This window comes from Malaya genurostris, chromosome 3 (genome assembly GCF_030247185.1).
Source record: "Malaya genurostris strain Urasoe2022 chromosome 3, Malgen_1.1, whole genome shotgun sequence".
NCBI classification, from domain to species: Eukaryota; Metazoa; Arthropoda; class Insecta; order Diptera; family Culicidae; genus Malaya; species Malaya genurostris.
In genome coordinates, this window is record NC_080572.1 from 277,701,556 (window position 1) to 277,969,614 (window position 268,059).

Genomic DNA, 268,059 nt, shown 5'->3' on the forward strand with positions numbered 1-268,059 from the left:
TGTTAAGTGACCCATGTTGCATCAATTTGATTACCTATTGCGGACGGGGTTTTCAAAGATATTACAACATTTGGTGGATATTTTTACAAAGTGGGCCAAAATAAAATCAATCCTAAAGGTGCAAAAAACTTCTGTTACCCTATTTATTATTATAAAGGTCGATTTTTTTAACGGCTACTTTGAATAGGAACTACATGCGAACCATTCCAAACAAAGTATTAATTTCAACACCGGATGAAAGAGAAAACATTTCTCTTTCGTTCGTTGTTATGAATAGGGTAACAGATGTATTTTGGCCCACTTTGTAAAAATATCCACCAAATGTTGTAATAGCTTTGAAAAACCCTTCCGCAATAGGTGATTTAATGTGATTGGCTTCAAATTGATGCAACATGGGCTACTTAACATCGATAAAATCCATAAAGTTTGTAAGGAGGGCCAAAATACCTCACCCTCTAATTTTTAGTGAACTTCGAGTTCTTCAGAATTCCTTTCCAAAGTTAATGTTAGCAGGTGGCTTAATTGTACCAGTGTTGAAAAGCCCCTCGTGAATTGTACTGCATGACAGCTCTCCGCAAAACATGCTACCAACCAAATAGGAGCACTGCAAACAAAATCTCTCCAAATATATCGCACCGAATACCACTACCACTACAATATCGAAATCTTTTTTACCTCACACAGTAGCAATTCGAAGTTTAGTCTGTTTCGAGCTTTTGTGATGGGTTGTCGTTTTTATCGGGACGTTCATCTGAAGTCTGGTGGAAATTGTAGTTAAGATGGGTCGCGATTCGTACTAGTGCAAGTGTGCGTTATTTAATCGTATATACGATTCCTGAGCGATCATGAAACGAATTATGATCTTAACATCATCCGGTTTCGTAGATAGAAAGTGCAGTGCCCTATAAAAGTTAATCCTTCATTTGCAGTATATGTCAAGAAGAGAAGGGTTACTGCACAAATAACAGTTATCTTGTCGCGCTCTCTCACACCCTGCAGACGACACACTGTCACAGCAAGAAGGAGAAGCACCACACCACTGAGAAACGGTTGATCGGAGTGAGACAGCAGAAAGGGAAACTTCTGTCAACTGCTGATGTCCGGTCGTATTTGGCGTTTGTTTGTATGCATGCGCTAGTCGGTTGTCCAGACAGCAGTGATCTCTGGTTGTGTAGAGAATTGAAGCAGTGGCAGCATTTGCAGCAAGCAGAAATGATTCTGCTGATGATGAACGTCAGTCTGGATGAAGTCATGAAGTGAAGTGTGACAGGTGGAACGAGATGCGGTGGGTTTGGTGTGTTATGACGGTGTTCGTGTATTGCTCTCTGTGTATATTGGCCCAGTGAGTGAGAAGCAAAAGTTGTGTCGCGTATTCTATTCGTTTTCTTACCGTGAAATATTTATTATTTGCATTATGAAATTTGTCGTGAAATTGTTCTGGGATTGGCGATGAAAAGTTCCCAAGTGGTTGATCGAAGAGCTGAAAACAACGGTGAAGAATCCCCTGCGACGGGATAGTTTAGTTAGTCTTTTTTTTTGTGTCCCTAAATAAGACGAGGAAGGAAAGTGTCTGTACAGTGTTTTATTTTCGTGGTTGGTTTATTCAGTGCGGCCAGGAGCCCTCGAACATCGGGAGGGTGGTGTATGTGTATTGTGGTTGAAAGTTTTGATAAATGTCAAGATGGCGGCTACAAACCGAGCTCGTCCGCAGCCGAGAACTAACATCTCGTTCTTCTCGAAGATCCAGGGCAAGATATCGGATGCCTGCGCCCAGCAAAAGTTCCTAACGGACAAAAAGACCCTGGAGAAAACCTGGAAGCTGATGGACAAAGTCGTCAAGCTTTGCCAGCAGTCGAAAATGAATCTGAAAAATTCTCCCCCCTTCATACTGGACATCCTGCCGGATACGTACCAGCGGTTGCATCTGATCTACTCCAAGTACGAGGATCAGATGCACCTTCTGCACGGCAACGAGCACTTCAACATCTTCATCAACAACCTGATGCGGAAGTGCAAGCAAGCCATCAAACTCTTCAAGGAGGGCAAAGAGAAGATGTTCGACGAGAATTCCCACTACCGGAGAAATCTCACCAAGCTGAGCCTGGTGTTCTCGCACATGCTGAGCGAGCTGAAGGCTATCTTCCCGAATGGACTGTTCGCGGGGGACCAGTTCCGCATCACCAAAGCGGATGCGGCCGACTTCTGGAAAACCCGTTTCGGAAATAGGCAAGTGTTTCTTGCTTTTTTTATGATCTTTCGCATCGGTTGCTAGAGAGAGAGAGAGAGAAAGAGACATATAGAAAAGAGGGTTCTCTGTCAACACAAGAAACGTCATCATTCCACTTCAGGACACACTAGAGTTCATCGACAGTGCGGACAGTGTTATCCTCCTGGAAATCACTTTTTACATTACTTTTTTGTTCTCTAAACTAGGTCGAGAGGAAATTGTTATGGAAAATAATCGTTTCCTTGAGTTGTATGCTTCATCGCTATTGTTGTAGGTGTAGGAAGGTGGGCCTGGTTGGGCGGGGGAGGGAGGGTCTAGAAATGGAGGTTGCAAGTTTGATAATTGTTTTCATTTGAATCGCCGGAAAACAACGAGTTGCAGTAAGCTCCGGTGAATCGCGGAAACCAGTTGTGTTGATTCCAAGTGAAAGTAAAGTTGCCACGAGGAAAGTATCTCATGATGTTAAAAGATGATGGTCTATGCAACCATCAGTTGCGATGTCGTTCGACTAGGGTTAGTGTGGGGTATCTAATGACAATATTACTACATTATTCGTTAGTTTTTTACTGAAGAAATTCCTTGTATCGGAATCGTTTGTACATCATAATAAATATTTGAATTAAAAGTTTTTCAATCACATGAGAAAAACTATTACTTCTATAAGCAAATAATGGTTTCATAGAAACTATTATAAATGTAATGAGATTCATTTGTTATGAGGTAAAGAAATCATTTGACAAAACAATCGGTTTTCGGAATTGACTCTCTACGGAATATATTTTTCCTTGTAAAGTTGGCCATGATTGTTCCAGCAATCGATAGTTTTGTACAATCGGTTTATTGTCACAGAAAGAAAAGAACGTCTTTTATTTTCCTCATATTATTATTTCTTCGTGCGAGTTCGACCTAGTGTTTAAGCGTCTTTTCACAGAACAGTCGATAGACAGTTATGCTTGTTAGAGAGCCCTACAATAGGAAAGATAACAATAGAGTTTATCAACCGTACAATGTGCGACTTTCCGTTCATAGGGTTTGCGTTATGAAGGCTCCAGAGTAGCTCATTGGGGGAGCAGTTCCATGAATTGTTGGAAGAGAATTTTTTCCCAAGTGTCATATGCTGCTTATTTAATTTATTCATCTTTAAAAATCTGTTTATCTTGAGGCATTTGTTGAAACCTCCAAACAAAGTCGATTACGATTCGACATCGTAACGGAAGAAATTAAACTTATCAAATCTGCTCTAGGACGCATTAACACATTATCTTTATCCAACGAATCAGCCCTCTTCGGTATGTCCCGTAAATTGTGTCAAAATCACGAACTTTCGTGAGGGGTAGCAAGAAGGCCACGAATCACATCTGGAGAAAACGAAGATCAAACTTATTCTACATCGGCTGTGCACTTAACATTGTTCAGTAACGAAGCACTTCAGTTAAGAAGCCCTTCATTTCTAGCAATTGAAGTATCACCCTGTTTGTTGGCATGGAACACGTAAGGAGTGTATCGATAAGTAGTTAGCAACATTCAAACAGTTATTACTCTGAAATGGCTTAATTTTTTGCAGCGTGTTTTGCGGTGACATGTTTGTTTACATCTCAATAACAGCTGCGCAATCGATTGGTTCCGGTACGGTTTATCGTTTCAATGATGAGTCGAATTGATCCGGAAACGCGAAAGAAAATTCTGCACACTTGGTGCTCAGAAAGTGGTGTCACGTACAACGAAATTGCAGAACGGGTGAAAGTGCACCACACCAGTGTCAAAAATATTATCGAGAAGTTCGGTAAGACCTTTCCATGAAGGATTTGCCCCTATCCGGTAGGAAAACGGGTCCCAGCCAACCCGTCCGGGACTTAAAAGTGGTTGAGTACATCAGGAAAAACCCATCGGCGTCGACGCGGGATTTGGCCAAGCAGTTCAACACCAGCATCGGGATGATTCAAAGGATCAAAGTTCGGAACTCCCTGAAAACGTACAAGAAACAGAAGGTGCCGAAAAAGTCCCTGGTACAGCAAGTTCAAGCCAAAACAAGAGGGCGAAAACTGTATAACCGGATTCTACAGAATAAAGACGGATGCATCCTGATCGACGACAAAACCTACGTCAAGGAAGACTCTCGAGCGCTGCCCGAACCGCAATATTATACGAAATCGGTGTACCAGGATCTGGACGACGCCGACACCACGGTGGCGGTGGAAAACTTTGGGCAGAATGTGTTGGTCTGGCAAGCAATTTGTACCGGTGATTTGCGGTCGTCGATTTTCTTCACGAAGGGCACAATTAACGCCAAGGTGTACGAGGAAGAATGTTTGAAGAAGAGAATGCTGCCACTGTACTGAAAGCATAAGACTCCTCCTCTCTTCTGGCCGGATTTGGCTTCAACTCACTACACCAACTCCGTTCTACAGTGGTTGTCAAAGAATAATGTACAATTAGTGGAAAAGGACATCAACCCACCGAACTGCTCGGATCTTCGGCCAATTGAAAGGTATTGGGCAATTGTCAAGCGGCACTTTCGGAAGGTAGGTACAGTGTCCCAAAAAATGCAGGAGTTCAAAAAAAACTGGACAGCTGCCACCAGGAAAGTCACAAAAGTAACTGTGCGGAATTTAATGAATAATGTCAAGTCCAAAGTGCTAGCGTTTTACATAAACTAGGATTTTTTTCAATATAATCAGTGAAATGCATAAAAATGTATTATTTCTACAATACATCGAAATCTGATGTCAAAATATGTTTTTTTTTCGCTTTTTTTATTCAATAATCAATGTTGCTAACTACTTTTCGATACACTCCTTAGAACGAAACTTATGTAATCAAATGGAGTGACAATTTTGCCCTTTACAGTTCTTTGCATAACTAAGATAGAGACTTTTGCAGAATTTGAAAAATTGTAAATGGCAAAATTGTAGGATTTTGAAGCAGTTATTCTCGTTGGGGAGAGAAACTCGATTTGTTTTCTTTTGTGATATTAGCCCTTTTTTGAAAAACAACTGGAGTTCGTGCTGGAGATTGACGAGTTTAATTCGAACTCCGATGGATGCCGCTGACTTCCGTCATTTTTGTTTCAATTTCCAAGCTATAGATACAGCGTTCACAACCGATTATTATAATCTTCAAATGTAGAAAACATTAATTCGCTGGGTAGATCAATCATACAATAGGCCTATGATATGAAAAGAATGCAAGTTATCTACGACTTTCTACATAAATGTTTCTAGCAAATACGAAATCAATACAAGTGCCTCTAAGCGTAGTAGCTTGTGAGGGAGTAGATTTTATATCCAACTTTATATACTTGCTCATGAAATCAATGGATTTAATATCTTGTTTTGAGGCATCCTCATTGAAATCTCCCGCAACTATCATCGGCGTATTTTTACGAGAATAAAAACAATGGGGTGCACTTGATTCCTTAATCTGCATGAAAACATGAAATATATTTAGAAAAACGCCACATTTGTTTAGGGTTTGCAGCGGCGTTAAAAATTGTTTTCCTTTCGCCATATTTAAATCTGTATTTTTCCGGACAAACAAAATACAGATTAATAATAATCTTACTAATAGTATGAAGATGTGTTCTACATCGATACTTTCATTTTCACATTGCGTGAGAGCGTTGCCCGTCGTATTAAGGTAAAAATCATCTGTTTAGTTATTATTTTTACGTTTCGTCTTTGACTCATCAATGCAGAGTAGTTCAAATTGAACTGCTTAGTGCTAAACTCGGCAGTTCAATTTGAACCGCTAAGGAGACGTAGGAGTTTCTGCTACTTACAGAACACTTTTTGTTTTTCAACGAAGTGCAATGTCTTTTCTGACGTGCCAAACGAAAACGTGTTTTCGACTATTTCTGGCCGATGCAGGTTTGGTCATTTAGGAAACAGCCAAATTTTGTGCTCTGCACTGATGAGTCAAAGACGAAACGTAAAAATAATAAAAACGGTTATATGCCCTAGCACAAAATTTGGCTAACCCCTAAATGATCAGTCTAGTGCAAATCTAGCATAATTAGATTAGCTTTGTGCACTTTTCGTTGTCTGAAATTCGCACCAAACGAGCACAAATTAGACAAGTATTTGGCTGCATCGCATTCGAGAAAAAGGTTTAATATCGTAGAGAAGTGTTTAATATCGTAGAGAGTTCTACAATTTGGTCCTTCTGAAAGACGGAAATGAATCCCGTACAGCATTTTGATAGTTTTTCTTTCACTCAAATATTGAGATGTAAGAAATATTGAAATTTACGCCTTGTGTTACGGTTATATTCATGTAATGATTTTTTTTCTAGGACGAATGACGTTGCCGGGCGCCCTTATTTCTGGAATACAAACGTAATCATCCGTAACCAAATAGTCCTTTCCCGAAACTCCAACGCCACTAACGGTGCTTTCAGGACCCCAAAAGTAACGTGAAGAACTTATTTAGACAACTGTCTTGAACCGCCGCCCTACATTCTGGAATACAAACGCAATCTTTTGAAACCTAATAGTACTTTTCAACACTACAAAATCACAAACAATCCAACGATATCAAATCAATTAATATCTGTACACATCTCGAATATAGTCCTACGTCAATCTCGCGGTTAGGGGACGGGTATAGCGTGATGGGATAGTCGATGCCTATCACGCAGCCCACCTGGGTTCGATTCCCAACCCCGCACATAGGGCCAGAAAGACTTTCTGGTCCGAAGAGGCTAATGACCTTAAGATGTTAAAACCTCTATAATTGAAACAAAAAAAAAATCTCGTCTCTGGTATTACCTACTCCAAGTTTTTCAACTTCTATTTGGATATGAGCATGAACTTACCGAGGCACCTCTCGCCGATGATAACACAAATAGGTGAATAATTTGTCGCTTATTTTTTGCTAATTAGTTACGGTTATTTTGAATTTGTTGCACAATTATTTTTTATTTTTTTAAGTACTTCGCTAAGTTCATATGAAGTTAGCGAAGCCCTTCTCCCTAACATTCTTCAAAACAAATCGAAGCCAAGTGAATAATTTGTTGCTAATTAGTTACGGTAATTCTGAGTTTGTTGCTCATTTTTTTTTATTTTTGAGTAGGGTAAGGACTCCCTATTTCATCTCATTTGCAAGGACGTTGTCTTGAAAACTTGATTTAGCCACTAAAATCACTATAATTTTTTCATATTTCTGCCTAATTCACCTTGCTCCACATGGAGAATTGATTCACATTCCTTGTAAATTTAAATAATGTTCAAAAAATCAGCTAAAAACACTTCTGATATGTTTACTACTCTGCTCCTAATTTCATCTCAATGGATTTTTATTCATCCTATCGTTAGTCTTTTATTCAACCTACACGCTTAAAAATAGTTAGTCAAAAATGCGTAAGATCTCACTCATCTACAGGAAAAGTGGAACAACTCTAATTCTGAGTAACTCCTTAGTTACTCTAATACGAGTTCTTCCGCTGGAAACGATGTTTGGGTAAAATCTACTCATTCACTGAGTAATGCTTTATTTGCCAAAAATAGAGTAATTAGTTAAATTCTGAGTGACATTTTATTCCACATATACCAAATTTGGGTGAAATTGTTCCTTATTTAATTGTATTGTATTAAAATATTAAGTAATTGACACGCAATACATAAAATAACTATACTGTGTTTATTTATTAGTCCGTTTACAATTGATTTCTAACTTGATATCATATCAAGTGGCGGTCGCTTAAAGTAGTGTGTCAATCGTAGCTTAACATACATGTCAGTACTGCTCAGGCAGCAATCAGACACTTGTTCCTCATAAATGACACACTTGAGCATATTCGTTTCCATTCTGAAGCACAGTACGGATCACTTCTGGACACAATAACTGCATCGATGGCACAACCAAGAGGACAGTCTAAACATTGTAGTTTTAGCAGACACGACACCATTTGTGTTAAGCGACTCACTCTTGAAATACGCGATCTCACTAACAAAATTAGAACCTGTTGCTGCAAATAGTTATTACAACTTTTAGACTGATCTTGCGAATAGTAACATAAAAACGAGTTCTTGCGTTAAACTCAAATTTAGAGTAAGAGATACTCATTATTATTGATGGTAACTACTCAATTTTTGACGTTTCCATGTATCATTTAAAAATGAGTAACTAGTACTCAAACTCTGAGTAACTTTTTCTAAGCGTGTATTAATTAGTAATGGCGACAGCAATCAAAACAAAACATTGCACTATTACACTCTCAGGCTCAAAATGCCCGAATTTTTTCTTAAAAATGGCCTAATGCCAACTATAAGACAACATACGATATTTTTAGAACCAGTTTTGAATCATTTCGACGTATAAAAATTTCTGGGTCGTTTTCGTTACCTTTCGTTTTAAATTTAAAATTTTACTGTGCAGTTAATTTGGTCAACTTAACAACAAAAACAAAACAGGAATTGTTTTTATCTAGGCATTAGCCCTTCTAAAAACAAAATGCAGAGTCAGAGATGCCATTTATACAGATTTATCTGTATTGTATAGATTTTTGAGATCAGAGTATAGATTTTATACAGATTTCCTAAATGTAATACAGATTTGTACATGTTCATAAAAAGTGAGAAGTAAAAAATTAGACTTTTCTCTCTGAATAGATACTCGGTATTTGATTGCAGTAATTTTCGCATATATGAAGAACAGATATAGACTTTTTATGCAAAGCAATACATATTTTCTATGAAAATATCTGGCATCTCTGTGCACAGCCGATGAAACACACACACTTAACAGCGTTATGTTGACATATAGCGGAAAGAAACCAGTGCTACTAGATTTGCCACAATGGTTATTTCATTAGTATTGAACACGCTCTTTCGGGTAATATTCGAAGCCGAAATAGTATTATTGAAATATAAATATCAATAATATAAATAAAAGTAATGTCACGGATACTAGAAAATATATTTGTTGATGATAATTTGAAGAAGAAAAACAATTTCGTTTTGTAACATTATGAGAAAACCTGGCAACTTTGCGAAACTAAATGAGATGAAAACAAAGCGCAATCAAGTGAACGAAATGAAAAACTTTCATCTCATAGTTTTGAAGATTTTTATTGCTTGTCGGGTAAATTTTAAAGTTTTTAATCGTTAACTAAACAAGTGGCAAGTGAACATTACTAATTATGAAGTCATCCAGCATTCAATGGTAGTGTAATTGTGCGAAATAGTGATCACGTTTCAGTCGGTGTTGAACCAAGAGGACAGTCTAAACATTGTAGTTTTAGCAGACACGACACCATTTGTGTTAAGCGACTCACTCTTGAAATACGCGATCTCACTAACAAAATTAGAACCTGTTGCTGCAAATAGTTATTACAACTTTTAGACTGATCTTGCGAATAGTAACATAAAAACGAGTTCTTGCGTTAAACTCAAATTTAGAGTAAGAGATACTCATTATTATTGATGGTAACTACTCAATTTTTGACGTTTCCATGTATCATTTAAAAATGAGTAACTAGTACTCAAACTCTGAGTAACTTTTTCTAAGCGTGTATTAATTAGTAATGGCGACAGCAATCAAAACAAAACATTGCACTATTACACTCTCAGGCTCAAAATGCCCGAATTTTTTCTTAAAAATGGCCTAATGCCAACTATAAGACAACATACGATATTTTTAGAACCAGTTTTGAATCATTTCGACGTATAAAAATTTCTGGGTCGTTTTCGTTACCTTTCGTTTTAAATTTAAAATTTTACTGTGCAGTTAATTTGGTCAACTTAACAACAAAAACAAAACAGGAATTGTTTTTATCTAGGCATTAGCCCTTCTAAAAACAAAATGCAGAGTCAGAGATGCCATTTATACAGATTTATCTGTATTGTATAGATTTTTGAGATCAGAGTATAGATTTTATACAGATTTCCTAAATGTAATACAGATTTGTACATGTTCATAAAAAGTGAGAAGTAAAAAATTAGACTTTTCTCTCTGAATAGATACTCGGTATTTGATTGCAGTAATTTTCGCATATATGAAGAACAGATATAGACTTTTTATGCAAAGCAATACATATTTTCTATGAAAATATCTGGCATCTCTGTGCACAGCCGATGAAACACACACACTTAACAGCGTTATGTTGACATATAGCGGAAAGAAACCAGTGCTACTAGATTTGCCACAATGGTTATTTCATTAGTATTGAACACGCTCTTTCGGGTAATATTCGAAGCCGAAATAGTATTATTGAAATATAAATATCAATAATATAAATAAAAGTAATGTCACGGATACTAGAAAATATATTTGTTGATGATAATTTGAAGAAGAAAAACAATTTCGTTTTGTAACATTATGAGAAAACCTGGCAACTTTGCGAAACTAAATGAGATGAAAACAAAGCGCAATCAAGTGAACGAAATGAAAAACTTTCATCTCATAGTTTTGAAGATTTTTATTGCTTGTCGGGTAAATTTTAAAGTTTTTAATCGTTAACTAAACAAGTGGCAAGTGAACATTACTAATTATGAAGTCATCCAGCATTCAATGGTAGTGTAATTGTGCGAAATAGTGATCACGTTTCAGTCGGTGTTGAACAGTCGTTCGCACCGCACGCGTATAGCTCTTGGCTCCTGGAATTTTTTTTCTGGCTACCTAGAGTTTCATTGATTCAAGGCTTCAGTCTTTTTCAAGGCTACCTGAATCACTAACTAAGTGACTAAGTGATACAAAGAGTGATATTAGAGTGACTAAGTGATACAAAGAGTGATATTAGAGTGACTAAGAAATTAATCAGCCTTTTTTAAGGCTAGCTAGGAGTCTAATCGAAGACTAATTTAGCCTAGTTAATTTAATTTAAAATTTCATTAATTTCAAAAATGCCTGCGTCCAACCGGAAAGGCAACAAGCCTAAGGCTAAAAATAATTCAATACGGAATAAATCACAATCCGTTATTCAACATTTTTCTAATAACATTCACGATCTTATAGAATCTGAATGTAAAAATAAAAGACAACGGACGGATTTCCCTTCCGTTGATCCTATGCCGTCTAACAATATTTACGAGATTCTTCCTGAATCCGATTGTAGCGACATAGAAGAAAATTCTTCAAAAATTCCCAAAATGGACGCTTGTCGTTCTGGGAAGAAACATCAATCTATGCCACCAGTGACGGTGATGATTTCCGACTTCAAAGCATTCCGTACTGAGCTTTCTACTTTTCTCCCGGAAGTAAAAGTCTCATTTCAAATCGGACGAAGAGGAGAATGTCGAGTCTTGGTGGATGGATTGGAAGATTACGAACGTCTTATTCGATATTTGTCCGAAAAACTTCATAAATTTTATTCATATGATATAAAATCAGACAGACCCTTCAAGGCTGTCTTGAAAGGATTATCAAATGATCAAAGTATTGATGAAATTAAAAATGAACTAAAAGAATTGCTTGGTTTTGCCCCTTCCCAAGTAATACTTATGAAAAAAAGAGCGAATGGTACTTCTAAACCACGCTCTGGAATTTCCCATGAACTTTACCTAATACACTTCAATCGAAGTGATGTAAACAATTTGAAAACTTTAGAAAAAGTACGTTTCATTTCCCACATTAAAATTCATTGGGAACATTATAAACGGCATAATCGTATTGCTAACTTAACGCAATGTCGTCGTTGCCAAGGCTTCGGTCATGGAACCAAAAATTGTCATATGGATATACGATGTTTGAATTGTGGTAAATCGCATTCGAAAGACGTTTGTCCAATGAATGAAACCACTGATAAATTTTCATGTTCAAATTGCAATGGAAATCATAAATCCAATTATTTGAAATGTCCTGTCAGGGAAAAAATTTTAAACGCTCGTTCGCTTAGACAACAAGTCAAATCAACGACCTTAAATTTACAGAATATACCTGAAAATTCTTCTAAGGCACCTGCCAATTCGTCTTCTAACGAAAACAATTTATTGACAGGTAGATCGACCTCGTCATCATCTTCTTCTAATGTCAGTTATGCTGGTATATTAGGTAGAAATCTATCTCCTATTTCTTCTAATGTAAATAATCAAAACACAGGACCGCCTTGCAGTTCTTCTTCTAACGAAAACAATTTATTAATAGGTAGACCGGCCAAATCATCTTCTTCTAATGGCAGTCTACCTACAAATATTCCTTCAATGCCATTCGCTTCTTTAAATGAAGTCGATTTAGGCGATATAACTGAAAATAAAATGATCTACCTACAAGATCAACTTTTTCAAATGATCATCCAAATGAATTCGACTTCATCACTTTTTGAAGCATTTCAAATCGGATGGAAATTTGCAAATAATATTATAATGAATTTAAAATTTAACAGTGATGTTAAATAATTATTTGAATATTTTAAATTGGAATGCTCGATCTTTGAAATCGAGTGAAGATGAATTTTATAATTTTCTCAAAGTTCACAAAATTCATATTGCCATTGTGACAGAAACTTTTCTTAAACCAAATGTAAAATTGAAAAGTAATCCACATTATGTGGTTCATCGATTTGACAGGTTTACTGGAATTGGTGGTGGAGTTGCCATTTTTGTCCAACGGCAAATTAAACATCGAATTTTACCTTCTTTCAATACTAAAGTTATTGAAAGCTTGGGAATCGAAGTTGAAACCATTCATGGAATTTATTTCATCGCTGGAGCATATTTGCCATTCCAATACACCGGCGAACAATTAAATTTCTTTAAAGGCGATTTGCAAAAACTTACAAGATATCGATCGAAATTTTTCGTAATAGGGGACTTAAATGCTAAGCATGTCCAGTGGAATTGTAGGCAAAATAACAGTAATGGTAAAATACTTCATAATCAACTCTCAGCTGGTTACTTTACAGTTCTTCATCCCAGTAATCCTACTTGTTTCTCTTCCGTGAAAAACCCGTCTACAATTGATCTGGTTCTAACAGATCAAAGTCACATTTGTAGTGAACCGATTACTCATGCTGATTTTGACTCAGATCATCTTCCTGTAACATTCAGACTTTCCAACGAAGCTATAATTAATCCAATTAGTTCTATTTTCAACTATCATAGAGCTAATTGGTTGGATTACAGATCTCACATTGAAAATCATGTGGATCATGAAACTATTTTAGAAAATTCTGCGGACATCGACACAGCAATTGATAATTTGAATCATTATATTATCGAAGCTAGAAATCTTTCAGTTCCCAAAGCTCAAACTAAATTAAATTCTCCTATCATCGATGACAATCTTCAACTGCTCATTCGGTTGAAGAATGTTCGTCGACGACAATATCAACGTTCTCGTGATCCTGCTATGAAAAACATAGTTAAGGATTTACAAAAAGAAATTAAACATAGATTTACTCTTTTGCGAAATGAAAATTTCGCTAAAGAAGTTGAACAAATTAAACCATATTCTAAACCTTTCTGGAAACTTTCTAAGGTTCTTAAGAAACCTCAGAAACCAATTCCTGCTCTCAAGGAAGGAAATCAAATACTTCTTACAAATGGTGAAAAAGCTCAAAAACTTGCTCAGCAGTTCGAGAGTGTCCACAATTTTAATTTAAACGTTGTGAGTCCTATTGAAAATGAAGTCTCACTGAAGTATGATCATATTTCAACCCAAGTGTTATTACCAAATGACATTCTTGAGACCAATTTTGATGAAATTAAATCAATTATTAGGAAACTCAAAAACATGAAGGCTCCTGGTAATGATGGAATTTTTAATATTCTTATTAAAAATCTTCCCGATGTTGCCTTGAGACTCCTGGTTAAAATTTTCAACAAGTGTTTTTCATTAGCTTACTTCCCAAAAAGATGGAAAAACGCTAAAGTAATTCCTATCCTAAAACCTGATAAAAACCCAGCAGAAACATCAAGTTATCGCCCAATTAGTTTACTTTCTTCTATCAGTAAACTTTTTGAAAAAATTATCTTGTTAAGAATGATGACTCATATAAATGAGAATTCAATTTTTTTACCAGAGCAGTTTGGATTTCGTCATGAACATTCAACTACTCATCAACTTGTCAGAGTAACGAACATGATAAAATCAAATAAATCTTCTGGGTTATCCACTGGAGTTGCTTTTCTAGACATAGAAAAAGCATTCGACAGTGTTTGGCACAAAGGTTTAATAGCAAAAATGTCTGATTTCCAGTTTCCTATTTATTTGATCAAAATGATTCAAAATTATTTAACTGATCGTACTCTTCAGGTTAGCTATCAGAATTGTAAATCTGAATTGCTACCCGTACGAGCCGGTGTTCCGCAGGGTTCGAGTGTAGCTCCAATCTTGTATAATATTTTCACTTCTGATCTTCCAAATCTACCCGTTGGTTGTCAGAAATCGCTATTCTGTGACGACACAAGTCTGTTAGCCACAGGTAGAAATCTAAGAGTGATCTGCAGTCGCCTACAAAGAAGTTTAAATATTTTCAGTGATTATCTGTCAAAATGGAAAATTAAACCAAATGCAGCAAAAACGCAATTAATTATCTTTCCTCACAAGCCAAGAGCTTCTTTTCTAAAACCAAACAATAATCACATTCTCAAATTGAATGGCTTGGAATTGACATGGTCTGATCAAGCTAAATACTTAGGTTTAACGTATGACAAAAAACTCACTTTCAAGGATCACATTGAAGGAATCCAGGCAAAGTGTAATAAATATATTAAATGTTTATATCCTCTTATAAACAGAAATTCTAAGCTCTGTCTAAAAAACAAATTGTTAATTTATAAACAAATTTTCAGACCAGCCATGCTTTATGCGGTACCAATTTGGTCAAGCTGTTGTTCCACCAGGAAGAAAACTCTTCAAAGGATTCAGAATAAAATTCTGAAAATGATTCTGAAGCGTCCTCCCTGGTTTAGTACAAATGAGTTACACAGACTCACAAATATAGAACCATTAGATGTAATGTCACATAATATTATAAGCAAATTCCGACAAAAATCGATGCAATCTTCAATTGAATCGATTCGCTCTCTGTATTAGTTAGTAAGTTAGTATATAAGTTCCTTTTCCCCATTACACAATACAAGTAGGTTTAGAATTTTCCCTACACAAAAATCTCAGAATTGCGTAAGCAAATGATGTCTTCATGGTAATAACCAAATCATATATATATAACAGGGCTGAAAAGTCACCACTTGTGGCTGAACACCCAATTTAAATCTTAATAATTTAATTTTAACTCATATTCCAATAAATAGTTATTAAAAAAAAAAAAAAGTGATCACGTTTTGAGACGAATCGATTAGTAGATATTTGGAAACATGATGAACTGTAAATCTTGAGACGAAAATGTGTCCTAAATTGAAAATTGAGTTTGTTTTAAATAAAAAAAACGATCACCGAAGAATTTGAAACCATTTCTTCCAATGAGAAAGTGTGACAATAGCTTGAATAATCATTTTAAAACATTCTACAGTTTAGTTCAGGTACGTTGTAAGATAAAGTTCATGTTCACATGAACTTAGCGAAGTACTAAAAAATTGAGCAACAAATTCAAAATTACCGTAACTAATTAGCAACGAATTATTCGCCTATTTGCATTATCATCGGCGAGAGGGGCCTCGCTAAGTTCAAGCTCATCGAAAACTTTTAGTTTAGATTGACCTTAAGAGTGAGATGAAAATAGGGTTCATTTTTTCGCGTCGTTATAACAGCAGCATTGAGCAATTTCCGAATTATTTTTTCTGTGGTACTGCTTCTTAGAGCCGAAGCAATAATATTGTATCCGATTTTATCACAATTCGTTGATTGAAAGTCGAGTAGTCGGCAAAAAAAAATATAGTGACTCTACTCTACCGTCTGATTTTTCCCCCGAATTTCCTACAGAGCACTGGAACAATTCTGCTAAATCTATTACCAAGGAAAAAACGAACCTAATGAAGGTCAAAAGCAAACCTATACAACTGTTTTCGAACGCTTCCATCTGCTACCCATTTTTAAAGTTTCCCAACTTCAACTTCAAGAAACTGCAGTCGTTCGTTCGTTCGTTCCTTTCTCCTTGCTGCGGTGAATGCATCTGTTGCCATAATTCTGCAGTTAGCGGCCGTAGCATTGGATTGGATGGTTGGCCCCGTTTTCCCCGTTCCCCGTTCCCCGTTTCCAGTTCATTAAACTAGCTTTCCCGCTTCCTGTCCCAAAACTGCCGATAATTTAATTTCCTTTTTTGATATCTGGCTCCCTTTTCCAAGCGTCGAGTCGCGTCGAGTGGTGGTCGATTTTCACCTGCCGAATGCCGGTCGGATGCTTTTCTTCAAACCAACCGTGCTGCAACCGTTGCATCGTTATCGTCGAAAGAGAAGAGAAGAGCGAAAAAAATCCCCCAAACATGGAAAAACATTGAAAAGTTGGGTGCGTCTCAGTTCGTGCCCGTCGGGGTAACATACTTTATGTAACCACACATCCGGACTAGCGAAAGCATCGATCCGAGAGAGAGGGAGAGAGAAAGACGTCTGCTGTGTGTGATAACAATTGTGAGGTTGCTGAACGAAAAAGTAACACACACGATGCAGTTGCTGACAGTGACCCACACGGTAGATTGACTGAACGATAACCGAAAAGAAAAAAAAAAAATGGGGGAACTCGAGTCGTTTGTCGTATTTTGTAAAGCAACCACAACCGCACTTGATTGAATCGATTTTCGATTCACAGGACTGAAAAAAGGGTTGTTTCTTGAATTTAACCGTAAAGAGCAAGGGTTTGTTTTTCGTTGAAGGTTCGGGAATGCTTGGAAGATGTCTTTCCTATATTATTAGTGGTCGTGGTGATGATGAACTAGTCGACCGCCAACTGAGCCAGCATTTCAAATTGTTCATCATCGAAGATGATTCATTTCAGAACCAAAAATGTTTCTAGTTTGATGATGAATTATTTTTTTTTATTCAATAGTAACATACTTAAAGGCACACTGCTTGAGCTCTAAGATGCCAAGGGCATTTTCTTATTTCAATTAATAACTAACTTAAAACTAGGGTATTATCATTAGGGTAGTGGCGAATTCCGGTCGCAATGGTCGATTCTGGCAGATTCAGTTTGCAGCTGGCGACCGGCAATATAAATATGACACTAGTGTCTTCCAGATGACGATTATACGTTTCAATGGGTCCGCGGGAAACACCCCCAGGTCACAGAGACCCGGCCTGTGGCCCGCATGTTGGTCATCGACTGGAGCAGTTTTCCCGTGGGCGATGATGTTGCCTAAGAGAATGAAAAAAAGTATAGAGAAGTAATTTTGTGGAAAACGGGGTGAAAAAGGGGGTATGAGAACGAATGACTAAAAACGATAAAGATCGAATTAGTTGACATCGAGATGGTGGAGAAACGGAGATAGAGGGAACGAAGAATTTAGTGGCAGCAAAAAGATCCTGTTATTTTCTACAGAGATGGTGGGATGATGAATTATGATTTCTTGCAAATTTAAACTTACAAATTGGCATCAAAATAATATACGACCAAATTTTGAAGCTTGGTTGAACGCAGGCTTGACACATTTCAGGAAATCACACTTGACGGTTCATCATCAAAAAAAAAATGCTGTGAATCGGTTCTTTTCAGGTCCTTATTTTCTCAGCATTTTTTTATTTTCAAAACTTCTTCAACAATTACTTTAGACAGTTCAAAGCCTTGGTATTACATTCCAGTAGTGGAATTTGACCTTCTGTTTCAACAGACTTCGCAGACGTACAGAACCATAGCATGGCTAGTGCTACGATCCTACTGACACTAAGAATCCTTCCAGGTTGGGGCCTCGAACATACGACAACTGGTGTCTGAGACCAGTGTTCTATGCACTGACCGAATGCCAATTTGTTTTAAATATTTCGAAGGCACTTCATTCAAAGTTTTGGCCTAAAACGTTTTAGGGCTAGAACTTTACTTACTTAAAGACTGTCCCAGAAAGTATGGACGCACTTTGATTTCGCTGTAAATAATTCACAAGTTTATTCGATATACTGATAATATTAGACTACAACAACAGAATATTATTCTCAACATTTGCTACTTAGCCATTGTAGACTAGCTGGCGCACCTTCTTGCGAACGTTCCTCATTAAATTCCGTACAGATTTTATGGCGACAAGTTTTGACACTTTTTTCCAATCTTTTCCAAACTGTTGAATGGTTTCGGCTGCCGAGACATGTTTCCTAAAATGTGCCTTCGTTGAGGCCCAAAATTCCTCAATTGGTCGAAGTTGTGGGCAATTTGGTGCATTCATGTCTTTTGGGACGAAAGTGACATTTTTGGTAGTTTACCATTCTACCGTCGATTTCGAGTAGTGGCAAGAAGCAAGATCTGGCCAGAAGACAACAGGATCCTTGTGGCTTCGAATCATGGGTAGAAGTCGTTTTTGTAAACATTCCTTAATGTACATTTCGCTGTTCATTGAAGCAGTGGTGATGAAGGGTTTCGAAATCTTACTGCAGCTACAAATTGCTTGCCAGACCATAGCTTTCTTACCAAATTTTTCGAGTTCAATCGATGTCGCGGACTGGTTTAACACTAGACCTCCTCGCACCGTATAATATTGTGGTCCCGGCAAGGGTTTGTAATTGAGTTTCACGTAGGTTTCGTCGTCCATGATTATGCAGTTCAAATTTCCAGCAAGAATCGTATTGTACAGCTTTCGAACCCTCGGCCTGATCGATGCTTCTTGTTTCGGACTACGGTTTGGTTGTTTCTGCTTCTTGTAGGTTCGAAGATTCAAACGTTCTTTAGCATGAAGAACATTTGACTTCGAAGTGTCCACTTTTTTGGCCACATCCCGAACTGAAACCTCCTTCTTTTGCTCGAACGTCTTCAGTATACGTTTATCCGACTGAGGGTTAGCAGGGCCTTTTTTTCGACCCGTTTTCGGTTTAACCTCAAAGGTGTTATCCTCACCGAACTTCCTGATTGCATTTCGCACGGCTTTTTTACTTACTCCTTCCATTTTTGCTATCTTTCTCAGTGACAGTCCGCGTTCTGTGCACCATTTGTACACAATTTTTCGACGTTGTACTGCTGAAAGTCCAAGTATTTCGAAACAAACTGATGAAAACTGCACAAGCGGTTAGAGAATAGTGTAAACAACAGAACGCAGCCATAAAAATTGACAGATTCTGAACCGTTGCGAAATGGCAGCGGTTTTTGGTTGCGTCCAAACTTTCTGGGACAGTCTTTAGAACTATAAATGGAGTAAAATATTAAAAATGAAAACTGAAGGAGGACACTATTAATTTATGTGCATTCTGTAATTAATATTTCAGCTATCCAGTTTGTCTTTCATCTATTATCTTGAACCAATTCGAATGTTTACATGAACCTCATTTTAAGACCGCTCTCACACTATTGAAAGGAATATTTTGTTACTTCAACTTGATCAACTGACGGTGGTTGAACTGAGCTTTGATTTGAAGAGAATCGATTGAAGAACTAAATGCTACCCGTTCGGTACGTCAGCGAAAGTCGTGCACACTTACACATAGGGTCAGAACGTTTTTCTGTCCCAAGAAACGAATGGCCTCAAAGTTAAACCCTCTAGAGCCGAAACAAACGAAAATACTGGTACATTAATTCACTTTCATGCTTCGGTAAACGTTTTCCAGGTATATATTTTCGTTATTAATGTTCCTACTTTGAAACCTAGAAGCTTTTATAAAAGCTCTACATTCGCTTCTGTTGTGACGAGTCTCACTGAAACTCATTGAACTCAATTTCTCTTCCTAAAATTTTCAAAATAAGCTGATAAGAAAAATGTTACAAACATTTATTCAATCTCATAATGCATTCGCCCCCGCACTAACATGAAAAGATGTTACGTAGAAAAAGGATATTTCTGCACTCCAAGGATCAGCTGACAAGCCTATCGAAGGTTTTGAGATTCAGCTTGAATGTTGTTACTAAAGTGTGTCACACTAGAAAAGCTTCGACCGCGGATCCACCCATCAAGCGCTAGAAGGGGACTATCGCGTACGTGTGTGTAAGTGTAGCATACCTACCTATTTATGCAAGCATGCATAATGTAACACACAGCTGCGGGTTGAGAAAATTGCCAGCTGCAGAATAAAAAATTTCATGTCTGATGATGATGATGATTCATTATAATATCACCTTTTATGCTTCATATATGGACAGGCTCGGATATGCGCCGCCGAGACGTCAATGGAATAAAAAATTAATTATTTCTTATCGGTAGCTCGGCAGGCATGCATGTGATGCGATCGCCTTGGCGGTCTCTTGTATTCATACTTGACACAAAGCCACAGCTTTCAACGACGGGGACGACCTGAATATGGTCACCTTGTCAAAGTGTGACGCCTTTTCCTGCGCACGGAGCTCCTAGCCAAAGACGGCGGTGCAAATCGAATTTATTGTCGCTGCATTCTTAGGCGTGAATGCGTCTTACAAATGGCGAATTTTTGGGGTATTTACTAAATATAAATTTGTGGATCAACATTTTTTATCTCACCTTTTGCGAACCGTGATCGAATAGAAGATATAATTAAGCTGAAATAGCATATAAATGTGTAGTACAATAATAATCATAGATGATTATCAGAGAGGCTAAATATTACAAGTCACAAGTGTATTTTGCAGGACTCCATATGAAATTAGTATTGAATTGGAATTTAACAGTATCAAACCAAGTATTATTCTGCCATGGGAATGACAAAAAGTGAGATGAGAAAAGCAATAGTCTGTCACGCAGCCTACCTGAGCTCTTAGGCTAATTTAACACTGATTGATGACGATTTTACCGCACGAGTAAAATCTTCAGAAACGAAACACCCAAAACATTATCTGCAATACATTTTAGACTATGAATGTCATTCATCATACAAACAAATTACTAGGTGTGTCGTTTCACGATGAAAAAGATAACGTTCTGATTGCAATTAAAATTATCACACGTCTTCAATATGACAAACCATTATTTTTTACCAATGGAGAAACCCATCCGACTAAAGAGTGCCATGGGTTTTCAGTGTATATTTTTTTAAGAGTGCTGATCGATTTTATACAAATTCTTCTTATTATTAAATAGTTTATTTAACCTTGGATTTAATCTAAACAAATTCTTCCTTAACAAAATTATTGTACAATGAACAGTTTCCGAGCTACAATGATTAGAATAAAAATGGACGCAATTCAACAAAAACAACTGAGTTCCAGTCTAAACACGACGATATCGGCTACTTCTAGAGCAAAGGTTACTATGAGTAAATTTATTGCTTTTGATCTGTAAAATCATTTAGTGAATAATGAGCCCATTTTTTTGTTTGTATCAAAAACTTGAATTCTTGAAAATAACTAAAATTGTTTCAGTTGTATTTATTTATATTTTCAAAAAACACGAATTTATGTCAACGACCATACCATGTTGAAAACACCGGTTCTCGTTTGATCACCGAAGTTAAGCAACATCGGGCGCGATCAGTACTTGGATGGGTGACCGCTTGGGAACGTCGCGTGTCGTTGGCTTTAAAAAAAAAAAACGGAAATCGAGTGGTGCTGGATGTCAGGTAGCAGTAGCATCACATCCAACAATCAGCATCCAACAAGAACATCTAGAGCAACGAGGATCTACACGGCAGTGCAACGGAGATAGACAACAATTTCAAGGTAGAAGTTTTTTCTTTTCCTTTTGATTGAGTACTGTGTAGTGTTGGTTTCATTTTTTATTTTAAAGTTTGATTAAAAATTTTAATGTGATGGATGAATCCATGGACGTAAATCCTAGCATGAATCCTATACCCCCACGAACGAAAAAATATCAGGAGAGCTCTTCTGGGCCTTGGATAGTCTTTTTTAGACGTATATCAAAGCCATTAAACATTTTACAAATTAATAAAGGTTTGACATCACGATACTCTTCAATCAAAGAGATCATAAAAGTAAATAATGATAAAATTCGTGTTGTAGTAAATAATTTGAAACAAGCGAATGATATTGTCTCTTCGGAACATTTCAAGAGTATAAAGTTTACATACCCTCCAAAGATGTCGAAATTGACGGTGTTGTTACCGAAGCGAGTCTTTCGGTAGATGATTTACTCAAGCATGGTGTTGGTCGTTTCAAGAACTCTATGCTTGAGGGTGTGAAAATACTGGAGTGCAAACAACTGTACTCAGTAGTTCATGAAGAGGGAAAGAAAGTTTATCGCCCATCAGACTCGTTTCGAGTGACATTTGCCGGGTCTGCGTTGCCGTCCCATGTCTATGTCGATAAAATTCGCCTCCCTGTTCGGCTTTTTGTTCCAAATGTAATGAATTGTACGAACTGCAAAAAATTCGGCCACACAGCTACTTACTGTAGTAATAAACCAAAATGTATTAAGTGTGAAGGGCCTCATAAAGATAATGATTGCAACAAGGAAATTGAAAAATGTATTTATTGTGGAGAAAGTCCTCATGAGGATATTTCAGTATGCACTGCATTTAAAGTACACAAAGACAAAATTAAGCTTTCTTTAAAAGCACGGTCTAAGCGCACATATGCAGAAATGCTTAAAACGGTCATTGATGTCCCCCCTTTGGAAACCGAAAACGGGTTTTCAAATCTAGAGGAACCAGAGGACTCTGACTCTGACGAAAATAGTGAAGGTAATTCGTTTATCACTACCCAAGGGTCAGTTAAGAGAAAGAAGTCTTCTTCCAAATTACCAAAAAAGGCACCTAAAATTTCATCTTCAAAAAAAGATCCCCGTGTTAAACAAAAAAAGTCAAAACCAAAGACTGTGCCTCCTGGTTTGTCAAATTCACAAACCAATCCAGGATCTAGCACAGAAAAAGGTAATAATCCTGTGGGCTCTATTTCACAGCCACCAACAGGATTACTGAAGTTTTCGGAAATTGTTGAATGGATTTTCTCAGCATTCAATATATCTGAACCCTTAAAGACCCTCATAATGGCATTCCTTCCAATAGCTAGAAATTTTTTGAAGCAGTTATCAGCTCAATGGCCAATTGTCTCAGGTTTTGTATCTTTTGATGGATAATTTATCACCCGCCGCAAATGATACAATCACTGTCCTGCAGTGGAATTGTCGAAGTATCATGCCAAAACTTAATTCATTTAAAATTTTATTGCATAGCCAAAAATGTGATGTATTTGCTTTATGCGAAACATGGCTTACTTCAAACATAGCTTTAAATTTTAATGATTTTAACATTATACGTCTCGATAGAGACTCTCCGTATGGTGGAGTGCTTTTGGGAATTAAGAAATGCTATTCCTTTTATAGATTAAACATCCCTTCAACTTCTAGTATAGAAGTTGTTGCTTGCCAAATAAACATTAAAGGCAAAGATATTTGCATAGCTTCGGTTTATATTCCTCCAAAAGCACAAGTTGGACAGCGACAGCTTAATGAAATGGTTGAAGCCCTTCCTGCTCCACGATTGATTCTGGGGGATTTAAATTCGCACGGAATGATGTGGGGTTCCGTTTACAATGATAGCAGATCATCTTTAATACAAAACATTTGTGACAATTTTAGCATGACGGTATTAAATATGGGTAGCATGACACGGATCCCAAGACCTCCTGCACGCCCAAGTGCATTAGATCTATCTCTTTGCTCAACATCAATTCGACTAGATTGCACCTGGAAAATATTGCCTGATTTACACGGTAGCGATCATTTACCAATCATCATCTCAATTAGCAATAGCAATTGCATTGCTACTTCAGCTAGTATTCCATATGATTTGACAAAAAATATCGACTGGATTAAATACCAAAGTAGTATCTCTAGTATTTTGAATTCAATGGAAGAGCTCCCTCCACTTGAAGAATATGACTTCCTCATTTGTTCGATTCTGGAGGCAGCAGAACAATCCCAAACTAAACGCTTTCCTGGGCCAACGACTAACAGAAGGCCTCCCAACCCCTGGTGGGACAAAGAGTGCTCAGAGGCTAAACTCGCAAAACAAAATGCTTGCAAGACGTTTCTAAAACGGGGAGGAGGAACTCCTCAGAATTTTGAAAAACTTATGGCTTTAGAAACCAAGTACAAGAGCATACTTCGAGCCAAAAAATGTAGCTATTGGAGACATTTTGTCGAAGGTTTGTCAAGAGAAACCTCAATGAGCACTCTTTGGAACACGGCCAGACGAATGAGGAATCGTAACGTGGGCAATGAGAGTGATGAATACTCGAACCGATGGATATTTGACTTTGCTAGGAAAGTTTGCCCAGATTCTGTTCCTACGCAGAGTATTATAAGGGAATCTCCTCCAAATAATGGGTTTATTAATAACCCATTTTCAATGATGGAATTTTCAATAGCACTCTTGTCTTGTAACAATAACGCTCCTGGGTTGGACAGAAGTAAATTCAACTTGGTGAAGAATCTGCCCGACCTCGCAAAAAGACGTTTGTTGGAATTGTTCAACAAGTTTCTTGAGCAAAATATTGTTCCACCTGACTGGAGACAAGTGAAAGTTATCGCCATTCAAAAGCCGGGGAAACCAGCTTCCAATCACAACTCATATAGACCCATTGCGATGTTGTCCTGCATCAGAAAATTGTTCGAAAAAATTATTCTACGACGTCTCGACACTTGGGTCGAGACGAACGGTTTGTTGTCAGATACTCAGTTTGGCTTCCGTAGAAATAAAGGGACGAATGATTGCCTTGCATTACTTTCGTCTGACATCCAAATTGCCTTCGCTCAAAAGCAACAAATGGCATCTGTATTTTTAGACATTAAAGGAGCATTTGATTCAGTTTCCATTGATGTTCTTTCAGACAAGCTCCACCAACATGGACTCCCAGCGGTTATAAATAATTATTTGCACAACCTTTTGTCAGAGAAACGCATGCATTTTTCATATGGCGATTTGACAACATTCAGAATTAGCTACATGGGTCTACCGCAAGGCTCATGCCTCAGTCCGCTCCTTTATAATTTTTACGTGAATGACATTGACAGCTGTCTTGTAACCCCATGTACACTAAGACAATTGGCAGATGATGGCGTGGTTTCAGTTACTGGACCCAAAGCTATTGATCTGCATAAACCATTGCAAGATACCTTAGATAACTTGTCCGTTTGGGCTGTTCATCTTGGTATCGAATTCTCTGCGGAGAAAACAGAGTTAGTCGTCTTTTCAAGAAAGCATGATCCCGCGCAGCTTCAGCTCCATATGATGGGAAGAATGATCCAACAGGTTTTAACTTTTAAATACCTCGGGGTGTGGTTCGATTCCAAATGCAAGTGGGGAGGACACATTAGGTATCTGATAACGAAATGCCAACAAAGAGTAAATTTTCTTCGAACAATAACAGGATCTTGGTGGGGTGCTCATCCGCAAGATCTAATAAAATTGTATCAAACAACGATACTTTCAGTGATGGAATATGGATGCGTTTGTTTTCGTTCCGCTGCAAACTCTCATATTATCAAACTTGAGCGAATTCAGTACCGTTGTTTGCGAATTGCCTTAGGCTGCATGCATTCAACACATACAATGAGTCTTGAAGTTCTGGCGGGAGTTCTTCCATTAAAAGATCGATTTTGGGAGCTTTCATCACGCCTGCTAATAAGATGTGAGGTGCTGAATTCCATGGTAATTAATAATTTCGAACGACAAACAAAATTCATGACAGTATATTTTAACCATATGTCACAGGAAATCAACCCTTCAAGATATATTCCTATCCATGTCAGCCTCCTAAATGTCCCTGACTCAACTTTATTTTTCGACACATCCATGCAGCGCGAAGTGCGTGGAATCCCGTATCATCTACGCTCGACGGAAATCCCAAAAATATTTTCAAGTAAGTTCAGGCATATTGACTCTGAGAAAATGTTTTACACGGACGGATCGCGAATTGAAGAAGCGACAGGGTTTGGTATGTTCAACAATAATGTTTCGGCCTCATTTAGGCTTCAAGAACCTGCATCTGTTTATATAGCAGAGCTAGCAGCAGTTCATTATAGTTTGAGTGTAATCGTCACATTATCTCCAAACCATTATTTCCTCTTCACAGATAGTCTGAGTGCAATTGAAGCCATTCGCTCAAACATGACTGGCAAGACTGAACCGTTTTTCCTGGGCAAAATAAAACAGTGCCTGAACGACATATTGAACAATAATTATCTAATCACTATAGTCTGGGTCCCGGCTCATTGCTCCATTCCTGGCAATGAAAGAGCCGATATTTTAGCCAAACGTGGTGCTATTGAGGGTGAAATTTATGAGCGACCGATTGCTTTCAACGAATTCTATAGCTCGTCTCGCCAAAGAACACTTGCCAGCTGGCAAGCTTCTTGGGATAGAGATGATCTGGGTCGGTGGATGCACTCAATTATTCCGAAAATATCGACAAAGTCATGGTTCAGGGGACTGGATGTGAGTAGGGATTTCATTCGTGTGATGTCCAGACTCATGTCCAATCACTACACGTTAGATGCACATCTCCTTCGAATTGGGCTCTCCGAGACTAATCATTGTGCTTGCGGAGAAGGTTATCGGGATATTGATCATGTCGTTTGGACATGCGTGGAGTATCGTGATGTCAGATCTCAACTAATAAATTCTTTGCGTACCCAAGGTAGACTATCCAATATCCCAGTTCGAGACATTCTTGCTTGTCGTGACCTTTCATACATGAAACTTATTTATCATTTCATAAAGAAAATTGGAGTTTCAATTTAATAAAGGCCCCTTTTAAGACTTAGCTCTGATCCCAGCTGCGTCCATGAGTTCAACCAATAGCTAAATTAGAATAAAAATTATGTAATGATACAAACAAACTCGAAACAGTTTATGAAATTATCAACAAAATGTCAAAAAAATCAGCTTATTTTATAATTTATAGAAGGTAATCGTTTGGTTCAAATAATATTTCCGAGTAGATTTCATAATTAATGACGAGTTACTTAAGATGATATTTAAGCTATAAGAGAATATGTTTTAATAAATTCAAAACGTTGTGACTATGTTAGAATTAAATTAGGATAAGAATATTATGTAAAAGTGATGCTACGGCGAAGAAAAACTTATGTAAACTGCCTTAAGAAATAAACGTATTTATGGGAAAAAAAAAACACGAATTTTATTAACGTTAATGTGTTGGTTTCAATAACATGCCTAAAATAAAATTTCTTTAAAAAGTTGAAGAGTCGTTTTTTTAATATGATTTTTTCGGGTAATTTTTTAGTTTTTAAAAAAGTGGTTGGTTTTTTTTTCGATAAACTTTTTTTTAGAGTGCTGAATCGATTTCTTAATTCAACTTTGACAAACATTTTCTATCAATAATCTTCCGAGTTACAACGATTTCATGAAATTTTCATTCAAAAATACATACAGCCTTTTCAAAAGCGAGTCCTGAGACAAATTGGTATCTCCCTTCGTGCAAAACTAACAGTTTGTCATACTGAAGATGTGTGAAAAGTAACCCAAATTAAAACAAATCGGTCCTAATTTTGCTACGCTTTCTGCTGTTAATTTCTGGAATCGTTTTTCATTCCCATAGTGAGAACTATGGGTTTGCAAGAGAATAATTACAGTTTATAGAACTTCGATTCGAACTAATTATATATCAATTTTGCAACATGACAACACTCGTCCACATGTTGCACAGCCAGTATAAATATACTTAGATTTGCTCAAATTGGAAATTCTACCCCACTCGCCTCTATAGCCCAGACATTTCTCTTTCCGATTGCAATTTTTCCGGTCGATGCAGCTTGGTTAGACTGACCAGCACTTTTCCAATTGCGATGAAGTCAAATGCAGCCAAACCGGTCGAATTGCCAGAAAGATGGGAAAATGTAGTGACCAGCGATGAACAAAACTTTGAAACCATTTTTTACCTTTTTTATATATATAAAAAATAGGTATAGAATTCGCTCAAACTTTCGAAAAATTTTCCGAGGCCCGGAGGGCCGAATGACATATACCAATCGATTCAGCTCGACGAACTGAGCAAATGTCTGTGTGTGTGTGTGTATGTGTGTGTGTCTGTATGTGTGTTGTCAACTAAGAGGTCGAGATCTCAGAGATGGCTGGACCGATTTTGATCAAACTAGTCGCAAATTAAAGGTCTCCCCGTCACCCAGAACGCTATTGAATGGTTTTGAGATCGGATGTTTACTTTTTGAGTTATACGAAGTTTTATGTCAAAATTTTCAGTTTTTTGACAGTATCTGTCACATTTGACCTTGAAAACAGAATATGTTTCCAGACTTAGATTTCGCTCGGTAATACCTATCCAACAAGCCATAGATTGTTAAAATCCGTCCATTTTTAACGGAGATATTGCTATTTTTGTGTAAGCCTTATTCCAGTAGAAGGAATTTTGAGCGCTGTATGAAAAAGCAATGCTTGGGAGCAACGTGAAACACGATTTTTTATACTGTTACATATAATTGTTTCTAAGTACCAAAAAGACTGTGTACAGCATCCTTTTTTATGACAATTTGCCTCGGACCAATTTTAGCACGGTTCATTTTTGGCAACATAATCTTTCGAATATGGCATATGTAAACCAGATGATACCAGCATTATCGAGTTGGAAGTAATTCCATAATTATATTGATTTAAACTATTTACAGCAATAAATGCTGGAAGAACATGACTTCCATATACCATACGACTCAGTTCGTCGAGATCAGCAAATGCGTGTGCGACAAATAATTTCACTCAATTTTCTCGGAGATGGTTAAACCGTTTTCTACAAACTCAGATTCATATGAAAAGTCGTATACTTCCAAAGAAGGTTCTGAATTACGTTTGGATCCGACTTCTGATTGCGGAACCACAGGATGATATGTGAAACGTAATTTAAAAAAATGCAATTCATTTTTCTCGTAGATGGCTGAACCGATCTAAGATTCAAATGAAATCTAAGAATTATCTATGATTCAAATGAGAGGTCTTAAAATCCTATAAAACCTCTTAATTTTTAGTCAGATCCGACTTCTGGTTTAGAAAATGCAGGGTGATTAGTATAAAAATGTCAATTTCACATAAGTTAATCAGGTTTATCGGGTTTGTAGATTTGGATAGTCGATTACCAAATAAATTTATTTCAGTTTGAGCGGTATTCGTTTTTGGATTCGGAATGTACCCCCAAATTTTAATTCGCACCACAATTTCTCAAAGATGTGTACACACTGCTCAGGTGAATTTAACTGATTTCGGCTACACCGATTTAAGAATTCCGGTTCCAGTATCGAATCGATTCTCAAAGCTCATTCATTTTCTTAAAAAAGACCAAATCGAACTTCAAAAACAAATTTTACAGGACTTAAGGTCCCATACAAAATTGGTGAATTTTATCCGATTCTGGAATTACAGATGATGAGTTTATAAATTTCATGTAAATTGTTTGGCGTAATAATTTATGGCCATTCGAATCATTTTGGGCTATGCTAATTCCTGAATACCGGCTCTGGAAGTACCATAAATAATGACGAAAAACTCTGAAGTGGAACTTACTTCGACATCTCATGGAATGTTCAATCGACTGTCACACGCTAAAATTGAAATTCGATATGTTTTACAGTTTCGGCATTACAGGGTAATGAGTAAATAAAATCTCAATTTGCCGTTTAAAACGACGATAATTAAAATAATGTCATGAGAACTAAAACACCTGAGAATATCCATGCAAAAACACATGCGTATTGATAAAAAAAAAGGTATCATCTCACTGCTAGGTGGATTAATCACGTTTTTTTCAATAAAGCTACAAATTTCGAAAAAAACGACACGAACTCATTTATACACCTGGAATCAGAATCAGAACTAATTGACAAGTTCCCCTAATTATCGATTCGAAAGCCATGAATGAGAATCCACTCTCAATTTGCTTAGTGTTATGATGCCAAATCTAGCCAAAGCAACGTTTACGATTACTGATATTTTCTAAATTGCTATAGGTACTTCTCTGAACATTCGTCGTCCTATATTTGATATAATGAAACTTCGACGTTTTCTACCACAGCTGTAAATGGCTTGCCAAACAGTTTTTTTTTTTTTAAATTTCGAATCATTCTACATAAATATTCGGCAATTGCATTTCTGTGCATGGTAGTGAAAAATCTTGAATCTGAAGTCGAAGAGGTGTTACTTTAGAAGTCGGCGAAATGGTTCAAAAACGATAATGATTTTTCTGAATGAGAAATCAAGTCATTTAGGAGTTAGCCAAATTTTGTGCTGGGGCACATAACCGTTTTTATTATTTTTACGTTTCGTCTTTGACTCATCAGTGCAGAGCAGTTCAAATTGAACTGCTTAGTGCTAAACTCGGCAGTTCAATTTGAACCGCTAAGCAGACGTAAAGTTTCTGCTACTTACAAAGTCAAAGCAAAGTCTTGGCATTACATTCCTTTCGTGGGATTTGGCCTTTCTGTTTCAACAGACTTCGCAGCCGATTCGTAGCGTACAGAATCATTGCATGGCTAGTACTATGGATCTTACTGACACTAAGAATCCTTCCAGGTCGGGGCTCGAACATACGACAGCTGGCTTGTATGACCAGCCTCCTATGCATTGAACCGACAACCCGGGACTGCTACTTACAGAACACTTTTTGTTTTGCAACGAAGTACAATGTCTTTTCTGACGTGCCGAACGAAAACGTGTTTTCAACTATTTTTGGCCGATGCAGGTTTGGTAATTGAATGTGTTAGTGATGGTGCAAACTTTGTTTGCATTTATTTTGAATTTTTAAATCTGATGCTTTTGGTATGAAAGAGTTAATTCAATTAATTCTTTATGATGATCTGTAGCACTGAAAAGTGCCTTGAATTGTCACGACAAACAGGATCTGCATTCAGATCCGAAATTGTTCTTTGCGTGTACACTGATGACTTCAGCTAGTAGGCTTCTGGTGTGGTTTCGCTGTGTGGCCGGTCCGATGTTACTCTTTTGTGTGTCTTGCTTCTTTAACCGTTGCTCACAAAGTGATAGAAAAAGTGAAAAATCAGCTTTTATATCGCTGGAGCAGCACATTTTTTGTTCTCTTCTTCAGATCGCGTTCTGAATGACTGGTGCTGAAATGGATCAAATAAGACAGGTTTTCCAATAGTGTACAGGGTCCGGCACTCGAAGTGTAACCAATTAAAAAGGCCATAAATTCAGTTTGGAAAATTACTTTTACATAATTCAAAGTACAAAATGTGTAAAAATAATACAAAATTCAGAATCAATTCACTTTTGCTCGATATGACCACCTTTTGCCTTGACTTGATGACTTGAGAGAGCGAAGGAGTTGCTTCGTTTGGCCGAATGTGACTTGCAGGTATTTTGGCCCACTCGCGGACAATAACTTTTTTCAGCGCCTAGAGACTGGTGTATCTTTTAGTTCGGACTTTGCTCTCCAAAATGGCCCAAAGAGAATAATCCATTGGATTCGCATCTGGTGAATTCGAGAGCCATTGTGTGGACGTGATGGAGTTCGGAACGTTGTTTTTCAGCCATTCTTGGTTCACTCGAGCTTTGTGAGACGGTGCCGAGTCCTGCTGAAACGTCCATGGTCTGCCACCGAAATGTTTGTCTGCCCACGGCTTCAAAGCAACCTCCAGAATACTTTCCCGATAATATGTCGCATTTACCTTGACGCCAGGCTCGAAGGTCTGAAGTTGGTTACACTTCGAGTGCCGGACCCTGTATTTCAATGTTGTTGCAAAATACGTTCAAGTTGACAAATTTCGAATCTATTGGTAGTTAGATTCTATAAATCCTTCCACAGATCACTGAGAATGAGCTATGAGCTTTCAAAATACGAGAAAGGCAAACAAGCGTCATGTGTTTTTCTCTTCGATCTTCGTTGATACCACACATTTCAGAAAAGTTTATTTTGAATTATTTGAGATTGTGTCACACAACTGAAAATTTTATCATAAAATTGTGATCATATTTTCGATGGCATGTAGCAAAAATTATGTTGATACGTTAGATACAACAAGAGATATTCACGATCTGAAACTTATCACTCTTTCCGAGGGTAAATTTTGAAAAGGCGCCCCATAGCAAAGTAAGTCGTGTTCACGACAAAAAATAATCAGTTTGTTGAGCCGTTCAGAGATGTGAACTTCGCACCATATGAGTGCAAATTGAACCAACATGCAGCTGCATGTTTGAATGCGTTTTGGTGACTTCGGGTTACGCAACTCGTTAAATCTGCATCAAGTTAGAGTAAATAGTCGTATTCACGTCAATCCGTCAATTTTCTGATATTACCCACCCGCGTTCTTTTTTTCCTGCCGGATTCCACACAGATGGTCCTGTTCGGCGAAAGGTAATAGGTATTATCAACCTGTTAGCGGACCCCAGTCTCTCCAAGCATTTCCACAACACAACGAAAAATACTTATAACGATGCAACAGTCACAACGAAGACGCCGTTGGTGAACCAACAGCTCCCCAAGTTTCGCTGGATACTAAAGAGGCTGACTCTCTCCCAAGAAAAAGATCTCTCTACCAGGGAAACGTTGCTGTAATTTTTGTGTAGTCTTAAAATCTGTAAAAACAAAACCTGTGCTCAGTGTTAAGTATCTTGAATCATATCAAATAAATAAAAAAAATCAAAAAAGTCCCTTGTTTATTCAAAATTATGAATCCGAATTCTACTTTTGATCAATTAACAAACGGAGAAGAACTGCTAAGGGTAATACATAATCGAGATTCCTTTGGCTTTGAAAGCTAATTAAGTTGAACCTTTTTGAAAGCAGTTGACATCAACCTACGTCTTACCTTCGTTTTGTCGGGCCTTCCATTCTAAAGTTGGATACACTCGAATGCTGCCGCCACACGATGGGTCTACTATACCTTGATGTCAAACAGTCACGAGATGATTCTGGCTTTCCATTATCCCGACTCTAAATCCAGACGGTAAGGCAGGCGTTGCTGATGGTTCATCATCCAAATGATGGCATTGCATGCTCCGGCCTAGTCGTAAAAGACACCGGGAGCCACTCAACCCAGACGATTTTATGTCACAACTTCAATCCCATCCGAACAAGTCCGGCGAGGGTCCACAGGAGGGAGGTAGGATTCAAGACAATTTTTCTTGAAAAATTATGCCTTAGAAAAAAACATTTTTTTAGCTTCCTCCGAATCGTAATCCTACACAAATTTTGTCCCATACGTGACGGAGACTGTTTACGGCAAAGGGATGATCATCACGGTGACATCATCATTAGTTAGGGACATTTCAAACACGCAACGGCCTTGTACACGCATTTTCCATCAGAACATTGACATTGCTTTTGCCGCGGTGTCCCAATTGCGTGCAATGTGCTCATTGCAGCCCGTCTACCCACCTGTGGCACCTGTTTGGAAACCACCACCCAGGGAGTCTGCGGTGTTCGCCATTCACACCACCTTCCGATTTCCGTGCCGGGCCTGTCAGTCTCTTCTTAGAACCCACTCGAACGTGAGACAGACCAATAAAAGCATCACACCCCTTACGTTTGTCGTGTCGTGCGTTTGTCAGTTCTGCTGATGTGCGGTGTACCGACGACGACGACGGCTTTAGTGATGGGGACTACCACCCACCTCACTCCCACGCACTAAGCCAGACCAATTTTCCTAGCAAATGCAATCTTTGATCTCAGCGTGAAACTGTGACGACGACGACGACTGAATCATTCATGACATTGTGCTTGGAATTCCAGGAGTTTGTAAGATAATTTTCTTCGGAAATCAAGGCATCTTCGGATCGGGTTTGCCGGTGTACTGTACTTGATTTCAATAGGTACAACTAGGAAGGCATTTACCGATTTACCCTTAACCAGTAAAGTGATGGAATTCACTTTTCTTATAAGTTAAATATTTAGAAAATTTCAATTTCAATTTTTCGTCTCGGATGTGTAATCCAAAACACAAATTTAGTACGGGGTGCTCCATCTTTTATGTCGGTATGTATCAGGTGCACGACTTTGCTTCCGCCGTTTTGCGATAGGTGGCTGTACCGGCTTAAGCTGGTCAAAATACATAGATGATAATGCCTTTAAAGTGAGTGTGTACAGTGCCTAACGAATTGTCATCGCCGTTTCAGTGACCGTTGTTCTTGTTTTCGTATTATTCACGCTCGAAAATGTCTGTTTATGTGCCCAATTCTTGCCATTTACGGGAAGTTTTACTTTTCTGTTACAATTCGCAAAAAAAATGCAGCTGAAGCGCATCGAATGCTCTCAGAAACTTACGGTGATGCTGCTCTGAGTAAAAGAACGTGTCGGGAGTGGTTTCAACGTTTTAAAAATGGTGATTTCGATGTCGAAGACAAACATGGTGGTGGAAGAGAAAAAACCTTCAAAGATGTACAACTAGAAGCATTGCTTGATGAAGATTCGTGCCAAACCCAAGAAGAGCTTGCCGAATCGTTGGGAGTGAATCAGCAAGCCATTTCAAACGTCTGGGCATGATTTAGAAAGAAGGAAACTTGGTGCCGTACGAGTTGAAACCGAGGGACATCGAGCGCCGTCTATTTGTATGTGAGCAACTGCTTCAAAGACAAAATCGTAAGGGGTTTTTACATCGAATCGTAACCGGTGATGAAAAATGGGTTCGATACGATAATCCTAAATGCAGAAAATCATGAGGAAAGCCCGGGCATGCTACTTCGTCGAAGGTAAAACCGAATATTCACGGGTCCAAGGTTATGATTTGTATTTGGTGGGATCAGCTCGGTGTGATTCACTACGAGCTCTTAAAACCGGGTGAAACCATCACAGAAGATCGCTACCGAACGCAACTGATGCGCCTTAGTCGCGCGCTAAAAGAAAAGCGGCCACAATATCAAGAGCGGTATGACAAAGTCATCCTCCAACACGACAATGCTCGGCCTCACATCGCAAAAGTGGTCAAAAAGTACCTGGAAAAGCTGAAATGGGAAGTTTTGCCCACCCGCCGCATTCCCCAGATGTCGCCCCTTCTGACTTCCACCTATTCCGTTCGATGGCACACGGCCTGGCAGATCAACATTTTCAATACTTCGAAGAGTTGAAAAAATGGATTGCTTCATGGATAGCGTCAAAAGAGGACTCCTTTTTTTGAGCCGGGATCCGAAAATTGCCGGAAAGATGGGAGAAAGTTGTCGCTAGCGATGGACAATACTTTAAATAATTCATCTGTAAGCACTTTTTCGCAATAAAGCTTTTAATTTTGGAAAAAAACGTCGGAAGAAAAGTTGTACACCTGATACACATTGAATAACTGAGAAAAAACAACCAATTTTTAAAGGGTATGCATTTTCATTCAGTTTTGGTTCCTTAAAAAAAATTTCCAACTAGTTTTTGAAAACAATATGAATTAAGTGATCACCTTTATTAGCAATTACAAAATGACTTCACTTTTCTGCGCTTGCCATTACCTTTTCGAGCATCTCGGGTGTTGATTTCAGCACGAATGTTTGGCTTGAGCTCGTCAACAGTTTGAGGCTGATTGGTATAAACCTTACTTTTCAGATAACTCCACAGAACGAATTCCAGGAGGATTGTCAGATGGTGCCTTTTTGCCGCGATATTGTTTTCCGATATGCACAGTTTTTCACACAGATTTCCGAAGTTACGCGGTTATTTTTTGCGCGCTTTATCCCCCGCGTGAAAAGAGACCTCATTGTACAGGGTTTCATAAAATTCTACATTCATCTACGAAAAGAGAGTAGCAGTTTTGTTCGAAGTCTACGGAGACTTTTTTTCTATTTATAAAGAATTATCTGGCAAATTAAGCCGGAAAAAGTTTTTGGATTTGCCTTTCACACAGTCTTCATGAAAAACATGCACCGCGTTGAACTTGTGTACAATACTATGTGCGCAAGCTCATTTCGAACATGTACACGGGTTTGAACCCAGGTTCACTACAAACCTGAACATCGTGCACAGGAGCTGTACACAAGTGAACATGAACATCAAGTTTGCGTACGAGGTACTTGATCTATTGGTGATTGAAGTTTTAGATTTGCATTGCTGTTCACCTATGTTCATTATATGTTTAACTTTGTTTTCTGAACATAACTGGTGATTTTTTAAGAGCTTGAGAACTTTTTTAAACAATAAAACGCATAAAATTTGCAAAATCTCATCGGTTCTTTATTTTAAACGTTAGATTGGTACATGACATTTACTTTTTGAAGATAATTTCATTTAAATGTTGACCGCGGCTGCGTCTTAGGTGGTCCATTCGGAAAGTCCAATTTTGGGCAACTTTTTCGAGCATTTCGGCCGGAATAGCCCGAATTTCTTCGGAAATGTTGTCTTCCAAAGCTGGAATAGTTACTGGCTTATTTCTGTAGACTTTAGACTTGACGTAGCCCCACAAAAAATAGTCTAAAGGCGTCAAATCGCATGATCTTGGTGGCCAACTTACCGGTCCATTTCTTGAGATGAATTGTTCTCCGAAGTTTTCCCTCAAAATGGCCATAGAATCGCGAGCTGTGTGGCATGTAGCGCCATCTTGTTGAAACCACATGTCAACCAAGTTCAGTTCTTCCATTTTTGGCAACAAAAAGTTTGTTAGCATCGAACGATAGCGATCGCCATTCACTGTAACGTTGCGTCCAACAGCATCTTTGAAAAAATACGGTCCAATGATTCCACCAGCGTACAAACCACACCAAACAGTGCATTTTTCGGGATGCATGGGCAGTTCTTGAACGGCTTCTGGTTGCTCTTCACTCCAAATGCGGCAATTTTGCTTATTTACGTAGCCATTCAACCAGAAATGAGCCTCATCGCTGAACAAAATTTGTCGATAAAAAAGCGGATTTTCTGCCAACTTTTCTAGGGCCCATTCACTGAAAATTCGACGTTGTGGCAGATCGTTCGGCTTCATGATGAAATGTCAGAGCATACTGAGCAAATAATAATGCATGAAAATCATAACCTCAAAAAATCTGAGCAAATACTAATGCATGAAAATCCTAACCTCAAAAAAATCACCTTTTAGTTCCTGAAGAACCAGGAAAGTGCTCGTGTGCTCCAAACCGGAAATCACTCCAATTTCTCAGAAACGGCTAAACCGTTCTTCGCAAACTCAGATTCAATTGAAAAGTATTATTTTTTCTTAACTTCCGGAAATACAGGGTAGTGTGTAGAAATTGCTACCTGTCATATAGAGCGATAATGGCAAAAACGTAAAAAATATGCTAGTTGCTGACCAAACAAACCGAATTCAATTATACCGGAAGTACCGGAAATAGTAGTCGAAAACTCAAAAACTGACCTCTCTTAATTTTCTCAGAAACAGTTAAGTCGATCTTCACAAACTTAGACTCAAATAAAAGGGTTAACGTTAATGAAAGTAAACTGTTTGACCTTTGTTGCAGAGCGTTTAAAACTTTAAATCGTCATTTATGGCAAAAAAGCAAAAACCGAAGATTTCTTCCTAACTTGGGTTCAAACTGTTTAAAATTGGAAAGGCTATGCTATGCTAACAGATCGGCTGAAAAGTTCGTATCGTTTCTATGAGAGGGCGCCACTAGAAATTAATCCATACCATTTTCAGTTAGTACCAACCTTCAAAAGATACGTGTATAAATTTGACAGCTGTCTGATTGTTAGTTTGTGAGGTATTGCATTTTGAGTGAAGCTACTTTTGTTATTATGAAAAAAATGGAAAAAAAGGAATTTCGTGTGTTGATGAAACACTACTTTTTGATGAAAAAAAGTGCCGTCGATACCAAAAAATGGCTTGATGAGTGTTATCCAGACTCTGCACCGGGCGAAGCAACAATTCGTAAGTGGTTTGCAAAATTTCGTACTGGTCATATGAGCACCGAAGACGATGAACGCAGTGGACGTCGAAAAGAGGCTGTTACCGATGAAAACGTGAAAAAAATCCACAAAATGATTTTCAATGACCGTAAAGTGAAGTTGATCGAGATAGCTGACACCCTAAAGATATCAAAGGAACGTGTTGGACATATTATTCATGAATATTTGGATATGAGAAAGCTTTGTGCAAAATGGGTGCCGCGTGAGCTCACAATCGATCAAAAACAACAACGAATTGATTATTCTGAGAAGTGTTTGGAGCTGTTATATCGAAATAAAATCGATTTTTTTCGTCGATATATAACAATGGACGAAACATAGCTCCATCACTTCACTCCGGAGTCCAATCGACAGTCAGCTGAGTGGAGTGCACGCGATGAACCGAACCCTAAGCGTGGAAAGACTCAACAATCGGCCGGTAAGGTTATGGCGTCTGTATTTTGGGATTCGCATGGTATAATTTTCATCGACTACCTTGAAAAGGGAAAAACCATCAACAGTGACTATTATATAGCGTTATTAGAGCGTTTGAAGGACGAAATTTAAAAAAAACGGCCTCATTTGAAGAAGAAAAAAGTTTTGTTTCATCAAGACAATGCACCGTGTCACAAGTCGATAAAAACCATGCTGAAATTGAGCGAATTGGGCTTCGAATTGCTCCCTCATCCACCGTATTCTCCAGATTTGGCCCCCAGTGACTTTTTCCTGTTCTCAGACCTCAAGAGAATGCTCGCTGGTAAAAAATTTAGAAGCAATGAAGAGGTAATCGCTGAAACTTTGCCTATTTTGAGGCAAAGGACAAATGGTACTACAATAATGGTATCAAAAAGTTGGAAGATCGCTATAATCGCTGTATCGCCTCTGATGGCAATTATGTTGAATAATAAAAACGAATTTTGGCAAAAAAAAATGTGTGTTTCTATTAAACGATACGAACTTTTCAGCCGAACTGTTATGTATGCCCAAACAAACTTTTTTGTTCTTTTTTAATATTCAAAGAATCCCTTAGCAATACTAATGAAAAGATTAGTTATATGAGAAAATCATTATAGCACCATTTGGTGGATTGAAACAGGTTTTTAGGTCCTGTATGTTGTTACCAAACAAATTTTGTTGTCTCAAGGAAAGATATTTTGAAGAATCCCACGTTAACAAATGTGACAATATAATCAATATGAAAAAAGGCTTCATTGCCCCGTTACGTGAAACAGGCTTTCTTCAATAGACGTACCTTACTTCTTAATGTTTCACTTGAATATTTTCCGACATTTTAGTTGAAATAGTTTTCCAAAGAACGAAGCTTAAACCCACTACTCAACTGTTCACATCAAAGTTCACAATGACGTACAAACGTGATGTTTGTACTCAGGGTTGCGCACGAGTTTAAAACACGATGTTCAAACTTGTACACTGCGCTTGAGTACGATTCAGCTTGTACAAACTTAAACATGGGAGACGGTGTTCAAGTGAGTGCCAGAACTTTTCAGCGCATCGTGCACATGCTGCACCTTGAAGACTAACTTTCTCAACTGGATAGGTTATGCAATAACTGTGAAAATTGACTGATTAAAACACTGATTTTTGTTTGTAATGCTAAGAATCTGTCATCAGCTTAGTTTTATCGAACGAAAGGCATACGAGCAAACACATTTTATTTCTCATCGTTCATCCGGTGAAGAAATCTTGATCGACTGAGAATTCCTGGCACCGTTCCAAGACAGCAACAGCGGGGGACATCAGGGGTGGTGGTCAAGGGATAAACAGTTTCGGAAAATCGTTTTTTTTTACATTTTCTTGAAGTTTTTAAGTGTAAGACCTGGTATCGATGGTTCAGTGTAAGTTACCAAAAATATTTTGCTGCTCACTTTTTAAGAAAACCCATTTTCCGAAGTTTGTGAACACGAGCCTGCAAAATCGAAGTCTTTTCACACTTGTCAACATAATTTCTTGGTATAAAATGATCCCCCCTAAGTTTTTCCATTTTCATATTATGGTATTTTTTCATCTCAAAAATGGCGGAAAATTCAGTGTAAGATCGCGTTTTTTTTGCCTAAAAATGCCACGAACTGATAAAAAAAATCAAAATCATAACTTGAGAACGATGGTGGGGGGGAGAAATAACTCGTACCTTGAGAAAATAACATTTTTGAACGTTAAAATTTAAAAAGAACATTTTAAGAACGTGATTCTCAAATGAGGTTTTGGGGAATGCTCTGTTACCGCGTTATTTTTCACTATTTATATACGGAAATTTAATTAAATATTCTTTAAACGATGCTTTATACTGTAAAAAAAGTTTGAATAAATTGCTAAGGCTGTTTCTTCGTGGAAAATTACAAAAAAAAGTGTTTTGATTCAAATTATTCCTTACTCCCCCCTTAAGGGGGTCTGGGGCGAAATGGGAAATTTTTAACAATAATTTTTTTTCGGGTGTTAAATCGTTACACCTATACATATATTTATATCCATTTTGTAGGCTTATCTCTTCTCTATAACATTTTGTGATTACATCTCGAAACAATCATGTTATGGCCTTTCTTGCGAAGTGTATTTTTTACCGTTTTGCTTCATCATTTTGGGACAAAATGGAAAATCAAGTCTGCAGCTCTCAAAATACATCCAAATAGATAAATAACACCCTAATATTCGTATTTAGCTTAAAAATTTGCTGTTTTGTTAAATCCGTTTGAAAATGTTGTCTACAGGTGAAACAATCGGCTGCGAAAAAATGTGCGACTCAATTTTCGAAATACACTTAGAGTCATGTATCCCTTAATTTTTAAGGGAACTATTCACAGCTTTCGTCAACTGTTTTTGGTACTAAAAACCACCTACTATGGAAATTTCACGGCGGAAACTGTTATTGTAAGAGATAATGCAGATTATGGATTTTGAGCGATTTTCCCCAGTCTCCCGTACTCCTTCCGAAAAAACGCATGAGGAAATGGATTCATCCGATATTCAAAAATAAATTTCAGATGTGCGATTTTGAGACAAAAAAGGGACGTGAACACTGAAATCCTTGATACGATATCAAGACAATGTAGAATAGCAACTGGATTATACTTCTCGAGACAAAATTGAGGGGTTGGGTACCGCCTTATGTAGTACGATATCAGATGTAATAATTCGTTGTGAGTGGTAACTAAAGATTGAGAAATGGATATTCGAATAATAACGATATTCTCTTGGAAGAAAATTTTCGTTAAACTTGTTTCGTATTTTAGATACAATAGAAAAATTCGGTACTCTGCACGTCGAGCAAATCTGTCAAAAACTTGACCAGAAAAACCGCTTCGACGTTGTAACTGAGATAGCAATTTGTTTTCAACTGCCATAAGCATAAACCACTGAAGGTGTGCACAGAAGTTCTCACAGAGCCAAACGTTACTGGAGAGAACAACAAATCTCAGAGCTGAGCTTAGTGATTCCTTCTCTTGTTGAATCTGTGCAGTAACTCTTGTGCATGGAACAGACACTAACACAGCGACAAGAGATACTTGAAGTTTTAAATTAGATGTATACGAGATCTGTGTAAATACACGCAATTTCGGCACACAAGGCAAAGTGCTCGAGTGCAGAACGCCACGACAATGTGATATTAAAAAATCCTTTGGCTGTCATTGACCACCAAGCGTATGCAGCTTAGGGTGAATTTGTGCATACTGATGTCCTTTTTTACGCGGGGGATACGTACCGCGTAACTTCGGAAATCCGCGTGAAAAAAAAACGCAAAATGGAAGAAATTTTTTTTTGATGCCAAAAGTCTTAGAAATGTAAAGTCGTTCAAGGGTTATCCTAAGTTTGTGCTTTGGGCACATAACCGTTTTTACTTTTCTTTACGTTTCGTCTTAGACTCGTCAGTGCAGAGCAGTTCAAATTGAACTGCTTAGTGCAAACTTAAACAGTTCAATTTGAACCGCTAAGCAGACGTAAAGTTAATGCTATTTGCAAAACTAAGACGAAACGTAAAGAAAAGTAAGAACGGTTATGTGCCCAAAGCACAAACTTAGGATAACCCCTAAATAACCATACCTGAATCGGCCAGTGTTAGTCGAAAAAGACGTTTTCGTTCGGCACGTCAGAAAAGACATGACACTTCGGTGCCAATTGAAAAAGTGTTTTGCAAATAGCATTAACTTTACGTCTGCTTAGCGGTTCAAATTAAACTGTTTAAGTTTGCACTAAGCAGTTCAATTTGAACTGCTCTGCACGGACGAGTCTAAGACGAAACGTAAAGAAAAGAGGAAAAAATGTAAAGTCGCCAAGAACTATTTTTTTATTCTTTTTATCATTTTTCAACGAAACTCAGTTCTAGAGGAAAAAAAGATGAATGAAACAGCGTGAAATTAGAAATTTGTGAATCCGCAAAATCTAATCATACACTGCACGAAAAAATCATGTAAATTTACATCTCGATAGATGCACTTGAAAGGAGCGACGCAGTTGATCTAAATATACATCCCAACAGATGTAAAAATATTGCATATCTATGTCCATTCCATAGCTGATTTAGCTAAATTGGACAAAAAGCCATTTGAATTTTAATTGATGTGATATCAAGTCTTCACTACCAAAAATATGGCATACTTTGTTTGGGTCATGTGTAATTTTCAATTTTTTTTGGGTGTAGAAAATTTTTCTTATTTTAGTATACAAAAAAAATCATCATAACAGAAGCTTAACTGACAACTCATTTACTTAAAAAATATCAATCTTTACTTTCGACTCCACTCATTAATTTTTGCGCAGTGTTATCAATCATTTGTCTGAAAGATTTTTCTAACTGTTTAGACAAATCTTGCTCATTATTTGATACCTTCCCAAAATTCCCCTTCACAACGGTATAATATATTTCTGTTGGAAAATGTTTTGGCGCCTGTGTTGTTTTCTACGCACCAATCCTGATCCACTTAACAAAAATGGCAAGACGCCAAATTGGATCAAAACAACACAGAGCTCGTATGCTTTTGGATGAACGGTAGTAGCCGATTTTGTGAACACTCGTTGACTGAAAATGAGTTGGTTAATCGTATTTGAGGTTATGATAATTTTGCTCTTCAAACCACAACTGCAAATAGCCTGCCAAACCATGTACTTTTCAGAAAAAATTCGAGAACTGTTTGATATTGAAATAATCGCCCTCTTGACACGTTTTAATGCGATTTTAAAAATTCAAAATCAGGAAATTAAATTCTCAAAACGCAACTTACTGACGAACGAGTGACTCCGAGTTCTGTGCCATAAAGTAACATAGACAGATTTTCGTTTGGGCAAACTCCCTCTTCTTGCCTATCCGTAATTCCATTAGAAACACAAAAAAAGCGTAAAATTTTAACACATGATAACCGACCGATATCAGTTTAGGGTAGGGCATTTTTTTGTTTGAAATTGATCCTTGATTCACATATCAATCAGACCGATTTCTAACCGGCCAAATCTCAATACTCTATCCAGCAAACCATATTCATGAATTATTTGCTCAAATAAATTTTCCATTTTGATCCAAACTGAGCTAGCAGCTAAAACATTCCACTCACTTTTCGAAGTCAGTATCGAACACTGTTCCATTCACCCAATCACATTCAATCAAATCGCGAACCGTCGTCTCTGGATGAGTTGGGTCGAGCGTAGCAGCTTTGTGCAAAATGAAGAGAAAAAAACAAGAACCATAAAAATTCATTCACGGTTAAAAATAGCAAAACTGGTACACCGGCGAATCAACGACGCCCACCCAATCGGATCAATTTCCATCAATCGGATGTTGTTGCTGTTGTTGTTGTTGTTGTTTGGCCATTATGATTGTAAATCACGGGGATCACGGAGAGCCAGAACGAAATGACTTTCCACTCACACCCGTACTCAATGAGCCTCAACAGGGAGCACTTGAAAAGCGCGCCGTTGTGAATGATGATGACTGACTGACTGCCGGTCGTGCGTCGTGTCATTGCGGATCCGCATCCGTGCTCTGGGAACCGAACCTTGGCCTCGATCGCGCGACGAAGCTAATAAGCGACGGAGATAACGCGTGTGGTGTAATTCAGTCAGGAAATATGATTAATCTTGGGTTGCTCTTTGATACCGTCTTCCGAAAAATTAGGGTCTAATGAGCCTGGTGATGCTGATGATGATGATAATGATGATGGCTAATATCTAACGATGACTGGTGAAGTTGTGTGGCGGTGAGCGGGTTCCGAAGCGGATAAAATTACGATGTCCGGTCGCGCCGGCCAAAAAGAATTCTCGAATTACCGGTGAAGGTTTTTTCTGCGTGTAATCAACTGTAATGGTGCAGTCAAGGTGAACCGGGTTAAGACACCGAAAGGAACGGGGCACGGAGATAAGTTAATTTGAATTTGACCTTTGAAGCTTTGCCCGGCCCGTAGGAGAAATCTGGGGTTTGGTGATGCTGAATCAGCCGTGATATATTTTTTAATATATTTATTAAATGAGGCACGACAAATTTCCAGCTGGTTCTTGATTCGATCCAGCCCAAAAAAAATAATGTTTTTATCTGGAAAATTAACTTCTCTTATTTCACGTTGTAAGTTGTGGCGAGCTCAATTCATAAGCGTTTCCCATCGCTTATTTTCATATGGTGAGCCGTGAATGGAGCTTTCATTGGAAGGTTTTAGCTAGAATAATGTGCATAATTTTGTTGATTTAGCACACATATCTTCTTATAAAATATACTATTCTATTCAATTCCATAAATCTTCAGATGTAATTGATGCGACCGCTCTTGGACTGCTGAAAAATAGACGCAGAGCGTCTTGTAAACGACAATTATTTGAATCAAAACTTGCCATTGTAATCTCCTTCGGAATAACTGAACGCAACATTGATACAAATGTACATATATAAGATGATAAATGTTGAATTTTTTGCAGGTATCTTTTTAGTAAAAATGTTTGTGTCATTGTCAAACTTGTTCAGTTTGGTCTATAGTTTAATCATGAATCGACTAACGAACGAACAACGCTTGCCAATTATTGAATTTTTTTTTCTATGAAAATACATGCTCGATTAAGAGATTAAGAGATTCACTTTGTTATCGAAAAATTGTATTCACCGACAAAGATCATTTCCGGTTGAATGGATACGTCAACAAGCAAATCCCAAAGAAGTCACTGTTTGGTGTGGATTATGGGCCGGTGGCATCATCGGGCCGTACTTCTTCGAAGGCGACGATGGACGGAACGTTACTGTGAATGGCGAGCGCTACCGTGTGATGATTGACGACTTTTTGTGCCCTAAATGGAAAAATTTTCAACAAGACGGTGTCACTTCCCACACGGCACGCGAAACAATGACAATTGACAGTTGAGAGCCGGCTTCGGTGAACAGTTTATCTCACTTTTTGGGCCGAGATCGTGTGATTTAACGCCATTGGAGTATTTCTTATGGGGCCATTTTAAGGTTCATGTCTACAAACATTAAATTATATTGATCGTTCTATCGATTCCAATAGATTTTTTCAACTTTCTCAAATACCGCTCAAAAATCACCCTTTATAATATTGTTGATGCTTTTCATGTAACACATAAAAACAGATATTCTTGTTCGATATCTGAAGCGACTGTCATTTTTTTTTGTAAAACGCTAGGAACTTACTACCAAAATCAATATATTTTTATGAATCATATGTGTTGTGAAGAATTTCATGATTCGTTATTCGTTAAAAAATTTCAATTTAATTGAAAAAATAACAAGCATTTGAATCTAGTCGAAAATATCGTGACATTTCTGTTTCCAAGAGCTAGAATATTCTAATTCGTTTGATCTGATCGCAAACATCAACCGGAATCCTGTCTACGGAGCTCAAATTAAACGTTTCATCTTTAGACCTGGTAAATCGGAGGTAATGGATAAAGGTTGATGTTGGTTTACTTTGTGTCACTGGAAGGCTCAAAAAAGGTCTGGAAAACTTTTTGTTCTAACTAGATGAGACTAATTTCTTCTAAACGGTATTCAGTCTATGCATTAACTCGATTCAGATGGTGCAACCAACATAATCCCGCAGTCAACTTCCATGATAATGTCAACTAAAAATTGCATGAGTAGTTTTGAAATTCTGAAAACTTGTGTGCAGAAAGAAAATTGTGTGTGACAATGGATGAAACATGGATCTATCACTTCACTCCCGCATTAAAACGTTCATTATCTGAGTGGACTGCAGCCACGATCGAAGCGTCCAAAAGCACAACAGTTAGCTGGGAAGGTTAAGATTTCAGTATTTTGAGATGCACAAGTTATAATCTGTTTTAATCAACCTAGTGGTGTACTGGTGCTTTTCTCATATCTTACACATTCTCATATATAAGTGTGTGGTATTCTACAGAATAATTTTCTTTAATTCTTGAAAAACTGATTGCCACAAACTAGTATAACTTACAGAATGAATCAGTACTCAGATCGGTGAGGCCATAGCAGAGAAAACGAAGTGAGTCCCACTATTGCACTATTGCGAAACCGGAATCCGGGAACCGGTATAATCGAAGTCGTTTCGAGGAAAGGGACTGGGATTAATTTTTAAGTCTATGGATACCAGGAAAGCCGAAATTATTTGTCAGGCCGTTTACTGACAATGTCTACCGATTAGAATAGTTTTGAAGCGAGTTTAGAAATTATTTTACGTTTTTTACTTCGCCTCTTTTAATGACGGTATACCTATTTTAACAATCTTCACCCTGTAATTCCGGAATCGAATGTCGATCCGGACGAAATTCAGGAATTCAATATGGGACTACAAGAACTTGCATTTTAATCTGAGTTTGTGCGAATCGGTAAATCCATCGCTGAGAAAAGAGAGTGAGGATCATTTGGGAATAAATAAAAACCACTATTTCCGATGCTTCCGGATCCGTAAAACGGAAACCAGGATACCCGAAATCGATTTGTTTGGTTGTTTACTGATAATAGCTACCGATTGGAGTAGTTTCAAGGCCATATTAGAAATTAGACGGTATCAAATTTTCAACACACTTTACGCTATAATTCCTGAACCGAAAGTCAGATCCGGATGAAACTTGAGAGTTTTATTTGAGACTATGAGATCTTTCATTTGACTTAAGATTGTTAAAATCGTCCACGCCTTCTCTGATAAAAGTGAGGAATTAATTTGAAATTGAAATGTTTCACTAGTCACTGTAATTCCGGAACCGGAAGTCTGTATGGGACAATAAAACCTTTCATTTGAACCTAAGTTTGTGAGAATCGGTTCAACCGTCCCTGAGAAAAGTTAGAGCTTTTTTTGCACATATTACTCTGTAATTCCGAAACCGGAAGTCGGATTCGAATAAAATTCAAAAACTTTGTATGGGGTTAAAATTCATTTTCATTTGAATCTAAGTTCATGAACATTTCTCCGAGAAAAGTGCGTGCAAAAAATGTTACATACATACATACACACATATATACACATACAGACGTTTTGCGAACTCGACGAGCTGAGTCGAATGGTATATGACACTCGACCCTCCGGGCCATGGTTCAAAAGTCGGTTTTCACAGTAATTGCATAACCTTTCTATATTAGAAAGGCAAAAAAACAATCAATAGCGAATACTACATAGCATTGTTTAATCGTTTAAATACAAATAAGAAAAACTGACCTCATATGTCTAAGAAAACCACTGCTTCACCAAGATGGTGACAATGGTTAAATTGAACGAATTAAACTTCGAACTCCTTTCTCATCCACTGTACAGTCCAGCTTTGACCCCCAGTGACCACTGGCTATTTGCTGATCTAAAAAAGATTACTCGGCGATAAGAAATTCAACGCAAATGAAGAAGCAATTGCTGAATGTAAAGCCTATTTTGACCGGCGAACGACCATAGAAAAAGGTTAAAGCCGAGTCTAAATAAACGATATTAAAAAAACCTATTTTGAGCGTTGCACAGTAGGGAAAAAGGGATCAAAAACGCGACGATTTTCTGGGGACATGATACAGCTGACCACAAAGCACTTTTTTGGTGGAAAATGGTCAGTAAAATCGATTCCACATATTTAGAGGGACCGCACGCAACGCTATTATTCTCATTTTACCCCAAGTTCCCTTTTTATACTGTATCGTATTCAAGCTTACTTATATAACATAAAACCAAAGTACTTGCAGAATAGCGAATAGAGTGTTTCTGATGTAAAAAAGTCTAACAAATCGATTGCATATAATTTTAATGACAGCAGCAAATTCGTTGTACCGTTTTACCCCCCTTTTTTCTAGTTATAATATTCAGTTGATATGAGATCTACAATCCAAAAACGGATCCAAAACGATCTATCAATATTGGTTTATATGACGTACAAAACATTTGTGATCCAATTAAACACATGCCCATTGTGTGTTGACAGTACTAGCTTGTTTAACTCGTTTTACCCCAATTTATTTCAAAAGTCGTATCTCTGGTTAAACTTTCTTTCGCATACCGAAAGCAGGCTAATTACGGTTGATGAAGATCGATTGATATGACGTAGAAAGACCTAAAAATAAGATTACAAATAGATTCAATGAACGCACGAATTATGTTATACCTTTTTACCCCAATTTATCCTTTAACTGAGTCTTTAGATTTTGCTTCACATTTGGAAAATGGTTCGAAGGTGACTAAGAATAAAACAAAATTGCTATGCTGTTTCTTTGATCGGCAGGAGAAATAAAGTAGTTATGGTTCTTATTTTCTTTAAATATTACAAAATACGGTAACACAAGTAAAAATTGAGGTAAAGCAGGATAAACGGGTTAGTACTGTCAGTCCCATTATTTGTATTTGGATCATTGAAGTGTTTTACGTATTATGGACCAATATTAATAGTTCGTATTGGATCTTCTCCCAGATTGTAGATCAATATTTATTAAAAGGCTCTAAATAAAAATGGGGTAAAATGGCATAACATGATTCGTGTGGTCTTTGAATCTATTTGTAATCTTATTTTTAGATATTTCTACGTAATATCAATCGATTTCAATCAACCACTATCAGCTTCCTATCGAAATACGAAATAAAGTTCACCATGAGATACAACTTATGACATAAATTGGGATAAATAGAGTTAAACGGGCTAGTACTGTCATTCTATTATGTGTACTAGGATCGCTGAAGTTTTCCACTTAATATAGACCAATATTGATAGATCATATTGGATCTGCGTCGAGATTGTAAATCTGAATTCAACATAAAATTATATTTGATGTAAAATTGGGGTAAAACGATGTAACACGAAGCATGGGATCATGGAAAATATCTGTTAACTATTTTTTGAGGTTATATGCGAAACATAGAACTGCCTTGTTTAACCATAATTGGTCCAAACACCGTTCAGTAGAACTTTTTTCTCTGTAAATTCATAGAAGAAAATGATTTGAGGTGAAACAGAATACAGTTATTGGCGGTTATTTTTATTAAAACCAATTCATTTATCGAACTTATGAACATGTCAAGAGTAGCTTCCGATTTGTCGAATTCATTTTTTCAGATTTTCACAGTTAGTCTTCGAAGTAAAGTCAGAAAAAAGAAGAAATTGGAGCAAAATGGGCATGATAGTCAATTTGGGGAGCTTCTAACTATCTTCAATCGATTTTACGGTAATTTTTGCGTAAGAAATACCAACTTTAAAAATATTTACTTAGGTTTTTATGAAATTATTAAGTAAAGTCCCTTTTTTGATCGATTTTTCTCCACTGTGCGTTGGAATGATTGTATTGCTCTTGAAGGAGATTACACTGAAGAATAAAATCGATTTTTGGCAAAAAAAAGTGTTTTTCTTAGTTAGTCACACGACTTTTTTAGTGATGTGACGGAAAACATAAATACTGTCGATTTTTTCATATAAAAATTACCTTAATATCAGTCCCATTAACGCAACAGCGAAAAACTAGAAGTGTATTGCCATCTTTCATTCAATGGTACTAAGAATTAGCGTTTTTGTAACACAAAAAATTATAATTGAAATTCAATTTGAGCAGTCTTTTGCTTAATTTTGGGCAATCTGCTTCAGTGCAGTAAAACTTCATTCAATTCAATTGAAACTGAATGTGGAACACATTGACGATCATCTTACTGCAGTAAACTTCACACTCTGACACAGACAATGTTCGCTGACGTGCCGAACGGGCAGCATTCAGTTCTTCACTCGTTTCTCTTCCAAACGAAGCTCAGTTTTATCACCGTCAGTTAATCTCTTGAAATATATCTCTTTCATTAATGTGAGAGCGGCCCTCAAATGAGGTTCATGTAAACATTCGAATTGGTTCAAGATAATAGATGAAAGACAAATCAGTATCATAAATTAAGAGTTTCCTTCTTCAGTTTTCATTTTTTAATACTTTACTCCATTTATAATTATATTCATTCGAACTTGCTCACTACCAAGAGCGAAGACAATGAAGCAGCAAGACTACTTGGCACTTGAAACTGAGTAAGCAAAACTTCAAATAACTAAGTACGATTATTCAACTGACGATGAATTCTGGGAGCTTCACTTGAAAATGGCAGCAAAAGTCAAATGAATTAGTAGGAATATGCTGCTATATTATTCGATTGAAAATGAATTTTCACCGCACTGATCTGCATATTATATATACGTCTACTGTATATTTTTACTGAACGTTTCTGTCCTAATTCCAAAGACAAAATTACCAATCAAACGATGATAATGATGATGATGATGATAGACTTTCTGGGAACATATTATTTCCCGGTTGAGTGTCGTGTCTTTTTTGAATTCAATTCGCCGGGTAGCAAATTATATTTTCCGTCTCGTCTCGTTTTTTTTTTCGTCGATTGGAACCGTTCTCACATCGCTTGCACGTGATATCTTTTTTGATGAGTTGCGATTATCACCTAATCAATCACGATCGGCCGCCCACACTGGTACTGTTTACAGCTCCCATTCCTCCCCCTCTGAACCAACCTAAAACCCATCGTCTTACAAAGTAGGAATTTATGTTCTTTCCCGAGCTAAAAGCAATCAATCGGAACCGCGTCACGTACTGCATGGATGGGGACTGCCTTGAGTGTACGAGATTACGAGATGGTTACCGTTTAGATGGGTTTGTTTCTCTGTGTTTCTCCCTCACACCCCCGGTTTTTTTCTTTTTTTTTTTTGCTTCCCTATTCCCGGCGCCGCTGTCTTTGATGGTCGGCAAATATTTGCCCATCAAATTATCATTAAAATGTGTGAAAGAAGATATTTCTGATCCTATTGGCCTGTGATTAGTGGTTCGACGAGTTGCTGGACTCACTTTCACCGTCCGACTTTGATCGAATCCGAACGCAGAGGGAAGGGAAGGTGAGGGCGTGTGGATTTAGGTTTGTCCCCCTTGCAGAGAACTTAAACCGGCATTTTCAGTTAGGGTGAGGGAGATAATTACCGTCCTGACAGCAAATTCAACTTGATTAGTTGTTAATTGTTCGAAAATTAGTACAATATTAATCATTCAAATTGTACCATAATCGAATGAGAGCATCATTCTTTGTTACGGACTAATTTCGTTGGGAAACCAACCTGGCGGAATCAACACATCCACTTATCGATTCCAATCGGAAAGCCAAAAATAGTCAAAGCCGGCTCTCCGAACAGGAACCATCAGTTTATCGACGAAAGGCGCTTCCTTAACTTAATTGAGTAAAGGTAGAGCAAAAATAAAATGAAACAAACAGAAAGCAAGATAGAAAAGCTAGAAAGCGAGCTGCTAGTAGTCGTTTGGCTTTCGTTTTGTGTATTTTCCCTCTGGAGCAGTGCGGCATCGTGCGACGTTGATTGTGATTGATGGCCGAAACAAAAATCATCCGGCACCAATGGAAGGCCTAATCCAGCGAAGAGAAGTGCCCATGAGTTGTGATGTTTTAACAAAATTTTAAATTATATGATAACATGAGATTCTAAATGTGGCGTACCAATGGAATTCTTTATTCGGGTTTGAAACTCTTTGATGTTAATGAAGATACATAAATTAACCGGAAATGAACCAGACTAACTGAAAGCCTTTTTATGTAGCATATAATAATATGGATAATAATTACACAGTCATCGATAACGAGCGTTTGGGAAAACAGGAAAATTCTTTAGTTTTGCCGTTCTCATAAAGAAACACTTTACAATCACTGTGATAACCGACTTTTGTATCGTGGCCCGGAGTCATATGAGATCCACAAATGAATGTGTGAGTGTGACAAATAATGCCATTTCTCAGAGATGGCTGTACCGATTTTCACACACTTATTGTTCCAAACAAAATTTCTTAATTTCGTCCGGATTCGACTTGCGGTCCCGAACTCACGTGGCAATAAGTGTTAAATAATTAAAATAATATCAATCTTTTTTCTCGAAAATTGATGTACCGATTTCCACCATCTTATAGATTCAACTGATACCATAAAAAGCAGATTTTTATTAAAACCTCTCGGTTTGTTTTTATTTGGCTCAATTTGGATCATCAGTTTCCTATTTTATATCTAGCGTTACTTTCAAGATGGTCCTAAGCAAAAATTCGTTGAAAACATTCAAAAAGGTATATTTCAAAAGGGGTAATTTGGTGTTTTTGGCAAAGTTTTAGGTGCCTATTAAAGGGGGAGTGGGGGGATAGGATTTAACGGTTAAAAAAACACTATTCTTCCGTATTTTTTGAGAGCTATCGTTCAACAAAATAAATTCAAATGTTTTGCATAATACGAAGCATCATTCGAACAACATTCCGTAATTTTTCTGTGGAAAATATTGAACAATAAGCCGGTGAAAGAGTATTTTTGTGAACACTTCTTAGAAATCATGATTTACGGTATCCACCGTATCTCAGCGTAGTGTAATAAGAAGTCGATAAATCAATGCAGCATAGTTATAGGGAATATTTTTCTAGACCCAAACGTTTTTATTTGATTTTTTATTTCTTTTAAATTTTTTAATTTTTGGAAATAGTTTAAAGTCAAACCAACGATTTTGCACAAAAAATCCGTACTTTTCAGCTGTCCCAATGCAAAAAAACAGTCTGTGGTCTGGTATTTCACATGTAAAAAAGTGTGCAAAGTTTGAACAGAATTGGCGAAGTAGTTTTCGAATGACGATGGCGACGGACATTCAAAACCTGCTGTCGGAAAAAAAAACTCGTGTAAGGTTTATTGTCTACAAAATCGAAGGGAACAATTTTTTTCACTGGGAAGCGCGAAGGGTCTAACACTTTCGAAACATCATATTTTTTCTCTGTATTTTGTCATGATAAAACATTTCAAGAATCATTATTTTTACGTTTCGTCTTTGACTCATCAGTGCAGAGCAGTTCAAATTGAACTGCTTAGTGCTAAACTCGGCAGTTCAATTTGAACCGCTAAGCAGACGTAAAGTTTCTGCTACTTACAGAACACTTTTTGTTTTGCAACGAAGTGCAATGTCTTTTCTGACGTGCCGAACGAAAACGTGTTTTCGACTTTTCTGGCCGATGCAGGTATGGTCATTTAGGGGTTAGCCAAATTTTGTGCTAGGGCACATAACCGTTTTCATTATTTTTACGTTTCGTCTTTGACTCATCAGTGCAGAGCAGTTCAAATTGAACTGCTTAGTGCTAAACTCGGCAGTTCAATTTGAACCGCTAAGCAGACGTAAAGTTTCTGCTACTTACAGAACACTTTTTGTTTTGCAACGAAGTGCAATGTCTTTTCTGACGTGCCGAACGAAAACGTGTTTTCGACTTTTCTGGCCGATGCAGGTATGGTCATTTAGGGGTTAGCCAAATTTTGTGCTAGGGCACATAACCGTTTTCATTATTTTTACGTTTCGTCTTTGACTCATCAGTGCAGAGCAGTTCAAATTGAACTGCTTAGTGCTAAACTCGGCAGTTCAATTTGAACCGCTAAGCAGACGTAAAGTTTCTGCTACTTACAGAACACTTTTTGTTTTGCAACGAAGTGCAATGTCTTTTCTGACGTGCCGAACGAAAACGTGTTTTCGACTTTTCTGGCCGATGCAGGTATGGTCATTTAGGGGTTAGCCAAATTTTGTGCTAGGGCACATAACCGTTTTCATTATTTTTACGTTTCGTCTTTGACTCATCAGTGCAGAGCAGTTCAAATTGAACTGCTTAGTGCTAAACTCGGCAGTTCAATTTGAACCGCTAAGCAGACGTAAAGTTTCTGCTACTTACAGAACACTTTTTGTTTTGCAACGAAGTGCAATGTCTTTTCTGACGTCAAAGACGAAACGTAAAAATAATGAAAACGGTTATGTGCCCTAGCACAAAATTTGGCTAACCCCTAAATGACCATACCTGCATCGGCCAGAAAAGTCGAAAACACGTTTTCGTTCGGCACGTCAGAAAAGACATTGCACTTCGTTGCAAAACAAAAAGTGTTCTGTAAGTAGCAGAAACTTTACGTCTGCTTAGCGGTTCAAATTGAACTGCCGAGTTTAGCACTAAGCAGTTCAATTTGAACTGCTCTGCACTGATGAGTCAAAGACGAAACGTAAAAATAATGAAAACGGTTATGTGCCCTAGCACAAAATTTGGCTAACCCCTAAATGACCATACCTGCATCGGCCAGAAAAGTCGAAAACACGTTTTCGTTCGGCACGTCAGAAAAGACATTGCACTTCGTTGCAAAACAAAAAGTGTTCTGTAAGTAGCAGAAACTTTACGTCTGCTTAGCGGTTCAAATTGAACTGCCGAGTTTAGCACTAAGCAGTTCAATTTGAACTGCTCTGCACTGATGAGTCAAAGACGAAACGTAAAAATAATGAAAACGGTTATGTGCCCTAGCACAAAATTTGGCTAACCCCTAAATGACCATACCTGCATCGGCCAGAAAAGTCGAAAACACGTTTTCGTTCGGCACGTCAGAAAAGACATTGCACTTCGTTGCAAAACAAAAAGTGTTCTGTAAGTAGCAGAAACTTTACGTCTGCTTAGCGGTTCAAATTGAACTGCCGAGTTTAGCACTAAGCAGTTCAATTTGAACTGCTCTGCACTGATGAGTCAAAGACGAAACGTAAAAATAATGAAAACGGTTATGTGCCCTAGCACAAAATTTGGCTAACCCCTAAATGACCATACCTGCATCGGCCAGAAAAGTCGAAAACACGTTTTCGTTCGGCACGTCAGAAAAGACATTGCACTTCGTTGCAAAACAAAAAGTGTTCTGTAAGTAGCAGAAACTTTACGTCTGCTTAGCGGTTCAAATTGAACTGCCGAGTTTAGCACTAAGCAGTTCAATTTGAACTGCTCTGCACTGATGAGTCAAAGACGAAACGTAAAAATAATGAAAACGGTTATGTGCCCTAGCACAAAATTTGGCTAACCCCTAAATGATTTCAAGAATGTCAAATTTTCAAATCAATCGAAGCAGAACTCTTGGACCTGCGCGCCGAGCTCTTGTTTCTCCTCCTCGTCTGAGATAAGCAAAGTTGAAGGCCCATAACTACCAAAGTTTTGTTCCGATAGCCTGGACAACTTCACAGAATATTCTTGAAACGTTTTACTATAAGAAAAAAACAAAGAAAACTCTTTCAGAAGTGTTAGATCTTACCCGCAATATGTTTTCATATTGTTCTGAAAATAAAATCTTAAAATCAATTTTCTCAAATTTTTCATTTTTATTATGGTATGCTGTAATCTCATTCTATTTTTTTCCAATATGATATGCTGTAATTAACTACTGATGAAGTTTGTTGGACTTTAGTTCAAAATGGATGAATAATGGACCAAAAAGTCTTTTGTAATAAAAATATTTATTTTATATTTCCTGAGAAATTTTCTTTCGAAAAATTCAAATACTGGTGAAATTTTCTACAATGCATGTTATTGTACACAACCTCATACCATATAACATTATTATATTACAGAATTACTACAAGCAGGGCCGCCGAGTGGGGAGGGGGGAAAAGAGGAATTCCCCCGGGTCCGGACTTTTTCAGGGGGCCCGGAAATTTGAAAATTCAAAATTGCTTTTTCATTCTACAATACAAATCAAAATTCGAAACAAATTTGGCTAGTGAATAGTTTTGTTAAAATAATGAATTTAGAAATTTCTTGATTCGATGATATTCCCATGCTCACAATGTTTTTTTCAATTCTCATGTTTAGGGGCCCGTAATATTGCAGTTCCCCCGGGCCAGAATTTTTTCTCTCGGCGGCCCTGACTACAAGCGTAGAAGTTAAAAATGATCTACTCTTTCAGAATAAATACTTCTAAACGAACAAGACTCAAAAAACATTGAAGAACAAAAGTTATAGATTTCCAGTGATCGTTAATTCAAATTCGCTGTCAAGTGAGAATTTTGCATTCTATCACAAAATCGTGTCGGAAGACTAAGGAGTGTATCAATAAGTAGTTAGCAACATTCAAACAGTTATTACTCTGAAATTAATTTTTTGCAGTGTGTTTTGCGATGACATGTTTGTTTACTTGTCAATAACAGCTGCGCAATCGATTGGTTTCGGTACGGTTTATCGTTTCACTGATGAGTCAAATTGATCCGGAAACGCGAAAGAAAACTCTGCACACTTGGTGCTCAGAAAGTGGTGTCACGTACAACGAAATTGCAAAACGGGTGAAAGTGAACCACACCAGTGTCAAAAATATTATCGAGAAGTTCGGTAAGACCCTTTCCATGAAGGATTTTCCCCGTTCCGGTAGGAAAACGGGTCCCAGCCAAGCAATTCAACACCAGCATCGGGATGATTCAACAGATCAAAGTTCGGAACTCCCTGAAAACGTACAAGAAACAGAAGGTGCCGAAAAAGTCCCTGGTACAGCAAGTTTGGGCCAAAACAAGAGCGCGAAAACTGTATCACCGGATTCTACAGAATAAAGACGGATGCATCCTGATCGACGACGAAACCTACGCCAAGGAAGACTCTCGAGCGCTGCCCGGACCGCAATATTATATGAAATCGGTGTACCTGGACGACGCTGACACCACGGTGGCGATGAAAAAGTTTGGGCAGTAGGTGTTGGTCTGGCAAGCAATTTGTACCTGTGGTTTGCGGTCGTCCATTTTCTTCACGAAGGGCACAATTAACGCCAAGGTGTACGAGGAAGAATGTTTGAAGAAGAGAATGCTGCCACTGTGCGAAAAGCATAAGGCTCCTCCTCTCTTCTGGCCGGATTTGGCTTCAGCCCACTACGTCAACTCCGTTCTACAGTGGTTGTCAAAAAATAATGTACAATTCGTGGAAAAGGACATCAACCCACCGAACTGCCCGGATCTTCGGCCAATTGAAAGGTGTTGGGCAATTGTCAAGCGGCACTTTCGGAAGGAAGGTACAGTGTCCCAAAACATGCAGGAGTTAAAAAAAACTGGACAGCTGCCACCAGAAAAGTCACAAAAGTAGCTGTGCAGAATTTAATGAAAAATGTCAAGTCCAAAGTGCGAGCGTTTCACAAAAACTAGGATTTTCTTCAATATAATCAGTGAAATGCATAAAAATGTAATTTTTCTACAATATATCGAATACTGATGTCAAAATATGTTTTTTCCCTTTTTTATTCAATAATCGATTCACAAGACTACTGCATTTTGGCCTATTATCCATCTTGAGCCATAGTGCAACAAACTTCATCAGTTATCAGTAACAGCATATCAAAAAATAATAAAAACCAATAATACTTTTTTTGAGCAAATTGGTTTCAAGACTTAATTTCAAAACAAAATAAAAACATTTTTTTCACACGTTCGAAGACAAAATTCCTACGAAGTTGTTGTTTTAACATTCAGGATAGAATTGTATTATGAACATTTCTTTCATCTAACTCTGGAGTTGTTTAATTAGTTGATTTTTACTCGAAAATGGAACTATAAGATCAGTTTAAATTAATGCAATTGAAAACATTTCATCAAAAACCAAATGAAACTACAATTTATGTTGAATAATTATTATACTATTTATTGTTTTTTTTTGTATGAAACATCAAGAAAATATCAAATTTTGCAATGTCGGCTTAGAAATAACAAGTCATGATATGATGGTAAAATTTTGGTATTTGTTACCCGGGTAAGCAAGAACTACTCTATTTTGGCGGAATCTGGCCTCGGGCCATTGTGCAAAACCGGTTATTTGTCACGACCTCAGATCCTCCAAGCCCCGACTTGGAAGGATTCATAGTGCCAGTAGGATCGTAGTACTAGCCATGCAATGATTCTGTACGCTAAGAATCGGCAGCGAAGTCTGTTGAAACAGAAAAGCCAATTTCTAAAAAAGGAATGTAATGCCAAGACTTTGCTTTGCCAGATCCTCCAAGGCAAAGAAGAACCCATTTAACGTATAGAACTCATAACTGTATAACTGTATAAATCCGTAGGACGTATATGAAGTACCAACTTTCAAAAGACATTTATTGTTGCTTCTTGATGAACAAAACTGTACAAGCTCAGCAATACATCGCAAAACTTCAAAAAAGTTCACAAACTATTTATGTATAATCGTGAATTACAATTGCGTGAGATAGCTGAGGTCGTAAGTTTATCAGAAGGCAAGTGTATTTTCAATTATGCATGACCATGAGAAAACTCTTTTCGAAGTGAGTACCGCGTTCACTCACAGTCGATCAAAAGGAAGATGATTCAGAACAAGTGTTTGGAAGTAATAAATTAGATTTTTTTTTGTGTCGATATGCGACAATGGATGAAACATGGATCCATCGTTTCACTCCGGAATCAAAACTGCAGCTGGTGAACCACGTTCGAAGCGTCCAAAGGCACCACAATCAACTGGGAAGGTTATCACTTCAGTTTTTTGGAATACTTACCTCACCCAACAGCATACGTCTCCACATTACTCGGTCCATGGCTGCTCGTCGCCAGCCACTCAAGGCATGGATGCTTCTGAGATCACCCTCCACTTGATCGATCCACCTTGCTCGCTGCACTCCTCTTCTTTTTGTACCAGTCGGATTAGATTCAAGAACCATTTTCACTGGGCTGCCGTCCGACATCCTTATGACATGCCCAGCCCATCGTTGACGTCCGATTTTAGCTGTCCGTACGATGGGTGGCTATCTTAGCAGCTGTTGCAATTCGTGATTCATACGCCGTCTCCACGTTCTGTCTTCCTTCTGCACTCCGCCAAAGATGGTCCTCAGTACCTTTCTTTCGAAAACACTGAGGGCGCGTTGGTCCTCTGCCAGCATAGTCCTGGTCTCGTGGCCATAGAGAACAACCGGTCTAATGAGCGTTTGTAGATGTATTTTGTTTTTGACGCATGTATTGCCAGTACGATACGCTTCAGCTTCAGCTTTCAGTCCGATGTAGGTTTCCGTCATCTTCTCAAGATTACGTGTCACAATATCAATATCGTCAGCGAAGCCAAAAAGTTGTACTGACTTTCGGAAGATCGTGCCACTCGTGTCGTAGCTGTCGCTCTTCGAATCACACCTTCCAAGGCAATATTGAACAGGATACAAGAGAGTCCACCTTGCCGTAGCCCTCTCCGAGATTCGAAGGGACTCGAGAGCGTTCCAGATACTCGGACGTAGCACATCACTCTATCCATCGTTGCTTTGACCAATCGCGTCAGTTTATCCGGAAAGCCGTATTCGTGCATTATCTGCCATAGCTGTTCTCGATCGATTGTGTCGTATGCCGCTTTGAAATCAATGAATAGGTGATGCGTGGGTACGTTGTATTCACGACACCTCTGGAGTACTTGTGTTATCGCGAATATGTGATCCGTAGTGGCGCGGGCTCCAGTAAATCCCGCTTGGTACGCCCCCCCCCCCGAATTCCTTAGCTATTGGTGATAGACAACGGCAAAGGATTTGGGAGAGTACCTTGTAGGCGGCGCTCAGCAATGTGATTGCGCGGTAATTGCAACAATCCAGCTTATCGCCCTTTTTTGTAGACGGGACATACCACTCCATCCATGCACATGGTATAATCTTCATTGATTATTTTAAGAAAGGAAAAACAATCAATAGTGAATACTATATAACGTTGTTAGATGCTTTGAATTCAAAAATTAAGGAAAAAAGACCTCATATGTCGAAGAAAAAATCCTCTGTTTGCAACAAGACGATGCACAGATTCACAAGTCCATGGTAACGATGATTAAATTAAACTTCTTCATCCACCGTGTAGTCCAGATCTGTCTCCCAGTGACTGCTGGCTATTTACTGATCTCAAAAAAATGTTCGCCTGTAAGAAATTCATCTCAAATGAAGAAGGCTAATTTCAGAAAAAGCAAATCCTTATTACAATCACGACTTCGATAAGTCAGAGAAGCGTAGGAATGATTGTATTGCTCTTGAAGGAGATCACATTGATGAGTAACATCTATTTTTAGCCAAAAAAAGTGTTTTTCTTAGTTAGTCACACGGCTTATTGAGAGATTCATTGTTAACTGACGCACCTAATAAAACAGTTGGATGTATTTTCACTATAACACATGGGCTGAAAAGTCCCGGGGCTAACAAAGAGAACACAATTTTTTTTTGGTTGAAAATTAAATTTTTCCATCAACGTTATCTCCATCAAAAGCAACGCTTTCATTTCAGCGCTGCACTAACATTTCAATGCCACTTTTGTAGAAAGATTTTGTCTCGAAATAGGCCTTAGTTTCAGTGATAACCTCTTCATTCGAGCGAATATTTTTATCGGTGAGATTTTTTTTAGGTCTGCGAACAGCCAGTAGTCGCTGGGAGCCAAATCTGGGAAATACGGTGGATGTGGGAGCAATTTTAAGTTCAATTCATGTAGTTTTGCCATTGTTTTGATTGACTTCTGACACGGTGCGCTGTTTTGATGAAACAAAAATTTTTTTCTTCGCCAGATGCGATCGTTTCTTTGCAATTTCAAACGCGCCTTCAAACGCTCCAATAATGCTAGATAATATTCACTGTTAATGGTATTTCCTTTCTCTAGATAGTCGATAAATATTACACCACGCACATCCCAAAATACCGAGGCCATAACCTTTCCAGTCGATTGTTGTACTTTTGGGCGCTTTGGACAAGATTCATCAGTTGCTGTCCACTCAGATGACGTTCGTTTCGATTCCGGAGTGAAGTTATGAATCCATGTTTCATCTATTGTCACATACGGATGCAAAATCCGGTTTGTTACGTTTAAACATGGTCAAACACTGCTCAGAATCATCAACACATTCACGTTTTCGGTCAACAGTGAACAAATGCGGCACCCACTTTGAACCGAGCTTTCTCATAGTCAAATGCTCATGCAATATAAAGCCAACACATATTTTTGATATCTTTACGATGTTAGCTAACTCACGCAACTTCACTTTTCGATCATTCAAAACGATTTTGTGGATTTTTTTTTGTGTTTCCTGGTGTTACAGCCTCATTTGGACGTCCACTGCGTTCAGCATCAACGGTGTCTCTACGACCACGTTTGAAGTCAGCAAACCAACGTTTTATTGTTGTTTCTGATGGAGCGGAGTCTCCATAACACTTTTCAAGCCATTGCTTCGTTTGAACAGTATTTTTTTCCCAAGGTAAAATTCAATTGTTTTCGATCCATTATTCTGAAAATAACAATATTAGCGTCACTCTTAACACAAACTCACAAACTAATGAAAAGAAAATCATGAAATTTTGCCAGCTGTCTTTTAAAAGTTAGTATTAACTGAAAAGATGTTATGTGGTAATTATCACTTCGTATTTTCCATAATCTTTTGAAGTATAAACATACATACATACATAACAAAACATAAAGATAGAGAAACTTTACTGCATTCTAAAATAGTTAACTTCAAATTCAACAATTCGAAGAATTCTTTGATGGTTAAGATTTCAATGTTCTTTCATCAGCCTGTCGCATCACCTCAAGCCAAATGAAATATAGACTTCAAAGGACTTTTGCAACAACCCTCGGCATTTCACAAACGATCCATGCTAAGCAATCAGACGAAAATTATGCCTAACACTCAATTGTGAGAAACGTAGGTAGCAAATTGCAAAACACGAACTCGTAGAAAAAGTTTCCATTTCATTTGAAACGAATTTGTGGCCGGTCCCTAAAAAAAAGAAATCATTTGCCAAGTGCTACCCGTCGTCGTCGTCGTCGTCGGACACTTGAAAGCCCTTCAAACAACGGAACGGAGCCCGTAATTGAATGTGAAAAATCCATTTACCTACCCAAACGAAATTAAATATCGTTGGCATTTGCGAATATTTGCTGACACGACACGACGACTGCCTAAGAAGCCTAATATTAGAGCTATTCACGACGGAAATACTGAACTGTCCGCCGCCGCCTCCGGGGAAGACACATCGCGTTACACGCTTAATTGCCACTGAATTCCGCCATACACCGACTAGTACTGACTGCGCCTCCGGGGCCAACCAGAGGATGGGGGGGGGGGGGGGATCCGGTCGATGTCTAAACAGATTGTACAGATCCCGGTCCAACTACCCGTAAAATAGTCAGATTGTACAAAACAAAAAAAAGCCCGAGCAACAACGCCTGCCACCCCATCACCCTCCCCCCCTCACGGTCACGGAATGAATGAAAGTTTAATGAGCAAAGTTTCGACGGGTTAGCAACCGAGGGTTGGAAAAGATTCACATTTCGGAGTGACATTCCAAATAAATTGAGTCACACTTTGACGCCGCGAGGCAGACAGTGTTGATGGACCCCGGTGCCGAGAGCGCGGATCGGTGACGAAAGCTCCGAGCCGCGATCCGATCCGACGACGAAGGTCGAACTGCGCGTCCGGGTTTTGTAGGGGAAAGTTTTTAATTAGGATTGATTTGGGATTTATTGAATTTCAAATTTTATAATGATTTCCACTGTCTAGTCACCTCTAGACTCGATTATTTCCACCGAATAATAATCGTTTTTTTTTTTGTTTTATCTTTTCAGGTAATAATTATTTGACGTAAGGTTTGGAATTAGACAAGTAAGTGACATGAGATAATTTGATCGATCTCCGCCCACGGTTTAGAATGCGTCATGACACACTCGCACACTGCTACTGGCGCGAAGTAGCTAGGCCGTGTTCGACGTCAAACAAATAGTTTGAACTTGTACCCGTGCGTGCGTGCGAATGCCGATGGGAGAGGTTTTTATTTACTAGTTGACATTCAGTTTCCGGCTGAACAAACGGACGTAGATTCTGATGCTGTGTACGTGTGTTCGTGTGTGTACTTACGACCACGTTTAGAGGAAGTAGGGAAACCACTTATTTTTCTACTATGCCGCAATTTACTACCATGCGCGCTGACTGACATTGCCGTTGTTTTGCTCTCTTAGTGTGCCTCAGTCATTGAATGTTTCGTAGTAATAGCAAACAGTGCCGCACAAAAGTTTCGTTAAAAGGGACTATGACTACTGAAGTTCGAAAACATACCGAAGGCTTGATCATCAAAAAGTCGGTGGGTTAGAAGTAAATACGAAAAAAAAGAACGTTCCCACATTTCCGCTACACTCTGTTGCCTGGCTCCCCATTGACCGAACTATTCTGAGGGCATTCATTCACTCATTCACAAAGTGCGCAGTGTGATTTAGGCAAGCAGAGTCATTCATACCTATAAATATCAGAATGTGTGAGAGACTTTATACAAACTTGTTGACGACGACTGACTTGGCCCGGTGGGGGCCCCGGTGGTTAGTAAACTCATCGCACTTTTGCCACGGTTGATTTGTGATTTTTTTTTCGTTTTTCGACATTTTATTTTCAACGCCAGCTGTGAAAACAAGGCTGCGGTCGCCCATTCAGTCGAACTCGACCGCGGCACCCGAAGATTGGGAATGAACGGTGGTGGTGGTGGTGGTGGTGGTGATGGGATCACACTGACGATGACGATGGCCTTTCAATTTATTTATATACCGTTGACGGTTTTGATGTAAACACAGCCACAGCTAGCTGTGCTGCTCACTTCGATCAGTTTGCATTGAAAGAAGCATTAGCAATTCCGGCAGAAGTAACCTTCACATCATTTTTTGTTTAATTATGTTGGAGCCATAAATGTATACAACACTCCCGGTTTCGATCATGATCCTTTGTGCGCACACTTTCGGATAGCAGATGGTAGGGGAATCTAGATCCTTAGTTTTAAATTAAATTTCCCTTAATGCTAATCACTGCAATATTCAGTTGATACGACAATTGTGTTCTTACTATAGCAGTGTATTATTCTTCGGTTTTCTGCAATTTGAGTGTGTGTGTGTTGCATTTCAACTAAATATTCATAATAGTTTTGTTTTTTTTTATATTTAGTCTAAAAACTAAAAAAAATCGGATTCGTGACAAATACGCATGGTTTTATCTATGTGTAAACTTCCATGGAATGTTAGCCTAGTTTATTACGTGGCAATAAAAAAATGCGACCGTCAAATAGCCAGACTAACGAGTTTAAATAGTTATAAATCTGCTATGAAAAAATCGTTCCCATCTGTGTTGTAAATTTTATGACGATTAGACATTTCGGCCGACATAAAGACTGTCCCAGAAAGTATGGATGCAACCAAAAACCGCTGCCTTTTCGCAATGGTTCAGAATCTGTCAATTTTTATGGCTGCGTCCTGTTGTTTACACTCTTCTCTAATCGCTTGTGCAGTTGTTTATTCGTTTTCATTAGTTTGTTTCGAAATGTGTGGACTTTCAGCAGAACAACGTCGAAAAATTGTGTACAAATGGTGCACAGAACGCGGACTGTCACTGAGAAAGATAACAAAAATGGAAGGAGTAAGTGAAAAAGCCGTGCGAAATGCAATCAGGAAGTTCGGTGAGGATAACACTCAAAAAAAGGTCCTGCTAACCCTCAGTTGGATAAACGTATACTGAAGGCGTTCGAGCAAAAGAACGAGGTTTCAGTTCGGGATGTGGCCAAAAACGTGGGCATTTCGAAGTCAAATGTTCTTCGTGCTAAAGAACGTTTGAATCTTTGAAGCTATAAGAAGCAGAAACAACCAAAACGTAGTCCGAAACAAGAAGCATCGATTAGGCCGAGGGTTCGAAAGCTGTACAATACGATTCTTGCAGTAAATTTGAACTGCATAATCACGGACGACGAAACTTACGTGAAATTCGATTACAAATCTTTGTCGGGACCACAATATTATACGGTGCGAAAAGGGCAAGTGTTAAACCAGTCCGAAACATCGATTGAAGTCGAAAAATTTGGTAAGAAAGCTATGGTCTGACAAGCAATTTGTAGCTGCGGTAAGATTTCGAAACCCTTCATCACCACTGCTTCGATGAACAGCGAAATATATATCAAGGAATGTTTACAAAAACGACTCCTACCCATGATTCAAAGACACAAGGATCCTGTTGTCTTCTGGCCAGATCTTGCTTCTTGCCACTACTCGAAATCAACGGTAGAATGGAATACTACCAAAAATGTCACTTTCGTCCCAAAAGGCATCAATCCACCAAATTGCCCACAACTTCGACCAATTGAGGAATTTTGGGCATTCACGAAGGCACATCTTAGGAAACATGTCTCGGCAGCCGAAACCATTCAACAGTTCGAAAAAGATTGGAAAAAAGTGTCAAAACTTGTCGCCAAGAAGTCTGTACGGAATTTTATGAGGAACGTTCGCAAGAAGGTGCGCCAGCCAGTCTACAATGGCTAAGTAGCAAATGTTGAGAATAATATTCTGTTGTAGTCTAATATTATCAGTATATCGAATAAAATTTGAATATCTAACAGTTGTGAATTATTTACAGCGAAATCAAAGTGCGTCCATACTTTCTGAGACAGTCTTTATAACAAGTTCACTATTGTAACCTGTGCTCCTGTTACTGCTGTATAAGTGATTCAAGTTAAATCGGTAGTGATCGGTACTTTTCAAGCAGCATAATGAAACATGCTTTTTGGTCGGATTTTTGCCTTTCTCATATAGAAAGGCTATACAATCACTGTGAAAAACGACTTTTGAACCGAGGTATGCGACAAATAATGTCACTCGATTTTCTCAGAGATGACGTGTCTAATTTTCACAAAATTAAATTCCAACGAAAGGTCTTATGGTCCCCTAGCTCGTTATTGAATTTTATCTTTATCCGACTTCCGGTTTCGGAATTACAAGGCAATATGTGCAAATCTATGAGAAAATGCGCATTTAGTTTGCTCGGAAATTTCTCAACCGATTTTCACAAACTAAGCTGCAAATGAAAGCTCCTGAAATTCTTTAAAAAGTCTCCGAAAGTTGTTCCAGATTCGACTTCCGGTTCAGGTATTACAGTGCGATGAGCGGAAAATTTTCAATTTCTTGAGTATTTTTTCACAAGCAATGGCGAAACGAGGTGCAAATTTTTATAAAAGTTACTGGTAAATTCATCTCGTTGGCAGACCTTGTTAGTTAGTGGGTATATAAATCTACTTTGGGACAACTAGTTCCCAGTTTCCGCTTCCAAACGCACCGGCATTAGTGATAAAAAAAAACTCCAAAAACGGAGCTCACTTCGATTTCTCAGAAACGGTTAAACCGAATTTCATAAATCATTATTCAAATAAAAGCTCTCATTGTCTTGAAAAGTACTGTGCAGTTTCATCCAGATCCGACTTCCGGCTCAGAAATTGTAGGGCGATGAGTGTCAAAACATTCAAACTGTCATACAAAATGATGTAAAACCGGTACGCATCGGTTCGTGCTGGTACGGAACAAGAACACACCACCACCTAGCACACAGCGTGCTTTGTTCAATTTTGTATAGCGTTCAGGGTTGCCACATTTAAATCTATATTGACTCGACATAACTGTTTACAAATGGAAAGGGTTATGGTAGTTTATACCCACAGAAAGGTTTCGCTTGTATTCAAGTTTGAAAAAAAAATCGTGACAGAATCTTCTAGTGATGTTTTTGAAAATATAAGTATTATGAGAAAGGCATCATTACCAGTGGCGTCTCGTCCTCATGTGCACCTCGTGCACTGCACAACCGGTCAAATTGAAGAAATGAACTGCGTCCCCAACCCCATCCAAATTCAATTATTATTTTTGGATTCTTCATTTATTCGATTAAAACAGATTGAATCGTACCGAAATTACATCAGACTTATATACATCAGACATAAAATTTCAAATATCTGTTGTCACTGTGTTAGTGTCTTTTCCGTGCACATGAGTTACTGCACAGATTCAAGAAGAGAAAGAATTACTCAGCTCAGCTCTGAGATTTTTCGTTTAAAAAAAATCCCACCCGAAAGTATATCGTTATCTCATTGTATTGAAAAACGCAAGCGAATCTTTATTCCTCAATCTTTAGTTTTCACTTACAATGAACTGTTACATCTGCTATCATACCACATAAGCAGTGCCCAACTAGTCAATTTTGTCACGGGACACGGGAGATGGATTTGTTATTATTATCAATATAACCACGGCTCTTAAATTCGGTTGTATTTTGAAAACGTTATAAGTTTTCGTTCTCCCGTACACGCTATACGAAATCGAACAAAGCACACTGTGTGCTTCGTTCGCAAAGGCGGTGATGTTTTCTTCTTTCGTACCAGCACGTACCGGTGTTTTGCATCGTCATTTTGTATGACGGTTTGAAAATTTTGACACACATCGCCATATAATTTCGAAAAGAGCTTTAATTTAAATCTAGATTTGTGAAAATAGGTTTAACCGTTGCTGAGAAATCGAAGTTCCGTTTTCGGAATTTTTCTTCACATTTATCGGGGCTTTTAGAGGCGGAAACCGGGAACTAGAAGTCCCAAAGTTGGTTTATATTCGCCAACTAATAAGATCTGCCAACTACATGAATTTATCAGTAAGTTTTATCAAAATTTGCACCACTTGTGAAGAAATATTCTCGAAATTGAAAATTTTTCAGCTATCACTCTGTAATACCGGAAAGAAGAAATCCGGATCGACTTTTCAGGGACTTTTTAAAAAATTTATAGACCTTTCATTTGCATCTTAGTTTGTAAAAATCGGTGAAGAAATTTCCGAGAAAATTGAGTGCGCGTTTGCTCATAGATTTGAATATATTGCCTTGTAATTCCGGAACCGGAAGTCGGATTAAGATCAAATTCAATGGCAACCCATGGGACTAAAAAACCTTTCGTTTAAATCTAAGTTTATGAAAATCGTTTCTGCCATCTCTGAGAAAAGTGAGTGACATTTTTTTCCATTTTTTGTGCATATCACCCTGTAATTCCGGAATCGGAAGAGGTTGTTTGTTAATAAAGTTTGCAATAATATTATCATGTGTTTATTGCTCTGGGTAGCCGGCTACCTAGAATACATAGCAATTTTATAGCCTTTAGTAATAATATGTGCTTCCTACTAAAATACGAAATTTCTTACGAAAATTTTAAAACTCCGGACAGTCAGTTGTCGGGAGGTTCGTTATCAATTCATACCTTTTAGTCATTGTGTTCTTTTTTTTTAATAAACAGCCGTAATACTGGCAAGATATCACTCGATCATCATCACTCGAACAATAACGCATTACGCGATACAAAGTAATGTCGATACCTACTCCCTAACCTAAGTATAAACTATATTTACATACATCCCAGCTCAGCACGGTCGCAAGAAATATCTGCACGGTTATGAACTTCACGCGCGCGTCTTAAACTTTGCGTTCAACTCAAAGAAAAATAGATCCATTTATCAAACTTTCCCCGAATAATTGACGGAGTTTAATTTAGCCCAATTTTAGTATGGAGTATCTCTAGGGAATGATCTCGCTAGTTTCCTGTTACTCATACGTTTACATTCTGCTGTAAACAATGCGAGATGACACACCATTACTGAAAACATAAAATAAAATAAACACTCGCGGATGGGTTTGCTGCAAAGCAATTTAATATTTTCAGCTTGAATCAATCACACGATTGACTTGTAAATTTTCGCACATTCCATATAAATCTGATAACATACATCTGATAAAAACCGACAATGATATGCAGATGGCGCTTCGACCGGTTGACGTCGTTTAATTTTGGGCGGTAAATTCGCTGCTTCCGCATAACTTCGGAAATCCGCGTAAAATATAACCGCAAAATGATTTTCCTTTGATGCCAAATGTCCTAGAAATGGATGAAACGTCGAGATAAGGTGAAAATTAAAAAAAAATATTTTGAAAAAATCGTGTCAGAGAGTTGACTTTAAAAAACGGGATAACACCAGATTTCGACGTTCCATGCATTTCCACCACAAAACAAGAAAACCAGATAACTTTGAAAATTCGCGTAAAAAAGACCTCAGTATAGACTTTTTTAAGAGTAACACTTGGGTACCGCATCGAACACCAACAGTGACGCCAATTCTCCTCTCGGAATATGCACACTAATTGAAAAGTAGACGAACTATGTAACCATTTATTTTCTTTCGGCAATTCAGCAATCGTTAGGTGGCGTTAACAAATCAACATAAAATGCTAATGCACCGATGAGTCGAAGACGAAACGCAAAAATAAAAAGTATAATTTTTATCCAATAAAACCTGAAATTTAGAGACACGATACATTAATACATCCACGATTCCAGTTGAGAATGGTGTGTTCACACTAAGCAAACTAGCAAAATCGAATAATGATCAAAACTATTTCAATTGATTCGAAATGCTATACACCTTGCAAAACTGATTTTTTCTACGTTCTACGATGCCGAGAAAAGGAAGCAGACAACAGTTCAAACCAAACTTTTTACAATTCCCTGTGTATGTCAGAAAAGCATCAGCAGGAGAAACTTTCAGCTATAGAATAACCAGAGCTAGGGAATGACGTATTACAATTGGATCGCTTTTCAATTTCTGATCTCAATTCGGTACTGTATATTGCTTAAAATTTATGTTTCAATTACGATAACAGAAACCGGCTAATCCCCACTGGAACTACATCAACCTAATGCCAATCGTAAATCAATATGGTATTGTTCCAAGCGTGCAGAAAACTTCATGATGTGCAAAAAGTTTAATCAAAATGTGTTCAACTTTCTTGTGTACAATTCGACAATCACATAAATCGAAAGACGAAACAAGAAACCAAACAACAGAAGTTGTTCGTATTCCTAAGAGAGTTTATTTCAAACCCAGAGCTCGGTAGCTCTTCGTCACGAGGGGAAATGTGCCAACAAACACCGCCCATTTCAATCTAACTGCAACTCGAATCAAGTCCTTTTGAGTTTTGTTTTTTCCACCTCACACTTTAACTCACAGCTGAATGTTTTGAACTTTGCAATCGCTGATCCTAATTCAATTGGAGCTGTGTGTGATCCTAGGACGTTCGGCAGATGATGAACATCCTTTGTTTTCCTTGCGCTGACCATACAATATTGAACACACGCTCCGATGTTGAACTTCGGCGTGGTGCCTTAGGAGAATTGTTCATTGAGTTACCGGATGAAAAACGCGGACTCATTCCTCGAATTTTCGATAATATTGTAATTGATTTAGTTTCATCTTTTTTTTTGTTGGTATAATTCGTTGGCATGAAACCTGATGGGATTATATTTTCAATTGAAATTGTTTCTACATGTGGTTCAAAAGAAACGTTTCGATCACTGTTTCGAAACAAAACTTTCACCGGAATAAATCATTCAATGCGTCGTATTTCCTCGCGGTACCCTGCTACAGCTTTTGCCTGTTTCGAAGCAAGCTTATGGGGGATGAAGTGTATAAAATCTGAACCGGACGCGATTACGCGAATACACGATGCGATGACGAAAGGGACTGAACTCGTGTGTGGACCACGCTAGGGGGTGCTAGGGTGCACTACTACTGTTCAATGTGGATAATTGAATGACGTCGGTGATGGATTCCGTTTCTGAATTCGAGAGCATTCAACGGAAACTGTGCTGGGCCTGGTGGAAGAAAAGGTCAAACAAGTGTTAAGGACGCAGTCGGTGTTGAACAGTCGCTCGCACCGCACGCGAATAGCTCTTGGCTCCTGGAAAATTTTTCTGGATTGATTCAAGGCTTCAATCTTTTTCAAGGCTACCTGAATCACTAACAGTCTATTTGAAGACTAACAATTAGTCAGCCTTTCGTCTCATTTAAATTAGTCAGCCTTTCTCAGGGCTATACAAAGAGTGATATTCTAATAAAATCAGTCTTTTTCAAGACTAAGAAATTAATCAGCCTTTTTTAAGGCTAGCCATCCAAAGAATTATTTTTCGAAATAATAAAGAATTTATTAAGACTACGACAAAATCAGTCTTTATTGAGAATTAATCAAACTAGGAGTCTATTCAAAGACTAGTAAATTTATATTCTTAAACAAATTCCTGCATCCAACCGGAAAGGTAACTAGCTTAAGGTTAAAAATAATACAATACGGAAGAAATTTCAATACGTTATTCTAATTTTTTCTAATAACATTGACGATCTTACAGAATCTGAATGTAAAAATAAAAGACAACGGACGGATTTCCCTTCCGTTGATTCTATGCCGTCTAACAATATTTACGGTATTCTTCCTGCATCTGATTGTAGCGATATGGAAGAAATTTCTTCAAAAATTCTCAAAATGGACGCTTGTCGTTCTGGGAACAAACATCAATCTATGCCTCCAGTGACGGTGATGATTTCCAACTTCAAAGCATTCCGTACTGAGCTTTCTACTTTTCTCCCGGAAGTAAAAGTCTCATTTTAAATCGGACGAAGAGGAGAATGTCGAGTCTTGGTTGATGGATTGGAAGATTACAAACGTCTTATCCGGTATTTGTCCGAAAAGTTTCATAAATTTTATTCATATAATATTTATTTATTTTATTTTTTTTATTTATTTATCTATTTCTTTCCATCTGACCTGGATTGATCTCAATGGAGTTTTTGATGGAGTGGGAAAAGCCCATTTGAAATTCATCAAATGCGCGTAAAAACCCATCATCTTTTTTAACATTTTACATATTTGTTTACATAGTTACAATTCAAAAACATTAGCCTAACGAATACAAACATTGTCCAGTGCTAAAAAATAATTAAGTTCTACTTATATTCTATTCGAGTCTCTTAAGCCTATTCTTGAAAACAACACTAGATACACAAAAGTCAAAAAGGTCGTACACACTATTGAAAACATTGCACATTGCCCTAATCGGTTCGTTCTGGCCATATTCCGTTCTTCGTAAGTCGAGTCGCAAGAAATTCCGCGCTCTTAGCGTTCTTGGAGGGACATTAATACATATTTGCGAGAGAATTTCAGGAGCATCAATTATAATTAGACAGACGCTCTTGATCAAAGTACTGATGAAATTAAAAATGAACTAAAAGAATTGCTTGCTTTTGCCCCTTTCCAAGTAATACTTATGAAAAAAGAGCGAATGGTACTTCTAAACCACGCTCTGGAATTTACCTTACCTGATTTACTTTACCTAATACACTTCAATCGAAGTGATTTAAACAATTTGAAAACTTTAGAAAAAGTACGTTTCTTTTTCCACATTAAAATTCATTGGGAACATTATAAACGGCATAATGGTATTGCAAACTTAACGCAATGGCGTCGTTGCCAGGGCTTCAGGCATGATACCAAAAACTGTTTGAATTGTGGTAAATCGCATTCTAAAGACGTCTGTCCAATGAATGAAACCACTGATAAATTTTCATGTTTTAATTGTGATGGAAATCATAACTCCAATTATTTGGAATGTCCTGTCAGGGAAAACATTTTAAACGCTCGTTGGCGTAGACAACAACAAGTCAAATCAACGACCTTAAATTTACATAACATACCTAAAAATAAAAAAAACTATGCAAATACCACGCGTAATTCTTCTAAGGCACTTATATCTTTTAATATAAAACAAAAAACAGATACGCCTTCCTATTCGTCTTCTAACGAAAACAATTTATTGACAGGTAGATCGACCTCGTCATCATCTTCTTCTAATTTCAGTTATGCTAGTATAACAGGTAGAAATGTACCACTTAATTCTTCTAATGTAAATAATCAAAACACAGGACCGCCTTGCAGTTCATCTTCTAACGAAAACAATTTATTAATAGGTAGATCGGCCATATCATCTTCTTCTAATGGCAGTCTACCTACCAATATTCCTTCAATGCCATTCGCTTCTTTGAACGATGTCGATTTAGGCGATATAACGGAAAATAAAATGATCTACATACAAGATCAACTTTTTCAAATGATCATCCGAATGATTTCGACTTCATCACTTTTTGAAGCATTTCAAGTTGGATGACAATTTGCAAATAATATTATATTGAATTCAAAAATTTAACAAAGATGTTGAAGGATTTTTTGAATATTTTAAATTGAATTGCTCGATATTTAAAATCGAGTGAAGATGAATTTTATAATTTTCTCAAAGTTCACAAAATTCATATTGCTATTGTGACAGAAACGTTTCTTAAATCAAATGTCAAATTGAAAAGTAATCCACATTATGTGGTTCATCGATTTGACAGGTTTACTGGAATGGGTGGTGGAGTTGCCATTTTTTCCAACGGCAAATTAAACATCGAATTTTACCTTCTTTCAATACTAAAGTTATTGAAAGCTTGGGAATCGAAGTTGAAACCATTCATGGAATTTATTTCATCGCTGGAGCATATTTACCATGCAATGCACAGGCGAACAATTAAATTTCTTTAAAGGCGAATTGCAAAAACTCACAAGATATCAACCGAAATTTTTCGTAATATGGGACTTAAAAGCAAAGCATGTCCAGTGAAATTATAGGCAAAATTACAGTAATGGTAAAATACTTCATAATCAACTCTCTGCTGGTTACTTTACAGTTCTTTATCCCAGTAATCCTACTTGTTTCTCTTCCGTGAGAAACCCCTCTACAATTGATCTGGTTCTAACAGGTCAAAGTTACATTTGCAGTGAACCGATTGCACATGCTGACTTTGACTCAGATAATCTTAAATGCAAAAGTCCAGTGAAATTGTAGACAAAATGACAGTAATGGTGAAATACTTCATAATCAACTCTCTGCTGGTTACTTTACAGTTCTTTATCCTAGTAACCCGACTTGTTTCTCTTCCATGAAAAACCCCTCTATAATTTATTTTTATTTAACAGATCAAAGTCACATTTGTAGTGAACCGATTACATCTTCCTGTAATAATTTGAATTATTACATTATCGAAGCTGAAAGAAATCTTTCAGTTTCCAAAGCTCAAACTAAATTAAATTCTCCTATCATCGATGCCAATCTTTAACTGCTCATTCGGTTGAAGAATGTTTGTCGACGACAATATCAACGTTCTCGTGATCCTACTATGAGAAACATAGTTAAGGATTTACAAACAGAAATTAAACATAGATTTACTCTTTTGCGAAATGAAAGTTTCGATAAAGCAATTGAACAAATTAAACCATATTCTAAACCTTTCTGGAAACTTTCTAAGGTTATTAAGAAACCTCAGAAACCAATTCCTTGTCAGAGCAACGAACATGATAAAAGCAAATAAATCTTCTGGGTTATCCACTGGAGTTGCTCTTCTAGACATAGAAAAAGCATTCGACAGTGTTTGGCACAAAGGTTTAATAACAAAAATGTCTGATTTCCAGTTTCGTGTTTATTTGATTCAAATGATTCAACATTATTTAACTGATCGTACTCTCCAGGTTGAAGGAATCCAGGCAAAGTGTAATAAATATATTAAATGTTTATAACCTCTAATAATCAGAAATTTTAAGCTCTGTCCAAAGAACAAATTGTTAATTGCTTTATGGAGTACCAAGTTGGTCAAGTTGTTGTTCCACCAGGAAGAAAACGCTTCAAAGAACGCTTGATTTTGAAGCGTCCTCCCTGGTTTAGTACAAATGAGTTACACAGACTCACAAATATAAAACCATTAGATGTAATGTCACATGATATTATAAACAAATTATGACAAAAATCAGTGCAATCTTCAATTGAATCGATTCGCTCTCTGTATTAGTTAGTAAGTTAGTACATAAGTTCCTTTTCCCCATAACACAATACAAGTAGGTTTACAATTTTCCCTACACAAAAATCAATTGCGGAAGCAAATGGTGTCTTGTCACCACTTGTGGCTGAACACCCAATTTAAATATAATTTATTTAAGTTTAACTTATATTTCAATATTTATTGTAAAAAAGTGTTCAGGACGCTTTGAAGAAACCATAAAATATACTTATTGGATCATCAGCAAATAGTTCTCGTGGTTTCACGTCAATACGCCCACTTTTATGCAAACTGCACTCTGCTCCGCAGACAAAGTCATTTCAAGAAACAAAACACATATTTCATGCAATTAAGCCCTAATATTGATTAATGTTCGAACTTAAATCCTGCTGGGACTAGTATTCGGTTGAACCTACTCCGCCGTATCCGAACAACTTGCAGGGCATTAAAACACTCAGTGCCACGTGCGAAACTTCCCACGGACCTTGGCACTATGTGACAAGCAAAATAAATTTGCCCTCACACACAAACACACACACACCATCCCGAGGTGGCATTCCGGTCGTCCGATCTGCAAAACCGTTGCCATTATCCTAACAGGCACCCGATGAACGATGAAAATCCCTAAGAAACACTTCGACCGGCATTCGCCCAACCCTCAGCCCCAGGTGCCAACCCTAAACCCACAACATTCTCAGTAAAGCTCAATTAGTATGCTAACCGAGGGAAAACTCATCCGTCCGTAACCGTGACCATGGCAGGATAGTGCGTGATGATACTACTACTCACGATGACGATGACGATGATGAAATACTATCCATGCCAACCCGTGTGGGCATAGCGCCAAGCGAGTAGCACAAGTGATGGAAAACGTTGCGGTAGGAAAATTACACCCATCGAGCCCCCGGTGTAACAACCCGCCCACCTACGCGACGCGCCTACGAGACACCTGCACGCACTGCGGATGGTAGTCAGTATGTCTACATTGGCTAAAAGTTTGTTTTGGGCTACGTGTGGGCGGTTTTATCCGGGCGGTATCAATGAGTGTGGGCTTTTGACTTGGCTGTCTCGGGATGAAGATTCGGCAAACAAGAAAATTGGAAATTATTCGGCGGTGTAGGTTAATTATATTTATCGACTGTACACCCTCTTGTTTTGTTGTTTCTGCTTAACAATAATCTTACAATATACGAATTGAATACAGTTAAAAATGAATTTAGTGAACAATGGAAATTACTGTGTGTTACGATTGCTCTAATATTAATCCGATAATCTATAAAAGAACATGATTCCAAGCCATGGTATTTCAATTAGTGCCCAATAATTTAGTGTTTAATCAGTCCAGTTAAGATCGCTGCATCAAAAATGTTCCTGTAAAAAAGTGCTGTGTAGCGTTATGTAATTTTCAAAAATATGATTAATTATCAATACATACGTTTGAATTGTTGAAAACTCCCTACGAAATGGAAGAAACAGATAAAATTTTACTTATCAAACGCACACAAACTTTATCCGCGGAAGAACAAATGCTCTGGTTTATTCGCTCTAGTTAATAAAAAATTAAAACTAATACAATCCGTTTTAACAGTAAACTTAGTTGTATCATTACACAAATAAGATCCTAGATATATTGAACCAAAGGTAATATGTGCAAATCTATGGAAAAATGTGTAACCAATTTTCTTGGAAATTTCTTAAAAGATCTTGAACTTCTTCTAAAGTCCCCGAATAGTTGATCCAGATCCGACTTTCGGTTCCAGTATTACAGCGCGATAAGTGAAATATTTTCAGTTTGATGAGAATTGTTTTCAAAAGTCATGGCGAAACTAGGTTAGTTAGTGGATATATAAATCTACTTTGGAACTAATAGTCACCGATATCCACTTCCGAACGCACCGATAATAGTGAAAAATACTTCAAAAATGGAACTCACTTCGATTTCTCAAACAACGGTTAAACCGATTTTCACATATCATGATTCAAATTGAAGCTCTCAGAGTCTTAAAGATACTGTGAAATTTCATCCGGATCCGACTTCCGGCTGCGAATTTATAGGTCGATGCGTATCAAAACATTCAAACTGTTATAGAAAATGATACAAAATCGGTACGCATCGGTATTGCTGCTGGTACGGAAGATTGAGACACCACCGCCTAGAACACACCACGTGGCTGCATCTTCTAGTGATGTTTTTGAAAATATAAGTAATATGAGAACAGCATCATTACACCCCTAGGTGGATTAAAGAAGGTTTTTTTTTTCAGTTTACTGGACAACAATTTTGATTCAAATCAAACAGAGAACATTATTGATGTTGAAGGGAGAAACTAGTTGAAAACAATCATATTCTAACTAGAAATCATCATAAATCAAATTAAAAAATGTACTAAATGTTTTATTATTTTAAACTTGCCTCTTTTCTCTGCGTGTAAAAATGCACCGGAACATCGAGAGCTGTTATTTATAAAAAAACTGTTTTAATTCACTTAGTGGTGTTATGATACTTTTTTCATAAAACTGAACCGATTTCAACCAACTTAGATTCAAATAAGATGTTATGCAGTCCTATACAAGTTCCTGAATTCCATTCAAATTCGACTTTAAGCTCCGGAATTACAGAGTATGTTGTGTATAAAATTCAATTTCAAGATTCTCATTTTTTTTCACATAACACACTTTCCTCAGAGATGGATTGACCGATTCTTACAAACTAGGGTTGAAATGAACGGTTTTGAAGTTTCATACAATACTCCTGAATGACATCCGGTTCCGACTACCGGTTCCGGAGTTACAGGGTGAAGAGTATTAAAAAATGTATACCGTCACTTAAAGCGACGAAGTGTGATTTCTCCCCTCGCACTGACATCAGTGAGAGCTCTTCTCTTTCACACTCATACACCACTGTTTTTAAGAGTATGCACGCATCAAGGGAGCACGTGTTTACTCTCTTTCGCCTCTAGCACTGGATCACACCAAAGTGTTAGTGCAGAGCTCTCAAATTCTCTCAGGTGGACGAAGATATTTTCACCGAAGTGTACATGCCGGTGCGCACTCTGGTGTACGGTTCGCACAAGAGAAGCAAGTATAGCAATTTATTGTTAAAATTTCGGTTTTCCTCGCTGCGAAAAAGATTTTTATAGCAAGGCCAGCGCTATCTTCTGTTAATTAAAAAAAAACACATCACAGAAGTGGTTTCTCACTAGCAGGCACAAGTGATCAATTGGGTGTGTTTAGGCAAGAGCGCGTGAGAGCGATTCATGCTAAGGGAATGTGGTTCACTCGCACCAGCTTCTTTAAACACAATCACACATTTAAAGTCTATCTACTCGACACTGAGAAGAACCAGATTCTTTAAATACAATCACATACTCAAAGTCTATCTACTCGACACTGAGAAGAAGTGCGCTTTTCTTTTTGTGTGGTCTTCGCTCGCTGTATCCCCAGTGTAGACATAAATCTTACACTATCTATCACTCTAATGAAATGCCATCACTGCCCAGTAATACAACCCAATCGTCACATCTCGTCAATCAAACCAGCCAAATAGAACACACCCCAGTCTACATAAAACCAGGATCCCACCCAATATATCTCACAACAACTTCAAGCCTAAATCTCGCACGCATATTCACTTATTTTTTTTTTTGTAACCATACTCGATGTAATACCCCACCAGGCGAACGACCAGAATTGGTTAACGCTGGGTCTAATTAAACGATACAAAAAAAAGAAATTTACCGACTGCTTGGCCAACAATGGAAACTAATCTTCAATGTCAACTTATCTTTCTGAGCAACCTAGATGGCAGTATATTGTACCGGTTCTCAACAGGCTAAAAGTAACACTACGGTCCACCTGTCCCGAGGGTATAAGTCCATCAAACAGGTAAGCCGTGTGGCATCCGGCGGAATTATTGATTTTCTGTTTCATGCCGTAAAAAGCCACTAATACGGGAATTGAATTGACGTAACTACGTATCAGGGTTTTTGATTCTCCATGCATGGTTGAATCTGTGTATGGTTAGCGAAAAATTGCAAGATATTCTATCGTTTCTCATCCAATATGGTAAAAGCAATATTCTGAGGAGTTCATCGTTTTCTTGGAGTGAATGAATCCCTTCTGCTACTACCCTAAAAGGTTTTAGCAGATTGTTTGGCATCCCGGGAGGTAGGGTGTCGAATTGACTTCTGTTCATACATAATGCGAATCGTTCTGCATTCTTCCAGGGAAGCAGAATGGTGTCGCTTTTGTAAAATCTCAATCCTCTCGCGGGTTGGAGGTTTTATTAAATGTGTATTTTGGCACATTGGTTTTGTTTTGTGCTATTTTCCCACCTCACCCACTGCACATTTTTCTACCTTGTTCCTTTTTTCCTTCCCTTCTTATCAGGAAAATGATGAGAAGCCACGGCAAGACACAAATATCCAAATAACTAGGGGAATGTGTCATTTGAGCCAATTAGTTTTGAAATTCCAAAGCAAAACTTGAACTAAATGTAAAAAAAATCAAAAACAAATCGACCTTTGAATTCAAATAAAGTCACTCAGTTACCTTCCGGTGCGTTGTCGACTGAATATGAACTTTGTTTTCACAAAAATACAATTGAAGTTGAAAGCGAATTTGTGATTCGCAATTCCATCTGTTTTGAATAAAAAAAATCATTTAGGGGCTAACCTTGTTTATGCTAGGGCACATAACCAATTTCATTTCCTTTACGTTTCGTCTTAAACTCGTCAGTGCATAACAGTTTATGTTGAACTGTTATGCCACCTGCAGTTCAACATAAACCGCTAGGCAGACGCATTCAAGCTGTTTCTCATCTGACATCGACAAGAAAGAAGCTATGATGATACTTTCCGAAGTGGTAGATTATCAAGTGTACAACTTTGCTTCTGCCGTTTTCCGATAGGTGGCTGTACCGGCTGAGGCTGGTTAAAATACATAGATGATAATGCCTTCAAAGTAAGTGTGTACAGTGCCTAACGAATTGTCATCGCCGTTTCAGTGACAGTTGTACTTGTTTTCGTATTACTCACGCTCGAAAATGTCTGTTTATGTGCCCAATTCTCGCCATTTGCGGGAAGTTTTACTTTTCTGTTACAATTTGAAAAAAATGCAACTGAAGCGCATCGAATGCTTTCAGAAACTTACGGTGATGCTGCTCTGAGTAAAAGAACGTGTCGGGAGTGGTTTCAACGTTTTAAAAATGGTGATTTCGATGTCGAAGACAAACATGATGGTGGAAGAGAAAAAACCTTCAAAGATGAATAACAATTTACTACTAGCTCTTGAAACCGAGTGAAACCATCATAGGAGTTCGCTACCGAATGCAACTGATGCGCCTCAGTCGCGCGCTAAAAGAAAAGCGGCCACAGTATCAAGAGCGACATGGCAAAGTCATCCTCCAACACGACAATGCTCGGCCTCACGTCGCAAAAGTGGTCAAAAAGTACCTGGAAACGCTGAAATGGGAAGTCTTGCCCCACCCGCCGTATTCCCCAGATGTCGCCCCTTCTGACTTCCACCTATTCCGTTCGATGGCACACGGCCTGGCAGATCAACATTTTCAATCCTTCGGAGAGTTGGAAAAATGGATTGCTTCATGGATAGCGTCAGGACTCCTTTTTTCGAACCGGGATCCGAAAATTTCCGGAAAGATGGGAGAAAGTTGTCGCTAGCGACGGACAATACTTTGAATAATACATCTGTAAGCACTTTTTAGCAATAAAGCTTTAAATTTTGGAAAAAAAACGGCGGAAGCAAAGTTGTACACCTAATACATTCCGAATAACTTGAACTTTCTCTAATCACTAAGGAATCGTGACAACATCATTTTCAACTGTTCTAAAGCAGTTGAATTGCTTGTTGTTTGCGATGCTAATTTTCGAATGATATATTTTTCTCTTTGTCTGCGTTTCTTTTGATATATTGCACAAACAAAGTAATTTTAATTCGTGTCACTTGTGAAACACTAACTTTTCCCTAAAAAAATGTCGCGAAGGAAAATATTTGCCATGAGCAGCTAATAGGCAAACGCTAGACTACAGCAGTCCAGCCAGTCAGTAATGAATATCACTGGAATGGCTTCCGTTGTTCGTCTTAAAAGTGACCTTTTTTTTACATCCTTCAAAACCAAATGCGCTTTCGTCGTCCCAATTCAGGCCACAATAGAATTATACTAAATCGGGTGAAACGTAGCAAGTGCTATGCGGTGCGCTCAGTGGAAGTCGGCCGCTGTGGAAAATTTTCACGAGGAACTAATTAAATAAGTTAAATTTCCCCGATAAAAGGAATTGGAATGAGAAATTCGCAGGTTACGAGTGAAGATACCGAGTCCTGATGCTGTTTGTTTGTCAGGGCGAGGGCCTATGTGAATGAGAATTATGTAATTAAAATCTCGTCTAACATTGCCGGAGAGAGGAAACCGTACATTTTCGTGGTAGGAAAAAAAAACGAAGCCAAACATAATCACAGGCGGAACTTTCGCTTGGATTGTAGCTACCAGATTAGGACTTGTTTTCGGGATGATAATTGGGACGTTCAGTAAAGTTTTGTCAGGGCTTTGTGGTAAACCTTTTGTGTAGAGAAAATAAGGGTAATTAATTATCTATTGGGAATTGATGTGGTGTACTAAGATAACCTTCGTCGGATGAATTAAGGGAGGAAACGGTTTTGTTGAACAACATCCATATTGATGTATGTATAGTTGAAATCACATATGTTTTTTTTTTCTAAAAATAATAATCACGTATAACCTGTAACACACAGCTCGATGTTGACATCTCGGAAAATAAATTGCCCTCTATTCTATCACCTTCCCGTGTGTGAGTGTGAAATTTCATCTCGAGCTTCTATCCATTACAGAAAAAATAAATCCTTTCGACCCCCTTCTAAATAGTGAATCACAACATACTGTACACATAGTTGCACTTGACATTAGCTTTGTGTCTGTTTTTTTTACTGAAAATCCTGCTACATCTTAGTATCTGCCTTCCAGCAGGATGTGGATGTGCACACAGAAATTTTTCATCCATCAAAGTAATTTATGAGCTATTCACACGTGGCAGACGATAAAAGCAACCCCTGAATGTGTACCGGAAGTTTACGATCAATGCCAGATATGCCGGTAAAAGCTGTTATATCTTTTCATTCCCCGAAGGCTTGAATAGAACTGATAACAAGTCCGACGCAATTGTTCTTTTCCTGGAGGAGCCAATTTTTATTTGAAAAATGCTGAATCAAATGCTCGCAACATAATCGCTCCTGATAGTACAATATTTCTACTGTCAACCAAATTGTCATGCAGCCAACGGAAATAAATCCGTGTGATGATGAGCAAAAATCACAAAAGTTCTGCACAGTTTGACAATCACATCTTGTTTCTTCCATCATTCATCCCCATTTGCAAAACGCTGAAAAACTTCCGATGCTAACTTCCGCCCAGCTTTCGGCAGCATGGCGACGATTTGGCCCAAACTCAAAATGATGGTCTCCGGGCTCCGAGTGAAGGAGGAGGATGAGAATAATAATGGTGCGAAATAAAAGCTCAAATTACACGCGTTGAAGTTTAAACGTCACCGAATAATCTAGGATGTTGTGGCTGTGAGGGTAGATGACGAATACTCATCAGGTTCGGGTGGGTGGCACTGGATAATCTATTCCAACGATGATCATACTTATACATGCTGTTTACATGCTCCAACGCTTTTTTGCTGCTGCTACTGTACATTGCAGTGCGTCGTCATTCGAAAAAAAATCATGTTCATTGTGGCAATGTCACCCGACGACGATGTGACATCAAAACAACGTCGTCGTCGTTGTCATACCAGCGAGACTACAAATCTGAATGTGTGGTTGGCGTTTTTTTTTTTTTTCATTTTATAATTGATTATTTTCTTATGCAATTTATGATGATTCTATGGGTGAAGGATCTGAAAGCGCTGCCATCGCCCGATTGAATTAATTACACAAATGGCGCGACAAATGGAAAGGTAATTGCTTTAAAGTGCTTTGCCAATTGCACAATGCGTTGTAGAGTCATTTTCGCCCAAGAAATAACGCCCCACTCATTTTCCGAGAATAGGAAGCAGCACATTGCACCGGCGAGTGTGGAAAAAGGTTGTACTTAGTAGCGGGTAGTAATGAATCAAGTTGGTTAAATTTGGGGCGTCGTGCTTCAATGCTGTCAGTTTTTTTTTTCAACTTTCTTCACTAGTCAGTTTTAAAATTGAAGTACGTAAACCGAATTCGGTTCTATGTTTGTTAGTCTCCACAACTTTGTTAATTTTCTGATTTGTTGGTGTTTCCAATGGAAGAGTTAACTTTTCGAGCAATTCCATGCGGAATCGGCTGACTGTTGGCACGGCTCCCTTCGATTTGCATGAAACGTTGCATGTGTGTTCGTTATATAAAATGAAGTATGTTTCACAGGTCTAGATATTTTTTTTACTCAAGATAAATTTTTGAAAAGGGCTGTCTATGTGCCTTTAGCTATACTGTTTTCAAACAATTATAACTGGAAATCTATATATTCTCAAACAATATGTCTAAGAATAAGTTGTAGGAAATCGAAAATAAAATTCATTTTTCCAAATTCTTAGTTATTTTACCGTACGATATTTGCCTTTCTCATATAGAAAGGCTATGCAATCAAATGCCATTCGATTCAGCTTGACGAACTGAGCAAATGTCTGTGTGTGTGTTCTCAGAGGTGGCTGAACCGATTTTCACAAACTAAGAATCAAATGAAAGGTCTCATGGTCCCATAGCCTGCTACTCAATTTCATCCCGATCCGACCAGTTACGGAGATATATGATAATATGTGACAATTTGAGAAAAAGCTCGTATTCAATTATCTTTGGAACAGCTCAACCGATTTACGCAAACTAAGATTCAAATGATAGGTCTTATAGTTTCCTAAAAATTTTGGAACATTTTATCTGGATCCGACTTCCGGTTCTAGAACTAAAGCGTGATAAGTGGAAAATTACCAATTTCGTTAGTATTTTTTCACGAACGATGGTCAAATCTCAATAAACTGTCTGATAAATTTTTCTAACTTTCAGAGCTTGTTAGTTTGTTGGCATAAAAACTTAATTAGGCACTACTGGTCTTCTCTTTTCCAGTTCCGGAAGCACCGGAAATGGTGATAAAAAACTCTAAAAATAGAATTCACTTCGATTTCTCTGCGATGCTTGAACCGATTTTCACAAATCTTGATTTTAATTAATGCTAATATTATCTCTAACGCTACTGTGAAATTTCATCCGGATCCAACTTCCGGTTCCGGAGTTACAGGGCGATGAGTGTCGAAGCTTTCAAACTGGCATATAGAATGACAATACAATACCTTGTAACGTGGAAGAAGAAAACACAAAACGAACGACGCGTGCTTTGTTCTATTTTGTACACGCTATAAAGAAAACGAAACGGTTACGGATGTCTGCTACTAGTGTGTGATATTGCTAAAAGACAGTACTGCAGTTGATTAAACATTTTTGCTATTTTATAAGTGCGACCGAAAGAATAAAAGAATGTTAAGCCGGAGTAAAATAAATGATATAAAAAATAAAAGAATGTCAATGAATTGAAGTTTATTTGAAAAAAATATGCACAGCCGGTGGTGTAGTGATGTCAATAATAATAATAATAATAATAATAATAATAATAATAATAATAATCCCACTACATGTTTTATGCTGCTGATTCATGCTGTTTAGCTTGACTTACATATGCAGAAGTAACAGACACGCAGGTTCGCTTCGTTTGTTAGATTTGGTTAATTAGTTTAATCGAAATAGAGCATGAGATAGTAAATCTTGGTTTAACTAGACTCAAAACTTTTCCAATTTGGAAGTCATATTGGTTGCTGGTGATTGGTGATTGAATACTGCATCAAACTTACTTCAAGATGGCCAAATTTATTTTCACAAACTTTTATGCTCAAAGAAAAAATCTTACAGTTTTATACGGAACTCCTAAATTTGTTGTGGATACTATTTCCGGAACTACAGGTTAAACAGGATTTGTAGAGTTTGTTAGAGTAAGTCTGAACAAACTTTCCTATTTTTATTCAATGAACAGTTGTTTTTGCGAATTCCACAGTAATATTTTTAATGTTATGAGTAATATGAGCAAGGCATTATTAAACCACTAGGTGGATTAAAACAGGTTTTTTTTATTACAAAAAAACGTCAAGTTACAAGAGAACTAATAAATGTTTTAGAAAGTTGGAGAGATGATAAATGAAAAAGTTTTCCGAGGAAAAACTTTTTTATAATTTTCATAGGAACAAATGTATCTGAGCAATGAAATGTTATTCTCTAAGCTACTTATAGTTGGGTGTGGGTAATCTTTTATAATGTAGGTAAACCTAAAAGTAGGTATTTTTTTTCAATATTAATGTCAAAGAATAATTTATTCGAAATTTCATTGAGATTAAAAAAAATAATAAACTTGGCGATGCAGAACCCAGACTAATTCGAAAAAGGGTGTATTTTCATGAAATATCAATTTTATTGATTTAGTACGTCATATATCTCGAAAACGACTGCATTTAGGAAGTAGCTTCCTACGAGCTTTTTCATTTCATTTATAGCATGGAGAATAATATTTCATTGCTTAAATAGATTTTTTTCCTATAAAAAACATCGTTTTACGAAAATTGTTAAAAAGTTTTTCCTTGGAAACTTTTTTATTTATCATTTGTCCAACTTTCTAAAACATTCATTAGTTTTCAAGTTATGACGTTTTTTGTGATATAAAATTTTAAAAAAAATCGTACCGTAAACTAACTGATAATTTAGAAAAAAATTTTATTTTCGATTTCACGAAAAATCGAAAGATATTTTTTTCAGTGTATATTTTTTTAGAAAGTTCAATTGATTGCCTACAACTTCTTCATAGATGTGTTTTCTGTACAAGCTTTGGATTTATAGTTATAATTGTTTGAAAATAATGTGGCTAAACACACATATGCATAAATTAGTCTTGAGTGAACGTCGGTGTTGAACAGTCGTTCGCACCGCACGCGTATAGCTCTTGGCTCCTGGAATTTTTTTCTGGCTACCTAGAGTTTCATTGATTCAAGGCTTCAGTCTTTTTCAAGGCTACCTGAATCACTAACTAAGTGACTAAGTGATACAAAGAGTGATATTAGAGTGACTAAGTGATACAAAGAGTGATATTAGAGTGACTAAGAAATTAATCAGCCTTTTTTAAGGCTAGCTAGGAGTCTAATCGAAGACTAATTTAGCCTAGTTAATTTAATTTAAAATTTCATTAATTTCAAAAATGCCTGCGTCCAACCGGAAAGGCAACAAGCCTAAGGCTAAAAATAATTCAATACGGAATAAATCACAATCCGTTATTCAACATTTTTCTAATAACATTCACGATCTTATAGAATCTGAATGTAAAAATAAAAGACAACGGACGGATTTCCCTTCCGTTGATCCTATGCCGTCTAACAATATTTACGAGATTCTTCCTGAATCCGATTGTAGCGACATAGAAGAAAATTCTTCAAAAATTCCCAAAATGGACGCTTGTCGTTCTGGGAAGAAACATCAATCTATGCCACCAGTGACGGTGATGATTTCCGACTTCAAAGCATTCCGTACTGAGCTTTCTACTTTTCTCCCGGAAGTAAAAGTCTCATTTCAAATCGGACGAAGAGGAGAATGTCGAGTCTTGGTGGATGGATTGGAAGATTACGAACGTCTTATTCGATATTTGTTCGAAAAACTTCATAAATTTTATTCATATGATATAAAATCAGACAGACCCTTCAAGGCTGTCTTGAAAGGATTATCAAATGATCAAAGTATTGATGAAATTAAAAATGAAATAAAAGAATTGCTTGGTTTTGCCCCTTCCCAAGTAATACTTATGAAAAAAAGAGCGAATGGTACTTCTAAACCACGCTCTGGAATTTCCCATGAACTTTACCTAATACACTTCAATCGAAGTGATGTAAACAATTTGAAAACTTTAGAAAAAGTACGTTTCATTTCCCACATTAAAATTCATTGGGAACATTATAAACGGCATAATCGTATTGCAAACTTAACGCAATGTCGTCGTTGCCAAGGCTTCGGCCATGGAACCAAAAATTGTCATATGGATATACGGTGTTTGAATTGTGGTAAATCGCATTCGAAAGACGTTTGTCCAATGAATGAAACCACTGATAAATTTTCATGTTCAAATTGCAATGGAAATCATAAATCCAATTATTTGAAATGTCCTGTCAGGGAAAAAATTTTAAACGCTCGTTCGCTTAGACAACAAGTCAAATCAACGACCTTAAATTTACAGAACATACCTGAAAATTCTTCTAAGGCACCTGCCAATTCGTCTTCTAACGAAAACAATTTATTGACAGGTAGATCGACCTCGTCATCATCTTCTTCTAATGTCAGTTATGCTGGTATATTAGGTAGAAATCTATCTCCTATTTCTTCTAATGTAAATAATCAAAACACAGGACCGCCTTGCAGTTCTTCTTCTAACGAAAACAATTTATTAATAGGTAGACCGGCCAAATCATCTTCTTCTAATGGCAGTCTACCTACAAATATTCCTTCAATGCCATTCGCTTCTTTGAACGATGTCGATTTAGGCGATATAACTGAAAATAAAACGATCTACCTACAAGATCAACTTTTTCAAATGATCATCCAAATGAATTCGACTTCATCACTTTTTGAAGCATTTCAAATCGGATGGAAATTTGCAAATAATATTATAATGAATTTAAAATTTAACAGTGATGTTAAATAATTATTTGAATATTTTAAATTGGAATGCTCGATCTTTGAAATCGAGTGAAGATGAATTTTATAATTTTCTCAAAGTTCACAAAATTCATATTGCCATTGTGACAGAAACTTTTCTTAAACCAAATGTAAAATTGAAAAGTAATCCACATTATGTGGTTCATCGATTTGACAGGTTTACTGGAATTGGTGGTGGAGTTGCCATTTTTGTCCAACGGCAAATTAAACATCGAATTTTACCTTCTTTCAATACTAAAGTTATTGAAAGCTTGGGAATCGAAGTTGAAACCATTCATGGAATTTATTTCATCGCTGGAGCATATTTGCCATTCCAATGCACCGGCGAACAATTAAATTTCTTTAAAGGCGATTTGCAAAAACTTACAAGATATCGATCGAAATTTTTCGTAATAGGGGACTTAAATGCTAAGCATGTCCAGTGGAATTGTAGGCAAAATAACAGTAATGGTAAAATACTTCATAATCAACTCTCAGCTGGTTACTTTACAGTTCTTCATCCCAGTAATCCTACTTGTTTCTCTTCCGTGAAAAACCCGTCTACAATTGATCTGGTTCTAACAGATCAAAGTCACATTTGTAGTGAACCGATTACTCATGCTGATTTTGACTCAGATCATCTTCCTGTAACATTCAGACTTTCCAACGAAGCTATAATTAATCCAATTAGTTCTATTTTCAACTATCATAGAGCTAATTGGTTGGATTACAGATCTCACATTGAAAATCATGTGGATCATGAAACTATTTTAGAAAATTCTGCGGACATCGACACAGCAATTGATAATTTGAATCATTATATTATCGAAGCTAGAAATCTTTCAGTTCCCAAAGCTCAAACTAAATTAAATTCTCCTATCATCGATGACAATCTTCAACTGCTCATTCGGTTGAAGAATGTTCGTCGACGACAATATCAACGTTCTCGTGATCCTGCTATGAAAAACATAGTTAAGGATTTACAAAAAGAAATTAAACATAGATTTACTCTTTTGCGAAATGAAAATTTCGCTAAAGAAGTTGAACAAATTAAACCATATTCTAAACCTTTCTGGAAACTTTCTAAGGTTCTTAAGAAACCTCAGAAACCAATTCCTGCTCTCAAGGAAGGAAATCAAATACTTCTTACAAATGGTGAAAAAGCTCAAAAGCTAGCTCAGCAGTTCGAGAGTGTCCACAATTTTAATTTAAACGTTGTGAGTCCTATTGAAAATGAAGTCTCACTGAAGTATGATCATATTTCAACCCAAGTGTTATCACACGATGACATTATTGAGACGAATTTTGATGAAATTAAATCAATTATTAGGAAACTCAAAAACATGAAGGCTCCTGGTAATGATGGAATTTTTAATATTCTTATTAAAAATCTTCCCGATGTTGCCTTGAGACTCCTGGTTAAAATTTTCAACAAGTGTTTTTCATTAGCTTACTTCCCAAAAAGATGGAAAAACGCTAAAGTAATTCCTATCCTAAAACCTGATAAAAACCCAGCAGAAACATCAAGTTATCGCCCAATTAGCTTACTTTCTTCTATCAGTAAACTTTTTGAAAAAATTATCTTGTTAAGAATGATGACTCATATAAATGAGAATTCAATTTTTTTACCAGAGCAGTTTGGATTTCGTCATGAACATTCAACTACTCATCAACTTGTCAGAGTAACGAACATGATAAAATCAAATAAATCTTCTGGGTTATCCACTGGAGTTGCTCTTCTAGACATACACGGAACGACCGAAATCAGCATTTTCGCGAAAAATTTAGTTGATTTGCTGATTTTAGTTAGTTATATTTTGAGACAACTAAAAAAATCTTACTTTTGCTGATTTAGATTTTTTATTCTCATTCCCTTAATAATAATAAAATATTTGTTGAAATGACTATTTTTTTTAGTTGAATTCACAAATTAAACGTACTGTCATTTCTTAGCTAAGGCACACTTCATATCCAGTCAACTAATTTTTTAGTTGAATTAAAGAAATATAATGTTGTTTTCAACCAATATGAATGGTTGAATTGGCTTCTGCAATCTGCAGCTATATGGCGCCCTGTCACCGAAACGGTAACACCTTAATGACTACTAGCCACTAGATGGCACACTACTGCCGAAAAAAATTCAGACGCGGTTGTCTTTTCTATATTGGCAGGTATAAATACGATGTTGTGTTGGAGAAAAAGACATAAACGAAACGTAAACATCTTTTTGAATTTTTTTTCTTCTAAATCACTGTTTCTTCATTCTCACTGAAAACTTTGAGCACTCGGAAAACAAAAACCGAATACAAATAGTACACCGGACGGCGCAGCTCGGAAGGTTTGAAGATACAAAAAACCTTCATCACAATTAGAGTGAAACATTCGAAATTCACATCACTGTTCCGCGTAAAAACATTATTACGCACAATCGCTTCAAGTGCGCACAAATTCTGAATAAATACACTTTCCACTAACAGTTTACGTCATTTTAACATATCGGTTTAGAAAATTATATAGGGATATATCGTAACACATGCGAAAAACATCTAAACAATTTGCGAGCAGTTTCAACAAGACTGTCCCTTTTAGCTTTTTAATGGATTGTTTTGCTTTGACACTGCTGTCCTTCAGTAATGACGGTGATAGATAAATAGAATCAAAGTTTCTGATTTTAATAACGAAATTAGTTGTCAATGAGAATTTCGTGTTGGATTGAAATATTGCTGGTTTGTGTCCAGAATATTCGCCAACTAAACACATTCTCTAAAAATAAGAGTTTTTTTCAGCACAGTAAATTCTACATTTTAACTAATTTTATAGTTATTTTGGAAATTTTGTTGTTAGAATCAACTAATTCAAAAACAGTAATACGAATTAGGCGCAGAGCTAATTTCGGTCGTTCCGTGTAGAAAAAGCATTCGACAGTGTTTGGCACAAAGGTTTAATAGCAAAAATGTCTGATTTCCAGTTTCCTATTTATTTGATCAAAATGATTCAAAATTATTTAACTGATCGTACTCTTCAGGTTAGCTATCAGAATTGTAAATCTGAATTGCTACCCGTACGAGCCGGTGTTCCGCAGGGTTCGAGTGTAGCTCCAATCTTGTATAATATTTTCACTTCTGATCTTCCAAATCTACCCTTTGGTTGTCAGAAATCGCTATTCTGTGACGACACAAGTCTGTTAGCCACAGGTAGAAATCTAAGAGTGATCTGCAGTCGCCTACAAAGAAGTTTAAATATTTTCAGTGATTATCTGTCAAAATGGAAAATTAAACCAAATGCAGCAAAAACGCAATTAATTATCTTTCCTCACAAGCCAAGAGCTTCTTTTCTTAAACCAAACAATAATCACATTCTCAAATTGAATGGCTTGGAATTGACATGGTCTGATCAAGCTAAATACTTAGGTTTAACGTATGACAAAAAGCTCACTTTCAAGGATCACATTGAAGGAATCCAGGCAAAGTGTAATAAATATATTAAATGTTTATATCCTCTTATAAACAGAAATTCTAAGCTCTGTCTAAAAAACAAATTGTTAATTTATAAACAAATTTTCAGACCAGCCATGCTTTATGCGGTACCAATTTGGTCAAGCTGTTGTTCCACCAGGAAGAAAACGCTTCAAAGGATTCAGAATAAAATTCTGAAAATGATTCTGAAGCGTCCTCCCTGGTTTAGTACAAATGAGTTACACAGACTCACAAATATAGAACCATTAGATGTAATGTCACATAATATTATAAGCAAATTCCGACAAAAATCGATGCAATCTTCAATTGAATCGATTCGCTCTCTGTATTAGTTAGTAAGTTAGTATATAAGTTCCTTTTCCCCATTACACAATACAAGTAGGTTTAGAATTTTCCCTACACAAAAATCTCAGAATTGCGGAAGCAAATGATGTCTTCATGGTAATAACCAAATCATATATATACAACAGGGCTGAAAAGTCACCACTTGTGGCTGAACACCCAATTTAAATCTTAATAATTTAATTTTAACTCATATTCCAATAAATAGTTATTTAAAAAAAAAAAAAAAAAGTCTTGAGTGAAAAAAATCTCTAGACCAGTGAGAAATACTTCATTTGCTATAGCGAACACACATGCAAAGTTGCAAATGCAAATCGAAGGGAGTCGTTCCAGAATTTTGCCATTTTTGGACGATTTGGCGTGGAATTGCTCTTTCTTAAAAACTAGGATTTTTTTTCGATTTCGGGAATTACCCGTGTCAGCTGGCTACGGAGTCCGTAGAAAGCTCTATTAGCAGTTGCAGGACACAAAAACCTCTTCCACAACTCTGCGATCCACACCAAGGTGCACGTGAGACTTATTGATGATGGTTCCGTAACGCTCCTCCACGTCGGATCTTCGTATCGCACCTTCGAAATTTGAGAGCACGTCGCCCTGCTTCAATCCATCTTGATGCTTGATTTCGAACAACCAAGCTTCGCACGAATCAGTTTAATCAACTTGGTCGGAAAGCCATGTTCCAACACGATCTGCCACAATTCGTTTCGTTCCACTGAGTCAGTCGTACGCTGCTTTAAAAACTACAAACAGATTATAAGTCCGCAGGTTGTACTCTCGAAACCTATCAAGAATTTGTCATAAGATAAACATCCGGTCTGTCGTTATCACGCCACTAGGTAGACAAAAAAGCGGTTTATTTTAAAATCATCATTTATTTTTCTTTTATGCGGTTTCTTTTTACGCGGATTTCCGAAGTTACGCGGTTTTTTTTTCGGCATCAAAAAAAAGTCTCAAAATTTTTCTATGTCCCAAAGTCGATTTTGACGAAAAAAAATTTTTTTGACGAAAAAAAATTTTTTGAGATTACACCAAATCTGGACGTTTCATGCATTTCTAAGATATTTGGCATCAACAATTTTTTTTTCTTTAGTTTGGAGGTTTTTTTTCGCGGATTTCCGAAGTTCCGCGTTTTTTTTGCGCGGTTTTTTACGCGGTACGAATCCTCCGCGTAAAAAGAGACCTCAGTGTATAACGCATAAGACAAATTTTGCGCTAACTCGAACAAATGTTGGCAGCACTCTCTCAGATTTCAATGAAACTTGCTGTACATGAGAACTTTATCACAAAAAACCACTTTGCATAATTTGTTTTTCCAAAAAATAGTCCAAGTCTTTTGAAAAGGGCCAAACTTCTTTTACCAATTTGACTAGTCGAAAACTGACGAATCCTACAAAAAAGTGTTATATGAATGATTTTTACAAAATTAGTCAAGTTTTCGAATAAAAATATGGAAAAAGTCCTAATCGACTCCTACACTAAAAAAATCGATTTTAAAAATTTAGTCGATTTGCAAAAAAAAACATTTTTCAAAACCTACAGTCAAACTCTTTTTCTTTTTTAACGACTAAGTTTAGTAGTCAATATTTCTTTTTTCTTTTTGCGATATTCTCCTAACCAGAGATCATTTTTTTTTTTGTAGAAACAGACAATGAAAATTATAGAATGATAGTACTCAAGGGAGAGCAAGGATGTGAAAATATAGAACGGAAAAGTGAGACGTGACAGAGGGCCACGGAACTCAGTTTGTGAAAAGATATTGTCTGATATAGCAACTAAGTATATTTTTGCCTTTCTCATATAGGAAGGTTACGCAATCACTGTAAAAACCGATTTTTTAACCATTCGACTCAGCTCGACGAACTGTGCAAATGTCTGTGTGTTTGTGTGTGTGTGTGTGTGTGTGTGTGTGTGTGTGTGTGTGTGTGTGTGTGTGTGTGTGTGTGTGTGTGTGTGTGTATGTATGTGTGCGTGTGTGTGGGTATGTATGTCACAAAAATACGCACTCACTTTTCTCGGAAATGACTAAACCGATTTTCACAAACTAAGATTCAAATGAACGGTCTCATAGCCTGCTATTAAATTTCATCCTGATCACACTTCCGGTTCCGGAGATATAGGATGATATGCACCAAAAAATGGAAAAAAAATTGCACTCATTTTTTTCAGAGATGGCTTATCCGATTTTCGCAAACTAAGACTCAAATAAAAGGGCTTATGGTCCCATAGCCTGCAATTGAATTATTTGGATCCGACTTCCCGTTCCGGAGTTACGTGGTAATATGTGAAAATTAAAGAAAAAGTGTGCACTCAATTTTCTCTGAAACGGCTCAACCGATTTTCACAAACTAAGATTCAAATGACAGGTCTGATAGTTTCCTAAAAATGTATAGAACATTTTATCCGGATCCGACTTCCGGTTCCGAAACTAAAGCGTAATAAGTAGAAAGTTACCTATTTCATAAGTATATTTACACGAACTATATTCAAAAACGTGTACAAATCCCATAAAACTGTCTGATAAATTTTTCTAGTTTTCAGAACTTGTTAGTTTGTGGGCATAAAAACTTAATTCGGCACTACTGGTCCCCCCTTTTCCTGTTCTGGAAGCACCGAAAATGGTAAAGAAACACTCAAAAAAATTCTATTTCTGCGATGCTTGAACCGAATTTCATAAATCTTGATTTCAATTAATGCTCATATTATATTTAAAGCTACTGTGAAATTTCATCATCTTATCTCCGGTTCCGCAGTTACAGGGCGATGAGTGCCAAAGTTTTCAAATCGCCATATAGAATGACAATATGTACAACACCGGTACACGGTGGTACGGTGGAACAACAAAACACAAAACGAACGATGCATGCTTTGTTCTGTTTCGTACACGCTATAAAGAAAACGAAACGGTTACGGATGTCTGCTACTAGTGTTTGAAATTGGTAAAATACGGTGTTGCGGTTAATAAAATTTTTAGCTTTTTTATGATAAGTGCGACCGATTGTCGATGCGTTGAAGTTTTTTTAAAAAAAAATATACAACTTTCACAGCCGGTTGTGCAGTGATGTCAATAATAATAATAATAGTAATAATAATAATAACCCTCCTACATGTTTTATGCTGCTGATTCATGCTGTTTAGCTTGATTTACATATGCAGAAGTAACAAAAACGCAGGTTCGCTTCGTTTGTTAGATTTCGTTTAATTGGTTTAATCGAAATAGAGCATGAGATAGTAGGTTCAAAACTGTTCCAAATTGGAGGTCAAATTTGTTGCTAGCAAACGAACCAACTCATCTGAATCCGGTTTCGGAAGAATTGGAAATGGTGATTAAAATCTGCAAAAAGGATCTCACTCACTTTTCTTCAAGATGGCCAAATCGATTTTCACAAAATTATAGGCTTAAAGGAAAAATCCTACAGTTTCATACGGAATTCCTTAATCTGTTGTGGATACTACTTCTGGTTCCGAAAATACATGGCAAACAAGATTTGTAGAATTTGTAAGATCAGGTCCAAACAAACTTTCCTATTTCTATTCAATGAACAGTTGTTTTTGCGAATTCCACAGTAATATTTATGAAGTTATGCGTAATATAAGAAAGTCATCATTACACCACTAGTGGATTAAAACAGGTTTTATTAATCAAGAATTCCACTGGAAAGAGTTTAAGTCATAAAATAAAGTTTTCTTTATTAGTTCGTAATTTTGTTCTCCGGATTTACTTATTTTGTTATTTTCTTTTAATTTGGAATACTTTCTTGCTCGTTGTAATCAGCCTTTCCACTGATACTAGGTTAATAACTGTATCGAACGAGCAACGAAAGTGGACGACGTTTAACTTAACCACTTCCTCCCACATCGTGCGTCAAGTCGCGACGCTACATTGTGGCGTGAATCGTGACCTTCTGTTTCGAACAGAAGGTCACGATTCATTTTTTGGTTATACATATATGCACAGTGTGTGAAGAAATGGTGCGCCATAAGTATTTTTACTTTCAAGGTCAACTATCAGCACGACCGATTTGAATCAAATCCCATTCTCCCGTGGATCGCCGTTTTTTCCCCGCGTAAGAACTGAGACACCCACAACGGCTCCAATTATCAACGATGATGAAAGATACGCCCGACAGTCTAGCGTCGTTGCGTCAATGGTGCCAATGTGGACCGCGAGTATCTTGGAGGGATCCAGTTTCGGTGAACGGAAATAACTGAGAGGGACACTTTCCCATCGGTTACAGTTAAATAAAGGAGATTCGCTTGCGAAAGATTGAACCGAACCACGCCCCCAGGGTCTATCGTCGGCTTCGTCGTCTTCTGCTGGGAGGGGTGGTGCTCCCACAGCCCTGTGCGATGGAGTTTCCCAAAGGCGATTGTAGAGAATAAATTTAATAACGTATAATATTTCAACGGCTTTAGGATTATCAACTGTTGTGGGGCTACGGGGTTAACCAACACTCGGATTTCATATTACGCTTCGATCATCATCGTATCGTCGCACCACATTGTTCCTTATGCTTAGTAAACTTTTTTTCAGGTTGTATCCATTGTATTCATATTTCATGAATGGGAAGCTTAAGTGTGTTTTTATACCTACCGGACAGAGATTGGCTGTCTCAAAACGAAAATGTAATTAATGTATCAATTTAAGCTCACTAGACCAGCCTTGAATCGGACGGCCGGGTATTCAATCTTCGACCGCGCTTCAAAAGAAACAGTTGAACGGCCTAAACAAATGCTTTCCCACTAATTTATTATTTATTTCCACTGTAACTCGAGCTCGAATTGAACCAGCGAAAAGGACGATTTATCTCAATTCATTTTCCGAGAAGGTGTGGGAAACTCATCTGTTGTTATTCCTTTAACTTGAGTTCGGATAGCTGAATCCGTTTGGTGCAAAATTCAACAGGAGAAGGATAAAGAAGAAGGTTGAAGACATATTCAACATTCATTTCAAAATACTTAACCGAACCCGAAATATGTGGCAACTTTAGACTCGTCCAATCTGGAATCGCTGAAGTGTTGTTTTAGCAGATAATAACCGATTTTGACAACGAATTTCTCGGGATTCATCGGTACTCAGAGACAGCAACAACATAATTCCAACGAAAATTAAATTTTCACGCAGTATTACTGGCAGAAGACAAATTTATCTCACCTGTACGCCGTCACGTCAAAAAGATAAATGCCTCCAGTCGTTTCTTCCCGTGGGGTGAATCAAAAGTCTTTCGGCAGGATAGAAATCCTACAATGAATAGTTGAGAATGACACCGGCGACCAACGGTTCAAAACGCACCGAAATTAATGATCCTTAACCGTGTTCTGATGCCCCTTACGGCATCCGTTCTAGCTCCAGGAGGACATTTTGCTCCACCTTACTCTCTACTACGGAACGGAAGGAAGCCGAGCGATGTTTACCGATGTTGTCTTGTCTGAAAAAAAAAAACGACGGAAAGACAAGTCGAGAGGAGGCACAGCAAGTAGCCAAGCTTACGAAATCCCGTTTTGATGAGAATTCCCCTGGATTTGTTTTGATGTTTTCGGGACTGATAGACTGATCCTGGCTCGCTGCTTAGCTTCGTTGATGAAAATAAACTCGAAACGTGTGGATAATTATATTCCTGTTTTCTTATTCAACAGATTCCTTGGTTGTTTGTTCGTTGGATTCCTTAGTCTGCCCTGCCCTGTCCTGGTAGATTTGGTCAATTTGTTTACAAATCCCCTCGGCAGGGAAATGGATTCACGCGCATTCTATCTCCCTGTTTCTGCGTGGCCATTGGGCGGTGTAACTTGAATAAAAATAATGCTGAAGCCCACGGTGTTTTTCAGTAACTACGGCCAACTCTCGCCACGGTCATTGTTTTTCGTTATTTCGAAGCTCTTGTAAATGAATAAATAGTAAAAAGAAAATTTTTCCACTAGCTTCGGGAATATTTCAAGCTTGAAGCTTGTTCTACATAATAAGGAAAAAACATTTTCATTAATTATTTTTTTTTATATTTTTCTTTACAGGTAATTATTACTCAAACCGTGAAACAACTGATTGCAGACTGGATTGGTAATATCATGCCGTACTTGGGAAGAAGTCTTATATTTATGATTTACCTCCCCGAGACCGTGAACCATTTTCCAGTTATTCACGCATTCCATCAGTTGTGAGTCTAATGGAACGGTACCAGATTTAACACTATCATTTAGTTATTAAATCCCGCTCAGTAAATCTTTCCATCACGATTTTCTTGATGCAACACTTGATTTGAGCGAGTATGTTTGCCCAAGTGTAATAAATGAAACTATAGATTGAACTACACACTCGGAAAAAGTCATGTAAACTTACGTCTTCTGGGACCGATATATTTGAGCGTCAGTCATGACACAGTTTTTAAAGCAGATTCAAATTAAAATTCAAGCATTTTATAATCATTTTTTTTAAGCTTCGTCTTCGACTCGCTAGAGGATAACAGTTTATGTTGCAACAGTTCAAGAAGCAAGTTTGACATTTTTAACCTTTATCATCTTCAGAACATTCTGTCATTTAAGCACTCTTTGTTTTGTTTACAATGACAGTTTACAGACAATTTTACGTCAGCAAGATAATGGAATCGAATCGTGAACATTTTCGTGTAAAAATTTATTACGATTTTCGTCTTGGATCCTATTTGACTGTAAAAAACTGGTATAACGATTTTTTTCTCCATAAATACGTTTATTTCATAGGCAATATACATAAGTTTTTCTTCGCCGTGGCATCCACAATACATAGTACTTTAAACCTGATACATTTCGAATATCATATTAGTATGTTGGTATTCATTAATTAATCTAAACAACATGTTTTTATCAATCGGTTTGCTATTATAAATTACATTTAATAAAATACATTTATTTTGTACTTGATCTTATAACTATTTCAGGTTTGTTTGTATCAGTTCATCACTTTTATTCAGTACAATATAGCTGGCTATTGGTTGAACTCATGGAAGCGGAAGGAGTCTAACATAAAATAAAATTTTAATTGGAACTCCAATGGACTTAATGGACTTAATTAAATTCAGTCCCCTGAAGCATACCTTTGTCGATATTTTAGGAATAATTGATAGATCATCTTTATCCCAAAAAGCTTACCAGCTGGTAAGTGTTCTTTGGCGAGACGCGCTATAGAATTCGTTGAAAGCAATCGGTCTCTCATAAATTTCACCCTCAATAGCACCACGTTTGGCTAAAATATGGAGCAATGAGCCAGGACCCAAACTATTGTGATTTGATAATTATTGTTCAATGTGTCGTTCAGGCGCTGTTTTATTTTGCCCAAGAAAAACGGTTTATTTTTTCCAGCAGCGTTTGAACGGATGGCTTCAATTGTACTCAGACTATCTGTGAAGAGAAAATAATGGTTTGGAGATAATGTGACGATTACACTCAAACTATAATGAACTGCTGCTAACTTTGCTATATAAACAGATGCAGATTCTTGAAGCCTAAATGAAGCCGAAACATTATTGTTGAATATACTAAACCCAGAAGCCTCTTCAATTCGTGATCCGTCTGTATAAAATAATTTCTTAGAGTCAATATGCCTGAACTTACTTGTAAATACTTCGCGCTGCATGGATGTGTCGAAAAATAACGTTGAGTCAGGAACATTTAGAAGGCTGCCACGGATAGAAATATATCTTGAAGATTTGATTTCCCGTGACATATGGGTAAAATATACTCTCATGAATCTTGTTTGAGATTGAAGCTCAACTAGCCTTTCGAAGTTATTAATAACCAGGGGATTCAGTACCTCACATCTTATTAGCAGTCGCGATGAAAGCTCACAAAAGCGATCTTTCAATGGAAGAACTCCTGCCAGAACTTCAAGACTCATTGTATGTGTCGAATGCATGCACCCTAAGTCAGTATCGTTGTTTGCGAATTAACAACGATACTGAATTCGCTCAAGTTCGATCATATAAGAGTTTGCAGCGGAACGAAAGCAAACGCATCCATATTCCATCACTGAAAGTATCGTTGTCTGATACAATTTTATTAGATCTTCCGGATAAGCACCCCACCAAGATCCTGTTATTTTTCGAAGAAAATTTACCCTTTTTTGGCATTTTGTTATCAGAAACCCAATGTGTCCTCCCCACGTGCATTTTAATCAATCCACACTCCAAGTTATTTGAAAGACAAAACCTGTTGGATCATTCTTCCCATCATACGAAGCTGAAGCTGCGACGACCAGCTCTGTTTTCTTCGCAGAGAGTTCGATACCTAGATGAACAGCCCAAACGGACAAGTTATCTAAGGTATCTCGCAATGATTTTTGCAGGTTAACAGCTTTGGGTCCAGTAACTGAAATCACGCCATCATCTGCCAATTGTCTTAGTGTACATGGGGTTACTAGACAGCTATCAATGTCATTCACAGCTATCAATGTCATCTTGCGGGAGACCCATGTAGCTAATTCTGATTGTTGCCAAAACGCCATGTGAAAAATACATGCGCTTCTCTGACAAAAGGTTGTGCAAATAATTATTTATAACCGCTGGAAGTCCATGTTGGTGGAGCTTGTCTGAAAGAACATCAATGGAAACTGAATCAAATGCTCCTTTAATGTCTAAAAATACAGATGCCATTTGTTGTTTATGATCGAAGACAATTTGGATGTCAGACGAAAGTTATGCAAGGCAATCATTCGTCCCTTTATTTCTACGGAAACCAAACTGAGTATCTGACAACAACCCAAGTGTCGAGATGTCGAAGAATTATTTCCTCGAACAATTTTCTGATGCAGAACAACATTGCATTGAGTCTATATGAGTTGTGATTGTAAGTTGGCTTCCCCGTGTTTTTGAATGGCGATAACTTTCACTTGCCTCCAGGCAGGTGGAACAATGTTTTGCTCAAGAAAATTGTTGAACAATTCAAACAAACGTCTTTTTGCGAGGTCAGGCAGATTCTTCACCAAGTTGAATTTAATTCTGTCGAACCCAGGAGCGTTATTGTTACAAGACATGAGTGCTATGGAAAATTCCATCATTGAAAAATCATTATTGAGAGAAGACTCCCTAATGATGCTATGCGTAGGAAAATAATCTGGACAAACTTTTCTCGCAAAATCAAATATCCATCGGTTCGATTTGAGGCTTTCAGTTGATCATTAAGGCTTCTCTTGACAAACATTCGACAAAATGTCTCCAGTAGCTACATTTCTTGGCCCGAAGTATGCTCTTGTACTTGGATTTTGAAGTCAAGAATTTTTCAAAACTCTGAGTAGTTCCTCCTCCTCGTTTTGATAACGTCTTGGAAGCATTTTGTTTCGCGTGTTTAGCATCTGAGCACTTTTTGTCCCACCAAGGGTTTGGAGGCCTTCTGTTGGACGATGGACCAAGAAATCGTTTGGTTTGGGCTTGTTATGCGGCCTCCAGAATCGAACAAACGAGAAAGACATATTCTTCAAGTGGGGAAAATTCAGGACACTTGAAATATTACTTTGGTATTTAAACCAGTCAATAATTTTTGTCATATCATATGGAACATTACCTGAATTAGCAATACATTTGTTACTGCTAATTGAGATGATTGATAAATGATCGCTACTGTGTAAATCAGCAATTGCTTTCCAGGTACAATCTAGTCGAATTGATGTCGAGCAAATAGATAAATCTAATGCACTTGGACGTGCAGGAGGTCTTGGGAAACACTCGTGTCGATTGGTGCAAAGAAATGCTGAAAAAAATCAATCGTGGTGCTTTAAATTTGGCATAAGGAGTGTATCCAAAATAAACTATCCACATACATTTGTGTTGTACGCACGTATTTGTCAGCTTTCGTTTGTTTACTTGTTTGTTCGGTTGAAATTCTTCGTATTCAAAGTATCGCGTATTGTAAAGGAAGTATTGAAAAGGAAATGAAATTAAGTGACTAAGTGAGAAGGGTATTACTATGCGAAAATTGGTGAAACGATTTGGAATTCATCATGCCAGTGTTAAAACCATAATTAATAAGTTTGGGGAACACTATTCTTTGGATGAGCTACCAGGAAGAGGCAAAAAACCCGGTTCTTCCAACCCGAAACTGGACCAAAAAGTGGTATCTCTAATCATGAAGAACAAATCAATGTCATGATGAATTCAATTCAAAATGTCAACGTGATTTGGCCAACAAAGCAGGAACGAGTGTCGGAATGATCCAGCGTATCAAGAGGTGAAATCACCTGAAGAACTACAAGAAGCAGAAAATCTCGAAACAAAGTGTAGAACAGAAGAAGCGAGCAGCAACAAGGGCCCGGAAATTGTAGTCGCGTCTTTTGCAGTGTCCGGATGCATGCGTTTTGAAGGACGATGAGATTTATGTACAGGATGACTCAAAAACCCTTCCAGTTCCAGAATACTTCACTGTCATCATTGGGGAGGATGTGAGCGATGCGGACAGGTCGATTCAAGTGGAGAAATTCGGTCGAAAGGTACTGATATGGCAAGCAATATGTTCCTATGGTTTGAAGTCAACCATTTTTTACACTACCGAAACTATGAATGCAGAAATCTTTCGATCTGAGTGTCTCCAGAAGAGATTACTGCCTTTATATAAGAAGCATAGTACACCTCCACTGTTTTGGCCGGATTTAGCGTCGATTCATTATTTCAAAACCACTCTCAATTGGCTTGTGGAAAAGGGTATAAATTTCGTTGAGAAAAATATTAATCCATCAAATTGCCCTCAGCTTCGACCCATCGAACGTTACCCGGCAATCGTGAAAAGGGTCTTCAAGAAGACTGTTAAACTGGGAACATGCCGGAGTTAAAAAAAAAGAGCTCAAGCGTTCAAAAAATGCGATGCAACACTTGTGTGGAACTTGATGTAGATCGTTCGATCAAACGTTCGAAAATTCGTGAAGAAATAATTTAAATTTCATCCGGCTTTCATTATGCTCAAGTTTAACCTCGTACAATATGGGATCAACTTTTAGTTTGAATAAAATATCGTTTTTTATAATAATTTGAAAAAAAATTGTGCATAGCTTATTTTCGATACACTCCTTATAACATCTACACAGGTTACGAAACATGGATTTACTCATATGAGCCCGGAACTAAACAGCAGTCGACTGTATGGGTGCTCCAAAAAGAACCAAAACCAAAAAAGTTGTTCGCGCTTGAAGCACTTCAAAGAAAATGGTGGCTTGTTTTTTTCGGTATAAACGGACATATCGCTACCGTTACTTTAGAGGATCGTAAGATCGTCAATTCTGATTAGTAATACAGAAGTTTTCCGTGAAATAAGGAAAACAACCGCAAGACGCTAAATCATTCTTCATCACGATAATACAAGCTTTCTAAATTCTATGAAAATTGGTTGAATCATTTTTGCAAAAGTGTAAATATTTTGAAATTATAAAACCATTTCCGATCAAATATAATATTGTTAACTTTCAAATCAAAAGATAACTTTTTGGTTAATTGGTTTCTCGTAAAAACATTTATTTTTCGTTGACGGCCAAGGTTTCGAAGCTTGTACCTTCATTTTCAGGGCAAAAATGTCAACGAAAATTTTTCGTCAATTATAGTGTAAAATATTTGTAGTCACACATAACCTTTTCAATTTGTAAACAGTTAATGTCAAGTTAATATGATTTAAATGTCACAACCCTGCACGCTATACAAAATTGAACAAAGCACACTGTGTTCTAGGCGGTGGTGTTTCCTTCTTCCGTACCATACCGATGCGTACCGATTTTGCATCATTTTGTATGACAGTATGAATGTTTTGATATTCATCGACCTATAAATTCGCAACCGGATCTGGATGAAATTGCACAGTATCTTTTAAGACACAGAGAGCTTCAATTTGTATCATGATTTGTGAAAATCGGTTTAACCGTTGTTGAGAAATCAAATGTGAGTTCCGTTTTTGATGCTTTTTTCATTATTACCTGTGCGTTCGGAAGTGGAAAACGAGGACTAGTAGTTCCAAAGTAGATTTCTATATCCACTAACTAACAAGGTCTGCCAACTAGATGAATTTACCGGTAAGTTTTATAAAAATTTGCACCTCGTTTCGCCATAACTTTTGAAAAAATACTCATGAAATTGAAAGTTTTTCATTTATTGCGCTACAATACCTGAACCGGCAGTCGGATCTGGATCAACTTTTCGGGGAGTTTTGAAAGAATTTCAAGACCATTTATTTTCATTTTATTTTTTAAAATTCGGTTAAGAAATTTATGAGAAAATTGAGTGCGCATTTTCTCGTTGATTTACACATATTGCATTGTAATTCCGGAACCGGAAGCAGGATATAGATAAAATTCAATGGCGAGCATAAGACCTTTCGTTTGAATCTAAGTTAGTGAAAATCGTTCACGCCATCTTTGAGAAAAGTCTGTGACATTTTTTTTTTTCATTTTTGGTGCGTATCATTGAGATTGGGGATAAAAAATCAATAGCGGTCTAGGGAACCATAAGACCCTTCATTTGAATCTGAGTTTGTGAAAATCGGTTTAGCCAGCCCTGAGAAAATCTAGTGGCATTATTTGTCACATATACACAGACGATTTCGGATCTCATCGAACTGAGTCGAATGGTATATGATACTAATCAAAAGTAGGTTTTCACAGTGAAGGCATAGCCTTTCTATATGAAAAGGGCAAAAATGATGGTGAAATTTCGGTTCTTTTAAATTTCATAATCTTGAGTCGAGTCAAATAAGTGAAAATCATATGGATTGAAGCCTTGTATCGCCATCTATGTGTCAGATTGGGAAATTTTGAATTATTATTTTATGGAAGTGTTGGATTTCCTAAAAAACATGTGTGAAATTGTGTCATTCACGAGACATTCGATGTCACTTGATCTAATCCACATATAAAATCTGATCCTTCGTCACCAGCAGTAAAGATAACATTATTCATGTTTGCTAACCAGATTGTTGTGTCAACTCCTTTTCCGAATTCCACCCCAAGCCGTTTCTAACAATTCAAATCGAAAACGTTGCTGAAACAATATACATATACCAAATATTGAATCATCGACATCGTTCGTATCCTTATCCAAATCGTGCGAGAACATTTTCCTCGAATCGCCAATAGAGCCAATTCTGAGATTGGCATTTTGACAGCAAGGAAAAGCAGCAACTGTCGTGTCAGGAAACACGAAAGGACTATTCAGTTCAATCACGTTCGCACACAAACATCAAACATCGCGCCCGCTGTGACGGGTTGCTGCAATGTACGCACGTCTAACAAGGAATCACGAGTAGAAATCCAAGCCAGGAAGGCCTGTTAGTGGCATTTGTTGATGTCTGGATGGAGAAATACCCGCACGCATGAGCCGGGTAATTTCGTTTTTTTTTCATGGGTACATTTAGATGCGTAGGAAACTGTCGAAACATTCCAGAGCTGTGCTCGACACGTCGGAATCGGAAGATGAATCGAATTTCCTTGAAATCCTAGCTGTTGGTTTTGACAATCCAATTCGATTTTTTTTCTGTTTGTTCATAGATTGAAGCGCATATTTAACACTGGTTTGTGGTTTAAATGCCCGAACTAATCCGCCGAGTACATGACAAAAAACTCACTTTCAAGGATCACATTGAAGGAATCCAGGCAAAGTGTAATAAATATATTAAATGTTTATATCCTCTTATAAACAGAAATTCTAAGCTCTGTCTAAAAAACAAATTGTTAATTTATAAACAAATTTTCAGACCAGCCATGCTTTATGCGGTACCAATTTGGTCAAGCTGTTGTTCCACCAGGAAGAAAACGCTTCAAAGGATTCAGAATAAAATTCTGAAAATGATTCTGAAGCGTCCTCCCTGGTTTAGTACAAATGAGTTACACAGACTCACAAATATAGAACCATTAGATGTAATGTCACATAATATTATAAGCAAATTCCGACAAAAATCGATGCAATCTTCAATTGAATCGATTCGCTCTCTGTATTAGTTAGTAAGTTAGTATATAAGTTCCTTTTCCCCATTACACAATACAAGTAGGTTTAGAATTTTCCCTACACAAAAATCTCAGAATTGCGGAAGCAAATGATGTCTTCATGGTAATAACCAAATCATATATATATATATATATATATATATATATATATATATATATATATATATATATATATATATATATATATATATATATATATATATATATATATATATATATATATATATATATATATATAACAGGGCTGAAAAGTCACCACTTGTGGCTGAACACCCAATTTAAATCTTAATAATTTAATTTTAACTCATATTCCAATAAATAGTTATTTAAAAAAAAAAAAAAAAAAAAAATCCGCCGAGTACCATTTTATGAAATTACACTTGCATTCAACACGCGTTTTGAATCGCTACGTTCTGTCGTGATTATGGAATCTGCAATTGTCATATTTTATTTATGGGTATCTACATTCTTTGCATAATTTATACGTGCCATATGAACAATTCATGGAATGGCGCTGATGGAAGTAGCGTAGCGTGCGAGAATAATAAAACCGAATCCGAACAAGGCTATTTACACTGTATAAAATGAAATTGGTTCCAGGAAAACAAACCATTACTAATATGTGTACCGACTGAATTACTGGATGGTGCCAACCATCTATTTGCACATTGAAACCGACTCGTTGGTTACCAGAAAAAAGCAGTTTTCAGCTTCCACAGAAATCGAACAAAACACTTTTTCATTCGACATTTCCATTGATAGGAGATCTCTTTTTCACCGTAAAAGGATACATCGTAGACACCGAAGACTCGAGGGATACAATGCACACATATCTGTTATCGATGACTGCCATGTATGACAAATCCTAGCGTAGGTGGGTTTCTTTTCTTCACGAATGCTGGTTCTGTGATAACGGAACTATTGTTGTTTAACATATTTTCATTTTTAAATGGTGTAAATCGCTACTTACAACAAAAGTTTTATTTATTATTTGGCCCCAATTTGCACGGATCTCCTCCACCAAAAAGGAAATGGCTTTCATTCTCTCCTGTATTCCGAATATAATCCATGTCACTCAATGCTAGTAATTCAATTCTTCTTTTCATCATCGAAAGAGCTTTTCACTGCTATCACCAACCGTGTAATTCAGCGAAAAGACACACCATCGTCTATATCAGTTTCTTCTGGTTTGTACCATACTCGAGTGTAGGACGCGATACTCGTACCTTGCAATCCGATGAAGGTATTGAAATGAACCTCTTCAGTAACTGACATATTCAATAGCGCGCTTGTTCAACGTTACACCGTCAGTCAGTCAGTCAGTCAACCAGCCATCCAGTCGAGTATGATCCTTACTATACCTATACACGAGTATATATATGTACCACCTATAGTTTAGGAGAGCCCTTTTATTATGGCCCCGTTTTTCAATGAACAGCGGATTTTCCAGAGCTTTCCCTGGTGGCGTGTCCTTGCAATACAGCACTCGCCACAAGCTCGTTGTGTGCGATGTGTTATTTAAAAGCGAAGTTCCACTTCATTCACACCTTCACGCGAGGACGAACTTTGCTGCTAGAAAGGACGGACGGAGTGTAGCGTTCCCATCATCCAAAATGAATAATCGAATCTGGTATGTATACCGTTTGTTTACGTTCCCGTCGCATTGACGGTATCGCAATCATTCATGGTCGAAATGCGGAATTTTTTTTTTGTTCTGACGGTTCTAACTTATGAGAACATTAAAAAGTATAATTTGTTAGAAAGTTTCCCTGTTAAGCTATATGAACTACACAGAAAAAATGATTTGATAAATTAATGATAGCACAGTAATCGTTTAGTATGTTATTATTGGGAGCCATGAATCAATCAATCAGTTCGATATATAATATACCTCCCTTTCAATATCTACTATTTGTCAAATTAGCGTCATAAATGATCTTGATAAATTGAACGATATGTAGAAGGTTCCGATTCAAGCAACGTCCTTAGGAAGCCACTTGGAATCTTTAATCTTCTTGTTTTATGTCAGTGATCTCGTTCTGCAAAAGTACACCCGATATTGGGACTATAAGTTTTCATCAGATAGCTTTCGTTCTGTTTTTGCATTGATTTATTTCCAGTATCTACTTTTTGTCAAATTAGTTTCCAAAATGATCTTGTTGGATTGGACGAAATACAGAAGGCACCGGTCCAAGCAACATCCTTAGGAAGCCACTTGGAATCTTTAATCATAATACTTTATGTTCGTGATATCGTTCTGGAAAAGTACACCTGATGTTGGGACTAAAAGTAAGCTTTCAGCAGTTAGTTTTTTATAAGCATTATCTAGCTGTAGTTCATTTTTTTGGATTCTGAACCCACAAAAACTCCCATCTTTTGGAATCAAGAATGAATTGAAGTCCTAGTGAACGACTAAACAGTTAAAACCGGAGTAAAATAAACTATATCTAATCTGGATGGATGGAGTCAATTTCTGATCCTTAAGCCTGGGTCACATGATAGAATTTTCCATCCACGATGGACGAGCGTTGTCGTGACGAAAAATTACTTAATTTTCTTCTGTTACCCACAATCGCATTTATAGGGTTGTTACGGTTTAGCGCGGTTTTTGCTAGGATTTTGATGCTATGGCGAATGTCAAATTCAAAGATCGTTCCACATTTGTGAATCATTTGTTCGAATAAAAAAACTTCTTCGTAAATTTTTGAAGCTTGTGAGTTTTATGAAACCCTAAAAAATTAAAGATGGGCGAACGTTTCAGCAATTTGTCCAGCTGGCCGAATTGGTGAATTTTTACCTTGATAAAACTAAAATTTACTAGAAGGCGGTTCTAGCAAATGTTTTTTTTCAGTGGACAAAATTTCGATTCTACGCTCTTCGATCCCGAGTGATACAAGTTGCTATTTCAAAAGAGCTATTACCAGGAATTACAAAAACTGTTCGATATATGTGATTGCGTTCTCCCATTCCAATGCGGAAAACGAAGGAAGATTTTCGCACTCAAGGATATTGATGTCTGATGGAAGATATCGTCTCAGTGAAAACACATTAAATAATGCAAAGAACGTTATAAATGGAATGCGATTCTTCAATAATATGGTCACAAATTTTGTGTATGATAAAAATCGCACTCTTAAAGTAAATTTTGCACGACATGCTTACGAAGCGAAGTCTGACAAGAAAAGAAAAGAATAAGTTCTGTGACTCCATCCGTGGTGATAAGAAATTGTTCTAATAGTTTGTTAGTTCCACTATCCAACATTTTCAATCGTTCTTTGCGTTCTGGAATTTTTCCTGAAATATGAAAGAAATCCTATGTGAACAAGGGTATAGTATCCTACCACCGTGGAATTGCGGCTTTGTGCGCTGTATCGATGTTGTTTAAAATTATAGTTCTGGTTTTTTTAGCTCATAGTTGCTCTGACTACATATCTGAGACTCAGCTTGGATCCATGCCAAAGCTTTCAACTTTCCCTGCTGCGTTCGACGAAATCAATCATCACATAACGATCTCCAAGTAGACTTGGATTAAACGGATCATTTTTTAATTGGCTTCGATCATATCTAACTGGTAATAAAATGATGATGTGAAAATAGAAGCCTGTACAACCTCACCATGTGCTGTTACCTCTGGAGTTCCTCTAGGAAGTCACCTTGGACCGTTTATAATTATATTGTATCTCAACGATCTAAATTTTTCGATCAAGTGTATGAAACTATCGTTCGCCGATGACTTTCATATTTCAAAATGGTTTAAGTGCCACTAAATGCTCCGTCATCTCTTTTAGTAACCCAAAGTCTGTATTCAAGTTCGACTATAATATTCCATAAACTGTTCTCGAGCGCGCATCGTCTGTTAAGGACCTGGGTGTTCTGGAAACAAAAATAAATTTTAAAGAGCACATAGAGCTTGCAATTGTTACAATTTGACATTCGACGTCGTAGTTTTCCTATGTTTTCTTCGGATTCCCTATGTTAAAAGTCAAGGGCACAGCACTATTATGGAGTTAAGACCATGTCCGAACACTACCTTTTTTCAACGTGAACGTGTTGTTTAAATTTTGTTTTTCATACTTTCTTTGCTAAGTTAAGATTATGATAACAGATCTTTCTTGCGTCACCAGTAGTAATAACACTTTTTTTGCGGCTCTGGCATCCTTTGCGACTTGCAACACCACTGTTTGAGTATCTCTCGGTTTCAATTCGGGCGGCACCCAATTTCTATCCTCACATTTCCTCAAGGGTCAGGGTTATTTCGTCGAAAGCCATTTCGCTGAAAGAGCCATTTCGCCGAATGACATTTCACCGAAAGGGTCATTCAGCCGAATCGTTCAATTGTCTAATTATTGTAATTGAAATTATTTTAAATAAATCCAAATGGAAGCTGATAGTATTCAATCCCATTTTGTTGACCTACAATCATACTTCTGAAATAATCCAGAAAGGCTGAAATATTTTTTTAGATTGATTCATGATTCTTAGAACGGACCTCCCAAGAAAACTTGTTGATTTTATTAGCTATTAAGCATCAACAGAAACACATATAAAAAAGAGTGTTTTCACTGTTGTCATGATTCCGTCTGTTTTATTCATCTAAAACCAAAGAAACAAACACCATTTTTTTCTATGGTATTCAAGAATCTGTTCGGAACTAAAATTTTGAAAAAAAAAATTAAAATGCTTGAAAGAAAAAAAATCATTTTTCCTCGTTTTTGGGTCCTACATAAGTCCCGAAACAAAAACCAACAAAATAATCCTACTTCTATTAGTTCAATTCGAAGTTGCAAATGTGAAGAAGATGCTTTGAAAATTCGAGCAGAAAAAAAATAAATAGTTTTAGAAAAATCATGGCAGCACTTTGAAAAGTCGTGCTTTGAGGAAAACGCGTTCAAAAGTTGAAAATTCGTAAAAGAAACCATTTTTTACCAGATGTCTTAGAAATTCACGAAGCTGTGATATCTCAAAAAGAAATGTTTTTTTTTTTTTAAATAAAGTCGGCTTCATGGGACTTGGGATTTCCGCAATCGAACCTTTATGTATTATTTTGTATTATATGATATTATGCTCAATTAAAAGGAGTGGATTACCAACCTGAATTACGCGGAGGAAGCTTTGTGTTTTCCCCTGAAAAGTCTGAGATGAGTAAGACGCACCTTTCTAACGAACAAACCATCAGGCAGGATTAATCTGATACTGCTAAATTCTTTATTATATGGCCGGATGTTTTTGCGGGAAGCTCGTTTTGATCTTCCTAACAGCACTAATATGAAAGTAATCAAATTCGGATCTACTGTAAGTCTACCTGCATCCACTGGTGCTTGCCTTGAACTGGTAGTGGCTTCACACATACATACATACACACACAGGGTGCTCCATCTTTTATGTCGGTATGTAAACACTGAATAGCTTTCACATTTACCAATCGAGAAATTGCATCAGATATGTTTTGGAAACGTCAATTCAGTACCTTTTTGCCATGGATCGCTTCACACCGAAACAATGCGTTGAAATAGTAACCCTTTACATAAAAAACAGTCGTTGTTTTGTGTTAACTCAACGTGCATATCGGAAAATTTTAGCTCCGCATACACAGACTCAACCATGTATGGAGAACCAAAAACCCGGATACGTATTTGCGTCAATGCGGGACAGTTACATATCAGATGATATGAAGAGCGAGGTTTACGTCAACCAGCGTCAAACTATTGACGAGCTCAAGGTAAACATTCGTGCTAAAATCGACGCTATAACACTCAAGATGCTTGAAAATGTTATGGCAAACGCAGAAAAAAGGAGTCATGTTGTGATTGCTAATAAAGGTGGCCACTTAATTGGTGTTGTTTTCAAAAACTAATCCAACAAAATTGTAAGGAATCAAACTGAATTCGAATTTCCCATCCACGATGGCCAAGCGTTGTCGTGACGAAAAATTACATCATTTCCGTATGTTACCCAATTTGCAATCAAATTATTTGAGTTCGATGCAGTGGCCGTTTGGATGGATTCACTACTCGGAAGCAGTTCGTAGTGCACGGCACTATGATGGGATTCCGAACACTACCTGTTCAATGTGAATACTACCTTGCTTGAACAGATCTCGGAATCACCACCGTTTGGTGCTCTCAGTCACCCGATTAGATTTTTTAAAGGTTGCCACAGCTGTCAGTGATATCCTATCAAATTTTCAACTTGATACCTGTACATTTGTAAAAGTTACGCTGTATTGAGTACATCTGCGATTGTGCGTGTCCTCGATTTTGTACAATTTTCAAACTGGAATTGAATTTGCAACAACGAGTTTAACTAAAATTTGCGTTGAAAACGGTTTCAATGCTGCGACGACATTGCAAATGATAGAAGAGTGTTTCGGCAACGATACTCTGGAAAAAAACAGTCGTTTATCAGTGGTACGAACGTTTCAGAAGTGGCCGTGAGTCTGTGAATGTTGATGAGAGAAGCGGTAGCAATGCTCACAGTTTTCAATGATTACAAGGGTGTTGTATACCATAAATTCCTTCCACAAGGACAGACAAGGAGTATTATTTGGGCGTTATGAGACGTTTGCGTGAAACAATTCACTCATCGAAAAAGACCAAAATTGTGGGCCAACAATCCGTGAACATTTGGTCAAAAACGAAACAAATACCATTCAGCAACCACCGAATTCACCTGATTTGGCTCCCTGCGATTTGGTTTCCTATTCGGTCGACTCAAGAAACCGCTCTCGTTTCGGGGCCCGAGATGAGATTATGGAAAAATCGCAGATGGCTCTGACGTCCATACTGAAAACTGAATATAAAAAAAATGTGTCCAAGATTGGATGTTGCAGTCGATTGGGAGTACTGTAAAAGGGGCAATATCAATTTTGATACATAATCTTGTATTTTTGTATTGTATTTTCTGAATAAATTCTGGAATTTTTTTGATCAAGGTAGTATTTCGCATTAGTGTTAATTTTGTCTTTGGCACTTTTTTCTTGGCTTGCTTAATTAGAATTAAGATAATAAATCTTCTTTTCGTCACCAGCAGTGATAATACGATGTGAAACGACTTTTTTGCTGCTCTAATATAATTTTCTTACTACATCACCGTTCACTATCTCTCGGCTTCAATACGTGCGGTACCCAATTTCCAATCCAATCCTCACATTTGAATAATTCCTAATTCTTTTACTTTAACGCTCGTCGGTACAATAAACTCTTCTCACGTTTAGTACAGATCGTTGAAGCCTCCAATTCCTCGACGTCAAAGGAATGTTGACCCTTTCAAACCGCTTGTCTTCACTGTTGAAATCATTATTAGCTCTGTTCAACATTTCATCCACTCATCACAGCAGGTCCATAAACCAGGTATAAATCTCGATGAATTTCAGCAGCAACAGCCGATCCTTTAGCATACAAAAATTTTCTTACACTGCAAACATCACATTCCGTTTCGCTCCCCCTTCCCATGTCTCTTCACCATCTCGATGTCAACTTTGTCTTTCTTAGTCTTTTCGTTCCCATACCCCCTTTTTTCACTCCGTTTTCCACAACACATACTTCTCTGTGTTTCTTTCATTCTCCTCGGCAACACCATCATCATCACCCACGAAGAGCCGCTCCAGTCGATGACTAACATGCGGGCCACCCGCCGGGCCTTCGTAGCCTGGGGGTGTTTCTCGCGGACCCACAGAAGGATGCGGCAACTTTTGAAACGTTTCCACGTCAGATTTCAACACCACTGCCACAAAGAACCCGCCGGATCGAAGACTCAAGAGTGTTCCCTGAGAATCCACACAAACCCTTGGCATCGTAAACCTAAATGGATTGTGCCTTAATAAATATATCTGAAAAAAAATCACATTCCGTGAGAGCAACGGTCATCATCGCAGACATTGTTTATTGTACGCACAGATAGGCAAATGACTACGAATTCTAAACAACACTTGAAATAGCTGCACAAGTAGTGCACGTACAAAAAACTGAATTATAGAATGGAATCATCGTTCATAGTATTGGTCAACAAAAGTTTTGTTTTGAAACATGAACTTTAAATAAGTTGACGACAAAGTGTTCCTTTGAAATCTCCGGTAAAGTGGTGCATTACTTTGTGCAACTTTCACATTCAACAGAGTTTGACACATTTTAATACGAACGATTTTGAGGTATTTCGTCAAACGTAAATGAATCCATAACTGGTCGTCAAATGGTGAGATAACTAAGTCCTCACAAGTCCCTATTTTATGCCTCCCCGAGCGTCTATGATGACATTTGGTCAATAGAACGGCGTCGACTGGGTGCTATCGCCTTCTGCGTTAGTAGCAGAATGAGAGGGTGCGAAATGGCTTGTAGGTTGAAGCCCATCCTAAAGTGCAGTGTTTATCATAGTATATTACAACATATAATTGTGTTGTTTATTACATCATGTATTATTATTATTATTTTTATTAGAAGAGCGTAACTTACACTGCGATATTACCTGTTATATTGTATCATAGCATATTATTTCATATATTATCGTCTTACACTATTTTATGTTATTATATACTATGTTGTATGGTATTATACTGCATTGCATTATATCATATTATATTGTATTATATTGTATTATATTATATAATATTATATTATATTGTATTCTATTGTATTGTGTTATATTGTATTGCATTATGTTGTATTATATTATATTATATTATAGGGTTTATTATTAGTAGTACTACGTACCTCTGCGCAAAATATAAATTTGTTTTCCTTATAAGTTATCATTTTTAAAGTAACTTTCAACTAAATGTCAAGGTCGTCACAAGCTGAGCTTCATGCCTACAAGTGTGTCTGTGGTGACAAATGGTCGATGGAATGCGTTGATGGCAGAATGAGAGGATGAGAAATGACATATAAATTCAAGTAATATAATATCATAGCATATCGCAACATATCATTTTATTTACTCTATTATTTATTATATAATTCATTGTACTATATTATATTGTTTTTTATTGTTATTTTCATTATTATTTTTATTGTTATTATTATTAATTTGTCATCAATAATAATAACATATATTATTTTTATAGATGTGGATATTATTATTATTATTAGAAGAGAAATATTCTACTTCCTGCAGTATTGCCAAGATAAGAGCATAACTTACACTACATTAACTGTTATTTTATATCATTGTATTATATTATATTAAATTAAAATATATTATATTATGTTATGTTATATTATATTATTTTGTAATCTATTATATCATTTTATGTTATATTAATTTCATTACACTATGTTTCATTGTATTTATCAATATAAAACATTTTGCACGGAGGCGTAAAGGGGAGGGAGCATCAGGGCATCGGACGAATTGATGACTGGACGAGGGATTGTGGATAGCCAGCCCAAGTCACTTGAAGGAAACTTGTTTCCTTCTGAAGGTTTGAAATGAGTCTGACGCGCCCTTCTCAAACAAACCATCAGGCGGGTTCAAGCATGTATAGCGATATGCTTCATCCATGCACTGGATATTATGGTTGGAAGAGCATCTTTTATTCCCGCGGAATACGAGTAAGTGACTCTACTTACGTATCCGCCCAACCCTTTTTGTTCGCTTTTCGGTAACAGCTATAGTAAGAAGGTGAGCGGATGAGTCATATCGGGGCTACTGTAAGTCTACCCGCATCCACTGGCAAGTCCTTGAACTGATGGTGGCTTCACTTCACATCACATCACATCACAAACGTAAATGAATCCATAACTATCTTCAGTGTCAACAGTGTGTTTTACCCTCATCGGCCGAAACGAAACTATGTTCGGAAGCAACAGAAAAGAATAAAAAACCTCTATCTTGCGGCATCGTGTTCGGTCAGTGATTGTGGGTGGAACCACTGCACAAAATACACTTGTGCAACATCTTTCATCGAAATTGTACTTGAGATTCTCAACCTGGGCTGTGAACACAAGCAGAAAGTAGAGCCCATGCCGAATCTGAAAAATATATGTGTACATACTATGTCAAGTAGGTTTAACTAGAAGCTCCGGTTTTGTTCTGAAGTAGCACCGGAAATGTCCTCATGTGATGTTCTCTTGGTTTCATTCCATCTGCCCGAGTAATATGCTCCAGCTTGTTTTTTCCGAAAGCAGGACGGAGCGATGATACAATTCCCTGTGGCTGTGTTTTCAGTTTGCTGTGGGATTTAATACTCGTTTTATGAAACCTTTTACTTCCAGTTAAAACACAATCGCTTTTGTGCCAAAGCTTTGCCTCAACTCAAACAAATATACTCAAACAAAGTCGTATAGTTTTTCACCATATGGGTGTCGTTGTTGAATTATGATAGAAAAAAACTAGTAAAATTTGGCAGACGAGATCAAGATCCGGTTCGGTGAGGATTTCCCACAGATTGTCACCTTATTTCGCATGCCTTAGTTAGTGGCCAGTGAAGAAAAAGTGTACCAAAAATGAAGACACAAGTAATAGTAATCTCACCAAAACCACTAGCTCTTGTTGAAAGTTAGTTATGCGTGGAAAGCAGCTTTTATGCTTCTTTCGGCATGAGCGACTTTTTTACATGAAATATTTGCATAGAAGTTGTTTACCCGGTTCCCTGAATCCTCATTGTATGTTCATCAGTTGAAAGTCACAACTTCGAGAATATTTTTACATGACTGAGTGATTTTTTATTTTCATGCTATACAAGAGAGCTGTTATCAGTCCAGTCCCTTCTGTAGTGATTAATGCATAAGTTTAGCTTTCACAGTTTCTTTCCTCCATTCCGGGGGAACTCGAACCGACACTGAACTAATTATCCTTGTGTGAAATTCTGAAAAGCGCACCAAAATGTTAAGATCGAGAAAGCAGTGGAAAAGTGGAAAGCTGAAATGCCCTAATTACTGCTAATGATTTATATGACTAATTAAGCACCCAATTAAACACAATTAGAAGATAAGTGTTGAACGCCCTAACGAACAACATATTAAGATATGAATCGATTTTTGTTAAGACATTGTTAAAAACCAACAACCTGTTTACGAAATTCGTATCTTTCCAGAAAAGGAGGAATGAATTGAAGAACTAAATAGACGAGTTCTTTGGGTTTAGTTTGCTCTACTGAATAAAAACGATAACAGAGCACAAACACTAACATGAGTTCACTTTTCGAAAGTTAGACACTAATGAGCAATTTAGTTTGTATGTTTGTGCTCTGACTGTGCTGTGCGAAAGAACCTAATACATTTGGTTCTCCGATTACACTGGAGAGAGAAACCGAACACGGTATCGGAAAGTAGAAGAATGAAGGTTTTTTTCGTCTAGTAGTTTTCCATCATGGAGCACTGGAGTGTCGCTCACCGCGTTATTTTTTTTAAGAATCCGTCGTACGTTACTATTCGAAAGTTTGAAAAAAAAATTTAAATTAATGCCGAAAATTCCGGCGATTCCTCCGTGTAATCCTATGAAGCTGTGAGTGAAAAATTTTGTGCTTCTGCGACCAAAATTCCGGACTGTCCGGACACAAAAGAATGTTGAACGAGTTCGATCCGCTCTTGTGAAGAATCCCGGGTGTCGCTATTCCATTACTGACTGGGGTTAGCTAAAACTGTACAGAGATGATCCCAGATAATCAGACCTGGGACTGGTAAATCATCCTTCAATGTACATCTTCTGGTAATTCCAGGGTTCCTTGATCAGTACCGGCGCCGACCAGGTCCGAATGTAGCTCGACTAAGAAATGGGATGGAATGTTAGTCCAACATTCGCTGTTACAAGAGGCCGTATATACTACTGCGTACTCCAAAAGTGTTACGGGAGAAGGATGTTTGTTAGTTTAAATTTCAGTAATGGTAGTATTTGCGCGCGACTTAGTATGTTCCGGTTTCAAGATGCTCGGAATGGACAACAAAACTCACAGATTTCCCGAGTGAACATTGTAACACATCCGATACTGAAGTTTCGGGAAGTCTTGATTCACAGTTCTTATTCGTAGAATCTGAAGGAATGTTTTAAATACTATCGCGTAACGAATAAAAACTTCCCTATTTTTTTCTCAATGAAATTGCCTGCTACAAAATTAACGAGCGAATAGGATTTAGACAAAATAGTTGATTCATTGTAGTGACATATTCTATAAATTATATCAAATCATTTTAAATCACCAAACAATGGTCAACAGATTTTACGCGCGTCTTGATTTTCTATTATTTCCACTTCAATATTTACCGCGAAAAATGATCAATTGATTATATTGGTTGATTTGGGCAGCCGGCTGCCGAGAAAAAATATTATTTTATCAAACAAACAAGGTATTTTCCTACTATTTATTCCATGTGTCGATTTATGTTATCTTTTTTAATCACATTGTAGTATTAACGGATTTCTATTATTTAATTTATAATTTTGATTTTGAAAGACAAGCAATATCACGGAAGAAGAAAAACAAACTTTTCTCAGAAGCTAACCGAAAATCGGTACTAGATCATATTGTCGAAACATGATGAAAAAATATATTTGACAAAACCAACTGTTTGTTGAATAAAGAGATAATTCAGTAAAATAGAGTAATCAGATGTGAAACGTTGAAAAAAAATCCGATAACTGAAGGAAAAAAACAACTTCTGCAATTGTCGCCTTTTACGACATGGAAACAAGAACCTAGTGGATCTATTCTTGGAGAAATTTTTCTTTTGCCGGATTCCACACGGCATCTAGGCTGGTCCCCCAGCCCTTTTGTGAAGTCCAAGGAAGATTCGTCGCTTCATCGTAATCACCCAGCAGCAGAGTTGCCATTATAAAATCTGTGTTTCAACTTGAAAAATCTGTGTACCATCTGTGTTTCATATTCTCGATCATAATCTGTGAAAATCTGTGAAAAACATTTTGAAAATCTGCCATTTTTATGAAATATTCCTAAAAATCTGCAGAAATCTGTGAATTTTGATAAAATCTGTGTTCTGTGACAGAGAATCTGTGTGGCATATAGGCAAAAAATCTGTGGTTTTACAGAAAAATCTGTGAATATAGTAACTCTGCCCAACAGGTGTAAAACGTTGGCAGTGTTGAAAGAAAACTCTAGCCAATCATTTCTGGAAGCACTGATTCTCCTTGGTCGCCGCGATCGCCTGACTTATCGAGCTGTGACTATTTAAAAAGTAAAGTTTGCTTTAACAAACCTTGCACGATCTGCGGGGCAACATTCATTTTGAAACTGCCGAAACAGATAACGATACGATGCAAAAGAGTGGTCAATAATTTCCTAAAACGGTTGTAAAATTGCGTATTAAATATTGTGCATCATTTGCCGTATATTGTTTTTAAAAAATAAACGGTTCTAAATCTTCATTTTTCTACTTCTTATTGCAGGTTAGTTTTTTCGTATAGCACTTCGGTGCTTTTGCCAATTTACATAATAAATGTATCAGGTTCCTTTACGCAGCCTTGTATATGAAAATTACTTTGTTTCAGAACTCAGGGAGCCATTTTGATTTCGCATACATCGCAAATTGTGTTCCGAGGTCACCGTTTGACGATCGACGAGCCCCGCCTTAATGCAATGTTTGCATCAAATGGATTCCAACATTACAGAAAGGCTTTCGATTCCTAGCAAATGACAAGCTATTGACGCTTATTTAGCTTATGTTCGTCAGTTTCGTATAAACAATAAACATTTTCCGATCTTACCAATAGTCCAGTGCATCCAATGTCCTATTTCTTACCAACCGTATCCAAACCTTCAGTCGTCAGAAGCAACCAGTTGAATTGCACACGTCTGAATATTTTTCCTATAGACGGGCCTCCTTAAAATACTTATAATGAGAATAGAAAGAATATTTATACCCAAACAGTTACTCTTGCTCATAAGAGATATTTTTTATCTTTATACGACGCATTATTTACGGATGAGATGAAAAAAACTAATCTATGAATAATGGAAGGAATATTATAGACGGATTCTATAAAAAAAAAACAAGTTAACAAGAAGTCTGAATAAATTATAACCAATTTAATACCACTTTTGAGAGTTTTAATCCACTCCGGCAAAAGGACATCAAGTCGAAATATTTGACCTAATTGAAGGATTTTTGATAATTTTCACATTTCAAAAGAGTTATTACATACAAACTATTTCGCATCCTCTCATTCTGCTACTAACACAGAAGGCGATAGTACCCAGTCGACGCCGTTCTATTGACATAATGTTATCATTTGAACACACACTTAGTTATATCTCCTTTTGACGGCCGTGTTGTGTTCTAAAAATAAAACTTAAAAATCAACTTCCATTCTCCAAAAATTTGTTGATTTTAGCTGACAAATGATGAAGTTTATTGCACCAGATAGAGAAATACTAGGACCAAAAAGTTAGTCATTTTTGTTTGTTCCGATTATATGATTTTAACCTTGAGGTCACTCGCCTTTTCGGGCCATAAAAACTTTCTGACCCTATGTGCGGGGTTGGGAATCAAACCCAGGCGGGCTACGTGAAAAGCATTATCAGTATATCGAATACAATTTGAGTATCTAACACTTGTGAATTATTTACAACGAAGTCAAAGTGCGTCCATACTTTCTGGGACAGTCTTTAATAGCAATCAATTTGTGAAATTTCTACGCAATTTTCGCTATCTACATATCAGTTACCTGGGTCAGTTCCAAAATTCTGGACCAATCGATATGACCATATGTTTTATATAATCTCACATGGTCCTCAACTCGCCATTAGTGGCTATCAGTGGAATTTTTATACACTCATAAACTTTGTCTATCCAGTCCACAATAACGATGTCATGGATGTACATTGCGTTTCCAGCGACTCTGCAACGGACTAATTTGAGCTCTGCAAAGAACAGATCGCACCACCATCTATCGTTTCAACTACTTCCGCTGATCTATAGTGATATCTATTCCTAAATTTAAAAAAAAAGAATTCACGCCTCGGGATCCATCAACAGATATTTGATTGAATTTACTATGGAAAAATATATTTCCAGGATTCGATATTTACATACACATTCCTTGTACGCCTCTGGTCGTCCGTTTGAACTGAACTGGAAAAAACTTATTGACCGTTTTGCCTGATCGGCTCGCGGCAAACGACCCGTATCAAGGAACAGGACCGTTGAAACATATTCGGATCTCAGATTGTGCCGGGCGGAAACGGCAAACAAAAGATAAATGATGAACATTGAATGACATTTGCGTTGCCCAAGCTTGATGTGAAAAATCATTCGATCCGTAACATTGGAAATTTATCTTCTGCCGTGGCTGTCGGATTTCTGGTTCGGAATATTGATGATACTGGGTACTGTATTACAACTGTTTCCAGTTTTTTTTTTCACACTCGACCTATCCGTCGACTCCATAGTTGTTATCATCATCCTCATCCTCATCATTGTCGTCGTCATTTTATCTTTTTCATGTGAGTTTTGAGATCGTGTGATTATGGATCAATTTGTTTTTTTTTGGAGAAATCAACTGATAAAATTGTGCCTATGGGTGAATTAATGGAACAATTCCATTGAAAAATTATTATACAGAACTCGAATTAATAACTATTACGTTAGCGCCGGTACAATATTCAATAAATGGTGATCCAGTTCGGTTTTACATCTCATCCGAGTCAGTCGAAAAAACAAAACCGCTTACGTTCGGGACAGAAGAAACCAAGTACAGTATTGTGTCGTGAACAATTGAACGACCTCAAAATGAGTGAACCAAACGAACGAAAGCTACCGCCGACACGAAAGAATACAATTGTTGTTGACTTCAGGCAGTGCAAAATTCGACCTTCGATACGAGAACTTGAAGGTTTGCTTAAGGAGCAAATGCATTTTGACATTAAACGTGTGCATTTACTTCAATGTAATAAGACGAATAATGTTGTTTACATCCAGTTTTATAAAGAGTTGGATGCAATTCAATTCGCAAAAGACAATAACAATCGAAAAAGAAAAGTGGAAGAATTTTTGCCCCGGTATTCTAAATGGCGTACGATTATTACGCATACACTTGAAGAGGCCTATACCTTCTTATGTGATTTTCGGTCAAGATACAAGAATTCCGTGCAAATCACTTGTTACCTATGGCAATCAGATGGCCACATGTAAATATTGCCAAAAAGCTGTTCACTACGGCAAGCCATGTGATAAACTGGACAAGGAGACAACCACACCAAAGGACAACGGTGCTTCCTTGACACAAACCCCAAGCAACCCTAGTACACCTGTAACAGCCACCAACAACAATGAAGCATTCCCTTCAACGAATCCATCATCATCCCCTATAGAACAAAGTACACCAGCTGCAGTTAACAACTTACCCTCCAACCAACCAGCAACTGCCACCAATGTACAACAAGGCACATCTACAGCAACTTGCAACGAAAAGAAGACGGAAATCGACAACAATACCATCGATGCGGCAATGGATGACGAGACGAAAAACGAACGAAGTGCCCCTCGATCCTCGCAGGAGGGAAATGGAAGCTCTTCTCCTCCTAGAAAAAGGGTGACAACGAGATCCAACTCAAAAAAAAATATTTAAAAAATCGGTTCAATCGGCCACGTAAAGCTTGTACGCAAATAGGCCTGAATAAAAAATATCTTTTAAATAAAAAAAAAATAAATGGTGAACTATTTTCAAGCGTTGAGACATGTAAGTTTACACCACAGACTAACAGACAGGACACTTAAATTGGATTCTTTAATCATTTCAACGGTCATTTCAAATATTTATTTAGTTGGTACAGTACTCGCCATTTTACTCCATCGAAAACATCCAGTCTGTCATCTAGACTGTGTTTCAGTTCGCTTTCACATCTCATCCAAGTCACCTTACGGTGATGCTGCTCTGAGTAAAAGAACGTGTCGGGAGTGGTTTCAACGTTTTAAAAATGGTGATTTCGATGTCGAAGACAAACATGATGGTGGAAGAGAAAAAACCTTCAAAGATGAATAACAATTTACTACGAGCTTTTAAAACCGGGTGAAACCATCACAGGAGATCGCTACCGAACGCAACTGATGCGCCTTAGTCGCGCGCTAAAAGAAAAGCGACCACAGTATCAAGAGCGACATGGCAAAGTCATCCTCCAACACGACAATGGTCGGCCTCACGTCGCAAAAGTGGTCAAAAAGTACCTGGAAACGCTGAAATGGGAAGTCTTGCCCCACCCGCCGTATTCCCCAGATGTCGCCCCTTCAGACTTCCACCTATTCCGTCCGATAGCACACGGCCTGGCAGATCAACATTTTCAATCCTTCGAAGAGTTGGGGAGAGTCCTTTTTTCGAGCCGGGATCCGACTGAGTTAGTAGCAGAATGAGAGGGTGCGAATTCGTTTGTATGTAATACTTCATTTGAAACGCAAAAATCATTGGAAATCCTTCAAATAGGTCAAGTATTTCGCCTTGACGTTCTATTGCTGAAGTGTATTGAAACCATTTAAAGACACATTCTTTGAATTGTTGACTTGATTTCATGAAAACAGTCTGCAGCATTCCTTGCAATTCATAAATTAACATTTTGCTTGTCACCCTTATATAATATGACGCATAAAGCAAAATACGTCTTATAAGTGAGAATAACTTTTGGTGTATAAATAATAATTCTATTCTTATTATTAGTGTTTTATGCAGAAGCGTCTATAGACAAAATATTCAGAAGTGTGCAATATCCTACTATGTTCCAAGAGTGTAATTGGCTGGTTCAGAAGACTGAAGGTTAGACGGTAAGTCAAGAAATGAAACATTGAATGTAAACTCGAATATTGGTAAGATTAGCAAATGTTAATTATTCATACAAAACTGAAGATACAAGGGATCGAAAGCCTTTCGGTTATGTTTGAATCCATTTGATGCAAACATTTCATTTAGGCGGGGCTGGTCTATAAAACGGTGACCTCGGAACACGGTTTGCTCTGCATACGAAATGTGTCATCGGAATTCAATTGAAACATATTCCGATCTCGACGAGCTGATTCGAATGGTCTATGAAACTCGGCCCATCAGAAGCCGGTACAAAAGTCAGTTTTCACTGTGATTGAATATCCTTTCTATACGAGAGAAGCGAAAACTACGCCAGTTTTAAATTTGATCAGTATCTAATGAGAAAAACAGATTGGAAAAATGACATGCGAATATAACTATGAAATGAAACCCAAGAAAAAGCTACCACGGAGACGGGACTCGAACCCGGTACTAGTTCCTGTCCGGATACGAGTCCAATCTCTGTGAAAGCTTTTTCGTGGTTTTCATTTCATAGTTGTATTCGCATGCCGCCATTCTGCCATTCTGCTAATCTGTTTTATTCGTTAGATACTGATCAATTTAAAAACTAGCACATGGCGGCCCTACGTCTTAACAAGACTAAAACAAATCGTTTATGCGCCAGTTTCTGAACACTGATACCATTGCGTCTAGTATTTGCAGTTTCCAGCTTTCTTTTCAATTTTCGGACTAAAAAATTTATCGTATTTTATGCCCAAAACGAAATCGAGCCAACTGAAGTGAAACAAATTCCCATAAAAGCTTTCTGCATTGATCAAATCAAATGGTAGTCGGAAGAACAACTGTGTCTAGAAGAATGTTTCACGTTTCAATTTAGTTTTACTTTGACAATATTTATTCACATGGTCATGGTAATTGATTCATACATCGTGTATTTTCTTTTGTTGTGTTCAAACAAATTAGTCCAGCTCTTCTCAACCAAGTCCAAGGTTGACCGTCTGAACTCTGACTCATTCTGTTACTACGTTTGGTTGTGGAATAAATAATCACACGGAAAGTCATTAGATAGCAACATCGTTACATTGTACTCGAACATAATAATTGACAAGCCATTTGCGAATTTAAAGGTCAAACAAGATAAATGTCACAGCAAAATCAACATCCAGAATTGCTACAATCTAATACATAATAGACCCAGACACACACACATTGTGCCGTTCACTTGCCAGTTAGTTGCATAATTCATTTTCACTCGCTAGCGAATCTCTAGCCCCACCCACCGAAAACCATTGCAATCGAGCCAATTACCACACTTGGCAGCAGATCCATTTCGACCCTGAACCACAATCAGCCGGCTGCTGTTGGAAGCGGTTGATGGTTGATCGCTATAACGGCTATGATTCATGGAATCGAATGTTCGCCGTTCGTTCGCTGAGATGCGTGTGTGCAGCTTCTGGTGAGGCTAATGAGCTTGGCCCGGTTTGGTCCGGCAAGGTTCGGACGGGAAGTAACGAACGAGAAAGAAAATTAGAGAAAGTGAAATGCCGTGAATGTAAACAAAACAAGGAAGAGCTGATTTAATAAACATTATCATCTCCTCCATCATCACCTTCCATTCGAGTCGGGCTGCTCTGAATGAAATGACGTTAGAGACCACCCATCAAAACAGCCAACGACGGGATGTTGTCGGTGTGCAAACGAATAGAATTCCAACACATGGAAACGTGCGGTTAGGTTGGGGTTGGGGTACCGTGTCAGTATGCAACTTTCCGAATCACAGATCCTACCTACCTACCTACCTACCTTAACTGTTATTCAACGAAAAATCATGAACTGAATAAAACGTAACAAAACCTTCGACAAAATGCTGATGTACTCTCAAATTAATAAACACGACCAGACCGAAAAAAAAAATCCACACAAACGACCCTAGCCCGGAGCGTTTATGAGCACCCCAAAAAAAACTCCAAACTCCCACGCACGCCGTACTGCAACGAACCAGGCAAAAAACCGTGCTAACCGACGTGAAAGCAAGCCGTACGCTGTAGAATTGAATTTAACCTCCGATTTTCAATCAACCACGTCACGTCGGTTTCGAAGAGCACGGAAGCGAGATTGTATTTTCGTATTTCGCTTGGAAATTCAACGCCACTGAAAAACATTGCCTCTGCTGCTGTAGTCACACACAGTGCTTGACCCGTGCTACTGTGTTCAATTTCTGCTTGGTATTCTTCGGGAAGGGTTTTTTTTGTTTCGTTTTGTTTCAACTATCGACGAGGAAACGAAAGCGAGAAACTGTGGGCGAAATGCACATTGTTTGCATTCCAGGAAATGTTCCCGATGCGTTATTTCTATCCAGCATAACTACAGCTTTTTTCGATTGTTGCGCTACTTCGCTTACGTAATTTAAATTGGAAAACAAGAATCACAAAGAAACAGGCAAATTAATTCCTTTTTCACCTACTCAACGGTGATCTTGCTTCTTGCCACTACTCGAAATCAACGGTAGAATGGTGTACTACCAAAAATGTCACTTTCGTCCCAAAAAACATGAATCCACCTTAATGCCCACAACTTCGACCAATTGAGGAATTTTGGGCATTAACGAAGGCACATCTTAGGAAACATGTCTCGGCAGCCGAAACCATTCAACAGTTCGAAAAGGATTGGAAAAAAGTGTCAAAACTTGTCGCCAAGAAGTCTGTACGGAATTTAATGAGGAACGTTCGCAAGAAGGTGCGCCAGCTAGTCTCCAATGGCTAAGTAGCAAATGTTGAGAATCATATTATGTTGTTGTAGTCTAATATTATCAGTATATCGAATAAAATTTGAATATCTAACACTTGTGAATTATTTACAGCGGAATCAAAGTGCGTCCATACTTTCTGGGACAGTCTTTATTTAGTTATTTTTACGTTTATTTAACCTCAATTTTAACTGTCATTGTTTTCCGCCTTGAAGTGTGGCAAATCTTTTTGCCATTCAGTTCAGCTTGATGGGCTATTGTTTCACAAGTCGCGAGTTCGTGTTGTTTTCAGAAGCATTTGTATTACTTTTCTTATAAACATCTTAAACTCGTCGATGAAAATAAAGCTATGTCCATTTAGAATCCGAATTAATACAATCATCTGTATCTCGGTAACAAACAGACGTACAAATAAGGTTGATACATCAAAACAATGATAACTGATGATAACTGTACTGTACTGATTCCTCCCATCAAACGCTGCACAACAGCGGAGTCAACTTCCGTAGCACATTTGTTCCACATTTTGGTCATCTGAGTCACGTCTCGAGTCGTTTTTACTCTTTTCTTAAGCTTCCGCTTCATTACTACCCACAATCTCTCAATGGACCGGAACTGGGTAGATTTATGTTCTTATCGATGAAATCTGGATGACTTCACGGCTGTAGTGGCAACTCGTCAAATCTGCCCAAAATTTCCCGGGACCTTTATGGGCTTTAACGAAAGGTAGCACGCGGCGGTTTTTGAGGCATTCTTCTGTGTACAACTTTGAGTCCATCGTCTTATTCGTCACGAACACTTTTGTATTTGCTCCGCAGCCGTTTGATCCATTTTGACGTAGATTTTATAGTCGATGAGCATGTATCCTTGGTACTTCGTCAAAACCTGCTGGTTCAATTTCCGAGTTTTGGTGACGTAATTTTGCTTCACCATTCTGTCTGGTTGCATGCTGGGTCGATAAGAACGATATCCTGCTCGCAAAATAATTTTTCAAACGGTACTGCGAGCAGCAGTGTAATTTTTTTACGATTTCATTATCGAATAGTCCAGGGTTTACTCTGACGGTACTAAACACCTTCTGGTTCAGCTTGCGGTCATATGTCCCACTACGACACGTACCTTGAACCACTCGATCCACGATCTTTCGCTCCCTGAAACGTTTGAGCACATCCTAAAAGGTTGATTTAGCGATTTTTATTGCGGACCACGTTTGATTATCAAAGTGGGTGTGCAAAGTTATTTCTCTCTCGGCTTCCATCTGGAATAACTTTTAACTCGCTGCACGAAATACCGTGAAATTTATACCACTTAAAGTGGCGCCTAGGTAAACAAACCACCGTAAAAGAATTCTTACAGCGGTCACTTTCTGTACCGCTGCAACACAATAAGTGATTCCGGATTCTAACTGGACAGAAATTTATGTTCCCATACAAAGTTCGTGAATTTCATTTGGATCCGACCTCCGGTTCTGGAAATACATGCTGATATGCACCACAAAGGTGCGAATAATGTCAGTAACTTTTTTCAAAAAAGGCTCAACCGATTTTTACCATCTTAAATTAATTTGAGAGGTCTTCAGATACCACATGAAAAAGCCAGCGATCGCAAAATAACTAAAAAATATTATTTTTTTCTGAATTTGATTTGTTAAAATTTGGTACAACTAAACGATTGTTGTTTCAACTAAAATTTATCGTGCTGGCAGTTCAGCGAAACACCCAGCCAAGACACGCACCAGAAACGAGTAATGAAACGTTACAGTTGAGCAATGACATTCACCCTAACCGGAAAATGGAGCGTTTCAATGAGGTGTCACTCGTGCAACTGAACAATGGCACAATCCCAGTAAAGTTACTTGTATGCATGAAAGCTAGAAAATATCTCAGTTGTTTTGAGTTGTTATTTGAACTCAAGACGTCTATTGCAATAAATAAACTAGCTGCTTATAGCTTCATCACTAAACTCGCAGATGAGAGGAAATTCAACAAAATGAATAAAGGGCATTAAGAAATTTTTCCTCCACTTGCAGAATGGTTCGCTGGAAAAGCATTTTTGATTCCGTTTTCAAGAATTTTGATGATAAGCCTAATGCTACAGATGCACTTTCAAGAAAATACAGATAGTACCACTTCACTTTAGCAACAAATTTTTAAGCGTTAAGCGTTTTTAATTACATTGACATGAACTGTCCGAAAATACATTACGCGCAGAAGAAATAAAAACATTTATACTGTAGGAATATCCATTCAATACATGGAAAACTTGTTTTACATTTAACTATTATATTCTTCTGTATACTTTCATTTAAATGAAACGGCCACTACGTAACTGACATAAATGACATTCATTTGCCATTGAAAATTTTCAATATGAAACGTTTATGGTGAAATGAAGAGGATTTTTGTTTTGCGCGTTCTCCGTGCATAAGAATATCTCGATTATTGTTGATGTAATATATAATAGATAATGAATAATATGAGAAAGACATCAATACACCACTGGATGGATTGAAACAGTTTTTTCACGTTGATTTTCGAAGTTACCCGGTTTTCACGCGGATTTACGAAATTTATTTTCTACTAGCTGACCCGTCGATCTTCGACTTGTCTGAGATAATTTTTTTTTAATTTATGTTTTCAGACAGTAAAATTGTCAAATGGTAAAGTTTTATTCCATTATTTTACCAATTACTTGGCCTACAATAAACGAATAACGATAAATTAATAATCAACACATTGAACTCGGTCCGAAGAAGAAATATCATCGAAAATTATTGTGAACGTGTTAAAAGCTCCTTTGAGTCAGTGCATTGAACAGCGATTGTAGATCTCTCTCAAACTAATTTACAAAAGCCACCCTCGCAACTTGTTGTTTGTAATTGCATATTAAGGCTAAATTGTAGACTGAAGACGTTGAAAAATTCAATGGCAAATCCTTGGGATTATCGGAGGGAATCAAATTGTTTTGAGCAGTTTTCCATAAACTGGATCACCGCTAGTCTGATGATATTATTTAGTTGTGCTTTATGAATGTTCGTAGAATGGCGATCACAGGATCACTTTTCGATTGACAATTTAGCAGTAAAATGAGACATTCATCTGGGACACTCGAAAGTTTAAATGACCATTTTATTAAATATTGCTTAGTATTCGATCTACAATTAACGAATGGCGTTGAGTTCAGTCCTGAGAATCAATATCAGAAAGAATTATTTTGAAAAATGAGCAATTCTTCTGTTCTAGCAGAGTGAACATGATGAGTAATTCTACCATTATTCTTATTATCGTTCAAGCTAATGCATAAAACAATAAATCATACAACTAATGATTTTTACATACTACGACTTTTCCTCCATGTATGATATACACGATTAGCATTTGATAATTGGTCGTTAGGAGAATAGAATGATTTGGCTCAAGCAGCTTACAAATGTCATGAATAGCATCCTAAGCAGTTTTTAGGTAATCCATTCTTGAAAAATTTACCCGAAATGGCTGAACGAACTTCAACATGCTAAATGCAAGGAAAATCTCTTTATCTGTTTCGATTATAGAGGTTTCCAACTTAAGATCATTCGACTTTTCGAGACAGGGAAATTGCCTGACCCTATGTTCGGGGTTGGGAATCGAACCCAGATGGACTGCGTGAAAGGCATCGACTTACCCATCACGCTATACCCGTCCCTATCATTTCAACAGCGGAATCCTATTATTAATTCATAAACAATCGCTTCATAATTTGATTTATTCAACTCACGCCCATGATGGCCAACATTATTCATCTAACTGATTACATTGCACACAATGCATCATTTGGCATAAGCTATAAAGCACGTATTTCAAAATGACGAATCTTATGGATCAAGCATGCGTGTAAAGTCTCCAGCGGTACGCTCCGCGCGTGCGGGTCGTAATTAAAAAATGCACTGCCCCGAAAGTATTAATCTTTCCACTCTGAAACTTTGCCAAGATTGAGTTAAACCCCTAAGGCTTCTTTTTTCAACAAAAAAAAATAGAATAAAAATTAGGCCCAAGTTTGATTTTTTTATTTGTTTAATAATTATAAATTTTGTTTTCATTATATTAACTTTAAAGGTTGTTTTATGGAATCGCTTATTTGAAAACTAAGGAAAAGACGCACATTTCATGTCTTGGACGAATTTTTGTATCTTTATTGGATTTTACAGTATAGACTGTTGAAAAAAGGCTCTTTTTTGAAAACGCGAAATTTCAAAAAATCATATCTCAAAATTCCACGTACCATATTGAAATAAAACCCAGACTCATGTCCAATCACTACACGTTAGATGCACATCTCCTTCGAATTGGGCTCTCCGAGACTAATCATTGTGCTTGCGGAGAAGGTTATCGGGATATTGATCATGTCGTTTGGACATGCGTGGAGTATCGTGATGTCAGATCTCAACTAATAAATTCTTTGCGTACCCAAGGTAAACTATCCAATATCCCAGTTCGAGACATTCTTGCTTGTCGTGACCTTTCATACATGAAACTTATTTATCATTTCATAAAGAAAATTGGAGTTTCAATTTAATAAAGGCCCCTTTTCAGACTTAGTTCTGATCCCAGCTGCGTCCATGAGTTCAACCAATAGCTAAATTAGAATAAAAATTATGTAATGATACAAACAAACTCGAAACAGTTTATGAAATTATCAACAAAATGTCTGAAAATAACAGCTTATTTTATAATTTATAGAAGTTAATCGTTTGGTTCAAATAATATTTCCGAGTAGATTTCATAATTAATGACGAGTTACCTAAGATGATATTTAAGCTATAAGAGAATATGTTTTAATAAATTCAAAACGTTGTGACTATGTTAGAATTAAATTAGGATAAAAATATTATGTAAAAGTGATGCTACGGCGAAGAAAAACTTATGTAAACTGCCTTGAGAAATAAACGTATTTTTGGAAAAAAAAAAAATATTGAAATAAAAAAATACGTGTCGAATATTTTCGAGTTCTTTACTGAAAAAAAATTTTGGGTGACTGATTTTGCGTGGAATGCATAGATTTGATCTTAAACGTATTAGTGCAATTTGATTTTCTCTAAAATTTTGTAAAACGACTAAGATTGTATTTTTTAAGTAAGACGCATTAGGCTATTACGTTCTGTATGATGATGATGGATTTTTATAAGTTTGTTTGAAAGTTAAGAAAAATGAGTTGTCTACAAAAGTTTGAGCCTCGCGCGCGCCCGAGCAGGTAGAATGTGGAAATTAAATAAGATTGGAACTGGATATGTTCTCTTAATATTTGAGAGCTTTAGCATTCAGTGGACTTGATTTAGTAAGATTTGATTAATGATTTATTGATTATATTTCGGAAACTAATCGGGATCGGAGGTTGTTGATGGAATTGGGCTTGGCTCTGCTCATCCGCAGTCTCGTTACTCCATCGTAGCAGATGTTCGTAGTGATAAACTGCCCGTCGGGAAGGACCAGGTGATTTACTCTCTAATACTGACAAAAATATCGGTTTCAATTGCTGATTTGTTCAAGGATCTTCCCGGGTAGGAAATGTTCTTGAATAACCCTGGATAGTAATCCGGAAAAATATGAATGTTTTCTTGTTCTCATTCGTTTTTAAAAGAAGAATTCATACCTGCGGAATTACCCAAATAGTTTTTTATTTAGTTTACTGGTTAAAATATACAATATTTATTATCATTTAGATAAATCGTCCAGCTCACACCTTTGTAGGGGTATGAGGCGGGACCATCATCATCAACCGATTTTTACCATCTTAGATTGATCTGAGAGAAATTCAGATACCGTAAGAATTTCCCGATCGTTCTTGATGTAATATATAAGAGAAAATGAATAATATGAAAAAGGAACCATTACACCACTTGGTGGAATAAAACAGGTTTTGCACGTTGATTTCCGAAGCTACCCGGTTTTTATGCGGATGAAGTTGCGCGGATTTACGAAGATTATTTTCTATGCTGATTTCCGAACTTCTGCGGATTGTTTTTCGCGGTTTCGCGAAAATACGCGTTATTTTTACGTTGGTTCACGCGGATTTCCGAAGTGAATTTTTTACATTGATTTTCCAAATTACCAAATTTTCAAACGCGGATTTCCGAAGCAACGCGTTTTTTTCTATGCTAACTTTTTAACCAACGCGTTTTTTCCGAAGTTGCACTTTTTTCTTACACTAATTGTCAAACCTACGCGTTTTTTACGTGCATTCCTATGTTACGAGTTTTTACTGCGCTATTCTACGGACCTACGAAGTTTTTTTACGCGGATTTATGAAGTTACTCGTGTTTTTTTTCTACGCTGAAGTTAATTATTCACGTTGAGTTACCAAGTTTTTAAATGCGGATTTTCGAAGTTACACGTTATTTCCTATGCTCATTTTCAACCCAATGCGTTTTTATGTAGATTTTTATTTACATTGGTTTCTGAAGTTACCCAGTTTTTTTCTACGCCAATTTTCGAACCTATGCGTTTTTTATGCGAATTTCTAAAGTTTCGCATTTGTTTTTTCTCATATAGAAAGGCTATGCAGTCACTGTGAAAACCGACGTTTGAATCATTCGACTCAGTTCGTCGAGATCACAAAATATATGTGTGTGTATGTGACAAATAATGTCACTCGATTTTCTCAGAAATGACTGATTCGATTTTCACAAACTCAAATTCAAATAAAGGGTCCTTTGGTCTAATGGACCGCTATTGAATTTTATCCCTTCTTCCGGTTCCGGAATCACAAGGCAATATGTACAAATCTATGAGAAAATGCGCACTCGATTTTCTCGGAAATTTCCACATCGATTTTTACAATCTAAGATGCAAATAAAAGGTCTTAAAATTCTTTAAAAACTCCCTGAAAAGTTGATCTAGATCTGACGTCCGGTTCCGGTATTACAGCGCGCTAAATGAAAAATTATCAACTTCATGAGTGTTTTTTCAAAAGTCACAGCGAAACGATGTGAAATTTTTTTTAAAACCTACTGGTAAATTCATTTAGTTGGCAGATGTTGTTTGTTAGTGGATATGTAAATCTACTTTGGAACTACTAGTCCACGGTTTCCACTTCCGAGCGCACCGGTAATAGTGAAGAAAAGCTACAAAAACGGAACTCACTTCGATTTCTCAGCAACGATTAAACCGATTTTCACAAATCATGATTCAAATCAAAGCTCTCAGTGTTTTGAAAGATACTGAAAAATTTCATCCAGGTGCGACTTCCGACTTTCATACTGTCATACAAAATTATGCAAACCTGGTATGTATCGGTACGTGCTGGTACGGAAGAAGAAAACACCACCGCCTAGCACACAGCGTGCTTTGTTAAATTTTATGTAGCCTGCAGGGTTGCCATATTTAAATTTATAGTAACTTGACATAACTGTTTACAAATTGAAAAGGTTATGGTAGTTTATGCCCAAAGAAAGTTTTTGATTTCATCCAAGTTTGAAAATCAATCTTGACAGAATCTTATATTGATGTTTTTGAAAACACAAGTAATACGAGAAAGACATGAAGAAAGTATTCGAAGAATAATCCAATAAACAAACTGCTACTTTTGCTGTTAAAAAATAGCAACTTTTTTTGTTGCGTACAAATAAAATTGTTGCGAACAGGTACAAAACTTCAGTTTATGTTTATGGCCGTGCTAAAAAAGTACGAGTAAATGGTCTACATGCCAAAAAAATTTGAATTTTTCAGGTGACTCAATCTTCCATACGATGTTATTCATAAAGAGCTAATTTGTCTAATGAAGGAGAATTCCATTTGTAATGACTTAATGCTGAATTAGCATGAATTTTACTGCTATCGACTGTAATGTGCATTCAGCCAAGCAGGTGTATGCTCTGTGGCTCCGTCGATTATTGGACGTACTTTGAATCCAACGGTTCTCGTTTCAAGTCACACGGCGGTCGCTATCATATACTTTTTTACTTTAATGAAATTCATGACATGGAATTATAGACACAATATTGAATGTTCTTGCACATGAATTTGCGTGAACTGCGACACTCCATTTATGTGCCTCTAATAAAATGTAAAATCACAGGGTTTTTTCGAAGTGTGTACAATTAAAGATAATTTGTAGAAAAATTTCGAGATATATCGACGTCCCTTCCGTATCGAACGAGATATTGAGGATTGTGTTTTTTAATCTATCCGGAATGGTGTGCACATGCACCTAGTTAAACATTTTCCCTCATACGTTGTACTGAGTCAGAGCAGATGGCACCCGTTTAAAACGGTGGTATCATACGAACATCATTGTGGGAAGTGTTATTTTCCATGAATAAAATGAACGTGCTTGCTTCACTATTTAAGCTACCAAGGAATAACATATATCAACAACTAAATGACTCAAGGTATTACAAGAAAAAAAAGTTCTTGGAACTTCTTTGAACCCAACATTACCATGGACCATCAAAACAATCAACACACAGATATCAAAACTTTTCAACGTAGGCTGCAACCCTGATCAGCATCTTAAAAAAAATAAGAGCCAAATACAAGTTTTCAGCAAACCGATCATCAAACGGCAAACGATGATTACAAAATTGTTTTTTTTTTGTCAAGCAGCTTTTTACACCATCCGACTCTTTTTCCCAACTTCGCAGAGGAAATCAGTCGACATACGAAGAAAAAAAATCGAACTGCAAGTGGTATTTGTCAGTGCTGCTAGCTGCCCTGGCTGCCTTGGCTACTTGGAAGTAGCTTTACCTTGCTTGCTTATTCGGCTTTGGCACGTTCGAACTCTCTCTCCACCATATCCCGGTTTTGGACGGTCGGCCGGTCGTATTTTGCTCATACCATATCAGTCCGCTCAGTTATGCTGTGTTCGAAGCGGCGGCGGTTCAGCCAAAGGCTTCGACAACAACAACAACGGCAACGACGATATTCGTGCACACACACACACATTTATATTAATATGTGTCGTAATCAGTACCAGCCGGAAGAGCACTTCCGCAGGCGACGCTTGATTGGAAAGAGCACGGTGGAAAAAAAATTGACCGGAAAATTAAAATTCCGTTCTTCCAGTTGATTCATGGTTAGCACTGCGAAACGATTGTACGGCAGCTGATAAGAGCGATGTGATCATCATCAATAGAAACCCAAAGTATCAATTAAAGTAACGAGTTTTTCAACAGTGCCATAGTGAGAAAAATGAACTGCATACTTTTCGAACTGATAACAACTTGGCGATACGGGTAGTAAAAAGTAAAGCGTACGACACGAAAGGCTCGTCGTTGTCGTCGGCGCACGGTTTGTCATTTCTATAGTCGACTGTTGCTCGGAAGACCCCCGTTGTGCGATAAATCTATTGTAGCCGTCGACACCTTGGAATGGTTGCCGAACACCTCCTCCTCCTCCTCCCACAAAACCATCGCTCAGCTGTAGTTTGCAACCACCCAGAAACGTTACATGCCCAGAAGGTGCAGAAAATGCAACCCTTCAGTGCCATTTTATGTCTGTTAAGCGTCACCCATCGGAGTATTATGTTACATTGGGGATTTGATCGGAAAGAAGAAGGAAAAACCTTTACGCATCGTTCGTCACCGCAGCGGACAGCGTTATTAATATCCGCTTGTGAAAATTACACAAAACAAACGACCCAATGAACTGGTCAAAAAAAAAACAAAAAAAAAACGAGGCCGACCGCACTCGACTCCAACTCCAGCTGCTTTCGGTAATCAATTTACTGAAAACTTTCTTTTTTGCGCTAACAAAATAATAAGCCGTCCATTTTTCCTCTGGTCAACAGTTCCCGGGTAGGTAGCTCTATCTTCCTTCATCTTCTTTTGATTGTATTCAGAAGAGAAGTTTCTGACAGAAATTAATTAAAACATTTCTGCCGCCAACCTTGAAGAAGCAGTTTGCTAATGCGTTCTATAGGGCGTTCTAGAGCGGCTCCTCGCCACCCCCCCAAAGTGCATGGCATCCCGTCTAGTGTTGTAAGGTATCGCAATTAAAACAAAAGTAATTACACCAAAGTAAGGCTGCAAAAAGGTGGGAAGGAGGGGGGTCTTAGTTAAGAGCGGAGGCCTCATTTAGAAAGCATCCGCGAACATGCTAAGAAATTAAAAACAGCCACCAACTTATACACTTAACTTTCCAGACGGATGCTCATCGGATAATGAAGTACGAATTCAGCAATTAAATACGGTCAGTACGAAGAAATACATTGCTTCAGTGTTGGTTCATGTTGGCATAAAACTATCATTAGAATGTTTAATCAAAATGGAACAGGGTAATAATTGGTTCTACAGTCTGAGGCTTTGGTTAACCTCATTCCATTTGAAAATAAAAATTAAAAATTTACATCAATCCTTATTGCTCAGACAGCATTACAATAATTACATGATGCCGGATGATGCACGTGTCCAAAACTCATTTGCAACCTTGCCTACCATTCCGGAAACTTTAATCCTGTATAAAATGCAACAGCAGCCTGGCAACGCTTCACTTCCAAAGTGCATTGTCGCGATTCTGCAATAGAGAGTGCACGTGCTTTTTCCGGTGATTACCCCTTAGTGGCCTTAGTTAGAATTAGCAAACGAAATTTATTACCACACACCGAAACTTTTGCCCCGAGCAAGGGGGAATTTTGAATTCAGTCACGCTCCAACGGTTCATGAACAGGAGGAAATTAGAGGCCATTCTTGACGTGGGGGGTGGGGGTGTTCGATTTTCAGTTTAATTAACGAGAACCGCCTGCGCTACGGACGGTTTCTTGCAATATATTTCAATTAGAGCCCAGCGATTGCACCGGTCGGAGTGGCTTCAATTTGCAAATAGAATCCATCAATTCGGTCGGTGTTTGACTTTACTGGGTGGCAAACATTGTACAATATGGTTCAAACAGTACATGTCAAGCATACATCAGCAATATTTCGAATGATAATTGTTGATTGAAGCCGTGCTGAACTTTTCGAATAGTTTTTTTTCCTTTTATTTCCCGCACTTGGTCGGTAGGGGAGACCGCGGTTAGTCCGGACACGGGGCTAAACCGGACAGCTTGAATATCTTCTAAACCAGCAATTATTTCGATTCATTATAACTAATTAAAACTAGATTTATCATAAATCAACGTCCATTATATGTAGCGAAGAAATCAAATAGGCTTTAAGAAAGACTCCAAAGTCAGTTTCAACATCAATATAGAGTGTATCAAAAATAAGCTATCCACATACATTTGTGTTGTACGCATGTATTTGTGATGGTTTTTTTATGCTCAGATCACAGCATGCTGTGCATTTGGCTGTCAGCTTTCGTTTGTTTACTTGTTTGTACGGTTGAAATTCTGCGTTTTCAAAATTTCCCGTATTGAAAAGGAAGTGAAAATTAAGGTTCTGGACACATGGTTAAGTGAGAAGGGTATTACTATGCGAAAATTGACGAAGCGGTTTGGAATTCACCATGCCAGTGTTAAAACCATCAATGATAAGTTTGGGAAACACTATTCTTTGGATGAGCTACCAGGTAGAGGCAGAAAACCCGGTTCTTCCAACCCGAAACTGGACCAGAAAGTGGTATCTCTAATCATAAGGAACAAATCAAATATTCTCCAAAAAAGGATGAACGAGTGTCAGAATGATCCAGCGTATCAAGAGGCGAAACAAGGGCCCGGAAATTGTATTCGCGTCTTTTGCAGTGTCCGGATGCATACGTTTTGATGGACGATGAGACTTATGTAAAGGAGGACTCAAAAACCCTTCCAGGTCCACAATACTTTACAGGGTCCGGCACTCGAAGTGTAACCAATTAAAAAGGCCATAAATTCAGTTTGGAAAATTACTTTTACTTAATTCAAAGTACAAAATGTGTAAAAATAGTACAAAATTCAGAATCAATTCACTTTTGCTCGATATGACCACCTTTTGCCTTGACTATGGCCTTTAGACGATCAAAAAACGAATCGCAAGCTGCCCGAATGTGACGTGCAGGTGTAGTTTGGCCCTCTCGCGGACAATAACTTTTTTCAGCGCTTAGAGACTGGTGTATCTTTTAGTTCGGACTTCGCTCTCCAAAATGGCCTAAAGAGAATAATCCATTGGATTCGCATCTGGTGAATTCGAGAGCCATTGTGTGGACGTGATGAAGTTCGGAACGTTGTTTTTCAGCCATTCTTGGTTCACTCGAGCTTTGTGAGACGGTGCCGAATCCTGCTGAAACGTCCATGGTCTGCCACCGAAATGTTTGTCTGCCCACGGCTTCAAAGCAACCTCCAGAATACTTTCCCGATAATATGTCACATTTACCTTGACGCCAGGCTCGAAGGTCTGAAGTTGGTTACACTTCGAGTGCCGGACCCTGTACTGTCGTCATTGGGGAGGATGTGAGCGATGCGGACAGGTCGATTCAAGTGGATAAATTCGGTCGAAAGGTACTGGTATGGCAAGCTAAAGACTGTCCCAGAAAGTATGGAGGCAACCAAAAACCGCTGCCATTTCACAATGGTTCAGAATCTGTCAATTTTTATGGCTGTGTCCTATTGTTCATACTCTTCTCTAACCACTTGTGCAGTTGTTTATTCGTTTTCATTAGTTTGTTTCGAAATGCGTGGACTTTCAGCAGAACAACGTCGAAAAATTGTGTACAATTGGTGCACAGAACGCGGACTGTCACTGAGAAAGATAGCAGAAATGGAAGGAGTAAGTGAAAAAGCCGTGCGAAATGCAATCAGGAAGTTCGGTGAGGATAACACCTTTGAGGATAAACCGAAAGCGGGTCGAAAAAAGGTTGGATAAACGTATACTGAAGGCGTTCGGACAAAAGAAGGAGGTTTCAGTTCGGAATGTGGCTAAAAAAGTGGGAACTTCGAAGTCAAATGTTCTTCGTGCTAAAGAACGTTTGAATCTTCGAACCTATAAGAAGCAGAAACAACCAAAATGTAGTCCGAAACAAGAAGCATCGATCAGGCCGAGGGTTCGAAAGCTGTATAATACGATTCTTGCTGGAAATTTGAACTGCATAATCATGGACGACGAAACCTACGTGAAACTCGATTACAAATCTTGCCGGGACCACAATATTATACGGTGCGAGAAGGGCAATTGTTAAACCAGTCCGAGACATCGATTGAAGTCGAAAAATTTGGTAAGAAAGCTATGGTCTGGCAAGCAATTTGTAGCTGCGGTAAGATTTCGAAACCCTTCATCACCACTGCTTCAATGAACAGCGAAATATACATCAAGGAATGTTTACAAAAACGACTTCTACCCATGATTGGAAGCCACAAGGATCCTGTTGTCTTCTGATCAGATCTTGCTTCTTGCCACTACTCGAAATCAACGGTAGAATGGAATACTACCAAAAATGTCACTTTCGTCCCAAAACACATGAATCAACCAAATTGCCCACAACTTCGACCAATTGCGGAATTTTGGGCATTAACGAAGACACATCTTAGGAAACATGTCTCGGCAGCCGAAACCATTCAACAGTTCGAAAAAGATTGGAAAAAAGTCTGTACGGAATTTAATGAGGAACGTTCGCAAGCAGGTGCGCCAGCTAGTCTACAATGGCTAAGTAGCAAATGTTGAGAATAATATTCTGTTGTTGTAGTCTAATATTATCAGTATATTGAATAAAATTTGAATATCTAATACTTGTGAATTATTTACAGCGAAATCAAAGTGCGTCCATACTTTCTGGGACAGTCTTTATATTTTCCTGTGGTTTGAAGTCAACCATTTTTTACACTACCAGAACTATAAATGAAGAAATCTATCGATCTGAGTGTCTCCAGAAGAGATTGCTGCTTTTATATAAGAAGCATAGTATACCTCCACTGTTTTGGTCGGATTTAGCGTTGAGTCACTATGCCAAAGCCTTGCGGAAAAGGGTATACACCCAAACCTCCATTTACGTAACAAATGTTCGAAAATTCGTGAAGGAATAACTTAAATTTCATCCGGTTTTCATTATGCTCAAGTTTAACCTCGTACAATAAAGGATCAAGATTATGTCTCACGCAAGGTTGAAAGCTATCCTAAATTTGGGCTCCCTACTGTATTCGCTATTCATTTTTGGGTGATACTCCGGAAAGTCCGGTTCAGCCCCAATCATCGATCAGAAAATTCACAATCTGACACGGACAATGTTCGCTGACGTGCCGAACGGGCAGCATTCAGTTCTTCACTCGTTTGTCTTCCAATCGAAGCTTAGTTTTATCACCGTCACTTGTTCTCTTGAAATAACAAAATATCTCTTTCAATAGTGTGAGAGCGGCCTTCAAATGATGTTCATATAAACATTCGAATTGGTTCAAGATAATAGATGAAAGACAAATCAGATAGCTGAAATATCATTTACAGAATATACATAAATTAATAGTTTCCTCCTTCAGTTTTCATTTTTAATACTTTACTCCATTTATAATTCTATTTATTCGAATTTGCTCACTGCCAACAGCGAAGACAATGAAGCAGCTAGACTACTTGGCACTTGAAACTGAGCAAACAAAATTTCAAATGACTAAGATGAATTCTGGGAGCTACACTTGAAAATAGTCAAAATGAATTAGTACGGATATGCTGACGGTCAGTGGACATAAATTTCATTTTCATCTTATATTATTCGATTAAAAATTAAATTTCACCGCACTGGTAGTGTCACTAGCGAACACTCTCTTCGATGGTATTTAAGAAAAAAAGTTCTCACATTAAATATATCTGATATAGATTCTCGAACAGATAAATTTTTCAAAATGTATTTATATCTCAACTCTTTTCAGAATACATGATGAATAAATTCGTCGATGAACAGAAACTGAACTTTTCTGAAAATGTTCAGTGCGCCTAGCATTCGCGAACTCAGAAATTTTTTTCGGAGGGTGTTTCAGAATATGTTGATCGATTTCCATACGAATGGAAATAGTTGAATTCAAATAAGGGATTGTAAACCATTTTATGAAATTCGAAATTAAAAAAAACAATGTAGACATCTTTGATATATCGTAGTGCATTCCGAATTAAATTTTAAGGTTCCTTCCAGGATCGAAAACCGAATACCGGTACAGCTAAAATAAGTTTATTTGGTCATCGACTATCAAAATCCGCAAGCCCTATAAACCCGATTAGTTTATGTGAAATTGACATTTTTACACTAATCATCCTGTATCTCCTGAACCGGAAGTCGGATCTGATTAGGAAATTTTATGGGATCTAAAGACCGATAATTTGAATATTAGATGGAGGAAGTCGGTTCAGCCATCTACGAGAAAAATGAGTGCCATTATTTGATTTCGTTTCACATACCATCCTGTAATTCACCCTCCCGAGCTTGACGATATTGCAAACATCATCAGATACAATCAATTTGCGTTACAATTTGATAAAGGTTTGTGTTACAGTTTTTAGCTTCATTATTGAATTAAATGAATAACATATGGAACGACTTGAATAAGATGTTGATTGCATTACGCTCCAACATCCGGGGTCGGTAGGGCTTAACTGAGCTCTGTTTCATGTTTCATTTTCATAACACCGTAATAAGGGACCAGTGTGAAGTGGAAATTAAATGGAATGAACGTATCCCAATTAGGTTTCACACGATGGTAGCAGATGAACGGTAAATCAAGTTCATCTTTGACGTTTATTGGTGGTTTGTGGAATGAGATGTAATACTGTGAAATAGAATAAAATATATAGAATATAGACTGAACATGTGAGCAAACCACTGATACCTGTCAAACAATGCTCATCCAGTTTATTTTGTAAGGATGTCTGATGGGTGAGTTGATGTGTGAGTGAATTGAAAGAGGAAGTGCATGCAAGAACGGTAATAAAGGCTTAGGACTAACGATCGACCAATAGAAGAGATAGAAATCGGGTAACGGGCCTCTTTATCTCACCTCCATTAGTCATTTCATATTCGAAAACCATTAGTGAGAGTGAGATCTGTTGTTTCTGTTTGAGAGATTGACTCCTAGAGTGAGATAAAATTAGGAGCATTCGCTTCGAGTTTTCGCGTCGCTATAATATCAGTATTGAAAAATTTTTGAACTACTTTTTCTGCGCTATACCTTCACAAAACCGAAGCAAAGATATTGTATTAGATTTTTTCATAATTCCATGAAAGAGGATTTTGTTCACAGTCTATCAAGTGCTATACACAATTTTTCAAGTGCGTATTACAAATAGTGTTTTACTTTGCATCCAAATAGAAATGAGATGACCCTTCCCAAAAATGTCAATATCTCTGTTAAAAATACACTGTGGTCTAATTCTACGCGGGGGATACGTACCGCGTAAAAATCAACCGCGCAAAAAAAATCTGTAATGTTGGAAATCCGTGTAATCTAAAAAAAAATTTTTTTTCAATTAATCGACTTTAGGACTTAGAAAATTTTTGAGAGTTCCGAAATAAAATTTTTTTTTATACCAAATGGCTCAGCAATACTGGTAACATCGAGATCTGGTGTAATCTCAGAAAATATTTTTTCGAAAAATATCGAAAATTTTTTAAGTGTCAGAGAGTTGACTTCAAAAATTTTTCGGGATAACAGGTTTCATGCAATTTTTAAGACAAAAAAAAGAATAAGTTAGAAAATTCGCGTAAAAAAACGCGTAACTTCGGAAATCCGCGTGAAAAAAGTCGCTTAGAAAATCGCACAAAAAAGACAAACTATTTTTTGTTTGAAAGATACTACAACGAGGTAAACTGGTTTGTTTTTTAGATTAATTGAGACAGATGTAAAAAAACTGCAAATTGTTGTTCAATTTTTTGTTATATTTTTCGAGCACTTCGATAGGTTCATTTGAAGTTAACGAAGCAGCCATCCCGAATAAGCTTGAAAACAAATCGAAACCCAGTCTATAGTTGGTTGCTAAAAAGTTGCTAATTAGTTAAGATAATCTTGCCAGTTCGCTTTCACATCACACAGTATTGTGTAGTGAACAATAGAACGATCTCAGTTCGTGCTCGCATCTCACCCAACACAGTCGAAAATCGTTTGCGGTCGAAGCAAAAGAAACAAAGACAATACAGTGCAGTGAACAATAGAGTGCACGGAATGGTCAAATACGATTTAACAAAGCCTGAAACTTGGCCTGCAAGACCGAATTCAATTTGTATAGATTTCAAGCGTTGCAAAGTTAGACCAGCAACAAATGAAATTGAAATCTTACTTAAAGAACGAATGCATCTAGACGCTAATAATGTAAGTGAGATTCAATTCAACAAGGCGTCTAACTGTGTGTACATTATGTTTGAACGTGAAAGCGATGCAATTGCATTCGCTTCGGTTAACAACGAGGTGCACAGCGTTGAGTGTGACAACATTAAATACAAAATTCCTGTGCACATGGTGGACAATGCCATACAAGTACGCGTGCATGACCTTCCCCCGCAGGCCACCGATCAGTCCGTTCGGGAAATCATGTTGCAGTACTGTGAAGTTCTTTCCATCGAAAGAGAAGTATGGTGGAATTTTTCCCCGGCATCCGGAATGGCGTGCGAGTAGTACGTATGCAACTACGTAAGGCAATTCCATCTTACATCATTTGTGGTCAAGATGGGACACATCCGTGTAAAATGCTGATTACCTACGAAAATCAGCTGGTTACATGTCAGTTTTGTGAACAACCTGCACACTACGGTAAACCTTGCACTGAAACTGCGAAAAGAACATCTTCAACCAAAGACAAGGTCAACCGTTCAACAGCGAAAACTAGTGAGCGTAGTACTCCTGTTTTACCATCAAACCAACCAACAACTGCAACCAATGTACAATAAGGTGCTTCTACAGCAACTAGCAACGAGCTCAAGACTGTAAACAACAAGGAAAACAAAATGAAGACGGAAATCAACAACAAAACCACCGATGCGGCAATGGAGGACGAGACGAGCCACGAACAAAGTGCCCTTCAACCCTCGCAGGAGAGAAATGGAAGCTCTTCTCCTCCTAGAAAAAGAGTGACAACGAGATCCACTTCAAAAAAATTTTTATTTAAAAATTCTACTAATTCGGCCACGTAAAGCTTGTAGGCAAATAGGCCTGAATGAAAATTACTTTTAAATAAAAAAATAGAACGATCTCGAAATGAGTGAACCAAACGAACAAAAACTGCCGCCGTTACTATGAAAGAATACAATTATCGTTTACTGCAGGACTTTAGTGCAAAATTCGACCTTCGAAACGAAAACTTCAGGGTTTGCTTAATGAGCAAATGCAACATGATATCAAACGTGTGCATTTACTTCAGTGCAACAAGAAAAGAAATGTTGTCCATATCCAGTTTTATAAAGAGCTGGATGCAATTGAATTCACTAAAGACAATAACAATGTGCACTATGTGGAGCATGAGAATATCAAGTACAACATATCAGTATATATGGAAGATAGTGCTATAGAAATGTGTGTGCATTATCTGCCCTCAAGCATCTGTGATCCTTATATTCGCAAAACTTTCCATCGAAAAAGAAAAATGGCGTACGTTTGTTACGCATGCGCTGGACGAAGACTATATCTTCTTATGTGATTTTCGGCCAAGATACTAGGGTTCCCTGCAAATCACTTGTTACCTATGACAATCAGATGGCCACATGTGTAATATTTCAAAAAGCTGTTCACTATGGTAAGCCATGTGAAAAATTGGACAAGAAGACATCTATACCAACGGACAACAGCGCTCCCTCCACACCAACCCCAAAAAACTCAAATACATCGGAGACAGCCATCAACGACAATGAAGCATCTTCCTCAACAAAACCATCAGTATCCTATAGAACAAGGTACATCAGCCGTAGCTAACAACTTACCCAACGCCTGATCAAAAAGAAATGATTATTTGGGGACGAGTATAACGTGATGGGTAAGTCGATGCCTATCACGCAGCCTGCCTGGGTTCCAATCCCAACCCCGCGCATAGGGTCAGAAAGTTTTTCTGACTCGAAGAGGCGAGTGACCTATACATCGTTTATTTATACCCGGCTTTAACCTAATTTTGGTCGTTCACCGGTACGAATGACCTAAATCCTCTATAATCTGAACAAAAAAAAAGATTATTTCGCCAACAACCGTGATGCCGAACCAATGGACGGGAGTGTGAATAGCGAACCACCCCTCCTTCGCTGGATAGCAATGAAAGCGCCTCTCCTCCAAGGAAGACAATAACAACGAGAGCCAGCAAAAAAATAATAAACACTTACTATTGTATAATGGCCGCGTTAAGCTTAAGTGCAAAGGAGCCGAATAAAATAAACTTTATGGAAAAAATGTAATTTTGAATTTGTTACTAAATTTTTTTCATAATAAGCTTGAAAAAACAAATTGAAACCCAGCAACGAACTAACCACTGGGTTTCGATTTGTTTTCAAGTTTTTTTGGGAGAAACGCTTTATTAACTTCCTATAAAACTTAGCGAAGTACTAAAAAATGAGCCGCAAATTCAAAATTACTGTAACTAATCAGCAACTAAAGGTATCTAGAGATTTCGAGAGTCAGTCCATTGTCGTGACGTTTTTTGCCTCCTTCATTCGTGAGTGAGACGAAGATATCTGCCAGAAGTTAAAAAAAATCGCGTTCACTACCTTCCGACACAGACTGTACTTTGTTTTTTATTTTGTGTTTCATTCTAGTCTCGGACCCAAAAAAATATTTGAATTGAATATTAACATTGACTTCTCTACGCCCTTAAATATCAAGTTTCTAATCCTACGTAAACTATGGATGTTTGATGAGTACTCTAACTTCAAGAATTCGTATAAATAGAAGAATTTGAAAGAAAGAATACCGATGTACGCATAATCGTTAAGTTATCTTCCCCTGATGAAAAAAAATCAGTTGAAAAGCACATACCAAGCGAGTTCGTCCCTTCTCGATGACGATATACTCACATTGATTATTTAGAGCCTCACTTACATTACAATAATTGTCATCCTCTGCCAAGTGGCAAACCTGGCATGAAAATCCACCAGTAATCATTTTTCCTAAGAGGACAGAAACAAAAACAAAACGGAAACATTTCCCATTATGACTTTCTGTTTTACATCCAAAGTCTGTAGCATCCATCCATCGAGCAATGAGTTTTCGAAAATTGATGAAACCATGAGCAACAGCAGCAGCAGCAGAAGGACAGTTTTCTTTCAGTAGGATGAGGATGAACACAGAACATCCAGAGCATGATACGTGGAAATGGACAACTTTCCCACTCAGACATGATATCATTGTCGATATATGCTTTAATCTGCGGAACAGTCGTCGTTAGGGATGATGGAGTAGAACTGGAACTGGAAACTCATTGAAGCTAAATCCGAAGCTCAACTTTAGTCAACTTGTTTTCTCATTAATGATATGTTTTGGAGACCATTTTCAAAATAACATAAGCTTGGAAAAAAAAGTTAACTCTGGTGACTAGCCGGAATAGCCGTTTGATCTGAATCAGTATTAATAAACTCCAACCGGTGCACAGTGATGCCTCTCCATACAAAAGTTGGCAAAAACCAAAAATACGTCGATAAACGTCAGTTGGATGATTTTTTATTAATAATTTGAAGTTTCTGAATATATTTCCATCTTGATAATGTATGAAAAATATTCGATCCACCTAAAAGTGACATGATGCACCGTTCGCTATGGACCGGAAAATGACGACTTTTTTTAAATAAATTAACTTGTGTATTTTTATTTATTTCGTGATTGATTAGGAGCTTTAACTAATGTTTCAAATAATGATTAAACCTGTGGGGAAAATGTATACACAGAGAAAAAAAACTTTTCCTTATATCTTGAAAACATCAATTTTCTCCAGAAGTGCATATCTTAATATTTTTATTTTCTGATATTTTGTAACATACGACTGATGTAGTTTATTGCACTATGACTGAAGATGGGAGAGTAACAATCAAAAAAGTGTTTTTTTTATTTTTAACAAAAATATAAATTTTTGGAAAATCTTCTGCATTTGGCATTTTTTAAGTTTTTCGACTTTAAGAAAGAACACAAACACAAGTACAAAATAGAATTTGGTTGAACACTACCGCTTTACTAATAATAATGAATTTTTATTATGTTAAAGTATCTTATTAAACTATGTAAAATGAAAAATGACGAAAAAAATTACGCTGAGCAAACATGCGTAAAGTGGTTTTCGTGGTTCGAATTTGGGAATTTTTATATGGACTACAAGAAAGTTCCGGAGAACAGAAAAAGTGCATGTGGTGGGATCGACTGGGCGCTATGCAAGACTTCATGCTTCAAAAGTTGTAAAAGCTTATTTTTTATCGCTGCAATGAAAAGTTCTGCCCAAGCCGCCATTTTTTACCTGGCATTGTTCCATACGGTTGCCATTTGCTCCAATCCATGGCGCATAACTTGTCAGGTCAGCTTCAAAAACTACGACACCACCAAAAATTAGATCGATTAATTTGTCGAATCTGAGGAAAAGGAATTTTTCAAACGTGGTATCCGAGTCTTAGTGGTGGTATATAACGATGGACTATACTTTGCAATGATACTCTCACTAAAAATCATGAAACTTTAATAGTTTATTCCAACGCCTGATATATTATTAATAGATTTATATAACGACATTTATATAAGTGTTTTATGTTATGTATGTTATGAGTATTCTGATTTTTTTTATCATAAAACCGTTTATTTAAATTTTACTGACACCGACTTCAGTTACAAAAGTCTGGCCCTCGTTTCTGTGATTTTTATTGTCGACCCCGAAAACTATTGAAAACAACCTATAAGGTGCAGAAATGTGCAGGATCGCATAGTGTTTTATGAAAAGTAGAGAAAAAATGCTATAAAATCAAATACTATTGAACAGTGGCAGCCCTTTCCTACCTATATAGAACTCTAATCGCGAAACATCGTCATTGCGCCATATATTTTGTATGGGAGGATGAAAAGAAGGTTTACAATAGTCAATCTTTGAGATAATATGGAGAGATTATTTCTTATTCAAAAATTTTTATACTTTAAACTGTGATCCTTCACTCATCTGAGAATTCAAAAAAAATAATACAGTGCAGGAAAAAAATAAATTTATTTTTTTGGATTTCTGCCACCTTGGCATCACTGTGCGGTGTTAGGCTTTTTGTATGATCTAATCCCTCATGTATTAAGTCACTGTTAGCTAATTAATTTTTTTCAATTCGAATTCTTGGAATTGTTGTATTATTTCAACGATAATCTCTGTGAATCAGAAATTACATAAATTGGGTATGTATTGAATCAGTTTGTAATGTTAGCGCTTGATGTAGTTAACCATAGTTCACGATTTCGCGAAGCACATAAACCACTCGAACGACCAAACGGCAGTAAGATTTTGTCACCTGGTTGATTACCTTTAGCAAAATTACCAGCTGTTGGTAAAGTTCAGTACAATAAAATCTCCGCGCATTCTCGTCTGGAATTGAATTGCGAACAAAAAAAAGCAAATTCTCATTCAAGTGGTACTTGATTCCGGTTGACTGACTTTGCAGCACTTACCAGTCGGACGTAAAGTGCATTCTCCCCGTTTTGACTTCTTCAAGAAGTCAAGCTTGATTGCATTTCGCTATCATCATACTGATGGATAAATAAATATTGACGCTAGAGCCTGCAAGGGGACATTTGTTCCCGAAGAAAAGTCAAGTAGATCTAATATTTACAGACATTTCCAAGCAAAAAACTCCTACGAACACATCACCTGAAAAGGGAACCACTGGACCCGTGGGACATTCTCCATGTAAATAAATATACCGAAGCAAAAACATAACAAATTACCCCGGACAGATCATCGCTGAACTGAGGAGGAATTGGTAATTGGAAATAATTACTTTGAAACTTGCTCTATTCAAAAGTGAAACTAGAACAACCGCGGCTCGGTAGAGACCTTCTATCTGATTTGAATCGTGTAAAGACAGTTATCTTTACTAAACTGAATTAAGATCTATCGCGAATCGTTTACTAATTCCAACCTTAATATCTTTCTACATTGCAGCACACTGGTACCGTGGAAGTTTTTTCGGCAGGAACTGTCCCTGGTCCATCCGATCTCCTCCGGACTGGAAGCGATGGCGCTCAAAACCACCATAGACTTAACGTGCAATGATTATATATCAAATTTTGAATTTGATGTTTTTACTAGGTAAGTACTTTGTGTTTATTTCCTACGTTTTGTCTTCGACTCCTAGGCGGGGGCAGCTGGTTAAACTGAAAACACATTGTTCTATTTCGTAAAAATAATTATATTCAGAAAAGCTGTGTAGTTTTGAATTAAAAACATAAAATTTTTTATCATTCTTTTAAAACTGTTTCCCCTGGGACGCTTTTCTGAAAATACCTTGTATTGTTATTTTACTTGAGTTACGGGTATGATGTCTTTTGTAAATTTGTTTGAAATTACTTTCTACACAATTTTGTTGAAGGCACTTAGCTCCTGTATTAATCCTGTGCCAAAATGATATTTCTGTCGCACTTTTAGGTGGATTAATTACATAAATTAATTTTTCAAAACATGGCGCCCATATTGCTGATCATCTTTGCTAACCTCAAAAATCACGCTTTTATGATGTTAATAATTAAGAGCGTGAAATTGGGTTTTTGAACCATTGTACAATCCACGAATACCACGCCTAAAGAACTGTTCATTTTCTAAAGCGATTCAGTCGTGAAACCATTTTTTCACAACTTGATAACATTTGTTTTATTCAACGATATATATAAAAATGGCACACTGCCTTAGCTCTAAGATGCCGAGGGCAACTTGATACCTAGTGAAGTGCTACTCAACTACTATGATAGTCAGTAGGGGGCAATCCTAGGAAGTATGATGTGTGGGGCAAAAGTTTCCATCAGAGTTCAAACATGATGCTTTTGAGCACTTTCTCTGTATGTGCAGGAGCGTTGTCTTGCTGCAAAATGACTTACTCATGTTTTCTGGAGAATTATGCTCGAGCAATGCTTGATTCAATTGCATTCTATCTGTTTGCTGCCGGTAGTGAGTAGTATTTGCAGTTTTCTCCGGTTTTAGAAGCTCGTAGTACAAGATACCTTTTTAATCCCATCGTTTTCTTTCCGAAGCTATTAGGTTTTGCATTTGAGGTCGAAGTTTTTATCACAGCTTTCTCAACCGTTTTTTTTTTTCGAGCAGTTTTTAAAATTTTTCGAGCAGTTTTTCAAACAGTTTCAAAGCGTCTTTTCGAACCACTTTGAAGTATTTTTTAAAAATAACTCTCCGAAAGGTTTTAAGAGTAGTTCTATCAAGCAGCCTTTGAACAGTATTTGTAGCGGTCTTTTCTAGCAGCTTTTAAGCAGCGCCGTTTTTTTTTTCAGCAGTTTTTTTAGTATTTTCAAGCAGTTTTGTTAATGTTCGAGTAGTTTTTTTTCAAGCAGCTTTTCGAGCAGAACAGTTATTTCAATCAGATGTTTCAAGTAGATATGAAGTAGTTTTTTGAAGTAGTTCTTCGAAAAGTTTCCAGTAGTTTTTCGACCAGTTTGCCGAGTAGTTTTTTCAAGCAACTTTTCGAGCATTTTTTCTTGACCAATTCTTGGAGCAGTTTTCAGTCAGTTTTTTTTTATTTAAAAGATATTTTATTCAAGCCTATTTGCGTACAAGCTTTACGTGGCCGATTTAGCTGAGTTTTTAGATAATTTTTCTTGTATTGGATTTCGTTGTCACCCTTTTTCTAGGGGGAGAGAAGCTTCCATTTTCCTCCTGCGAGGATTGAGGGGCAGTTTGTTCGCGGTCATTCATTGCCGAATCGGTGATATTATTGTTGATTTCGTTGCTAGTTGCTGTAGATGCGTCCTGTTGTACATTGTTTGCAGTTGCTGGTTGGTTGGATGGTAAGTTGTTAACTGCAGCTGGTGTACTTTGTTCTGTAGAGGATACGTTGGATGGTTTCGTTGAAGGGGATGCTTCACTGTTGTTGGTGACTGTCAAGGGTTTACTGGGGTTGCTTGGGGTTGGTATGAAGGAAGCACAGTTGTCCATTGGTGTAGTTGTCTCCTTGTCCAGTTTATCACATGGCTTACCATATTGAACCGCCTTTTGGCAATATTGACATGTGGCTATCTGATTGTCATAGGTAACAAGCGATTTGCACGGCATTCTTGTATCCTGACCGAATGTAACATAAGATGGTATAGGCCTCCTCAAGCGCATGCGTAACAATACCGGGGAAAAAATTCTTCCACTCTCTTTATCGATAGAGTGAATCTTCCGTATTGGGACATAGTTTTGCGAATATAAAGATCGATGACGCTTGAGGGAAGATCATGCACACGCACTTCTATAGCACTATCTTACATATATACTGGAATGTTGTACTTGATATTTTCATGCTCCACATAATGCACATTATTATTGTCTTTAGCGAATTGAATTGCATCCAACTCTTTACAGAACTGGATATAAACAACATTATTGATCTTATTGCATTGAAGTAAATGCACGCGTTTAATGTCAAGATGCATTTGCTTCTTAAGCAAACCTTCAAATTCTCGTATCGAAGGTCTAATTTTGCACTGTCTGAAGTCAACAACAATTGCATTCTTTCGTGTCGGCGGTAGCTTTTGTTCGTTTGGTTCACTCATTTCGAGGTCGTTCTATTGTTCACTACACAATAATGTATTTGGTTTCTTCTGTCCCGAACGTAAGCGGTTTTGTTTTATCGTCTGACTTGGATGAGATGAGAAAGCGAACTGATTTTAATCAGTTGTTACAAGTATTTTTTGAAGATTTTTTCAAGCAGTTTTTTAAAGTTGTTAGCAATTTTTCGAGTTTTTTTTTCAAGCAACTTTTAAAGCAGCACAGTTTTTTCAATCAGACGTTTCAAGTAGTTCTTTCTAGCAATATTTAAAAAGTTTTTTGATGTTTTCCCAAATAGTTTCTCAAGCAGTTTAAAAGCGTCTATTCAAGCAGCTTTGAAATAGTTCCTCGAAAAGTTTTCCGAGTAGTTTTATCAAGCAGTTTTTCGAACAGTTTTCTGAGTTGTTTTTTCAAGCAGCTTTTTGAGCAATTTTCTTTCCCAATTCATTTTTCAATCAATTTTTTTTCGAGCAGGTTCCTCGAATAGTTTTTTGTGCAGTTTTTAGCAGTCTGAACAGTTTTTTTTTTCTAGTGGTCTTTTCAAGCAGCTTTTGAGCAGTGTGGTTTTTCCACATTTTTGAGCATTTTTAAGCAGTTTTTTAGCGGATTTCCGAATATTTTTTTAAGCAGCTTTCGAGCAGTACAGTTTTTTAAATCAGATGTTTCAAGTAGTTTTTTCGAGCAGTATTCAAAAAGTTTTCCGACCAGTTTTTCAACCAGTTTATCAGTGTCCTTTCGAGCAGCTTTCTAGTAGTTTCTTGAAGTAGTTCTTCGAAAAGTTTTCTGAGTAATTTTATCCAGTAGTTTTTCGAGTAGTTTTTTAAGCAGCTTGTCGAGCAATTTTCTTGACCAATTTTTGAAGCAGTTTTCAATCAATTTTTGTTCTAGCAGGTTTCTCGAATAGTTTTTCGAGCAGTTAATTAGCAGCCTTTGAACAGTTTTTTTTTTCTAGTGGTCTTTTCAACTGCTTTTGGACAGCGTAGTTTTTTCAGCAGTTTTTGAGCATTTCTGAACAGTTTTTTGATGTTGTTGTACGAGTAATTTTTTTCAAGCAGCTTTTCGAGCAGCATAGTTTTTTTAATCAGATGTTCCAAGTAGGTTTGTCGAGCAGATTTCTCGAGTAGTTTTCAAGCTTTTTTGTAGTCCGAAAAGTTCTTTCTAGTGGTCTTTTCAAGTAGTTTTTTGAACATTTTTTCAAGCAGTTTTTTAAAGTAGTTTGCAGTTTTTCGATTAGTTAGATTTCAAGCAGCTTTTCGTGCAACACAGTTTTTTCAATCAGATATTTCAAGTAGTTTTTTCGAGTTGTATTTGAAAAGTTTTTCAAAATTTTTCCGAGTAGTTTTTAGAAGTAGTTCTTCGAAAGGTTTTCAGAGTAGTTCTATCTAGCAGTTTTTCGAGCAATTTTCTCGACCCATTTTTAGAGCAGTTTTTCACTTCACTTCATCTGAGAGGACTGCAGCCGGAACTTCAATTTATGTTAAATATTTTGGAATGCCCATGGTATAATCTTCATCTACTATCTTCAAAAAGGAAAAACAATCAATAGCGACAACAAGGCGTTGTTAGATTGTTTGAAAGCAAAAAGGCGGGTGATTAATGTCACAGACATAACTGGAGGACGTGAATACGAATAAAAATGATAATCGTTCGTATTAGTTTATTAAGTGAATTCAATGTTGCGAATTTTGCACTGCAAAAATTTCACAAACCTAGTCAAATAATCCTAGATTTGCACTACACTGATGGTTTTGGTTTCCGATTTACAAAGAAGCCATCTTTATAGCTTTTTAGATAACATTTGACGCCATTAAAGACTATCCCAGAAAATATGGAAGCACTTTGATTTCGCTGTAAATAATTCACAAGTGTTAGATATTCAAATTTTATTCGATATACTGATAATATTAGACTACAACAACATAATATGATTCTCAACATTTGCTACTTAGCCATTGGAGACTAGCTGGCGCACCTTCTTGCGAACGTTCCTCATTAAATTCCGTACAGACTTCTTGGCGACAAGTTTTGACATTTTTTTCCAATCTTTTTCGAACTGTTGAATGGTTTCGGCTGCCGGGACATGTTTTCTAAGATGTGCCTCCGTTAACGCCTAAAATTCCTCAATTGGTCGAAGTTGTGGGCAATTTGGTGGATTCATGTCTTTTGGGACGAAAGTGACATTTTTGGTCGTATACCATTGTACCGTTGATTTCGAGTAGTGGCAAGAAGCAAGATCTGGCCAGAAGACAACAGGATCCTTGTGGCTTCGAATCATGGGTACAAGTCCTTTTTGGTAAACATTCATTGATGTATATTTCGCTGTTCATTGAAGTAGTGGTGATGAAGGGTTTCGAAATCATACCGCAGCTACAAATTGCTTGCCAGACCATAGCTTTCTTACCAAATTTTTCGACTTCAATCGATGTCTCGGACTGGTTTAACATTTGCCCTTCTCGCACCGTATAATATTGTGGTCCCGGCAAGGGTTTGTAATCGAGTTTCACGTAGGTTTCGTCGTCCATGATTATGCAGTTCAAATTTCCAGCAAGAATCGTATTGTACAGCTTTCGAACCCTCGGCCTGATCGATGCTTCTTGTTTCGGACTACGTTTTGGTTGTTTCTGCTTCTTATAGGTTCGAAGATTCAAACCTTCTATAGCACGAAGAACATTTGACTTCGAAGTGACCACTTTTTTAGCCACATCCCGAACTGAAACCTCCTTCTTTTGCTCGAACGGCTTCAGTATACGTTTATCAAACTGAGGGTTAGCAGGATCTTTTTTTCGACCCGTTTTCGGTTTATCCTCAAAGGTGTTATCCTCACCGAACTTCCTGATTGCATTTCGCACGGCTTTTTCACATACTCCTTCCATTTTATCTATCTTTCTCAGTTACAGTCCGCGTTCTGTGCACCATTTGTACACAATTTTTCGACGTTGTTCTGCTGAAAGTTCACGCATTTCGAAACAAACTAATGAAAACCAATAAACACTGCACAAGTGGTTAGAGAAGAGTGTAAACAACAGGACGCAGCCATAAAAATTGACGGGTTCTGAACCATTGCGAAATGGTAGCGGTTTTTGGTTGCATCCATACTTTCTGGGACAGTCTTTAGTAGTACTAATTTTGCATAATAATCGTTATTGTAGTCTATTTTCCGTTGTATTTTGCTCCACCGCAAACGACCAGCAGCAGGATGACGCAATCGATCTTTGAAGAAACTGGCTCTGAGCATTGAAGTCCAAATGAGAGCACGACCTGAGCTTACTGATGTTGGTGGATGAACTTCACCTCGACATCCAGTTCCGTCTGAAACAATAGAAGAAATGAACGATTTTCAATCAAAGTTTACCCTTTTTACTCGTTCGGTAGATCGGAACTGATACCTACCTCAAAACCGTCGTCCGGGTGCAAAAAAAGGCAAACAAACGTGATGAATTTTCCTCAATATTGCCAAAAGTTTTAAAAAATTTTGTTTTTCAGTAGTTTATGGATATCTCACACGCTGTTGAAAATTTAATCCCAACTTCCTGATCATATTACCGATAATTTGTAGAAAAAAATATGTTTTTGGGTTAAGTACATCAAGAGATATTTGCGATAAAGTTCTACCCATTCTTGTACAGGGCAAATTTTGAAAAGGCGCCCCATAGTAAAGTAAATCGTATTCAGGACAAAATCAAGTCGAAGAAAAACAAACCACTATTTCACCAAGACAATGCACCGATTCACATCACATGTCGATGATTAAATTGAACGGATTACTGTTCGAATTGCTTCCTCATTCACGGTACTGGCCCTGGCCCCCAGTACCTACTGGCTATTCGCTGATCTCAAAAAAAATCTCGCCGGTAAGAAATTCAACTTGAATGAAGAACCAATTGCGGAATAAGATTTATTTTGAGGAAAACAACAAATTCTTCTACAAGCACGGAGTCGAGAAAAAGAAAAGCGTTGGAATGATTGTGTTTCTCTTGAAGAAGATTAAATTGATGATTTTATGGAATAAAAGTGTGTTTCTTAGTTAGTCACTCAACTTATTGAGTGATGTGCTAGCAAATAAAAAAAAACTTGAATTTAAAGTCAGTTTAATTTAGTTCCACAAATTTGCTTAGAAACTTATAATCTGCTAAGTGCTTTACATCTGTAGTCTTAAGACCAATACGTTCAGCATCTACAAAACTGAGAAGATGGGTCAATTATCCTGCTCATTCGAACGCCAACGGGCTAATTTTACTTTAGTAAATTAAGTCTTAGGTCCAAAAGACTTTTTGTAGCTCAAGTACAAGTTAGTCACCATGTGCTAATTCTAGTTTACCATCTGAGGCCGTATCAGCGAGTCTTCAGGACGAGACACATCTAAAGCATTCAAATGAAATCCAATTCAATTGCTGTCTTGACATAATAATAATTTACCTTTCGGTTCTATTCTGACAGGCTGTTTCAACCGTGGAATACGTTGCTGAGAAATTGGCAGATCCTTGCTGTGACGCATCCGGGCTACGTCGCCTTCCTAACGTACGACGAAGTCAAAGCACGCTTACAAAAGTATATCAATAAGGCTGGTAGTTATGTTTTCAGGTAGGACCGATTCCGACAACTAAACGATTCTGAATGGAAATAATTTATTTTTGTTTGTTCAATTTCCCCCCTCTAGATTATCCTGCACGCGGCTAGGACAGTGGGCGATAGGTTACGTAACGGCGGAAGGCGAAATACTCCAAACGATTCCCCAAAATAAGTCATTATGTCAAGCTTTACTAGATGGTCATAGGTTTGTGCCATTTTCGCCGAATTCCGAAGTAACAGTTTTCCCTTAATTGTTTGTTTCACTCTGCAGGGAAGGTTTCTATCTATTTCCGGACGGGAAGCCTTACAATCCGGACCTGTCATTTGCAGTGCAAAGTCCTCTGGAAGACCATATAACGGTGACACAGGAACAGTACGAACTCTACTGCGAGATGGGTATGAGATAAAATGCAAACGGTTTAACAAGGAAATTCAATGATTCGTTTTTTTTTCCTTCGGTTTACAGGAAGCACGTTCCAGCTGTGCAAAATCTGTGCCGAGAACGACAAAGACATTAGGATTGAACCATGCGGACATCTGCTCTGTACGCCGTGTCTGACGGCGTGGCAGGTGGACTCCGAAGGACAGGTAAGTCCGGGTGCAGTTTACTGGATGTCAATCGATTGATTTTTCCTTTTTTCTTTTCCTCGCGCAGGGTTGCCCGTTCTGCAGGGCGGAAATCAAGGGCACCGAGCAGATCGTGGTGGACGCGTTTGATCCGAGGCGGCAGCATACACGCAATTCGGCCAACGGTCGACAGCAGCTGCAGATGAACGATGATCACGACGACGACATCGAGGTACTGTGAACTGCTTCATGCCCTGCCTGTCTGTCTGCCTGCCTACCTGACTGTTGTTTGTCTGTGTCCTCTGCAACCCGCCAAATGCACAAACCACACACACGCATATACGAACCCCTGCATATCCACCCGACTCCTGCATCCAGGCAATTCTAGACATTCGCATCCGCATCTAGACAGTATAGTGTTTTTTTATGTGCTACATTGTTTTGTTGCACGATCCCCGCCCACTATTGTTTGATCCAGCCGAAAATCATTCATTTCTAGTGCTAAAAACAACAACAGAATCGATTCGTGTTCGTTCGCGTATTTTAGGCTGTACTTTGCATCAAATTCATAGCTTATTCTATTTTGTTTTGTTTCGTTCAACTATAGATGGAGCCGCAGTAGAAGAGTGCATTTAACAGTAGTCATTTGCTTTCATGATTGTAAATTTATTCATGTTTTTTTCCCTGTAGTATCAATTCTGAATTGTTAGAGTGTGCTTTATCGAAGTCGAGATGTGTCCGTGTCTGTTTTGTTGTAGGTAGTATAAACATTTATTTATTTTGTCAGTTTTTTTAATTCGATCAACTGCACCACAAGGAGCCATTTGTAAGTTAGGATGAAAGGATGACAACGATTTTTGTTTGCGTGTTTCTATGTTGTTATGTCTAAGTGGAAAACCAGATCACTGTTCAATGATTTGTTTTGATCTTGTTAAGACGAATATCCTCCTTGAACTAGTTTTAAACTTGATTGGGAAACAGATTAAAAAATGACATGAAAATACAACTATGTAAAGAAAACCGTGAAAAAGCTACCACAGAGACGTAGAGTCCCGTAGCTAGCTCCTATCAGGGGAAATTGTTTTGTCAATTAAACTACTCAAATGTAAAACCACGCTAAGAAACAGCCTAATTGACTAGAAGAACCGAGCATGCTTCGCTGTACTCGGGCGCCATGGCATTCAATTATAGTCTTATTTCTATGGTAACCTTTCCGCCGTCTGCCATTGGCAACGAAAGATATCTCAAATCAGTGTCTGACGGCAAAGCAGCGAGTGAAGATAGACTTGCGATACGACGTGTAAGTCTTTGCTGACGGAGGGGGTTGACATACTACATGGAATGAGAAGTCCCGGGCCTAGCAAAGAAAAATTTGCGATTTTGCACCGTGAACTTTTTTATTTTTCAGTATATAATCTCCATCTAGAGTGATAGATTTGACCCATTGATCCTCCAACATTTTGATGCCCTTTTGAAAAATCACACAATTACTACTCTAACTGGACCAACTGGGTTTCGGTTCCTGTATTCTTCAGTCGACTGAATCGTATCTCTGCAATCGACGGCTGGCGGTTGAGATAGATGTTTTTTTTGCTTTTTCTGGTATTCCACAAGGCAGTCAGCTCGGACTACTAGTTTTCCTCCCGTATTTCAACGACGTGAACTTTTCACTGAGAGTTCCAGTCTACCCGTTATTCAGGCCTGTGTGGGATTTTTTGGGCGAAGAACCGAGTGCTAACAGCACTCAGTTCTTCGCCCGATGCACTGTCAATTGAAAACTCAGTTAAACCGTCTTCAGTTGCTCCCTTGAAAAAACAAATGTTTATTTCAATTGACTCAAAGGCCGCCTATCATAGGAGCTTCTAGTGACCATTTTCATTTAATTTGAAAACGAAATTTTTCCAACAAGATATTGATATGTGATATGTGCACATATTGTTGTCAATATGCGTATGCGAAAACCGGAAAATTGCCCAATGAGTTCTTATTTAGTTTGATTTAGAGAATAAAAATGGTCGACAAAAGTTTGCATTTTTTTGTGAGAACCATGGATATCCACCAAATAACTACAAAAATTGTCGCAATTAAAAAATTGTTCACCAAAACTTTACTTTATGTGACATTTCTTTCGCGTTCTATTTTCGATTTAGTTTACGCGATAATCGCATAAACAAAATTTTGCATAATGAAAGGAATTATAATTCATACGCTTTCGTTCAATTTTTTGTGTGATGAAAAAAGAGCCTTGACCCTAATAATTGCCGCGCCTGCTGATAACTCATCCGAAAATCGTAATTTTTTTAAAATTGGAGTAATAGATGTTAAAGTAGAAGCAATTTACACAGATTTAAATAATACAATGATAGATGTTTCATTTAGATCAATGTCGTATAGTGACATAAGACTAATGGCTCGAAAATTCCCCACTTTTCTCTACTGAATTGTTTATTGTCATAGAATCTGGGTAAGATTGTGAGCATTTACGGACTATCCTTTTGTTTTTGTTTCCGATCATAGAAGTTCGACCTTAAGCCACAAATAGTAGGGTTCTTCATATAGAAAAAAAATAAAAAGGGTCAATGCAAATGTATTCAGGATATGTTTATTTATACATGTAGAATATTTATCAAGACATCCATTGTTAAATCCTGCCCAGGATCGAACCAACCTATTAGTATAGTGTGAATAGTGAATCATTAAAGTGTTGCCTTCAAAAATTTATCCGACAAGAGTAAACTATTGAAAATTCAAACCATTCATACAGAATATCGACAAAAGATTCACTTGTGCTATATTTTTAGCAAATGCAGATATCCGAGCCATTTGTTTGACTTTTTACTTCATGCTCCATACTGCCCTCTTAGTAACTTTCCTCACCAGGAAAACTGCATGTTGTCTGTTTGCATTAAACTGCATCTCGCTTCTTCTTGAGTTTGCGCTTGTCAGATGAAAAAATCGGCCAAAACAGAACGGAGCACTTGTACTGCTTGAGGAAAGGAAACATGCGCTCCGGTACATAAATTTTCTGGTTGATGATACCATGATGCAATGTCGCTCTTTAAGCCATTGAAACAGAGACACGTAGAATATTTCTTTTCTGTATGTCCGCGCGTTTTGGAGTCATCACATTCTTGTTAGTCGACGGTAAACCCCATTTGCTTGCGACATATTGGATGCTAAACTCGGCGATCGGGTTACTCTTTTCCTTTGGCTGCATTCATCGATTTCGACTACTTTGCGTGCGAGTAGCTTGGATTTTCGAGATGCACGAGCAAAATTTTGATGCATTGTTGCTTTTGCTTCGATACCACTTTAACGACCAAGTTGCAAACATTCAAATTTAACAGTAAGCATGATACGTGTTGATGTTGAAAACGACATAGCGTACTCTAAGTACGTGAGTCAGCTTGCAACTGCAACGCGAACAATTTAATTAGGTAAAAAACTGTTGAGCTCCACATGCGAACTTTTGAAGTTTGAACGCATTATGGGATGCCGAAAGTTTACACAATCTCCGTATCGCCCAAAACAAAACAAAGCCTTGGTATTAAATTCCTTTTGTGGAATTTGATATTCCGTTTCAACAGACTTCGCAGCCAATTTATGTTGTAAAGATCCATTATTGGATTGTTTGTTTCTCTGATTCTGCTGACATCTCACCCAAATGACAGACTATAGACGGAAATCTACAGAAATATTGCAAATGTAATGTGGTAATTTACAAATTTATACACGGAACGACCGAAATCAGCTCTGCTCCTAATTCGTATTACTGTTTTTGAATTAGTTGATTTTAACCACAAAATTTCCAAAATAACTATAAAATTAGTTAAAATTGAGGATTTACTTTGCTGAAAAAAACTCTTATTTTTAGAGAATGTGTTTAGTTGGCGAATATTCTGGACACAAACCAGCAATATTTCAATCCAACACGAAATTCTCATTGACAACTAATTTCGTTATTAAAATCAGAAAATTTGTTTCTATTTATCTATCACCGTCATTATTGAAAAAACACACAAATTTGATATTGTTTTATTGCGTCACAAATAAAACAAAAATGAATTTGTTTTTATTAACAATTAGCCAAAAACTCATGAGAAGTGTCAAAGCAAAACAATCCTTTAAAAAGCTAAAAGGGACAGTCTTGTTGAAACTGCTTGCAAATTGTTTAGATGTTTTTCGCATGTGTTACGATATATCCATATATAAATTTCTAAACCGATATGTAAAAAAGACGTAAACTGTTAGTGGAAAGTGTATTTATTCAGAATTTGTACGCATTTGAGGCGATTGTGGGTAATAATATTTTTACGCGGAACAGTGAAGTGAGTTTCGAATGTTGCACTCTAATTGTACAAGTCAAATGATGTTTTTTGTATCTTCTAACATTCCGGGCTACGCCGTCCGGTGTACTACTTGTATTCGGTTTTTGGTTTCCGAGTGCTCAAAGTTTTTAGTGAGAGAGTCGATTTCGCGACGTCGAATGAAGAAAACAGCGATTTAGAAGTAAAATTTTCAAAAAGAAGTTTATGTTTCGCTTATGTCTTTTTCTCCAATAAAACATCGTATTTATACCTGCCAATATAGAAAAGGTAACCGCGACTGAAATTTTTTTCGATAGTAGTGTGCCATCTAGTGGCTAGTAGTCATTATGGTGTTAACGTTTTTTCGGTGACAGAGCGCCATATAGCTGCCAATTGCAGAAACCAACTCAACCATTTATGTTGGTTGAAAACAACGTTTTATTTCTCTAATTCAACTAAAAAATTAGTTGAATGGATATGAAGTGTGCCTTAGCTAAGAAATGACAGCACGTTTAATTGGTGAATTCAACTAAAAAAATAGCCATTTCAACAAATATTAAGGGAAATAGAATTAGAAAATCTAAACTAGCAAAAGTAAGATTTTTTTAGTTGTCTCAAAAAATAACTAACTAAAATCAGAAAATCAACTAATTTTTTTGCCAAAATGCTGATTTCGGTCTTTCCGTGTATTACTAACGATTAGCTGCTTTTTCGGATGATATGGAAATAGTTGCGAACGCTAAAAACTGCTATAAGCACTGATGAGCCGAAGTCGAAACGCGAAGAAATCGAAACGAAATACGAAATCTGTCTTCACAAATTCTCAAAAACGAAGCCTTCTTCGATCCGGGGAAATCGTTCTGTCAATCGAACTACTCTGGATGTAGTGAAACACAACTCAGAAGACTTCTAGGTAAAGATCTGACAGTGCACGGCCGTGGTTTGGTTAAAATATTAGTCTCAAGCCCGTTTCCCTATCATTCAAATCTCTTTTTGATTGTTCAATTGGGCGATGATAAAACACCGATGAAGCATCACGCTCTGGCCATTCAAATGATACATTCCGTCGTTATGGAAAACCGAAAAGTGACATCGTCAAGATAGCACAAGGAAGTGTATTCACAGTTTTGCAAGGGCGTTCGAATGTTAAAATGGCCGTTCTCACCGCTGATTAAAAGTAACTTATAGTTACTATGAAAAAATGCCATGAATTGAAATTGAAAATATTATCGCATCCACCATATTCGCCAGATTTAGCCTTCATAGTCTACTTTTTGTTTCTAAATTTAAAAAAAAGCTTACTGTTTTCTAAGGCAAAAATGTTGGAATACCTGTGAAACAATTGTGTTGCTCTTCAAGGGCAATACAATGGCGAATCAAATTAAATCTTAGGAAATGTTGTTTTCTTCGTCAGACCGACTTTCTTTCCTTCAGATCCGAATGTCCCTTCAATTTGTAGCATTTTTTCTAGCTTCTTTATATTATATGCTGGAGGTCTGTGTTTCTGCTTGTCATCAATTTCATGATTCAATTTACTGCAACAGCCCTTCTCTAAATTCTTCTGTATGATTTCACATCAGTTATAAAAAATGCGGGTGGCTAATGTCAAAGACATAGTTGGAAGATGTGAATACGAATAAAGCTGTCATGCTTCTTTCACACTTCCGAATGGATAATCGTTTGTATTAGTTGATTGATTTCATTATTCGCTTCCAGAATTGTGAAGGAACATCTATTCTCTAAGCAGTCTGTCAAAAACACTATAACCGGTTCGAATTTAATCGATATCCAATGACTCCCATTAAGTGGAATATGACTCTTCGGCTGACTTGCTTGCAGTTATCTCAAATAACCTATTTTTCGATCGATATTCGGAAATCGAATCTACAATTTAATAAATGTAAGAGTCGCAAGTTTGACATCATGTTTGGAAATCAAACTTTGAGTTACATGTTGAAACATGAAAATGGTATGAGATCCCGTACAAGAATACATTAATTCGAAGATAATTTAAAGCAAGCTCCAAAGCAAAGTTTCGGTATTACATTTCATTTGTGGAATTCGGTCATTCTGTTTCAACGGATTGCGTAGTCGATTCTTAGCGTACAGAATCACTGGCTAGTGCTACGATTCTGTTGGCACTAATGCCGTTTTCGCTGGAGAAACTTGGATTGTGATGCTAGACTCTGGAACAGCAATCTGAAACTGAATTCTGCATTGTTGAACTGATCACTAAACCTGTATTCTGGAATTCAATTTTGGAACTGAATACGAGACCAGTATTCTGGGTCCGCACTGAATTCTGAACCTGCATCCTGGTCTGAAGATAAATTTTAGTTAAGGAATTCCGGTCCAAGCTTCAGTTATTAAATTCGGTTCAAGAATCCCGTTACACTTCTTGTTTTGGAGAACTAAATTTTTGATTCAAATTTTAAACTTGCATTCTGGAACTAAATTCTGAAACTGGATTCTGAAATGCATGTAAGAACTGAATTCAAGAAATCCAACTGAATGGAACTGAAGTCTGGTCTGAACGACAATTTCAGTTTCACGATTCAGTTTCAAGCTTCCGATCGAAGTCGAGAATTCATATCCGAAATTTAGTTCCAAAGTCCAGATGTATAATTTAGTTCGTCTGTTTCAGATTTCGGTTCCAAAATTCAGATATAGAATCAAGTTCTGGAATTCAGATTTAGCTCCAGAACTCAAGTACTCAAGTAATCTAAATCAAAATATTAGTCGTTCGCGTCTTCTGCTAGAATACAAAGCTTCCAAAGCTTGAGCCTCGTCTTTGCCATTTCTCAACCAGACTGGTTTAACTGATTCACGTGAAATGCTTCGTACATGTACATTGTAAAAGTGAAATATCTGTCCAATAGCTACCGTGTTGAGCATGCAGTGTATGCTCTAAGCTCTCTACCACTTTCTTTATTTGGGATGAACTGATTGAATTGAAACGAAGAAAATAAATAAAAAACCTAAAACTTTTGATTGAAGCATGAGGCAACTACATGTGATCTGGTTTTTCTCACATAGAAAATCGCAAACAACATTGCCCCCTCCCAAGTGCAAACAGCACTCCGGTATGGCATGGCGGCTTCGGTACGATGTAAAAAAAAGTCTCTAGTAAATTCTCACACGCGTTGCCAAATTATCTGTGACAAAATTGAATGCTTCCAATTAACCTCGAACGTGATCGTTTACTAGAATCTGGCTTTCCCCCCCACAGGTGCCCTTGGAGGCACGCGAGATAGCTGAAACAAGGAAAACAAGAGGCTATTTTGCAAACACAAAAAAATAAAGAGAGCAAAATGTGTTGAAAAAGAACGAAACGTGTCCACGAAACAAAAATGAGATCTTGTGATTGTTTATATAATTGAGTAAAGAGAGTATAATTATGTTTAGTTCTAGTTACTAACTTTAATTAGTTTAGTTTTAATTGAAAGGTGCACATTAAATAAGTGTGGAACCGTAAATGTTATATACAAAAATTAAAACAAAGTATGATCGAAAGGGCCATTTTCTGTGCATGCTTTCTAGTTTTAGCTTATCCGTGTAATTAGACATTTACAACCGTAGCATTCCCGATAACAAGTTTATAACAGAAAGAATTTTTTTTTAGTAAAGTATCAGAGAAAGAGAGATACAGATGTAGAGTTCTGTTGTGATCTGTTGATCGGCAATCGTTGCAAATTCATGTTCATATCATTTTTATATGACGCTGTTGTGCATAACCTTACAAATCATCTGTTAAGCTCATGTAATCACTTATTCCATTATCCCACATCGAGTATGACCAGTTCTAGGGGCATCCGCTCCTTGAAAAAAAAAAGACTTTTCCTGTGTCTGACATGTAGAGTTAAATAGAGCAATGAATGATAAACCGTAAGATATTTATTTCCCCCATATCAGAAACAAAAACTTTATGTTTGGAGTAACGTGTGAAGCCTGATACATTTTCGAACGATAGTGACTAATAGCTCCAGCACTTAGCTATAGTGCTGGGCAAAAACCCCAAACAAATAATCAGAAAATATTTTTCAGTCATGCAAATATATAATGGAAAATCTCAGTGTGTTTGTGTTTTGAACGATTTTGGTTCTTTACGAAAGTTTCGATTTTCGTGAGAACCGCAAAACCGAAAATCTCCATTCCCCAGTTGCCGCTTGTAGAATAAGTAAAATAAAACGTTTCGATTCGAGTAATCAAAAAAAGTAACAGATTTAATTACCCAGAACACCATCGTCTGTCATGTCTAACATCAGCTATCAACAGTTCACTTTTTCAATAAAGTTTTACAAGACAACATCAAAAATGAACTCGATGAATAAAGTTCACGTTTGACATGTACCGGTCCGGCAGTCCTGGCTCCCGGTTTCCGGTTTCGTGAGGAACGGAAATTGTGCTCGTGTATTCCAACTTGAATCTCACTCATTTTTCTCAACAATGGTAGGACCCATACAAAATTCCTGAATTTTATCCATATCCGACTTCCTGTTCCGGAGTTGTAGGATAAAGTGTGTTTAATATTGTACATCATCACGAAACAAAAACCATAAAAACAATTTCTAAACTAGCCTCAAAACTATACCATTCGGTAGCTATTATCAATAATCAGCCAAACAAACCAATTCCGGCTATCTCCGACGGAAGATAATACTCATATGCCCAAAAATGGATGTTACACACTTTTTCCAGCAATTGCAGAACCGATATTCTTAATCTTATGGTCAAATGATACGTCCTATGGTCCTACCAAAAATTACTGCATATTTTCGGATACAAAAAAAATACACCGTAGTTTAGAGTACGATGTCAAAATCGTATAAAATCTTTAGAATTTCAGGGTGACAAGTGACCGGGAAAACCGGAAAAAGTCGGAAATTTGGTTTCACCGGGAAAAATATTACTAGCCCAAATATGAGTAACAATTGTTAATATAATTATTTTTTATTCAACAAGTGAAAAGTAGAAGACAATACCCAATTTTGCGTTTGAGCGAAATTTTTAGTCAAAGTGTTGAAACAACTTACTCTTCCATACAGGTTCTATGTTGAACAATCCAACATCCCATGACCCAACGATTTTTAAGGGCTTAACAGCAGTTTTAAATCAATTAGAAAGCATCAGAACTTTCTTAAATGGTATCACGAATAGCACAACTATGCACTGTTATGCTCATATTTCTGTGAGATGTCAATAGGACTCACAAATTGGAATAGTTGTCGACTTTGATCTTATCCACCGTTTTGCAAGGAGTATTTGAGTTTCTTCTTTGAGTGCTGAAACTGGTGTCTGAGGATCAGTATAGAATCTAAAAAAGATTCAAACTTCAATAATATAATGTTTTCAATTAAGTATGGCTGTATTGCTATTTCCCAAAACAATTTCAGGGTTTACATTATTTTCGATATGAGATCTTTATCCTAGCTGATTAGTTCTAAGGTGGTGGAATATATAGCTAATTGAACTAATTATTGCTTAATTTGAAACCCTGAATGTTATGGGTAGATGCTCTCAGTCAAAGTCAACTCACTAGAAATGTTACATTGATCTGCTAGAATCAGATCAACTGTAAAAGGATTTCACATAGAAGATAAATTAGCTGGGCTATTTGGAAATAAAACTGGCTAATTACGAAGAACTCGTTTCTTATTATTTTTCTGATTACTCCACGAGAGATGCTTAGCATTTAGAAGCATTGTTTTATGGTTTCCATCACACTCATAGCATAAAAGATCATCTGGGGGTATCGTTCATTGAATGAATTGCAAGCGAATTACTACAATTTAAACAGCGTATGTCCATATGGCATTTTATTGTACCATGACCGAAGCTCCGACAATGACGAGGTTCGCTGTGCCATCATGTCGTTTATAATTTTCCCGCCGAACTAAGACTTCCGGAAGGAACGAAGAAAGCTCTGTACAAAATGCTTTTAAATTACAGCGTGCATTTCGTGCCGTGACTATCGGATCGATCGGACGTAAATTCTGCTTTCTCCAATCGCGTGGTGAATTGTTTTATTCCGTTATCAAGGTCATTCTGTATTCTATTGTCTGCATCAGTGCGGTCGAGTGATAGTTCTAATTAATCCGTTCTCAAGGCCGACTGTGAGCTTGTGTAAAGCAGCACTGCGTGTGGTACCGTTAGCCAGCGCCAGCTGGGCGCTGCGCGTATATCGTTTACATATATACATTAGAAACAGTGATAAATATTTATAGTGATAAAAAGAGAAACGTTTCATTGGACAGTGTAGTGAGAGACTAAAAACAAAGTGCTTTTTCCTCAAAGAGGTGTTTTGCACTTTATTGAACTGGAATATTCACCGGTTGCCTAGGACCGGGCCTTGTCGGCCGATCACCCTTCGAGAGCTAAAGCTAAGTATTTTTTTTCTTTTTCCCTGTTGTTCAGTACCATTAGATTTTTATTGCCCCCTAATATTTACCAGCACGGACACATTTCCGTGCCATGACAAAAGGCACAGAATTGCCTGACCTTCCCCTAGATGATCAAATGGATGCTTCTGATGGCAATAAATCTCGCATTAGAAGCTATCCCGATGGGCTTGCACTCCCGGCCGGACCATATGCGGTTTACATCCGGACCAAAGCCAACGGTAAAAAATTGAACCTTCTAAGACTTTCTGAAGACCTGTCTTCGCGATACAATACTGTACAAAAAATTGAGAAAGTACGCCCGGACAAGCTTAGGGTCTTGTTAGCCAGTGCAAAACAGGCTAATGAGATCGTTCAAAGTGAGCATTTCACGCGGGAGTATCGCGTATACGTACCAGCTCGCGAAGTCGAGATAGACGGCGTGATCACCGATCCGAGTCTGACTTGCGAGGACGTTCTTAAGCATGGGGCAGGCGGATTTAAAAACCCCCTACTCAAGAACGTTAAGATACTGGACTGCAAGCAATTGCGTTCAGTATCGACCGCTGAGGATGGGACTAAGTCCTATATCCCATCAGACTCGTATCGGGTGACTTTCGCTGGCTCGGCTTTGCCTAATTACGTCCTCCTGGACCGAGTCCGTTTACCTGTTCGTCTATTTGTGCCGCGGGTCATGAACTGCACCAATTGCAAACAATTGGGACATACAGCATCCCATTGTTGCAATAAATCCCGGTGTATAAAGTGTGGAGGGAGTCATGCGGATAACTCCTGCAGTGGAGACAATGAAAAGTGTCTCTACTGTAAGGAGGGGCCGCATGACCTCTCTGATTGTCCCGTGTACAAATTGCGTAAGGATAAAATGAAGCGATCACTCAAGCAACATTCCAAACGCTCTTTTGCGGAAATGTTGAAATGTGCTACGCCACCTACCGAAAATCCTTACGCTTACTTGTCAACTGACGAGAGCGAATATGATGAACCCTTCGAAGGTACATCTTCGGCTGTCCCTCATAGCTCATCAATTAGAAAGAGAAGAAATAAATCTTCTCAAAAGCTCCCTAGTAAGGGTTCGAAGATGTCCTCTGATGGGTTTCGAAAAATTACAACAACTGGTAGTGATGGCAAAAAACCAGAGAAAAAAGCTCCAGGCCTTGGAAAATTAAATTCCGAGCAAGAATTTCCATCACTTCCTGGGACTTCAAAACCCCCGAAAGTCCCTAAAGATCAGTCAGAAAATTTACCAAATACTGGGTTTGTTAAATTCTCTGATATTGTGGACTGGATCATGTCTACTTTCAATATTTCTGAACCTCTTAAAAGCCTGATAATGGCTTTTATTCCTACAGTTAAAACATTCTTGAAGCAGTTGACTGCAAAATGGCCCCTTCTTTCAGCGATCGTATCCTTCGATGGCTAAGACACCCACCGAGGTCACGGATACAATCACTGTTATACAGTGGAATTGTAGAAGTATCATCCCAAAAATAGATCCTTTCAAATTTCTAGTAAATAATCTGAAATGTGACGCATTTGCATTGTGCGAAACTTGGCTAACTTCTGAAATACCCTTAAACTTCCACGATTTTAACATTATTCGTCTGGATCGAGATAATCCCTATGGAGGAGTACTTTTGGGGATCAAAAAGTGCTATTCTTTCTATCGCATTAACCTCCCCTCGATACCAGGTATTGAAGTTGTCGCATGTCATGTTACAATCAAAGGCAAGGACCTTTGCATTGCTTCCATCTACATTCCCCCAAGAGCCTCGGTTGGGCATCGGCGGCTCAATGATATCATAGAGCTTCTTCCCGCACCGACGTTGGTTTTAGGAGACTTTAACTCACACGGTACGGGATGGGGCTGTCTTCACGACGATAACAGATCAACTATGATCCATGATATCTGCGACAACTTCAATATGACAATCTTGAATACGGGAGAAATGACACGAATTCCTGCACCACCAGCAAGACCAAGTGCGCTAGACTTATCCCTTTGCTCGACATCGCTACGGTTGGATTGCACGTGGAAGGTAATCCCTGATCCCCACGGTAGCGATCATCTGCCTATCGTAATTTCAATCGCCACTGGATTAAGACCATCGGAAACAATCAATGTTTCGTATGACCTCACACGAAACATTGATTGGAAATGCTACGCAAATTTGATATCTGAGAATCTAGAAACAACACAAGAACTTCCTCCGGAGGAAGAGTACACGTTTTTGGCTGGCTTGATTCTCGACACCGCGATTCAAGCTCAGACGAAACGTGTACCCGGCGCGAAAACTAACATCCGTCCCCCCAACCCGTGGTGGGACAAAGAGTGCTCAGAATTAAACGCGGAGAGAACTTCATCATTTGTTGAGTTTAGGAAAAACGGAACACCTGATAATTTTAGAAACTACGCGGCATTAGACGCTAAAATGAAAAGCTTGATTAAAGCGAAGAAAAGCGGTTATTGGCGTCGATTCGTAGACGGATTATCGAGAGAAACATCAATGAGCACTCTTTGGAACACAGCCCGACGAATGCGCAACAAAAACACCACAAACGAAAGCGAGGAATATTCTAACCTCTGGATATTCAATTTCGCAAAAAAAGTATGTCCTGACTCTGTTCCGGAACAGACAATCATGCGCGTCGCTTCATCAAACAGAAACGAAACACCTTTTTCGATGGTCGAGTTCTCACTTGCGCTTTTATCGTGTAACAATAAATCTCCGGGGTTAGACAAAATCAAATTCAACTTGTTGAAAAATTTGCCTGACTCTGCCAAAAGGCGCTTATTGAATTTATTCAATAGGCTTCTTGAGGATAATATTGTCCCACATGACTGGAGACAAGTAAGAGTTATCGCCATTCAAAAACCAGGGAAACCAGCCTCCGATCACAATTCGTATCGGCCGATTGCTATGCTTTCCTGTATCCGGAAATTGTTCGAAAAAATGATTCTGTTTCGTCTAGACAATTGGGTCGAGACTAATGGCTTACTTTCAGATACACAATTCGGCTTCCGCAGGGGCAAAGGAACGAACGATTGTCTTGCGTTGCTCTCAACCGAAATTCAAATGGCATTTGCTCGTAAAGAACAAATGGCGTCAGTTTTCCTAGACATCAAGGGGGCTTTTGATTCAGTTTCCATAAACATCCTATCTGAGAAGTTGCATCAGCAAGGTCTTTCACCAATTTTGAATAACTTTTTGTATAATCTGTTGTCCGAGAAATACATGTATTTCGCGCATGGTGATTTGTCGACAATACGGTTCAGTTACATGGGTCTTCCTCAGGGCTCATGCTTAAGCCCCCTTTTATACAACTTTTACGTGAACAACATTGATGAATGTATCAACACATCTTGCACGCTAAGACAACTTGCCGACGACAGCGTCGTGTCTATTATAGGACCCAAAGCTGCCGATCTCCAAGGACCATTGCAAGATACCCTCGACAACTTGTCGACATGGGCTCTTCAAATGGGTATCGAGTTCTCTACGGAGAAAACTGAGCTGGTTGTATTTTCAAGGAAGCGAGAACCAGCACAATTACAGCTTCAACTAGGGGGTGAAACCATAGCTCAGGTCTTCACATTTAAATATCTCGGGGTCTGGTTCGACTCCAAAGGCACATGGGGATGTCACATTAGGTATCTGAAACAAAAATGCCAACAGAGAATCAATTTTCTTCGTACAATAACCAGATCATGGTGGGGTGCCCACCCAGGAGACCTGATCAGGTTATACCAAACAACGATATTGTCCGTGATGGAATACGGATGCTTTTGCTTCCGATCCGCGGCGAACACTCATTTCATCAAGCTGGAAAGAATTCAGTATCGTTGTTTGCGTATTGCCTTAGGTTGCATGCAGTCGACTCATACGATGAGTCTCGAAGTGCTCGCAGGCGTCTTACCGTTGAAAAACCGATTCTGGGATCTCTCATATCGATTGCTAATCCGATGCGACATCTTGAATCCGATGGTGATTGAAAACTTCGAAAGGCTTGTCGAGCTCAATTCTCAGACCCGTTTTATGTCCTTGTATTTTGATTACATGGCTCAGAATATTAATCCTTCTTCGTTTGTTTCAATCGTGCTCATTTCTTGGATACTTCTGATTCTACTGTGTTTTTCGACACATCCATGAGAGAAGAAATTCGTGGAATCCCGGATCACGTGCGCCCTCAAGTGGCCCCAAATATTTTTTATAATAAATTTAGAACAGTCAACTGTGAAAAGGTGTTTTACACTGACGGATCAAACATCAACGAGTCCACAGGCTTCGGCATCTTCAATCAAAACATCACCGCTTCTTACAAACTCAGTGATCCGGCTTCAGTTTACGTCGCAGAATTAGCTGCTATTCAGTACACCCTTGAGATCATTGAAACCTTGCCCAAAGACCATTACTACATTGTCACGGACAGTCTAAGTTCAATAGAAGCTCTCCGGGCAATGAAGCCAGGAAAGTATCCCCCATATTTCCTGGGGAAAATACGGGAACACTTGCGAACTTTATCTGAACGGTCTTATTTAATATCGTTAGTCTGGGTCCCTTCGCATTGTTCCATTCCAGGCAATGAAAAGGCAGACTCATTGGCTAAGGTGGGCGCATTAGAAGGTGATATTTATGAAAGACCAATCTGCTTCAATGAATTTTTCAGTATCTCTCGTCAGAAAACTCTCGAAAGTTGGCAAACTTCATGGAGCAATGGCGAACTGGGACGATGGCTACATTCCATTATCCCTAGGGTATCGACGAAACCTTGGTTCAGGGGGATGAACGTGAGTCGCGATTTCATTCGTGTTATGTCGCGGCTCATGTCAAATCACTACACTTTCAACGCACATCTCCGGCGTGTTGGGCTTGCGGAGAGCGGTCTCTGCACCTGTGGCGACGGTTATCAGGACATCGAGCATGTCGTGTGGTCGTGCGTAGAGTATCGTGACGCCAGGTCGAAGCTACTGGAATCCCTTAGGGCCCGAGGTAGACCGCCTGAGGTTCCGGTTCGGGATGTGTTGGCGAGTCGGGATAGTTTATATATGCTTCTCATATACCAGTACCTTAAACACATTGATATACAAGTGTAATGTGTTAACCCTCGCTCAGAAAGTATAAACTCCACCTACAGGTTCGACACTAACATCCGCCCGATTCTCTCGATCCCCGTCCCTGTCCACCATCTTCATTGGAACTAACAAGATCTTTTTTTGTCACTAACTTTTTCGTTACCCCTTCCCTGTCTCTTCACCATCTCGATGGCAACTAATTAGATCTTTATCGTTTTCAAACATTTTGTTCCCACATCCCCTTTTTACCCCGTTTCCACAATATTTACTTTTTTTTCATTCTCTTCCGTAACATCACCATCATCGTCCACAGAAGGCCGCCCCAGTCGAAAACCAGCATGCGGGCCACCCGCCGGGCCTTCGTAGCCTGGGGGTGTTTCCCGCGGACCCACACGGACCGAAGGATGCGGCCAACATGGATCTTCGCCAACGGCATATGGAAGACCCTCATGCAATATTCAATTCACCGGCCACTAGCGATCGCTTCTCGAGAATCCGCTACCGCTACATTACATAATGATACTATTCTAGTTTTAAGTTAGTCGTAATTAAGATTAGTAAATACCCTTGGCATCTTAGAGCTTAAGCAGTGTGCCTTAAAATTATATTATAATATTGAATAAAAAAAAAAAAATTACAGCGTGCATACTAAAAAATTATAAAAACAGTCATATGCACGCGGAAGAAATCGGTTTTTTTTTTTTTTTTTTTTTTTTTTTTTTTTTAAATAACTATTTATTGGAATATGAGTTAAAATTAAATTATTAAGATTTAAATTGGGTGTTCAGCCACAAGTGGTGACTTTTCAGCCCTGTTGTATATATATGATTTGGTTATTACCATGAAGACATCATTTGCTTCCGCAATTCTGAGATTTTTGTGTAGGGAAAATTCTAAACCTACTTGTATTGTGTAATGGGGAAAAGGAACTTATATACTAACTTACTAACTAATACAGAGAGCGAATCGATTCAATTGAAGATTGCATCGATTTTTGTCGGAATTTGCTTATAATATTATGTGACATTACATCTAATGGTTCTATATTTGTGAGTCTGTGTAACTCATTTGTACTAAACCAGGGAGGACGCTTCAGAATCATTTTCAGAATTTTATTCTGAATCCTTTGAAGCGTTTTCTTCCTGGTGGAACAACAGCTTGACCAAATTGGTACCGCATAAAGCATGGCTGGTCTGAAAATTTGTTTATAAATTAACAATTTGTTTTTTAGACAGAGCTTAGAATTTCTGTTTATAAGAGGATATAAACATTTAATATATTTATTACACTTTGCCTGGATTCCTTCAATGTGATCCTTGAAAGTGAGTTGAAGAAATCGGTTATTTGTAACCAAACCCTAATGAAATAGGCTTTATGATTTTTATATATGCACTAGTAATAATTATTTCCCTATTTATACAGCGAAATGCCGAAAAGTACTTAAATCTTCAATATGGAGACCTATTATAATGTTCCAATTGATTCAGATTGATTCGAGTAGATCACAAAAGCTTGCTTCAGTGTTTATGTCACGCAGTCGGCATCATTTTTCCAACCTAGTGCTTGACATTTGCGTTGCCTATTTGTATGAGAAAAGTGATGCTAATCTAAAAACCCTTCTTAGTCCACTTTGTGGAATATTCATATATTCCATGAAATTTTCGAAATCGAAAAAAAAATTTGATGCCAAAGGTCTTAGAATTTCATGAAACGTCGAGATTTAGTATCATCTCGAAATTTTTTTTTTTTAAATACCGACTTTCTGGGACAAAATTTTTCTAAGTCTTAGAAAGTCGATTTTTTAAGCATAAGTTTGTTAAAATCGGTTCAGCCATCTCTGAGAAAATTGAGCGCGTTAAAATAGCTTCGAAAAGTGCACACACACACAGACATTTTCCGATCTCGTCGAACTGAGTCGAATGGTCTATAACACTATGGGTCTCCGATGCTTCGTTCGAAAGTCGGTTTTTCCAGCAATTCCAATACCTTTCTATAGAGAAAGGCAAAAAAAACTAAACAGACGATTCCAAAAACCGGGGGAAAAAAGTACAGGTGTGTAATGTCGGAGACATAACTGGATGTCGTGATTACGAATAAAACTGCCACTCTTTCTTTATACTTCCGTATATAAATTAGTTGATCGATAGTGTGAATTGTGCAAGTTTTGCCCTTGTACACTACTAGAATATGAAACGATACACCTAAACTACAGTACAGATTAGTTACATTAAACATTCTGACACACAAATATTACGAAATAACCAGTATAGTTCCTAATGATAAAATAATGGTGGTTCTGAAAAGAACCTTTTATGAAGGCGTTCGTGATGGAGAGTGACGAGTTGAGTTCAAATTCCGATGGATACCGCTGACTTCCGTCTTCTATTTCCAGGATGACCTGTTGTCCGTGAATGCGAAACTGATATGTGTTCTGTTGGAGTCTCCTGCTTCTTCCGCTTGCGATAACGAGCTTTGTATTTCGCTTGGAGATTCCTCGATCGCACCATAATCAACACGATGACAACGAAAGTCAAATTCGAAATGAATGGCTTCTGAGTCGGTGCTATGCATTTTATATAGCAAATCTGCAGAAAGTTTACTACAAACTACAACTGGTTGAAAAATGGGTCGTATACAGTATAGTGAAGTAAAATTTCGCATAATTCTTTGGGTATAAAATTATGGTTCTAAATGGCACCTTAGAGAATTTTGATGTTGATTATTTCATTTCGTATTTCAATATTTTAGTAAAAGATACTATCAAAATGCTGTACGGGATTAATTTCTGGCATCCCAGAAGAGCCAAATTGTATAATTTTCTAAGATATTAAACACTGATTAGATATAAACGATTTCAAACACTGTTGCGAATTTAGAACTTTGATTTGCACTACACTGATAATTTTAATTTTCGATTTACAATGAAGCTATCTTTATAGTTCTTTAGCTTACATTTAGAGCCATTAGAAGGGCTGATTTTCCATAATGTTTCACATTATTGTTCATTTTCCGTTGTATTTTGCTCCAATGCAAACGACCACCAACAGGATGATGTAAACGCTCTTCTTCGAAGGGAAACTGGCTCTGCGAATTGAGCGTTTGAGGTTTTGTACTACGCTAAAGCTCTGCTCTTATTACTAGCGACTGGTCCACCTGACGACCGAAGTCCAAATGGAAGCATTGACGACTGCTGCTCCCGACGATTGAAGTCCAAATGAGAGCATGACCGTTTGCGGCTTTATACCACGCAAAAGGCCTGCTTTCATTGCCATCTGCTCCACCGGACGACTGAAGTCCAAATGAGAGTTGCGACCTCAGTGTTTGAGGTTTTTAACCACGCAGAAGGTGCACTCTCCGAAGCTGCTGGTTTATTTAATCATTCCCACGACGTCCGCTTCCATCCAACGCACAAGAAGAAATGATCGATTTTCGATCACGGTTCCCTTTTATACGCAGTCAGTTGAAGATATGTGCCTGACTACCTCAAAATCGTCGTCCTTGCGCGAAAAACCCAAGCGAAAGTAGAGCAGAGCTAATAAAAGTCATTTTCATTGACTGAAAAATAGACGAAAATGACAAGAAATTACTGTCACTCTCAGCTTCGCTTGCAAACTATGAGAACGAAATTCATGTCCAGTCAATGACATAAGCGGGACAGTAGTTTCAAAATTGTGTTTTTTTTTCATTTGGCCTTTCAGTCATTTGCAGTTTTCAGTGAAAATCCCATAGTATGCAGTGTCGATATTCAACCAAAGCTGTGAGAATTGAAAACGACAGAAAAAGTTTTCACAATAAGTTTTAACTGTTGGTGCTCGAATTTGTACTAGTTTTGGTTTCCAAAGAAGTTCTGGGATGTAATTACTTCGATTTGCCATATTTTAGTCACTTTTTATAGCCAAGCGTCACAGATTTTCAATACATCGATGAAAGAATGAGAATTGAAATTCTGCTGTTGCTACCTGAAAACGTTAGTTTGGTTTCGTCTTGTCACAAAAGAAAGAGTGACGTTGGCAATTATGCTCTCTCATTTTTTCGATGAGAAACAAAAATGCTTCGTCTCTCTTCGTTTGTTCTGGTGTCGGTCATTTACGAATGAGACAGTAAAATATTGAAAATGAGACTGTTGGAATGGTTTCTTTCATTGAGAATGCGTGACAATTTTAAGCTCTGGTTAAGAGTTTTCCGCGTTGTTTTCAAATTTTGAGAAAACCTAATTTTTGAGTTGTTTGTGGTTATCTCGCACTGTTCAAAATATTATCCTAAATTCCTGATCATATTTTTGATGAAATAGTGAAAAAAATATGTTGCTGCCATTAATACAAGTCGAGATCTTCACGTTTAAGTTCTGCTCATTCTTTCTTATGGCTAATTTTGAAAAGGCACCCCATAGTAAAGTAAGTCGTATTCACGACAAAAATGGGAAATTGAAATCGTCAATTCACTTGCCACCCTGAAATTTGAATAAAAACTAGTAGAGTTGGCCATACGAACCGACATCGATTATACCAGTTCTCGTGTACCGGGACCGGAAGTTCCTACACTAGTGAAACTTACTTCGTTTTCTTGTGTTTCATTCTGTAGGTTATACACTAGTTAATGTACAAACAATCCCTTGAGTTCTTTCAAGAATCGAAAAGAAACCACTTGAATAGAATACGACACTATTATCTATGAGAATATGATTGATATGAGAAAGCAGAGCTGCTAATTGTCAGTCATGTCAAATGACCTTGACAGACTGACTAAAATCATCATCAACTGTAATCGGTACGGTCAATGTGTCTATCAAATGAGATACTCGATAGTTCAATGACTAAGTAGAAGTATTCTCAGTCAAAGACAGGTGACGCATTTTGTTCTCTCTCTCATTCTCCTATTCCCTGTTGAAGTAAAAAAATTCCATGAGAGTACTAACATAAACATAAATTGATAAAGTTAATTGTTCTTTGTAAAAAGTCATCGGATTTCGGAGTTTATTGGTGTACATGAATTTAATTCAATGTTTATGCTGCTTGATTAATATTTAGCCACGTCGTAATCAAGCAGTGACAGGAGAAATGAAGATAATATCAATCGCATCGGCAATCAATGAGCGTCCTGGTGAGTATAATGTCAAGAGAATTTAAGTTATGACAGATCGGCTCTCAGACACTCAATATATGATGATTGGTAGAGCCAGGTCGGCAGCAGTCCAGTGACATAAACTTTCCAATCTTCGTCGTGCAAAGTTGCTCGTTGATAGTGACATTTAGCAGCTCTGTGAGAAAGGCATCATTACACCACTAGGGGAATTATAACAGGTTTTTTAGAAAGTGTTTTGAACCGATTTTTTTACGAGCAATAATGAAATGAACTTATTCTGATCATGAATCCTATCTTAAAGTATTGTACTGATGGTTTTCATAGAATCAGGTAAATTTTCGAATGAAACTGGACAAATTTATTTAAAAATCTATTTGTAAAAATACGACATTTCTGATTTTGGTGGAATTTTATCCAAAAATAGGTGACTTCGCTCCCTACAGTAGTCCGTTCAAACATTGCAAGATGGGAAAAAAAAGTTCTGGCAAAAAATTGAGCAGTACACTATCAATCGGAATGAATTATAAGGCCAGAAAGTACAATATCCACTTAAAATAATAACTATCTCGACCATCGTTAATATTGTTTATGCTTTGCAAACTACCAGAAACACATGCAATATTCTACAATAAATAAAACTTATTAATAAATGGTGACTTTCGTCGTAGAACACAATTTTTCGACAAAGTGAATCTTCTTCCAACTTTGCCAACGCCCATTCATGATTAAATAATAGACCAAACGACGATTCATGATTAAATTACAGACCAAACTGAACAAGTTTGACAATGAAACAAGGCACGATTCACGAGTGATCTGTCAAAAACAGTGCTGCCAAAAAGATACCAGTAAAAAACACCCTTTAATATATTGAAACAATGAATTGAGGAATTTTTATCCGCTTGAAAGATTATTTTGCAGTTGTTGGCGATTGTTAAAATTTGGTCAGATTTCCCGGAAAAAAATTCTGACAAAAACTGCTGATGTCATAAAAACGTAGTCCTACGTCAAAAATTTATCAATGATTGTATGTAGAAGTGAAGAACCTGGTGAACCTATGTAGTTTATGAATGGTTCCATCAAGTTCAAAGTTGATTACTTGATGGAATACTGTATGACTGTCTAAATATGTGTTTTGTTTTGTATCCACCGTGCATTGACGAATAGCTTGCGTTTTTTTTTGTTTGCTTCATCATTTTCCTGTAATTTGTTTTTTTTTTGTATGGCTTGATAATTTCATCGCTGGATTTGGCCACATTCACGAATGCATAATTTTGCATATGATTTTTATTTTTCTACAGCATGATGATGGTTTGATTTTTTTAGCGTGTGTCAGTCAATAAAATTTTCCAGTACCAACCGTTTGGTGTTTTGATGCAGAACTGGTGGTAGTTTTGTTAAACAAATCTTTCTCTTTCTCTTCCCGCAACTATGCAACAACTCACTCTGATGCACTGTAGGATGATTTCAATATCGCCACCTCGTCGCTTCATGCGCTGAGCAATAGTATGACACTGGCACGCAATGAGAAGCAAAGTCCGCACTCTTCCCCCCGACTGCCCCGACGTCAACCGAATCCAACGGCTCCGGTGCTAACCAGTAACGATATTTACGCAGGCGGCCCATCGTTACAGTCCCAAACGAACAGCTGTAGCTACGCATCAATCTCCTCCAGTAGCTCATCCACAACGGGTTCCTCCTCCGGTGGAGTACCATTGGCAGCACTGGTGACAACCCCGGCCGCTTTGGCCGCCGCCGCAGCTGCCTCTGCACCACCCATGCCTGCTTCTGTTTCGCACACCATCAATGGGAACGTGGCTACACACACCAACATCTCACTGAACAACAATCACTCCAGTAACATGTGCACCGGCAGTAGTGGGACCAATGTCACTCATAATAACCCACTGAACAACATAGCAAAATGTAATAAATCCTCGTCTTCGTGTCTCCTATCACAGACACAAACTAATTCAACGGCGGGAGCAAACGTGCATTCTCAGCAGTTGCAACAGAATCGACTCAGTGCCCCGGCAAGTTCGTCAATAGTGGCATCCGGTGGTGCAAATCCTAGTAGCTATTTAATGTACAAGGCACTTAACAAGGCACTCTCAACGGAAACCCATTGCAGTTCGCTGGAATCCCTCTATCAACAACAGCAATATCATGCCGCAAGGCAAAGTGCAACAACACCACCGCCATTACCCCCTAGAAAATCTCCTGGTAGCGTTACAACCACCCCCACCGGTGACGGCAATCGCCTCAAGCAAGGCAATACTCGAGGGCAATCATCACAACTTTCGGCTGGCCGCAGCACCAATAATAGTCAGAACCAAATAAACTCCGCCTCTAGTCTCTGTAACCTGTCGAATCAGGTAACTTCCAACCTAAACCTTAGTCGCAGTTCGGAAAACCTCTCGGCGCGCGTGAGCAATGACAATCTTGTTCCTAGCACGAATGCACCTCCCGTTCCCAAACACCAAACCGTAGAACCTAGTCCGGCAGTATCGAACGGTAGTTGCCCATGTAGCGCTGTACCGTTACAAAGCCAACCAATCGATTCGGAACAGTTCAGTGTGGAGGAACTCGATAAGGTGATCGTAGGGCCTGCGGAAACGATCGTTGGAATTATAGACACTCGACCGCTGGAAGCTCGACAACCGATTATTCTCAAAGTAGACGAAAAAGCCGACCAAAACCTAGTGCACACCAGTGCAGCCAGTAATGTCTACCAGTTCAAACCGACCACCATCAGTTCGAACCTGAACGAAATCCTGTCCCAAGAAATAGCAGCAATCTTTCAGCCTATGCAACCGGTTCAGCAGCAGCAGCAGCAGCAGCACACACCAAAGCAGCCGCAACCTCAGCCACGACATCAACACCAACAACAGCAACAGGTCCAGCCGAACGGGCCGGCCGTTAGTCAAAGCTCGAATCAACAACACCAACGACACCAATCTTTGCCAGCCAACAACGCTGTCATCAACGCCAAAGTAACTCCTCATCCGCCATCGAAATCGATCACGACATCGCAACTGTCAGCCGCCATGGCAGCAATCGGAAAAGCCGCCGTCCCCGCGGCCAGTGGAAGAAGTCTTCTGTACGAAAACATCAACCTCAGTCTGAAGGGATGCAACGGAGGGGTCGTAGTAGGCGGTAGCAGCAGTAACAATAATCACCTAAACAGCAGTGCAGTGGCGGCTGCTATGGCCGCGGCCGCCGCTGCTGCCGCTGCCTCTTCCGGTAACGGTGGCAACGGTAACAACAACAACACAAATGTGCCATACGAAAACATCAACCTGGAGTACATTGCACGGTTGATGCAGGAGGGTTACTCGAAGGAAAATGTCATCACGGCTCTAGGGATCTCTCGGAACAACATCGAGATGGCGTGCGACATACTGCATGAGTTTGTCAGCAAAAGTGGTGGGGGAGGTTGAAGGAAACTTGCCGGATTACTACCGGAAACTACGTTGAAACTGAACAAAAAATTTGGAACCATAGACTGCTAACTAGGAAGTTGCGAACGAATGAGGGTTTTATTCTGAGTACTAATAAATCGACATAAAATAGTTGTGAGGTTAGTTTCAATGGCGGCCAGTACCGCCCTGCGCACGTGTAGAAGATCTGACAAAAAAAACAATCATAGCAATATACGAACAACTTTTTTCGATGTTTTCATTGTAAATAGTAAAGAAAAAGTAACACATCTTGGAGTGAAACTTTATTTTAGTTCCTTAGTAGAAGGTAATTGAATTTATCGCTGTATAGGATTTAGAATTAACAAATATAACTCTAATACAATGCAGGTTCCTTTTCTGTTTGTTTTCCTTGATCTGATGATTTAACCATTCGGCACATCTTTGATTTTCCGTTGTGGGTACCTTTCAACGGGATCTACTGGCAAACAGTACTGTTATTAAGTGACATTTTTGACTTTTTTTATATTTTTGTATTTTCATGGTAAAATTCTGGAATTTTTTTTTTTAAACTGAGTTGAACCTTACAGAAGCGCAGTGGAATTCATTTTTTTCCGTATCGAAGGTAGGATTTTTATTTCCGGGCAAGCTCGATTTAGCACATCTCAATTTTATGATCCGTACAACCGAAATTCGCTGGCAGATTTGTCGTTCACGTGGTAAAAAAGGAGCACCTAATTCACAGGCTATACAGGTATTTAGAACTAGTTAGAAGTGTTGATATGATACTTACTTAACAAGAGACCACCAACTCAGCGGAAACCCTCAACTATGAGACAACGTTGATTTGACAGTTAGGAATAGGATTCACTAAGGAACAAATTCAATACAGCTTGGTTACAATCACAGTTGGCCAAAATGTGTCAGGTTTATCAGATTTATTGCTCCAGAAAAAATCAACTTCAAGCCGGTTCAAAAGATCATATTCAGGAGTTTGAAATAACTATTTGCTTGTGAAGAAACGCAACAAATTCACTAACACTTTTAGTAATGGAACATTCGTTCATTGATACCTTAAGGTTATTACATATCTTTTCATGATAAATCTAAACACCATTTTCTGATTATTGTCTGTTTTGAAAAATACTCGCACAGAAAAAAAATGTGTTGAACGCATTCTCAAATCAAGTTGGCACAATCGGCCTGGGTAATCAAAAAGTCTTTCTCGTGAATGGGTTTTTGCGCAGAATAAACACATGACGCTTTATTCACAAACTTTCACTGCATGGAAAGGATTACTAAATAGGTTTAACAAACTTTTACAGCATTTACGCATTTGCACGTTTTCGTGCTGATTTTCAGTTTATTCCTAAATTAAAAAAAAAAATATAACTGAATATATATACTTAAGTCTCCAAGTTTTTCGCATATACAGAACTAGTAAATAACCAGTTTTTCTTAGAATCCCAACATAAACTGATGAAATTCGCTGGAAATTAACAAAAAGGTCTACCTTAGTCAGTATCATCCATTCCTCTAGCTGGAATGTAATGATTTGGCGTAAGCCGCCTAACTTTCACACTAAAACATTCATAAAATTAGCGAAAATTCAATGACATCTATAATGCCACTGTCAATCGGGTCGATCGAACACCCAGAAACGAGCGGTCGATTAAGAACTCATTACTTATTCCGTCATTTCGATAGCGGCCCTTACACGAGAATTATTTTTATCATTTCTAATGATGACTAAGTAATGATATTTCAAATTTGCATAAAAAACTCGTCATTACTGCACCATACACGTTCATTAAAATAATATTATTTTCCAGTAATGACACTTTTAATGGTCGTGTAAGGTCCGCTGATAATAAGGATTTTGTTCTCCATTGTGCTCGAAAATAGGAACACAAATAATTAGTACTGTGCTATTCAATTTCCCATGATTTAAGAAAACGTCGAAATGTAGAAGTTTTCTTCAATACTCATACATTACTTGTACTCTCAAGTAGCTGAGGAATTACTCTTTTCCAGAGTTGGTTCACCTTATCTGAATGAGTAGGATCTTCTTCAATTTCGAGTAGTTCTTTTTTAAAAAGTGTGCAGAATTTTTGATTCTTTTATTCTGAAAAGTCGTTTTATTCTGGTTCTAAAAAATATTTTTATTCTATTAAAGCTTTTTATTCAATTTTGGTAATTTGAATGAGAATATATTTTCTGTTTATGAAAATCTCGATAAATTTAAAGCGTGATTTTTTAAGAGGTTCAATAAACAATTCCAAAATCGCATTCTCAAATCCTATTGATTTAAAAGAAACATGCAAAATTTGAGAAAATTGATGAAATCTTTATTGACATAGATAGAACGATCAATATAATTTGATTTGATAATATTACTAACAAGACATTTATTTTACCGCATTGTTTTTTATTCCAATGAAAGAAAATTTCGCAAACAAGTTCTTTGGGATCTTAGGAAAAAACGTTCAACTGTGGTCCAATGATCCAAAGTATTAGACCAACGAAGGACCACCGTTGAACGTTTTTTTCCTAAGAGGGCACCAGCATGCTGGCAACCAGCAATAGTGTAAACGCTACATAAACAACAACTCATATAAAAAAGATAAAAATAAACAAACTCGCATAGATGCGTGATGCGACCCGTGAAAATTTTCAGAGCGAAACCTCGCGATTGGAGTCCGATCTAGAGCGACCCCAGCCCGCTTGGCCTTTTGGCTGGCTGGGCAGCCATGGCCACCAGACGGCTACCAAAATTGATTCAGTGACGGCTGTCAAATGCAATTTGGCAAAACAAAGTCGTCTGTATCTTAGTTGGCTGAGCGTTTCCATCTGTTCACCTTCGCTGAAAATGTCAAAAATTTCGATGTGGAAAAATCCTGGTGGATACGGTTGTATTGTTTGAGGTGAGGCAGTCGGTTACCAGAATGACTGGGAGCTATATTTTGCCCGCTGGCAGCGTTTAGTCAGCCGTCTAGCAGCCATGCTCATGCGGGAGGTTGCTAAAACAAACACATCAAAAGTTGTTTGGGCGACTCTGGGTCAGCTCTCGGGCTGCTCTGATCAAAGAAAAAAGGTTACACAAATTCGTACTAGCGTTCTTGAAAAAAGAACTATTGAATATTCATTCTTTCAAAAGAACTAGTTCTTTTAAGCCGTTCGAGAACGGATTGCCCAGATCTAGCTCTGACCGACTTCTTTTGCTTATCTTCAAGATAGTTACCTACATTTTTGTGAGTCCGATTCAGATGACTTTGATGACAGTGAAGTAGTTCAGATTTTCTCGATGCACGAGCGAAATTGTAACGAGTTGGTTTTCTTGCTTCGATGCCATTTTCACAACGAAAGAACGAATGTCAAAATGTGTCTACTTTTTGGCATGGCATATGGCATACAAAACATCATTCAAACAGTGAATGTGCATTATCTCCTCAAAGATCGGGTGGGTGATGTCAGGGAGATAACCGGATTGACGAGAGTACTAACAAGACATTTATTTTACCGTATTGTTTTTTATTTCAATGAAAGAAAATATCGCAAACAAGTTCTTTGGGTTATTTTTCTCATCTTGAAAAGGACCGAATTGCTGATTTTTCTCGAACAATGTTCCTGTTGTATGCAATTGTTTCTTAGTGTACAGGGCCGTTTTTTCATATTGTTTTGCAATGTTTTAATATTGGCAACAATTCATCTGAACGTGACACGGTGTGGTTTGGGATATATTAGAAAGATGGCAGTGTCTTCGCAATCGAAACGATAACCGATTATATCTGTTTAAAAATTCGATTTCTGGAACACCGAATTTCATATTACTCAATTTGATGATGATTAAATCTAATGTTTAATGTTCTAAAAAACTAGTGATATGTCAAAATGCGAACGAATTCATCTTAAACTATTTCAGATTTCAATAACTTATTACGTTTAAAAAATAAATGATCAGGTACAATTTCATTTGTAAATTCCCTCTTCACAATAGAGGTATATATCAAATAGTTTATTGAGATCGATCCTTAAAAGGCCCTAAATGTTATTTTTTCTAATGTTCAACAAGATTCAGTGTATTTTTCTTTATTGCGAAGCTCTGCTACTGAGTACTCTTGTTCAATGAGGTTAAAAATGGCAGAAATTCAAAATTTGAAATATTCACGGCTTACAACCGACTGAAAATTTTATTTAATTGAACATATTTCTGATGGCATGGAGCAAGATTGATGTTTTTACGTGTAATGCCACAGAAGATGTGCACGACTAAAAACTTATCACTCCACCAGGAGGAAAATTTTGAAAAGACACCCCGTGCTGAGGACGTACATTACTTTTCTTATATGGTGCACATCACGGAACGTGACCTAACGAATTATAGTAAGGCATGTTCATGTCTAAATGCGTCAAGTTGAAGTTAACTAATTTTTGATTGTAACACCCTTTATTTATCTTGTTAAAATGCATACTGATTTTATCATGTTTTCTACTGATGTCATCGTTTACAAAAAAGTAAATGTTGAGAAAAGGAAATGTGTCTTCACCTATCTAACGAAAAAACGACGACCCATCGGCCACTTTCGTTGGCGACTCGACATTCAGATCGTTCGACGACCATACAAGGGTAGAATAAACAGATAATGAAAATATCAAGCTTCAAAGAAGTAAAGACTACTTTGCAACGAAGGAGAAGACTTGTTTTTCAGAGTAAAATCTTTTGCTGAGTCATTAGTACTGACAGGATTACGTATCTATAAACGTGTATTTTTCCATGTGTCGCTGACTTTTAGTCAGATATGATGTACAAATAAAGGTAGTGAAATTCGAAAGAAACATAGAAGTTCTTACAGTGTAATAAGTAGCCTTTTTCAAAGACTCAAAGGAGAAAGTTTGGAAATAAATCTTATTATGAAATAACATCAGAAGCCAACATAAGTGCAGCGTCACAATTCTAATGGACACTGACTTGTGTACTTTCATATCACAGTAATGCACGTATGCGAGCACATTTCGATTTGTATACGACATTCATCGAGTAGGTTCTTCGTGATTATAGTACAAAATTAACATCTCTAAATGGTTCCGATTAGAACAATTTAGCATGCTGCCGGTTGTGCTACTATCGAAGTAAGTATCATTTCACTCCCCTGTCAATATTTGAAAAAAAAACTTACTGAAGGCACAAATCACATAATTCAGTAATTCACATTTCCACCATCACTACAGTCAGTACAGGACCAAACAAGCAATAGACAACTGGAAGCAACACCACTAAAACCTATCAATGATCACCCCAAATTTTAATTTATAAACCACAAATTGCTACACAAATTACTAACCACTGAAGTTATGACTAAGAAAACTTGCATAGTAAAAAGAAGTTGTATATACTGGAAGGAAAGCATATAGACAAAATGATCCTAACACATTAACTGGACGGATAAACTAAAATAAACATGTAACACGTGAGACAAAAAAAAATGCAATCAGAATTATAGTGAAGCTGAGCGAGAATTGTAAACTAAATGCGATATCGAAAACGGGGAGTTAAAAACCTGAAAAACTGTAGATCTGGAGTAATATTTATTGAGAACATTCTTTGTTTGATTGTCGTAATATCGAGGTAAAACAACCCCCAAACCCGAAATCATTCGAATCTGTCGAATCGTTAAATAGCGCAAAAAAAACAAAAATACTAAATTTGATAACCTTCTCCTGATTCATTCATTTCAATACTTGCACTTTTTTATCTGGTTAACACATATTTATAGGCAGTTAAAATTAAACTGAAAAACAACTTACCCGTTGTTAACAACACAATTTTTTGCATGAGATGTAACGCAAATATCTGAAATATCTTCGAAGGGTCCGATTTTCGGATAAAAAAAGGAAATAGTTATCTAACAACAAATGGTATTGACAAATTAAAACAGAAAACAAATTAAAGAAATAAATATTTGAAAATTATCACGCGTTGGTTTTGTTTTTATTGCGCCAATATGTCTAGCATTGAAACATCCGTCAAATCTCAGTTTATGTTCCTGTGGTGTCCTTTGCGGTATCAAAAATGCATGTCTACGTGTCTGAACCTAAACAAGATTTAGCGGGCTTAGAAAAGTTCAGGAGTCTCAACAGCTTTTCGGCTTCGCTGAAAACACGTAACTTTGAGAAGATGATGGACACATACATCGGACTGAAAGCCGAAGCTAGGCGTAACGGACTGTCTTTATATGCGTCGAAATCGAAATACACGAGAGGAAGAATCACGAATATTAATAGACGTAGACGATATCGAGGTGGATGACGAGTTCCTGCATTAGGGCTCACTGATGAGCAGCGTTGACAGGTTGCCAGATTTGACTAATTTTCCCAGATTTTACAAATTTTCCAAGATTGTGTCAGATATCACCGCATCTTAACGGTTTTGGCCTTTATACGAAAGGTGGTGAGACCGTTTTTTTTGCTCACTGAAAATGAAGTCCGGTCAAAATTTCCTTGTATATAGTTGGACCCAGCCAAATCCAGATCAATTTTTGAGCCAGAGACAGATTTTTGCAAAAGATGACCTGGCATCCCTGCTGATGACCGCCGATAATAATACCAGCAGCCATATTCAGAGTCGTATTGATTATCATCAATAGTTATCGATCCATCTTTTCCTCAAGAGAGATGATAAGGGAACTTCGTTCGAAACAATAATTGGAAACTGTTTCTTCTTCTTCTTCTTCTTCACTTCTGGGTGGCGTCACCTCACTTTAGATGACACCTGTTAAGTTTCGTTTATAGTCTATAGTCCTTTTCACTGGACTGCAAGTGAAAACCTCGCTGCGTGACAACGTGACATCGCAAAAACTACGGATGAAAATCCTTTCTTTCTCGTGAAATACTCAAATTTTCACCGCACTAACACGATACAACGTGTTCACTCGTTGAGGGTTTCACCGGAAGTGTTAAAAAAATTTTTACAGAATGAGTAGAATCAAACCTCAAACCTTGTCGTTTCGACAGGATGAAGCCAAAAACAAATAACTTCGATGCTGCCTTGCCAGATAACTCATTTTGTCACATTCCAAACTGTCACGACAAAACCAAGAAATGGGCAAGGCCAACTAGTTTATTTGGTGAACCGAGCAAACTTGATCCATTTATATGGGACTTAGGGGTACTATTTAACCCGGGTTGGCGGTTCAATGCATAGGACGCTGGTCTTACAAGCCAGTTGTCGTATGTTCGAGCCCCGACCTGGAAGAATTCTTAGTGTCAGTAGGATCCATAGTAGGGTAACAGAGGTATTTTGGCCACTTCATATATTTTGGCCCACCTAACAAACTTTATCGATTTCATCGGATTTTATCGATGTTAAGTAACTCATGTTGCATCAATTTGAAGCTAATCACATTAAATTACCTATTGCGGAAGGAGTTTTCAAAGATATTACAACATTTGGTGGATATTTTTACAAAGTGGGCCAAAATAAAATCAATCCTGAAATGGGCCAAAATACCTCTGTTACCCTACTAGCCATGCAATGATTCTGTACGCTATATGAATCGGCTGCGAAATCTGTTGAAACAGAAAGCCCAAATTCCACAAAAGGAATGTAATGCCAGGACTTTGACTTTGACTAGGGGTACTATTTTGTAATTTTCTAAGAAGATCTGATCTGGCTGGCTATTTGCAGATGTAGTGAAATAGACGTTGCTTTCATCACACCCGGAACAACAAAACGGTGCGATTCACACGGGAGAGTGTCTTAAGAAGCATTTTTTTGTCTAAACAAGCACCAACTCTGCTTTTATCTGATCTAGCTTTCTGCCACGTGAACCGAGCCAACGGAGTCAATATTCTGTCAAAAGATGTAAACCCACAAGATTTACCGAAGGCAAAGTCAAAGTTTTGAAATTACATTCCTTTTGTGGAATTTAATGTTCCTGTTCCAACAGACTTCGCAGCCGATTCTTAGCGTACAGAAGAATCATTGTATGGCTAGTACTACGACCCTACTGACATTCCAGGGCGAACTTCACCGGAATTCCGCCCAATTTAAAAATTATTGGTAATTGTGCAGACCGAACTTTGTGAACATCCCTAAATTATGCAAATAGAGCTAGAATATAATAAAAATGGATAAAAACAACACTGATCTTTCCGACACATTGATCCTGCCTTTCAGGAACTCGTGCCGCTTCGACGCACGACTTCAGTCCATTGTTGGGTAACCATTCTACTCTCTGGCGTAAAATAATGCATCCGGCTAAACATGTACTCGAAATACACTTGCGTTTGTCGTTTTAGTCCTAAATAAGTATTTGCGAGATCCAGCGGTAGAATACCTTTCTCATCTGCAGAATCTTGCCCAACCATGACAAGCTCGTACACATTCGCCCTTATTCTGAATAACGTCGTATCGATTTTACGATCGTATTTCATTTGTATTCCTAATAACGCTAGCAAAATCAAAGGTAGCTAAGATTCGATCGAACCACATTCGATCGGAAAATCAATACGTTGTTATTCAGAATAAGGGTGATTCTCTTTCCGGTTATCCGGTACAATGTTGTGTATTCGCCCCCATTCTGCGCTTCGATCAAGTCGGAATATTTCGTTCGAATGTTGAAATTTGCATTCTGTAATTCAATCGAGTGATGCTTTTGTATGGAAAACTCGATCGAGATACACATCCAGATTCTGTATTTCGATCGAATACGAAAATTTTCATTCTGTATCTCGATCGAGTTGGAGTTTTCCATACAAAATTATCACTCGATCGAGTTACAGAATGAAAAATTTTACATTCGGCCGATACATTTCGACTCGATCGAAACACATAATAGGGGTGAAAAAATGCAATGCTTGCTGTTTGATCGAGATAATCTGACTCCAACAAAATGCAGAAGAGTGGTTATTGTCGTTTATTCAGAATAAAAAAAAACATTTCAAAGTTAGTGGATGGGGTAGACATTTTGTTTCGAAAATTACGGCATTAGGTGACTCTAACATTTTCTATTCATTGATAAATGTCAAAAAATTTGTCATTGATTTCCAACCCTTTAAATAATCAACGGAAAGCAAAATAGAAAAAAATTGAATCTTTCCACAACAAAACACCACGACCGCATTGTCATAGCAACCATTTGTTTGGTCAGCATTTGCCGTACGAGGTTGCGTGGGTTGTGGGAGAAATAACAAAATAAAGTAATGTTTTGTCGGAATCATAAAAATGATGTGAACTGTGTGAAACTTTCGAACGCTACCGACTGATTTCATGGCGGAACTATACATCCTAGGACAACTTTGCAAAGCATCTGACTACGACGAACCGAACCTGTTCTGCAAGTGGAGTATTCAGTTTGGATCCGGTTGGAAGGTAATCGAAGGCCACTCAGAAGGTCAGAGTTGTGCTAGCACGGCGAGGGTCGAACGGTGCTCCTATTTCAGTACCCCGTTGGACCTACATCTGGCCTGCCGGGGAATCCAAGGTTGGCCGAAGCTTCACGTCGAAGTGTTCGCGTTAAATTCTCTCAACCACTACTGGCCGGTCGGGTACGGTTTCGCGTATTTACCGAGCCAGCCGGGCACGCATCGGATTCGAATAGCGACCTGGAAAGTTTCATCGGCAAAGTTTTTCGACACGATCCGAGAGAAGTTTCATACCGGCGGTTTTACCGTAGCCAAAAGTGACATTGTGTTTTCCGGGTTCGAACGCTACAAGCTACTGACGAAATCAGCTGGCGTCGTGGAGTTCGAATTGATGTTAATGTTCAAGAATTTTGCCGAAAATGGGGTGGAATTACGTTAGAGTTATTATATTGCTAGTTCTAGTTGCCAGTGTTTCTAAGATTTCCTGTCATGATCGTCAAACTCAAAGCTTTGTAAAAATCGATGTGTCTAAGAACAATCCAAAGTCATCAAGCGAAACAACGGCCACAGTTCCTGGAAATGAGAGTACAAGTACTTCGACGGAGGGGGCGGTGGCAGTCAGCACTACAATTTTGTCGACTACTAGCCTAGAACAAACAACACATGTTCCAACGACCACGATTGCGCCCGTAAGTAGCAAACCTTCAACGGAAAAGCCACTCGATCCAACGAAGGAAGGTCGTGCAGTAAAGAATGTTCCAACTGGATACTATTGCAAATGTGACCTGAAGGTTAATTCTCTTTAAAATCTGTCAATTTTTAAAAATTAATATTTCAGTAACATTTCAGATCAATATTTGTGATGTTAACTGCTGCTGCGATATTGATTGTAGCGCCGAAATTCTGAAATCGTTTGACTGCAACGAAGAACCGTTGGATATGTTGGAGTACCAACACCAGGTGGGGCTGCAATCGTGTGATGTACAAGGCGGTTTGTTCTGTCTAGTCGGTGATCCTCCCCATGAGCAGGACCCCGCGGTGAAACTGCTAAAATCTACAATTTAATCTGTTTAATGTTGTTGAGTTTTTTTTTCACAGTTCTATGATTCCACTTTGAAGAACATCATGAAGAAACACCGATGGAAAGATGTTTTACCACTGACCGATTCAAAGGATGACTTCCAAGCAAGAACCTATCGTGTAAACGATCCTCTTCAGCTGTACAACGAAACAAGCGAAAGTATTGCCGTATTCAGTATGATTGTGCAATAAAAAACTTGTTTTCATTTAGTAATAATTTTCCCTAATTATTTTATTTCAGCCTTACCTTATTCGCTCACCAACTCAGACTGTCAAATCAAACAGCCGATTCGCTTTCTTCGTGATCAATCGACGGAATGTTTGCAATCTCCCGAAAGTCTGCAATTATTCACAATGGACTTTTTAGAACAACAAATTAGTGTGAAATATCTGAGAGTACCAAAGGTGCCAATTATGGAACATTGCATGGAGCAGGATTGTTTGAAAAGCCATATCAGATTCTGTAACTTGTCTGGGAAAAATTGTTCAAAGTCTAACAAAACGGATATCAACGGAGAAGATGGTGAATGGTACTGCCCACGACTTCAGATAACAATACTTCATAACTACACCAGTTTGGATGGAGTAGGGTTGAGTTTCTTTTGCGGACCATTGGAATTTTCTGACCAAGGCACGAGCTCTGTGTGGCACAAAATTGCGGTGAAGTTTGAACGGAAAGATGAACCCAAATTTTCCCGACAGCTCAGTGGCAATCTAGGATACCTGATAGGGAAACCTGTCATCGCATCAGCTGTTCGAATTCCCGAAAATGACACCGTAGAGGAAAGACGATCGAAGACGTACATGCTTAATTACTTCACTAACGAAACCCGAAAACCGGACGGTACGTTCCGTTTGAAGTTACCCAAAAGTAAACAGAATCGATGCGTTCTAGATGACGACACACATTACGATATTTTATTTGGAGAAAATTCATGGAATAGATGCCACCTTACACCGCAGTGGAATGTCTCAGCAGAGTCTAATATCACGAACGTTTGTTACCAACTGCAGGAAAATATTTTCCATTTTTTACTGAACAATATCTCGTCTCAAACGCAAGCCGAAAACTACGAGACTTTTAATCTATATCTATCCAAGTACGGTAACCCAATTAATGAATCATCGGAGTGGATTCAAGTGCGCCCTGTAAATGTGATCAATGACAAGTTGACAGCAAGTTGGTCGACCTCAGCAAACAGCAAACAGGAAATGGCTGCCTACTTCAGCTGCAACGGTATGGTGATTAATGTAAATTATCATTTCTACCACGCGAGGGTAACCGTGAGGAACGTTCCCCGTCAGCGGGTCCTGCGAGAAGCAGAAATTATTTTTGGACCACGTGTTGATCTGCAGTTTGCACTGGATGAAGTAATTCGGGTTCCAATCTATTCTCAAGTGCAATTTTTCGATTTGACTTCGAATAATAGTGACGGCGTCTGTGTTCGTATCGGTCAGATGATCTTAAAACTCGCACTGCTGTTGGGTTTATTGCTAGTCATTAACTGTAAGGTATACTTTGTATATTAGAGATAGAGGGTATGAATAAAATGAACTGATATGAAATAATCCTACAATTCTGTTTCTCATTTAATCATCATTTCATATTGTTACTAAAAATGTAAACAAAAATTATAAAATGTGGAACTCCAAAAACCGTGTTTCACATGAAGGATCCATCAAAGCAATAATTAGGCTCGTTGCCATTCACAAAGTGAATGAAAAGCATATCCAAAATTATACAACTGATTTTTCACATTCGAGAAAGAAAACAAAACAATTCCGAAGAACGGATTACGACTAGAGGCTAATAACATTAAACTTTGTCTGAACTCATACAATGTTCAATGGGCTTGTTTCGTTCGAGGCGTCAGTTTATGCATTGCACTCCGGTGCAAACATGAAAAGTGTTCTGCAAATAACTTTAGTGTTCTGCAAATAACTTTACGTCTGCTTAGCGATTTGTGTTGAACCACCAGGTGCCATTAGCACACGGAGAAGCCGCAGTTCACAAAATTACAATATTGTAATTGTTGTTTCACGCCCTGGTTGTTTCAACTAAAAGTTTGTTGATTTAACTAACATATCTGTAGATTTTGTCATAACCATCCAGGTAAACGAAATTGCTGTATTCGAATGCTGCCACATAGCGGAAAACAAAGACATCAATACGCAGAACAAAAATCCAAAATTTCTTAATGCCCTGTGAACATTTAGCTGATGAGTTCCCTCTTGGGCATTTTAATCTTTTGTTGCATTTCTATAGCATAAATCTATAAGCAGCTACTTCGTTGTTCAAGTAGTGAACGATTAGCAGCCTCCAAAGGACCAAAAGTATGAAATATTTATTGCAATAGGCGTCTTAAGTTCAAATAACCAAATAATTGGTTAAGGGGCAATTTACAATTTTAGGAAAACGGCCATTTTGGCAAAACGCAAAAGCAGTTTTCTTCGCTGTAGTTATACGGAAATCCGAAAGACAAATATCAGCTGGTTTGGAACAATTTCCTAAACAAACTGATGTTTTTTTCTTTAAAACTAATCAAGCAGTAACGGGCGAAACTGTTTTTGCGTTTTTCAACAATTGATGTTTTCCTGTGATTGTAAGTAGCACCTTAAAACAACGTTTATTTCGTTGGCAATATACATAAGTTTTTCTTCGCCGTGGCATCCACAATACATAGTACTTTAAACCTAATACATTTCGAATATCATATTAGTATGTTGGTATTCATTAGTTAATCTGTTTTTATCAAGCGATTTGGTATTACAAATTACATTAAATAAAATACATTTATTTTGTACATGATTTTATAACTATTTCAGGTTTGTTTGTATCTGCTCATCACTTTTATTCAATATAATATAGCTGGCTATTGGTTGAACTCATGGAAGAGAAGGGAGTCTAACATAAAATTTAAATTTTAACTCCTATGGACTTAATGAAATGATAAAGAAATTTCATGTAAGGAAGGTCACGATTTGCTGGGATTGTTGTATTGCTCAGTTGCACGAGTGACACCTCATTGAAACGATTATTTTTTCGCTTAGGGTGTATGTCATTGCTCAACTGTAACGTCTCATTACACGTTTGTGGTGCGTGTCGTTGCTGGATGTCATTCACCCTTATTCTGAATAACGACGTATTGATTTTTCGATCGAATGTGGTCCGATCGAATTATAGCTACCTTTGATTTTGCTAGCGTTATGGAGAATACAAATGAAATACGAGCGACAAAACGATACGACGTTATTCAGAATAAGGGCGATTGCTATACTGCCAGTACGATATATAAAAAATGACAATTTAGTTAATTCTTTACTCCGTTCGAATTGTATGATTCGATCGACTCTCGTTCAGGAACACTTGAAATTTCGAACACTAACCATCAAAGCTGTCAACACTACTAACACATTCTATATTATTTGTATTCACCCTAGAGTGACTATAATCAGAGTGGCGACAGCTGTTCGTTTGGAATGACAGCTCCCAGTTCCAAACGAGCAAACGACCTGTCAATTCAATGTAAAGCTAATGGAATGTTTTGAATTGTTGCCAGCATTACGGATGAGATGTCGTCACTCTGGTTATAGGCACTCTAATTCACCCTTATTCTGTATTTCTATCGAATTGGATTACTTCGATCCAGTGATGCTTTTGTTTGGAAAACTCGAGCTCGATCGAGTTACAGAATGCAAAAATTTCGCATTCGATCAAAATAATCCGATTCGAACGAAATTCAGAATCGGGGTGGATATCTTGATGCCCAATTGAATACTTACAATTAAAAAACAAATTCTTTTTTTTTTCATAAATACGTTTATTTCTTAAGGCAGTTTACATAAGTTTTTCTTCGCCGTAGCATCACTTTTACATAATATTCTTATCCTAATTTAATTCTAACATAGTCACAACGTTTTGAATTTATTAAAACATATTCTCTTATAGCTTAAATATCATCTTAGGTAACTCGTCATTAATTATGAAATCTACTCGGAAATATTATTTGAACCAAACGATTACCTTCTATAAATTATAAAATAAGCTGTTATTTTCAGACATTTTGTTAATAATTTCATAAACTGTTTCGAGTTTGTTTGTATCATTACATTATTTTTATTCTAATTTAGCTATTGGTTGAACTCATGGACGCAGCTGGGATCAGAACTAAGTCTTGAAAGGGGCCTTTATTAAATTGAAACTCCAGTTTTCTTTATGAAATGATAAATAAGTTTCATGTATGAAAGGTCACGACAAGCAAGAATGTCTCGAACTGGGATATTGGATAGTCTACCTTGGGTACGCAAAGAATTTATTAGTTGAGATCTGACATCACGATACTACACGCATGTCCAAACGACATGATCAATATCCCGATAACCTTCTCCGCAAGCACAATGATTAGTCTCGGAGAGCCCAATTCGAAGGAGATGTGCATCTAACGTGTAGTGATTGGACATGAGTCTGGACATCACACGAATGAAATCCCTACTCACATCCAGTCCCCTGAACCATGCCTTTGTCGATATTTTCGGAATAATTGAGTGCATCCACCGACCCAGATCATCTCTATCCCAAGAAGCTTGCCAGCTGGCAAGTGTTCTTTGGCGAGACGAGCTATAGAATTCGTTGAAAGCAATCGGTCGCTCATAAATTTCACCCTCAATAGCACCACGTTTGGCTAAACTATCGGCTCTTTCATTGCCAGGAATGGAGCAATGAGCCGGGACCCAGACTATAGTGATTAGATAATTATTGTTCAATATGTCGTTCAGGCACTGTTTTATTTTGCCCAGGAAAAACGGTTCAGTCTTGCCAGTCATGTTTGAGCGAATGGCTTCAATTGCACTCAGACTATCTGTGAAGAGGAAATAATGGTTTGGAGATAATGTGACGATTACACTCAAACTATAATGAACTGCTGCTAGCTCTGCTATATAAACAGATGCAGGTTCTTGAAGCCTAAATGAGGCCGAAACATTATTGTTGAACATACCAAACCCTATCGCTTCTTCAATTCGCGATCCGTCCGTGTAAAACATTTTCTCAGAGTCAATATGCCTGAACTTACTTGAAAATATTTTTGGGATTTCCGTCGAACGTAGATGATCCGGGATTCCACGCACTTCACGCTGCATGGATGTATCGAAAAATAAAGTTGAGTCAGGGACATTTAGGAGGCTGACATGGATAGGAATATATCTTGAAGGGTTGATTTCCTGTGACATATGGTTAAAATATACTGTCATGAATTTTGTTTGAGATCGAAGCTCGACTAGTCGTTCGAAATTATTAATTACCATGGGATTCAGCACCTCACATCTTATTAGCAGGCGTGATGAAAGCTCCCAAAATCGATCTTTTAATGGAAGAACTCCCGCCAGAACTTCAAGACTCATTGTATGTGTTGAATGCATGCAGCCTAAGGCAATTCGCAAACAACGGTACTGAATTCGCTCAAGTTTGATAATATGAGAGTTTGCAGCGGAACGAAAACAAACGCATCCATATTCCATCACTGAAAGTATCGTTGTTTGATACAATTTTATTAGATCTTGCGGATGAGCACCCCACCAAGATCCTGTTATTGTTCGAAGAAAATTTACTCTTTGTTGGCATTTCGTTATCAGATACCTAATGTGTCCTCCCCACTTGCATTTGGAATCAAACCACACCCCGAGGTATTTAAAAGTTAAAACCTGTTGGATCATTCTTCCCATCATATGGAGCTGAAGCTGCGCGGGATCATGCTTTCTTGAAAAGACGACTAACTCTGTTTTCTCCGCAGAGAATTCGATACCAAGATGAACAGCCCAAACGGACAAGTTATCTAAGGTATCTTGCAATGGTTTATGCAGATCAATAGCTTTGGTCCCAGTAACTGAAACCACGCCATCATCTGCCAATTGCCTTAGTGTACATGGGGTTACTAGACAGCTGTCAATGTCATTCACGTAAAAATTATAGAGGAGCGGACTGAGGCATGAGCCTTGCGGGAGACCCATGTAGCTAATTCTGAATGTTGCCAAATCGCCATGTGAAAAATACATGCACTTCTCTGACAAAAGGTTGTGCAAATAATTATTTATAACCGCTGGAAGTCCATTTTGGTGGAGCTTGTCTGAAAGAACATCAATGGAAACTGAATCAAATGCTCCTTTAATGTCTAAAAATACAGATGCCATTTGTTGCTTTTGAGCGAAGGCAATTTGGATGTCAGACGAAAGTAATGCAAGGCAATCATTCGTCCCTTTATTTCTACGGAAGCCAAACTGAGTATCTGACAACAAACCGTTCGTCTCGACCCAAGTGTCGAGACGTCGTAGAATAATTTTTTCGAACAATTTTCTGGTGCAGGACAACATCGCAATGGGTCTATATGAGTTGTGATTGGAAGCTGGTTTCCCCGGTTTTTGAATGGCGATAACTTTCACTTGTCTCCAGTCAGGTGGAACAATATTTTGCTCAAGAAACTTGTTGAACAATTCCAACAAACGTCTTTTTGCGAGGTTGGGCAGATTCTTCACCAAGTTGAATTTAATTCTGTTCAACCCTGGAGCGTTATTGTTACAAGACAAGAGTGCTATAGAAAATTCCATCATTGAAAATGGGTTATTAATAAAACCATTATTTGGAGGAGATTCCCGTATAATGCTCTGCGTAGGAACAGAATCTGGGCAAACTTTCCTAGCAAAGTCAAATATCCATCGGTTCGAGTATTCATCACTCTCATTGCCCACGTTACGATTCCTCATTCGTCTGGCCGTGTTCCAAAGAGTGCTCATTGAGGTTTCTCTTGACAAACCTTCGACAAAATTTCTCCAATAGCTACATTTTTTGGCTCGAAGTATGCTGTTGTACTTGGTTTCTAAAACCATAAGTTTTTCAAAATTCTGAGGAGTTCCTCCTCCCCGTTTTAGAAACGTCTTGCAAGCATTTTGTTTTGCGAGTTTAGCCTCTGAGCACTCTTTGTCCCACCAGGGGTTGGGAGGCCTTCTGTTAGTCGTTGGCCTAGGAAAGCGTTTAGTTTGGGATTGTTCTGCTGCCTCCAGAATCGAACAAATGAGGAAGTCATATTCTTCAAGTGGAGGGAGCTCTTCCATTGAATTCAAAATACTAGAGATACTACTTTGGTATTTAATCCAGTCGATATTTTTTGTCAAATCATATGGAATACTAGCTGAAGTAGCAATGCAATTGCTACTGCTAATTGAGATGATGATTGGTAAATGATCGCTACCGTGTAAATCAGGCAGTATTTTCCAGGTGCAATCTAGTCGAATTGATGTTGAGCAAAGAGATAGATCTAATGCACTTGGGCGTGCCGGAGGTCTTGGGATCCGTGTCATGCTACCCATATTTAATACCGTCATGCTAAAATTGTCACAAATGTTTTGTATTAAAGATGATCTGCTATCATTGTAAACGGAACCCCACATAATACCGTGCGAATTTAAATCCCCCAGAATCAATCGTGGTGCAGGAAGGGCTTCAACCATTTCATTAAGCTGTTGCTGTCCAACTTGTGCTTTTGGAGGAATATAAACCGAAGCTATGCAAATATCTTTGCCTTTAATGTTTATTTGGCAAGCAACAACTTCTATACTAGAAGTTGAAGGGATGTTTAATCTATAAAAGGAACAGCATTTCTTAATTCCCAAAAGCACTCCACCATACGGAGAGTCTCTATCGAGACGTATAATGTTAAAATCATTAAAATTTAAAGCTATGTTTGAAGTAAGCCATGTTTCGCATAAAGCAAATACATCACATATTTGACTATGCAATAATATTTTAAATGAATCAAGTTTTGGCATGATGCTTCGACAATTCCACTGCAGGACAGTGATTGTATCATTTGCGACGGGTGATAAATTATCCATCAAAAGATACAAAACCTGAGACAATTGGCCATTGAGCTGATAACTGCTTCAAAAAATTTCTAGCTATTGGAAGGAATGCCATTATGAGGGTCTTTAAGGGTTCAGATATATTGAATGCTGAGAAAATCCATTCAACAATTTCCGAAAACTTCAGTAATCCTGTTGGTGGCTGTGAAATAGAGCCCACAGGATTATTACCTTTTTCTGTGCTAGATCCTGGATTGGTTTGTGAATTTGACAAACCAGGAGGCACAGTCTTTGGTTTTGACTTTTTTTGTTTAACACGGGGATCTTTTTTTGAAGATGAAATTTTAGGTGTCTTTTTTGGTAATTTGGAAGAAGACTTCTTTCTCTTAACTGACCCTTGGGTAGTGATAAACGAATTACCTTCACTATTTTCGTCAGAGTCAGAGTCCTCTGGTTCCTCTAGATTTGAAAACCCGTTTTCGGTTTCCAAAGGGGGGACATCAATGACCGTTTTAAGCATTTCTGCATATGTGCGCTTAGACCGTGCTTTTAAAGAAAGCTTAATTTTGTCTTTGTGTACTTTAAATGCAGTGCATACTGAAATATCCTCATGAGGACTTTCTCCACAATAAATACATTTTTCAATTTCCTTTTTGCAATCATTATCTTTATGAGGCCCTTCACACTTAATACATTTTGGTTTATTACTACAGTAAGTAGCTGTGTGGCCGAATTTTTTGCAGTTCGTACAATTCATTACATTTGGAACAAAAAGCCGAACAGGGAGGCGAATTTTATCGACATAGACATGGGACGGCAACGCAGACCCGGCAAATGTCACTCGAAACGAGTCTGATGGGCGATAAACTTTCTTTCCCTCTTCATGAACTACTGAGTACAGTTGTTTGCACTCCAGTATTTTCACACCCTCAAGCATAGAGTTCTTGAAACGACCAACACCATGCTTGAGTAAATCATCTACCGAAAGACTCGCTTCGGTAACAACACCGTCAATTTCGACATCTTTGGAGGGTATGTAAACTTTATACTCTTTAATGAAATGTTCCGAAGAGACAATATCATTCGCGTGTTTCAAATTATTTACCACAACACGAATTTTATCGTTATTTACTTTTATGATCTCTTTGATTGAAGAGTATCGTGATGTCAAACCTTTATTAATTTGTAAAATGTTTAATGGCTTTGATATACGTCTAAAAAAGACTATCCAAGGCCCAGAAGAGCTCTCCTGATATTAACAAATTCTTTGTTTGCTTTCAATTGCTGATGGTTCAGTAATTCATAAATTTCACTTCGTTGCTTTTGCCGAACATTCAGTAAAGATTTTGCCTAAAAGACAGTTGTCAAATTTGAGATTACCGAGACTTCGTAATTATGTCTTTTGCCGAGTTGATTACCGAGTACTCGGCGGTGCAAATCTCGACAATTAGTTTGCCGATATTCAGTGAAAAAAAGTCTGTATGATCTTCGAACTCTATCCACAACTCAATTTTAATCTCAAACGAAGTTAAAACTATTGAAATCCGTTTAATCATATTCGAAAAAATTGAGCGGTAATGAGATTAGTCGTTCACGTCACGGATAGGCCTTAAAGTGCAATTCATGTGAGAGTCGCGTTTTGAAGTGAGAAATACAAGAGTTTATACTCATGTATAGGGGCCTGTAATATTGCAAGCTCCTCTATTTATTTAATTATAACCGTAGAGAATTTCCGATTTTGAGTTGATGTTCATGCCTATTCATCCGAACTTGCTCACTACCAACAGCGAAGATAATGAAGCGGCTAGACTACTTGGCACTTGAAACTGAGCAAGCGAAACTCCAAATGACTAGGCACGATTATTTAATTGACGATGAATTCTGGGAGCTTCACTTTAGTAAGGCAACAAAAGTCAAATAAATGAGAAGGAATATACTGACAGTCAGTGGCTATAAATTTAAAGTAAACCAAAAGAAACTGTCATTTGCACTTGGGACTTTTTCTTATGTTCATCGAGAAATAACACTTGTCGTCAGAGAATATTACCTGTTGAAGCTGTAATTGGCCTCAATCCATCAGACGATTCATTTTTCTATTCGCTCTAATGCTTGATATAAAAATGGTATCAATTTCAGTACAGTAGACAGTAAAATACAAATCTACAAACCTGGCATCTGCGGTTCTGACGTTTCTCAATGTTTCGATATTCTGCAAGGATTCCGTCGCATGCTAAGCCCTGTTGAAAACCACAATATTTCCATCGCAAGTGGAATGCTCACACATTCATTGACATCACTTTCAATCGTTTACTTCAATGTTTCAATATGAATTCAAAGCACTTTTAAAATGGATTTCTGAGTGTTTTCTCTTTTCTCTATTGCATATAAATGAACAAGTAACCAGGCTTATGAAATTAACAGAGTTTTTGCTATAAAACACTATTAGATATTTATAAATTTCAGATATTTTTGAAAACGGTAAAAATAAATGCAGTAATAGAATTGTCCAGAACTCGTCGAGCATGTTCCGAAAAGTTCTAGAAACATAATTTATGACCGGTTTAAGGGGCATTTTACAATCTCAGGAAAACAGCCATTTGTTGAAAAACACAAAAACAGTTTTCTCCGCTGCAGTTGAGAGTTATCTAGTAATAGCGAATAAAACTACTTTTGTTTAGAACCTCAAAATCAAAATCTGAAAATTGGAACAAAAATATTGAAAAAAATTAAAAAGTTCCGTTCCGTGCCGGGCCACTTCCGTGTACGGACGGTAATATTCTTTCGCACGGCTAGCGACATCTAATTGTTAAACCGGTAAACTTCAACCAATACTGCTGTAAAATTTTATTGCATTCTTGTTGCAGTTTAAAATTGGAAAATACTTCTAACGAGAATTGTTTTTGCAACGTTGCGTTTTTCAGATCTTCTATTCCTTCTATTCGTAAGACCAGAGCTAATAAAAGTCATTTTCATTGACTAAGAAATAGACGAAAATGACAAGAAATTACTGTCACTCTCAGCTTCGCTTGCAAACTATGAGAACGAAATCCATGTCCAGTCAATGACAAAAGCGGGACAGTAGTTTTAAAATTGTGTTTTTTTCTTTTATTTGCTCTTCCGGTCATTTGCAGTTTTCAGTGAAAATCCCATAGTATGCAGTGTCGATATTCAACCGAAGCTGTGAGAATTGAAAACGACAGAAAAAGGTTTCACAATAACTTTTACCTATTGGTGCTCGAATTTGTAGTAGTTTTAATTTCCAAAAAAGTTCTGGGATGTAATTACTTCGATTTGTCATATTTTGGTCACTTTTTATAGCCAAGCGTGACAGATTTACAATACGTCGATGAAAGAATGAGAATTGAAATTCTGCTGATGCTTCCTGAAGACGTTAGTTTGATTTCATCTTGTCATAGAGGCAAGAGTGACGTTGGCCATTATTCTCTCTCATTTTTTCGATGAGAAACCCAAAATGCTCTGTCTCTCTTCGTTTGTTCTCGTGTCGGTCATTTACGACAGTAAAACATTGAAAATGAGTCAAGATAGCTGGTACGATGTCCGATGCTTTCGTGACGTTGAATGGATTGCAGCAGAGCGACGCGCTCTCAATTTTTTTCCAAAATAGCGCTCGAAGGTGCCATACAAAGATCCGGCGTGCAGAGAAACGGAACCACCATCAATAAGTCTCACATGCTTCTTGGTTTTGCGGACGACATTGACATTATTGGTGTGGATCGTAGAGCTGTGGAAGAGACTTTTGTGCGTTCAAGAAAGAAGCTGCGAGAATGGGGTTGACGATAAGCTCTACCAAGACTATGTACATAGTGGCTGGTAGAAACCGAGGCATCCCAAATGGCGTAAGATCCGAAGTGGAGTTTGGTGGGGTACTATACAAGGTTGATGAAGAGTTCATATATCTTGGAACACTAGTGACATGCGATAATGATTTTTTTTTTCATAAATACGTTTATTTCATAGGCAATATACATAAGTTTTTCTTCGCCGTGGCATCCACAATACATAGTAGTTTAAACCTAATACATTTCGAATATCATATTAGTATGTTGGTACTCATTAGTTAATCTAAACACTGTTTTTATCAAGCGAGTTGCTATTTTAATTACATTAAATAAAATACATTTATTTTGTACATGATCTTATAACTATTTCAGGATTGTTTGTATCAGTTCACCACTTATATTCAATATCCTATAGTTGGCTATTGGTTGAACTCATGGAAGAGAAAACAGTTTAACATAAAATAAAATTTAAATTGGAACTCCAATGGATTTAATGAAATGATAAAGAAGTTTCATGTATGGAAGGTCACGACAAGCAAGAATGTCGCGAACTGGGACATTGGATAGTCTACCTTGGGTACGCAAGGAATTTATTAGTTGAGATCTGACATCACGAAACTCCACGCATGTCCAAACAACATGGTCAATATCGCGGTAACCTTCGCCGCAAGCACAATGATTAGTCTCGGAAAGTCCAATTCGAAGGAGATGTGCATCTAACGTGTAGTGATTGGACATGAGTCTGGACATCACACGAATGAAATCTCTACTCACATCCAGTCCCCTGAACCATGCCTTTGTCGATATTTTAGGAATAATTGAGTGCATCCACCGACCCAGATCATCTTTATCCCAAGAAGCTTGCCAGCTGGCAAGTGTTCTTTGGCGAGACGCGCTATAGAATTCGTTGAAAGCAATCGGTCTCTCATAAATTTCACCCTCAATAGCACCACGTTTGGCTAAAATATCGGCTCTTTCATTGCCTGGAATGGAGCAATGAGCCGGAACCCAAACTATTGTGATTAGATAATTATTATTCAATATGTCGTTCAGACACTGTTTTATTTTACCCAAGAAAAACGGTTCATTTTTGCCAGCAGCGTTTGAGCGAATGGCTTCAATTGCACTCAGACTATCTGTGAAGAGGAAATAATGGTTTGGAGATAATGTGACGATTACATTCAAGCTATAATGAACTGCTGCTAACTCTGCTATATAAACAGATGCAGGTTCTTGAAGCTTGAATGAGGCCGAAACATTATTGTTGAACATACCAAACCCTGTCGCTTCTTCCATTCGCGATCCGTCCGTGTAAAACATTTTCTCAGAGTTAATATGCCTGAACTTACTTGAAAATATTTTTGGGATTTCCATAGAGCGTAGGTGGTCCGGGATTCCACGCACTTCGCGCTGCATGGATGTGTCGAAAAATAAAGTTGAGTCAGGTACATTTAGGAGGCTGACACGGATAGGAATATATCTTGAAGGGTTGATTTCCTGTGACATATGGTTAAAATATACTGTCATGAATTTTGTTTGAGATCGAAGCTCGACTAGTCGTTCGAAATTATTAATTACCATGGGATTCAGCACATCACATCTTATTAGCAGGCGTGATGAAAGCTCCCAAAATCGATCTTTTAATGGAAGAACTCCCGCCAGAACTTCAAGACTCATTGTATGTGTCGAATGCATGCAGCCTAAAGCAATTCGCAAACAACGGTACTGAATTCGCTCAAGTTTGATAATATGAGAATTTGCAGCGGAACGAAAACAAACGCATCCATATTCCATCACTGAAAGTATCGTTGTCTGATACAATTTTATTAGATCTTGCGGATGAGCACCCCACCAAGACCCTGTTATTGTTCGAAGAAAATTTACTCTTTGTTGGCATTTCGTTATCAGATACCTAATGTGTCCTCCCCACGTGCATTTGGAATCAAACCACACCCCGAGGTATTTGAAAGTCAAAACCTGTTCGATTATTCTTCCCATCATATGAAGCTGAAGTTGCGCGGGATCATGCTTTTTTGAAAAGACGACCAGCTCTGTTTTCTCCGCAGAGAATTCGATACCAAGATGAACAGCCCAAACGGACAATTTATCTAAGGTATCTTGCAATGGTTTTTGCAGATCAATAGCTTTGGATCCAGTAACTGAAACCACGCCATCATCTGCCAATTGTCTTAGTGTACATGGGGTTACTAGACAGCTGTCAATGTCATTCACGTAAAAATTATAGAGGAGCGGACTGAGGCATGAGCCTTGCGGGAGACCCATGTAGCTAATTCTGATTGTTGCCAAATCGCCATGTGAAAAATGCATGCGTTTCTCTGACAAAAGGTTGTGCAAATAATTATTTATAACCGCTGGGAGTCCATGTTGGTGGAGCTTGTCTGAAAGAACATCAATGGAAACTGAATCAAATGCTCCTTTAATGTCTAAAAATACAGATGCCATTTGTTGCTTTTGAGCGAAGGCAATTTGGATGTCAGACGAAAGTAATGCAAGGCAATCATTCGTCCCTTTATTTCTACGGAAGCCAAACTGAGTATCTGACAACAAACCGTTCGTCTCGACCCAAGTGTCGAGACGTCGTAGAATAATTTTTTCGAACAATTTTCTGATGCAGGACAACATCGCAATGGGTCTATATGAGTTGTGATTGGAAGCTGGTTTCCCCGGCTTTTGAATGGCGATAACTTTCACTTGTCTCCAGTCAGGTGGAACAATATTTTGCTCAAGAAACTTGTTGAACAATTCCAACAAACGTCTTTTTGCGAGGTCGGGCAGATTCTTCACCAAGTTGAATTTAATTCTGTCCAATCCAGGAGCGTTATTGTTACAAGACATGAGTGCTATGGAAAATTCCATCATTGAAAAGGGGCTATCAATGGAATCATCATTTGAAGAAGACTCCCTAACAATGCTATGCGTAGGAACGGAATCTGGACAAACTTTCCTCGCAAAATCAAATATCCATCGATTCGAGTACTCCTCACTCTCATTTCCTACGTTACGATTCCTCATTCGTCTGGCCGTATTCCAAAGAGTGCTCATTGAGGTTTCTCTTGACAAACCTTCCACAAAATGTCTCCAATAGCTGCATTTCTTAACCCGAAGTATGTTCTTGTACTTGGTTTCTAAAACCAAGAATTTTTCAAAATTCTGAGGAGTTCCTCCTCCTCGTTTTAAAAACGTCTTGAAAGCATTTTGTTTCGCGTGTTTAGCATCTGAGCACTCTTTGTCCCACCAAGGATTTGGAGGTCTTCTGTTAGACGATGGACCAAGAAATCGTTTGGTTTGGGCTTGTTCTGCGGCCTCCAGAATCGAACAAACGAGGAAGTCATATTCTTCAAGTGGGGGAAGCTCTTCCATTGAAGTTAAGACACTTGAAATATTACTTTGGTATTTAATCCAGTCAATATTTTTTGTCAAATCATATGGAATATTAACTGAATTAGCAATGCCTTTGTTACTGCTAATTGAGATGATGATTGGTAAATGATCGCTACCATGTAAATCAGGAAATACTTTCCAGGTGCAATCTAGTCGAATTGAAGTCGAACAAAGAGATAAATCTAATGCACTTGGACGTGCAGGAGGTCTTGGGATCCGTGTCATGCTACCCATATTTAGTACCGTCATGCTAAAATTGTCGCAAATATTATATATTAGAGATGATCTGCTATCATTGTAAACGGAACCCCACATCATTCCGTGCGAATTGAAATCTCCTAAAATCAAACGTGGAGCAGGAAGGGCTTCGACAATTTCATTAAGCTGTCGTTGTCCAACTTGAGCTCTTGGAGGAATATATACCGAAGCAATGCAAATGTCCTTTCCTTTAATGTTTATTTGACAAGCAACAACTTCTATACTAGAAGTCGAAGGAATGTTTAATCTATAAAAGGAATAACATTTCTTAATTCCTAAAAGCACTCCACCATACGGGGAGTCTCTGTCGAGACGTATAATGTTAAAGTCATTAAAATTTAAGGCTATGTTTGATGTAAGCCATGTTTCGCACAAAGCAAATACATCACATTTTTGACTATGCAACAAAACTTTAAATGAATCAAGTTTTGGCATGATGCTTCGACAATTCCACTGCAGGACAGTGATTGAATCATTTGCGGCGGATGATAAATTATCCATCAAATGATACAAAACCTGAAAGAGCTGGCCATTGAGCTGATAACTGTTTCAAAAAAGTTCTAGCTATTGGAAGGAATGCTGTTATGATGGTCTTTAGAGGTTCAGAAATATTGAATGCAGCGAAAATCCATTCTACAATTTCCGAAAATTTCAGTAATCCTGTTGGTGAATGTGAAATGGAGCCCACTGGATTATTGTCTTTTCTTGAGCTAGTTCCTGGATTGGTTTGTGAATTTGACAAACCAGGAGGCACAGTTTTTGGTTTTAAATTTGGCTTTTTAGCTTTAACACGGGGATCTTTTTTTGAAGGTATAATTTTAGGTGTCTTTTTTGGTATTTTGTGGTTTGTTAATCTCCTCTTAACAGACCCTTGAGGAGTGACAAACGAGGTATCTTCACTATTTCCGTCAGAGTCAGATTCCTCTGGCTCCGCAAGATTTGAAAAACCGTTTTCGGTTTCCAAAGGGGAGACATGTATGACCGTTTTGAGCATTTCTGCATATGTGCGCTTAGACCGTGCTTTTAAAGAAAGCTTCATTTTGTCTTTACGCAGCTTAAATGCAGCGCACACTGAAAGATCATCATGAGGGCTTTCCCCACAATAAACACATTTTTCAACATCTTTATCGCAAAGATTATCCTTATGAGGCCCTTGACATTTGATACATTTGGACTTATTACTACAGTAAGTAGCTGTATGTCCGAATTTTTTACAGTTCGTGCAATTCATAACATGCGGTACGAAAAGCCGAACAGGAAGACGAATTTTATCGATATAGACATGGCTAGGCAATGCAGATCCGGCAAATGTTACGCGAAACGAATCTGAGGGACGATAAGACTTTTTTCCATCGACAATAGATGCTGAGTACAATTGTTTGCACTCGAGTATCTTAACTCCCTCAAGCATGGAGTTTTTAAAACGGCCAACTCCATTTTTAAGTAAATCATCTGCTGTCAGACTTGCTTCAGTCACAACACCGTCAATTTCTACCTCCTTCGATGGAATGTAAACTCGATATTCAATAGCAAATAATTTACAGGATGCGATAATGATATTAGCCGCGAGGTAAAAAGGCGTGTTGCAGCTGCTAATAGGGCTTTCTACTTTGAGAGAAAAATCCTGCGCTCAATACTCGGCGATAAAGAAGAGAATAGAGAATGGCGCAGATTCATGAATCATGAGCTGTACCAAGTATACAAAGATCATTCGTAACCGAATGTTCGAAGTGAGCACACGCGTTTTTTTAACAATCGACATCGGTAAGACGAAGGTGCCTATCACAGCAGAGGCTGTAGTATAGGCATTAAATAAAAGTGATAAAAAGTAGCATCCCCGCAAGTGAGTTCTGTCTGTGCACCGGTTTTGTATCGGTATCGACAGTAGACGCTATTGTGCTATCCTCGGGCAGCAGTTATTTCTATTGTTTGCTACCCGCATCGCAGCAGCCAAATCCTGAATCAAGGTCACACTGAAGCACAACGAAGGAGTGAAGGAGCAACTCACCTAACAGCTTACCGTGACATACTGTTAAGTATTTTCTCAAACTTTTTCTTTCAAATTTTACTATTCATATATTTTCTTTTCATTTTATTTCTTTCTTTCTCATTTCAAGTGCGGGAGACTTCTTTACTCCCGCACTTTAAATATGAATATTGATGACAGTGGGGGTGTCTCGGAGGAGGGCGAAGCTGAACGAATGAACGAAGAACATTTAGAGGCTGAGTTTGCTTCCGAGATGCCATCTACCCCTCCTATACCATCTCCCCCTCCGATACCATCTCCCTCTCCAATGCCATCTCCCTCTCCGATGCCTCCATCTCCCTCTAAGATATTGCCTGCTCGCCAAAAAGTTTACCAAGACGATGGCTCGGGGGGTCCGTGGGTGGTATACTTCCGGCCCAAATTAAAGTCTCTCAGAGTTTTAAATATTGCTCGGGACCTGGAAAAACATTTCTCGGCAATAAAAACAATAGATAAGGTTTCGCCAAACAAGTTACGCGTTGTTGTGTCCGACCTGAAGCAAGCAAACGAGATTGCTACCAGCGAGTTGTTCACGAAGGAGTACCGCGTGTACGTCCCGTCTCATGTGGTGGAGATCGACGGTGTGGTCCGTGACGAAAGTCTGACAATCGAAGATCTGATGAAGGACGGGGTAGGCCGTTTCAAAAACCCCGACCTTCAACCAGTGAAAATTTTGGAGTGCAAGCAATTGCACTCCAAATCGATAGATGGTAAATTTTACCAATCGGACTCATTTCGCGTGACTTTTGCCGGATCTGCACTTCCAAATTATTTGGTAGTGAGTGGAGTTCGTCTACCTGTTCGGCTGTATGTACCGCGGGTAATGCATTGTACAAGCTGCAAACAGCTAGGTCATACGGCAACCTATTGTTGCAACAAACTGCGATGCGGCAAATGCGGAGAGGCCCATGAGGACGATCTCTGCAGAAGAGCAGTGGAAAAGTGTTGCTACTGCGGGGAGAATCCTCATGATCTTTCGGTGTGCCCTACGTACATACAGCGTGCGGAGAAATTGAAGCGATCCGTGAAAGAACGTTCCAAACGTTCTTATGCGGAAATCTTAAAAAGAACCACTCCATCGACCCCTGAGAACTCGTTTGCAATCTTGCCAGTTGAAGAGGATACCTCTGACGACCCAGGCGAAGGACCTTCCTACACACAGGTTGAAGGAAGCAGGAAAAGACAAAATCTGGCTTCTCCCAAGCTTCCTCGTAAAGGCCTCAGACTGTCCTCTTCGTCACAAAAGAACCAAACGGAAACAAAAAGTGCTGACTCAAAACCGAAGCAAACACCTCCTGGGTTCAAAAAACTTAGGGATGATAAGGAGTACCCAGCACTTCCTGGAGCATCAAAAAACCCGAATGACCCCAAAGCACAACCAGAAAATCCAACAAACGCTGGATTATTGAAATTTTCTGATATCGTGGACTGGATATTAACAGCCTTCAATATTACTGATCCTCTGAAAAGCTTCCTAACTGCTCTACTGCCAACAGTAAGGACATTTTTAAAACAGTTGACTGAACAATGGCCCCTCCTTGCAGCGATCGTATCTTTTGATGGATAATTTACCACTGAGAATCGAAGATATGATCATTGTGCTTCAGTGGAATTGCAGAAGTATCATCCCAAAACTTGATTCTTTCAAACACTTAATACATACTCATAATTGCGATGTATTCTCTTTGAGTGAAACTTGGCTTACTTCTAACATCAACCTCGACTTCCATAATTTTAACATAATCCGCCTGGACCGAGAAGACTCTTATGGAGGGGTACTTTTAGGGATTAAAAAGTGCTATTCATTTTATCGTATTAACCTCCCCTCGACACCGGGAATTGAAGTTGTTGCTTGCCAAATTAATATTAAAGGCAAAGATCTATGTATAGCTTCTATCTACATTCCTCCCAGAGTCTCGATAGGGCATCGTCGGCTTGCAGACATCATAGAACTTCTTCCTTCACCGCGGCTGGTTTTAGGGGACTTTAACTCGCATGGTACAGGATGGGGCTGCTTATATGATGATAATCGTTCTTCGTTAATCCAAGATCTGTGTGACAACTTCAATTTGACAATTCTAAACACGGGAGAAATGACACGGAACCCTAGACCGCCAGCACAACCAAGTGCGCTGGATTTATCCCTTTGCTCGACTTCGCTACAGTTAGATTGCAAGTGGAAGGTAATCTGTGATCCTCACGGTAGCGATCACTTGCCGATCATAGTTTCTATCACCAACCGTGGAAGACCATCGGAAACAATCAATGTTTCGTACGATTTCACACGAAACATTGATTGGAAACGTTACGCGAGCTCGATATCTGAGAAACTAGAAACATCACAGGAGCTTCCTCCGGAGGAAGAGTATACATTTTTGGCTGGCTTGATTCTTGACACCGCAATTCAAGCTCAGACGAAACGAGTACCTAGCGCGCAAACTAGTATGCGTTCTCCCAACCCATGGTGGGACAAAGAGTGCTCAGAGCTGAAAACGAAAAAAGCTTCAGCCTTCATCTCGTTTAGAAGGAACGGAACTCCAGATAATTATCGGAAATACGCGGCGTTAGAATTTCAAATGAAAAGTCTGATTAAAGCTAAGAAACGCGGTTACTGGCGAAGGTTTGTTGATGGATTAACGAGAGAAACAGCAATGAGCACTCTTTGGAATACGGCCCGTCGCATGCGCAATCGAAATCACGCGAACGAAAGCGAGGAATATTCTAACCGCTGGATATTTGATTTCGCTAAGAAAGTATGTCCTCATTCTGTTCCGGAACAGAAGATATCCCGCGTCGCGACATTGAATACAAACGAAACACCGTTTTCGATGGTAGAGTTCTCACTTGCGCTCTTGTCGTGTAACAATAGAGCCCCGGGGTTAGACAGAATTAAATTCAACTTGTTGAAAAATCTGCCCGACTCTGCCAAAAGGCGCTTGTTGAATTTATTCAACAAGTTCCTCGAGGGTAATATTGTACCACACGAATGGAGAGAAGTGAGAGTTATTACTATTCAAAAACCTGGAAAACCAGCCTCCGATCACAATTCGTATCGGCCGATTGCTATGCTTTCCTGTATTCGGAAATTGTTGGAGAAAATGATTCTCTTCCGTCTAGACAATTGGGTCGAAACAAATGGATTGCTTTCAGGTACACAATTTGGGTTCCGCAGGGGCAAAGGAACGAACGATTGTCTAGCGTTGCTCTCAACAGAAATTCAAATGGCATTTGCTCGTAAAGAACAAATGGCATCAGTTTTCCTCGACATCAAGGGGGCATTCGATTCAGTTTCCATTAACGTTCTATCTGAGAAGTTGCATCAGCATGGTCTTTCACCAGTTTTGAACAACTTTTTATATAATCTATTGTCCGAGAAACACATGCATTTTGAGCATGGTGATTTGACGACAAAGCGATTCAGTTACATGGGTCTTCCTCAGGGCTCATGCTTAAGCCCCCTTTTATACAACTTTTACGTAAATAACATTGATGAATGTATCAACACATCTTGCACGCTAAGACAACTTGCCGACGACAGTGTTGTGTCTATTATAGGACCCAAAGCTGCCGATCTCCAAGGACCATTGCAAGATACCCTCGACAACTTGTCGACATGGGCTTTTCAAATGGGTATCGAGTTCTCTACGGAGAAAACTGAGCTGGTTGTATTTTCAAGGAAACGAGAACCTGCGCAACTACAGCTTCAACTAGGGGGTGAAACCATAGCTCAGGTTTTCACATTTAAATATCTCGGGGTCTGGTTCGATTCCAAAGGTACCTGGGGATGTCACATTAGGTATTTGAAACGAAAATGCCTACAGAGAATCAATTTCCTTCGTACAATAACCGGAACTTGGTGGGGCTCTCACCCAGGAGACCTGATCAGGTTGTACAAAACGACGATATTGTCAGTAATGGAATATGGATGTTTCTGTTTCCGCTCCGCTACGAATATTCATTTCATTAAACTGGAAAGAATTCAGTATCGTTGTTTACGTATTGCCTTGGGTTGCATGCAATCAACCCATACGATGAGTCTTGAAGTGCTGGCGGGCGTCTTACCGTTGAAAAACAGGTTCTGGGATCTCTCATATCGACTGCTAATCCGATGCGACATTTTGAATCCGATGGTGATAGTAAACTTTGAAAAGCTCGTCGAGCTTAATTCACAAACCCGTTTTATGTCCTTATATTTTGACTACATGCCTCAGAATATAAATCCTTCTTCGTTTGTTCCCAATCGTGTTCATTTTGTGGATACTTCTAATTCTACTGTGGTTTTCGACACATCCATGAAAGAAGAAATTTGTGGAATCCCGGATCCTGTACGCCCTCAAGAGATCCCAAAAATTTTTAATAATAAATTTAAAGAAGTCGACTGTAATAAAATGTTTTACACTGACGGATCATATCTAGACGGGTCCACTGGCTTCGGTATATTCAATGTAAATTTCACCGCTTCCTATAAACTCAGTGATCCAGCTTCAGTTTACGTCGCAGAACTAGCTGCAATTCAGTATACCCTTGAGATCATTGACACTCTGCCCACAGATCACTACTTCATTGTATCGGACAGTCTCAGTTCCATTGAGGCTCTCCGTTCAGTGAAGCCTGGAAAGCACTCACCGTATTTCCTGGGGAAAATACGGGAACAATTGAGTGCTTTATCTGCAAAATCATACCAGATTACCTTGGTTTGGGTCCCCTCATATTGTTCCATACGGGGCAATGAGAGGGCGGACTCGTTAGCCAAGGTGGGCGCACTAGAAGGTGATATCTATGAAAGACCAATCTGCTTCAATGAATTTTTCAGTTGCTGTCGTCAGAAAACTCTAGCTAGCTGGCAGAATACATGGAATAGTGGAACTCTGGGACGATGGTTACACTCAATAATCCCACAGGTATCGACGAAAGCTTGGTTCCGGGGGTTAGACGTGAGCCGAGACTTTATTCGTGTAATGTCAAGGCTCATGTCTAATCATTATATGTTCAGCGCGCATCTCCGTCGTGTGGGGCTCGCTGAGAGTGGTGTCTGCGTTTGCGGTGAGGGTTATCATGACATCGAACATGTTGTTTGGACATGTGTCGAGTATTGTGATGCCAGGTCCCAACTCATAGGTTCCCTTCGGGCCCGAGGTATACCACCCTTCGTACCAGTCCGCGACGTCTTGGCAACTCGAAATCTTCCTTATATGACTCTCATCTATAACTTCTTGAAAACTATCAATGCTCAAATTTAGTGCTCTCCCTATCTCTTTCTCGTCTACAGCTCTACCGCACTCTTCTTTACGTTGCTGGAAGTATGGCCTGTGTAAACGATGCTTCGGAGCATGCACCTGCCTTGAACTGACTGAGTTGCTGGAAGCTACCCAAAAACGTCACATCAACGTCAGAACACACCAACGAAGCATCCCAATCCAGAATAATGTCTTCATTGCTACAAGCTGAAAAATATGAAGATTCATCGAACGCAAAATGTGTCTAAAAGATGTATGCCACAAACCAATGATGTATTCAAATTTCAATTCAATACTGTGTAGGTCCCACCCTCCCTATGTCCCCTTACTAACTGGGGAGTATGCCGCCCCGTAATACGGCATCCCTTTCTCTCTCCCTAACAACAAGACAATCGGCCACGTTAAGCTAAAGCAAATGAGCCTAATAAAAATTTTATTTGAAAAAAAAAAAAAAAAAAAGTGTACAAAGATGCGGACATTGGAAGGCTTATAAAGTACAGCAAACTACAGTGGGCTGGACATGTATCAAGATGCCGGAAGAGAGACTGGCCTACGTGATGCTCAGTAGAGAACCAGGGCGAGGTCGTCGACTGCGGTTAGACCTCGCTGGCTGTGCGGTTGTCTTAATCGTGTGTTGTTACACCGGAGCTCTTCCTACAATTTTCAAGTAGGCTTTTAGACATCAGCATTAAGTTGAAATTGAAAAAGTGGAAGACCAAAACATTTCTGGATGGCATGAAACTAACTTCATTTGATATTGTTCTTGTAGCTAAATCCGAAGTCCAAATCTGACAACAACAGTGGGGTGGATATTCTATTAGGTAGAAAATGTGTTTAAATGGTGACCACATTTGTTAGTTACCAAACTTGCAGCATAATTTAATTTCCAAGATTTTGATTTTGCAAGGCATGTTGAAATAAAGATTATTGTTTTTGAGTAATTTTATCGAAATGCAATACATCATGTTTGGTTCTCAATTAGATTATTCCCTGCTTCTTGAAAGTTTTGTAACATTCTGTTAAATACATACACCCCTCACGAAGTATAAATAATACTGTGTAAAAATTCCCAAGAAAGATTTCGGCATCTAATACCTGACCATGATTTTATATAGAAGAAGCAACTCTCTTCAATCGCATTTTTTTAAATAATTTACTGTCGGGCGAGGGATGCTTCCAAGTTTGGCAAACCTAGACATATTTCTTCAACTCCTAGAACAAACGATGAAACCATCATATTTCTCGGTCATCATTTATTCATCCTCCTGCAAACCACTCAACGAATCATACTTATGCTCAACCAAAATCATAAGATAAGCCCAAGCGTTCTGGCAACGCTTTGAAACTCGGTCCTCGCCACGTAGCACCCGGTCATCACCCGCTTTCCGAAGTATGCCGTTCGACCGTGCAGCACCCGCCAGTTATCGAATATCAGTACTGTTCCTGGAGTGAGCCTAAATTTCCACACCATACTTTCGTCGTTTATTTCAGCCGCTAATCTCTTCAAATCGGCGTAGAATTGCGGCATATCCTTTTGCGGGATGGTGTTATTTACGGCTCGGTCGTACATGTTAAAACGCAACTGTTCTACCTCCCCGGTGGTGATGTTACGTTTGATAACCGGTGCACAGTAAGTGTGATGTTTACCTTCCTCTTTGTACTCTGCCATCAGTGGGTACGAGCAGAGTCGTTCGAATGCTTTAGTATCCTTAATTTTCAGCTGCTCGGCGACTTTGAAACCATCGATTAACATAGTGTCCCCTCCGGTTCCATTGAATTGGATACAATGAAGGATCTACGGAAAGGCGTCAGTGTCATGAAAGGAATATACCTTTCAATTTTGAAATACCAACCTGTAATCCCGAAGCATCACTGAAATAGGTCGTATCCGTATGCGGTCCAAGATAATTTTTCGTGTAGGCCGTATCACCGTGGTCCATCTGATCACTAAATGTCCACATTTCACCAAACAGTGTTTTATGTACAGGGAAAATCCTTTTTACTGCCATCTCAGTACTCTGCTGGTTGGTCGGAACCTTCTCGATGAAGGCCACACCGTACGCAATTAGACTCTTCACTACTTTCGTGACGGCTGAATCCTCACAGATCAATTCGCTCAACGAGACCCGACAGTATTCGGGACACAGACCGATGAGATCACGATCCCAAAGAACCGGCTGAGCGTGCTCCTGCAGTAATGTTTCCCGATATACCTCAAACTGGGACTGGAAGATGAAATCCAGGTCGTAGGATGACACATGGCCGTCATTCCCTGCAATGAATTGTGATTGAGTTTGTAATTTACAATATAGATTAGCACAAAATACAAATGGTGTCACTGTTTCAGTGTCAGTAGTAATCGGTCAGTCACGCAGATGCCGATGACTAAAAGTTCGAAGAGTAAATTATTTCACGACCACAAAACTATTCGTTTCAGGAAAAATTTTAGATACTTAGATGTGTGTATTGAAAATCTAGAAATGAACGAAAAACAATCGCAAATACACATCAATCCATCATTCATTTTACAACAGAATTTTTCAACCAATTTAGTCAAGCAATGCTTGAAAAATCGTCCGAGCTCAGCATATAAATAGGTTTTTACGCCGCAGTAGACTTGAATCTGCTTCCACAAGCTTGATTACAGAACGTTGTTCTTCGGTAACATTTCATATTACATCATTCACAAATGGACAGAATAAAATCGTCTTTGTAGATAAGTATATTGATCTCGCGCAAACCATCTTCCAAAAAAAAAACGACTTACAGATCACGTCCAGCTTCTTCTCGTCAACCTTAAAGCTCTGCGGAGACATATTCTCCGGGATGTCTAGGATGCATACCGATCGTTGGAACGTTACGTGATTGTAGCATTCGTTGCACCGGCAGTGATCCCGCAGCCAAACGTAACTAACCCGGACAGATTGATCGGATTCGGTGTTATGCAGTGTCAGAAAGAACCGTTCGTCGGTGTCCGCCATCGCTCCTAAAAGTGAAAGTGAAAATCAGTTACCAATCTGAATGTGTGCTAGAGCTGTACTGCGAACAATCGGTGACGTGTTTTTTAATTTATTCAGAGTCAGCGATAAGAGAACGGTGCTAAATTCCATTTCAAATCGGATGATACATTCATAATTACACATGATTGAGGTTAGCGCTTGACCTAACCCGACTATCAACTTACCGGTTTTTTCTTCTTCTTCTTCATCATGCTGATTACTGGCTAAATCTTGAAATAGATTTTCATCAAAAGGCAAACTTCCATCGCTCTTCTCTTTTAGCTTTCGTTGTAGCTTTATTAGATTTTCCGGGGTACACTCCAGTAAGGCTAACACCTTTGTCGTGTTTTTGGTGTCACTATCAACTTTAGCATCCGCTTCTTCTATCGACTGATTTGTTTCACTGTGTTGGAAATATTTGCTATCGGTTTGTGTTTCTGACGATACCGTTAAAATTTTCCTCTCGGCAGACTGCGGTATGTCTTTTTTCGGCGAAACCAGTTTAATCTTTCTCAAGACTATTCCATCAGAACCAGGAACACGGTCAACCGGTTTCATGTCAAGCTTTAAAATATCAGAACCACGCTTGAACTTGAAAATCTTTGCAGGAGTGCTTCCGGCCAAAGTTCTTACTTCCTTGCAGCGCTTCTGGCTCGGTATTTGTTTTAAAATATCCAAATGAGGTTCTTTCTTCACACTTGTGTACTCTTGTGTCTGCTCGGTATCGCTTAAAGAATCGAAAGACCCCGTATCTTTTTCGTCGGTCAAAATTTGATCAACCGTTTTTTGCGGAACAAACTGTGCCGCTATGGGCTGTAACCGAAGCTCAACTGTACTCGTTACAAAACTGCCACCATCCTTCGTTGATTCGGGAAAAGGCAACGGTCGCACCAAAGGAGGAACCACTCGATTCAACCCCTCCGAATCGGTGAGACTGAACAAATTCAATGACGGATTAGCTGTTATATTTAAGCTTCGGGATAGTTTATTCTTGTAGTCCGAGTCTCGGAAGTGCCTCGAACAAACGAAATATTTACCCCTGATGATGTCAACATCAACATCACGCAATTCCGGTACAGCCAGTATCGATTTCCACAGTTCTGCACGATCTCGATCCGAAGGAAACTTGTGCACCAACTCGAACCTTTCGCCCTGACAACACGGTACTACACAAGGTCGCGGCTTGGCCATGCTCGGGGACACTGTTTACATAAATCTGATTCATTGAGCAACTGGTAAAATTCCCAAATAAAATCGTATGCACCTACGGTAAACACTGCATAGGCTTTATCAACAATCAAAACAATATTTCAAATTTTAGTACAAATATGTCAAAAACAGGAATGTGTGAAATCAGCTTCCACAAAAATGTATTTCCCGCCTCGAATGTGTAGCGACGAGTGGATGTACTTAACCACGACGTAAAATCCACTGGTGGCGTGGTAAGACAGTTTTGGTTGTGTTGGTAATTTTCTCACGAAAATAAGTATGGCGCGCCGGGATTCAAGCATGTACACATAAACAAACGACCATTTCAGATCGGGATTTCACTTCTAAGTTACTCCAGTTGTCGCGCAGCCTGGCGAATCTTTGGCACTAATTGAAAATCTGGACATTTTTTCTTCAAGGGCTTGCAAGGTAACGTCGAAATATAGAAAATTGTATACACATCCGATTCTGTTCATTTAGTTGGAGGAAGGATTTGGCGGATCGCACTGTGGTTTCTATTTAAGTTATTATGGATAATGGAGTGATTGTGCTGTGGGTGGCATTTCAAATGCAGGTGATGAAAACGATTGAAACATCCCGGAACAAAACACCGCGTTTCACTGTCAATATTTTCGCAAACAGAACCAACTCTAAATATTTTCATAAAAGCCACTCCCGGAACGTCATTTGTTTATGTTTTTTCTTATTCACGTCTCTCTGTTATTCCAAAATAAAATGACAACCGCACTAACACATAGAAAAACGTGATCACCAGGGTATTTTACATCGTGGTACTTAACAGGTTCGATTTCGAAAACGATATATTTCACGCTCATTGATGGTTAATTCTCGATGAATATTAGAAAAGGTCCAAATTCCAAAGGACAGTTTCTCTTAGTTTACTATCTCTTTCAATTATTACTGCAAATTCCAGTAATTTTCAATAAATTCTGCATAGCATATCGAAATTTTTCTATTATCCCATGTGAAGTGTTAGATTGAATGAATGCAAAGACATCATATTAACAAGATATCCAGCTCTCACATTTCCCGAACAAATCATTGGCAACATCCTTTTTTGCGTGCATGTCGCCCTCAGGCGCGCCAAAATAGCAGCACTGCGCATCCATACAATTGACATGATAGGTTGAATGTGATGCCGCGCGATGGTGTTGCTGAACTGAAGATTGATTTCGCTCCAAGCTGACAGGGTCTGATGAATGCTAATTGAACCGTAATACTCGAAAGAGAAAGTAAACAAAAAGACACTGTCATTTGCACTTGAGACCTTTTCTAATTTTCTTCTTCCATTACATCCACTGAAAGTGAAATTAATTATAAACTTTTTAGTTTTATATGACCCTCTAAGAAAAAATCGTTTAAAATTCTCAAAATTATGCTTTGCGCCGGATGATCAAAATACTTTCAGGTTGGTTTGCTTGATAAAAAGTTCGGTTTTAATTCAATGAAGTTTCATTATGTAGATCATCCACATGATTTAGCCAGAATACCATCACTTATGTTGTTTTCGCTTGATGCTAAGCCTAACACAGTTTCCGCCCTAACTGCTGTCAAACTGTTTATTTTAAGCTAGTTTCGAACCTGATTTCAACATTGTTGAACTGAAAATCGAGTCTATTTCCCGGATCCAGCTCTCACATTTTACAAAAATGTCATACTGTTTTGCGAGAATAGAGCCTTCAGGCGAGTCCGCATCAAATCTTGTACATACAAGTAGGTGAGAGAAATGTCAAATTCGTGCGCGCCAAAATAGTAGCACTCCGCATCCATATAATTGCCATGATACCGTGAGATGGCATAGCTAAACTGAAGGCTGAACTCTCTAAGCTGACAGGGTCTGATTGAATATAATCAACGTAGACTTACAATCCTATAAGAACTCGATGATGGACTTGGATGATTTTGTTCCAAAAATCGTTAGTTTCTATTAAGAAATAAAAATAACATGTAAATACGTAAAAAAATTGTCTACTGCGGGGGACGGGTATAACGTGATGGGTTAGTCGATGTCTTTCACGCAACCCACCTGGATTCGGTTCTCTACTCCGCACAGAGGGTCAGGTAGTTTTTTCTGACTCGAGAAGCGAAAAACTTTAAGGTTAACTCTTCTATAATCAAAACAGGAGAAACATTGTCCAAACTACCAACGTTGCCAACTGCAGTCTTAGCTGAAAACTAGGGTAACAGAGGTATTTTGACCCGCTTTAAGAATCAGTTGCAGAATATTGTGGAATTAATGTATTAATTTCATACAGTATGGTAAACTCTCAAATAGATATTATACACATCTTTTTTATGAAATACATATGTTATGACATAATACTTTCGAGACTGTATTCGTAATTAACGATATTTTTTGTTCATTTCCGCCACCCCAATTATATTTTTCCCATGGTGAAAATATGTTTTGGCCATAGTAAATATGGATCTTCTATATTTTCGCATACTTTAAAAATGGTATTTTTAATTAAAATAAATCTTCAACTTAAAAATTAGGCTATAGCTTGACTACAAGCTATTCTTGCATCAATAGAACAATGTAATCTCTAATTCAGCTGTTTGCTAAGAACGTTATTTTTCAATATGTCTATTCAAATGCAAAATATGATATCGCTATATATTGCAATCTTTTGCAAGGTCTCTCTTTTAATATCCAATTAACCAGTTCTGTTTTTTTTAACGATATATTTAATAAGGCACACTGCCTTAGCTCTATGATGCTGAAGGCATTCATGTTCTGTTTGCTTCGAAGAGCAGTAGGTAGTCCAGATCTTATTTTTTTGATATTAATAACCCCGATTCTGCAATTCCACGGATTTGTGATACAAACGATTCTACACTTTCGTTAGAGTTCTGTATAAATTATATTATTCATTTCTTATTCAATGATACAGTCACACTTGAATAAAAAAAAGAACGATCCTAAACCGAATAGAAGTAAACCGTACGCAAGTCGATCGAATAATGTTCGAGAATTGAACAACTCGAAAGAATGATATTCGAGTTCATACCCAACTCGAACGGAATGCAGAATGGAAATTGCACATTCTATCGGAATATTTCGATTTATCGACGTACAGAATAGGGGTGAATATTTACACATGTATAATTTTATATTAGATCGCGGTATACCAAAGTGCATGCATGCATCTGCGAACAGCAGTTTAGAGCTAGGTAGGCCGGTCTCACGAACATCCAGGTAATACAGGCTAGTCAATACGAATCCAGAATTCAGAGAGTTCAGCTCAAAATTACGTTTAGCAATTGAAGTGTAATTCTTTTTAAAAACCTCACGATAAAACGAAGCCCATTGATAGATAATTACTTCAATTTAAATAATTTTCTGGCAGCGTGTATAGAATACAGAATCATGTGATAGATTTGCAGCCATTGACCGCTAGCTGGCTCTACTAGATTTTCCGCCCGCCGTTGCTTGTCGATGTTGCTATAATTTAGTTGGTATGCTCTGAATAACGCTAGTTTTTTATTATACCGGACAATTTTAGTACCAAGTGCATGGAATAACTACGTTACGAACACACGTGTTCCAGGATTCGCGCATGAGCCTGAAAAGTGTTTATCCTTAAAATTTTGATTGAGAATATGCCGAAGTGGTCATTTAACTAAAATTGCTCATAATAGTGAAAGTAATGCTTATTAACTAGGTTTTTCAACTTATACCATGTCGTACAATGAATCAATGTAGGAAGTATTTATAATGCGCCTGCAGATTTCTGCCCCCGGGAAGACGCAGGAAGAATCAGTCGAGTGTAGGGATACAGTTCCGGGTGAGAAAAAATAATTACATATATGCTACCTCTAGACAAAGAATGCACATTTCGATAGTAAACCTGAAAACGAACCAAACTTTCATACAAACGTTTTAACGGCACATTTCAAGGCTTGCTTATTGATTTGAATTATTCATGGGTCAAAGCTCGATGATATCAACTATAAGTGCTTTAATTTGTAATGTTTTGGTGATCTTCTACAAAAAATAATAATACAATAACATATTTATGAGAGGTTGCATTCCAAAGTAACACAATTTTATAATTGATAAACGAAACGTGTTATAGCCATTGAGATCTCTGTAATACAAAACGAATCGATGACCGAATTATGCTTCGACCCGTTTTCAGCCGCGATTCATTGAAACGAAAGCACTTATAACGATCGGAGAGTAATAAAAACACTACAAGCAAGCGCTCGCTGATCTACCACTGCACTCGCATTGGAGCACAATTTATGGTTTCACCTACATCACAATCAACCTACGAATGAGTATGCATACAAAAATTACAAAACACAACACAAACGCATTCCCTCCCGCTGCTTGTGGTACTTCCTTTGTGATGAAGTAATGTACCGATCAGTTGGACAACGTCATTCCCGGTGAATGCTTCCACTGTTGGTCGGGTCTGTATAGACCGCGATTACAAACAGTCTGTCTTATCAATCTTTTCGCACGCGAGTGAACCACATGCCCCGTTCGTTCAGCTCAATTGATTGCAATTTGTTTACAAATTGGTGGTGGTTTTTGAACTCGTCGGAATAGTAGTGACCTAATTGAACTTTTGAATTTCTTTCACTCATTTTTTGCGCACACATTATGGATATGGAAAACAATGTCAACGTTGATCCAGACGGCGTAAAATATATCGCTTCGTTGGACATTGGAACTACCACGATCAAATGTTTTATTTATGCAGCCAATCGCGACATCGCCAAGTTGGACGTCGTTGGTACCGCCCATGAGCAAGTAAGTAACCTGGCGGTTGCAATTCCTGTCTGTTCCGATTTGCTACCAACGTTTGCTTATTTTAGGTCGAACTCGTGTATCCCTCGCCTGGACAGGTGGAGATCGTTCCCGGTCAACTGTGGGACAGCGTGTTGCGTACGATCAGAAACGCAATGATGGGTAAGTACACGTACGTACGTAGCTGATAATGTTGAATTTCGTTAGCGCGGTAAAATACGCTATTGACCGAATAAGATATTGGAAAGATCGAATGTTGGTTGATAACATTAGTTTCATTTTCGTTTGTTTTATCTAATCTTTCTGATTGAGTTTGATAATAACTGAAAACTGTAGGTGTGTGTGTTTGCACCTAGTATTGTTTAATGTTGTGTAGTTCCATTTAATCGTGGAACTTTTTTTTCAAAATTTGAAACTTAGATAGGCAGAAGCGATGCAATAGAATGCGAGGCATTATGGTTCTTTTTTATTTTAGTTAGCTGTTATAAATCAATTAGAATACTAGGCAAGCAAACTAGGCTCCAATATAAAATTACTGATTCAGATTTCAAACACAATGCAAACTAATTTGCATAATATTATCGAACGACAGTCTATTCGATTGAAGACTATTTTGATTTTATTCACTTCAATTAGTTTTCATAACTACGCGCATCTTAAGCAAAGCTATCTTCGTAAAGGGTGATTTTTTAAGAGGAATTAAAGAAAAATTGGAGAAAATTGATGACATCTTCATTGGAATCGATAGAACGATCAATATAATTTAATGTCTGAAGATGATTTTATGCAAATGTTGGCCGCGGTACCGCTTTAGATGGCCCATCTGCAAGGTCCCATTTTGGCACAATCTCTCCAACATATCGGCCGATTTTCACGAATAATGCCACCGGCCCCTAATCCGCACCAAACAGTGACTTTTTTGGGATGCATTAGTAGCTCTTGCAATGCTTCTGGCTGGTCTCCCCTCCAGATGTGGCAATTTTGCTTGGTGTTGTATGCATTTAACCGTAAATGAGCTTCGTCACTGAACACAATTTTTCGATTAAAAAGTGAATCTTCCTCCAACTTTGCAAGCGACCATTCATGGTTGAATTATAGACCAAACGACGACTTATGAATAAATTGTGGACCAAGCTGAACAAGTTTGTCAATGAAACAAGACTCGATTCACGCAGTGATTTATCCAAATCAGTGTTGCCAAAAAGATACCAGCAGAAAAATAACCCTCTATTACATTACATTTTTAAAGGCTATGCAATCACAATGAAAACCGGCCTTTGATCCGAATGTGAATCTGAGGACCGACTATACATATACCTGTCGACTTCGTTTTTCGAGATCGGAGTAGTTCTGTGTTATAGTAAATGTGCTCTCGCTTTTTTCGGAGATGGATAAATCGTTTTCCATAAGTCTATGTTCAAACAGAATGTCCTATGACACAATTCAGGGTTACCAGATATACGGATTTTCCAGTATTCTTCTGATTTTCAAGTACATTGGTAATATTCACTGACTTTTTTAAGCATTTCGCAAAAAATACTGATTTTATACAGATTTTTAAAGAAAGTTAATTAGTGAATTAAAGAATGCACCCGAAGTTTGTAGTACATGTCATGATTTTGAACGATAATAACTCAGTCATTTGTTGAGGGACTGATGTAATTTAACAACCAATCGATACTGAAACATTTAACTCAAACATGCATGAAAACATCGTTTCAGTATTTCAATAGCATGCTATTGAAAAATTGGTTTGAATTGGACTATGTTTTCATGAGCCAATCACAGCATGCCATAATGATGTCATCCTTTAGTCACTTTTGTCACTGGCTGCCTGCAAACGAAACATGTAGCTTATCTAGTGAATGGATAACAAAACCGTCACTTTTACGCGGTGTATGGATGCCATTTTCCGTCCGCGGCATAGCGTGTTCGCTTGAGTATATTGAATACCGATCAGCTGTGGATTTTCCAAATTCTGTTCTACTTTCTGGGTCATGCTAGTTTACGCCTGAACAAATTTTCCTGTTTCTATTCGATAAACAGTTTTTTTATTGAATTTCACAACAATTTTTAAGAGGATAAGTGTAAAATGAGGTATCACAAGTAACTGTGTAAACATTGGCGGAGTCCTTAAAACAAGTAAATGATTTCTTCGAATATGCTGTTTTTTTCTAGTTAATGGTCGAATAAACTTATTTTGATTGTTTTATTTTCAATCACTGTCTACGAAAATAAGTCCGAGAGAAAAGATAGAAGGATAAAACAGCAAAAAAATGAAAGTATCTCCATAAGAATTACTCGAATATATGTGTAAACACATTTCAGAAAGCAATTGAATAGTGCTGATCACGTTCATAATCCTTGAATTTTAGGCAATCTGAATCAATGAAGATAACATATATATGCATATCAAATTATATAGTAATCTAAACACCGGTTGCAGAATAACAAGTTAATGACTATAAAACAAATTGTCAGTCAGTCTTACTCGAAGATTACTGGTAATCATAGTGCACTGCGTGTCTAAAGAACGATGCTCCGATGAGTTTAAGAGCTGCCTCTAGGCAATACAAAAGCTTCGTAGGAACACAGAAAACAGAAATACAGGATCGCATATGAACTGTATGTAAAATTTGCTCAACCACGTGGCGATTACTTGCAGATGTCACCACTATCGACACGACTATTTAGGTGCAGTATTCGCATCACGACACAATTTTTTTGGTACTACATTCACTTCACGCAATTTTTTTGTTTTGCTGTTGTTTAGAATGTCTAGTTTATTTGTTTTATTCCGATTGATTCCCGTGTTATTCAAACGACATCGAAATAAAGTTGTCTTTCACTCTTAGGGAACTCGCGTGAGAAGTGTTCAAATGGTTGTAGTTGGAATATTTCTATAACAGGTAGATGAATTTTGTTATCATTATGGAACGTAGTGGAACGTTTTGAAAGATCGCGGCGAACAGTCGAGTAGGTGGCAGTAATGTTTCTAACGTGTAGATAATAAAAAAAAGGCGGGTGAGTAATGTCAGAGACATAACTGGATGTCGTGAATACGAAAAAACTGACACGCTCCCATCACTTTTCCGAATATCAGTTAGTTGATTGATTGTATGAATTGTGCAAGCTTTCCTCTTTTTCACTAATAGAATTTGAAGCGATACACCTACATTAAAGTACAGATTAGTTACATTAAACAGCTACTATTCTACAACTGTATATTCCAAACTTGAAACAATTTCTTTTTAATTTGCTAATATAGGAAGCTAGGTACGACAAATTTGTAGTTTATTTTTATTGAAGCTATGAAGTTCGAAGATATCTGATTCTTCTCGAAATTTCAGTACGAGACAATTGCAATGGCCTGGTCTGAAATGTATCTACGATCTTCGGTATGCAAGAGTGATTCTAATAATAATAATGATAGTAATAATAATAATACAGATTAACCTGTATATATGGCAACCCTGTTTCGCATGGCATATTTTCACACGACCCCATACTAGTATAAAGATGTGTTCAACATCATTACTTTCGCTTTCGCATTGCCGTTCGTAATTGAATGTGTTAGTGACGGTACAAATCTGTTTTTCTACCTGTTTTCGGAGCCATCGTTCTGACGGTGTCTCGTACGTACAGAGTAGCTGCTTTAACTTAAATGACGCTATTTCTCACATAACATTTCCTTTTATACGTGCTAGTGGTAGCACGGTAGGACGTCCCCTTTGTTAGAATTCCTTTCCTATACGCAGAACGGGAAACAGTGAAACGATATAAAAGAGAGAGTTAGCAGAGCGGCAGCCAGTAATACTGAATGGGTCGTCGAGCTGCTAACAGCATGTTGTGGAGGAACAATTAAGGGCAAGGTAAAGTCCCGCTCAAACCGTGCTGGTCTGAAGTGCCCAGTTGGCGGCAGAATCCATCGTTTGCCTCGGAAGGGGAACTACGCCGAGCGTGTCAGTGCTGGTGCATCGGTCTATCTAGCGGCAGTGATGGAGTACTTGGTTGCCGAAGTGTTGGAGTTGACCGGTAACGCTGCCCATGACAACGAAAACGAAAATCATCCCTCGCCATCTGCAGCTGGCCATCCGTTGAAAACCCCGTCCTTTTCAGGATGACCACATCACTGTGATAAAGAAATATTTAGAATTGCTTTAAGTTTAGCCAGTTCTGATACGCCTGGAAAGTAGAATGCGCAAATCAAGTGGAAACATTTGTTCTAACAATTTTTGTTTTCGGCCGCATACTAAAGTAATCGCGACAAAAATACATATTGATCTGTGGCAAATCTGTTTCGCACGGCATATTTGTAAACTAGTATAAAGATGTGTTCAAAATCATCACTTTCGCTTTCGCATTGCCGTTCGTAATTCAATGTGTTAGTGACGGTGCAAATTATTTTAACTCCCATCTTGATGAATCTTTTGGTAGGAAATATTGAGATCTGAGATGGTTCTCGTGTGTGTCTTGTTTCGGCAATGGGCCTTGCTGGACTTTTTGGCTGCCTTTTTCGGTGTCATTGTGCTGACGGTGTCTCGTGCATTCATATCGGGAAACAATGAGACGACAGGTCCTCGATGTTGCTGTCGTGTGTCTTGTAATCTTGTTTCGGGAAGAGTTGCTCAGCAAATGATAGGAAAAGTGAACCATTCAACTTTTATATGGATGCTCTTGTATAGATACAGACATCTCGCGTTCTGATTGGCTGGTGCTGTCATGGGTTACATCAAACAGGTTTTTCAATAGTGTACTATTGAAAAACTTCAATATTGTTGTGATACACGTTCAAGTTGAAGATTTTCGATTCTATTGGTAGTTAGATTATATAAATCCTTCTACAGATCACTGAGCTATGAGCTTTCAAAATACGAGAAAGGCAAACGCGCCATATGAATTATCCTCTTTGATACTCGTTTATACCAAACATTTCAGAAAAGTTTAATTGTGAACTATTTAAAAATATGTCACACAACTGAAAGTTTTATCATAAAATTGTGATCATATTTCCGATGGCATGTAGCAAGAATTATGTTGATTCGTTAGATATAACAGGAGATATTCACGATCAAAAACTTATCACTCTCTCAGAGGGTAAATTTTGAAAAGGCGCCCCATAGTAAAGTAAGTCGTATTCACGACAAAATGAATAGTTTTACCATTCTATACCGAAATGCTATACAATCACTATGAGAACCGACTTTCAAACCAAGGCCCAGAGGACCAAATGTCATATACCATTCGACTCAGCTCAACGAACTGATCAAATGTTTCGGTTTGTGACAAAAATTCTCACTCACTTTTCTCGGAAATGGACCGATTATTACGAACTTAGATTCAAATAAAAGATCTTATGGTCATAAATATAGTTCCTGAATGTAAATCAGATTCGACTTCCGGTTCCGGAGCTACAGCGCGATACGCACCAAAAAAGTGAAAATATTGTCACTTTTCTCGGAAATGGCTGAATCGATTTTCACCATCTTAGTTTATACTGAAAGGTCTTAAGAAGTCATAAGAATATTCCAATTTTCATTCGGATCAAATTCCTGGTTTCGGAGGCAGGGTGCTTAGTAAAAAAAAACTTTGTAGATTTCATTAGTGTATGGTTGAATGAACCGAAGGTCATCCAGCTTTCGGTTCCGGAAATACCGACAATAATAATCAAATGTGATAAAATGGAGTTCACTTCACTTTCTCACGTATGATGGAATACATTTTCACTAACCTAAATTTAAATGGAATATATCAATGTAGTAGCCGGGTCTGCGTTGCCGTCCCATGTCTATGTCGATAAAATTCGCCTCCCTGTTCGGCTTTTTGTTCCAAATGTAATGAATTGTACGAACTGCAAAAAATTCGGCCACACAGCTACTTACTGTAGTAATAAACCAAAATGTATTAAGTGTGAAGGGCCTCATAAAGATAATGATTGCAACAAGGAAATTGAAAAATGTATTTATTGTGGGAATAGTCCTCATGATGATATTTTAGTATGCACTGCATTTAAAGTGCACAAAGACAAAATTAAGCTTTCTTTAAAAGCACGGTCTAAGCGCACATATGCAGAAATGCTTAAAACGGTCATTGATGTCCCCCCTTTGGAAACCGAAAACGGGTTTTCAAATCTAGAGGAACCAGAGGACTCTGACTCTGACGAAAATAGTGAAGGTAATTCGTTTATCACTACCCAAGGGTCAGTTAAGAGAAAGAAGTCTTCCTACAAATTACCAAAAAAGACACCTAAAATTTCATCTTCAAAAAAAGATCCCCGTGTTAAACAAAAAAAGTCAAAACCAAAGACTGTGCCTCCTGGTTTGTCAAATTCACAAACCAATCCAGGATCTAGTACAGAAAAAGGTAATAATCCTGTGGGCTCTATTTCACAGCCACCAACAGGATTACTGAATTTTTCGGAAATTGTTGAATGGATTTTCTCAGCATTCAATATATCTGAACCCTTAAAGACCCTCATAATGGCATTCCTTCCAATAGCTAGAACCTTTTTGAAGCAGTTATCAGCTCAATGGCCAATTGTCTCAGGTTTTGTATCTTTTGATGGATAATTTATCACCCGTCGCAAATGATACAATCACTGTCCTGCAGTGGAATTGTCGAAGCATCATGCCAAAACTTGATTCATTTAAAATATTATTGCATAGTCAAATATGTGATGTATTTGCTTTATGCGAAACATGGCTTACTTCAAACATAGCTTTAAATTTTAATGATTTTAACATTATACGTCTCGATAGAGACTCTCCGTATGGTGGAGTGCTTTTGGGAATTAAGAAATGCTATTCCTTTTATAGATTAAACATCCCTTCAACTTCTAGTATAGAAGTTGTTGCTTACCAAATAAACATTAAAGGCAAAGATATTTGCATAGCTTCGGTTTATATTCCTCCAAAAGCACAAGTTGGACAGCAACAGCTTAATGAAATGGTTGAAGCCCTTCCTGCACCACGATTGATTCTGGGGGATTTAAATTCGCACGGTATTATGTGGGGTTCCGTTTACAATGATAGCAGATCATCTTTAATACAAAACATTTGTGACAATTTTAGCATGACGGTATTAAATATGGGTAGCATGACACGGATCCCAAGACCTCCGGCACGCCCAAGTGCATTAGATCTATCTCTTTGCTCAACATCAATTCGACTAGATTGCACCTGGAAAATACTGCCTGATTTACACGGTAGCGATCATTTACCAATCATCATCTCAATTAGCAGTAGCAATTGCATTGCTACTTCAGCTAGTATTCCATATGATTTGACAAAAAATATCGACTGGATTAAATACCAAAGTAGTATCTCTAGTATTTTGAATTCAATGGAAGAGCTCCCTCCACTTGAAGAATATGACTTCCTCATTTGTTCGATTCTGGAGGCAGCAGAACAATCCCAAACTAAACGCTTTCCTGGGCCAACGACTAACAGAAGGCCTCCCAACCCCTGGTGGGACAAAGAGTGCTCAGAGGCTAAACTCGCAAAACAAAATGCTTGCAAGACGTTTCTAAAACGGGGAGGAGGAACTCCTCAGAATTTTGAAAGACTTATGGTTTTAGAAACCAAGTACAAGAGCATACTTCGAGCCAAAAAATGTAGCTATTGGAGACATTTTGTCGAAGGTTTGTCAAGAGATACCTCAATGAGCACTCTTTTGAACACGGCCAGACGAATGAGGAATTGTAACGTGGGCAATGAGAGTGATGAATACTCGAACCGATGGATATTTGACTTTGCTAGGAAAGTTTGCCCAGATTCTGTTCCTACGCAGAGCATTATACGGGAATCTCCTCCAAATAATGGTTTTATTAATAACCCATTTTCAATGATGGAATTTTCTATAGCACTCTTGTCTTGTAACAATAACGCTCCAGGGTTGGACAGAATTAAATTCAACTTGGTGAAGAATCTGCCCAACCTCGCAAAAAGACGTTTGTTGGAATTGTTCAACAAATTTCTTGAGCAAAATATTGTTCCACCTGACTGGAGACAAGTGAAAGTTATCGCCATTCAAAAACCGGGGAAACCAGCTTCCAATCACAACTCATATAGACCCATTGCGATGTTGTCCTGCATCAGAAAATTGTTCGAAAAAATTATTCTACGACGTCTCGACACTTGGGTCGAGACGAACGGTTTGTTGTCAGATACTCAGTTTGGCTTCCGTAGAAATAAAGGGACGAATGATTGCCTTGCATTACTTTCGTCTGACATCCAAATTGCCTTCGCTCAAAAGCAACAAATGGCATCTGTATTTTTAGACATTAAAGGAGCATTTGATTCAGTTTCCATTGATGTTCTTTCAGACAAGCTTCACCAAAATGGACTCCCAGCGGTTATAAATAATTATTTGCACAACCTTTTGTCAGAGAAACACATGCATTTTTCACATGGCGATTTGGCAACACTCAGAAATAGTTACATGGGTCTCCCGCAAGGCTCATGCCTCAGTCCGCTCCTCTATAATTTTTACGTAAATGACATTGACAGCTGTCTAGTAACCCCATGACAATTGGCAGATGATGGCGTGGTTTCAGTTACTGGACCCAAAGCTATTGATCTGCATAAACCATTGCAAGAAACCTTAGATAACTTGTCCGATTGGGCTGTTCATCTTGGTATCGAATTCTCTGCGGAGAAAACAGAGTTAGTCGTCTTTTCAAGAAAGCATGATCCCGCGCAGCTTCAGCTCCATATGATGGGAAGAATGATCCAACAGGTTTTAACTTTTAAATACCTCGGGGTGTGGTTTGATTCCAAATGCAAGTGGGGAGGACACATTAGGTATCTGATAACGAAATGCCAACAAAGAGTAAATTTTCTTCGAACAATAACAGGATCTTGGTGGGGTGCTCATCCGCAAGATCTAATAAAATTGTATCAAACAACGATACTTTCAGTGATGGAATATGGATGCGTTTGTTTTCGTTCCGCTGCAAACTCTCATATTATCAAACTGGAGCGAATTCAGTATCGTTGTTTGCGAATTGCTTTAGGGTGCATGCATTCGACACATACAATGAGTCTTGAAGTTCTGGCGGGAGTTCTTCCATTAAAAGATCGATTTTGGGAGCTTTCATCACGCCTGCTAATAAGATGTGAGGTGCTGAATCCCATGGTAATTAATAATTTCGAACGACTAGTCGAGCTTCGATCTCAAACAAAATTCATGACAGTATATTTTAACCATATGTCACAGGAAATCAACCCTTCAAGATATATTCCTATCCGTGTCAGCCTCCTAAATGTCCCTGACTCAACTTTATTTTTCGATACATCCATGCAGCGTGAAGTGCGTGGAATCCCGGATCATCTACGTTCGACGGAAATCCCAAAAATATTTTCAAGTAAGTTCAGGCATATTGACTCTGAGAAAATGTTTTACACGGACGGATCGCGAATTGAAGAAGCGACAGGGTTTGGTATGTTCAACAATAATGTTTCGGCCTCATTTAGGCTTCAAGAACCTGCATCTGTTTATATAGCAGAGCTAGCAGCAGTTCATTATAGTTTGAGTGTAATCGTCACATTAATTCCAAACCATTATTTCCTCTTCACAGATAGTCTGAGTGCAATTGAAGCCATTCGCTCAAACATGACTGGCAAGACTGAACCGTTTTTCCTGGGCAAAATAAAACAGTGCCTGAACGACATATTGAACAATAATTATCTAATCACTATAGTCTGGGTCCCGGCTCATTGCTCCATTCCTGGCAATGAAAGAGCCGATATTTTAGCCAAACGTGGTGCTATTGAGGGTGAAATTTATGAGAGACCAATTGCTTTCAACGAATTCTATAGCTCGTCTCGCCAAAGAACACTTGCCAGCTGGCAAGCTTCTTGGGATAAAGATGATCTGGGTCGGTGGATGCACTCAATTATTCCGAAAATATCGACAAAGGCATGGTTCAGGGGACTGGATGTGAGCAGGGATTTCATTCGTGTGATGTCCAGACTCATGTCCAATCACTACACGTTAGATGCACATCTCCTTCGAATTGGACTTTCCGAGGCTAATCATTGTGCTTGTGGCGAAGGTTATCGAGATATTGATCATGTCGTTTGGACATGCGTGGAGTATCGTGATGTCAGATCTCAACTAATAAATTCTTTGCGTACCCAAGGTAGACTATCCAATATCCCAGTTCGAGACATTCTTGCTTGTCGTGACCTTTCATACATGAAACTTATTTATCATTTCATAAAGAAAACTGGAGTTTCAATTTAATAAAGGCCCCTTTCAAGACTTAGTTCTGATCCCAGCTGCGTCCATGAGTTCAACCAATAGCTAAATTAGAATAAAAATAATGTAATGATACAAACAAACTCGAAACAGTTTATGAAATTATTAACAAAATGTCTGAAAATAACAGCTTATTTTATAATTTATAGAAGTTAATCGTTTGGTTCAAATAATATTTCCGAGTAGATTTCATAATTAATGACGAGTTACCTAAGATGATATTTAAGTAAGAATATGTTTTAATAAATGCAAAACGTTGTGACTATGTTAGAATTAAATTAGGATAAGAATATTATGTAAAAGTGATGCTACGGCGAAGAAAAACTTATGTAAACTGCCTTAAGAAATAAACGTATTTATGAAAAAAAAAATATCAATGTAGTAGTATTCAATGCGGTAAAATTTCATTTTCAATCGAATATAATTAGATGAAAATGAAATTTATGGCCATTGACTGTCAGCATATCCCTTCTCATTCATTTGACTTTTACTGTCATACTCAAATGAAGTTCCTAGAATTCACCGCCAATTGAATAATATTTATTTCCGTGTCACTTAAATTACACGTGAATTCAATTGGAATAAAACAAGAATAAACTTCACAAGAATGTCGCGACATTGGATAATCTTCCTTGGATACGCAACAAATTTATTGGCTGAGACCTGACATCATGATACTCTACGCATTTCCAAACGACATTATCAATATCGCGATAACCTTCGCCCCGAATGAATAGTAATTATTCGATTCCATTATCCTCACATCCATAAAAGTAAATTTGTGCCTTCATGTAAAAAACCTGTTTTAATCCACCTAGTGGTGTAATGATGCCTTTCTCATGTACATATAATATTGTCGTATTCTATTCAAAATTTTTCTCTTCGATTTTTGAAAGAAACCAAGAGATTGTTTGTGCATAAAATACAGAATAAAACAGTGCTTTGATAGCGTAAGTCATCCTTAAGAAAACGGAGTGGGTTCACAATTATATACACTTCCGGCACCGGAACCCGAGAACCGGTATAATCAAAGTCGGTTCGTACGGCCACCAACTAACATGACACACAAACTCCTCCAGTAGGCACTCTAAATTACGATTTAAATGTTTGTTGCATCCGAAAATATTTTAAGTGACGGTGTACAATATTGAACACACTTTACCCTATAACTCCGGAACCGGAAGTCGGATCCGGATGAAATTCAGGAATTCCATATGGAACCGTAAGACCTTTCATTTGAATCTGAGTTTGTGGAAATCGGTCAAATCATCGCTCAGAAAAGTGAGTGAGATCCATTTTGGTATATATGACCACTATTTCCGGTACTTCCGGAACCGGATGCCGGGAGCCAGGATATCCGGAATCGGTTTGATTAGTTGCCTACTGATAATGACTATCGATTTGTGTAGTTTTGAGACCAGTTTAGGAATTTTTTTACGTTTTTTGTTTCGCCGGTTTAAGTGACGGTGTACAATATTGAACACACTTTACCCTATAACTCCGGAACCGGAAGTCGGATCAGGAATTCCGTATGGGACCACGAGAGCTTTCATTTGAATCTAAGTTTGTCAAAATCGGTTCAGCCATCTCCGAGAAAAACTAGTGAAATTATTTGACACATATGCAGACACACACACATACACACACACACACATTGCTCAGCTCGATGAACTGAGTCGAATGGTATATGACACTTGGCCAATTTTCACTAGTCGGTTTTTCAAGTGATTCTATATGAGAATTTCTATATGAGAAAGGCAAAAAATAAAAATATTGTTTCTATAACTGCAACCTCATATTACTTGCCATACTTGGAATTATTTGGAGATTTTCAATAGATTAATTCTAGTTCGCAAACCATTCATATTGGTTCAGTATTTTGTTGTCACGATTATACCTTGTTGTCGTGTTCACAAGTCATGTCAGTAAAACTTTCTGATTCTACGTACGAGGTTGGGAATCGAACCGTGGAATCCAGCGTGAAACGCGATTATCTGAAGAAACACCCATGCCAGTGAGACACCAAAAACATTTGTCAGAGTAAAAGCGAAAAGCTGAAATTTGCATGTCACTAGTATGAAAATATTTCTGTTCAGCTCGGATCAGTTGACATTTTTGAAAAAAAAAACTTGTACTGAAATCTGAAATATTCACCATTCTAGATGCCGCACTGAATGTTGAGCGAATAGAGTGTCTGAGCATTTCAACGCAGCGTAATACTTTCACTTGCTGGAACCGAATCACCGGAAAGGTATACCACAATTTCATCACCTGGAAAGACTTACGCGCCGATAAACTCGTCCACCAATGGAATAACAGTTTCAAGCTAAGGTATTCTCAGCACATTCATGGAAACCGTTTTGTCATAACATCATATCGATTTCAGAATGCTCAAGCTTGGTGCCCGGTTTCTACACTTTTTCTCTCGCAGTAAACGATTTTTGGCCGGAAGTGTCATCAAGATGATGAACCCACAAGTGACGTTACGACTCGCGTGGGTACTGCAGAACAATGCCGATTTACAGCGCGACGTGAAGAACGGTAATGTCCTGTACGGAACAATCGATTCGTGGCTACTCTATCGACTGCGGCAGGGTACCGATCAATCGCGCATTGTCGAACATGTCAGCGATGTTACGAACTGCACTTCGTCGGGGTTCTACGATCCCTTCGGGCAGGAATGGGCCGGATGGGCATTGAATTTATTCTCAATTAAGGTTTGTTGGTGTACTGATTTTGATTAGGTGGTGATGATAAATTCCGCTGCTTCCGCTGAAAACTTTACAGAAAGAGCTACTTCCGAAGGTGGTAGATAATTCCTACGATTTTGGCTATGTGGATGAATCGCTTTTCGGAAGTCCTATAAGAATTGGCGCTTCGGTAATGTTCTGAAGACTGCGCTATGTACTTCATCTGAATAAGAATTTCAGATTTCAGATCAATCCGCTTCGATGTGGGGAAATTGCTGTTTCGAGAAAGGAGACGTTAAAATAACGCTAGGAACAGGATCGTTCCTGAATGTCAACACCGGATCCACGTGTTTAGCCTCGGTTCATGGATTATATCCTCTGGTCGGCCATAAACTTACTTTCCCACACGGCACAGAACTAATCTATCTGATGGAAGGGGCTTCCAATGACAACGGATCCATCATCGAATGGGCTATGAACATAGGACTGTTCGTAGATCCCAGCGAAACGTCTGCGATGGCTCTGTCCGTCACCGATTCCGACGGTGTCTCGTTTATTCCGGCTTTCAGTGGATTAGGGGTAATTATACTAATTAGAATACTGCATCAAATTTGATCATCAATTATAGAAAAAGAATGTGCGAAAATTGCATCCAGTTTCTAACTGACGAAAAATATTTCTTCCGACAATCGTGCACGGCATTCAATAACATTCATTTTTCACGTTTTTTACATAATACATTCCGGCATTGCATACTAATGATCATTTCGCTTTTAGCCACCGATCCGTGACGACACAGCCGGTACCGGCTTTATCGGTATTAAACCATCCACCAGGAAGGAGCACTTGGTTAGAGCCATTCTCGAAAGTCTCGCTTATCGAATTGCACTGTTGTATTCGAGTGCATTGGACGAAACACGGTTCACATTCAATCGGATTAAGGTCGATGGTGGTGTGTCCAGGAATGATTTCATTTGTCAAACGTTGGCCGACCTGACCGGGCTTCCGGTGGAGCGAGGCGAAGTAACCGACTCAACGGCACTAGGTGCCATGTTTCTGGCCGGGTTGAACGTTGGCATCTGGCGTAGCAAACAGGAACTAATCGATATTAGGAAAATCGAACGGATCTTCCAACCGAACGGAGCAAATAAAAGACACTGCATGGTAAGCATGCAATCGTGGGAACGGGCAGTGGAACGTTTCAAGCGGTGGTACATCACCGAAAAACTGAACAATCTAAACTAAGAGTGCCTTTTCGGTACAGTTGTTGCTGTTTTATTTTTCGTTGCAATAAAGTTATGTTTGACAATCTCATTTTATTTATTTTTTCCGAACCGAACTAATCAAATTTGTCCTTCCCTTTCAAATTGCGTAGAAGAGGTCGCGCAGGATGTGTGCAGTAGCCTTTTCCTGAATTTGAGCTTCTTATAAACGCAGTTTCACACAATGTGTGCTAATGCACTAATAAATTATTTATCAGCTGTAGGTTGCGTTTGTTTTTCTATTGGTTCGTTGAACATTTTTACGATTTTGGCTTTCAGTCAACTGTCCGAGCGTGCCGTGGGTGGTTCAATTTGCTTGAGTTTGGCTAGCAGGCAGTGTTTAATCGTAACGGATGCAACATGGAAACCACGATTAAATACGTTGCCGCTCTGAACGTCGACCAGAGGCTGGTAAAATGTTTCATCTATGCACTGTTCCGAGATACGTCGCGAATCGAGGTCGTTGGATCCGCGCTCGAGCATGTGAGTAGTGGTCATGGTGTGCAACAAGCAGTGCAACTATGCATAAACTATGAATAATACAGTGCCCTTCAAACTATCGGTAATATAAAAATTGAAATTTTCTTAAATCGCGACTAAAAATTTTCAGGAGTGATTCTCAGACGAAAAAAATCATCGATCAGAAAACTCACTGCAGAAAAGTTCTGTACGGATTTTTTGCAAACGCGATTCTCATTGAAACTGATTTCACATGGAAAAAAATCAGTTGTGAAAAGTTCACTAGCGAACATTCTGCTCGATGATATTTAAGAAAAAAGTTCGCGCATGTGATATGATTCTCATAGCTGATAGGATGATAAGTGGATCAATAGTGGTGATGTTTTCGAAATTTATCCGGCAATACCGTGCTGGTGGAGTAATATCATCAATTGAAGCAGCAAGTGGTGTGATTAATAACGGTTATAATGATAACCCAAACATTAATAGAAAACAATCACAAAGCATGTTATGCAGCTGATAAAAAGTTTTTAGCCAATTCAGCTCAAATACCATAACAACGGCATTGTTGATTTTATCTGGAGATCGACCGTTTTCAATATTTATACATATTTGAAAGTTTCCACAACGAAACATTCTAAATAGGATCTGAAATACATTGGCCTTTAATGGAAAGAGCCATTGTTGAATATCGCAAAAGCGGTTTTCTTCGCTGTCGCTCAAAATTAATGTTTATTGGCCGAGTGTCATATACCATTCGACTTAGTTCGCCGAGTACGCAAAATGTCTGTGTGTATGTAACAAAAATATACACTCGATTTTTCTCAAAGATGGCTGGACCAATTTTTAGAAACTAAGATTCTAATGAAAGTTCTCTTAGTCCCAGAAGTTATTATAGAATTTTTCTGATCGAACCTCCGGCTCGGGAGTAACGTGCAAAATGTGGTAAAAGTGCACCTGATTTGCTCAGAGATCGCTCACCCAATTTTTTTTTTTCATCCAGATCAGATTTTTGGTTCCGGAAATATAGGCTGATAGGTATTTAAAAATTATGAGACGGAGAATTCGAGCCAAATACATTCAAATAGCCGTGTAAATATTCAATTAGGCAGCTATGATTAGTTGATGACCAAATACGTTGACAGGGGGAAGGGGGGAGGTTTTTGGAATGTGACGTCCAATATTTTCAATGAGCGCATTTTTGAAATACCTAATTATATTACTGCTTTGCCCTATTTCCTGAAAAAATCTCCACAATAAACGTTTACATTCTATAGGGAAACGTGTAGTTGTTGATGTAAAAGCTTCTTCTTGTAAATTTGGAAATAAATGATGCAGGAAATCATTTCTGTTGTGATCAACAAAAGTGCACGGAGGAGGGAGTAAATTAGCGAAATTAATAAATTTTGCCTAATATGAGTAAAAAAGAAAAAGATGCCTTCAAACGGTTTAACTTAAGTTATGCACTGACAATTTTTTCAGTAATTTGATTTTCTAGTATTGATAATAGTATATCATAAGAATTTCTCTTATCTGATTCTGATGCAGTTTATTCAATTGTACTCTATTTGAAAAAAGGCGGGAGATCAACGATTTCAGACGTAGACCACGTCATGTCTTATATTGATCATATGTGATTTTCCCCCACCAACATCAAAGCTTATCGAATCATCCAATGATTGAACTCACATAAATCAAGAATCATTTTAGCTCAAAATCATTACCCATTGTGTGACGGAAGATCAGTACCGATATTGGTCGATATGATTTAAAATTCACTGTTCAACTGATCATAAAAAGATTCTCCGGCAGTGATTTCGTTTTGATTTTTATTTTCTCAGTCCTGTATGCTACCCTAAGGAAATATTATTCTTTACCTAAACCAATAATATATCTGTGTACCCCTAGGAGGAATAAAACAGATGATTTAAATGTTTCGTCAATTCCAACCAAATACTTTAGTTAATTTATATAATTGATATTAATAAAATAATTCCGATGATTTTGTAGTTTTAGGGATATTTTTAATCTAATGACAGCATGTAATAAATCGATTTTTGCCTCATATTTGTATGGTTTGTCATACATATTGAGAATGTATTGAGATGAATTTTATTTATTTTAAATTCGTGACATGTGACATAAGGGAGGGGTGGGGGGTCTTTGCTTATGTGACAATTTGTGACAAAGAGGGGATGGGGAGTCAAAAATCGTCCAAAAATGTGTGACGTCTTTTATGAACAGCCCCTAAGTTGATGTGGAGTTTTATCCAGATCTTGCTTCCGGTTCCAGAAATACAAGGTTAAGAACGTAAAAATTATTCTGCATTTGGTTTAAAATTGTTTCAATTTATAGATTATGTTTAACGCTCGTGTATTGTTTTTACGAAAAACAGTACACTTCCGTAAAAATCAATCGACTTTGAACAAAGCAGTACATTTAGCAGTAGGCATTTGATCTAACAAAAGTGAATAAAACAAAAGCAAATAATTATCAGATGACCTACTACTAGATACGCTACTGATTTAAAGGAATGTGCATTAAATTTGCATTCAAAACGTAACTGAGCATTATTTTACAACAACCTTCCGCCGTGATATATACATCGACATTAATTGCTATATTTTGGAGCAACGAAAGTTTAATAATAACTATAAGAGTAAAAATCGTATAAGAGTCTAATAATCGCCTGTTTCAGCTTTATAATAGCATTGTAAAAACATGTGTAACTCCGTAATCCAATTTTACGCGAATTTATAAAGCTGAATTAATGTAATGCGTCGTGGTTACTTGGGGATTTATTGCTATAAACTCAATAGATTTGCCTTTCTCATATAGAAAGGCTATGCAATCACTGTGAAAACCGACTCTTTAACCGAATGTCATACCATTCGACTCAGCTCGACGAACTTAGCAAATATCTGTGTGTGTGTGTGTGTGTGTGTGTGTGTGTGTGTGTGTGTGTGTGTGTGTGTGTGTGTGTGTGTGTGTGTGTGTGTGTGTGTGTGTGTGTGTGTGTGTGTGTGTGTGTGTGTGAGTATATTTGTATAGGTTGCAACTGAATTTCAGCCGTATCGAACTTCCGGTTCGGGAGTAACGGAGTAAAGTGTGCAAAAAAAATGAAGAAAAAGTTCATTCGATTTTCTCAGAGACCGCTCAACCGTTTCTCTTCATCGCTGATTCAAATTAATGGTCCTATGTTCCATAGATTGCTATTAAAGTTCATTCGGATCCGACTTCCGTTTCAGGAGCTACGAGTTAATATGTGCAAAATGAACTGAAAACGTTTCATCGATTTTTTCAGAGACAACTCATCCAATTTTCACAAACGTGGGTTCAAATGAAAGGTCTTACAACTCCATATAAACGTACCAAATTTCAACCAGATACGACTTCCGGTTCCGGAATTACAAACTGATAGGTACAAAAATTTTATTTTCAGGGACGTGTTTTTCTAAATGACACGGTAAAATTCAATCAAATACATTCAAATGGTCATATAATTTTTGAATTGGACAGATTTGGTTAGTTGATGACCAAATACATGGATTTCGGGTATACCGGATCTTCATTTCAGATTCCGGAAGTATTGAAAAAATGGATGAACCGATTTTCACAAACTTATATTTAAATGAAAGGTCTTGTAGTCCCATACATAATTCCTGAATATTATTGGGATCCGACATCCGGTTCCGGAGTTATGGGGTAAAATGCGCAAAAAATGGAAATAAGCGTACTATTTTTTCTCAAAGATGGCGTGATCGATTTTTACAAACTAAAATTTAAATGAATGTTATGGTTATGGTTCTATACAAAACTTCTGAACTTTATCTGGATCCGACTTCCGGTTTCGGAATTATAGTGTAAAGTGTGTTAAAAATTTTATAACATCACTTAAAGGGGCGAACCAAATTACTTTTAAAAAAATTCTAAATCGACATCAAAATTGCTCCAATCGGTAGTCATTATCAGTAGACGGCCAAACAAAACGATTCCGGTTATTTGTTCAAGAATCGAAGAAAATTATTTTGAAGAATACCACAGTAGTATAGGTGGATTAAAATAAGTTTTTTTTTATTTTATTCCCCTTTTAAGGTATTTTAGTTCAATATAAACTACAAAAATGCACGAATTAACGGGTGGCAACAACATTTTAAAAGCAAAAATGTTGCGGTTTCGACAGTACAATATACTAAGGCTGTGAACCATTTCGCGGTTAATTTTAACTTTTGGTTAAAATCTGACACTTGAGTGGTTATTTTGTGTCGAGTAGTTAAATTTAACTAAAACTGTGGCCCATTTCAAAATTTGACGGACAGAAAGTTATTCGGGTTTATTTTCCACTGGAAATAATTTCAACTAAAGAATTAATATTAGAATTTTCATTGCAAGATTTTTTTCAGTGTCGGAAAATAACTATCGATCTGTCAAAAATAACCATGCTCTCGAGCAGGGTTATTTTTGACAACATCGAATTAACCGCTCGAGTGTCAGATTTTAACCAAAAGTTAAAATTAACCGCGAGATGGTTCACAGCCTAAGATGCCTAACAACTGCTCGTAAGGAAGGTAGTGGAAGACCAGCCAAAATTATGGACGCAAAAGGACTTCGTTCTCTTTCTCGTGCCTTCAACAACAAGGATTCACTGAGTCAAAGGGATGCCGCAAAAAAGTTCAACTGTTCTCACCAGTACATTGAAAAGACTCGGAAAAGAGTACCGAAAGAAGACATGAGCCCCGGGATATACTGACGCACAGATTTCAACGCTAAATTCCCAATACCGCTGGTTGATTAAAATTTTTTTCGGAAAAAGTTTTGTTTTGGACGACGAAAGTTACTTCCCTCTTTCGAAGACGCAGATTCCCGCACATGATCAATACTATTTAACGGATAGTTCTACTGTACATCCGAACATGAAATATTAGTTCAAACATAAGTTTGAACAGAAAGTGATGCTGTACATTGTCATATCCGAGAAAGGCATTTCTAAGCCATGGTTCAAGCCATCTGGGTTGGCAATCAATCAAGATGTGTACCAGAACGAATGTTTGTAGAAAGTTTTGATCCCGTTTTTTCAAAAACATCATGGACAATACGTGTTTTGGCCGGATGAAGCGTCATCGCATTGCGCCAAAAAACACAATTGTTCCTGAATACCCATTCGACCCCATTTGTACCCAAAAACTACAACCCAATAAATCTACCTCAGTGTCGCCTAATCGAAGATTTCTTCGAAGCTTTGAGCTCCTTGGTGTACAAAAATAACTAGAGAGTCAAGAATTGCTAACAGATGATTGGTAGAATCAAGAGATGCATTCGCAAAGTTGACATGAAGGCCGTACAACGCTCCTGTTCCGACATCAAACGGAAGCTTCGCCGAACATTCGATGACGGACCGTTTTCAAATGTTCACTGGAAAATACAGTACAAATTAAAATGCAGCGCATTTAAGTGTAAAAAAGTACGCAATATTTGGGTAAAAAAATACAGTACCATACAGTAAAATACTTACTAGTTAGTTATACTAGTTGCTGACAAAACAAACCGATTTCAGTTCTACCGGTTCCCAGCTCCTGGTTCCGGAAATACTGGAAATAGTAATCGAAAACTCGATAACGGAACTCTCTTCGTTTTTTCAGAAACGATTGAGTCGATTTTCAAAAACTTAAACTCAAATAAAAAGGTCAACGTCTATTAAAAAAACAGGTTGCTTTTGAGCTTTGGTACGGATCTCACTTCCGGCAAGGTTTTGTGATAAAATATTAGTAAAACTGGACCCATCAAGCATTGTCACAACTTGAAATTTATAGAGAAAACCGGATCGTTGTATATTTATCACTAAAGAACACTGCAGATACCGGAACACCAACAATAGCTAGTGTTGTACACGATACACTAACAAACTGGAAATGATTAAATTTATTTACTTCCAAAACCCATACTTTCTTTGAAGATTGAATTCATTTATCCGGCAACGGGACGAGAGGAAATCGACGCCATCAAATTATGGAACAGCGTTCAAACCACGATCAAAGCGGCGATCGAAGGTAAAACAAACCACTATTTCCGAATGTCACAATCAAAGCTCAAAGTATCGGACATTTCAGAAGCCAACTTGACTGCCGCTCAAATTTCATTCCTCGCCATCAGCTCTCACCGAGGTTCGTTCACCTGTTGGAACCGATGCAGTGGGATGGTTTATCATAATTTTATAACTGCGCAGGACCTACGGGCGGATCAAATGGTAAGGGACTGTAACGATGGGTTTATGTTCAAAGCGTTCAAGATGAGCGCAAGTATGCTTCACTGCGTCACGCGGAGTCAACGGTACTTAGGACAGAGTGTGTTCAATGTAACCAACGCAGATGTCACCATGCGGCTCGCTTGGGTACTTGAACAATGTCCAGGAATACAGCAGGATCTGAAGCAGGGCGATGTGCTCTTCGGGACGATCGATGCATGGTTACTGTATCGATTGCGAAGAGGTGTTAGTTCTGATAAAGATATCGACCACATCAGCGATATAACGAACTGTGCGGCTAGTGGATTGTATGATCCTTTTACACAGGAATGGACCGAATGGGCCCCGATGTTATATCCGATAAAGGTAACATTACATTCTGCATATATTAGGCCACTATAAATTCATCGAATATAAGCTTGTTTTAGAGAAGTATACTTCCAACCGTCGTTGATAATTCTTTCGATTTTGGTTATGTGGATAAATCGTTATTCGGAAGCTCTATAAAAATCGGAACATCGGTAATGATTAAATTCTAGATACTGACTAACATTATCTAATACAAATTGAAGATTTCAGACATTTCAGCCGCTTTGTGGGGAAACTGCTGCTTCGATAAAACTGATTTATTCATTCGGATGGATACTACGACAGTTGTTAACATAATAACGAAATCCACTTGTCTAGCCTCAGAACGTGAAATGTTTACACGGATTGGCTATAAACGTTTGAGCGCGACTCAGGACGAAGTTGTCTACGTGCTTGAGAAAATTTGCAACGACTGCACGAGTGTTATAGATTGGGGTATGAAAATAGACCTGTTTACTGATCATCACGACGCTTCGAAGCAAGCATGCTCCGTATCAGACTCTAATGGAGTATTTTTCGTTTCTGAGTTCAATGTGATGGGTCGGTGTGATATCACTGCTGGTTCAAGTTTCATCGGTATCAAAAAGGCAACCCGAAAAGAACACTTAGTTCGAGCGTTACTGGAGAGCCTCGTCTATCGTTTCGCTCTTCTGTACGTGAGTGCTCACAAGGAAATTCAGTACCAATCACTGGAATGTTTTACGAAAATTAAAGTAGATGGCAGTGTAGCGAAAAATGACTTCGTTTGTCAGATGCTAGCTGATATCACCAGTTTACCAGTTGAACGTGGAGTTGCTGCAGATGCCTCAGCACTCGGAGCTGTCCTACTTGCAGGATTTAATTCACATATATGGAATAGTAAACAAGAGTTGCTCCAGGTTAGAAAGATTGATAAGATCTTCCTACCGAGTCCCAATAGTAAATTGAAACTTTTACGAAACATGCGCTGTTGGGAAGAGTTGGTGGAAAAATTCAAAGGTTGATTAGTACCATAGTCTATGAGTTGTAAGCGCACTTATCTCTCTAAAAGTCATTATAAAACTTGAAGTTACTGCTCATTTATTAATATTATATCACAAGTCCTTTTTTGTATGTGTTCAAAAATGCTTGAGATTACAAATCACGATTTTTTTTTTGCTTTTGCCGCTAGTACTGAACAAAATCCGTTGAAGTCTAATTTACAGATGAGTGAACGCCGATCCCTTCTTGCCGTAGGTTAGTACATGTTCTTTACAATGAATACCTTGATATCCCGCACAACTTACAGAAGAAAGAAATGCTCAAAATATTTTGGATTTTCAACAATATCATAATTTTGGTATGAAAATATATCTTCAAGTTTACCAGCTCCATCAAGTAGAGAGATTCTAAATTAATATTAACACCATTTGACAAACTTCTTTAGAAACTTGATTGAAAGCCGCATGATTGATTGATCTTCGTTGAAAAAGTCTGTAAACTCGAAAAAAGTCTGCGGAATCAAGAAGGACGAAATTGGTTTAGCAAGAAAATGAGTATCATATAGATTTGAAAAAGTCTGTACGTTTTCACAAATGTCTACGAAAACTATAATTTTATAAAAACCTGTCTGCAGCTTATTTTAAAATCTGACGAATTGCAGCGATTCTACAGACCTAGCAGCTGTGGGTGTGAGCAAGTCTAGGAAAAATTGTGCGAAATTAAGGACTATTCACACATATCCGTTCCGGTTCAGTGCCGGCACGACACCGTGCACGAACACTGAAATTATTTCATTCGTTTTCTATGCGCGCATTCACACCTATCCGGAACAGTGCCGTTTCAGTACAGTTCGCCATCAGTGTAGCGTCCGTCCGACAAATTCAAATTCGTCGATATTTTCTTATTTTCACTGAAGTCGATATGTCATTGCCTTTGCCTGTCGGAACGGAAACGGCACGGAAACAGAACGGAAGGGTTCACTTTCACTGTACCGTCACGGCACTGATCCGGAACGGGAATGTGTGAATAGTCCTTTAAAAAAGTCTAAGAAAAAATGCGGGATTAGAAAAGGTTTAGGATGAAATGCGCGGAACTGACGAGTTTAGAAAAGTTTAGAAGAGAGGAATTAGAAAAGTTTAGTATTTTCAAAACAAAATTGAATTTGTCACCAAATTAAAAAATTTTATAATTACTCAGAATATTAAGATAACTTGCAACAATCAAAATTATAAACAAATTGGAAAGAGCGGAACACGTATAATATTATTCATTTATTCATTTAGCAGAAATCGACAGAAAATTGAAAAAATTATATACAATTTGCAATAGAATAATTATAGTGAGATTCTTCATTACTATAGCTAGTTCGAAAACAAAGAATGGGACAAAGTAAGATTTTTTGCATGATTGGCAAAGTTTAGATTTATAATACAGAATTATTTAGAAGATACACCGATCGACAGGAACATATATAAAGGAAGATGTGATCCATTGCTAGTATGATTCTGGCTGTTCTGATTATCTCAATCAAAAACCTAGAGTGCCTATAACCAGAGTGACGACATCTCATCCGTAATGCTGGCAACAACTCAAAACGTTAAATCCGAAATGTTGACAGTTTCGTTCGCTTTGTATTGTATTTGACAGGTCGTTTGCTCGTTTGGAACAAAGCTGTCATTCCAAACGAACAGCTGTCGTCACTCTGGTTTAAGGCACTCTACAAAAACCATAAACCATATTATTCCTCATGCCTGAGACTCTGTTCAGGAAAGCTTCGAAGAAAAATATCCAATTTAGGCAGCAGTTTAAAATAAATCGTTTTCCGACAAAAAACGCGTTTAAAAGTTTAGCTGGCTAAGCACTTTCAGTATATCTGCGCATATACTTATGCGTGTAACTTAAACCACTTAAAATCTCGAAATATCCCTTCTCTCATTTCTTGTATACATGATTTAAGCGCAATTTATGAAAAAAAAATAACGATGTTTTTTTGACACACTAGTGTCGTGACTCGACAGGATCCAGACAAATACGCGTCCGTTCTCATCTATATTCGTCTAAAAACTGAAGCGCAAATCCATGGTACTATGCTATCTCATTGAACGAGTGACAAGGACATCAAGTAGGGATCTACTTGTCTCGCATTTTATGCTTAGCTCTTTCTACATCTCGTGCACATGTATGAACACAAAGCAGGGTTGCTCAGCTATGCAAAGTACATGGAAAAGAATCCACAAAACTTTATTATTTGTAATATTTTCAGTTTAACTTATATACAGATTACTGTTTCTGCATAATCGCTCATCCTCTACAACTAGCTGATCCCATTACTTAATATACATCGTCAATACGTGAAATCTAATTCAAAAAATTCACGAGTGTTTTTCTATATTCATTGTGTAACCTCCCTCTTTGAGAGGGCCCAGACATATTCTCCTTGCAGTGGATAGCTGGAAAATACTTCCAACGACAATCATTATAATCACGTTCAATGTGGAATATATGATGTCGCAAGAACCGCGCTTTATTTGTGTAGTGATGCGCACAAATAGCGATGTTTATGATGATTATCGCTGGTTACGTTTTTCAGACCTCAAGTGAAGCGACAATATTATGGTTATTTTTATGAGCCGAGGTCTACTCACTTTTTTACTACATTATACTTTTACATTATCAAGTGGTTTCAACGTTTATCACTCAACTCTTTGTATGAAATTATCCCCGGAACCTTCGACTTTCAAACAGAATTGCCACAATCGTCACAATAATCGAAAGAAAAAGTAAATAAAGAGAAACTGTCACTTCCTCTTCGGCCATTTGAAAAATCAATCGAGAAATTGTTAGGGTAGAAATTGGTACGGTAATTATGGTAATTAATGGTAATGGTAATTCAGGTACGGGTACGGCAGCACACAAAAACTACAGAATAAAATATTTTGTTCTGCGCAATTTAATTATTTGTATACTTTTTTGTTGAGTGTATATATCATCCCGCCTTGGAAAAACCCGCCTCAGTTGTCGATGCGGGCGAGCATTTTTGCGCCTATCAAAAAATGTCATCGCTGACAGCTAAATTATTTTTTTCGTTGGTAGCTCTGGTTCTTTCTTTTTCCGGTCTTGAAGATGGTAAGAGTAGTTCTGTTGGAAAATATTTCTATTGTTATTTTGAGCTGAAAATGGTAAAAGTTATAGTTTTCTAAACAATTATCACATCAGCAATAGCTTCAGTGATTTTACGCATAAAAAACTATGCTTGAATTCTATACTTCGCGATAAAATACAAACGATTTTGATACAATGCTGCATGTGTATCGTCCGGCTTCATTGCTGGTTTCATTTCGTCGAAAGTGGATTGACGTTTACTAACATGATTGTTTTTGTTCATTTTCTAATTTTAGGGTATCGATATCAATCACAAGTGGGACCGTAAGGTTCGCCGTACTAAGCCAAAATCTTTGGATGTCTACCTACGGCTTCTAGTTAAGGTGAGATATTTTCAATATATTGTTTACATGAGATTGCAGCGAGGTTATGAACGATTGTCTATCTGTGGTGTCGCTAAAACCGTTCAGGGTTTATTTTGTCAAACTAAAATTTTAACAGTTGCTTTTCGTTTCTTGATTTCAGCTTTATCGTTTCCTTTACCGCAGAACACATAAGAAGTTTAATAAGATAATCCTGCGTCGTTTGTTTATGAGCCGTACAAATCAGCCACCAATTTCGCTGTCGCGAGTGGCCAAGCTGTTGAAACTGCGTGGCAAGGATGAAAAAACAATCGCCGTTGTTGTCGGAACTGTCACTAACGATGACCGCAAGCTGTATGTGCCCAAGATGAACGTCTGTGCCCTACGTGTGACGGAAAAGGCGCGTGAGCGAATTCTGAAATGGGGAGGAAAAATCTACACCTTCGATCAGCTGGCGCTCATTGCACCAACCGGAAAGAATACTGTTTTGATGCAAGGTGAACGCACTGCCCGGGAAGCCTTTACCCACTTCGGTCGTGCTCCTGGTGTACCGCACTCCAATACCAGGCCCTACGTTCAGTCCAAGGGTCGCAAATACGAGAAGGCTCGTGGTCGCCGTAGCAGCTGCGGTTTCAAAAATTAAAACACCCTATATCGGTTCGAAGGAAACAAAATTCCTTTTATTTTTTGTGTAACTAAGTGAAATACAAAGGAGTAAATTCAACATAAGTGAAGTTCTCGTGTCATAAGTGACTGTACCAGTAGGTGATGAGTACTTGGTCTTGCTGTTGGATACCCATGATTTTCTTAATTTTGGCCACGTCTTGATTGGAACTCATTTTCCGGATGCAGACCACTTTGCTGAAAAGAAACGAAAGAAAGCCGTTGGTTTGATGCTTTGACGTCAAAACAAAAGATGTACTTTTTCCATTCCTCGATCAACGCTCTCAAATGTTTATCCAGTACAGAATCAGTGAACAGTTCCTCGTCCATGGCTTTTATAATCTTCTGAAGCAGTGTCGGTACTAGAACGGAAAATTTGTTAGTTACACAGCGCAGATCTTCAACAAATTCGGAATACATACATTTGGATGGCAAATCTCCATCCCAAACACAAACTGCAACCGTGTCGTCGCGATCATCAACTAAATCAATTCGCATAATTCCAGCAGAAGGGTTAGGTGCTACCGCATCCTGATTCAAGTTGATTATACGACATTCGTTCGCCGCCTTATACGATTCAGCATGCGATCGGACCAATTTGTGCATTGGTTCTGGTAAGAGTTTCTTCAAATTTTGCACCAAACAAGTTCCTTTCACCAAAGGTCCTCGAATAACGATTTGAATCCCAGTCAAAACGCAGAAGCAAACCGAGAGAAAATCTCCCTTTAATGCTTGTCGAAACTTACGAAGTGAATATTTGGCCTTTGTGCGTTGATCGATTTGACTGCCGTCTTCGTCAGATTTCCCAAGTCCCATTCGTCGCATTAAAAAGCCTTCCTTGTCGTTTTGTACCATGGTGAATCCTTCCTCTGTATCCCTTCCTAACCAAGCAGGAACAGAAGGACTTCCAAGGGTAATACTTTCCGTCAGGTATCTCGCTCCAGCCCACAAGACAAATGCAAAATGGGCGTGCAAATAGGCGAATACTGATTCTTTGTCGGTTAAATCTACAAGTGATCGTGTCGTTGGAGGATTGTTCGCAAAGCCTTGCGTTATTCGTTGCGCTCGCTGTGAGCCTTGTGCTTTCAAATCATTTTCGTATACTGTTTTCGCATAGCCTTGCAGTTCTTTGGCAATTTTCCCCAAAGCTTCCGCTAGGAACGGCTGAATGTTTAGCAGAAACATTTTATCTTTCATCAAAATTACAATGGAAAACAGTTTGCTGAAACCGCGTGCTTCCGAGTCCATGAGCTGGAACGTGTAGCTTAATACGTGGCCTCGGTGAGCATCACCGAAAAAAACCAAACCACCATCGCTGGTCGAAGCCGTCGTGGAGCAGCTGCTTACTTCACTGCTAATACTGCGAAATGCTGCTTTTTTCACCAGTTCGATTGTTTCGCTTATGACCGGTACTTGGCTACTGACGAAGTGAGCGTTACTATCCGGGTCTTCACTTACCATTCCCATGCTGTTCCCAACCGAGTTGCAAGCCGGACATCCTTTCCGGTCACTATCGAAGTGAATGTCCAGCTGATGAATGTTGGTTTCACGCAACGTTTGAGTGCAGAACAGTGGACCGGGTCCTACAGAATAGAACGAAATGTGTATACTGGTAACCAGAGATCGATTTATGAAATAACAAAATTTCTCATTTTATGACTCACCATGGGCTTCACAAAAGTGACACAATGCAATTATTGCATTCATAATCTCGAAATATGAAATTAAACTGACAAAGAATCTAATAATAATTCATTTCAGTGAATATTAGTTACAACTAGAGATGGGCAATTCGCTCCTGAGCTGTTCCAGTGAATCGAATCATTGAAGTGAGCTGACAGCTCACAGCTCTTTTCAAAAGAACCGCAGCTCACCAGCTCACTAATGTGCTACCGAATTCACTGTATTATGACGAAGGGAACACGCAACGAGCTGATCGGATCTTCGGCTCTTTGAAAGATTCAATTTAGTCGACATCAATTAAAGATAAATTAATTCGCATTGCATTCATTGCATCATTGCAAATCAATGATTCAATTTCGATCATGCATATGAAAGAAAACCGGTGCATAAGAAAAACGGCGCACAAAATGAACCTTAAGTTCAAACTAAAAGAGCTGATGAGCTGATACATCGAATCGATTCCCTTTGGTGAGCTGATCGGTTCGGAGCTGTTCACCAAAATGAGCTGTTATGCGCACCTCTAGTTACAACTTGCTTAACAGCTGATGTGGTTGTCATTCTATTATGGAATTCTTTTTAGCTCCTTCGTGTTTACAAATTTTTTTCTTTAAGTGTCATCCATCACTGTTTACGTTGCGACACACAGAGACAAAACAGCTACAGAAATTGACAAAATTCGTTAGTAATGTATTTTTGTCAGGTATTAAACTTCTAAAGGAAACTTTAGAATCTGTTTGAAATAGATTTCAACTTCGGCCATAAAGTTGCTATCGATGAGAATTTTTGAGTAGAAGTCTTGGAAGAGTCGGTACATTTAATTGTTTTCTACAACTGTGTCCTTTGTTCGCCGTTTTTCATTTATATTGAATTTAATAAAAATCTCGATTTCAATCGTCTCTTCGAAAAGGGGAATTCATCTGTACTGTCTGATTTATTCACAGGTAGCAACCTAATTTGCGGTAATAAACACCCCTATTCTGTACGTCGATCGATTCGAAATATTTCGATCGAATGTGCAATTTCCATTCTGAATTCCGTTCGAGCAAAGACATCATATTAACAAGATATCCAGCTCTCACATTTCTCGAACAAATCATTGGCAATATCCTTTTTTGCGAGCATGTCGCCCTCAGGTGAGTCCGCATCGAATCTCATACATATAAGTATGGAAGAGAAATGTCAAATTCGTGCGCGCCAAAATAGCAGCACTGCGCACCCATACAATTGACATGATATGTTGAATGTGATGCCGTGCGATGGCGTTGCTGAACTGAAAATTGATTTCGCTCCAAGCTGACAGGGTCTGGTTCGAGTTAGGTATTAACTCAAATATCATTTGTTCGAGTTGTTAAATTTTCGAACATTACTCGATCGACTTGCGTACGTATTGCTTCTGTTGGGTTCAGAATCGTTCTAATTTGTTTATACAAGTGTGACGGTTTCGTTTACTAAGAAATGAATAATATAAAAAGAAAAATAACGTGTAAGTAGTGTTGACAGCTTTGATGGTTAGTGTTCGAAATTTCAAGTGTTCCCGAACGAGAATTGATCGAAAGTCGAACGGAATAAAGAATGCAAAATTCGAACTCGAACGAAAGTGTAGACTGTTAGAAAACAGTATAATAACTGTTGAAGGGTTTCAAGATGCGCTGAACGAACCCCATATTCACCCCGATTCTGTATTTCGTTTGAATCGGATTATTTCGAATATCAAATTTTGCATTCTGTACCTCGATCGAGTTCGAGTTTTCTATACAAAAACATCATTCTATCGAATTACAGAGTGCAAAATTTTACATTCGATTGAAATATTCCGATTTGATCGAAGTAAAGAATAGTGATCGTCAGAACGGATAATGATTACAGAAAAAACGAAATTACTATCAACTGATAAAAATCGATCAGCACTTAAACCAAACTAGCACGCCAGATGAATCTTTTCCCCAGAGAAAACCTAATGCAAAATTTAAAGTATTCCAGCGAGTCAGGCAAGTGCGAAACAGGGAAATGAAACTCCGTGATAACCCAGCACACGTTCCGCCACACGAGCCGGTTCTCATACAGACCGTGTGCTGTACCGTGCTCACACCAGACTCATGAGTGTGTGCATGAAAAAAGAGAGCCGCAGCGATGGAGCTCGTTCATATATGAAACACGTGAGCTTGCATCAAACACGCACACGAAGTCTGCGGTGTGGCTACTAGATCGAGAGTCGTGTGCTCCGTACAACCAGCTATCGAGTTGACTCGTGTGCAGCCTCTTGTGCTGTCTCGTGTGCTGGCTCGTGTGCTGACTTGAGTGTTTCCTCAGTTTTCGAAAAAAAATCAAGCGTTTAGAGTATTCAATAATGCAACTGATCATATTCATAATCATGTGTAGTGGGAAACACACAAATCGTTTAATATTCTATACAACTCTTTTTTAAATGTTTTGGTGTTGGTTGCAATATTAAATGCTCTTGAACGCTTGATTTTCTCTAAAATTAAGCCGAATCTACATGTAGGAGAAAATTCAGAAAGCAAATCATGCATTTCGCACTAAATTTTTAACAATTTACGAAAGAATTTTTTACTGTTTTATTAAAAATTATAAATCCTTCAAGCATCGAATTGGACGAATCTGGTGTGAACTATTGGAAAGTTTCACAATTCTTTTTGCTTCGGTGTAGCATGTAATTTGAGAAGATCATTGACAACTGAATATTACGGAAATATTATGATACTGCTTGTATTCTTTTAATCCATGATTTCTATATAATATCAAGAATAAAACTCAGTAATGGACAAACCTGTCGATTTTCAACATTATTATTTGGAGCTGTCGCCGGAACCGGTGAGATTCGATGCCGTGAGCCAGCTGACTAACGTATTTTTCGATGATGCAAAACAGCAGGTAAGTCATTTTTTATTTGATAAATTTAGATTTGATGCTTTTCTAGAATGTATTTGAGTAATAGAGGGTTTGTCATCGCAGGTGTTTGCCGTCCGTTCCGGTGGAGCTACAGGGATCGTGGTGAAAAGTGCAAAAGATGCTCAGAACCTATCCTTCTGCATGGAAGATCGTGGTACAATTCGGTCGATAAAATTCTCTGTTGATAACCAGGTACTGGCGATTCAGCGGAACGAGACTTCGGTGGAGTTTATTCCGTTCAACGCTAATCATCAACCGAACGTACAGGAAATGTTGATTCATCAAGGAAAGAATGTTATCTACGGTTTCGTATGGGTGCAAGAGCGTCAGGTGGCTCTAATCTCCAATGCTGGAGTGGAAATATTTCAGCCTAATTTTGAAAAACGAGTTCTTAAGTCGATCAAATCGTTGAACATTACCGTTAATTGGTTCAGTTTTTGTCCTACGTCTAACTTTGCCTTGTTGTCATCAAATATGGGAACAATTCTCACGCCGCTCATTTTAAAGCCTTCAACCATAACAAAACTACCACGGTTAGAGCTGGGAACCGGACAAGGCTGCTCCGGTCGGGATGTCACTTTGGCACAGTTATACGGAACAAACGCAATTTTGATTCTAAAACAGAAACAGAATAGACAATTTGAAATAATCATCTATTTGCTGAACGGACCGGGGCTAGCTCCGAAGAAGTCTCACATACTGCGTTTGGGTCAAAACGGTCGTTTCGCAATGAACATTGTTGACGATGTAGTCGTCGTTCATCATCAGGCAACGTCCACATCAATGCTGTTCGACATTGCCGTAGGAGGAGCTGAAGTTGAACCCGGTTCCGGTGCTGCCATTCACCAACCGATCATTCCTGCCAAGACAATCAAACCGTTTGCACTAGAAGTGCCTAGTATTTCACTGGACGGAAAAACTATTAACTGTGATCTTTGTTAGTAATCCATATGACTAGATTTAAGAAGATTTAGCTAAATAGATTTTCATTTTTTAGACTCTCAGCACTGGGTTCTGTTCCAGCCCAACATTGTAATTGATGCTAAACTTGGTTGCATGTGGTATGTTCTTCTGAAGCTGAACTCCCTGTGCACTTTAATTACCGATCGTTTACGGTTGGTAGAATTTCTTCTGCAGCGAACCGATGGAAAATCGGTTCTCCTCGATGTACTGAAAGATATGACGAGCACTAGCTACAGTGGAACTATGCTACCGATTATTGACAGTGTATTCAATAAGCTTAACGCCCTATACAAAAGTGTTTTGGATAATGAACTTCAGAGTCAAATGGCGTTGATAAGTCTATCCAGTAAGGCACAGTCCAACAAAGCATCGGTGATACCACGGGTCGTTATTGATCAATCGGATATGTACACCGGAGTATTTGCTATCATAACCGATTCGGAACAGCTCGGAAAGATCCTGCTGCTCTATCTACACTCACTGGTACGCCATGGCATTTCCCCTAATCATGAACTGAGCAAGCAGATTATAATCGATCTGGTCAAGAACAAGCAAATCGATACGCTACAACAGTTGCTCAAGTACGCAGTTCTGAACGAATCCAAACCACTGGCATGCTTTCTTCTATCCCTTTCCAACTCGGATCCTTCCATTTCTCAGATGGCTCTGGATATGCTGTCGCGATTGAATGCCAGTGAAATTATCCTGGAAGTGCTACTAGAGAAAGGTCAGGTCATTGAAGCGTTGCGGATCGCTAAACAGTTGCCCGGAGCTGATTCGCTTCCAGCAAGAAAGTATTTAGAAGCGGCCAGTAAAACGAAGGATCCGCTAGTATTTCACTCGGTGTACAACTTTTTTCAGGCTAAGAACGTGAGATTACGTGGATCACCTGATTTTTTGAAGCGTAAGTTATGGTCAGTTGATTGGTGCATCATGTTTACGGAATGTTTTTTATCTTCTAGATGAGCAATGCACCGAGTATGTACAACATTACCAGCTGTTGATCGGCAACGAATGTTTGTAAAGCGAAACTATTGTTGATGCTTATTTATCCGCTGTATAAAATGTGATATCTGATTTATTCGAGTATTTTTTCCACCCCAATAGACTCTGTGTATGTTAGCATTTTTTGAAAAAACACTAAAACAATATTCCTCGATGATAATCCCGACGAAAATAACTCTAACTGTGATTTCGTTTCCGATTATTTCAAGGTATTAGTTAAATTGATTTGAATGAAACACTTTTTACTTTGCATACAACAGTCTATATTAGTACCTTACACATGTGGCTTGCTTTCAGTTCTAGATGCATTTTAAGTTTTCACAAAAAATAGAGTCTAATCAATTATTATCTTACTTATGTCGGAATATTCTGTATTTCTAAATATTACAAACGAAGAGACAATAGGCGAGGGCTCGTATGGATATGAGCATTTACATTAAAAGAAAACGAAACTTGTCCCTACTCATCCCAACTGTTGGATTCCTGTTTGAATAGCAGCTCGTACATGGCCGCCGGGTTCGGAAGTTGCCCGCCGGATGGTCCTGCACTGGTGTTTCCATTTCCTCCGGCGGCACTGGCACTGGCTGCAGCGGTCACGGCAGCATAGGCCGCTGCTTGCTGTTCCGCATGGAGCTGAGCCAGTGCCTGTTGATGTTGTTCCAGGACTAACATCGATCCCGGTGGTGGCGTACCGTGACTGAACGGAGACGACCAACTATTGGTAGCCGGAGACTTTGGCGGTAACGGTACCTTCCGGTGCATTCGATTGTAATGTTTGATATAGTTGGAATTTGCGATCGCGCCGCTGCTATCTGCATCCGGGGCCCGGATGTAAATTTTGATTTCCATGCGACAAAATGGACAAATAACGGAACCCTGTAGTTTGCCTTCCTGCATAGAAACGTTGATGTTGATATCCTGAAGTTCAACATCCTTCGATCCGAGTTCACCATGCGTAGTGAGCCAAGAGAGAATATTCTGTTGTAACTTGGTCCGGTAAATTTCGACCAGTGTCTCACTAGAAGGTACCGGTCGTGAAACCGGTGATTCGTCACGCGAGTCGCTGCTCGTCGGATTGGGAGGCGTTGGTTTTGACACTTTGACAATCGTTGTTGCTTGCCGATCTAGTTTCCGTAACAGTTTTGCTGTAAGGTCATCTATTCCAAGCTGATTGATTCGCTCCGACAGGACCTTCACCAGCCGTCGATGACCCATCGGTAACTTGTGCTGCGTGGAGATGTCATCCAGGTCTGATTCCCGCATAGCGGAAAGAGATAGCAGATTATCGAATCCGGTCAATTTCAAGGCTTCCTTCACTGGTTGCGGAATGTAACCGAGGGGCGAAAGTATCTCCCAGAACACTCTTGTAGCCATGTCATCTTCAGCCGGCTAGAAAAGAAGCTGAATTATTCGTTGTCAAAATAACGCCTCAAACTTCTACTAACCGTATCCAACTTTATTTCCGACATGATGGTGGTTCTATTTATTACAGATTAATTGAGAACTGTTCCAAATATACTTCCGGTTACGTTTCATGCTACCGTAATCGCTTTTAATTACCATCAATTAGATACTACATATTGGTAGTTCGCATTACAGTCGGTTAGATACACTTTTTGTTTATCAAACACTTTCTTATCTGCTTTAAATTAAAAGCAATTCGATTCAACCCATAAAGTTCAAACCACTGTATTCTTCCCAAACTTGGTAACTAAACAGAAGTATTTTTACATAAATTTAAACATAATGTTTACAAAATAGTGGATAGAGCTTCAGTAGCAGTCTATAATACACAATCATAATTTTATAGCGATGAAAAGTGACGAGATTGTAAAGAAATGTCAAATGATTGAATTATCGTTGATGCTATAAAACTTGCATGCTATGTTAGGGTAATAGTGAAAAATATAGGAAAACCACCCACATTATCAGTACCAAGGGGGATGACACTGTTGAGTTAATTTCGATTCCAATTGAGAAGTCAATCGTGTGATGAAAATTCACTTATATTTCTACTGTGACAACATCAAAACTCTTCGAAATGCACATTATTCTTTATTATTACAAACAAGAGATGATACATCCACAGGTATCTCTACAAAATATTACCGCAAATGGAGAGAAATGACTGACAGCTTAATAGCGGCCCTTACACGAGCATTATTTTTGTCATTTTTAATGATGACTAAGTAATGATGTATTTCAAATTTGATAGAAATCTCGTCATTACTGCACCATTACACGTTCATTAAAATGATATTATTTTTCAGAAACGACATTTTTAATGACTCGTGTAAGGGCCGCTAATAACAAAGTTTTTTGTACCAACTTGAATGTTTTATTGCTTAGACTTTTCTCTACTTTAATTTGAATTTTGCTATTAAAATTCTTACTAGTAAGGTTCAAAACGTGAGCACTTTTTCCATTTGGAAATCAAATGAGATAAAAAATTACTGGCTAGTTTTGCAAATTGGTCATAATTCTTCCATCCTGAATATGCGGAAATAGTCAACTTTTGTCTTCAAAAAATGATAGATTTTATTTACATAATATTACGATACGCTATTGTTTAAAAATTTATTTATATTTCGAATTATATGTTTGTTTTTTTTTAATTCCTAATAAATTCCAACATTTTCTTATTGAATTACAAAATTTTGAGCAGGCATTGTTCGAGTGAAATAGACGGACCATGAATGCAGTAATGGGTATGCTATTGAGCTCATTTCCTCTATAGTATTCATATTAGAAAACAAAAGTCCGTGTTGGTCTGCAGATTAGACACAACGTACTTTCCTGGAACAGAAGAATTATTAGGAATTTATTTTACGCCTAGTACATTCAATTTCTGTTGACATTATGTTTTTTTAGATGAGAGCAAAATGATTCTGAAGTTTCTTCCTTGTGTCATTTCTTTCCTGACAAATAGTTTCAATATTCACATTTTCAATAATGGATGGAAAAATATTTAAGCCATTGCTCCTTGAGCCAGGCGCTCAAGCAAGTGCTATCGTAGCCAACATCTGGGACATTTGGTGAGCAATCAGAGCGCTCAGAGTATGGTAAACAAACATTCCAGCATTTCAAATCGAGTAAAATCTTAATTTTCTTATCGTATAATTATTAATATCTACTTATTTCCAGGTAGGTGCGTTGAGGAGCACTAGAAAACATTGACTTTAGGCGTGATGTTTTCTTTTTGTATGCTAGATTCAAATGAACATAATAAAACACCATATTTCTCCAACCTTTGTTTTTGTGACTTATTTTAAATTTAATAATAAAGAAAAATCCATTCAGCGTTCCGTTACTGATGACTCGGCAATTCATAATTCAATCCTGATCCCTTCTGCCGAACTAACAGTAAAATTTCTGCTGACAAGTTCGGCAATAATTGACAGTTAATTAATTTAGAATTGCCGAGATTCTCAGTAATTATACATTTTGCCGAAACAATTACCGAGCACTCGGCTGTGTAAATCTCGGCATTTTATTTGCCGAGATTCAGTAATAAAATTTATGTGTGTAATTCATTGTTTTAATTATGGTTGAGATATTCTTGTAAAAACAATTTAACTCTTTTCTGTTGAAGCCGCACGACAATACTCGCTTCTATGTTTTTTTTTTCTATTTCGGACAGTCCACAAAAATCAGTATGGCAGTTATAGGACATCAAGACTATGAATTTGGTTGTGGAGGTCAATTGATTTACTGTTACTACATGGAATGAGGTCCCGCTTAATGAGGCTTAACAAAGAAAAAGTCTATATTTTACCGTGAAAACGTTTTTATTTTTCAGTATAATCTCCATTTAAGGCAATACACTTGACCCATCGGTTCTTAAAAAAATTGTCAGGCCTTCAAAATAGGTTTCCGTTTCTGCAATGATCTCAGCATTCGACGAAAACTTTTCAGGTTTGGGAATAGATTCGCTGGGTTCCAGGTCTGGAGTATACTGGGGGATGGTGGACCAATCTGTATCGCAAATCATTCAATTTCACCGTTGCTTTTATGCATGAATGCGCGGGTGTGTCTTTTTCCATAGATTGATGAAAACTAGAACTCGTCTGACACGATCAGCTGTTCAAAACACTAATGAATAGACTGTCATGAAATTTGGTATTGGGCTATCTAGAAGCTTGTTCTCAACAAAAATACACACAATTCGATACCATTCACGTCTTTTCTGTGAGAGGTCCGGGAGAGGTCATTCCATGTAGTACATATTGCATCTATGTTCGCTCGCATCATCTCGCTCTATCACCGAGAGAAGCGAGTAACCAATCGACATGATAACTGCTCTCGATCCAGCAAATTGTGTTCGCTAATCGAAATTAATGACAGTTGTTTGAAACTTTCGTGGGGGATGTTAATTTTTACACTGATTCTCAATAATTAGACCCTTTCATTAGATTTTCGCGTACCAGTTCTTGTCCGCATGTCATCCGAAACAGTGGAAAATTACTTACGGTTCAAACAACAGAAACCAAAGCATTGAAGTGTAGTGAACAATTGATTATTCGAAATGAACAAATATGATCTATTCAAAAGTCTGAAATTTGGTTGTTCCAAACAAATGTTGGTTTTTTCAAAGACTAATGCGTTGGTTGAATCAAACAAGAACTGTTATTGTCACTTTCACTGTCGACAAAAACAATCGTTTGAATTGTCCTGAATTTATTTATTTTCACAATGTTTTTTCTGCGTGTGCTTGGATGGGAAAGAGACTTAATATCAATCGCTTCGGTTGACAATAAGGTGCACAGTATCGAGTACGATAACGTCAAATACAAAATCCTTGGGTACGTGGTAGACGATGCCATAGAAGTTCAAGTTCAGGACCTTCCCCCTTAGGTCAATAAGCATTACGTTAAAAAAATATGTCGTAATACGGAGAAATTCTTTCCATTGAGAAGGAGCCCGGTATCCGGAATGGCGTGCGAGAGTTACGCATGCGACTACAGAAAGCTATTCTATCTTACGCGATTTTTGGTCATGGCGGGAAACATCCTTGTAAATCGCTGGTTACGTACAAGAATCAGCTTAATACATGCCAGATTTGTGAACAACCTACTCACTACGGTAAAAACTACAAAAAGGCACCTTCGTTCAAGGACAAGGATAACCATTGAGCAACGTTAACTAGTGAGCCCAGCACTCCTGAGTCAACTATCGAAATAAGCAATGCGATTATCAAAAACAGTCCTCATCCTCCAAAACAACAACAACCAACAACAACTAACATCAATTCACACATCACTAAAATCAACTTAAGAATTAATAATGACGACAGCAGTGTGTATAGCTTCTGAACTTCATTCGGATCAATTTCGGAATGATTAAGTTGAAAAACCAATAATACTTAATTATGTTTCTAAGACGGTTCAACACACACTCCCTTTACCTTACACTGCATTGAAAAATTGAATGCGATGGAAATATTGCATGGAAGCTCTTATCATCTGATTGAAGAAATAATAGTACAAAGTTCAAAAAAGTTGTCAAGAGCTTTAGTTTTGCAATATCGTCTAGTAACTGCAACTAGTACCCGTATATCTGAGACAAGTTAATCCAATGTCTTCGGCAAAGATTTTGGAGAATTGCATTTTCTGCAAAATAGCCTCCGGAAAGAATTCCAATACTGCCATTCTCTTCCAAAACGAGCGCATCCAGATATTCAAGGATATAAGACCGGCGGCTGATAACCACCTGCTGGCTATTCCTAAATACCACATAGACGGTGTACGTTCCCTTACTCCCAATGATAAACCTCTACGTAAGCCTATGACATGAATCGGCGAATTTTATTTACAATGGCACTTAATCGTTTGTTACAGTCGAGGAAATGAAAACGGAGCTAGTCAGTGTTTTGAGGGATCAGTTTCAAGTTGATGAAACCACAATTCTTTTAGGTTTTCATATTCCACCGTTCACAACAGTGAAGCATTTACATATGCACGGAATAGCACCAGTCAGCAACATGGGATTTATTTCGAAAATGATATTTAAACCAGGAACAATGTGGTTCAATACGGTTAGTATTACGGTACCAAACCGAAACGTTCTTTTCGAATCTGATTTCGAAACAGAAAAATTTTTACAATTAAGTTATGTTTTTCCCTTTTTGAAGGCTACCAATACAATTATAATTCTAAGCAAATTTTTTTCATTTCAGGCTCAATCTATTATTGACGGACTACCTTCGGCACCGGCCACTTGATGGGTTTACAGCTCGACCATTTTGATAATATGATATCAGTTAGAGTACATGTGTTTGTATTTCATTAATTGTGCTTGCTTCGAAAATAGTCCTTTGTGTCAGTTGGCATGTAAGGAGCAATTCGTTTCTGATAGATTTCTCTGGTTAATAATTTTCGAATTTCAAAGCAATTCTGACTATAGACAAGCCATTTTCAAGCATACAAATGATAGCGCGCATCACAGACTGCCTTAATTAATCGCAAATATTTACAATCACAGATCCATGAAAAAAAAACACTCAACTGACATTGAAAATGTTAACTAGTAAATCATCAACCCAATGTAATAGCTATTGCGTGAAGGAAAGTTTTTGCAAACAATAAAAATCGGGATATTCTTATGGTATCTATACACCTCTCAGTTGAATGTAAAATGACAAAAATCGGTAGTAATTTAGAACAAAATCTTCTAACATTGTTTTTCTTGTTGTTTGCATATCGGCCTGTAATTCAGTGAAATTTCGGAACTTTGCATGAGATCGCAAGTTCTTCCATTTGAAACAGTTTGTAAAAACCGGTTCAGCCATCTCTTAGAAAAGTGAGTGGCAATATTTGTCACACACGCTCAAACAGAGATTTACTCAGTGCATTACCATTCGAGCTGAGTCGAATGGTATACGACATTCAACTCTCCGTGCCTTGGTTTTCACAGTTATTGCATAGCTTTCCTAAAGGGTGATTTTTTTTGCTGGTGTCTTTTTGGCAACACTGTTTTTGACAGATCACGCGTGAATCGTGTCTTGTGTCATTGTCAAACTTGTTCAGTTTGGTCTATAATTCAATCATGAATGAGCGCTGGCAAAGTTGGAGGAAGATCCACTTTTTTATAGAAAAATTTCTGGTTGAATAAATACGTCATCAAGCAAAATTACCGCAAAAAGTCACTGTTTGGTGTGGATTATCGACCGGTGGCATTTTTCTTGAAATACCGGCCGATGTGTTGGAGAGAATTTGCCAAAATTGGACCTTGCGCATGGACCATCTAAAGCGGAGCCGCGGCCAACATTTGCATGAAATCTTCTTCAAACATCAAATTATATTGATCGTCCTATCGATTCCAATAATAATTTAATCAATTTTCCTATTTTGTTGTTTTTTTTTTAAATCAAATCAAAAGCTCTTTAAAAATCACACTTTATATGAGAAATGCAAAAACCCAGCGCATTCAGTTTGTGCTAGTTGACCGCTTTCGGCAAAAAAAATTTCAGAATTGGTTACGTTAATGTTTGATTCTAACAACCTCCTGGGGGGGGGGGACCTGTTTTAATCCACCTAGTGGAGTAATGATACTTTTCTCATATAAAACGTACTATCATGTATATAATATCGTGGTATTCTTCAAAATAGTTTTCTTCGATTCTTGATCCGGAACCGAAATCGGTTTAATTGACCGTTTACTGATAATGACTACAGATTGAAGTAGTTTTTTTGCCGATTTAGAATTTTTCACGTTTTCTGGTTCGCCCGCGCGATGATATAAAATTTTTAACACACTTTACTCTATAATTCCGGGACCAGATATCGGATCCGGATGAAATTCAGGAATTCCGTACAAGACCACAGGACCTTCCATTAAAACTTAAGTTAATGGAAGTTTGTGAAAATTGGTCAAACTATCACTGAGAAAAATGAGTGTGATCCAGTGGCGTCTCATCCTCATGTGCATCTCGTGCACAACCGGTAAAATTCAGTGAAATTGTTTTTTAGATTATTAATGTATTCGATGAAAGCAGGTCGGATGGTACCGAATATAAAATTATGAGCGATTTTATCCACAGCAATTCCACAAAATTTCAAGTATCTCTTGTCATTGTATTAGTGTTTTTTCCATGCACACGAATTACTGCACAGATTCAAGAAAAGAACGAATTACACAGCTCAGCTTTAAGATTTGTTGTTCTCTCTGTCACGTTTAGCTCTGTGAGAACTTGTATGCATACTTTCAGGAGGGGCTTCAGTGGCTTATGCTTATGGCAGTTGAACACAAATTGCTGTCTCAATTGCAACTTCAAAACGGTTTTATTGATGAAGTTATTGACAGATTTGTCGATGATACGACATAAGTTTAATAAAAAAATCAAAATTTTTTTTGTAAGTAGTCACAGTGGCAGCAGTCCCTTGCTTCGATTCTACACTGGACCCTTGATAAGATCTGCTTCTATGAGCTTCTATTTTAAATTAACACACATACGTTCCTAGGCTATGGTGCCCACTTGGTCACTGTTTTTTTGTGCTGATTCAAATAGATTGTATAAAATTGTCCTTATAATGTGTGGTTGTGTACAGGGCCGGTGAAACATGTTAAGCCCAGGTGGGTAATTTTTCGTGCGGGGGGTACGACCCATCATTTCGAAGAATTAATATATAAGTAGAAATGAGAAAGGTCAATTTTTTAATAAAATTTTGTTTCGGTATAACTTTGCATGAAATTTCGATCTAAAGTATTTTCGGTATGTTGTTTTGAAACAAATTGCGCATTTAAACAACGAATAGAACATAAAACTATGAACTAGTTTTAAAATCACTGATAGAAGATGCTGGACACGTTCATCCAGTTCTCCATGATAGGAAACCAATGCCTTGGTATTACATTTCTTTTGAAGAACTATTTGACGTTCTTTTTCAACAGACTTCGCACCCGACTCCTAGCGTACCGAACCATTGCATGACTGGTGCAACAATCCTACTGATACTAAGAATCCTTTCAGATCGGGATTCGAACATACGACAACTGGATCATAAAACCAGCGCCCTATGCATTGAACCGCCAACTCATGATCGAGGTCATCAAGAATTTTCTCGAGTACGAAGAAACAGCTGATTTTCGATCCAAATGTGTATCGCACGGGTATCGAACGGCGCACGAAACAAATCCATAAAAAATTCAGCCGCTGAAGTGCGTAACACATTGTTCAAAAAGTTCCGGGAATGACCCAAAGATGACGTTTGTGTTGTCAAACAAATCTTATTTTTCGAAAGTACCAACCTTCAGATGTCATGTGTTCAATTTTCACGTCAACTGTGTTTGTGGTACACACTAAACCTACCGACATATAAGTGAAGCTACGTATTAATTACGAAAAAATAGACAAATGAATTCCTTGTATTGATAAAACATTGCTTCTTAAAAGGCGCTAGCTCAGCACTCAGCAATGGGTCGAGAAATGTTACTCGCAGTCGGATCCATTAAAACAAAGATTTCTGATATTTCGTCATCCAGACGGAAAAAAATTAGACAAGTTTTGACAACCGTATTGAATGAACGCAATATCAAAGCTCGTGAGTTTAGCACATCAACTAGATATGCTTTTACGATCTTACGCGAAAATCTGAGCATGAATTTGGTATTTTCCAAATGGGTGCCATGTTCGCTCACAATAGAGCAAAAGCAACAATGCATCAACGATCCAATGGTCTGTTTGGCATTGTTTAGTCGCAATAAAAAGGATTTCTTGCGTTGTGTTGCGTTGGTATGAAACAATGGACGAAACATGGATCCAAAATTTTTCTCCGTGGTCATATCCGCATTCGGACGGAGAAAGCCATCCAAAAACGCAACAGGTAGCCGGAACAATCATAACGTCAGTTTTTCGATGGTCGAGGATAATTAACATCGACTATTTTAGAATGGAAAGCACCATCAAAAGTGATCATGTTATTGAATTATTGATGCGTTTAAAGAGCGAAATCGAATAAACAGTCTCATACGAGGAAGAATCCATTATATTTAACCAAGACAATGCACCGTGCTACAAGTCAATGAAAACAATGGCCAAATTGAACGAATTGAGCTCCGATCTGTTTCTTCATCCACCATATTCTTAATAACCTAGTCCCAGCGATTACTTGTCCTTTACTCATCTCAAAAAGATACACCAAATAAAAATAGTTGGCTCGAATGAGAGTAAGTCGACGGTTGAGTAATGTTTTATTTGCATTGATTAGATACTTAAGTTCAACTTCTCTACTAGACGGTGGATGTTAAGTTACTAAAAGACTTCTGTTTGCTTGTCACTTCTTACCTTACTGTTATATATCTTCACATCCTTACTCTACCTTGAGTACTCGTATTTTATAATTATGATTTTATTTATTATTCCGAGTTACAATAAAAATATTCTGTTTGGTATGAATAGTATTATTGCCATTGCTTTTCGCTGGAATCTTCAGGTGGGTAATTACCTACCTTTGGAATTTTCGGGTGGGTAGCACTACCCACCGTACCCACCTCTTTCACCGGCCCTGGTTGTGTATAGTTTAGTTGTTGTTTCTGTAATGACAATGGTCATAGATCCGGTTTTGTGATAATGTAAATTGTGGTATGTGATTCTTGTAATGGTCTGTATGGAATGTAGTGGTAATAATTGTAATAGTAATGTAATAACGTAATAATGGTAATAGTAATAACAATAATAATAATCTTTTAAATGGCCTGTTGGGTACTTGATGTATTTTTATTTTTTTTACATACTTATCTATACTCTTGCGTTATTTATTAGTTTCTTTTTTTATATTTCTGGTATTCTGCATCAATCTTCTTCTTTTCTACTTTCTTCTTCTTCCTTCTTTTCCAAGTTTAAGAGCTTTTCATAGTTCAATTTTCCAGTTTTCTCAGTGTGAATTAATTTCATATGGAATAGAAATGTTGAGTTAGTAATTATTTACACATACATATACATCTACATATGCACGCAAACATACTCACACACATACATACATACATGTACTCCACAAGCAAACATCTTTACATTGAGATACTGTTTCTATTCTAATAGACTCTGACTAGGATTAATGTACCAATAATCATCTCATTAGTAGAGTCACCATGTTATTTTAGCGATTACTCGACTTTCAAATAATGCATTGTGATCAAATCGAATACAATATCTTTGTTTCGGATTTGTGAGGCACTACCGCAGAAAAAGTAGTTCGAAAATTGTTCAATACTGTTGTTATAGCGACGCGAAAACTTGAAGCGAATGCTCCTAATTTCATCTTACTTTTGAAATCAATCTATCGAACAGAGACAACAGATCTCACTCTAACTAATGGTTTTCGTATATGAGATGACTAATGGAGCTGAGATAAATGAGGGTACCGTTACCCTACTTTTATCTCTACTATTGGTCGATCGTTAGTCCTGAGCCTTTATTACCGTTCTTTTTTTGTATGACAATTTTTATTCAGGCCAATTTGCGTATAGTTTTACGTGGCCGATTTACCCATGTTTTTGTTACATAAAATTATTTTTTTATTGTTGGATCTCGTTGTGACCCTTCTTCTAGGGTGAGAGGAGCTTCCATTTCCTTCTAGCGAAGATTGGAGATCATTTTGTCCGTTGCTCATATCATCCATTGCTACACCGTTGTGAGCGGTTTCCGTTTCCTTTTTTTCATTGTTGATCGCAGTCTTGGGTTCATTTGCAGTTGCTGTAGATGCGCTTTGTACATTTTTTTTTTCATAAATACGTTTATTTCTTAAGGCAGTTTACATAAGTTTTTCTTCGCCGTAGCATCACTTTTACATAATATTCTTATCCTAATTTAATTCTAACATAGTCACAACGTTTTGCATTTATTGAAACATATTCTCTTATTACTTAAATATCATCTTAGGTAACTCGTCATTAATTATGAAATCTACTCGGAAATATTATTTGAACCAAACGATTAACTTCTATAAATTATAAAATAAGCTGTTATTTTCAGACATTTTGTTAATAATTTCATAAACTGTTTCGAGTTTGTTTGTATCATTACATTATTTTTATTCTAATTTAGCTATTGGTTGAACTCATGGACGCAGCTGGGATCAGAACTAAGTCTTGAAAGGGGCCTTTATTAAATTGAAACTCCAGTTTTCTTTATGAAATGATAAATAAGTTTCATGTATGAAAGGTCACGACAAGCAAGAATGTCTCGAACTGGGATATTGGATAGTCTACCTTGGGTACGCAAAGAATTTATTAGTTGAGATCTGACATCACGATACTCCACGCATGTCCAAACGACATGATCAATATCTCGATAACCTTCGCCACAAGCACAATGATTAGTCTCGGAGAGCCCAATTCGAAGGAGATGTGCATCTAACGTGTAGTGATTGGACATGAGTCTAGACATCACACGAATGAAATCTCTACTCACATCCAGTCCCCTGAACCATGCCTTTGTCGATATTTTCGGAATAATTGAGTGCATCCACCGACCCAGATCATTTTTATCCCAAGAAGCTTGCCAGCTGGCAAGTGTTCTTTGGCGAGACGA

At 38.0% G+C, this 268,059-nt stretch overlaps 11 protein-coding genes and 1 non-coding gene across 15 annotated transcripts; 9 read left to right on the top strand and 3 right to left on the bottom strand.

Annotated features, from left to right (window-relative positions):
- The first annotated feature begins 716 nt into the window (after window positions 1-716).
- On the top strand, window positions 717-186,571 carry LOC131438341 (homeotic protein female sterile). The gene is made up of 8 exons (XM_058608294.1): window positions 717-2,226; window positions 148,595-148,741; window positions 155,624-155,767; window positions 155,844-155,960; window positions 156,027-156,151; window positions 156,222-156,343; window positions 156,411-156,554; window positions 178,641-186,571. Exons 1-8 carry the CDS (start codon window positions 1,682-1,684, stop codon window positions 180,618-180,620), a joined length of 3,324 nt encoding a protein of 1,107 aa, XP_058464277.1. The 5' UTR covers window positions 717-1,681; the 3' UTR covers window positions 180,621-186,571.
- LOC131439677 (5S ribosomal RNA) lies at window positions 21,557-21,675 on the top strand. Its single transcript, XR_009231161.1, has one exon. It is a non-coding gene; the product is annotated as a 5S ribosomal RNA (ribosomal RNA).
- Window positions 186,572-189,755: 3,184 nt separating the features above from the next.
- On the top strand, window positions 189,756-190,401 carry LOC131438751 (B9 domain-containing protein 2). Its single transcript, XM_058608989.1, has one exon. The coding sequence runs from the start codon at window positions 189,868-189,870 to the stop codon at window positions 190,399-190,401; it is 534 nt and encodes a 177-aa protein (XP_058464972.1). The 5' UTR covers window positions 189,756-189,867.
- LOC131438750 (tectonic) lies at window positions 190,382-192,589 on the top strand. 2 transcript variants are annotated; one of them, XM_058608987.1, is made up of 4 exons: window positions 190,382-190,753; window positions 190,812-191,000; window positions 191,061-191,217; window positions 191,284-192,589. In XM_058608987.1, exons 1-4 carry the CDS (start codon window positions 190,382-190,384, stop codon window positions 192,570-192,572), a joined length of 2,007 nt encoding a protein of 668 aa, XP_058464970.1. In that variant the 3' UTR covers window positions 192,573-192,589. The 2 variants fall into 2 exon arrangements, with proteins under 2 accessions (XP_058464970.1, XP_058464971.1); XM_058608988.1 differs by having other exon boundaries at window positions 191,061-191,202.
- A 22,265-nt stretch (window positions 192,590-214,854) lies between these two features.
- Window positions 214,855-217,900, bottom strand: LOC131436054 (trimethyllysine dioxygenase, mitochondrial). Its single transcript, XM_058604499.1, has 4 exons — window positions 216,801-217,900; window positions 216,384-216,602; window positions 215,470-215,888; window positions 214,855-215,411 (listed from the first exon to the last, which is right to left on the bottom strand). The coding sequence occupies exons 1-4, from the start codon at window positions 217,804-217,806 to the stop codon at window positions 214,923-214,925; spliced, it is 2,133 nt and encodes a 710-aa protein (XP_058460482.1). The 5' UTR covers window positions 217,807-217,900; the 3' UTR covers window positions 214,855-214,922.
- A 3,491-nt stretch (window positions 217,901-221,391) lies between these two features.
- On the top strand, window positions 221,392-236,863 carry LOC131436296 (putative glycerol kinase 5). Of its 2 annotated transcripts, none has more exons than XM_058604946.1 (8): window positions 221,392-221,633; window positions 222,492-222,607; window positions 222,709-222,766; window positions 235,027-235,195; window positions 235,251-235,581; window positions 235,652-235,744; window positions 235,795-236,133; window positions 236,332-236,863. In XM_058604946.1, the coding sequence occupies exons 1-8, from the start codon at window positions 221,564-221,566 to the stop codon at window positions 236,797-236,799; spliced, it is 1,644 nt and encodes a 547-aa protein (XP_058460929.1). In that variant the 5' UTR covers window positions 221,392-221,563; the 3' UTR covers window positions 236,800-236,863. The 2 variants fall into 2 exon arrangements, with proteins under 2 accessions (XP_058460929.1, XP_058460928.1); XM_058604945.1 differs by having other exon boundaries at window positions 221,393-221,633; window positions 222,673-222,766.
- Window positions 236,864-243,222: 6,359 nt separating this feature from the next.
- On the top strand, window positions 243,223-244,868 carry LOC131434345 (putative glycerol kinase 5; the record flags this gene model as incomplete). Its single annotated transcript, XM_058601013.1, has 4 exons — window positions 243,223-243,322; window positions 243,383-243,882; window positions 243,945-244,037; window positions 244,089-244,868. Coding segments are annotated over 4 exons (1,473 nt in total), but the record flags the coding sequence as incomplete, so codon positions are not given.
- A 3,082-nt stretch (window positions 244,869-247,950) lies between these two features.
- LOC131436669 (large ribosomal subunit protein eL18) lies at window positions 247,951-249,038 on the top strand. Of its 2 annotated transcripts, none has more exons than XM_058605522.1 (3): window positions 247,951-247,971; window positions 248,244-248,330; window positions 248,473-249,038. In XM_058605522.1, exons 1-3 carry the CDS (start codon window positions 247,969-247,971, stop codon window positions 248,950-248,952), a joined length of 570 nt encoding a protein of 189 aa, XP_058461505.1. In that variant the 5' UTR covers window positions 247,951-247,968; the 3' UTR covers window positions 248,953-249,038. The 2 variants fall into 2 exon arrangements, with proteins under 2 accessions (XP_058461505.1, XP_058461506.1); XM_058605523.1 differs by having other exon boundaries at window positions 247,969-248,024.
- On the bottom strand, window positions 248,964-251,195 carry LOC131436667 (folliculin). Its single transcript, XM_058605521.1, has 4 exons — window positions 250,637-251,195; window positions 249,395-250,555; window positions 249,232-249,334; window positions 248,964-249,170 (listed from the first exon to the last, which is right to left on the bottom strand). The coding sequence occupies exons 1-4, from the start codon at window positions 250,677-250,679 to the stop codon at window positions 249,053-249,055; spliced, it is 1,425 nt and encodes a 474-aa protein (XP_058461504.1). The 5' UTR covers window positions 250,680-251,195; the 3' UTR covers window positions 248,964-249,052.
- Window positions 251,196-253,350: 2,155 nt separating this feature from the next.
- LOC131436799 (regulator of MON1-CCZ1 complex) lies at window positions 253,351-255,605 on the top strand. Its single transcript, XM_058605721.1, has 4 exons — window positions 253,351-253,547; window positions 253,629-254,502; window positions 254,563-255,432; window positions 255,491-255,605. Exons 1-4 carry the CDS (start codon window positions 253,434-253,436, stop codon window positions 255,550-255,552), a joined length of 1,920 nt encoding a protein of 639 aa, XP_058461704.1. The 5' UTR covers window positions 253,351-253,433; the 3' UTR covers window positions 255,553-255,605.
- A 119-nt stretch (window positions 255,606-255,724) lies between these two features.
- LOC131436801 (uncharacterized) lies at window positions 255,725-257,326 on the bottom strand. The gene is made up of 2 exons (XM_058605722.1): window positions 256,979-257,326; window positions 255,725-256,922 (listed from the first exon to the last, which is right to left on the bottom strand). Exons 1-2 carry the CDS (start codon window positions 257,000-257,002, stop codon window positions 255,993-255,995), a joined length of 954 nt encoding a protein of 317 aa, XP_058461705.1. The 5' UTR covers window positions 257,003-257,326; the 3' UTR covers window positions 255,725-255,992.
- A 3,690-nt stretch (window positions 257,327-261,016) lies between these two features.
- Window positions 261,017-261,802, top strand: LOC131436790 (adenosine 5'-monophosphoramidase HINT3-like). Its single transcript, XM_058605707.1, has 3 exons — window positions 261,017-261,309; window positions 261,371-261,567; window positions 261,709-261,802. The coding sequence occupies exons 1-3, from the start codon at window positions 261,108-261,110 to the stop codon at window positions 261,751-261,753; spliced, it is 444 nt and encodes a 147-aa protein (XP_058461690.1). The 5' UTR covers window positions 261,017-261,107; the 3' UTR covers window positions 261,754-261,802.
- Window positions 261,803-268,059: the final 6,257 nt, after the last annotated feature.

What these genes read in the sequence shown, in the direction of transcription:
- LOC131436790 (XM_058605707.1), top strand. Translation starts at nt 261,108, where the DNA reads ATGTCTTCGGCAAAGATTTTGGAGAATTGCATTTTCTGCAAAATAGCC. An exon ending in TCCCAATGATAAACCTCTAC is followed by an intron (nt 261,310 to 261,370) that starts GTAAGCCTATGA and finishes CGTTTGTTACAG; the next exon opens with TCGAGGAAATGAAAACGGAG. An exon ending in GAACAATGTGGTTCAATACG is followed by an intron (nt 261,568 to 261,708) that starts GTTAGTATTACG and finishes TTTTCATTTCAG; the next exon opens with GCTCAATCTATTATTGACGG.
- LOC131438750 (XM_058608987.1), top strand. Translation starts at nt 190,382, where the DNA reads ATGGGGTGGAATTACGTTAGAGTTATTATATTGCTAGTTCTAGTTGCC. An exon ending in ATTGCAAATGTGACCTGAAG is followed by an intron (nt 190,754 to 190,811) that starts GTTAATTCTCTT and finishes GTAACATTTCAG; the next exon opens with ATCAATATTTGTGATGTTAA. An exon ending in CGAAAGTATTGCCGTATTCA is followed by an intron (nt 191,218 to 191,283) that starts GTATGATTGTGC and finishes ATTTTATTTCAG; the next exon opens with CCTTACCTTATTCGCTCACC.
- LOC131436054 (XM_058604499.1), bottom strand. Translation starts at nt 217,806, where the DNA reads ATGGCCAAGCCGCGACCTTGTGTAGTACCGTGTTGTCAGGGCGAAAGG. An exon ending in AGAAGAAGAAGAAAAAACCG is followed by an intron (nt 216,603 to 216,800) that starts GTAAGTTGATAG and finishes TTTCACTTTTAG; the next exon opens with GAGCGATGGCGGACACCGAC. An exon ending in GTGATGCTTCGGGATTACAG is followed by an intron (nt 215,412 to 215,469) that starts GTTGGTATTTCA and finishes GCCTTTCCGTAG; the next exon opens with ATCCTTCATTGTATCCAATT.
- LOC131436799 (XM_058605721.1), top strand. Translation starts at nt 253,434, where the DNA reads ATGGACAAACCTGTCGATTTTCAACATTATTATTTGGAGCTGTCGCCG. An exon ending in TCGATGATGCAAAACAGCAG is followed by an intron (nt 253,548 to 253,628) that starts GTAAGTCATTTT and finishes TTGTCATCGCAG; the next exon opens with GTGTTTGCCGTCCGTTCCGG. An exon ending in ATCACCTGATTTTTTGAAGC is followed by an intron (nt 255,433 to 255,490) that starts GTAAGTTATGGT and finishes TTTATCTTCTAG; the next exon opens with ATGAGCAATGCACCGAGTAT.
- LOC131438341 (XM_058608294.1), top strand. Translation starts at nt 1,682, where the DNA reads ATGGCGGCTACAAACCGAGCTCGTCCGCAGCCGAGAACTAACATCTCG. An exon ending in GCTTTACTAGATGGTCATAG is followed by an intron (nt 155,961 to 156,026) that starts GTTTGTGCCATT and finishes TTCACTCTGCAG; the next exon opens with GGAAGGTTTCTATCTATTTC. An exon ending in AGGTGGACTCCGAAGGACAG is followed by an intron (nt 156,344 to 156,410) that starts GTAAGTCCGGGT and finishes TTCCTCGCGCAG; the next exon opens with GGTTGCCCGTTCTGCAGGGC.
- LOC131438751 (XM_058608989.1), top strand. Translation starts at nt 189,868, where the DNA reads ATGGCGGAACTATACATCCTAGGACAACTTTGCAAAGCATCTGACTAC.
- LOC131436669 (XM_058605522.1), top strand. An exon ending in ACCTACGGCTTCTAGTTAAG is followed by an intron (nt 248,331 to 248,472) that starts GTGAGATATTTT and finishes TCTTGATTTCAG; the next exon opens with CTTTATCGTTTCCTTTACCG.
- LOC131436667 (XM_058605521.1), bottom strand. Translation starts at nt 250,679, where the DNA reads ATGAATGCAATAATTGCATTGTGTCACTTTTGTGAAGCCCATG. An exon ending in TGGAGATTTGCCATCCAAAT is followed by an intron (nt 249,335 to 249,394) that starts GTATGTATTCCG and finishes TTTCCGTTCTAG; the next exon opens with TACCGACACTGCTTCAGAAG. An exon ending in TTGATCGAGGAATGGAAAAA is followed by an intron (nt 249,171 to 249,231) that starts GTACATCTTTTG and finishes GTTTCTTTTCAG; the next exon opens with CAAAGTGGTCTGCATCCGGA.
- LOC131436801 (XM_058605722.1), bottom strand. Translation starts at nt 257,002, where the DNA reads ATGTCGGAAATAAAGTTGGATACG. An exon ending in CGGAAATAAAGTTGGATACG is followed by an intron (nt 256,923 to 256,978) that starts GTTAGTAGAAGT and finishes CTTCTTTTCTAG; the next exon opens with CCGGCTGAAGATGACATGGC.
- LOC131436296 (XM_058604945.1), top strand. Translation starts at nt 221,564, where the DNA reads ATGCGCCTGCAGATTTCTGCCCCCGGGAAGACGCAGGAAGAATCAGTC. An exon ending in GTGTAGGGATACAGTTCCGG is followed by an intron (nt 221,634 to 222,491) that starts GTGAGAAAAAAT and finishes ACGTTGATCCAG; the next exon opens with ACGGCGTAAAATATATCGCT. An exon ending in AATAACAGTTTCAAGCTAAG is followed by an intron (nt 235,196 to 235,250) that starts GTATTCTCAGCA and finishes TATCGATTTCAG; the next exon opens with AATGCTCAAGCTTGGTGCCC.